Genomic DNA, 288,358 nt, shown 5'->3' with positions numbered 1-288,358 from the left:
CCCAGGCACAGATCCAGCGCGTGTATTCAGCCAGTTTCCTCGCCTTATACCCCTCGCAGCCGCGCCTGAGAATGCTCTACGTCTCGTAAAGTGGGAGGACGGCGCCCCGCCAGATTTCTCTCGAAGTTCCGTATTCCCCCGCACGGTGGCGTGCAAACTTCGCAATTGTCGCGGAAGAAGGAATACAGAACCGACTAACCAACGATCTATAAGCAATGGAATATTTTCAATTCAGACAATGTAAAAGCTAATATATAAATGTTAATGTAATGTTTGTTCACTTGTGGTTACACACGGCAGTGCGGCGTCCGTATCGTCCTTATGAGCGGCCGCCCCTGATGTAATCTATCTGGTATCTTTTACAATCTCTTGGACATATCCAGGTGTACCTCCTTCTCTTATGTTGCTGGAACAGTGTGTTTCCAACAATTAGGGAGTTTCTTTTACAGAAATTTACCAGGCTTTCCCCTCTCTCATTTCTCTCGCCTAATCCATATCTTCCTACTGTACTTCCATCCTGCCTTTCTCCTACTACAGCATTCCAATCACCCATTACGATAATGCACGAACCCTTTCTCTCTTTTTCCATCAATTCCTCTATCTTCTCATAGTTTTCCTCCACTTCTTCTGACAACCCACTATGTGGCATATACACTTGAATTAACACTAAGTCTTTCTTCTTTCCTTGAAGTTTCACCATTATAATCCTGACATCCACATAACGCACTGCTATAACTTTATGTTTCACACGTGGTCCTAGCACTATATAGTCATCATTTTCATGTTAAATGTAATTTAGTCCCATCTTTTCAACACATGGCAATGTATGAAAATGAATAGATGATTATGGGCTGAAACTAACTACCAGGCTGGATTTTTACGCATATATTTGTACAATTATTGTCCCATTAAAAATATATTTGATATTCTATATATTCGAGCGAATTACGCTCGAGCGTGGGAGATTTGATCGAGTATTTTCGAGCAAAAGTGGTCCAATGCAGTACTCTAGTGCACACACACACATACATATGGTATTAACATGAAGGTTTGTTTTAGGTACACAGTAAATTGTACCTCCAGCAGGACACAAACTCAAGTACTCTTTGGTTATAAAGTAACAGCACGAGTAGATTTTTGTTATTTTTATTAACAATAATTACAGAAAGGGATTAGCTTGGGAATTCATTACCTAAAGCGAAAGTGTCACATGGGGAAATATTTGACCTAGAATGCTCTCACTTCGTGTCTATCAGTTAACGTTACTGCCTTGTAACCAACAGACCCCCGATTTGATTTCCGGTGGCTGTGCGCTAATAAATCTATTCACAGTTAACTTTATTTTATTCTTTTTAGTATGGAAAAGGATGACTGAACATTTTTTTTGTCATTTTAATACAATGCTACTAATACTTTTTATAATACTTATTGATCCCTTTTGGGAGGGGGCACATGTCCTTCCTGCCAAATCCGTCAATTTTTTGAATGATCCCCATGGTTACACAGTTCATAGCAAGTGTGTGTGGCACCATGCTGTGAAGACTCGTCCATACCTTTTTGATGTTTCAAGAGTAACAGTGTTATCAGCAGCCTCTCCTCCCCCAGAGTAACCCAATGTATCATCTGATGAGACTGGGGAAGCCAGAGGACCACCTCTGCAGGTAGAGATGGAACATTTCCCACCTGAAATTGCCCAATATCCATCCCATCTCCTGCATGGCAATGAACACTATAACAACTGGGCAACTATGACTCTCTTTTCTGCAATTAATAGTAATCTAATAATTGCTCTAATTTGCTTTGTATACTTTGCCCTACTTTGATCCGATAAATAAGGAGACACTGGCAAAATTCTTAGGCATATTATTTACTTAAAATTCCCTTGCGTGAGGGTTTTTCTGTTACCTTATGTCAGCTTGGGGCCTTCTGCTGAATCCGTACTTGTATGGGGGATACATTCATACTTCTTCTAGTAGGATAATACATGCATACTGTTAAATTCTGTGAAGCCAAACTCAATATTTCTGTACTTTTGGTCTAAAAATCACTTTGATAAACTCTCTAACAATATTTTTTAAAGTTCATTTTGGCATTTTTTTCTTCTGATACCAACATTACTAGTACAAGTCTCATTATTGTTCTTTGTGGACCATATAGAGTACTACTGTACGTAAAGTGTGATGTTTTGTTCATTATTAACAATATTTTGTGTGTCAAATAGCAATCTTTAAACAAGCATGCATTATCAAAACTGAATATATAGGTTGTAAAGTACATTTGGTTCATTGTTCACTTTCCTTAACTCTGTTTTTACCTTTCCTTTGTAGTTTATAATGAAAATTTTGCAGTCTTAGACACCAAAATAAATGACAACTTGGGCTTTCAGTAATCAAATTAATATGAAAAAGGAATTAATATATGCTTACTAATTTCAGTGGCCATCAACTTGGAACTTGTTGCTTTATTGTGTGGTGAGCCAGCTCATAATTTTGCTGAGAGCTGCTGGCTACCTTGCCATAGTTCATTATTATTTGGTGCAGACAGAAGATAACTATGTAGAGATTTTGGCAAAAAGTGCAGACTTGACCAGGATTTAACCTGGGTCTGGCATGCAATTGCTATACCAACTAAGCTACAAAGCCAGACTTGGTTTTCCACTTTTGCTGCATGGCATTCCAGAGACTCTGATTCAAGCCCTGATCAAGCATGCAATTTTTGCTTAATTCTACATAGGTAGTTGGTCTGGGGCATCATCTGCAAATGATGGAATTGGGTTTGTTGTAGCTACAGCATCCAAGTGTGGAGCCTTTGTCCAATAATTAATTGATGCAGAAAGTGCATAATGCATGTCTCTTTGATGTACCTGTCTTCAGTTTGTGAGGTATAAGTTTGGCACAGGGAGTTATTTCAAAGGAGTGAAATCCCTCCTCCCAAATAATGTGCAAAGTAGTTTGCTTCATTTTTAAGTTTATCCCCCCCCTACTTGCATTAAGATAAATATTCTGTGGCAGGGGGCAGTTGCCCCACACTATGGCCTCTTATTGCTAAGCCTTGTCTGCCAAGAGAACTTTGCACGTTTCCTACTATTTTGAAAGACCGCTTTTTAGGGATGAATATTATCAGTGAGGGGTTCGGCAATCCATGTGGCCAGTTGCGATTACTTATTCCAGGGAAATCTGGACCTTTTCGTAGATTAAGTTTTGGAAGAATTTGCAGAACATTGTCAGGTTGCGAATTTTAAATTGCATGCATTCTTGGGGTTACTGCATAAAATCTAGATTTGATTGATTTTACTTCTTTTCCGAAACTTTTGGCTAATTGTCGAGATCATCCCCAAGGCCTATGATGCACTCCCCCCACAAAAAGTGAAACATTCTCCCTGCTCCCCCTTTATGCCGAATTATTAACTCAAATTGTTTTGGTCAGACCAAATTTGCGGAACAATATAATAGACATATTTAAGAAATATATGTTTACTTTAGGCATTGTTTACTTTATACACTAATATGTATGTTGTATATTACTTTGACATTGATTGAAATAAAATTTTACACAAATGGTAACTACTGACGTTCCAAAGTAATTGCAGCAAACTTCTTGATGATTTCCTCAGGCTGAAGTCATTGCTAGTGTATTGAACCTTAATATTAACAGTTTGTCTGCTTGACTAACCTTGTATCTATAATGCGAACAGCACTTCAACAGATTCCAAAGGCATAAGATGTGGTGTTTCATTTCAACTCCATTGCCACGATCACCCACAGGTAGGTAGAAAAACTACATAATAATCATAACTTAAAATCAATAACAAGTCAAACTAAATGATCACCCCCCCCATAAAAAAATCCCATGAAGCAGGTGCATCATGAACCCCCCCCCCTGTGAGCACCTCTGGTCGAGATCAGGATGAGTGATGAGATAAAGAAGTTGATAGAGATAAAAAGAACTCGTGCCCATCCTGGCTGGGATTCAAACCTAGCTGTATTAACTAATTTGTTACATAGATTGGGTAAACTAGATATATTCTCCCCCTCCAGTTTTCAGAATATTTTTTCCCCAGAGTACTTTCAGTACATTTGTATTTTTTTGTACAATAGTCATTATTTATTACTACTATGGTTTTGTGTCACCAATACCAAAAGATTCAAGAATATTACAAAGTGACATCTCTTTGCATGTAATTGAGATCAAAGTTACAAGTTTTTTTTAAAAAAAGTAAAACCCCTTTTTAAACACTATTATGGTACAGAAGATAAAATTTCATACACATGATATTCACCAACTTAAATATTTTCACTTTTGAGAAGCAAATGTTTACAAATGAATACATTCTCAATCTGTAATGCAAAATAAACTTATACCTAGGGCCTGTATCTCCAAAATAGAGAAAATGACAAGTTATGAATTAGTACTTAGGAAGAATAGTTCCAACAGTTTTAAAGCTTAAAACCTTATATAGGCAATTTAGTTTCTAAACAATTTTACTTTTCAACTGGGAGATTCAACTTTTTTCAAACAAATTCTGTTCTGTAGCCATTGCTCCTTGCATCTTTTATTGCTTTCTTGTTAAATATGAAGACTCATTTGTTTCATGCTTTCTTTTGTCATCTTCATGATCATTTTTTCCCCTCATCTTTTGCTTGTTTTAACACTTTGGATCATATTTTTGTTTACTTCCATGTTTTATCTATCTCCTACCACCTTTAACAAATAGCCACAATTAACTTTTGTGAATTTCACACAAAACTTGTTTATTTAAAAATACACTTTCTACATTCCCATTGCCATCAGAAAATATAATGTCCTATGACTGAGTAATTAATTGCCCTTGCTCTTATGCCCACTTGTAAAAAAAAAAAAATTGATTTACTGTAACTAAAACCTAGAAGTTACACATGACAGGCTACAGCAGTACATCACTAATGCAGTGGAATCCAAAGGCTTGTCATGGAATAATAAAAAAAATTCAGTGCTGGCAGCTGGCACTGGAAAAATACAATAAATCAAATGTGTGGATAAAGTACACCTTTCTGGTAAAGTATTAATATCTCACCGTGTTTTAAAGTTATATGATGTGACTTATGTTAGAAAAAAATGGTATGGTATTACAAATTATTTTTATAGATATTTTACAAGATCTGTTTTGATAACGCAAAAAGAATTCAGAACTGCATTTAACATTAGTGAATTAATTTCTTTGCCCAAAGTTAGTTTGCAACTGTGAAGGAAACATGTGATGCATTTGTTATATACTATTATACATAAAAAGTCACTTTTACAGTAAATCATACAAGTATATATGAAAGTGTTAAAAGTAATCTTAGGCAGTAGTATGTTATGGCTAAACATTCATCATGTAAAGTAACAGTCTTGCAGATCAAGTTAGTTACTGTAGCTGCACATTGCTATGTCCATATTAAAACAAGTTATGTATAAGGCTGATTTCACTGCCCTGGTTTGTGTCATTGTACAAAACGAGTATTGTATATTACCTTAATGTTTGGCACACAGAAAATGTGTGTGTATAGTTGAGATAATGTGTATAAATTGTAAACAAATACATTTTTATCAGCAGTAAAGTGAGTTTACTTTCATAATGTCACTACTAAAATCAAATTTGTAATATTTCAGTAGTTTTCATATCTCTTGTACTCATAAATATATACAAAATATTTACACACAATAAAGCTAGTGATAACAAATATATAATTAAAAAACATCAATTTATATTCACAATTTCACAAATAAAACAAATATGATGCAATTGAGCAACCATACTTACTCTGTCATATATACAGGGTGTCATTTTAATGGCGCCCATGGACCACGGAAACGTATAGAGGACATCAAAGCAAACAAATTTTCTCAATAACATTTTTCTTGGAGCGTCGTTTCGGCGCTACAGTCGTTCAAAAAAGCCCGTTTTGCCGCCTGAATGCTGGCAACCCAACACAACATTTGATAGCATTTGTGACGTCATATCCCGTCGTGAAGCGATGCGGTACAGGGTTGCCAGGAACACACATATTCTATGAAAAATGACATAGCTAAAATCAGCCACATTATGTACCGTAAAACAAAATGGAAAACGCGTTTTGTAACTTAAATACGAAAAATGGTAGAAAGAAAATATAATTCAAGTGGAAGTGGTCATATCGAATATTGTCTCAGCTTGTATGTCAAATATTTACAAATCTAGTTACCAAATTGGCATCTACAATTTAGTCTATCCACTTTGTCCTTCTGATATTAGTTTTCTGTGACACATTAACAGATGACAAAATAGAAATGAAAGAACTCAGGGCTATAAGTATAGTAATACAAGATCTCCGACGACTGTGTTTATCTATGCACCGGATACATATGTAATAGTTTGCAACTGTTAACAGGACAATATATTCGTTACTGATTCATCATTACGTTGTTACTGTGGTTGTTCATGTTCTAGCCGTAATGTAACAACGTGAACCTCGGATACTTCCGTTATCACCACAAGGAATCTGGACACAAACCTGTAGATATCAACCTTGCAATGGATTTGCAAATATAACTGACATGTAGCTGGGCGTAAACAGCCACATGTAAGCTGTAGGCCCAATAACATTTATTGTTGTTGATATTTGACAAAATCCGATATTGACACTTCATTTTGAATACGTTGTTACCATTTCTCATATCGTTGATTCACTTCCCCCTTCCCCGGAGATGACTGCTGATCTTCTGGTTGGTAGGCTATGATGTTCGGTCTTCTGGACGCGTTTCTCGCTTCGTTGTACAGCTAATAATGTGGTTTGTCATTTTTCATAAAATTTGTGTGTTCCTTGCAATCCTGTCGTGCGCTGTTTCGCCGCAGGAAATGACGTAACAGATACGATCAAATGTTGTGTTGGGTTGCCAGCATCCAGGTGGCAAAACGGTCTTTTTTGAACGGCTGTAGCATCGAATCGACGCACCAACGAGAAAAATGTTACTGAGAAAAGTTGTTTGTTTTGATGTCCTCTATACGAATCTGTGGTCCGTGGGCGCCATTAAAATGACACCCTGTATAATGTACTCTGTACATTTGTTTTATATTTTCATATGCATAAGTAAGGAAAAAATGGGATATGCACCTTAGCGAAAACATGTTTTATAAAAGTGGAATCCTTAAAATTAAATGTCAACACTTTTGTGTCACTTTTATTTCACAGGTATATCTTGGAAAGTTCATTGTTCAGATTCTTCTTCATAAACAAAAAAAAAAGCACACGTCATGATGAGTTAATTACTAGTTTGAACGTCATTCACATCACATACGATGTTGACATAGTTGTGTTCCGGAATTATAACTGTTTTCTCTTCCGAACTGTGACTTTCTTGTATCTCCGTTAAAGAAGTTGTTGGATGGAGTTGAGAAAGCAGTCCTTTGTACAAAACTTGATTCATTAAGTTTTCGGCAAAAATGCGTTGCATCTTATCCATTTCTTTGAGTTTGAAAGCCACTGTTTTAGCATATGCATCACAGGCATCTATGTTAGAATATGCATCCTGCATTGGTGTAGTTTTTCTCTCCAGTGGTGCAGCATGCTGTGACTTATCTACATATCCACGTGTTGGACCATAATTCTAGAACAAAATAAAAAGTCAGAGTTTTTGGTCTACTCTAGAAAAAGAAATCATGGATCATTTACAAAATAAACATGGAAGACTACTTTCACATCCACTGAAAGAAAAACATTGGCAACATTGTCATGTTTGCACACTTGGGATCAGGTTTTGCATGTACAGTGGAACCCCACTTTTACACTTTCCTTCATTGCACATTCAATCTTGATGGTTCCAAGCAAAATGCTGTAAGATCTGATTTTACATTTTAGTTTTTTTTCAGCTTGGTCTCCCTGAAAAACATAAAACCGAGGACCCACTGTAATACTTACTGGGTTGCATTAGTCAGGGTGGCTACTCACTGAATTCCTTGAATTTTGGGAATTATGTGTGAATTATTGGCTCCTGGAATTCTGTGCGAATTTTTCTCCGTAGACGTGAAAAATTGCAACTTTTATTAATCCAAATCTCATTGAATTTATACATATTTATAAATGCCCTGAGGCAAGTTTTCACCAATTTAGGTTTTATTTTTATCGAGGAAGGAAAAGAAAGTTACGTGAAAAAAAAAGGATTATCTCAATCTGTTAACTTTGTTAGTGTGCTTTGCAGAACAATCTATCTGACAGACGGGAGAATATGGCAAGATATCATGAAGATGATTAGGTAAATTTGAGCTTGAAATTCTCATACAATTGACAATTTTTCGTAGACTAGTATATCCCATAAATTGTGACTTGTGTTTGTAGACGTACTATTTCGTGTAAGTATGTGGAATAGCAAATGTAAACCCACACCTTAAATTTAAATATTTTAAATATGTAGCATAACGTTTAATTGAATTGAATTAGATTTTTTGCATACATTGAAATCAACACAGACCCTTTATATTGTTAATATATTTGTGTGTGTATGTGTGTGGGTAGTGAGAGGCGCTAATTCATAAGGTTGAAATAGAGAAAACATCTGCTTGTACCCTTGAATTTTTGGAAAATTCGTCTTGAAAACTGGGAATTATACTTGAATTTTATCATGGTCCTAGAGTGGCCACCCTGATTAATGAAAGTGAGCACTTACTAATTTTTAAATTCTTTGGAGCATATATTCCATTTTTGTATGAATAAACAGGTTCATTGCCTGCTCCCTTAGAGCAGTTTTTAAATGTCCTGCTAATCTTAGTTAACTAACTGCCAGTTGGGAGATAACAGCCAGTCTTAACCAGCACCAGGTTTTTCAATGTGAAAGTTAACTGCCAGTTAACTAATCCATAGTTTGTTCTCCAAAACAGTGTGTTGGCAATTCTGAAGCACTGAAATTACAGGAAATTGATCTGCGTCCCATCTTTTAGTATAGTTTCACAAACTTTTATTATTATTGCTATTATTACTGTTTTTATTTTTTATTGTTGCTCCAAGGGATAGAACAAGTGATAGAACTATGCATTATTTTTTTTAGAAATCATTTGCCGAAAGTATATATGTCAAAAGCAAAGCCACGTCGGAATATCGCTGTACTAAAGTCAATCGCCTGATACAGAAACAAGATTCTCTCCTTAAAATTTTACTGTTAATTTCTAAATTACTGTTAATTTCAGAAATACATGTCTACAAAATATAATAATACTAAACACACACACACACACACACACATATATATACAGTATATACTAGGGCTGAGCCGATACCAGCAGTTTCGGCATCGGTGAGTATCGGTTGATTTTCTTTTACCAATACCAAAGATTTTCAGTGGCTAGAAAAGCAGGCAAAGGCAACAGCGTGTCTCAACATTTGTCCTTTCTAAAAGTTCGTTCACCCTTCCTTGCGACAGATTGAAAGAGCAGGGCAAGAAATTCCATAGATTTTCCTAGAAACACTGGATCATAAACCCCCACCCTCCTGGGAAGCAGATGGCAAGAGCAAAGGCACGGGCAAGTGAAAGCTGAATCCAAAACGTGACCATGAAGGCATCTAACTGCTTTGTTAACGCTGTGGGAAATAAACCATTCATTGCCAATTCTTGCTTGAAGATCGTGGTCCTAAGATAGGTAGATGTTTTTAACCCCCCACCGCACTAATGCCGGGTCAGATAGTTGCGGAGTTCTTGGAAAAGAGGAATGAAGATCACTGTGAAATTAGCTTTGCTTTATCTACGTTCAAGGGGAATCAGCAATTTATACATATCCTCTTCACTTTCGTGTGTCTTTCACTGTCTTTCGTGTGACTGCCGGTATCGGCCAATGAGGCCGAAAGCCAGCCCCTGTGGCGCAGTGGTTAGCACATCGTGCTATGACACCAGGTGTCCCACATTCGAATCCCGGCCTGGGGATGGATGTTTGTGAGTGTCTATTCATCAATTTCATCACATCATAACTCATCCCAATCTTCGCAAATGAGTCAAAAGTGGCACAAAAAGCGAAGTAAAATAAAGCAAATCAATCATTATTTCCACCGAGATTAGATTGGGAACATACGTCTTTCAATGGCAGTACGAAGGAAGATAAGCTAATCGGGACTGGACCTACATTTTAAAGTGGGCCCTGAACCACTATATGCCTCCACTGAGTATCGAACAGGCGACGGCGGTACCACTACACCATCGGGGAGGCCCCTCTAAAATATTTATATACACAACTACTTAGAATAATGTACATAAAATATTCATCAGGAACTTTACTTTTTATCTAATGGACGTACAGTGAGATCCACTAGTATTGCTCAGCAAATTGTCCATGACTATTTTCATTAATTTTTCTTACATCCTATGCATTTTTAAGCGATGGATTTTTATGTATGCTGCTGCAGAAGTTGTCAAGAGGTTGTTTTGAGTTTTCTTTTAATTACTGAAGCTCTTATTGGGTCAAATGAAGTGCAGGAACATGGTAATACTCATGGACCCCACTGTACCATCATTCCTTTTGTTATTCAATAAATATTCAATTTTTTACTTCTTTGGCATTAATTTTCTTGCCAGGACAGTTGTTTTTACACACATTTTAGCAGTCTTAACTACACGTAAGCTAGATGATGAATATTTGCTGTTATATCTCTGATTTTATAGCGTCCTTTTACTATTTATGTAATAATATTTTTTAGTCAAGAAATAAAGAACAAAATAGGTATTAACATTGTCTTTCCTCAGTTTCTTAGTCTGTGGTTCAATACAACAATACTTCATACGCATCGGAGAAATTAAGTACTAATTAATTAATTTACATATTATGATGAATCGACCAATAATTATATTAACGTATTAAATAGACACACTTTTATTATTATATTTCTAAGACACTTGGCTCGGACTGGCTCCCCAAATTATATATTTCTAAATACGTCCCTAGTGATGTGACAAGTTAGTATGACTCGGTAACAGCTTTTTATTTTATACTGGAATTATAAATTATATCGTATCTGTGAGTATCGGTATCTGTATCGGCAAATGGTGGTATTGGCTCAGCTCTAGTATACAGGGTGTTCTGGGAGGAAACTGCAATACTTTGGGAACTGGTAGTATGGGTGATTCTAAGCAAAAAAAGTTCATATGAACATGGGTCCAATTTTGAAGGATAACGGAGATATGAACAGAAATTAAAATGATGTAGGAAAATGTAAACAAAACAGTAACAAGTAAAACATGGCAATGTAATGGTAATTGTGTAAGTAAATACGAGAAGGGACATGCTGATACTAATGTTTATTGCATGAATTTGTGGTGTATCAGTAATTAGTACACGATAATTAAGTAATGAAGCAAGCACATTCCAGTTGGTTGATCATTCAACATCTGAATTCCACCTACCCTAATCGATGGATTGGTCGTTGTCGTGGTCTGGTTCTGTGGTCACCTAGTTCTCTTGACCTAACCCTTCTTGATTTCTGTTTATGGGGGTGGATGAAGCAGGAGGTTTACCGGGAAAGGGTGAATACAAGGGATGAACTGCACATTCACATTATAAATGCTGCTGCATTAATCTGGGAACATCATCGGGAACTTTGTAGTGCAACACAAGATGTCCTCCGACGCTCTCAGAAGTGCATTGATGTTGGTGGTGGTATTTTTGAGAATCTGCTCTGACCTGCTATCATTTCTGTGGCCTTTTCCCTCCTTACATTTGTTCATGTGAGTACTGACCAGCAGGTGTTAACATTTCATTCTTCTACATTTACTGCTTGCTTCATTACTTAATTATAGTGTACTAATTACTGCTACACCACAAATTCATGCAATAAACATTAGTATCAGCATGTCCATTCTTGTATTTACTTACACAATTACCATTACATTGCCAAGTTTTACTTGTTACTGTTTTTGTTTACGTTTTCCTACATAATTTTTATTTCTGTTCATATCTCAGTTATTGTTGAAAATCGGACCCATGTTCATTTGAACTTTTTTGCTTAGAATCACCCATACTACCAGTTCCCAAAGTATTGCCGCTTCCTCCTGGAACACCCTGTATACCTAGGTACATACATATACACATATACAGGGTGTCTCAAAAGTAATAGCGCAAACTGACACAGGTGAAAGTACATGATAATAGAAGCAAAAAAGTCTCGGTAAACATGGGTCTGCAAATGAGCCATTTGAGATAATCGCGAATGTGTGATTACAAGCTGCCACTGACTTCATTGTTTGTAAATGTCGTCCTAGTTGGTAAAATGATTTCGAATACCCGCGGTTCATTTCGGAATTGGTCACAAGCATGTAGAATTATCTGTACTCATTGTATCCATCATGTTTGATTACAATGCCACCTCTCGGAAATGTTCTGTTTTGTAAAGAAAGAACAAACCTCGGAACATGCATGGAGTAAAGCACTGTGTTTACAAAATGCAATCAGTGACGGATTGTAACCACACATTCGCACACATTATTAGCATTTTACGAACTAGGATGACGTTTACAAACAATGAAGTCAGTGGCGGCTTGTAATCACACATTCACGATTATCTCTAAAACGGTTTGTTTGCAGACCCATGTTTAGAGACTTTTTTGCTTCTATTATCGTGTACTTTCACATGTGTCAGTTCACGCTATTACTTATGAGACACCCTGTATAGGGTCATTCCATGTCAAGTAAACCAATGAAAAACACCTGACCATCTCTAATTTTATTCATACTTAATGGTCATGAAGGAAAAACGGGAAAATTTCAGATTTTTATGTTTTCTAGTTAAAGTATGAAAAATAGCACAATTTGCCGCACACATGCAATCACAAAAAAAGTCATAAATCAAGCTAGAATTAACGTAGAAGGTTGGGATAAGAACCAAATTGTTGCTTTTGCTATGAGCTTTAATTAGATATATCACGTGACTACTTTTCAATTTTTTTTTCATTTCAAAGTCATTCAAACTTTTTTTGAAAATCGAATTTTTCAAAAACCTATATTTTGAAAATTTTTAAAAAATGCACATAAAAACACATATTTCAACATCAAGTATTAGAAGTTTTCTTATGGGATCGCAATGAGATCATAGTTTTTGACATATATAAATACTATATATACACTAGGTAAGACCATATAACATGGGAATATTACAGTTAAATTTAAAAGTTCATTACACTCTCCAAGGAAAACATCATGCACGTGCACTCCAGTACAGCAAGGCCAGCAGTGCTGGCCCACAGCTTTACGGTTACAAAATTACTTCTTTAAGTTTTAGTTGTTCATTATTTCTTCCCTGTTACCTCAACAGAACTAACATGCCGTAGGCCTGTAATGTTCGTCCTTTTCCGATATGGGACCATCCACACTCTCTCGTGGCTTGTTGACAAAACATCTGCTCGGCGACGGCGACACATCACCCTGGTCTGCTTTTAAAAGCCAACGCCAGCAGGATTCCCCAAGAGAACCAGGCGACCTTCAATCAGCCAATGGGAGACTTTTTTTGTGGAGGGAAACTTTGTGGAAGCAAGTTGGGGTCACGTTTTTTTCCAAGCGCTTTGCGAGGTTAAAAGTTTCTCGCGCGTGCAAATTTCTATTTGTTTTGTTTGTTTTTGCGGGAAGTTAGAGTGGGTATGTGGAAACAGATAGCTTAAAAAACTTTAGTACTGCCATTGTTTACTATTTTGTACGAAAAGGAATACGTGGTGCCAAAATGGATTTGTGAATATGTGAAAATCGTGAAAACTGATTCAATCATCTGCGTTCGTCTGTTGTATTAAATACATTTGACAACAGGCTAAATGAGGTTCGAATAAATGAACAACTGCACCAGGACATTCACCTTTCCCTTTCAAATACTCGGTGATTGAAGACCATTTTGAAGTACCAGAGACGATAAGGAAACAGAATCAGGTAGAGTGCTCATATTTCAGTATAACGTACCATGTAGAAGCAATGGATTCTTGGTTGTTTTTTTTTTACTTTTCTCCGGCCCTCGTGGTGAAGTGGTTAGCACATCACGCTACGACGCCGGGGTCCCAGGTTCGAATCCCGGCATGGGCATGGATGTTTGTGAGTGTCTATTCATCATATCATCACTCATCCCCATCTTCACAAATTAGCCAAAACCAGCACAAAAGGCAAAGTAAAATAAAGGAAATCAATCAATCTTAACTTTTCGGGATCTGCTTCCCCAACAAAAAATGTCGCCGCACCCCACTGGAAAACATAATTATCGTATCTTCCCTTCTTTCATGGCAACAACTTTAATTTACTGTGCGGTAAAGAGCCATGGTTGCTGCATCCATTTCTTCACTTGAAAGGTAGTAACTACAGCCAGTGGGACATCTGGGTTCCACAAGGGTGAGGATCTGAGAGACAGGCACTTGTAGTTTATATGCTTAGTCTCTTTTAAATGATGGAGAAGAACCAGCAGGGTGCAGAAACTCAACTTCCACCATATTTGCAGAGTCATTCTTGTCCAAGACTACAGCGATCCACCAATTATTGTTGTTCTCACATGTTTCATATCCTTTCACTTCTGCCAGTTGCAGCCTCTGTTTCACACCTGCTCCTAACATATTTAAAGTGCATGACTGTTCACTTGTTGAAAATACCTTTTTCACTAACACTGTATCAGACACTGGGATCAAACTGTAGAATTTATGTCTACCTGGTATCGGTTTTGCAGACAGAAATCTATCTGCAAGTATTGTTTGTTCTTCATTGTGTAGTTTTTCACCACCGAGTCGATATTTTCCTCACACCATGTAAACAGCTGTGATGGTGTAATTATTTGGTCATCATAGGGCTGCTGCAGCCTTGCCCTTCCTGAGAGTCTTTTCACAGTACTGCCCAGACCATCACACACTCCTTTCCCATGAGTTGTAGCATAAAAATGCCACTCCGCTGCTACTCCAAAATCATTAACATGGTGGCAAATGTTTGAGCAGTTTTTCCTGTTTTTGAACTGTGTAGCTGAACCATCTGAGAAGTAGTAAATTTGTTTCAAATCTCCAATCAGTACCAATCTAAGATGAGATATAAGCTTTTTTTTAAATAAATGAATGGCAACAGTGTCATGCTGCAGACATTCAGAGATGCATACAATACTTTGGAATTTTAGATCATTGTGATCGTTGTAGTAGACTACTATTGGAAAAATAGTTGCTTGCTCATTGTTCCAATGAAAAGACTGGGCCTGTACAGCAACATGCTGTACCTGGCGCTAAACACATTATCTGCGCTAAACACAATTTCTAGTCACTTACAGATGTGCCATCATTCAGTGTAATTTTCTTGGATTTCAGCACTTGTATCATTAGTTTTAAATTTTTGATGTGTTGTGCAAACGCAGACTGTGTGGGTACCACTTCCATCTGCCAAGACACAATGTTTAGGTCGTAAATCAGCTAATTTTGTAAACCCTATCTTATCAGTAGGATTTTAGTTTTTGAACAGTTGCCCAACACTAGCCTCTTTCGAGTCATCTGTTTTTATTGAAACAAACTCTCTTTTTCCGGGCATAAGATTGCTGACAGCATCACTGTTGTAAAAACTGATTATCTTTTCAATGACAGCCTCATTTAAAACCTTTCCAGGTTTAGGGTTAGGTGTTGCCAAAATACCTTTTCTTTAACAAATGCTTTCGCTTTTCTTGTCATTCTGTTGCTAAACTGAAATTCTCTTTGTATTTTATTACATGGCCAGCTTTTAGGTAGTACTGTTAAAAATTTGCAATTTTTCACTCGCACTTACATTATCTTCTTGAAACTTTTGTTTTAGCTGACTGATCATTTCACATTCTGCATTTTTTTCCACAGTTTCCTCTCCATCTGTACTTGCTTCTGTTAGTATCTTTTCTCTCAAACATCTTTTTATTTTCCTATATTTTTTATCACACTGTATGATTTCATTTGCAATTTTCTCTTAGCAACAGGTGATTATTCTAGAGAGATTAGAGAGTTATTCAAATACTTTAAACTGACATCTACGGACACAAATGCTTCGTCAACATTACTAGGTCCTGGACTACTGCTACTGGGTACTGGTACTGAACAGTCATCTGCCTCCTGATTTGTAACCTGTTGCAACTTAATTTGTTTCCTACAACTGTCACAAATTTTCATACCTGCCACAATGATGTCTGACATGTCGCACATCCATTCAGTAACAGGCCGGAGACTTCTTTTAACACTCTGGTGTCTGTCTTTCTTAAAAGGGTTGCAGGAGAAAATCTTTGCTGTTTCACTTACTTTTTCAGCCATACTGGAGAATAACAACACACACGCAATGTCTATTATCAGTAATAATAACCCTTTTACTCAACCCACTACTTAACTTGCAGAAATACATATTCTTTATGTAACCTGTGCAAAGAGCAACTTCACTGCAGAAGAGTCAAGGCACAACTGAATGCTGACTGATGGAAACAGCAAGCATATACAGTATGTAACATTGTTATTCGTACACATAGAATTTCTGAGGAAAGAATGTCATATCTACTAGTAAATATAATCATTTTCATATGTGCCTGGAAATTAATGTTAATGACGGTTTCACCAACAAATGTCAATAAAAATATATGTTCAAAGTGTATAACCAGAGCATACAATTTGTGTGAAAAGATAAAAACATGCTGTTTCATGCAACATTGTTATTTGTACAGGCAAGAGCTTCAATCTTCCTCGCATACAGCGCCACTGCTATTCGGGAGATTTTGTGCAGTTTGCAACTTCGTAACAAGTTTGAACATGCAGGCATGCTCCCCGTCAAGCGGAATGCTGGCGTAGGTATTGTTGTAGGCCTATCGTCTATCTATTAGTGTGTTCGAAATGGGGAAGGTGAAGGAACTTAGTTCCGATCTGAAGGATGTTATTTTAAATTTGGCCCTTAGCGGTTATATGTTCAGAAAAATTGGACAAACAGTCAATAAATCACACTCCACAGTTCAATACATAGTAAACAAATTTAGAGAGGAATGTTCAACACAGAGTGTGCCGAGAAAACCAAAAGAGAGATGGTTTAATAAACGTGATGAACGCTTTATTTTAAAAAGAGTGTGAGAAAACCCACGACTAAGTGTTCCTCAGTTACAACCGTTAGTAGAAAATGTTGCTGGCAAGATGATGTCCGATGAAACTGTCCGACGTGCCTTGTGGAAGCATGGATATCATGGCAGAATACCACAAAAGAGGCCATACGTAAATAAGGTGAATCGTAGGAATAGACTTTCAATCACGAAAGAGCACATCCACAAGGACCAGGAATTTTGGGATAGTGTCATATGGTCAGAAGAGTCCAAGATTAATATATACGGGTCAGATGGGATAAATAGGGTCTGGAGAAAATCAAATAAAGACAATGATCACATTAACACAGTTCCAACAGTTAAACAAGGTGGTGGGTCATTAATGATTTGGGGTGTATATCGTCCAAAGGTGTTGGTACCATCCAGTTTATTGACGGTATCATGGATGCATATGTCTATTTGGACATATTGAAGAACAATGTAAAGCAGAGTGCCCAAAAATGGACATGCTGCCTATCTACAGATTCCAACAAGACAATGACAGTAAGAATAAGGTGCGAGTTAACATGAATTGGATAATATGGAATGTGCCCAAACTACTACAAACACCAGCTCAAAAATCCCATTGAGCATTTATGGGCAATTTTGAAGAGGCGAGTCCATAAAGCAAGCGTCAAGTCCAAACAAGAGTTGAAAACTGTTGTGCAAGCCGAGTGGAATAAAATAAGCTCTGAAACATGTCGGAAACTGGTTAATTCTATGAAGAACAGGTGTCAAGCAGTAATTAAAGCCAAAGGATACGTATCAAAATATTAGCACTGTGAGGCAATTTGCTCTGAATATACTATTTTCTTTTATATTATTAAGTGTACGAATAGAAAAGTTGTACAAAAAATGGCATGTTTCTCTTTCAGTTTCATTTAATTTATTATTGTCATTTGTTACACAGAATTTGGGTAAGATTTTATGTTCTTAATGATATTAGTTATTGAATTGTAAAGAAACAATTTCAAAAGTGTGTATTTCCTTTCAGATATTAAAGCATTTTCTTTGAAAATCCATGTGTACGAATAAGAATGTTACATACTGTGCTTGTTTGAACATTTTCAGACTTGCATTCCCTGTAAGGGGACACTTGCCTTCCCCCAATATTTTGAGACCTATAACGTTTTATAAAAACCTGGTAATTATTAAAACTTTTAAATATGTTATACAATAGTAGTTTCAAATGGAATCGTATCCAAATATACAAATTTGTACATTTTTAAGATGGGACAAGATATATACAATATATATATATATTGTAAAGTTTTTCATTTTTTAATTGTTTTAAAATATATATTAAATATTAAATTAATGTTTTACAAATTTTTAAATATTTAATTCTTTTAACAAATATTTGTTAACAACTTGCCCTCCCCCCACAAAAAAGTGAGACCCTTTCCTACATACCCATTATTTCACCATTTGGCCAATTTGGTAAACAACATAGTCCTTTTACAAATGAATGGAATTTACATTGCAATATTCCCGTGTCATATGGTCTTACCTAGTGTATAGTATGTGTTTATACATGTCAAAAACTATGATCCCATTGCACTCCCATAACAAAACTTCTAAGACTTGATATTGAAATATGTATGTTTCTGTGTATTTTTTAAAAATTTCAAAATATAGGTTTTTGAAAAATTCGATTTTCAAAAAAGTTTGAATGACCTTGAAATGAAAAAAAAATTGAAAAGTAGTCATGTGATATATCTAATTAAAGCTCATAGCAAAAGCAACAATTTGGTTCTTATCCCAACCTTCATTAATTCTAGCTTGAATTATGAGTTTTTTATGATTGCATGTGTGCCGAAAATTGTGCTTTTTTCCATATTTCAGAGGATTCTAACTGGAGAACTACAACAGATACAAATCTGCAACTTTTCCTACCTTAGGTGGTACTTCATAACAACTAAGTATGAATAAAATCGGAGATGGTCACGTTCAAAATTGACCAAAATTTGGTTCACTTGACATGGAATGACCCTATACGTATGTAATAACTAGCCTTTGTTATTTTAAATTGGAATTATTCAAGTATCGGCATCGGTGGGTATCGGCTCAACCCTAGTAAAAATAATTGAGATTTTTCTGAGGTGCATCATTCAACAATAAATCCTGAAGTGAACGGAACACACAATAATAATAATAAAAAAAACTGGGACCAGGACTCGAACTTGTATCATAAAATGTGATGAGCTCCCCAAGGTGGTGCCTCTAACCACTGCGCCAAATTGCCGCTTTATGTTACAAAAAGTACTCTTATAATACCATCTCTCCCACCCCCCCTCAGAAAGTTTCCATTTCATGTTCTGAAATGCATTAATTATGGAGCATATGGACTGTGGCGACTGAATATCAGAAAAGGTAAAATTTTGTACCAGCCCATCTCTAATTTCTGTATTAACTTTTGTGAATGAAAGAAAAGAAAATATAAAATCTCACCTTTATTTTCAAGAATTCATTTAATGATACCATCTTCCTTTTCTCCTTTAGTGTGGCTGTCTGCTGTGACTGAGTATCCTCCACTGTTGGAGAGCTCTCGGGAGTCTGCAAGCACAGGATAAATTAAAATAAACATCTAATTACAAATTATCCCCGTCCCACACTCAAACCTATTTTGTACCAATCAGAAACAAGCTAAATCTGGGCCATGTGTAATTTAATTTTTAGCATGTTGCACAGAGAAAAACGAAAGCGTTAGTAAAAATGACAATTTTTCATAAAATACTGTTCTACAAGGCGTTTCAGCTGACTTGCCCTGATTTCAATCTTTATTTACAAAAGTACCACAGCAGATACAAACTTACACAAGGTACAGCTTGAAAGAGGAAGGTTCAAAGTTTATTTTAGTATGTTCTCAATATGGACACCATGCAGTTTGGTGGCATGACAAAGGCGAACACACATGTTGTCGGAAAAGTGTATCAAAGTTTCCTTCAAAATGGTTCTGGTTATCCTCCTGACTTCATCTTGCTGTCAATGGATAGTTCTCGGGCCAGACTTAAAAACTTCTTGTTTCAGGTATCCCTACATGCAAAAATGGCATAGATTAAGTCTGGACTTGTGGGAGGCTTGATTCACAATTGGTTCAGACCAGAGACTGCTTTCAAATTCACATTATGGCTGTCAGAAGCACACAAAACACCATACCATATCCCAACAAATGCCAAGCAATCCAATGTTACAATTTTTTTTCTAAGATACAAAGATATTTATAAGTCCCAAAATATTAATGCTCAATATGAGATGTAAAAAATTTAAGGTGCTGTTCTGGAATGAAACTAATTTACATCAGAAAATCTTACAGAACATAGTAAATTGTTTGCATATGCAGACAAAACAGGAAGAACAAAAATGATGTGCAGTGTACGATGACATAATTTACATTTTGTTTCACGCTGTGAGATCATTGCCACAGAATGAAACCGTGTGACTTCTGGCAAGTACTAGACAGAAGTATACAGAATGGAAAATAGTTCCCCAGAAAACACGCATTAAGTAATCACCAAGCCTCTGATGTATATGTTAACAGACATAAATAGAAATCAAACCATGTGTATCGTGATTAATTCGGAATTAAACGACCTGAACTTAGAACAAACAATCTTTGGATTTTCTTTAATAATCCATTTTACACTTCTTGAATTTCCCGATTTACAACAGTATTTCATGTAAACTATAGCCCATTAGCGGCAACGGTTCTGATTGTTTTATGATTTCTCCTAGCAGGAAGACTAATTATCTTAGAATTTTGGAAATCACTGTCACACAAAATTTGAACCTTCCTTAAAGTAATGAGCACTGTTTGAATTTCAAAAAGAAGTTATTTATGTTGAAAAAGACAACTTCAAAATTACATTACGCAAGCATGTGTTTTTCCCATGGACAAGCGACTGTAAATATTGTAGACTAGTGGCAATTAATGTAGAAGTAAATCGAAACCTTAGTAGAATATATTTAAGAACTTTATTTTAATGCTAAGAGAACCAAAACTGGCCTGCCTAACCCAACTACAAAAGTATATATTGGACAAAATGTTAAGTAATTGCTAAAATTCCGCAGTATGTGTTAACAGAAGTAAATCTAAATCAAACCATGTTAAAATTGCAATAAAACAAAAGGGACTTGGGCCCCATTAGCTCTTAAGTTGTCTTTTTTATTTGGGTTTTCTACATCAATTTTCAACCTCTTGCATTGATCATGACAATGAGGATGAATGCTGAAACCGAAGATGGGGCACAATGCCTTAACCAGGGTTCGAACCTGGGGACTCCATATCCTGTTATACTGACTACCATGGAAGCTGGCAGTGGCGCAGGAATGGGGGGAAGGAGGGGGTATACATTATACTCCCCTAAATCTTTAACTCCAATTGTACCCCCTTAGATAATTTGACAGATGCAAGGTGCTACTGTTAAAAGAACCTATTTTCAATTCGCTCAATAAAAACAGTTTCTATTGTTTAGAATGTATAAGTATTATCTTCCTTACCACAGAAATTCAAACCATTGTAAACTTATTCTTCTACATTGTGCTTGCTACTAGTTAGTTCATTGACCTGTGTTCTTGGAAACCCTTTTAAGATGAAAATTGTTCAAAATGTGTGTGGGACAATGGAATCAGGTACAGTTTACTCTCAGAAAATCATGCTCCAGACGAATGCTATTTTATATAGGGGGGGGAGGGAGTGAACACTTTTCTAAAGACGTGGTCGCATCTACGTATTTGAAGATACTAGATGGGTATATGACTGGACTTCTTTTCTTTTGAATCTTTCAAAAGAAATTATCCTTAACCAAATACTTGCACAAACAAGATGGGGGTACAATGTACTCCTGTACCTCAGCCATAATTTTCATAACTTTGTAAAACAGTGTTCGGAAAACTACACTTAAACCTATGCCTAACAAGATTTTTCGAATCTAGAGATAGTACTGAGAAAAGAAAAGTCTCTTGTTTCCTCTCCAATTCCAAGACGATACTGAATAAATATATGCAAAATCAAAGCTAGACAATCTCCTTCAAAATTCTGGTATCATATTTGAAGAAATTGTTCAAAATAAATGTATATTACTATGTGTCTTAACCAGACATACCAAGCGCATATCTTATTGATTTCTTTCAAATAAATCGTATATTTTGTTTACTGTAATTGGAAAGTTAATCCATTAGTGACAATTGAGAGCTTGTGTGGCCTGGTTTCATCTTATTGATTTTTTTCAAATGAATCATTTATTTTGTTTACTGTAATTGCAAAGTTAATCCATTAGTGACAATTGAGAGCCTGTGCTGCCCGGTTTCAATTCAGGATAAAATTCTGTATTTCAACAGTTCCCAGCATCGAAACAAGATGCGAGAAAAAACGTTAAGAAAAGTTTTTGCTTTTATGAGACAAAAAAAAGGGCAGATATTTTTTAAAAACAAGAAAATGATGGGAGAAGAAATTTATTGTGATTGATAAACAAGTACATACCTTGGCTATTTTTTGACAGTCACCATTAACCTCCAGACATTTCTGATAGTGTGGCACAAGCTTCCGTATACCCTCTGCGTAAAAATCTGCCGCCTAAGAGTGCAGCCAGTCCACAACTGATGTCTTGAGCCTGTCACTGTCATTGAAACACTTCGATGAAAGCCACTTTTTCAGGTGAAGAAAAAGAAAGAAATCGCTGGGGGTAAGGTCGGGGCTGTAAGGGGGATGATTGAATAGTTCCCATCGAAATCTTTCAATTGTCTCAACAGTATGAGCAGCTGTGTGTGGGCGGGCATTGTCATGGATCAGAAAAAATCCAGAGCATAGCATTCCTCTCCGCCGATTTTGGATGGCACGTTGCAAATTATTCAGTGTTTCGCAATACACCTCTGCTGTAATTGTTCGTCCTGGTTCCAAGAATTCCACAAAAATCACACCCTTTTGGTCCCATGATTTTGTGAACTGATGGTGTTTGGTTCTCCTAAAGCGAAGAAATTCAAACAGAGTGCATTGCATTGACTGCTGCTTCGACTCCCGAGTGGCATACGATATCCACATTTCATCCCCCATCACTATGTGCGAAAAGAGGTCATCCCTATCATCCCCCCCCCCCCCCCCAGCTGGCAGCTGTCCTCCTTTGCTCTTTGTGAGCACCTGTCAGCATTTTTGGTACCCACACAGTTTGTGATACCCCAGGTTGTCCATCACAATTCGATGCACTGTTTTCGCAGACACTTCTGGAAACTCTTTGGCGAGTTCAGATATTGTGAACCTGCGATTAGAATGCACTTTCTCATTAACATGTTCCACCAGATCGTAAATCTGAACGCTAGGCCTTCCGCTACGCTCATCGTCATGGACATTTGAACACCCTTCCCGAAATTCTCTGCACCATTGCCTGACCTTCCCTTCACTCATCACTGTCGGTCCATAAATGACACACAATTCCCCATGGATGTCAGCTGCATTCTGTCCTATGGCGTTCAGAAATCGTATGACAGATCTCACTTCACATTTTGCGGGATTTTGTGTTACGGCAGCCATTTCACCTTACTGCTACTCGCACGTACGCAACCCCACTCTGACGATTCCATCTCTGTTGCAAGCACAGAATACTAGGGAATGCTCCTGCGCATGCTCAACTTCATCAGTGTTGCCAACCCCACGTAAAAAATCATCGGCCCTTTTTTTTTACATACAATTTACATGTATTTAGAAAAAAAACACATTCTTTCCGCTTATTTCCCAATTTCAAAATGTGACCCCCACATTTTAACTTCAGATTCGTGATTACGAGGCCTCAATGATTATGCCAAATATGAAAGAAATCTGAGAGGCATCCGGTATTGTAAAATCGCTCCTTTTTTTTTCTTTATTTTTTTTTTTTTAAAAAAAATAAAACACCCTCTAGATGTCTGAGAAAATATTGGCTTCTAAAAGGCATTGGATGTGATGCACATCTGCCATAAATTGTTCAAAAAATTTTTTATATGTAGCTATGAAACTTTACAATTAAAATAAACTGAACTGGACAGGAACTATGATATGAAAGTATGATATGTGCAATATAGTATGGTTTCTATGTTCAGTGGGGAGATGATTAACCCTGGCTGGGATAGCTCAAGATAGAGGAGGGGGAATCGTACTCACCCTTTTTAATCTCACTCTGTATTGAAATGAATAGATGTATCTTTGATAGCAATTTTCATATTTCAAACTCCTGATTTTCCCTTCCGTTAAATTCAAATGAGGCCAGAACAAGATCCAGAGGTTTATATGTTTCAGATTTGTTATCTGGTCTTGAAATCTGTTTTTAAAATAACCATATATTCTAATAAAAACAAAGAAATAAAAATTATTTATCAGCCAATCCATTTGTAATGGAGGTTACAGTTTTACTAAGGCAAAGTGATATATTATTCAAATTAATCTTGTTCTATCCACTTTGTTAGTCTAAGTCAGTAAATACACATGTATACATTTATACTAGAAAGTTTCATGTGGAAATATCAAATCTATTTGAAGAAGAAACAATATTTAATATGTAACACAGGTTACATTTTTTGGGAAGAGGTGTACGACTTCGTACCTTTCCAATCAGAACCCTGGTTCTGTGTAGCAAAAAAAATATTGTTTTTCAATTTTTCTGTTTATTAAAGAATCAAACTGTAAACTGCAACAACTAATTTGTAGGAGAAAAATTAAACTGATTGATTTATGATTTATTTGATAGGTAACGGAGGTTACAAGTAATGTCAGATAGGTAACTGAACTACTCCTGAGGCAGTATATCTTAAAATAAATCATTTTATGTTTATAACAGAATGCGTTACATAATATATAAAACTATAGGCAGTCTGTCAACGTACACATCTTAATGGAAATTAGTTGTATGGTAGTAACAAAACATAATACAAGATTTTGAAGACTACATATCAAATCATCGGTATAAAGAAAATACAACATTATAGCATGCAGTATTTTATAACTGTTACTAAGTTCAGGATGTCAACTTGAGATCAATAGGAAATATCGTGCAGTGGATTTGGAAATTATGAAAAAATGTATAAAATAAGATACAAGTTAATAACTGCACGTTACAGAGAGAAGACAAATGTGCAAAGAAAGTAAAGTTACACTTGCACAAAAAAACTAACATAAATAATGGTAAAGTACATGATTTTTTTAAGTTACTTGCTTCAAGATTGGGATACTCTTTGTTATTGTATCAAAAAGTTACTTTTCATACACACCAACTGGATATGGAAATTCGTACAGAACCCTGTTTCCTATAATCTTCATATTTGCAGGAGGTAGAATTTTGTCTATTTGTTCATTACATACTTTTCATCATGTTCATCAATCTTAAATATTTTACCATCGCTTCCATATAATTTTAGAAATACCACTTCATCATTGTCACAGCCAGTCTGACAGATACCTGCATACTTATATCAAACATGACTTGGTATGATTTGAGATGACCGGACCCGTCTCCGATTTTCTTCATATTTGACATACTCACTAATTGAGGCCTCCTAATCATGAATCTGAAGTTAAAATTTGTCGGTCACGTCTAGAAATTGCGAACCATTGATGCTAGCCTCACGAACCATTGGCGCATGGTTAGGATAGGCAAACATAGTTAAAATTTGGTGTCGTGGTATATGTGGTTGTGAAACAAAAAATTTCTAAAACTAACACCTTATTTTTGCTTATTTTGCAATTTCTAGACGTTTCCGACAAATTTTAACTTCAGATTCGTGATTAGGAGGCCTCAATTAGTAAGTATGCCAAATATGAAGAAAATTGGAGAGGGGTCCGGTCATCTTAAGTCGTTCCCATGACTTTTAGTGCCAACCTTGAAATCAACCAAAACATATCTTCCTGGCTTAATATTTTGTGGTGTGAGATCAAACCGATATAGGTTTTGCAACTGATGGCACAGGAACGTCAGAAGAACACTTATATGGTAGATAATGTACTACTATCATCATCAGTGTAGACATTAATGTATTAATATATTAATATATTCCGACATACTAACTTAGGTTATGTTTAATATAGTGTAACATAGTAGTTTCCATAACCAGATAGCTAAATAGTAATATTACAATTTCAGACAAGTAACCTCCGTTACACTTTTTAAAAGGAATTAATATATTTATAAATCAATTATTTTAGCTAATACATTAGATATGACTCCATTATTACTTTCTGAGGTTTTGGTGTAAATAACAAACCTATGTTCAATTTTACATGAATTAATCACTAATTTTTGTATAAGAGGTTACATCGTGTAGTTACTAATAAAAATCTTAATAAGTTTGAAACAGCACGTGCCTTACAATTAATTATTGCTATGTTGAAAACTACAACAGTGCTTCTTTATTTCCCACCTTAAGTATGTTTCTTCACTTCCTCCATTCGATTGTTACAAGCTATCAAACTTGCACATGTTTGAATGGAAACTTGGACCTAGTGACAACAGTTGCATTTAGTGATGAGAAAATGAAACAAAGAAGTACAATAAATGCAAATGTCAGTTGGTTTCTTAAAATATATGGATTATCAATTCTACTGTAGATATAAATATTCAGTAACAGTATGGTATAGTGAAAACACATTTCACTCGTTCATTTCCTAATTATTTACATTTGTACTTACCTGTATGCATAGCGGAACATTTTTGAACGTGGGATTTTGCTTTTTTCACATTATTCTTCGTTGCTAATTAGCTTACGTTACATACAATATGGCAGGCAAATCTTGACTCACGTTGTCTATATCAGCTGATATGCAGTGTTTCCAATCTTATTAACCGAAAAATGCCGCACAAACTATTCACAGAAGGTTTTTAGGCGAAAATTGATCCACAAACCATTCACGGAAGGTTAGGTAAACAGAAAATTAAATTGAAAAACAAAAAAAAACGCTCACACGTAATCTTGTAAAACTACCGTGTGGTTGCTACACTAACAGCGGGTTACATAATCAGAACATTTGATTCACATAGTCGACGGTAATGGTGGCAAGAGCTATCGTGCATCCGAGATACATTAATGTCGAAAAATACATGATTTACCGGCCGAATAAGTTGAACGAAGGGAGAAAACACTTCCACGAGCTTCCTAAAGTCTACAGAAACTCAGTTCTGTAAGTAGTTTCTCCTGTAAATTTGAAGAAATGTGTTTTCACTATACCATACTGTTACCAAATATTCTTCACATTTCATTTTCCATTTTCTCTTGAAATTCCCACTTTTCATGGATTGGCTGTTATGCAAATTTTGCATTAAAAAAAGTGTGTGCTGTTCTAAAATGGAACATGTCTACCATGTCTTCACATTATACCTAGGTATAATGTGCCAAGGGCGTGTGAATTTTGTACCCCCCCCCCCACCAAATGATTAACGTTCCTGCACCACCAGAATCTGGCATGATTATGTTGTATTAATGCTGGTGGTTTGATATATTCCCAATTCTACATAGAGTGTACATTAATGGTTTGTAATTGGTTTGGTAAATTTCTCGTATCGGACAAACGGATTTCTTCAAATTTACAGAAGAAATTACTTACCGAATGCAGTTTCTTTAGACTTGTGGAAGTTCGGGGAAGTGTTTTCTCGCATCGTTCATTGAATTTTGCCGGTAAATCATCTATTTTTCGATATAAATGTGTGAGCGATGCACGAAAGCTCTTGCATCCATTTACTTCCAGGTGGATGTAGCCTGTGTGTGATGACGTAATCCCGGTCAGTGTTTCCAAACACGTGTTTTTGTAACTGAAGAAGGTACGTTTCCGCAAATGGTTTGTGGGGCTATGTGTCAATGGTTCGTTGGGCTATGCATCAATGGTTCGTGGGGCTATGCGAGAATGGTGTATGGGGCTACGCATATTTTTTCGAAACCATTTTCTCACTATTGTAACCTATAGTGACCCAACCTAACCTTAGCGGAAATGGTTCGTGGTGTATGTATGGATGGTTCGTGGGGCTACGTAGGTATTTTTGGGTGCAGTGGGGTGGAAACACTTCATGCCGAGTACGGTAGTGAAACTGTGACCGCCATTTTGCGTGTTACCGAAGGCAAAAAGATACGAAGAAAACTTACTCGGTATGTCGCAAATAGAGCTTATTTCCGTGAAATAAGCGAAATGCCACCTTCAGCAATGTTTCTCAATGCAGAATACGTAAGTACGAATATTCAAATTAAATGAACTAGCAAATTTCAGCCGTTTGTCCGATACGAGAAATTTACCGAAATAAAATATACATTATTTTCGTTAGATATTAATTATTTCACCTAAAAAAATGTTCCGCAATGCAGAATAGTACGTTAGCAATGTAAAAAATTGCGAAATAAATCATTGATAGGTGTCTCCGGTATAGCAAAGTAGTACCAAATAGTCTTTCTGCAAGGAAATTTGAAAAAATCATAATACAATCGGAACCATTGCCGTTATTTCCAATGGTCTACCATTCACAAAGGGTTACTTACTTCATCGATGGAATTGTCGTCAAATTTCATAGCTGCATCACCAGCTTCGATGATCTCAGTTTCATCTATGTTTAAGTGGTGCGTTCTCGTAACATGTCTCCGCAAATTGGAAATTGAAGATTGGTATGCAAGGGTCTTTTTGCAAATGTTACAAGTTGCTGATTCTCTGCTCGCAGCAGTAAAATAGTGCCAAACGGTACTTCTTTTCTTGGGCATTATAAACTAATGATAGGTTACATTCAATGATATGCTATAAAAGTTTATGAGGAAGATTTACTATTAAACATTTGCAATTCTGTTTGCAGTTCCCGCTGTACTCTTATTTATCACAATTATGAACAGACACAGTACCAACTGAATCAATTTTATACCAAGTCTCAACCAATTATCATATGGTATTTTGGTGACTTTCAGCGGTATAAAAAAAATTTACACAAATCACTAAGAAAATGCTTAGTTCATCTTCATTCCTGCAACCAAGAAAGAGCCTTATCTGTGTAAGAATATGTCGGAACAACACAAATAAGAAGTGAACCGAACCATTCAACTATGGCGACGCGTTACTCGAGCGACCTAAATGACTCTACCGATTCGACTCTCGCAAACAGTTTAGCAAAGTCTCCACCATCAAAGTACAGTACTACGTAAACGGCAAAAGTAATAAGCGAATCGTCCATCAGCATTTTCAATCGGTCTCTTTTGTTTTGCTTCCGCAAAAGCAGGACACCAGCATCTCCTTTGCATCAACAGAATTTCAAAACAATACAACATATGAAGCTAATAACCTAGCACAGTGTTGGCGATTAGAGGGGGCAGTGCCTCTCCCCCGACATTTTTGCCCCTTGCTATAGCCACGAAATTTTATCTACCACGAGAAAGTAAACAGCCCGGAGCATTATTTTTTTGCCGAGTCTGCTGCCACGCACGTGTCAGCAGTATGAATAAGCGTCAAATTTGCTGCTGCTACGTAATTCGTATGCTAAGAGGATGTTACAAATCTTAAGAACAGATTAAGACGAGAGAAATGCAAGCTTATGATTAGTGGGAATGAATGTACAGGTAATTTAGAACCTTTGTCTTTAGAAAGCATTTAGCGATATTATTTTAATGCGAGCAGAACTTAACCTAACTACGAGAGCATTTAGGTTTATTATTAGAAGAATGCTGAGGGACATAATCTTAAAACATTTTTGTGAAAGTAATCGCTACAACTTCACAGTATGTGTTGCAGACGTAATGGACATTTCCACTCAATTTTTTTTACAACAATTTTAAAAACTACACCTTGGAAAAATGACCCTTGCAAGTTCTCGCGTTTCTCTACGTCCAGTTTAAGGCAGAAACGAGACTTCCAAAGTTGCTAGGCTAGCGTTGCGCTGAAAACACGCCGCCGCCATGTTACTACGTCACTCCTTAGGGAGAGCTCGTTTGTCGTCTGCTTCGAGCGTCCAGCCGGATGGGTAGCCCACGGTGAGCGAACACGTGCAGCAGTTTTACAAATTTGTACCGATTTAAATAATAGAAGAAGGAGCGATAGGAGAAAGGAAAGCTATGCTTTGTAATGATCATTCTTCTATGAAATATCCGTGCTGCTCACGTGCAAGATAAATGAAAGGGTTCAGCTGCGTGTGTGTTCTCAGGCCATGCGAAATATATTGCTTATAAAATTGGTTGCTGACCAGACACTCAAAAATATTTTCTAAACTTATATTTATCGATATTTACCGTAACCTATGTAGTGCAAAATAGGAATTTTCACATTCTTCACTTTATTTATAAAGCCTGTTTAACTTTCTTTTCCAAAAAGCAATTTCAGTTTGTGTTCCATTTCTGTTGCGCAAATTATGATCAAATATTTTTGTGCAGATAAGAGAAAATACACTGAGAAGATTACATTAGTTGCACAGTACATATCTATACTTAGTTTATGTATAATCATTACAAGGAAATAATGTGTATAACCATGGGCGTATTTAAGGGGGATTCAACGGGTCCACCCCCCTCTTTTTTTGGTTAACTAAAATTACCAGTTTCCTTGTTCTATCCGCTTGTTCATAAAAAAATCCTTCGGACTTATTTCATTCTCTTAAATTAGAGACGTATAGGATGGGATACGGATGGGAAGGAAATTTCGTAATTCCACACACCAGATGGGACTGCAGACCAATATCTGCAATTTCCTGATAGTTTCGGAATTTCTGCGATAAGAAACTGCATTGAGACTGTCAAATCAGTTATTTTTCCCCCTCGAATCATATTAAAGAAATTTGGTTCTTAAAAACGTAGTGACACAAGATGAACAGAAAAGTATCAATACTAAGTGGCGTGACTTCCTGACTACAAACACACAACATTGTCGGGTCCAACATCCCCTCCCCCCATGCTCCCCAACAAGCTTCCGGCCAGCAGTGTCCTGGATTTTCACTTACGAAATAAAGCAACCCTAATCATACCAAAAGTTGAGCCATCCCTCCCCCCCCCCCCCGTGAACTATATATACGTCCATGTGTATAACAATATCCCATACTGAAATGGTACGATATAATTATTTTGAATTTTGTACTGCGAGAAAAGCCGCCTCATCTCGTTACCCCGAACTCATTAATTGGTTGGTTCACAACTTCACCACTAAGGATCTTATCGAGACGAGACATGGCAGCCTTGGTCTCGTTCTCGTTGAGAGTTGAAAATGTCTGTCTCGTGTTTATTTGTAAATGTCTTATTGACAGTCTCGTCTCGATTTATAAACATCCGTCTCGGTTTGGGAGGGCAATTCTCGTTCTCGTCTCAAGTCTAGAAAAATATAGAATTAACAACGTATACAAAGGCTTATCATTATAAATACAAAAAAAAACTTTCTTAATATTATTTTTATTATTTTTATTTTGACTCCTCGTTTCGACGGAACAGCCCTCGAAAACTATATATTATCCTGCTTATATATGCAAACCAAACTGCAGATTCAGAATTACCAGGAATGAACTGGCGTTGTAATTATTATACACAAAATTCATGATGTATCTGAGGAAGTCGCATGTTCCAGGTTTGACTCTCGACCTGGGCATGACTGTTTCCTTGTGAGTGACATTTCATTGAACTGGAAATTGTTACATGGGAAGATGTTTGCTCGAGACTTTGGGGACAGCTAGGGGGATGCTTCTATTGTTAATGTTAGTGTTGCTTACGAGACGAGGCATGTTCCGTCTCGTCTCATAAAAGGAGATGGGACAAGTGAATGTTTTCGAAATGAGATGGGACAGAAGAAAAAGTTCGTCTCATATCATGGCAGCTTGGGTGATACTTAGATTGTGCAGTTGGTGGTAGTGTGTGTGTGGGCATGGGCGTCCGGAAGGGGGGGCAAGGGGGGCAGTGCCCCCCCCCTGGAAAATGAAAGTCAACCAAAAATGATGTATTTCACACATATAATTTCATTTTAGCCACAATAATTGTGTTAATTATTGCATGAACATCATAAATTCAAATTTAAGCAATGTTTTTTTTAGAGAACAACACTTTTTGGAGAAAATGTGCCTTGTTTGGCCCCCCCTGGAAAAAAATACCTTCCTTGCCCCTCCCTGGAAAAAATCCTGCGGACGTCCATGTGTGTGGGGGGAGTTGTACTCCTGCACCCCGACTTCGAATACTGCTTGTAGTTATTCATCTCCATTGTAGCGATTAGCCAAAAGTGGGAAGAAATGTGATGTTAGAGATGATACATAATAAATTAACCATGCGTTCTCGTCGTTGCGGTTAAACAAAGTGAACGAAAAAGCGACGTAAAAGTAGGCTAAATACAAAAATTTGCAATATATATATATTAACTGAAGAAAACTGTCATTTACTGCAGGGAATTTAAAAACTCACCGTACCTTTTTATACCGTATCACCTCTTATATTGCAGAAATTGGCGTGTAGACCAGTGTGTTCTAAAAGTATTATCTTAAAATTTGTGAAGAAAATATTATGACGAAAATAATTGTAATTCCAGAAAAGGCATTCCTATAACATTAAGTTCTTGCCAGTCAGAACTAACCTATGTATTCGCAATGAACAAGGCTGTTCACGTGTTCAGCCATTGACTGTTACAAGGTTTGCTTTGTCACCCTAATGGGAAAACTCTCTACCGAGTGGCTGAATTATGGTAAATACTACTATATTGCTAGGGCATAATTCATCTCCAAGAAATGGAGCACAGATTTTTGCACTGGAAGTTGTAAGATACTTGTTTTACACAGTAACACGTGCATTTGCTGTCGATTCCGCGACTCATGCTAAGTTGACGGGACGAGCAGAAGCCCCGCCTACACGCATTTCTAAGTGATGACGTCAGAGGACCTCCTGTCTGTGGAGAGGACGTTTTCAAATCCGTGACGTAGTAGGTGAATTTCAGCTGTGTTTGAAGGCGTGTTTCTCGAGAACCGAAACAAATATCGCCGAGAAATTTTGCACGTCTCATGTTTGTGTCATTATCTGTAAAATGAATGGATTTAAAACGTTTTTCATGTCAAAGTGGAAATGTCCATTGCATACATAGCATGATGAAATCACGATAAAACAAAGACCGAGTCTACTGCCACGCGCATCTTTTTTGAGGTCCAAGCAGAAAAAAAAAAACGTGGCAGCAGACACTGCCTCATTTTTACTCTACCACGTTTTTTTCGATTTCGACCTTAGCCAAAGGTAACTGTTCGATCGAAACTATTAAAAACAAGAAAAAATATATATGGGCGCGTGGTATCAGGAGCTCGAAAAGAAAAAAATCCCGTCACTATCCCGACTTCGGGAAATTCCAAATGATAGGCTTAAAAGTAAATTCTCAATATTTTTGTTCCAGAAACGAACAAAATAATAATAATCGCTTGAGGCGGATATGGTGTGGACAATTCGAGATTTTATGGGTGTCACTTCGATCACCACACACTGTAGCATTGTAGCTCTCAATATTGAGGATGAAATCCCCTTATACTAGAATTTTTTTTGCAAAGCATCCCCATATAGTCTTTCTCACCATGTTAAAACATAGAAGTTACCCACCCCCTTCCCAGTTAAACGGAAGGTACGACCAAACATTCTCCCAGCTAACATTTTCCACTTCAGGCACTTACATATGTATCAGTCTCATTTTTCTGTTTCCTACTTTAAAATCTCCCTATGTTAAACTTTTATCTACCCTGAACTTATTTGAAATTTTCCCTGCAAATTATGTGCATTCTGCATAAGTGATAGATATTCTCCTGTTCTTACAATTGCTTCCCATAGTTGTTCTCTTGGTGCTATGTCAAAAGCATTTCATTACTTCCAGCACAAGAATAGTTCCAACAGTTTGCCCATGAATGCACGAGAAGCTTTCTCCAGCTGGTGGAATCTCCTGATAGGTGAGACCATCTTGGCTAGTTTTATTAACATACACAAGAACGTGCTTACGTACCTGTTTATTTAGTTTGATTAATTTTGGTAATCTCCGTCACCTTCCATATCGGATGTGGTTACCGAAATTAATCACATTAAATAAACAGGTATTAGGATACATAAGCACATTTTTTGTGTATATCAATATCTGTCTAAAGTCCAGTAATATGAATTGGCTACACTGTCCGGCAAGAAAAGGAAACACTGTTTCTCAAGCAAACACATTCAGTAGATAGGGTAATCTCTTTCCAGACTAATTCACCTTACTGACACACACTTGACCTCAGGTAATTTGCTAGCCCCTATTTATTTGAAGTTGGTGCTAAGTTGAAGTCTACTTTATGCATAGATATGCTAATTCAGTTGAAGTGGGATGTGAACTACTATGTGCCTCCATTGGGTATTGAATCTGGGAACCTTTGATTACGAAGTGATGATGTCACTTTTATGCCATCAAGAAGGTCCAAAGCTAGTGCTACTGCTTTCGATTATGTATTTTTCACCACATTTATAAATGTTGTTCATTATGTTTGGTGCTTTTGTATTAATGGAACAATCTGTCAAATTTTGCTGTTATTCATACTCCTTGGTTTGTTATATTATATGTCCATAGCACATCAGCCAGCCTCTGTGGCAGAGTGTTGTCAGGGGTCCCTGGTTCGAATCCTGGCCGGTACTTTAGTATTATACAGACTAACTCATTTGTCTACTTGACAAGGAATGCTTACGAGGTTAGGTTCCATTAGCATCGGAGGGGTGGCATGCATGTAACCAGTGTATATGCAGTTGAGTGTATATTGCAGAGGACATTTTTTTTGCAGCCGACAAAAGCGAAGAGACAGACCATTCCACTACCCTCAAGAGGAAAGGGTGCCCACCAGAGGCGAAGATATAGTACAAGCAATGCAAGCACTGCTTGCATAATTCGAATATCATCTAATGTACTTAATGTTCTAACCGTATTTAGTTTCCATCGCACTTGATTTCGCGAAAAAATGCGGCCGCAAACTCCCCCAGCAGCTCTGTAGCAAGCACCAGCCTCAATGCTTGCAGCCGTTCTGCGGGAAAATAAGGCCTCCGAAGGAGTCACATGGCGAAGAGTGAAATTCTGGTGGAACCCGTCCACAAAGCTTCTACAAAAAGCTGTGCTTTCCGAGCTTGCGTGATTCCCGAAAATAGCAGAGTTCAACCGAAAGCAGAAGGAGTCATCTATGGGTACGTTGCCAGCAAAAACTAGTAACGAATATTTGTCTTCATGAACACGTAAACAAGATCGCAAATATAATAATAATTGTTAGTCATAAAATAACTAAAAGAAGTTATTATCACTGTTCTAAATTCCATATATATCATATTATATTACAAATTATTTTAGATTTCGCGAAATGTAAAACGCGTAAAAAAAGTTGACATTGGGAGTTGGGGCAGTGGAATTTCTGCACCCCCGTGAAGAGTTTTCTCAGGGAGGGAGGGAAGATTGGACGGACCTTGGTCCTGCACCCTGCTTCCTGGTCGGTCCAGCTCAAATTACGCCAGAAGTGTTGACCGCTACCAGTGTTTGCAACTGCCAAATTATTTACGCAGTAATTCAAGTGAGCTCTTTCACAAATTTTACAATCAATAAATTGACTGCTTTTGAATAAAACTTGGGGTGAAAATAAAGCTATCTGAGAAAGAACTATCTACTGATATTTGTACATGGCATAGAAGTAAATCGTATACATTCTGCATATTATGAGCACAAGAATATGTTTTAATGATTGATTGATTGATTTGTTGTTTTAAGTCCACTTTATGCACAGTAAGGCTAATCGGGACTGGGCCTACAGTTTAAAATGGGATCTGAAACACTTGTGCCTCCACCGGGTATCAAACCCGGAACACCTTGATTACAAGGCAACGACACTACCACTGCGCCATTGGGGAGGCCCAAATATGTTTTAAGTTCTATTATTATGACGCAAGTGGTGTTCCCAGGGTCTTTATACGGTCCCCATTTTGTCATCTTTTTCTTCCTTTGACGTTTTTTCTTAGATATACTGGGCCAAAAGGGGGTTATGTCTACCATCCACCCCCCCCCCCCTTCGCCCCGGGCACGCCATTGAATGACACTTTATTACTTAAATATTAATGTACATACTCGTTCTGCTGAAATGATTCTGATTCCTCCGCGTAATTTTTATCTCCAAACTGATATATCTTTCCTTTGTGACTGATAAAATTAAGGAAATAGGTTGGTATCACTTTGTTGTTTCAGAGATTTTCAAAGTGATCTTGTGTGGATGCTTGCATTTGCAGTTGTGGAAAGCGCGTGGGATAGTGTGAGTGTTTGTTGCTTCGTGTTTTGTGCTGTGAATTTATCGGAATGAACGCGTATTTAGGAACGGTTGATGTGAAGTGCGGGTGTATTATTGAGCAATTGAAAATTGCTTCGTTTAGCTCGAGAGAGATAAGTGTTAAAATGAAAATCGTGGAAGGGGGTCGACCAACACCAAGAGTTTGAAATTTATTGTGGTGAGTACATCGTCTATGCATGTGTTTCTTTACTTTGAAATGATTTTTTTATTGTTTGTGTTTAACTTTTTATTTAGTATTTAAGTTACTCCAATGCGGTTTTTAGGGTGCCCAAAAATACTAAATTACATCATGCAGCGTAAAATAAACAAATGATTCCCATTTTTTTTTAATCTAAATCGGTTTTGGTCACCGTTTGACCATATTAAATAATAATGAACAAATAAAGGTACTAATAAGTAAGTAAGAAATTCCGTCTCCCTTTAGTCGTATGCGGAAAGTTCGCATATGCAAAACGTTTAATATCATATGAATAACGTTACCTGGATTTTTTTTAAAAAGTAAATGTGACGTTTGCGGATCATATGGTTTATTTTTAGTACAGTCACTTTATTACGATATTCTGACAAATCCAGCGACTGGGTAAATGAGGCTATAAACCTTGAATCTTTCCCCTCCGCATGTCGTTGTACTACATGTTTTGTTGTACTGAAACATTGCTTGCCTCCTTCGTAAGACTACGCTTCGCTACTGGTGCCCGCCAATGCAAGGGAACAGCAGGGAAAGACTTGGAGGCAAGTGTGCTAGCGGGTTATTCATATGCCTGTTTAGGGGCCCTGTTGCCGTTGCGGCATATCTGATCAGCAAGTGTTGTCACATTGGATTTCCAGAAAAGAGCTAAATCCTGCCTAAAATGGGGATACTATTTCTCTGAAGCAACAAGAGCTAGACTGCAAAGCCAAAGTTGGATTTAACTACAACTGAGACCGTTTACGTAATAGACAAAAATATAAGTGCTTGGTGCGATTCGTGATTTGGACAAACCTTGCTCCAAAAAACTAAGTTGGCAACAGTAGTACGTACATCTGGACTTCCTCCCATCACTGCAGGAGGGGAATTCTGTCGTCTGCTCAACGCAGAAAAGTCAAACTGACCCAAATGTGTGGTTATTCTTCCCCTTTCCACCTCTTTGCAAAGAAACAGAGATGGTTGACAAGGCTCGACTACTATTCACTGAATTTTCATGGTAACTCTCTCATGAGTGATAGTTCTTTCTAGGAGTGATTGTGGCTAAATAAATCATTGAGCGGATTGGGGGGAAAAAAATCCTGATCAAAGGCATGTTTTTTTTTTGGGGGGGGGTAGGGTGGAGATGATAACGTCTGATGGCAGGTAACACTTTCGAAAAAGTCACGCCATGCCACTGATTAGCATAAATATAGCCTAAATAATAATTTTTCATTGTATTTATGCTAATGGAACCTAACCTAACCTCGTAAGCATTCCTTGCCACGTAGACAAATGACATAGTCTGTATAATAATAAAGTACCTCCTGGCCTTGCCATGTGTGATCTTTGTGAGTGTTCCTTCATCAATTTCATCATAGCGTCACTCAGTGGCGTCGCTAGGCCCTTTTAGGGGGGGCTTCAGCCCCCAATCCCTCTATAAGCCCCCCCCCCCAATTTTTAGCTATTATTACATACAGTATTTTGAGAAAACATATTTGAACAATTGTTAATGCAGGAACATACCTCTAGATACATATTCTGGGAAAGAATCGTTTCGTTGTGACATAGTTTTTTTTAAACCACGATCTTACATCTGACACATCATGTCTTTAGCTGGTAACAGTGCAAACGATCGCCGTTATTTGTTCTATATTCACAACGGTTGCTACGCGAGGAAACGGTAGTGGTGCATTTTGTGTTACGGAGTTTGTGATATTGTGTGTTTGTTATCAAAGTTTTTTGTGACATTTACTGTTGTTCGTACAACAATGGACAAATTTATTATTCGAAGTAAATGTTCGTGCAGAACTAAAAAATCTAAGTAGCACTAGATGGGCTTGCCAAATAAGGTGAGAAAAACTTATGATGCTCTTTTGAAATATCTAAGGAAACCATCAGATTCAGCAGATAAATGTACAGCCCTAGGCCTTTATGATTTTTTGAGAAAATTCTCAATCATGACGTGTCTGTTTATTTTCATTGAGCTTCTGTCCTTAACAGAAATTCTCAATAACAAGTTGCAGTCACCAAGCCTTGATATTGCGGAGGCAATTGCAGGTGTTAATGCAGTGCTTGACACTTTACGAGTTATGCGAAATGAAGAATATTTTAACTCTGTATACAAAGAGGCAGAGTCATTTGCGAAACAGAAGGTAACTCTCAATGAAACAAGTGTTGAATATTATTCAAAAGTTCACAAACATGTTCACACATTACCATCATCACTGAAAGACCACGTTGTAAATGAAACCCTGGGGCACAAAACTGATACCGATAAACCTGCATTCTGCGGACTTTTTTACACTATCGTTGATCGAATGATAAATGAGCTGGAAACTCGTTTCAAAGATAAAGCAACTTCCAGTGTTCTGGTTAGAATTCAGCATATGTCACCTTCTTTACTTACAACAAATTTTGACTTGTTTTTGAACCCTCAATTCTTGAGTGGTTTTTGTGACTATTTTCAATTACAAGTGCGGATCGCTGAAATCATGGTTGCAAAAAATTACCTAAAGAACTTGACGTACACCATCACATCCATAGTACATTTAATGCATGCCATTCCAAAAGACATGTTTCCGAACTTATGCAGAATGTTGCAAATTGCTGTGACATATCCTGTGACATCAGCATCGTGTGAGAGGAGTTTTAGCTGTTTGAAGAGAATCAAGACATTTTTGCGTAATAGTATGGGCCAAGACAGACTTTCCTCACTTGACATACTGGCCATAGAAAAGGAAGAGTGTCATGAATTGTGTGTGGATTGTGTTATTGATAATTATGCAAGAAATTCGAACCGCAGAATACAGCTGATACATAAAGACATAGTTCACCAGCATTAGAAAAACAGGATAAGAATATCCTTCTGTTTTCATAAACATTGATTGATTGATTTGATGTTTTAAGTCCACTTTATGCACAGTAAGGCTAATCGGGACTGGACCTACAGTTTAAAGTGGGATCCGAACCACTTGTGCCTCCACCGGGTATCGAACCCGGGACCCCTTGATTACAAGGCGACGACGCTACCACTGCGCCATCGGGGAGGCCTTTTCATAAACATTAATGCAGTAAGTCTATGTTAGTTTTAATTCCTTATGATTGTTATATATTATTGTTTTATTAATCACTTTGCTATTTTCAAACATTAAAAATATTTACAATAGTAGTAAGTCATGTATCTGGTTGCAGCCCCCCCAAAGCAGATGACCTAGCGACGCCACTGGCGTCACTTATCCTCATCTTCAGGATTAGCCAGAAAGTGGCACAAATGTGAAGTCAAATAAACCAACTAACCATAGCACACATTTTGTAATTTTCCAACGAAAAAAGTCTCATTGGCAAATATAAATCATGCACATTGTACAAGATATTATTTTTTTAATAGTTTGTAGCTTCAAAACAAGAAAAAAAACAATTGCTTTACAATTACACCATACATGTGTAATTTTTGTCACTCACTTTTCCACATATATACATCAACCTAGAAAAGATAAATCCATGAAACTGTACATAAACGATCCTTGTATTTATTGTACAACAAAAACTTTCAATCCAATAATTTTTATGGGAGAAGTATTGCATGTCCATAATTCAATGGTTAGCGAGTGAAATCTGTTTGAGCACCCTTGCCTGGTGAAAAGACCGCTGAATGATCATTAAATGTTATGTAAAAAAATGATCAATGTTAATTATTACAAATTAGTACTGCATTATGATAGGATTTAATATAAACATACATACAAAATAGAGGCAATATAGTTCTAAAATTTACTGAACATTTACATAAATGATAAATGATATTTGCACTTATAATATCAACAAAAAATGTAGTGTAAAAAGGTTGACACACAGATTAACTTTTTGAAAAGTTGTGGAAACTGTGAACCAGCTAGATGGCAAGCTTGAGCAACACTGTCACTAATGCCAAACACCCAGTTTGTTTTCCTGGTTGACCCACAAAACTTTTCAATATGGAATAAAGAAACTCGTAAGTAGATCAGGGGTGTCATGTATGTAGGGTCAGTTACTACTTGAGCAATTGGTCGGAGACTATATTACAAACACTACAGATAATGTCACAAAATAAAGTTACAAGTTTTATGCATACCAAGGCAGGCACCAAGAAAAAATTATGGAAGGCCAGATGTGGCCCATGAACCATAGTTTGGATAGTCCTCATCCAATATATATAAAGCCCCAATCCCACCACTCACTCACTCACTCACTGACATAAATGTTCTCCATGAAGGAAGCCCCGGAGGCGAAAAACGCCCGATTACGACCCCCCATGAAATCGTCCCAAAAGGCCGAGAAAATTCAAAAATCCCTCAATCGGCCCTTCCTTAAGGGTGAAAATGCCCTTTTCTCACGTCCTTAGCAACCGTTGCCACGGGCATTTCTTTTGCACACATTGTTTCCTTCAATTCTTAATTGTCCAGCTACATTATATTTCTCACAGATAAGTAACACACAGATGAATCAACTCCTGGCTTTGAAAAGGTGCCTGAAACAAGGGTGACATCTACATAATAAGGAGTTTCAGCCCAGATACAATTACGTTATACTCAATGCGTAAATATCTACATCGTGCTTGTTTTAATTAAATGTTTAGGGGGTATAATGACATGCAATTCCTTAGAGCTTGCCGTGCCTGTTGTTGTCCATGGAAACGGACGTTGCTAGGGAACTTAAAGAAAGTTTATTTTCACCCCGGAAGCTACTGTAAGGGAATTATGCTAGACTTTCCGATTTTCAAAATACGAGCATCAGCATTTATTACAGAGGCAAGGTAGGGATTTGAGGGGAATGACGGAAAACAGTTATTATCCAATTACGTTCAAAAATGTGAAAATAACAAAATATGTAAATATTGAATTTTCAATTTAGTCGCTATTCAATTCGTTTATGCAAAATATCCAACTACTTATCTTGAAACGGTTATTACTTACTCAGTTCATTATTAAGAAAATATACAATAATATTTTGAATATTTGTACTTTATTAGAGCCCATACACACATAACGTTACTTTCTAAACTTTACAAATTAGTGAACTTGTACACATGTTCCCCATCATCCAATACAACATGCAGACATTTTCAAAGTCATTAAGGTCATTGAGGAACCCCATCTATAACGTGATTGCGCCCACAACGTGGCCGAAGGTCACGCATGCGAGCGTACAAGACGTGGCCAAAGGCCACGTCGAAAGTACTCGTGGTTTTGAAAAGGTGCCTGAAACAAGGGTGACATCTACATAATAAGGAGTTTCAGCCCAGATACAATTACGTATATATTGTTATACTCAATGCGTAAATATCTGCATCGTGGTTGTTTCAACTAAATGTTGAGGGGGTATAATGACATGCAATTCCTTAGAGCTTGCCGTGCCTGTTGTTGTCCATGGAAACGGACGTTGCTAGGGAACTTAAAGAAAGTTTATTTTCACCCCGAACTACTGTAAGTGAATTATGCTAGACCTTTCGAATTTCAAAATACGAGCGTCAGAATAATTTATTACAGAGGCAAGGTAGGAATTTGAGGGGATTGACTGAAAACAATTATTTTCCAATTACGTTTAAAAATGTGAAAATGACAAAAGACGTAAATATTACATTTCCAACTTAGTGTCGCTATTGAATTCGTTTATTCGTTTATGCAAAACATCCGACTAATTATCTTGAAACGTTTATTACTTACTCAGTTTATTATTAAGAAATTAGACAATACTATTTTGAATATTTGTACGTTAGTGCCCATACACACATAAAGCTACTTTCTAACTTTCCAAATGAGCGAACTTATGCACTTGTTCCCCTTCATCCAATACAACATGCAGCCATTTTATCCCATCTATAATATGATTTTGACCACAACATGGCCGAAGGTCACGCATGCGAGCGTACAAGACGTGGCCAAGGGCCACGTCGAAAGTACGCGAGTTTAGATTATAAAATACACCATGTATATGAATTATTTTGCCAGAATACATTGCCTGACTTCTCCAGGTATTTTCAAATAAATTTCCATATTATCTGGTACAGTTTAAACTGTTTACAGCAGCACAGTTTTTTGGTACAATACAAAACTAGCAGCTAAAATGACAAGAAACCATTTTATAGAAGTACTGATTTCTAATTAAAACATTTGTTTGTTTGAGTTACTGTGTTAAGATCACTTTATACACAGAAAGGCTAATTGGAACTGGAACTACACTTTAAAGAGGGATCTGAACCACTATGTGCCTCAACCTGGTATCTAACCCGGGCTTCCCTGATGGTGCAGTGGTAGTGTTGTTGCCTTGTAATCAAGGGCTCCGGGTTCAATACCCGGTGGAGGCACATAGTGGTTCGGATCCCACTTTAAACTGTAGGTCCACTACCGATTAGCCTTACTGTGCATAAAGTAGACTTAAAACACCAAATCAATTAATTAAAGTGTCACACAGGTAACACATTTTGTTAATGCTTTTCATGCATTCAGGCTATGTTATCATACTCAAGTTTTTTCATTTGTTAGCAGACACCACAGAAAACTTTGCAATTCTATGAAATCTGTTCATTATGGATATTTTAATCCAATATCCTGTCTAGAACCCTACATTTGATGTGTAGAATGTCACACATGTAACGCTGGAATGCCCCACTAGGGCTGATCTGATACCCTTTGAACAAATACCCATATTGATGTCAAAACTCTTATAGATTCCCACTGATAACAATATTTGAAAATTGTAATAATTAAAATCTGTTCAAAATACTGATCATTATTAGTGTGTTAAGTATTCTACTCGAGTTATATGCACCAAAAGAATTTTGATTTAAAATATTCAAGAATTACATCATAATATTAAAATACATGTAATCACAGAATTCAGTTTTTCACAAAAACTGGTGCAAAATACTAATTTTGTATAATTTCCAGGACATCTAGACTCTGTGAAAGTGTTGAGAGACATTTTTGTAGATCCCATGAGAGACAAAAATGCCAGTACTGGCTGACATTATATGTAGTGATGCATTGGCCCCAGTATTGGTTTGGCCCTAGATTGAACTAATAAACCCCATGCTCTGGCATTCAAACCCAGGACATTAGGTGACAAGATCAAAGTCGACCACTTATGTGCTCTGACACCTATTTAACCTCTGCCTTGATTGTGAAATAGTCCTGTACCATATACTACAAAAATGTATCCCCCTCTATAACAGCCCTATCAAAGGATTATAATGATCTTTAAGCAAGAAGGGATGCATTAGAATTATTAACAAAACCTGCATTTTCAATGACTAATCTCTCTATACATTATTAGGTTTAGAATGAATGATTTGTTTTGCTTGACATCTCTGCCAGTTTTAGCTAATTGCGAAGATGAGGAGGAATGATGATAAAATGAAATAAACAAGAGGACAATCACAAACACATATGGACAGGACATACACAAGTCCCATAGAGTATTATACTGGTCACAGGTCCAGATGCCAGAGCCTCGCCAGTCTGCAAAATGCAGTCCAGGGTGGGTGTCTATGGTGACAATATGCAAAACCTCAAGTGTGCATTATTTGCACAAATGAAATGGTCACAGAGTGGCTTCTAAACTTCCCTTACAAGCCAGGCAACTAATGTAATTGAAAGGACACTTTCTTAACTTTACAGTGAGCACTCTTGTAGTACATTACTATGATGAAGGAAGTAACATAGTCTCACAATATATGTCTTCACACAAATTACACTTTACCGGAATTCTTCACAAGTTACCACTTTGATATAGTTGCACGTGGGATGATCTTGGCACTCAATGATATTAGCATCATGATTTGTTACAGTTGCCTCATTTGATTCCTCAGCATTTGTTATTATCGTAGATTGCGAAAGCTGATTAAGTACCCCTTTGAAAAGCACTTGGTGGATCAAGTTTTCAGCTAACAAACGTTGCATTTTTTCCATTTCTCTCAGTTTAAAAGACACTGTTTTTCCAAACGTATCACATGCATCTTCTCTCGTGAGTGGCATTCCACCTCTCAAAGGCTGTGAAGGAACTGATGTAATCTTTCTTCTCTGTATGACTGGTGGTTCCATGGGTACTATTTTGATATCAGGCGGAGTTAAACGTTCTGATGGAGTTAGACATTCTGTTGGAGTTATAGTTTCTACTTCAGTTTCTGTTTCAGTTGGGGGATCTGGAGTCACACACTGGAAGGAGAAAAATGTAGTCACTAACTACAATAAATAGGTCTGAGCTGGCAGGTATCAGTTGAATTTTATTTACCGATAACACCCAATACTTTTCTGGCACTTTGATTGTTTGCGGAGTCTACATATCCTGGAAGTTATGCAAAAATTCAAAGTTTCCAATGATTTCGTACCAATATTATACGGAAAACTCTCATTTGCGATTGTTTTACAGGTATTTTTATATTCTGATGTAATTTTTGAATATTTCAAAGCAAAACTCTAGTAAATTTATGCTTATAATTGCAGTGGAATACTCACCCACTAATCAATATTTTGAACAACTTTTAATTGTTACAATTTTTGAGCATCGGTATCTGTGGGATCGTTAAGAGTACTACAGCCCCTGGCCATATTATTAGACGCACCACAATTTTTTTTTGAAAATAATAGTTTTGAAAGGGGAAAATTATACAAAATTCACCAATAGTTATCTGAAAAATTTCCTGTACATTATTTGAACCCTGGCAAATACGAGGAATACGTACAAATGCACTTTCTTGCATAACATTGATAACAATAATTGTAATAGTAAAAATAATACATAGTAATGTAATTCGACACAGTGGACAATTTTAACAGTTCACTTACTTTTCACATTTAAAATGTTGCAATAGGATTTCTTTGTGGCTGAACCTTGATTATTGTAATGAACAATATGAAACGAGGAGGTACTGTTGTTACAAACAATACAAATGTCTTTGTTGTTGAATGAACATGCCGCAGTTCAATTAAAGCTGAGTTGAGAGGAGGACGTCTTGCGAATAGTGAATCGTATTTGTGCTAAATTTTGCAGTGATATTGTTTTTGTACACTGTCAGTATATATTTTTAATTTAATTATTAACATTAGGGAGTCGTGGGTAAAAAAAAGTGGCTTGACACCGAGAAAGATGGCTGAAATTAAGACACTAATAAAGACAAAAGTCTTCTCTAATCGTAAGATTTCTCGACGATCTGATGTGTCTGAAGCATCGGTGAGGCGAATAAAGAAGAAAATTGAATATGGTGGACAGCGTGAGTCAAAAAAGAAGTACAGATGTGGACGTAAAACAATTTTTACTCCAAGATCCTTACAATGTTTGAAGAATATTTGCCTCACGAATAGATTTGCAAGTACAAAGGAACTTAAAGGTAAACTTGAAAAGAGTGGTGTTCGTGCATCTGAAAGAACAGTAAGGCGTAGGCTCTCTGATATGAACCTGAAGGCACTCAGACCTGCTAAGAAGCCAAAATTAACCCCTGCTATGATTTGTAAACGTTTTCGTTGGGTAAAAGCTCACAAAGAAAAAGATTTGAACTTTTGGAGATCTGTTTGCTTAAGTGACGAGTGCAAGTTTGAAATCTTGGGGAATAAATCTCAGTTTGTGAAGAGACGTCCAGGTGAAAAATACAATCCCGATTGTGTTGTGCAGACTGTCAAACATCCGATAAAAGTTATGATTTGGTCAGTCATTAGTGGCAACGGTACAGGATGTCTGTATTTGGTTCAAGGAAGAATGAGGCAAGAACAGTATAGGGAAGTGCTTAGAAGAAAGTTGCTACCTCAAGTAAGAGAATGGTTCCCAAATGGAGAACTGTTTGTATTCATGCAGGATGGAGCCTCATGCCATACCGCAAAATCAATAAAACAGTTTCTACAGAATGAAAATGTCCCTCTCTTGCCCTGGCCGGGAAACTCTCCAGATATGAACCCAATTGAAAATATTTGGTACCTATTGAAAAAAGAAGTGGCAAAGGAAACAATTACGACGAGAATTGGCCTAATTGAAAAAAAATAATTCAAGTGTGGAATCACCATCCTCATATGAAAGAGACAGTACAAGCATGCATTGATAGTATGCCAAGACGAATCCAAGCACTGATAAAGACCAAAAGCGGCTCAACCAAATATTAAAATTGATTCCAGTTCTATGTACATATTATATAGCTAATATTCAAGAAACACAGTAAGAAATTATATTTGTAACTATTAATGTATCAAGTAATTGTTGTTTTTTGTTAAGGTTGACATGTAATCAATGTAATATTTCATGTAATAAAATATAAATAAAAGAAATAGAGAATAACAAAAAAATTAGACGAGATAATAACATCCTTAAGATTTTGCATAAAATTTGGAGGTGCGTCGAATAATTTGGCCAGGGACTGTAGTATCGGTACAGGTGTTGGTTTGGTCTAACAAATAATTCATGAACCTTTCTTTATTTCATTTTTATGGATAACACCAAAATAAGCCTTGGTCTCAACTGAACATTTGAGACGGATATCATGACCATCATTAACCCGTCGCCGGTGAGCGCTGCGCTTAATTTAAAATTTTAATGAAGTGCCATTTTAACAGTATTTAAAATATTGGCCTGTTCTAACCTAACCTAAGGTGCTCTCTAGCTGACTTTTAGTTTTCCACAAGCGACCTTATCACATTTTTATGAGACGTTAACGGCATTATTAGAGACACCATTGTTGTGAAAATAGTGTTGTCAGTGTGAGCGCAGAGCTCACATGCAACCGATTATGTTATATACTGCTGGACAATGAAAACCGGACACTTTAATATTTGACATCTGAATTGCAATAACAGCTCGCAGGTATATTACAGAATGTTCGGCAGATCATGTAGTACCATATGCACCATTCATAGGCTCGGACTTTGTTTATGCATTCGTACTTAATTCAGTTTCTGCAACATTTAGTTAGCCCTTGTACCAGAGCTTTTATCGACCCATTGCGTTATCACAAAAAATGCAAGTGTCCGTTTTTTTTTGTCCAGCAGTATATATTTTTTTATTTACATCTGTGCATTATTTAGTCAATAGGTCTATCTTGTTTCTAGTGAGTTTTTGTATCTATATGTTCTTGTCGTGTTAATAGAAAATTCAAAAACTGTCGCAGTGACTTTATATCATATCAGATGGAACTACCTCAGAGGAACATGCACTTTTTGTTAACGCTGAGACTTTTTGGCTTCGATGATGTATACTACGCTGTTTGAAAACAAATAAACATTTTGAAACAAAAATGTAATGAATAAGAAGGATTATAATAAACAGATCATTACAAGTACAAAAAAATTAAAATATGGTGAAACATGCCTGAAAAGCAAGGGTGAGCGCGATGACTACAGCGAGCTAGACCAATCCCGGGTTAAAAAAATATCCTTTGAAACTTGATGAGATGAGACCAAGGGCACAGTAATTGAAGAAATAAGTAATAAGTAGAAAATGTGTTCCTTTGGCGACATAAAACACTTTCCAGCTGATAGTTTCAAGTCAGGCACTGTAGATCATATTCAAGGTGATGACAGAAGTATCAGCTTCAATGAGCTAAAGAAACCATTCATTTCTTTTGCATTTTGATTGTTTTCAAAGCCCTATGGGAGTGAGGAAAGTATGCTGAATAATAATAATAATAACACTTCCCATGCCACATATACGTCCATCCAATACATGAATGTTTACACAAGAACTGAAATAGTGTGTAGTATGGAAAAATGATGCATTGGTGGGAATTATTACTGAAATGAAGCAATGGCACTTTGTTCAAAGAAGTAAAATCATTCTCACATCAACTCTGCATACTGAGTGAGTAGGGTAGGGTGGATTCATTTGTATTTTGTATAAAGTCATTTTAGAGGGATCCTGTATCAATATCAATAAAATATGTCACAGTAATACAATCATTTGATTAAAAACTATGTATGTAGCAAAGAAAGTAAATGGAATCAAACACGGGATGGATCCCTGTTCTAAGTTTGAGAAGCATTGAACTATATCCCTCTAAACTTGGGAGGCGGTTGAGCTTTCTGCCTGACATGTCCTTCCCGGATGTATGAACACTGTTGAAGTACACCATCCCGCCTGATAGATATGAATCTTGGAGGGAAGTTACGAGATTAATGGAAGTGCATGAGAGAGAGATTGTGTGGTTACTGTTGAAGTACACCATCCCGCCTGATAGATATGAATCTTGGAGGGAAGTTACGAGATTAATGGAAGTGCATGAGAGAGAGATTGTGCGGTTACTGTGATTTCTTTTTGTGAATTCGTTATGATGTACAGCTTTGGTTCTTTTTAAATTGCATAATCAAGATAAATAGATTCTGAATTCATGTTAAAACGTAAGTTCTGTGTTTTTCTGTCTATTTACTGCAAATCTTAATGTTTTCCCGTACCCTGGGAGGTATCACGCGTATACCAAAATATAGTCTCATGTTGCTCATTCTCAATTTGTATTGAGAAAAATATATTCTTATGACTATTAATAATATCATATGGTTCGCTCTGGCACGACCGTGTCAATAATTTGGCGCACAGAAAGTGGGGCCACGAACACATTGTGCTTTAGCTACGTTAATCTTTGGTAACGTGTTTTAGATTTGCAGTTGACTCAGAACTTTTGATGCGCAACAATGGAAAAGAAAATATTAAGAAGTGGAAGCAAAGCTTCAATTGTTGATGAAAGCACAGTTCATGTGTTTTGCTGTGAGACTACATCAAGGCTTGATGATACGTTTGTTTGCACTGAGTGTCACAATACTTTTCATTTGAATTGTGCAAAGCTAAAGTCACCAAAGGAAAGTAATTCTCCTGGTGAATTAACATGTCTCGCATGCAAAGAAAAACTTTCAGTTCCTGTTGTTCCTGTTACTGCTGATTTGCTCCCGTCATTGCAGCGAATGCTGGAGGCAAATTCCAGCAACCTGGAAACTAGAATCCAGAAAAAAATGACAGAAAATGCTAGCAGTCTGGAAGCAAAAATCCAGGAAAGGATTACTGAAAATTCTAGTAATTTAGAACTTAAAATCCAGGAAAATTCTAGTAATCTAGAACTTAGAATCCAAGAAAAGATTACTGAAAATGCTAATAACCTAGAACTTAGAATCCAGGAAAGGATTACGGAAAATGCTAATAACCTAGAATCTAGAATGCGGGAACATTCTGATAGCTTGGAGGCTAAGTTACATGAGAACTCTAGGAGGTTAGAGGATAAACTCCAGGAAAATATGAATATCTTGGAGCACAGTTTACAACTAAAATTGGAAGAAAGTAGTAGAACTCTTGAGTGCCGGCTAGAAGCAAGGATAGAGGAGAAACTGTTGTTGTTCACAACTTGCTGCGTCCAATTCAGAGATGGGACGGAGGATCGAACAACTGACTCTGCAAATGTCTGAGGGACAGCAGAAATTGAACGAAAGCCTTGAAATTGAGATTATGAGCTTACGTCAAGCATGCCAGTCAAATTCTCAGCAGCTGGAATCTAAACTCCATGAAACAGTTGTTCTGTTGAGGGAAGAAGCTGAGCAGACCAAGGACTTCCGAAAGGAAATTACTGAAACGCAGAGCGGTTTCAGGGAAGAAATGTCCAGAGAGTTGGACAAACAGGTGACCAGTATGGCATATCAGCTGAGAGAAAACCTGAATTTGCAAGTTGTAGAGACGGTGGCGGAAAACCTTAAAAGCAGCACGGAGGGTCCTAGAGAGAATGCTGAAGAGTGGAAAAATGATATGGAATCCAAACAAGGGAAGCTTTCTTCAGACATGCGTAATCTTTGTGATGAAGTGGCCCAAATTTCAACCACTTTAAGCAAGTTGCTACTCTCCGGTGAATCAGACTTACCGCGAGTGGACCAGCTGGGCGTGCCTTTTCGAGTTATCTGTTCATACGTCCGGGAAGGACATGTCAATTGAGTAACAAAATCGACGACGACTCATGGAAGCACTCACAGTCTAGGAGATTTTGGATTCAACCTTCTAAAAGTATTTTTCTCATGTCTGGAGAACAATTAAAAATCTTCAGATTGTCGAAATTCACCTTGCGCACTTCCTTGCGAGTTTTTGTGTCCAATAACACTGCCGTGTTGAATTTCACTTGGGTAGCTATGAACGGTCCTGTCCACAAATAAAACAACTTGGAAATGGTTCGGTTAACAGCTGAACTTGGACGATGACTTCTTAGCAGCACCAGGTCATCCTCCTTCAACTGCAAAGCATGGCACTTCTGCTTCAGTTTCCGCCTCTGCACAGCATATCGTTCCCTTAACTGCACTTGAACAACCTTACTCTGCCAGTCTTTCTCACCGTCTTCTGACACAGGCCATGAAAAATCTCTTAGCACTTGTGGTGGAACTGAATGGCGGAAAACAATTCAATGGGTGAATATCCTGTAACTTCAGAAAGAGAATTGTTAATTAACCAGGCAACTTCATAAAGATGCTTGGACCAATTCTGGTGATCGTGCTGGCAATAAACCCTAAGTAAACGAGTTATCTCTTGGTTTGCTCTCTCTACTAAGTTTCCTTGAGAATAGTAGGGCGTCATACACACACGTTTCATTCCCATGGATTCGATGAAACTCTGCCATGACCGGGAAGTGAACTGGGATCCTCTATCCGACAAAATTAGTTTAACAGCTGGATAATGGGCGAAATATCTCTCCTTCATTAAGCGAATTATCTCAGCGGTACTGGCCTTCTGCACAGGATAAACTGTGACGAACCTGGAGAAAACATCTATAAGGCTGAGAATATAATAGTACCCTGAAGAAGGCGGTAACTTTCCAATAAGGTCAATGGAAAGCATCTCATGATGTTCCTTTCCACTAATGTGCAGCTTTTCCTTCATGATACCTAACTTGTCAGGCTTCACTTTTGCACAAATCAGACAATCACGGATATAGTTAGAAATATCAGGTTTCATTTTTTTCCAATAATATCGGGATTGCAATTGCCTATAACACTTTCCCACACCAAAATGACTGCCGTCATCATGAATTTTTTTCAGCAGCTCGGGACGTCTGGAATTCGGAACACACAACTTGTACTGTGGAGCCTCCCCACTGTAACTTCTAAACAGCAATCCATGATGAAGTTTAAAGGACTTCCGTAACCTGGTCATGCCTGCATCTTCGTTTTCAGTAGGCTGCTGAAGTTTAGCAATCATTTCACTGCAAAAATAATCTTTAGCCTGGGCTTCCAATCACTCACTTCTTCATCTTCATCTTCTTCCCAGAGAAAATTTATGTGGTAATGCAGACAATCAGACTCAGGCTTGCTCTCAGTATCTGCTTTCACAGGATATCTAGATAACGTATCAGGAATAATGTTTTCCTTTCCACTAACATACACTATTTCGAACTGATATGATTGGATTTTCAAAGACCAACGGGTCAATCGACTATTCCAATTTTTACTATTTTGCAGCCACTGTAGTCCTTTATGATCAGTATAAATTTAAAATTTTCGCCCCTTAAGATAGACCGCACAGCATTCTATTCCGAATAATATAGCAAGGCACTCAAGTTCATGAACAGAAAAATGAAGTTCATTGTTACGTAACTTTCGGCTAGCATATTGGATAACGAAAATATCATGTTCATCTGTCTGGAACAAAACGCAACCAAGCCCTTTTCCACATGCATCTGACTGTAGACAAAATTCTTTAGTAAAATCTGGTTGCGATAGCGCAGGAGCACTAACCAAATCAAGTTTCGTCAATTCGAAAGCTTCATTTTCTACTTCTGTCCATTCAAACTTCACATTTTTGGACAAAAGGTAAGTAAGTGGTTGCACTTTCACTGCAAAATTTTCAATGTACTTTCTCCTCCAACCGGCAAGTCCCAAAAATTTCCTGACGTCTCTTCTATTTCTAGGTCTAGGAAAATTTAAAATGGCGTCGTTCTTCTTAGGATCAGTTCGGATGGAATCCCCAGAAACAATATGGCCTAAATATAATATTTCCGACTTAACTAAGTCACATTTCTTCAACTTCACCGTCATTCCAACTTCTTCTAGTCTGGTCAAAACATAATTAATGTGCCGGAAATGTTTCTGCAAATCACAATCGAACAGTAATAAATCGTCGATATACTGGATCAGAAATGAATCAGTTTCGGGCCCAAATATAGAATGCATAGCCGAAACAAAAACTGAAACTGCGTTAGCTATTCCGAAAGGCATTTTTGTAAACATCCACTGTCTTCCTTTATAAGAAAATGCAGTGTATGACTGGCATTCTTGCTTTACAGGAATCTGCAGATACCCGGATACCAAATCAAAACTAGTGAAGTACTTGGCACCTTTAAATTTCTGGAGTGCTTCGTCTATTGGTTCAACAGAACTTCTAGGAACAATAACAAACTTGTTCAACAACCGAAAATCTACACACGGACGTACAGACGCATCCGGTTTGTCCACAACAATGAGCAGGTTCAAGTACGGAGAGTTACAAGGCACAATTATTTCCCAATCTTTCCATTTTTGCAGCTCAGCCTCTAGTTTTGCCCTTTTTGCCACTGGAATCGGGTACGGTTTTTTACTCACTGGAACGATACTGGACAAATGAATATCACAGACTAAGTTCTTGGCAGTGCCAGGCCTCTCTGAAAACACCTTACTATGTGCAATAAATATCTCGAACAATTTGGCTCTTTGTTCCTTATCCAATAATTCACTGGAGTCAATCTTCTCCCTTATATCCTCTAGCGGTGTAGCCCATTTATCGTAGCTAGCTTCAATCCTCCGGACGCTCATTTGCTTATCAACGGAATCATCATCATCTAGCTTTAGCTCAATTGGCTCTCCATCCACCATTAGATACAACTTTTTATGCTTGAGATTGATCTCTGCTTCATATTTCTGCAGGAACGAATAACCCAATAATAAGTATGAAGGCAAATCCTTCACAACAAAAATTTCTAAAGGTATGGTGCTCTCAGCAATTTCCAGCACGATTCCGCACTTTCCCACAACTCGAGTTCGACTTTTTCCAGCGAAATGAATAAGTCGCACTTCTGGAGTAGCTTGTAACATGGCCCCTGGCAAATTTTTCTTTATTTTCTTCCAAATCTCTAGACTCAGAACAGATATTTCAGCTGCAGTGTCCACTATACAAGTTATATCAACATTTGCTACACGTGCCTTGAACTCAGGCGCTCTTCCAAAGTTTTTAGACTGACTAGCCTGACACAATTTGTAAAGAAACTCACTCTCTTCATGATTGATAACAAACACCAGCTTCAGATCATTATTTACAGACTGGGAAATATTTTCTGCAGGCCCCAGTTCTATCCGAGACCGCCCGACATCAGAAAGGGACGTTTGTATGCCAGGCGTGGGGTAAAATCCTGCACCTGGTCGAGATTTGCTCCATTCTCCCAGCAAAAATTTCTGGTCAGCTCGACGCTCTGTTGCTGCTCGTTACTAGGGTACGACACTGCAGCATCTGTTTGTAAGCCACTGCTGGCCGCTTGCAATCGTGGAGAGCTACGACCTTCCCTCAAAGGTTCACTGTGCTCCGGTGAAGATAAACAGTTCTCAGTTCGTGGTCTCTCACAAGGTTCGTATCTGGCAGTAGCATATTCACGTCTCTGCCTATTTTGACTTTGTTGACGATAACGATTGCCGTTTCTATATGGACCTGCAGAGCGATTTTCATGGTAATTATTCTGCCTCTGGACCATACGAACCCTCGGGTTTCTGTTTGCCGAGTTGCCTGGAATATCTTGGTTGTTCTGTTGAATAGGATTCTCCTTCCTCCATGCAGTTTGCCAAGCATCCTGCTCTTCCGCTTGCTCGTATCTCTTAACAAAATCTGCAAGCAAATCAACAGTTACCGGAGCGTGGGCCATGCACAATTGCTTCACTCTATAAGGCAATTGGCCGATTATGAGGTTTACCACCTCCTGCTCTGTGTAGTGGCTACTCAGGTTTCTGTAAGCAGAGTATACAGACCAAACATATTCTTCCAAACTATTGTCATTGTTTTTGTTGTACCGTTTGGCCCTAACAGATGCCAACTCCCTTTCTTTTGCCTCTGAAGATGCAAAACGCCTCTTAAATGCCCTACGGAAATCTGAATATGTGTGGAAATCATTCTTATGAGAGTAGAACCAATGATAAGCCATGCCCGTTAGCAAACGAGGAATAATCTCCAGTCTGTATCTATGCGGGATCTGAAGGATCTCAAGGTTGGTATCTAATTCTTTGAGATAAATCTCAGCCGAAGTGGCTATAATATTTCCGTCGAATTTCCGCATGGAATTCAGGTCAGCCATCCGGGGAGTCATCCCACCACGCGTAGCATTGGTTCGAGATTTTCTTTCTTTTCCATTTTCCGAGAAAGTCGACTCGCTGCCTGAAGAACTGGAAACGATCTCTCTGTGGCATCTTTTCTTTACATGTGTACGGTTTAGTTGCCCCAAAGAGACCTCAGAACGACTCGATAATAATAACACTTCCCATGCCACATATACGTCCATCCAATACATGAATGTTTACACAAGAACTGAAATAGTGTGTAGTATGGAAAAATGATGCATTGGTGGGAATTATTACTGAAATGAAGCAATGGCACTTTGTTCAAAGAAGTAAAATCATTCTCACATCAACTCTGCATACTGAGTGAGTAGGGTAGGGTGGATTCATTTGTATTTTGTATAAAGTCATTTTAGAGGGATCCTGTATCAATATCAATAAAATATGTCACAGTAATACAATCATTTGATTAAAAACTATGTATGTAGCAAAGAAAGTAAATGGAATCAAACACGGGATGGATCCCTGTTCTAAGTTTGAGAAGCATTGAACTATATCCCTCTAAACTTGGGAGGCGGTTGAGCTTTCTGCCTGACATGTCCTTCCCGGATGTATGAACACTGTTGAAGTACACCATCCCGCCTGATAGATATGAATCTTGGAGGGAAGTTACGAGATTAATGGAAGTGCATGAGAGAGAGATTGTGCGGTTACTGTGATTTCTTTTTGTGAATTCGTTATGATGTACAGCTTTGGTTCTTTTTAAATTGCATAATCAAGATAAATAGATTCTGAATTCATATGTTAAAACGTAAGTCCTGTGTTTTCCTGTCTATTTACTGCAAATCTTAATGTTTTCCCGTACCCTGGGAGGTATCACGCGTATACCAAAATATAGTCTCATGTTGCTCATTCTCAATTTGTATTGAGATAAATATATTCTTATGACTATTAATAATATCATATGGTTCGCTCTGGCACGACCGTGTCATGCCCTATAATCAGATAACAAGCAAGTCACATCAAGTGTAGGTTCTTGAGCACAGAAACAAATGAAATAAAAGAATGTGACTATATCTCTATTCCATCATCAGAACATTATTACTAGTTCAAAATAAAGTAGGGACACGAGATAATGCAATGTTATCCATAATAAGGATCTACAATTGAAAATCTTGTACCATATCCTGGCAACATAATTTTGATCACACACAATGCGAAAGAAGCACTGTGGGAAAAGTCTGTGGTGAAAATATTAAACAGTTGTCTAATATATATTGCAGTCAAGTTTTAATTTCGGAACTGAGTATTTCGTTCAATACATAAAGTGTTTATGTTAGATATAAGAGAGTGAATTGATTAAAACATAAGTAAATATTAATTAAACTTGTGCTTCAAGAATATAAAACTGTATTCAAGTGATGGCTCAGAGCTCTGCGGACAGATAAAGTTTTCTGTAGGTAAAAATTTCGGTAAACTTTGTAAAAGTGTCGGAAATATGTCTACCAAGAGAGATATTCATCAAAATAGAGAATTACAAGAAGATATGAACAAAATGGTGGAAAGAAAAGAGGATATGTCTACAAATAAGGACTGAAAATATAGATGTTCAATCGGTTGCTAAGCAACCAAAAAGCCATAATAGGAAACGAAGTTGAGCAACAATTAATGAAAGGGAAGAAGCCATAAATGCACCAAAATATTTAAAGCAAATGGCTTAGAGCAGTGGTTCTTGAACTTTCCTACACCGTGGCACCTTCAGATATCACTCACCCTCGCGGACCCCCAAGAATTAACTCAAAGTTTAAAGCCCGGAATTTGCATCATACATATTTATGTCTAGTGTTTCATCACTGATTTTCACCATTTAAGGAAGGGAAAATTAAATGAACGCACACATTTTATTTTTATGTGCATTTTATTGTAGCAATTACTTTCAATTAATTAAAAGTATATAAAATACAATTTTTGTATTAATAATGAATACTAACAAGAGATGACACAACACTACCAGTTAATCTTATTTCCTGTGAAAGGAATGATGCTGCATTTCACTGACAAGTCGTGATATATCGGACTTAATGGTAGAAACCTGAATCCTAAGTTCTGATTCTACATTTTCCAAACTGTTTCTGTACATGTTTTAAGATAAATGAGAGCAGAGAATGTATGAGGGCAGATCTGAAAGTAACGCATATTTTTTTTCTCCCCAGGTATTGCAGCTGGAATGCTGAAATTGCACGATGAGAGAGTTTGAAGTTTGCACCACAGAGGGTATTTTTTTTTTCCTGTGCAGCTCTAGCGGCAGAAGCCTGAACTACGAAACAAAAATGGCGCTCATGTTACTGTCGTCCACGTGTGAAGAGCAGTGAAGTGTGGTTCGATTTTTGTGGGCCAAAGGGCATACACCGAGTGAAATTCACAGGGACATGCGTGGCATGTATGGGGACGACTGTCTGGACCGTAGCAATGTCTCCAGGTGGTGTGCATTCTTTCAAGAGGGCCGTGTGAACCTTAGTGATTCGCCACGCTCCGGGCAGCCGGTAACAGCTTCAACTCCGCAGAATATCCGCGCCATTGAGGCAGCAATTGTGAACGACCGGCATGTGCACCTGCGAACCTTATCGCATTTCCTATGGTGTGGTGTACGACATTGTTCATGACACGTTGAAATTCCGTAAAGTTAGTGCTCGCTGGTTGCCTAAGAACCTGTCAAACCACCACAAGGGCCAGCGAATGATAACAAGCATGGATCACTTAATGCGTTACGCCGCAGAAGGGCATGACTTTCTGAAAGGAATCGTCACTGGTGATGAGTCGTGGGCGTACCACTACATGCCCAAAACCAAGCAGGCCTCTATGGAGTGGAAACATGCTGGTTCCCCAGTACGAAAAAAATTCAAAGTGACTCAATCTGCTAGGAAAGTACTTGTGACAGTGTTCTGGAACATGTTTGGTGTGTTATTGGTGGACTTTACTGAACACAGGACCACTGTGAATGCTGCAGCCTACATTAAAACTTTGGTTAAGTTGCGTCGTGCCCTTCGTGACAAACGCCGCAACATTCATGCTTATGGTGTCAAACTTCTTCATGACAATGCCCGTCCCCATGTTGCTGCTGCTGTTCGTGAGAAACTCACCAAATTTGGGTGGGAGGTGCTCTAGCATCCACCATACAGTCCAGACTTGGCACCGGTGGACTTCATCTGTTTGGTCCCATGAAGAAATTCCTGGCCGGCCAACACTTTGCGACAGATGCGGAAGTGAAATCAGCAGTCCGCAGATGGCTATACTCCAACCAAACGGACTTCTACGAACAGGGCATATTGAAACTGGTACCACGATGGGAGAAATGTGTTGAGAAACTTGGTGACTATGTAGAAAAGTAGGTCAAAGATGTCAGTTCATTTGTGATTTGTTTGGTTTTTGTTACATATTAAACTTTTTGCGCAAAAAATTATTGTGCGTTCCTTTCCGATCTGCCCTTGTATTTTCACATAAGTAGGTTGTTACAATAGGCATTAATACTTTCATGGCCATCTTTGATAGTCCAGGAAAATCATCCTGTAAGTAAGCCCAAAAGTGTAGTTTCTTTGAACTGATTTTCAGAGCACCGTCCGTTGTTACTCCATGAGTTATTCTTCTTCTGCTTCTGTAAGCCATTCTACTTCATGCATGCTAACTGAAAATGGATCCCTGATCCAATTTTTGCTTGTGTCAGGCACAGGAAACAATTCTATGAAGAACGACTGCTGCAAGTGTTTCAAATGTTGTGCGGAAAGTGACTTGTCGTTCTCTTGACAACTCTTCTTCCATGAAATGAAGGAAATTTGAGAAGTTTGCAAAGGTCTCCTCAAATTTTCCATTCAGTATATGCTGACGCCACAACTCCAACTTTTTGATCATTGCTTCGATCTTGTCTTCAACTAAAAAGACTGTTACTTTTTGTCCTTGAAGGCCTAAGTTCAGATTATTTAAATGGATGAAGATATCTGATAAGTATGCGAACTTGACTAAGCAGGAAAAATCATTCAAACTATTGCTGAGATGAAATTGCTTATCCAAGAGAAACATTCTTATTTCGTCTCTCAAAACTTACAAAACTTTACCTCGTGACAGCCAGCGAACTTCACAGTGAAGCAAAAGTTGATGATATTCACTGTCCATTTCTTTGCAGAACTGCTCAAAAAGTCTTGAATACAGTGACTTGCCTTTTTTGAAACTGACAATTTTCACTGATTCATTTAAGGTCTGTTGAAGCTATTCTGGTATCTTCTTGGCCACTAGTGCATCCCTGTGAAAGCAGAAATGGAACCATGTTGCCGATGGGGCAATTTCTTTTATTCATGCTGCAAGTGCAGTAAGCCTTCCCGACATTGCTTGTGCTCCATCTGTGCTAACGCCAACGCATTTCAACCAGTCCATATTATGAGATATTATAAACACGTTTAAGCTGGCAAATACTTCTTCAGCTGTAGTGTGCGTCAAATAGGAGATGAAGAGTAAGTCCTCGTAAACACCTTTGAGATGTTCATATCTAACGTAGCACAACCTTTGAGATGTTCATATCTAACGTAGCACATCAGTGTTGCTTTGTAATGTCATCCAGTTGCAAAGCAAAATAGGGGGACATGCGAACTCTTTCTATTAACAACCTGTAGGAACTGGCGATGCTTAGTCATGTCTACGTTTTCGGCTTATCTACTTCAATTTCTTTTACCTCGGCAAATAAACACCGTAAATTTGTATAATTTTCGTTCTGTCATAATTCATTGTTAGCATTAAAGAGTAGATGCTCTTGTCTTAGTATTTTTCCGAACCTTTGTGAAACACTGGGAGGGTTTTGCGGGTCCGCGGACCACAGTTGAAGAACCACTGCCTTAGAGCAAACAATGCAATCAAAAGACAATAAGAATAAAAATGACTTGGACTATCCTGGGCAAGAAGGTCCATATATTGTAGTAGTGGAAGGTGTAGAACACAATGTTGGTAGATTCAGTGCCATTATGTTAGGTAGTAATTTAAGGGATGCAAAAATTAAAGTTAATTGTGTAAAAGCATCAGGTCCCAATCGTGCAGACATATTTTTTAACATACAAAGAAGCAAATATTTTTTATCTCAACAAGGAATTTCAGATGAAATAAAAGGTCTGTCTAAAAAGTAGTGGCAATGACTCTATGGCGCAAATTAGAAAGAGTTTATTGAAAAAAATATTATTGTCATCATATTTATTAGATATTAACCTTTAACACTAGAAGCGCCAAGCCGGTCATTTTGACCATTTTTCAAATTTCATTTTCTGCTTTGTACAGAAAAAAATTTCTTCGTGCGTTGAAATTTTGTGACTTTTCCTAAAATTTGCAGTACATTATTACTGCTATGCGTTATTTACAAAATAAATAATACTAATGGAAATATTTGCGTTTCTACCTAGAAGCGCCGTTGCCGGTCATTTTGACCGCTAATGTATTTCAATGGAAAACCACTTCTCGGTTGCAACGTTGCACTTACAGTTTCCACCCCTAATCTTTCTTCCTCTTTTAGACTCTCCCATATATGTTGGCGTATTGTCGAAGCTGATAAGAAGAAGAAAGTGAAGACTCAGTTTCGTTTGAACACTGCGGTTTGTAAGCATGTTTTCTAGACAATGTGTACTCAGTCCAGAGGAATATTTGAAAGTATTACAGGAGATTAGTGAAAATGAATCCGATGTCGAGGACCCAGATCTTACTGTAGACGATTCCATGCTTCGACACATACAGAAGTGTACGGAAGAAGAAGCAGCTCGAAACCTGCAACCCAACTGGCGTTTGTCATTACAAGAACTTGATGCTTTCCTGGCTATTTATATGCTAGAGGAGTGTATGGGTGGAGTTCTATAGACTACGATTTTTTGGGGACCACCTTTCTTTCAACAAACAATGTCAAGAAACAGATTCAGGGAAATAATGAAATATCTTAGATTCGATTCAAAATCATCCAGATCTGAACGATTATAAACTGATAAATTTGCACTGTGCTCTGAAATTTGGGACAAATTTATAGCTAATTGTAGGAGTTGCTACACTCCAGGGGTAAATCTGACAGTTGACGAACAATTGTTTCCTTCGAAAGTGAGGTGTAGATTTACACAGTACATGCCAAACAAACCAGACAAATTTGGTATAAAATTTTGGATGCTAGTGGACGTACATTCCAAATACATGTGCAATGCCTTTCCATACCTTGGGAAAAATGAATCAAGGAATGATAATGTTACTGTACCTGAAAATGTTGTATTGAGAATTACTTCACCTTATCTAAATGTGGGTAGAAATGTAACTTCTGACAATTATTTCACATTGCTAAAACTCACTGAGAAGCTAAAGGAGAAGAAGACAAGCCTAATTGGCAGTATGAAGAAAAATAGAAAGGAGATTCCTAATGAAATTGTGAACATTAGAACACAAGTGTATGAAACATGTTTGCTAAAAAAAGGGGACATTACATTGTGTGCATACCAAGCTAAACCAAACAAAAACTCCCAGAAACAATCAAGTATTACAACAAAACTAAATGTGGTGTTGATGTTGTTGATCAAATGGCATGCAAATATTCAGTCCGTGCTTCATCACGTAGATGGCCGGTACATATGTTTTACAATATTTTAGGTCTGGCAGCAATAAATGCATGGGTAGTTTACAAGGCAGTCACGGGGAGGAACGTTACGAGACATAACTTTTTGATAGAATTAGCTGAGGAACTGAGAGAAGGACATTTGGATGCAAAGACCAATAAAATATTGTCAAAATCAATATTACATGCACAGAATGTAAGTGGCTCTGTTTCCAGAAAGAGGCGCCAATGCCAGGTGGCATTGTGCAATGAAAACAAAACAAGTGACATTTGTTCAATGTACAACAAATATGTTTGTGGAAAATGTGTTTCTGGTGTAGAAAAGGTACTGAAATGCAAAAAATGTAATATGTGAAATTTCATGACGGAAACTTATTTCCTTGAAGAAAATGAATATTTATTGTTGTAATTAGTGCATGGAAAATAAAAATCACTGGGTTTCATGATATTTTTGTATTTTTTTTACAAAATATTTTGTTTTATTACTAATAAGATGATTATTGGCAATGTCCATTTTGAGAAATGGTCAAATTTTAAATACCGGTCATTTTGACCGGAGGTGGCGCTTCTAGGTAGTAAAAAATCCTGGTGCTTATAGTGTTAAAATGATACCAAATTTGTATGTATTTGTTTAAATTTTGATTGTTTTTTTCGTTTTTTTTTTCCCAGATTGACAAATAGCAGTATGGCTGAAATTACTCGAGAAAATCGTGAAGAACAAAGAGCCAATATTCGGTTTGTTTTTTTATTGGGTAAAACATCAACTGAAGCATATGAAATGTTGCAACAGGTTTACCAACAAGCTTGCCTACCCTCAAGAACAGTTTACCAGTGGTTTTCTGCTTTTAAGAGTGGCAGAACTGAAACAAATGACATGCCAAGATCAGGTTGCCCAAAAACTGTTCATACAGATGAAATAGTGCAAAAGGTGAAAGAAATGGTGCAAAATGGCAGGAGAATTAGTGTAAGGATGATTGCACAAGCTTTGGCAGTAAATAAAGACACAGTTCATCAGATTCTAACAGCGGACCTTAACAAAAGAAAGAAGTGTTCTCGCATTGTGCCCAAGGCGTTGAGTGAAGATGAAAAGCTGAATCGAAAAATGTGTTGTGACAGGAGATGAAACCTGGGCCTATGCTTATGACCCAGAAACAAAAAGGCAGAGTATGGAATGGCGAGGTCCTACCTCTCCTGCCAAGAAAATTGCCAAGCTGAGCAAATCCAAATTCAAGTGCATGTTGATCACATTCTTTGATTCCAAAGGGATAATTCATTATGAATTTGTGCCAGAGGGTCATACTGTTAACCAGTATTACTACATATATGTCCTTAATCGGTTATTTGAAAAAATGCGTAAGAAACGATCCAATGTTTGGTCCTCAAGAGAATTTCTTTTGCTCCACGACAATGCCAGGCCTCACACTGCAATATCCGTCAACCAATTCTTGGGACAAAAAAGGGTAACAATCATGCCACACCCTCCATATTCACCTGATTTATCCCGCTGTGATTTTTCTTGTTTGGCAAGATAAAAAGGGAGTTGAAAGGCAAGAGATTTGAAAATTTGGAAGAAATTAAGGCAGCTACTACTGCCAAGTCTTCCGTCAACAGCGAAGAATTCAGTTCTTGTTTTTCTGATATAGGGAGAAGATGGGAAGACTATAAAAGCTGATGGTGATTATTTTGAAGGGGACTCTTAGGGCTTTAAGATAATTGTAAATATGTTCATAAATATATTTTATTTTTTGAGTTATTGATCCATTGCCACTACTTTTTAGACAGACCTTGTATAAAGTAAGTGTAAAAATTCTGAAAAGTCTATTGCAAAGATGACACGTCCTTTCCCATTGCACTAATATTTATTGTTATTAATTATCTTTTCTCTTGTACAAATGTTTATTGTTCTTTAATCTTAATTTCTGTAATTTACCTATCACTGATAATGTACTTATCTTGTTAAGAGCTGTTGCCATGGCAATTACGATTGTGTTTTGTCTTGATTTGGAAGTTCGGGCTCGGTTTTTTTGGAATAGAGTGATCAAGTTGAAATATAAGAAGTTTAATTTCTTTGAGTGACATGGATTATATGTTAGGCATATAAGTATTTAGTTTGCAAAGAAGTAAAATAGATTTCCTTTTTCTTAGTGCAAACTTAACTTTGATTTTTATTGGGTTTGAACAACGAAGAGAGATATTACCCCATACCCTGAGAGGCATCACATGTATGCTTTCGAGTCTTTCATGTGAATTTATTATTTGCTCTGGTAGTTAAATCATGTTCTTTTGACCAAAGAAAGTGTCAAGATTTTGGCACAACAACGCGGGGCCAGTAATATGTTGTTTTGTTAGTGTTTATTTTTTGTGTGTTCGTGAAGTGTAATTGATTTGTGATTGTGATGGAAATTCTGTACTACAAGAATATGGATAAGAAGATGTTGAGAACTGCAAGTAAATCGTCGGCTGAGGAAAATGAATCTCCAGTGCAGTCAGTTCCAGTTACAGCAGACCTGCGTTCTTCAATACGGATTATGTTGGAGGAAAGTACAAGGGCTATGGAAACAAAGATGCAAGAAAACTCCAGTGCTCTGGAATCTAAAATTCAGGAAAACATTAGAGAAAGTTCTAGCAATCTGGAAGCAAAGATCCAAGAAAACTCCAGTGCACTGGAACCAAAGATGCAAGAAAATTCTAGAAGTCTGGAAGCTAAGTTTCAGGGGAATGTAGCCATGTTCGAACACAGTCTGAACTTAAAGTTAGAGGAAAGTGGTAGAAATCTGGTGGAATCAGAACAGCGCTTAGAAGAAACGTTTTCACAGGGTTATTCGAAACTCACAGAATCTGCTTTGGAGATGGGACAGAGGCTGGACAATTTGACTGTAAAAATGGAAGAAAGTCAACAGAAGATAAAAGATAGCATTCAAACAGAGATTGTTAACTTACGTCAGATATGTGAAACAAACTCTCAACAAGTGGAATCAAATGTGCAAAAAGAAATTGCCCTGTTGAAAGAAGAGGTTGAACAATCTCAGGGTAACTTCCGTAAGGAAATTACTGAAGAACAGAGCAGTTTCAGGAATGAAGTATTTGAAAAGGTGAATCATCAGGTAACTGTTACTACAGATAACTTAGAAGATACCATTAACCAGAAACTTGCAGAGAAACTTGCTGATAATATAAATGAAACCAAGGGATACAGAAAAGCTGACGAAGAATGGAAGAAAACAGTTGAAACTAAACAAGACAAATTTTCCTCAGATGTTGGTCATATCTGTAGTGAAATTGTTCATATTTCTGATCAGCTGAATAGGTTACAGATCCAGGCGAACTCTGATCATCCTAAAATCCACCATGTTGATGAAGGTTCTGGAAGATCGACATTTTATCCCATCTGTTCCGATGAAGCTTAAAAACCTGCAAAGAAAAACCCAATGGAAAAAGAGGTACAAGAAGATGAACGAATCCAGCTCTTCAGACAGTGAAACAACTTCTCGCAGCAGAAGAAACAGAAGAGAGCCTTCTTCACGCATTGTACACACTGGTGTAACTCCTAGGATGGCAGACATCAATTCTATGAGAAAGTTCGATGGCAATATTATCGCTAATTCAGCTGAAATATATTTAAAGGAATTGAATACAAACCTTGAAATTCAACAAATTCCTCAACATTATAGGCTTGAAATCATTCCACGTTTGTTAACTGGAAAGGCCTATCACTGGTTTTATTCGCATAAGAACGATTTCCGCACTTACTCTGATTTTTGCAGATAATTCAAGAAGCGGTTGGCTTCAACAGAAGCGAAAGAGAGAGAATTGGCATCTGTGAGGACTAAGCGGTACAGTAAGCGGAATGATAACAATGTGGAGGAATATGTTTGGTCCGTGTACTCTGTCTATAGGAATCTGAGTAATCATTACACTGAGCAGGAAGTAGTTATCTAATCATTAGACAGTTGCCTTGGAAAGTAAAGCAATTGTGCTTGGCTCATGCTCCAAACACCGTGGATCTCTTAGCGGATTTTGTTAAGAGATATGAGCAAGCAGAGGAACAAGATGCTTGGTGGTCTACGTTGAGACAAGAAACTGACTCTCAAGAAAACAGCAGAGATGTTCAAAGAACGTCTAGAGTTCGCCTAGTTCAGCAGCAGCCAAATTGGCAGTTCAGACTCAAGAAATGGATATCGACACCATCAGCAGCTTCGGTTTAGGTCACGACGAGAATATCCAGCATCCAGAGATAATCCTTACGAGAGACCATATCCTAACACCAGTTTTTCCTCGCCAAGCCAACGCTTATCTCCATCGAGAGATAGCAATAATTCTCCAAGGACTCAAATGACGAACAGTGGCGTGCAGACAGACATTGTTGAACCATATCCCAGTGCTGAGCAACAGCGTAGTGTGGCAGTAACGAGGAACTTCTGTTGGGACACCGGATCTAATCTGGACCAGGTGCAGGATTTCAGCCCTCGCCTGACATAGAAACGTTCCTTATGTTAGGCAGTCTCGGATGGAATTGGTGGCAAGAAGAGAAATTTTACAGTCTGGGGACAAAGATATTATGCTGATATTCGTAACAACTCAGAATTTATGGGTAAATTAAGGCAGGCCATTCAGTTTAAAATTCAGTGAGCTAGAACTAGAATTCAGACCTAGAGTGTTGTAAGTGTAACTCAGTGCTGGAAATTATTGAAAGCACCAATCCAGTGGATGTTTTTATTGTTATAGATTAACCATAAAATCTACTGTTAGGTTATTTGTTTCTACGAAAGTATAAAACTGAGATCAGTCTTATACATAGAATATTATATTTAATGGTGGATGGAGTATACATAGAATATTATATTTAATGGTGGATGGAGTGTAGATTGAAAAGGAGCTAGATGAGGATAATTCCGTAGGCAAGCAGTTAAGCATCCGGAAATTTAAAGCTACCCATTAGAAATGGATTCCTTCACCAGAAGATATGAAAAGAAGATTGATTCTAGTAAATTACTGAAAATGGAATGAAGAACCGATTTAAATTGAAATCTTCACGATTCATAGAAAGGTGTCTTTGGAAAGGCCTGGCACTGGAAACGTTTTCTATGAGTTTGTGGTTATGACATGTTGTAGAACGAGAGCATTTTTGAATAGGCTGCTGAATGTTTATTTGATCTGGTTTTCTTATTTGTATTAAGTGTCATCGTTTATTTATGAGGTATCAGAAGTCCCATGCTGTACAAAAAGTTTAATATTTCTTCAAGCGTCCAGTTTTATCTCGGAACTTGTGAACTAAAGACATGAAGAATTGTAAACTGTTTTCCAGAGATTGAAACCAAAAACCTCCTAGACTGTTGAAAGTTTTCCAGTTCGTTGTCGATTTAGAGTTTTCTTCAGAGGGGGCAATTGTCACATCCTATACCACTGTACTATTACTTATTGTCATTAATTATCTTTTCTCTTGTACAAAAGTTTATTGTTCTTTAATCTTAATTTCTGTAATTTACCTATCACTGATAATGTCAGGATAGTGACTAACCTGTATGTACTTATCTTGTTAAAAGCTGTTGCCATGGGAATTATGATTGTGTTTTGTCTTGATTTGGAAGTTCGGGCTCGGTTTTTTGGAATAGTGATCAAGTTGAATTATAAGTAGTTTAATTTTTTTGAGTGACATGGATTATATGTTAGGCATATAAGTATTTAGTTTGCAAAGAAGTAAAATAGTGCAAACTTAACTTTGATTTTTATTTGGTTTGAACAACGAACAGAGATATTACCCCATACCCTGAGAGGCATGACATGTATGCTTTTGAGTCTTTTATGTGAATTTATTATTTCCTCTGGTAGCTAAATCATGTTCTTTTGACCAAAGAACGTGTCAAAGAATGGGATTGATATATGGGCTAACATTAGATATCAGTTTAGAAGAAATACAAGATGAAGCAGAAGCTGAAAGAAACATTCCAATAATCAAAATGGAAAGAATGAGAAAAAAGTTTTATCAAGACAATGGGGAATTTACATATAAACCGACCAAATTGATCAGTGTTACATTTCAATCAGAAAGATTACCCTCACATGTTAAATTACTTAGTAATATATTTCATGTTCAACTTAAAATAAAAGCAGTAATGCAATGTAGGAATTGTTACAGATTTACTTATACAAAAGATGCAGGCCCCTAGCTAGAGGGAGGGCAGGTGGGGAAGATGCCCCCCCCTCCCCTGTGAAAAATATAGAACACATTCCTACCTGGAATTCTCACTAATCTTTACAATTATATCCTGTATTGCTCTAGGAACATAACAAAGACATTTATTGAATTGGTGATTTATTAAGGTGTGTTGGATTCTGTATAATGTCATACCTGGATTGGTGGGAAAAATCCCTTTGAGATTCAGACTTCGGGAAATGATTTTGCAATTTTCAATATCTAGAACAGTTGTGACATTTTGAGTAGTCTTGCGTTAAAGTTGCCTAATGTGTTTGGATTTTTTTCTTGGATGCGTTGCTATGAACTTTGAATTGCTCAAATTTTTGTTTCCCAAGTGTCTACCTTTTGGTAGGCTAATAGTGTTTCATGTGGTAGAGAGAGGGAGTGGATATTTGATTTTTGTTACTTAGCGTTGCTTTTCTGCCACTTCTAGCTAATTGCAACAATGAGTGATGACGTGAATTTGATGAAGAGACACTCACATACAGTGCTGCAACCATGGGGGGGGGGGGGGAGGGAGCATTGTCCCCGCCGACCTTGGGTGGAAGTCCATTCTAGGGGAAATAAACATTGAAGTAAAATAACAAGACTAGCAGAATCTAAGAATAGCATGACAAATGGATACTCAAGATGGAATTAGTTTTCATGTGTTCCTTGCATTTTTCTTCCAGACGACCAAAGGCACAGAGGGGCAATTGCTCCCCTTGATTTCAAATTTTATACAAATTAAAATACATTTCGTAAAATTTGCTTGTTCGCTTCGCTCGCAATCTCATCTGTTCTTATAGTCTAACGCGGCGCGAGTCGGCCCTGGGAGCCAAACGATCTATATGAAAAAAAAAAAAAAATGGTGAAGAGAATGCTGCCATGATGCCCCGTAATGAAATATTAATGATGGCACTGTAATCCAAGAAGTCATTGGTCAATCAAGGGATTCCTATTTGTTTGTCAGGTGTCAAACACATGTATTTCACCTATAATATAATATAATTCACACAATATTTTGCAAAATGTTTAACGTAACCAGTAGGCAAACATTGCAGTGTAGTGATTCAAGAGTCTCCCCTTTGAAGTAAATAGAATCCGTGGTGGACTGAGACCCATGTTTTAGCAAGTACAAAAAAAATGTATTACAAATTTTTACACAATTCATTAAAGTGTAGATAATATATAACTATTATTATTTAATTAATTCGATTTTTCTTGCATAACACAACACAATGGTGTTGTTGGATTCACGTTAGATTCCTTTGTGCGTAAAAATCTTGCATACTGGAAACTAGAGGGAAATATTATGCAGCACTATTTATGAAGGGCTCTTCCTTAATCAGTTCTGCAGAGAGGCCCAAAGGTTGGTACATATTAATTGTCTATTAATACTATCAACCTGTAAATATCAAGTAGATACAGTCGCGATTAGCCTATTTATGATAAACTTTATCTTTATATTCTTTGACAATCCAAAAGGTCATTATCGAAATATTGTTATTTGCTCGTTTTTTTTCTTTTTGTTCCTTGGAGTTTCAAGATATCCCTTTTTTGTTACTTATTTCTTTTGGGGGATGAGGCAGTGGCATGCCCAAGGGGGTTGGTGGAGGTCATAACCTCCCCCTTTTGGTCCAGTATTTCTAAAAAAGAACGTTAAAGGCAGGAAAATATGGCAAAATGAGGGCTGATTACTTAAAAAAGTACATATAACCCCTCCCTTTCCAGAATTCTGGGCTCGCCACTAGGAGGGGGGCAAGTGCTTCTGTGTACCTTGCTATACCTGCCAATGCGACACAATATAGCCTATTAAAAATTTGACCCCCCCCCCCCTGTGGGCTCCCCTGGTCCCGCCACTGGAAATTATGTAAACTAGAAATATTGTTTCATGTTCATTTACCTCTCTTTTCGCAGGGTTTTTGTAAGTGATGTTTGCATTCCTAATTTCACGTTCATTCACAATTGTGCGATGTTTTCTTGCGAGATGTCTTCGCAAATTTGAAACTGAAGTTTTGAAAGAGAAGCTATCTTTACATGTGTTACAGCTGGCAATACCAATATCAGTTATTGTAAAGTAATTCCACATGGTGCTACTTCTTTTCTTGGACTTTGGAGATTCATCCATTATTTTGAAAACCGCGGACTCCTCGTAGTATTTCAAACACACCTTCCTTCTGTGATACGTAATATATATCACAGTTATTTGGCAATCACTACCGGTGATTCAGATTTCAAAATCCAATGAGAGTAACAGCAGTGATTCACAAGAAAATCGCTAAAAGCAACACTACACCGGAAGTATTGGACTGGAAGTTGTTCACATGTTCTTATGTCAGTGTTTGCAGGTCCCTCAAAATCTTGCCTCTGGATGATGTGTCTGACGTCAGACGAGGTAGGCTGTTAGGTTGGTCTAGGGGTGTTCTTGATTCCGAAAAGTTGGGACCGAGATTGGGGGGGGGGAACTCCCGTCCCCATCCCGACTTTTCGGGAAATACCGAATGGTCATGTTAAAAAGTCGTTAATTCTCGACGTTTTCCGCATTGTAAGTGTCTGGAACTTATCGGAAATTTTTAGTTTTTATTCTAGAGATCCAAAAACAATCACCTAAAGTGAAAATGACGTGTAGAATACGAGATTTCCAGAGCTTCGGGAAATTAAAAAAAATCCCATTCCGACCAACAACATTTTTTCCCGCACACCCCTAGTTAGGTCTGTTAGGTTTGGTTCCTTTAGCATAAATACACACTATTGGAACTATATCTAGCTAGCTTAACCTAACAACGGTACTTGAAGCGAGCATCCTCCGAGCATGGTCTTGCAGTGCGGTCTTGAAGTCGTGGACTGGAAGTGAAAGTTTCGAATTGCACTTCGACTCAGGCCCATAGCCAGATAGGGGTCAGGTGGGACTGAGTCCCCTGGCGTTGCCATCAGCCCCCTTGACATTAGGTAAAACTATTGTGAAAATGTAGACAGCAGATATTATTTTGGTCACAACTTGGTGAAGGATAAATTTACAGAACATGAGCTGCTGCTGCTATTACATTCGCTCATCTTGATTGTGAACAGAAGTGTAAGTAGCGGCAAGTATTTAGAAGATTTCTCTATAAGAGAAGCTTCTCTATCTGTACTTCTTTGCCCCTGTTGCGCCATCCCGTTTAGACAGAAATCTGCAACTTTGACGTCATCATCAATATAATATACCTTCCACATCTGTGTCAATGATCAACAGCTCCCAAGTTTTGGGAACGAAGGGGTGTTTTATTGCTTCGGCCGGGTGTGGAATGTACGGTACGCACTATGATTGAATATTGTGATTTTTTTTTTTGTATGATATAGATATCGCTATCATCAAAAGTAGTATGGAGTGTGATGATGTCAGTAGCAGTCAACACTTCAAGAGATGTTTTAGAAGATACAGAAAAATGTAGTATTTGATTGATATTTCTAAATTCTGTATTTTATATTAACTTAATAACGTTCCCCCCACATAATTTTCCTTCATTTAATAATTTAATAATGCTAAACTTTTGAAAAATGGACTTGGTTTACAAAACCCCTAGTCTAGGGGCTTTGTAAACCATGTCCATTTAGAGATCAATTCTAGCTACGGGCCTGCTTCGACTACAGTGCCAAATACGATCAGGAAATCATGTGACCTAGTCAGCAACTATGTGTGCGGCGAGCGGTGCACTTGTATTCGCGATTAAAATTAACCGATATGCCATCTACTACTCTATGTAGGATACGTTGTTTAAAGCATGGGGAGTAGCGAAAGAGAATAAACATAATTCCCGTGAATCGAAAAAACAGTGTCCATTCTTGTCAAGCCATCAGTCAGAATTCGCCGACAAGGAACAGCGATGTATTTGTGAATCGAACTTTCCTCGATTTCCTGTCATATATTATTGCTCGATAGAGGACAGGCACCATAAAATGGTTATTTGTCTACTCTTCAAGCCGAGGGACAACACATTTGAGTTTAGTTTAAGGGTGTGCCGCCCCGCGTTTGGAATTTACGATCTGGCCAATTTGAGAAAAGATGAAAAGAAGAGGCGGAATCAAAGTCCTGAAGGACCGCTTAGGTTCTTTTCAAGCCACCGTGTTTACAACCGCAGCAAGGTTTCTTTTCTGGTAATATGAAACTGTCTTCGAGTTTTTGGTACTTCAAATAGTGCATAGCACGTAACGCTCTCTTTTTAGAAAATAATGAGTATGGGTGCGGATTTGTAGGCAATAAAAACTCCTAAAACAAGTAGGCAAATGGGCACCATAATGATAAGAAGACGCACTTTCCTGTTCTTTGGGCTGATTATGACGACGATGGTAGGTGAAATTAGAAAAAATGTTACTTTAGATAAAAAGAAAAAATAATTTAATTTAAGCACACCGATTACTGTGAAGATAGCTCCCGCGTAGCAAAGTGCTAAGCGCTCTAGTTTTAGACCGAGCGGTCCCGGTCGGAACCCCCAAAATTTCGGGTTGACACAGCATCGTGAGGACAATTGAGGAGTTACTTGAAAAGATGATGTAGTGGTCTCCGGTCTCCAAAGCCAGAAAACAGCGGCGATGGGACTCGATGCGCAGACCACGGGGCATTCAAAGAAAATCTGTTGGCACGCCCTGACCCTCAGAGGCTGGAGTTGTTTGTAGCAGCATTAATGTGAAGATCTTCGAAATTATGGATACGTTCAGTGCTTTTGCATAATTAATATCATCCCAGTACGATTAAATATAAAAATGCTCTCGCTTTTCTTTTTGAACAATCTGCCATCTTCATAATATTTATTCTTCAGAATCCAAGCAAACCACAAATTACGTTTCCTTTATTACTATTTCCCCGCAAAACTTTGGGAATATAGTTTAACAACTTGTCATAATTTGTAATAGTCGAGTAGAGGAAGAGACAAGGCCATCATCTACCCAATAAATTGGTAAATACATTGGTTGTAAATCATACATGACTTTGTCTACCTGTTTACATTACTTGTGGCGCAAGTTTATTTGTGTGCTTATCATTCAGTTTCCTTTTTTTTTTAATGAAAATTCTCCATCCCATAAAGTTTGCAAAAAAAGTTTATCTAGGGCATTCTTATTGAGTTCTCTGGTAAGAATGTCATGCATTGTGATTTTAAGACATGAGCCCATCTTAGTGGTCAAGATGATTGAGCGGTCAACCCCACCGAAAATTCCGGGTTCAAATCCTGGCCTTGACTTCAGTGTTTAATGTCATTTCATTGTGATTATCCGTAAATTTCATATAGTGGTGGGGAAGGGTGTTTCTCTGTGAATGTTCCTTCTTTAATTTCATCTAACCGTCATTCGTGCTCATCTTTACAATTTGCCTAAAGATGCAGGAAAGTGACGAAAAATAAGAAAAGCTGGAATAACATACGTTTGAGAACAGTCCTATTGCTGGCTCAATCAATCATTTGCCTCTTACTTGTGACTGCACAGCACTCAGTTTGCAAGATTTCCTTTTCATGGTGTTTTCATTTGGGCTCTTCGAGGTGAGCAATTCGCAACACAGGATTGGCGTTTACCTTTATTTAGTCCCTTATAGAATGGTATTCAAAACACTTCAGATTTTAAACAGCGCTCGTAGCACTCTCGTGAAAAAATAAAGGGCAAATTTACAATTTCCTACCTCAAATTTGTCTTTTCAATAAGATTTCGCTACTTCTTGTCGGAAGGAAACATGGAAAATAAATGTCAGGTTTTTTAAATTATATTTTATAGAGCGACCACAAACAAAAGAACCTTCGGCTAAAATCCTTCGCGCACCTTCCCCTCGATTCGTCCAGCTCGGATACAGCTCTGGCCATGAGGAAGCATGGTTCACCCTGCCCCTCCCCTCCTCGCGGGAGTACGGTGCACAGGAGTCGCAGGTCTGCGCAGGTTTTTTTGCTGGTGGTTCCACTATGGTAGTTTCAACATTTACTTGCGGACAGATTTATTTCTCAGAAGAACAAGCAAATATAATATTAAAAAAATACAGACGGGTCACGGTTTATCAGCGGCAGTTTTGTAAAGCAAGTTCACTTTCAAACGTTTAACAGTACTACATATGTGTGTGTGTGTGGGGTGGGGGCGGTTATTAAGTTAATAGAGGCCACAGAAAAGGTAGAAATATCATTCAAATGAATACGTTTTTTTCCCCCCAATATCTTGCACACACCCCTTGTTCCGACTCGTAGCTGAAGCCGAGAGAATATTCTAATTACTTCCCGCTACTTTGCCTTCGGGTCGTAAATCAGATGAAAGAATGTTATATTTGTTCTTTTTATTCTGTGAATTTGATCTTTATCAAGTTCTGAGCAAAATAATATCTGCTGTCTACATTTTCACGGGAAACAAATTTTATAAAGCAGTTTTACAAAATTTCAGAGGGGGGCTGAGCCCCCTGGCCCCTGCCTTGACACGGCCCTGTTTCACTTTATAAGCAACCATGTTCTATGTTTTCTGCGGCGACCTTTCATCCCTCTGACTTCAAACTTTATAGCTGTATCAATTTCCAAAAAGGGGCTTTATAAACAGACCTCTCAAGGCAGGCGGTGAGCAAGTCAAGGGGCCTTGGGCGGCATGTTCTCCCGCAGATGAATAGAAATAAAGACCTGGAGATATTTTATTTTCATTTCCTGACAAACCCACCCAGAGAAGGGGCGTTTGGCAGATTTTGCCAGATTCTACAACTAAGCCTAAGTAAGTCCCAGCAAGTTTCAAGTCAATGAAATCATTCTATACCTTCCTTGTTATGAGGGGCGGCGCCAGAAATTTTCGACCGGGTGCACAGAAGCTGTATATTGATAGATTAGGGTGGGCACTTACAAATGTAAGGGTATATATATATATATATATATATATGTATGTATGTACATGCATGTAAGACACATGTAGGTACGACATACATGCATATGCATCCCCTTCTCTCTTACACTCCTGATTTCCCTTCACATCTTTTCCCGTTCCTTTTCATGTTTTCTGTTTTACTCCCTAATGCCTTCTTATATCTTTCTTTCTCAAATTGTTACATCATTGTCCCTTTCACTTTCTCTCGTTCCATTCTTCAAATGTTTCTCCTAACTGCCATGCACACACACACATCACATGTATGTGTGTGTTTGGTGTCTTTCCTCTTTCTTTTCTAATCTATTCTCGCATCTTGCTCCACTTCTCTGTCTCCGATGGACACAGTTATTTCAAGGAAGTGTTTGTGTGTGCGCAGCCATACATTCTAATCACATTCTTTCCTTCATGTCAATGTAGTGAAATAAATGTGAATTGGTTACATGACATTTTGTCCTTCAAGTGCAAAAATACAAGGCATATACCGACTCCACTTTATATATTAGACGACAGTGATAGAAATTGTGAAGGATTAAATTACGTTTTCGTAAATTAAATGTATGTTCCTGATTATATTATTTTCATCACATGAGTTTTTGACTGAAACCTGGGGGTTAATGATCACTTTTCTTGGCTTACAAGGTTATTATAACTGACAAATGTATCTGAATGTTTGCGGTAACGGCTATCGGGTGCCAAAACTTGGGAGCAAGGACAGTTTACTCTTTTGGTAGAAAAGTCTTAGCATTAAGAGGCCATAGTACGGGTGCAACAAGTGGCAAAATGTGTCGGGGGGTGGGACTCTACCCCTCGCTCCTCCTAATCGCCGCCACTGGATATTTGGATTAAAATTAATGTCTTATTGGGAATGTAAACGCACATACACGCGCGAAAAAAACAATTCTTTGTTCATTCTGCATAAAGTATCCCCAGGCTTATGAAAGACTATTTTGACAAAATATCGCCCAAAAGTAATAATCAAATAACATTGAAAAATATGTTAGCTAAGTTGTTATTCGTTTTCTGAAGAATTCTTCGTTACTCATGCGGGAGAAGTGATACACGTATGGTTAGATGAATACATGCACTGAGGTAACAAATAGTTTACATTTTGTAGAATGTGATTTTGGACACAAGGAATTCATCGAAATTAATCACTATGCCCGATAATTCATCTCTTTTCACAGACGACTTGGATTGTATGGCGTGACTTTTTCGAAAGCGCTCAAATGTCAACCTCTATCCTGCGCAGTATATCCCGGAAACTTTAATCTTGCAGGCGAACGAGACTCTGGCGCCTGGAACCACAGTCAAAATAATAATTTGTGGGGGATTGTATTGTCAGTGTCTGCGTGTATTTCCCCCCCCCCCTTCGTCACTTTCATCTAATCACCATTGAACCTCATTGTCGCCATTTACCAAAATTATCAGAAAAGTGACTTCACATAGAACAAATTAGTCGAATCAGCAACAACTTACTCTTCCAAAAGTGGAGTTTCATTAGTTCATACTACTTCGAAAGTTGAGGTAGTAGTTCCAATTTCACAGTGTATCATTGTTCGATCAAGGCAGCTAACAATAACGTTGTTTTCCGAAAGTCTCAAATATTGGTCTCTGGCAATACAACCTCTTAAATGAACGCATCTTTTATGCTGATAATATAACACGCACGTTCCCTGCGAGTTTTATCTATATATTTTTTCCTCCGATGGCATAACGTTGTCGCCTTATAATGAAGGGGTTCTGGTTCCACTGCCCCCTTACAGATTCTGTTGACCTTTTCGGCTAAACCTCTGATGATTCTAAAGTTTAAACCATTATAATCGTGATTGATTAGTTCTCTGACGCCCTCAAAAGAAAGCTTCCCTTCCAACACCTTCTTCTTTTAATTCTACGAAAGTTAATCGCAAGAAAAATCGCATGATTACGTAACTGATAGGCAACATTTATGTGTGGAACTAGGATTTCTAAATAGAATTAGGCACCCTCAAGCTCATCCTAAATCCTGATCTCATATTGACCATACCCTGCATAATTTTGCGCCTCTTAAGCCCACTAGTTGCTTCTAATCACAGAAGTATTCAATTGGTCACAGTTTTCTTGTTTCAAGATCTCTAGTAATTCCTTTTGCTTTCTAATGACAAAGTTAAATCAGCTTTTATGGGATGATGATATGTGAACATTTCTAGTATAGATAATATTCATTGGTAAAATATACATGAATACACTTATTTATTGCAACATTCATATATATCTAAGTATATGTACTTAGTGAATTTGATTGGGTGTTCAATCGGGTGGCAACAGGAATTTTTGGGTGGGCGCTTGCCCACCCGTGCCCACCCCAGTCGCCGTCCCTGCTTGTTATTCTTGTTTGAGACAGTAGTGCGTGTGGATGTTTAGAATCGCGAATATGGGAAATGAAATGTCTTGGGAACGAGACAAATTTTGTAAATTTTAATCAGGATTCCAAAAGGCTATAAGAAAGGAAAGAAGGGAGGACGCGTTTTTAAAAAGTCAGAAGGGTGACTTCGAAAAAATGTTACCACCTCTAAATACCGTTTGCTTCAAATTCCGCAGCGATGGATAAACGGAAATAATGGCAAAATCCTGGGGTTTAGTGTTATCGGTGTTGTTGTTGGTGATTAGTCGCAGCCGTGAGTGCCAGTGGCAGTGGTGATCTTAAATTTAACTCTTTTGTGAGCCAGGTGGCAACGTATAGGAACAAATTGCGAGGAAGAGTGTATTTCATCTTCTGCACCAGTTCTGCTTCTGCTTCTAGACTCAGGTGAGTGACCGTCGGATTTAAATAATAAATTTGCAGTACATGGCTGCAAACACAAAGAATATTTATTCTAGGGATTTTCTGAATTGTTCAAGTTACGTGTACTGGTTTCAACAATTCCGGTGCCTAGTGCTAGCCCTGAACGTTATTTTTCAGCACTTCGACTAATTCACAGTTACTGCAGAAATACCCAAGGCCAGCAACTGAGAAGAAGCTGCTGAAAATGAAGTTAAAATGAAGATGAATTCTAAAATCTAAAGATAGAAGTATTCATAAAGGAAGAGTTAATAATAATAATAATAATAATAATAATAATAATAATAATACGTATTGTAATTTCTTACGGCATGTGCTGTAAAAATCACGGATCGCCCCGATTGTAATATAATACCTAATAGTCATTATTATTATATATTTTCGTGAAAAGAGATCATGTTCAATCTCTTGCATAACCCCAAATGAAACCTCAGGCCCCTGCTTTATACCATGCCATGATGGCACAAATAGGGCGATATGGGATAGGATTCCAGACATTCTCGATCTCAGCTATTTTTGGGAGGTGATGCGATCAGCAACACACTCCGGATGCCTTTAAACTCCCCAGAGTTGCCCCCAGGTACGGTCCGTTGGAAGTTATAAAATACTTGTGTTTTACACGATAATTAATTATGTATTTTGCTGACACTTCCATGGCCCACGCTAAGCTCACAGGACGATCAAAAAGAGCTGCACGCCTCCATAACCAGTCAGGCCAATGAGAGGACGTTTCTGTTTCATTGACGTAGAATGAAGATTTCAGCACGTTTCTCAAGAACCACAACAAATATCGCGGAAATATATTGCACATCTCATTTCTATATTTTTATCCGTAAAATGAATGTACGTAAAGCTAATTTCATGTCGTAGTGGAAATATTATCCATTGCATAACATTACACAGCAAGGAATCACGGTATCATTTTATTCAGATTTATGTTTATTCAGTTTTGACTAGTATACAAAAGGTGAATGTGTAATGTCTATTCTTGGTTTGCTTGTGATTTACCAACTAGAGCCACAATTTTAAAATGAAAAAAGAAAATGTATGCTCTTCATTTAAGTTTGTAAGTACAATGTAATTCATACTTAAGAATTATAAGTTGTGAAAAGAAAAGGAATAGGCTATATAACTTTACTCTTTTCTGGGCAACAGTCGACTTTCCTGCAGAAATTCCGCTAAGAATATGTTTGAAAATTTCTATAGTTCAGCCATGTACATTTTGTTCGTAGGTGTTGGGTTCTTGTAGAAGAATGGTTGTGTGTCTGGAGTCCTCTTGGTGTTGAAGAAATTCACAGTCGCCCTCCCAAACTGAGGATTCTTTGGGTGTTTGATTGCCTCAGACACTTGCCAACCATATCGACTATTGGTAGAGGGTGGAAAGTAAAACTTCTCATGAGGTTCCTGCCGCCATCTTGTTTTCATGTATTGTTTCCGACCTTTGTCGTCCTTGCTTATTCCTTCATACAACATCTCTTGGACGTCTGGCAACACTGGTTTCATTACCCCGATGATTTTTCCATCCACTACTAGCTCCGGAATCTTATATTGCTGGATTTTAGAACCGTACTTCAGTCTTTTGATGTACTTTACGTCGTTCACAAAATCACCTTTACGAAACTCTTCTATCCGCTTCTTCAGTTTCTTTGCGTTTTCTGGTATTCTGGATTCGAGTTCTTCTGCGTAAACTCTCTCGTAATTTCGGTCGAACCAAAACAGAGACGCTAACTTTTCTCTAGTCGCAAACATAGAGAAACGCTTCGAGAAGTTGTCGTCAAATATGCATCGACCTTGTAAATTAGCCATGATGAAAGCTTGTCCTACTCACTCAGTATACTACAATATTCACTTTCTTAACTTTTCGTTGTCAATTTCTTTGCGGTAGCTCTGCCGTGTCCATCGATACCTTAGTGCTAATAGTTGCAACAATGTTCTCAGGTTATTCATTGTGGTGATGCCATTCTACATGTTGCAGTCGATAGCGTACTGCGCTAGAAGTCCAAATCCCCGATTCTGAATTTTGAAAAGAGCAATCTGATAACCAGGGACGTCCGAAGAAAATTTTCTGTTGTCAAAATTGAAGCAGAGTCCTGTAAGTTATATAATATCGCGTGACGCCACGTGTACGAAGAATGTGCGATCTTCCTGTTCTGAGTAAATTCGTAACCAACCAGTTTAAATTTATCTCAATGAACAATAAATCATATTACCGAAAACCCACTGTGAATTTATCTTTCAGCAACCAAAATTAAGGTTGAGCGACTTTTGAAAAAATCTGTACTGTGTGAACCTGTGAAAAAGAAAACACCCTTTTCTTCCAAATCATGATTTTGTGGTGAGCTGCCTTCCCATAAAAAAAATTACATTTTCATTGCTTATACCCTATCTGTATCGTGTCAGTGGCAAAGTGGTTAACGTGGCCTTCAAGAAAGGTGTCGTGGGCTCGATTCGAATACAAAGTAAACCATAGATGTTTTATGGTGTTTACTCCTTAATCGAATTCATCATCCATCCTCACCGTCTCCATTGACCTAGAGAGGAAAGTGACGTAAATAACCAGACATAGAGTAGACCTATAATCTTATCTGTAATTTGTTTTGTTATCACACTAACCTTCACACATGTATCATAGTAGATTAGATCTGCTCTTCATATGAAATCTCTCGAACAAGTCCATGTTCATTTTACTTCTTGTTATCTCCAGGCAGCTTTGAAGTGAATGAAATTTCAGGCTTCGTGCTATTTTCTTCTTGAGGTCTTTCGAAAATAACTACGTATTATTGTTACTTCGGTGGTCAAGTGGGTTGAGTGCTGGACTCAATATCTCAAATATCGGATAATCCAATCAACCCAATTCATGTAATTAATATTCATTGTCATCGTCGCGATTATCCTATAGAATTAAGATTGATTAATATTTCCTATTATATCATTCATGTAACCTACCTCCGTGGCGGAGTGGTTAGCACAGAGCGCCACAATGGCAGGGCTAACGGTTTCGAATCCAGGCCTAGACATAAGTGTTCTACATGAGTGTCCGTTCATCAATTTCATCATATCATCACTCATTCTCGTCGTTGCGATTAGCCAAAATTAGAAGAAAAGCGAAGCTAAATAACAAAAATTGAATCAAATATTCATGTACAGTCACAGACACTTCGGTTTGTAACGATTCCATGAACTTACAATGGAATCCTGACAATCCAGAAGTTTACATGACTGTACAAATGCTGGTTGCCACCCATTTTTTGTTTTAATTTTAAATTTTAATTCTTAATTTATCTATATGCTCCATGGGTGGGCAAGTCAAAAGCTGGAATATCTCTTTTCTGAAGAAAAAACTCATAATAAATTAGGCCATTAATATAAGTACAAGAGTATTTTTCTTACTTTGCCAATTAAAACTATTTTTGTATTAGTTTTAGTTCTGTGTTTAGAATGATCTTCTCATATCAGAAGACTTGAAAGTAAAATCGAAAAAATCACATCATGAGAGATTTCCTTCTTCTTTTAAGAAAGAACCAACAGTTCAGTGAGGCAGAACTCATCTCAAGGTACAAATCAGCAAGAGCTGGAAAATACCCTTATGGGGTATCTCGGAAATACTTGTGCAATATATGAACAATTTGGTGACTGATAGACCTACCAAATATTAATCAATCGAACAAGCTGATGTGTCGATATCAAGGAAACTCTGAAATCAAGTGTAAAATTCTGAAGTTTCATTAGGTTGAAAATCTAGTAACACTAGAAATAACATATTCCGAATGGCTTATCCGTTTATCTATGGCTGTAAAATAATCTAACTTCAACAAATGATAAAATGTTAATGTTGCGATAACATCGAAGCTATTCGCGATTAAAATTAACCGATATGCCATCTGGTGGGATTTCAGGAACTACTCTATGTAGGATACGTTGTGTTGAAGTCGTTTAAAGTATGGGGAATATGCGAAAGAGTAAGGTCTACTGTTCAGTTTCTTTTTGCTCTAAATCGTTTTATGGGTCAGAACAAATGATTCCACCCCGTGGAATCAACAAAATGAAATCTGTAAATAAATCAGGGAAAATGTAATTGATTGACAGAACATTGGCATGGGGGGGATAACATTATAATTCGGCAAGGAAATTACGAAGAATGCAAGAGTCTGTTCACTTTATTTTTCGAGAGATAAATATATATTACCATGAAAGTAAAGTTTTAAATTGTACTTTACAAATAAAACTTTTTTTTTCGAAAACTCATGAAGCGTCTTACGCTTACCCAATCTATGTATTATGTTATGTATGTGTAAAAATTTGGAACAGGTGCAAGTCGATTAAGACAGAAGATGAATTTAGTTTGAGAATGAATTGAAGACAATAATTGGTAAACGCTGTAAGTGCCACAATAATTTAAACACCGTTTTCCACGTTAAACTGTGAAATATGCCATGTTTTATAATATGGCAAACGTGAAATGTGGCTGGTAGCCCTCTAATGGCCGCGTGCACCAACGCCGATTATTTCGAATTTCAGATGAACGAGATCAATTTTAATCCACTCTAAATGAACTTGGTTTAAAGATTTGCATTGCACCAACGAAAAACTACGTTCGCGAGATTTCGTTCAACTGATCCGAGATTAATTTGTAAGGCTATATCTCATTGGTTGGTTAAAACAAATGACAATCAAGAACCCCACAGAGTAGTTTGATGTGTTAAAGTATCAACATGTAGGAGAAGAAAATAATTCGGGCTGCAAACTTCTCTGAATTTGAGAGATGTACTAATCAACCTTGTCAACGTGTACAAAGATGTAGTAGAGTGTAATATATATATATATATATATATATATACGTATATTAAAAAAGAACTGACAGCACAACACAAAAGGTGAAGGAGAAGGCATGGAACCTTCTCCTACTGGACTTTAATGCCTTACGAAATGCATTCGATTTTTAGAGAACAGTGTATGTACGCTGAACCTCGCCCGCTCAATAAAGATATATTATTATTATTATTATTTATTACTGTACTGTGGTAAGTATTTGAATTTTTCATTTCTTAATTCTTATATATTTATATTGTTGTGTGTCATACAAATATCCCGTAACATGTATTTTCGTAAATTTATACAATCATATTTCCAACACCATGTAGCAATATCGTAACATTGCTCTGTTCCAATTTACCTTGCATTTGCACGTAATATATGACATTTATATATGTTTTGTGTTCTGGGATAGAAAATAGAGTATTTAGAAACATTACGACTTTGCACCACAGAACTACAAATTATTATTATTTTGGCAGTTTTTAGTTTACTTTACATATTTCTCGAATTATCAGCATTGTACATTCAACAGCTCTAGCGTTTGCACGCCCTCTATATCACTTTCCGCTCTTTTTATATTAAAAAACAACTGCCTGCAGTCGAAGCGTCAGTATCGTGAACCAGGATCAGACACCAAAACGGTGGCGAATGGCAGATCAGAAGATAAACTCGTTTTGATGTTCCTAGATAGCGATCAAGTGTTGAACGATGTCCTTTTTCAGTGAGGATAGCCTGGTCATGAAATCGTGAATATTACGTATTATTAAACCAGCCTTCCTCTTTCGAGAGAGAACTGCAACGATATGTTCGCAATTTTCTCCTGCCCCAGCTTTTCAAGTACAGATGAATTTCAATTGCTTTATTTTCAAATAATTTCCGAGAACCCCCAGTTACAACATGAGGTGCAGATGATACAGCACTGCTTCGAAGAACCAGTGCGTATACATTACTTTCGTCTGCGTTTTCCGTATTATTTTTGCCTATCATAAATAAATTCTTCGTTCTCGGCACAGCTTCACCTTCGTTAGAATTCCTGGAATTCACATCGCATTCGCAATATTTAAAAATATAGCGTAATTTAGACGTTTCTACGATACCAGCCACGACAACACGCAGCTATTTCGTACTACCGCTGAATGTAAACAAAGATTTATCCTACATGGAAGCGACACTAGCGCTCGGGTGGTAATTTTAATCGCGAATAAAGCTACGAATATGAGAAATCGCTAGTTGAAAGAACTGTGAATTAACAACTTGATATTCTCGATCTATTTGTTCGATCTGGTCGATCTGGTCAACAATCGAACCTAATCGATCCTTCTACTCAGAAAATGCTATAGATAAAGGTACCTTAATAGATTCCAAGATATAATTGAGTGGGCTGAAATATAGATAGGTCTTTCAGCTACTATCTTACTGCAATTTATATAATATCGGTTACGGTTAGTATGTCTTGTCTGAGAGTGAAACAAATATCATCTTTTAACCTTCAATAACTCGAGAACTACTAAATCCTATAAGCATGCAATTTGCAGGATATTTCCAAATTCGTGCATCATAAATGTTCATGTTTGGCTAGGGTGACCATAATCTTTTGGCCCAAAAACGGGACATCCCAAGGAGATCAGTTTACCCCCTTCTCTCCTGAAAAATCGGTTTGGCCTAATTATAAAATTATTGTTATAATTAAATTATTATTATTATTCATTATTATTATTATTATTATTTGAAATATGATTTTCCGTTGTCAAAAGGTTAATTGTTATAATCTCGGTGTGACTTACACAGTATTTCTGGTCCCTTCTGATCAACCTTTAATGTTAGTCCAACGTTGAAGGTGAGGAGTGACAGAAGTATTTATCAGAATAAGCAGTGTTCTTGAGAGCAGATTTATTCTTCACCACCGTTTATAAATCTCCCCGAAAACCTTACCCCACACATCTGTCGCAGAACGCGAGATTTGTCATTTGTGTCAAGGCACAGGAACTTTAAATTATTGTTGCAATTCCGTATTGAAACTGTGCTCTTCTTGCCCATGCTTATTCACTGCGCTACAAATAACGGAACACACAAAACAATACAATATATCTTTTTAGTATGAAATGTCTCTCAAATTTAGACTTGGTTTTCAAGATTACTCCAAGACTTTTATAATGCGGGATAAATGGTGGCTTTTTAATAATATCGACGGGACGACCGGGACACGCCTCTGAGACTGTCCCGGTCAAAACGGGACGTATGATCACTATATTTGGCCCGTTTAATTGTCTGTTCGAAATAATAAATTCTCAGTAACTATTGCAGATTCAAATACATTATCTTGAATAGTACAGACCTTTCCTGTCATACAGCGCTTTACATTATACAGTACAGGATGTGTGAGGCAATAAATGATTCATTGTAAAGTTTTGTACAACTTTCATCTACTGATCTACTACTACTACGGCTGGATTATTATTATTATACAATATTTCGGGACAAGAAATTAGCAATTTATGTACCAGAAAGCTACAGAGGCAACTGCTATGACCTTCTCAGAAAAATCTTCGTTTTCAGCGACAAATAAATTTACAACAATAGTTTGTTTATGAAAATTGAATAACTATGGTTAAATTACAGGCGATTTTCTTTAATGTTTTATTTTTATTTCTGATGACGACAAAGTAAGTTACCGTTCCGTTTTCCCCTCAAAATATTGAAGTTTTACAATTTTAATTTCTACCGAATATTCGTATTGGTTAATAAAATAATTTACATTAAATGCATGTATTCCATTCTTCTGGTCTCCTACATACAAAATAAAATATTTCCCTTCCATAAGGAGAGTATAATCGAATTTAAGTGTACATTAAGTCTGATTGCTTCTAGACAGGCACGTAGACAGGGGGAGCTCGGGGGCCGAAGCCCCCCGAAATCATACAAATATCTAATGTAAATAGTGTATAGTGGTAATTAATTTTACTAGGATTAAATATCTTGTATAATATGTTGTAATATACTAAGAAATTCATCTTCAGATCTACTAGCCCCCTATACACACATTTTTTCGCCTTTACATGGAGGCTGCTGATAACGGATGAGCCCCTCCCCTAATATAATTCTGGCTACGAGTCTGCTTCCAGAAAATATTCCCGTTCTCCTTCCTGCCTCTCATTTTTTTCTTGTATTGTCACTGTTCTGATTCGATTTGCCCCCTCCTCTTTCTCTCTTTTATTTCTGTCTCCCTCTTTCTTAGTCTCTCTATCTTATTCTCTCTTTTGTCCTTGCTTTGTTTCTCTGTCCCATTTTCTTCCTTGCAACTTCTTTCACCTCTCTTTCTTGTTTCCTCTCCTCCGTTTCCCTGTCTCTTTTTATCTCCATTTCTTTCTATATCTTCATCTTGCTCTACTATATTTTTTCTTATAAGTTCTCGTATACTCATCTATTATGGTGAGCTAATACCCACCTGCTGATCTGAGATTATTTTTGGCAGGTCATTATTCTTAAAAATCCTTTTTTGTATTTAAAATACCATGCCCAGTCCTAAGGATCAAGTACACCATTCTTTATTTTACAGTGTAGCACTGTACATAACACAATTATCTGTAGCAAAGATATTTCCAGGCAATACGAACCTGTAACCGTGTGAGATAAATTGACTAAGTGATAATGTATAAATACGTTTATCCTGTTCAGAATTGCACCAATCCATATAAATTATCGAATAATTTATTTTTGGTGTTCACTAATGATTAAAAGCTTCTTTTTTTTGTAATTCTAGAAATAATGAGTCGAAGAAAACACGTAAGCTTAAACTTCACTGCCTTAAGGGAGACAATAACAAAAGTGATGATTCAACTTCCTGTGCACAGCCAGAAAATCATCAGGATGCAAAGATATACTGGAGAGGAAGGTTCCGTTTGCGCAAACAAAAGAAAAATCGACATGGAGAAGATGATGAACGTTTAGAACTGGACTATAGAAAGTCTTTAACTTCTCTATTCTCGACTTCTAGCCCCATTTCGCCTTTTCAGAAGACCATGCTAAAGAACATTGACTCGGCGAAGTACGTGCATCCTGCAAGTCCAGATGTGACATCTTTGAAGGGAACAATGTTCCTGATGGACGATGTCGAAGGCTTCGATGCAACGAGTCTAGCTGCACTAAGCCAGGCTGCTGAAGAGATTGAAGCCTACAGCGAGTCTCAAGAAAACGTGGTAGATGTTGAATCTCGGGCAAAAGAGAGCAAACAGCATATCGTGGAAAAGCTTCCCTCGAGTGAGCAACCACAGAGTTCAAAATATGCGCCCAGAACATTCCTTTCAAGAAAGAGCTCTAAGGTTCACATTTTGCAGGTTGATCCTAATCCTGATGACACCAAGTCGCTATCCTTGTTCTTGAGTGAGTACTCATTTTATTTTAACTCTTCTTTGCAAAACGCCAAGTATGTACTTCAAGATCCATTCGTATTTTGTTACTTACTCTCATGGGCAGATAAAGGAGGATAGAAGAAGGGACGATCGCTCCTCCTTGGTATCAAAATTAAGCAGTCAACCCTAGTTGCCTATAATGGATAATATTCAGCGAACATATTTCCCACAATTCATTCCTCGAAATCACTCTCACCGCCATATTCCCGGCAAACAGATCAGATCCTGCGTTGAAAACCTGCCGGGTAAGCATTGTGCGTATGGTCTTTGCCGAAGAGATTCAATGTATGATTATAATGGTCGTACGTATAATATATCCCAGATTTTTCTCGATGCAAGAATGCTTCTCATCCGCTTTACTTAACACCCGCGAATATGCCGGGCAAAATGCGTATTCAACTGTTTATTCCCAAAGTGCACTGCGTGATGACGTCAAGTTGAATATCATCCATTAATAATAAACAATGCCGTAACTAAAACGTTGGTGGTGCATGCGTGTCATCATGAGCTCCTCATTCCATTACTCCAGCCATAGTATTGTTTTCGCTATGAGGGCGGTATTATAATTATGTTTTAAATACAAAACAGTGCTTCTAATGTTCTTTTTTTCTATTCCCTGTTGTAACGGACAAGTTTTGCATGTTTCTGTCTTTATTTCAACATTGGCTTTTGAGTGCGATTTTCTACGGAGAGCACTCGATGAAATGTCTTCACTGTCTTCGTGTCCTCTGAATCCCTTATTTGGAGTAATGACAAAACTATTAGGAAGTGTGGATTGTTTACTTCTTAGCCATGACCATAAGAAATATCTCCATATATGGGACTTCCTGCGTTTGACACGATCCAACAATAATAGCCCTGTCGAAGGTCAACCCTCTAAGTATAAAAAATTAAAAAAACAAACAGAAAATGGGTAAAAAGTGTGGCAGTTCTGAGGTGCGCTGTGCAGCCTCCGATCCAAGATGACCATCCACCCAGCCGAGTCTAGGCTGTCTTCAGGAACCTAGATTGTTAATAATAATTATGTCTACGCCCTACAGGTTCTCAGTAGTATGATTGGTGATACTTTTGGGACCACTTATAAGTGTAGAAAAGAAGAGGTCATTTGATTAAACAGCCCGATTTTCCTACACTTAAAATTATGACAAGATGCTCTTATTCCCCAATTCTTCAAGTGTGATATGCTCTTAATCCCCAAGAATTTTGAATCCTAGTGTAGAAAAGAAGAACCCTCAATATACAGATTTGCCTACACTTAAAACAATGTCAAGGGGGGGCCTATGCCCCAATCGGCCATGTGTGTTCATATTTAAATCTAAAGAATTTTGAGCCCTAGTGTACAAATGAAGAAGCCTCAACAGACAGATTTGGCCAAGTGTGTAAAAGCTACATCTCTCAGTTTGTTGTCCATAAGCATGTCAAAAATATGCCCCTCTTGTTATTGTTTTGGCTACACTTAAAACTAGGTCAAAAATGTTTATAAGAGCTTTTGCTTACACAATAATATAATGTAATATATGCTTAAATACTTGTTACCTGGAATATGCTCAATATTTTAATTGGACACCAGCCTCAACTCATATATCTAGTACTAAGACAATGTAATATGCAGAGACCCTCTAGAATTGCTCTGTGACTCTCTCATTTCTTACATCATAAATATATGATTTTTCACCTATAAGAATAACACTACATATGGTGTCATCAGGAAGTGTATCATGGAATTCACAGATAATTTTAATGTTTGTCCTGTCATTAACCACAACTTGTTTCATTTTTGAAGTGTTGATGACAAACATGGGTCTCTGTGCTTTGAATTCATCTGGTGTGTAATACATGTCAGTATTGCCAGTAGTGACCCTTTTGTATGCTGTAAATGCTTCATATAATTTAAGGAAATCATCCTTGGACATGTCTAAATTATAATTTTCTCTGGGGAACACCTCATTTCTGCCATTTTTAAGATATATGTTCTTGATGTTGCAGTTATCAAATCTACTTGAATTTTTTTCCTGATTATTGTGTCTTCCAGTCTGAAACAGTACCACCACAAAATCCGGCATGTCATATTGTATACTGGAGAATGAATTTGTAGCATCAAACTCATAATAAGTACCAGTGGCAGGCTTCTGTACACATTGATATGTATAAAATTGTAAAGGAACCTGTGGATTTTTTATTATATCTGCTTTGTATTTAAGAGCATAACTGGCTTCATATTCAACAACTGGGATTCTTAGCTCCATAGTCTGAATAATGCACTTGCCCTCATCAGGTAGGGTATTGGGCAGAGCTTCCCCTGTAGAGTTTAATGTACTGTACCTCATCAAAGCATTATTATCATTGGCAGCTCTTCTAAATGTGATTCTTAAACCACCTTTCCACATAATATCTTTGTAATCTGAGAAGAATCCTGGCAACAGGCGCATGGGGAACAGCACTGTGTGGCTTTTAGATATAATTTTATCACCAGCCTCAAATCCACCTATTTTGTAGTAAGAAGCCTCGGTTTTGGATAATTTTAGTGTGGCCAAAGCTGTGGAGGTAATGCCGGGATAATCTACTCTGTTTATAACAACACCATGTTTTCTGATCTCAATTTCAGAGAACAGATGTGGCACAAAATTATCCACCAATCTTATGTTTGAATTTGCCGGATAATCTGTACCATCGAGCTTTACAACATCAAATTTGATGTATAGATCTGCTCTGTGTGGGTGTATAAAGCCATCCCCTACATCAAGATCAACCTCAATCTCTGTGTTGGGTTGATTTAAATTTGCAAAGGTCCTCCTGTTTGGGGGGAATGATTGTAGCTCATAACTCTCAATATTTTCCATTTTTTTTGTATGTATTTTTATTTAAATATTAATCTCTATGATTGCAGTTGTTGTGGCTCCAGCAAAATCAACTAATTCTTCTTTTTCATTAGTGACCATCAATTCAATGTTATCTATTCTATTATGGCACACAGGAAAATATAATGTTGGGGATGGAGTGTAGATGATGGGCTCCATAAATTCAGAATTAGGTTTAAATGTTGCAATGATGCCAGTTTGTTTGTGAGTGCCTATGCCATTTGATTTGGTGATCATACCCTCAGCCACATTACAGTGAATATTCAGAGTCTCTATGGCTAAGAATTTAGGTATATTAATAGCAGTGTGTTTGATGGCTGGTTCAAGTTTTGTGTTGTTCTCAAAGCCTAACAGCTCTCCTATAGTACCCAGATCCACTGTTTCTGTAGCAGATACAATCTCTACTCTGTGAGTGACAGAATTTTGAGTTAAAACTATACCTCTGGGTAATTGAGCATTTAGAGTGGACAGATTATACTGCCCTGGAGTGATGACAATATTTTGATCACCAACTGCAATTTTGTTGTTGTGGTGTGTAATATTAGGGATCAAGTACATGCCATAAAATGCTCTGAGAGCTATTGTTTTGGGATATACTATATCATCATGTACTTTGAGTTTCAATATTGAATTTTGGCTGGTGAGATGGAATACCCCCATGATGTTTTAAATACCACAAGGCTTTTTGAAAATCTTCAATTGATGGTTTATTTATTTGAGACAGATATCTAAGAACAGATAAACACAAATGTCCACAATTAACATCTTTGAAATTTTGAACACGGGCATTATTGTAATAAAGATTAGCTGATTTTAGATATTTTATTAAATTTTCAGGTGGAACACCTCCAAATGAATCAAACACAAATGCCTCATTGTTTAAATATTTAAGATAACAAATCCAGTGAGTGCCCTGATTTTTGTACTTATCCAAATTAACAATGCCACACTCTTTGTTGAGTGGTTGTTCTGGTAAAGAATCAGACATGTACACACCTCTAAAATTTTTGATGCCCAGTGGCTTGATTAAAGCTTCAATATCTTGGTTTGTAAGCGGCTCTTGTTTTTTTTAAACTTATTCATGGCTCTCTTAACACCTTTGCCTTGTTTCTCCATGGCCAGGTTATGGCGCTTTATTTCATCTAATTCTGCCCTATTCTTCTTGGCATCTATTACTGTTTTTGCTATGGCAGCTGATCCCCCAGCCAAGCTCCCAACAGCCCCAAGTGCTGCTAAGATGGCCGGGATAGTAAATATGAAACCCCCCACATGTGATTTTTTTCTGGATTGTTGTAATTTTTTTAATTGGGGGGTACTAAGCAACAATTTCATACCATGGCCCTTTGCAAGACAAGAGCTTTTTTTCTTGCGCTGCTTTTTGGTTAAAAGACTATCAATAGTTTTAAGAGATTTAAGACCTGCATAAGGTATTTGATACATAACACCCTTGGCCTTCATTCTAGGTTTATTATATATATATATATATATTCACAGCCCCCACCCCAGTTTTTGTTTGGTGTTCATAGCTATGGTGGTCCCCAATGCTGCTATTCTCTCACTTAAAGAAGCATCTTTGCTTACAAATCTACCAAATGCAGCCTCTTCTAATTTTTTGTCTGCAACATGTCTCTTGTCAAGATCAGAATGTGTGTTGTATGCTATGTCATGGTCTCTACAAGCAGCATCTAGGGGATTAACACCAGGATCACCTCTGTTTAATCTATGCTCCAATTTTGTGCCTGGACCACAATACTGATAGCCTGGAATGTGTAGTTCAAATGGCAGCTTGTTTATAATGTCATTAACCAACCCCCGACCCTCAGAAATATTCCAAAATTTAGGTGGTAGAGTATTAATAATTTTTATAAGATATCCAATGCCCTTAGTGTCATTCACTATAAAATTAGACAATTTTGTGCTTATCATGTCCATAATTCCAACTTTTTCATTGTAAAAATTGTGGTTGCCAGCATTTTCCTCCCCAGCTATCACCAATAACCTATCTACAAGTTTCCTGACATCATCAACCCAGACAAATTCTTTAGGCAGGGTGTTGTATTGTTTGATTCCATTGCCAGTCTTGATCTGTGACCATATGGGCTTGATTAAGTTGTTGTATTTTGCTCCACTGCTAGACTTGACTCTTTTTTGTGTGGGATCATTGTTCTGGTATAGAGCATCTGATTTTATTAATATTTCTTTGTAGTGCTCATAATCTTGATCTGTATAGTTGCCAGGCCTTTTCCTAGTCATCAGTTCCCACAATCCAGGTGTGCCGGGATATTTAACAAAACCACTTCTTTCTCCAAGATGAGATTCTGAATATACAATTATATCATCTCCCATAAATGTTACTCTGAAATTGCCAATTCTATGTATGATGTTACCATCACGCTCTGTGTCAGCATATAAGCCAAAGACCTCATCTTTGTTGTCTTTAGGTGTGCTTAAATATTTTTGAGCAAGAAGACCCAATTCAATAGGATCCTGAGTAGCTTCAATTCTTCGAGGAGCAACAGGACTAGGTGTATGAATACTGGAAAGTGGGGTGATTGGATAATCTAATATGTTCCTAGCAGCTACAGGTACAAGCTCTGTGATCAAATTTTGATTTTGCTCTGTAACAGTTTTGATATTTTTACCTAATTCACTAATAGCATCAATAATAGGCTGTTCTGTTTGTTTGTGTTGTTCATAAATTCCTCGGTTCTGTGATTTCCATCCCTTAAATCTTTTTACAAGATAATCTCTTAATTTAAGATCATCAATGATTGGCCTTGTCATGGTTATTTATATATGTTTCAATGTCTAGAAAATTGTTGATTTTATTTCTGTATTTGCCACTATTGGGTTTTCTTGTCATATCAATTGTGACAAACCCATAACTGTCCTGGTTCCAGCACCTACTGCAAAACTTGGAAAAATCATTGTAGCTCAAGTTCCCCACCTACATATTCATCATGTATGTGTTTGAGGTTGGTATGATCTTGATGAAACACACATATAAAATTGCTGTTGTCTCGGATCAGCTGCTTCGGAATTTTAGAAAAAGTCTGTGCCAGGTAGAAGCAATCAATGTTTTTGTGTCGGCCCTGTGTAAAGAAATGTCTAACCTTGTTTTGATTATCCAGTATAATGTCATCAAACACAACAACAGAATTATCGAGACATTCATGAAGTGGCTTAACATCTGATTCAAAAGTGGCAATATCCAGTCCTTCATATAGCTTCATCAGCTGCTGATATTTTAATTGTTCCAAGCTCTTAGAGAAGACATACAAGTGCCTATTTTTCCAGTCTAACCAGTTGGGTGCCAATAAAAATTATCAATCATTAGTGTAGTTTTACCACAAGCCGATGGCCCAACAATAAGACATCTAATATTTTCAGGCAGCAACTTGCCATTTCTCTTAATCTGCTGTTCAGGTTCTGGCAGCATTTTTATAACATCCCAGGTGCTCATATTATCACTTTGTCTGCATCGATCCAGCTGTGTTCTGGAAGTCCTAGCCATTTGACAACTTGTTGCCTTTTCTGCGGATGATTTTTTCTATGAGATATGTGTCAGGCTGTTTAGTTTTGTTGAGTTCTTCTTCATAGAACCGGCCTTTGAGAATTTCTCCTCGGTGGTCTTTTATTATACATGTGTTAAGGGTCCCAGGTTTAATTTGAACCACTGTAAATAATTCAGTGCTCCAGTTTCTTGTAAAGCCTCTTTTGAATAAGTGCTTATATTTGCTGATTCTTACTTGATCACCCACCTTCTATTTGGCTTTTCTTGTTGTTGGCTGGTATCTAGGATAATAAACAGTCCTGATCAATTTTTGCTCATCAGATGAAGTTACTTCAGAGGGTTTCATGTTGATTGTGGAATGGACCGAGTTGTTATATTTATGTAGAAGTTCTGGAAGAATATTAATCCATTTATAATTACCTTGAAGTGTAAATTGTTTATACATAAGATTTTTTAGGGTTTTGTTGAATCTCTCTACAATTGAGGCTTTGAGATCACTGTAACTCGAATAATGTTGTATTGACTGGCTTTTAATAAATTGTTGGAACACAGAATTATAAAATTCTTTGCCATTATCTGTTTGCAAATAGCGCGGTGATCTTCCACTCTGATTGATGATTGTCCTGAAGGCTTCTGTAACACATTTTCCAGTCTTGGATTTGAGTGGCACAGCCCAGGCAAATTTTGAAAATGTGTCTATTACAGTGAGTAGATACTTGTAGCCCTTGTTGATTTTGTCTAAGTTTTTCAGCTGTCCACTTGCCATCTCAATCAAGTCGCTCTGCCATAAATCATCTATGCCTTTTGTAACTACTGGCAGTCTCTTATAATTATGTCTGGCTTGTCTGTGTAATTCATCAACAATAATTTGTCTAGACATAATATGTAAACAAGAATATTGCAACTATGGGGTGTTCAGCAGCTGATACTACAGGATTTTCTAAATATAATTTGTCTCCTATTTGTATCTGAAATTCCAGAGAGCCTTCATCTTCAGCATAAGATGTTTCTAATGTATTGGGATCTGTAAAATCCTCTAACTCTACACTGGTGATTTTTGGTTTGTTGTCAGCATTTGTTATTGATAAGGTGGGGTAGTGATGTGCCTGTGGTTGTAGCCAATATTTGATCTTGATTGGTCTCAGTGTGCCCCCAACAAAAAACTGGTAATAAAATTGTGCAGGGGACAGCATATATATTTTGCCACCTGGTGTAAATGGTGAATCATATTCTTTGTTGGGGATGCTGTACAATTCAAGAATTACTGTATGTTTTGGATTCTCGATTATGCCTGTTATTTCTTTTTCTGCTGTAAGCAATCTGCTTGTTACAGATTCAAGGTGCTCATTGATGGTCCTAACAACATCATCATGGCCTGGCTTGATTTTTATGTCCACAACAAGTTTCTTGTATTGTTGCACAATTTCTTGTAGCTAGGTGGCAAAAACAGACAAAGCATTTGCTTGATTGGATTCCATGGTCCCTAGCTGTTGCTTGATATTAGCTACAATTTGTTGCAAATTTTCAATAACTGCCAATTTTGAATTTTGAGCAGTAAGATCATGGACCTGTCTTCTGATATCCTCAAACAGGGCATGCAGTTCATTAATATGTTGATTAGTTGGTAGAGTGGCCACTGTCTGAGTAAGTTGTTTGATCTCTGTCTGGATATTCTTGATATCTTCTGATTTCAATATGCGATTCACAGCTCTCTTAATATTTTTAAGTTCCTGTGATGTAGGCAGATTTGATACAGTATTTTGCAAGGATTCAAGTGCCAATTTCACATTATTTAATTCAGAAGCATCAGCCACACTTTGCATAGCATCTTGGAGCAGGGCTATATCTGCCTGAGTGGGTGTTGATTGTTGTAAAATTTCAAGTTTTGTTTGGATATCATCGATCAAGTGATGAAAATGTGATAGCTCAGATTCAGTGTTGAGGTTTTCAAGCTTTGTGATCTGTTCCTGGACACTGAGAAGTGTGTCTACAATACCAGGCAGGCGGGATTCTAGAGATTCTTGTACATTTGTCAAATCACTTTGCACTGCTGCTATTGTACCCTCAAGATGGGTTATGGTACTTTGAATTTTTCCAAAATCTTCATATGTTTCAAGTTGCAGCTTAATGTTGGCAACACTCCGAGTTATTGCACTCAAAGCATCAGAAGATGGCAAGTTGTTCATAAAATTTTCAAGTGTCTCAATTTTTTCTTTAACCTCGGCTATGGCATTGTTTAGAGGGTCCAGATTAGGTATCTGGAGTGTTTGAATCTGTTCCTTTAGAGTGGAAATCACTAGATCAAAATCTTCTTGTGATTTTATGCTTTTGACAATTGTTTGGAGCTGTGTCTGGACATTATTTATCTGCTCTTCCAATTGCTGTTTCAATTGCTCAGAGTTGGTGGCCTGGGTCTTAAATTTGGCTTGAAGAGCTGCTACAGCTTCTTCTAAACTTTGAAAATTATCCAATGTGGCCAAGTCAGTATATTTTTGAAGCAGCAATTTGAGTTCTGAGTCAATTTTAAGAAGAGGGTCCATGCATTGTGATTGTAAATTTGTAATTTCTAGTTGAAGACTGGCATTGAGTGTGGTTTGTAAAGCTTGTAAATCACTTCTTAATTTCTTGACTCTGACATCAAGCATAAGAATCTCATCACTGTGATCTTCATGCCTTGTATGGCCAAATATATCATTAGGCATTTTTGTTTTAGTGGTTATTTATTATTGAATATCTGATTCTTAATTCTATAAAAAAAGGTATAAGCTTGTCATATGATCCCGGGACCTCAATATATAAGCAGTCACCAGCAGAAACAGTATAAACAGTGCCAGAAACCATGTTTGAGTGCTTAATTCTATAAATATTTCTCCCTACTGAAATCTTGACATCACCCTTGGGGGTTGTAATAAATTGTAATTGCCCACCTACAGGTAATTGGTAATGATTTAAATTATTGTTAAATATGTACAATGTTTTACCTGTTTCATCATCAACATCTGTAAGTATGCTGTTCAGATGAATAATTAACAAAGCACTTAGTTTAGATATCATAAGAAGAGGGTTGTGGTGTTGGCAGGTCCATAATAGCCTGTTTTTTGAACCCAAATAAGTTCATAGGCATGTTTATTTATTTCAAATCATGCTCTGTAATTGGGCATTGATTACCACTTTTCAAATCACAATGACCCCATGGTAGAGTATGTATGCCACATGATAAAATGCATCTCTTATCATCATGTGGGTCCAGAGCCACTTTTCTTACAATATTTGTAGTCAACAAGTGATCCACACTCTGAATTCTGAATTCTGATGTTCTGATTGTGCTACATGATTTGAGGCAATTTTTGTAATCTTCAAATTCAAGCTCTTTGTCTACAGTCACTGTGCCAATGCCCTTGGCTTTTTTTGCAACAGTGCCACTACATGTTTCAAAACTGTACATCTTGGCCCTTAACCCAGCAAATGCCACAATAACATCACCAAGTGTCTCATCTTTTAACTTGCCAGGCACTTTATTGTTGTGGTGTTTAATTTTTGAATGTTCAGTGGTATCAAAATATTTAAACAATTCAGGCTGTGCCATATCTTGATAAACATCTTCTGTTTGAATATCAAGAACAAAACTATCTGTGTCCATGTACATCAGTTTTACACGATCCTTATAAAAAGGCTTCAACACATTATAAAACAATTTTAACATGTGTAATTTGGCCAATTCCAATATCACAGCCCCTACATAAATAGGCTTATCAAACTTAATCTTTGTTTTTTTCATGTTGAAAAGTGCCATATTCTCATCATAAATTCTTCTGTAATTGAAGTTGGGCTTTGCAATCAATTTTTTGCTCCGGCTGGGGTCAGTAATTATTTTAACATCAATATGTTTTCTGACATTTTCGATTGTTTTGCCATACACTGAATTGACTATCAATTTAAACAAGGTCTTTTCAAATTGGCTCATTGCAGATGTTCGAAGCTCTGTGTTTGTATCAATATATGGTTTCAACCATCTTGAGTGCCTGAACCTTAAGACTTTTCCAACTTTGGTCACTTGAACACCATGATTCATCAGGAACTGGAGGTTTTTGTAATATAAGACATAACCCTGTTTTGGCTCTAGAGTCATCATCAATTTCTTCTGTTTAGAGCCAGGTGAACACTTAACCTCAGGAATTGGGGGCAGATCAGAAAATGTGTTGTGTAAATCATCAGGAATTGTCAGATCAACCTCTAAGAACAGGCCATAGTTACTGTCATCAAAATCCTGAAGTTCTTCAATATTGAAATCTTCAACCCACTCAAGCCCTGCATATGGCAGTTTTTTCATCATAGCATAACCATACAGGCTGTTTGCATCCACATAAAGTATATAATTTGATGGCCGTGCTGGATTATAATCGGGAATATACTTGTTATTTGCTCTGGCATATCTCTGAGAACATTGCACCATGCCTCCTCTTATACATTGTTCCATAAACAGATACATATCTTGATCCTGGATCAGATCCAATTGCATTTTAGTGTTTAAAAACATTGCAGACCATGCTAGGCCCGGAGGACTGTAAAAATACATTGGATCCAGCTTATAATTTTCCATGGAAGATTTTCTAAATGCCTGAAGTATATCAGCTAAGAGAGTGACATCAAGTTTTAAATATGCCTTGTGATAATCACCAAATGTCTGGCATTTTAAATTGTTCCACATCAACTGGGCATGGTGATAATCATCATCAGTGATTCCAGATCCTCTGATTTTGCTGTAAAACTCTTGTTGTGGTGGCAGAGAACACTCATCAAATTTAGAAAAATCTGTAACATAATCATATGGATATACACCCTTCCGCCTAATTAATTTCAGCTCCTGATTTGGAAACAAAGCACATGTGATTTTGAATTGATCATCAGATAATTGAGTGGCCAGTGTAGCCAGGCTAGCAGACAGAATTCTGTATGAATCAAGAAATCTTAAGTGAATAGGAACACCATTAACTTTAATTATTTTGCTAATGGCAATATATTTTTCATTATTTTCAGCTAAAATATTTAAATTCTGCTTGTCAAACCCCTCGTACCTGATCAAATGATGGAAATCATAATTGGATGCTCCATGGCAAAATATAGGGACAAATTTTGGTCTCTGGATCTTAATATTACAGCTATTACACAGGGCCATTAAGAATTTACCATCTGTATGAGAATGGTGTTTCACCTTGATATTTGTATCTGAAAATTCAGAATCACATACCGGGCATTTTTCTGCATTGTTGAAATCTTCAATCTGTTTCTCTGTTAAAGGCAACATAGGTTTTGATTTTAATAAGACATTAGATGCTATGTCATGGCACTCATTTTCTATTCTATCTGCAAATTTTTTGATGGCATCTGCTCCCATGTATAAATCTTCTTTATTAACCACACCATCCTGTACAACAACATAATAAAAAGTAGAAGGTTCATGTACCTGGTATGATGTACTTGAAGATTCATCAGGATCTGGGCTGCAGAATGCAAGGGGTTTGAGATTTGATTCAAAATCACACACTATATATGCTGGGTGTTCCAACAAGGCTTCAAATTTTTTGAATTTGGCATTTTCACTTGGATTAGGCATAAGCATATGAACAGGTTTATGGTTGCCACAGTATTTCAGATGCTCAATTAACTTGTTTTTAGCAATTTCTGCATTATCTTCCCGAACCCCATTCACCATTTTTCTACCATCAAATACAGTCAAACATCTTCTGCACAACTTGAATATTCTATGAGTTTTGTCTAGTTGTGTTCTGACTAAAGCTTCAAGATTTTGTATCAGAGTATAATGGTGTGTATCATCCCCTTCAATTAAGAGCAGATCAATCGGAACAGCAGAATCATCATCAAATGTACTGATTCTGAGAGGTGCTATCAAGCAATTGGCACGGCCAGTAGAACAAATAAATACATTAATAGATAATTGTTTACCATTCATATCCCTGGCCTTTTTTTCAAATTTATCAATATTCTGAACAGACATTGGATATTCTAAACCCTCCATTGCTTCATCAAAATTGTGTTCATATTGTTTATAATAAGTTATTCTCTCAGGATGATCTAAAACTGGATACAAAGCAGCTAAAATACACCACAAAAAGCATTTCTCATCATTATTTTTTATGTTAACCACGGCTCTTTTCTTTTTAATATTGGCAGGTAATGGCAGATATGTAGAACCTTGTAATGGGCTGAATTCAGAAATATTAATATAAAGCTTGTGTGGAGATCCGCATAGGCTCCATCCAGACTCTTTTGCTGCAAATTCAGAGTGTTTAATATTCAATTGATCTATCAAACTGCTTATTATTTTGTCTGAATTTGCATTTGAATATATAGGTACAGTTTCTCTTATGTGGGGCTGTGTAAATTTTGTGCCATTTGGCTTCTTATATTGTGTAAACAATTTGAGGGACAGCTTATAAGAGCCATTTTGTGCATTTAGAATTGCCTGCACATCTGGATTTATACTGTTCAAAAAATTCTTAATATCACATTTTGGCTCTGATACAAAACGGTGATCCCTTAATTGGCCGTTAAAACTGCTATGGATGGGTTCATAGCGTGGCTGCTTTGCTGCTCTAGCATTAACAGGTGCTTCATGCTTCCTTTTCAGACCAGATGTAGATGGTTGAGGGGGCAATGTTGATGACTGTTCATAACAAATACACTTATGCCATTTGTAATAAGCCTTGCTTAATATTTTATGGCATCTTGGACACATTTTTGTAGCCTTTCTGCATTTCTTAGGGTCACAAATATGGCGATGCCTAGACCAATTAGAACTAGATATATTTTTATTACACTGATTGCAATATTTTTGATTTGGCATTTTTGTTGTTTGTTTATATAAAATTTATTGGTCCAAAAAAACAGAACTATGGACAATATGCCAAAACAATTATAACAGCAATTAGTGGCTGAGCTGATGCTTTTATACCCAAACAACAGCAATAACTAGGCTCTGGTGATCCCCAATATAAAATAGTTTTGCTCTTTTATGCTGTTGTACAACACACTTTACCAGGTTTCAAACCTCAGCTGTATATCAGCTAGCAGTAAATATTCTCAAAATATCACATGTGGGGATATTATTCTGCCACATGTATTTCAATCTTACACATTTTACCAGGGTTCAGACCTGGGGGCCTCTTGATTACAAGGCAACAAGACTAGCACTTCTCCATAGAGAGGTCTTAAACCCAGAAGCCTTTGATTATAAAGCATATAAGCCATGGGACTATGTCCACATGCAATACATATTGAATATCAGAACCCAGGAGTTATGAGCTGTATATCAGCTAAATACAATTCAAAGTTGGACTTTGAACTGTGCAATGAATATTCTGTAAGTCCCACTCGTGTATATATTATCAGAACAGGGCAAAACCTGAATCCAATTCAGGCATATATGACAACATGCAAGAGGCCAATGTTCTTTTTACTAAGAATTTCCCTTGGAGTCAATAACATGATGGCATGTATGGGGAATTTTCCCTGAAAGGGCACAGTGTAGATTTTATCTCATGCATGCAAGCATATTAAATCTCCCAGGCGTGCATAATTTATTGCTGGCCGGGACATGAAACTGATCAAAGATTAGAAAGAACATGAAACAATTTGCAGCCTGACCTTGTCCTATTGTATTGATCTGTAAGTTGAAGAGCATGAGAATATAAGCATTTTTGGCTTAGTTTTAAGTGTAGCCAAAACAATAACAAGAGGGGCATATTTTTGACAAGCTTATGGACAACAAACTGAGAGATGTAGCTTTTACACACTTGGGCAAATCTGTCTGAGGGGAGTTCTTCATTTCTACACTAGGGCCTCAAAATTCTTTAGATTTAAATATGAACACACATGGCCGATTGGGGCATATGCCCCCCTTGACATTGTTTTAAGTGTAGGCAAATCTGTATATTGAGGGTTCTTCTTTTCTACACTAGGATTCAAAATTCTTGGGGATTAAGAGCATATCACACTTGAAGAATTGGGGAATAAGAGCATCTTGCCATAATTTTAAGTGTAGGTAAATCGGGCTGTTTAATCAAATAACCTCTTCTTTTCTACACCTATAAGTGGTCCCAAAAGTATCACCAATCACACTACTGTTCTCCCACTGAGGATTAAGACTCTACCAAGGTATTATAAAATTCATTCTCTTTCAGCTATAAGCCCAGCCATCCGAGTTACATGCCCCTAGCGGTGGACCCCGTCTTTTCCGAAATGTACCGTTACACTGTTTAAGTTAAGAAAGCAGACTAAAACTCGGAAAATCCACACGGCGTAGCTGAAATTTATTGTAAAAACTACATTTTACATCTAAACAACTAATGAATGTACATTTAACACAATTGTAAATTTGGCACAACATAATTATTTGCTAAAATCAAAACTTTCGCTTGCGTGCTTTGGCATCAACAAACTGCTTCACAATGAGTTCAAGATTTAGCCGTTCCTAGGGCCTCCCGATGGCACAGTTGTAAAGTCATCACCTTGTAGTGAAGAGGTCCAGGGTTCGATACCCGGTGGAGGCACATTGCACAGTGGTTCGGATCTTATTTAAACTGTAGGTCATAGGCGTGCGCACGGGGGGCAAGGGTGGGGGCAGTTGCCCCCTAATCGTGGACATCCTCAGATTTTTTCAACGGAGGGATAAGCAAGGTATTTTTCCATGGGGATATTACCCCGTTAATAGTGTTGCCCCCTCAAAAAACACCACTTGAATTTGAAATTATCGCATTAATGTAAATTACTATGACTGAAATCAAATTATACGTATGAAATATATACTTTTAGCTTGACATTCGATTTCTAAGGGGGAGGCGTGGCCATCCTTACTCCCTTCCAGACGTTCATACACCTACATTATTACACTTTAACCTAGAAATTTAGTGTAGAGGAATCTTATTGCTGTTATCAGGGACGTAGCTAGGTTGATCAGTTCGGGGGGGGGGGGCAAAACTTAAGATTTTTTTCTATCAAACCATTAAAAACTAACAAACTATTAATATACCATATAGGCCTACATAAGTATATGTACAGTATATACATATAAAAATAAATAAATATATATAAAATCTTATTGGAAGAGAAAATTATTTTCTCCTGTAGCCCCCAAACATTTACGGATATAGACTCGCGAAATCCACTGCCATTATTCGGGAACCTAAATGCAGAATGAACTTATTAACTTAATGGCATCTAGACAGTCTTTAAAAATCCATGTATTTTCTCTTATGTCAGATTTTTGAGACACCAAGAACAATGTCATTAGTCCTTACTCCTTAGATGTGTAAATTTGCTCGAAGAAAATTGAGAAGTAGAGAAAACCCTCTTCCGTCAGTTTAGACATAAAAAGGTGCTGGAATCAGGTGCACAAGTATGATAACGGTGCGAAAATGAAATGTTTGTGTAATGAGTTCAAGATAGGCATCCCATATATATTGTTTATACCAGAATCGAATCCGGCGGCCTTTAGTGCAAGGCGACACCCTTTACCACTATTCTATGGGGCATGCACGAGTCTTTTGTGGCATCGTACTGTACACATTGGAGAATGATGACTATATATATGAAATTTTATGCACACATCTAATGTCTTAAAAGTAATCTTTGCGCGTGCAAAACTGAAAGCGCTCAAATTATTGCGCTCTGGTCTTTCAAGGTTCGATCCCTGGTAGAAACTCCAAAATTTCTGTGATGGCCTAACATCGTGAGGACAATTGGGAAGAGGAGAGCTGTAAATAAAATGTTAGATCAGCGGTATATACCAGCGGTGGAAAAAAAAAATTGCACACACTTTTTCATCATGAGAGGAAACAACATACAAAAGAGCTATGTATAAATTGATAAACTTCTTCATTTTTATATACTGTACACATACACAAGTACTTAGCTGTCCAACCAAAAAGAAAACATCAACACAAAATCACTTCATTTCTAAATTGCATATTCGGGTGAAGAAAGGAATGCAGCTTGTTAGAGAGCGAAGTTTTCGAACTGAGATTATGTGCATGGGAAATCCCAATTTGCAGCGTCTTCCTGATGTGACCGAAGGTAAAACGTTCTTCAGCTGCAAGTGGTAGGAAACTTTAGGCAAACGTTTCGTTACAAATCGACAGTTTGCGACCACAACCTCGATTGCCGGTTTTTGCGTGTTTTTTACTTAATTTGATGATATTTCACGGTTATTTCGCGAAAAAGCGTTCATTTCGTGGAAAAGCACACATTTCGCATTACTTCGCGAATAAAACTCATCCATATTTCATCATTGGGGGTGTAGTTACGTGCAGAATGTTCAAAATTGCATCTTTTTTTTCACATTTCGCGATTTCGCGCATCGCGAAAATTCAATGTCCCTATCAATATGTAAGCGAGTTCCACTCTCAAAACTAGATGGGACTCGATGTGATGACCACGTGTCACCGAATGGAAAAACACTTCGGAGGCTTTGTCCTTCAAAATGAATTTTACTGAATAACTGTAGTTTTCTTTAGAGGACCTAAACATGGCTTTTTTGCACAGTTCAATGCTGTTTTCTTTCACCCTACTTTTATAGTTTTTCATTCAAAGGATTCCACTCCCGAAGCATGAGCATGACGCACTACGAAACCAGAGGTCCAAGGTTCGGACGTTGGACAGGTGTGGTTGTATCATGTCTCGCATCGCTATTCCTTCGTATCATCATTCAATCTCATCGTCGCATTTAACCCAAGAGTTAGAAAAGCGGCGAAAAATAACGAAATGGAAATGGCTGATTGACTTGGTTCATTTTACTTCACCTTTCTGACACTTTTTGGCTAATCGTGAAGATAAGAATGAGTGAAGATTAACTTGATGAAAGGACCATCACAAAGAAGACACATTCTCAGCCGGAATTCGAACACGGGACATTCTGCTTCGTAGCGTAGCCTGCTAATCACTCCACCACGGAGTTGTCGGCCCAAATAGAAATGAAAATTAGAAAATGCCGTCTTGAATTTGCAGGAACCGATTTCACCAGCAAGGGCCAAAAATTTTCGCTCTCACTAGGATAGACAAATAACAGGAAATGCTTGATAAGGAATTTGGCTCTCCATATTTCATGATATTATTATGGAAGTAACTATTATTCGCTATATAACTTTGGATTAATTTTATTTGCACGTGTAGTCAACTTTCCCGCTTAAGCAGCAGCCACAGCGTCTGCATTTGCGGGTGGAGGCCAGGGTTGTTAAAGGTCCAGGAATTATAAACAAATTCAATTCCCATCCAGGAGAGAAAATTAGCAAGCGTAAATGGGTTCTGGACCGTTAGGAACCTCTTCATCTGTAACGTTTTCAATTCGGTCCATGAATTTTTTTCCAGATGAATTTAATTTCGGTCCAGGAACCTTATTTCCTGAAAAATTTAAATACGGTCAACGAACATTTTTTTCCTCATCAGTTTAAATAGGGTCAAAGTTCCATATTGAAATGAAACAATTCGCAACTTGGTACGAATTTATATTGTGCGAGAGAAAAGGTTCCGGTCCTATAACGGAATCCTATAGACCAAATTAGAATGTCTGCGTTCCCTAATCTTTAACAATCCCAGGGTTGTTAATGGTCCAGGTATTGTAAATAAATTCATTTCACATCCGGGAGAGAAAATCAGCAAGTGTAAATGGGTTCTAGGCCTCAATTCGGTCCAGGAACCATTTTTCCGTATGCATTTAAATACGGTGCAGGAACTATTTTTTCGGTAAAATTTAAATACGCTCCAGGAACCTTGTTTTGCGGCTGAATTTAAACACTGTCCAACAACCTTTTTTTCCAGGATCAATTAAAATTCGGTGCAGGAATATTTTCAGGATCAATTTAAATACGATCCAGTAACCTTTTTTTAATGGAACAATACACTACTAGGATCGAATTTAAATTGTGCGAGAAGAAAGGTTCCGGTCCTGCAACGGAACCCAATAAAACCCATAGAAATTGTGGGTAGATGGACCTTTGACAACCCAGGTGAAGGCTAAATGAAGAAAAATCACAAAATATGCAAAATTTTGAAACATATTATTTCTAGAGCATGCACACTACTACAGGGTGGCTCAATAAGTCACTTAACACCCTCAGTACAAGGCCACTGCGGAATGGAATTTGAAATTGGCGATGACCAATCGTTATTTGGCCAAGGGGGAACCACATTGACGCCACCCACACGGTCGGCGGCCATCTTGATGTCCGCCATCTTGAATTCAAATTCAGAATTGTAAATGGGAAGGGGGTCGTGCGACATTTCAAAATGGGCTAGAATTTCACGAGAAATGCAATGGTGAAGGTTTTTTCGACGTATCTTTAACCAGTAAAAAGTTATGATTGAATTCTTGTACCAATTTGCTCCTTTTCGAGGTGTTAGAAAAATGCCTTAAAATTTGTTTAGCGCTTCGGTAATGCATCGAGATCAAAGTGACGTCTATGGAGAGACGTTCGCATGCCATTGCACATTATTTTAATCGGATACATCCACGAAGAGCTGTGCATTATGAATGGTTGTCGCGAACAATTAACAGTGTGACGCTTCCATTGAATTAAAAGTCCTTCACAGTGACAAGGCTAATGTTTATGTTCATAAGGAAGTTTATAAACAGAATATGTGACCCTTGTCATCTGATAACTAACTTTGGACAAAAACTGGTTCATAACGTTCCCATAAGTGTTTTGGTGTTCTTCCCTATTGAAAAAACTCTGTAAAAAGTACCTTCTTCCATAAGCAAGGATGAAAAAAACTGTTTATTTAACAAATCCAAGTAGCCCTAAGCATTTAAGGTTCCGTTGATGGAAAATTGACTAACCAATCGTGTTTCACACAGCACGCCACACCACTAACTTACCAACACTAACCATTCAGCTTTGATCTGTCGAAAATGGGTTATCAGATAAAAAGAATTGAATATTCTGTTTATGAACTTCCTTATGAACATAAACATTAGCCTTGTCACTGTGAAGGACTTTTTATTCAATGGAAGCGTCACACTGTAAATTGTTCGCGACAACCATTCATAATGCACAGCTCTTCGTGGATGTATCCGATTAAAATAATGTGCAATGGCATGCGAACGTCTCTCCATAGACGTCACTTTGATCTCGATGCATTACCGAAGCGCTAAACAAATTTTAAGGCATTTTTCTAACACCTCGAAAAGGAGCAAATTGGTACAAGAATTCAGTCATAACTTTTTACTGGTTAAAGATACGTCGAAAAAACCTTCACCATTGCATTTCTCGTGAAATTCTAGCCCATTTTGATATGTCGCACGACCCCCTTCCCATTTAAAATTCTGAATTTGAATTCAAGATGGCGGGCATCAAGATGGCCGCCGACCGTGTGGATGGCGTCAATGTGGTTCCCCCTTGGCCTGATAACGATTGGTCATCACCATTTCCATTTTGCGCGCTGCAGTGGCCTTGTACTGGGGGTGTTAAGTGACTTATTGAGCCACCCTGTATATAAAGTTGACTACATACCTCGTTTCCTTCCTTAATTGAAATGTGACTTATTCTTCATCACATGTGAGATCAACCGTCCTGGGAGTCAAACCCGGTCTCCTGTATGGTAGTCGGACACCAATTTAGAAAGTCAATGTGTTGGAAATTTGGTCGATCAGTCGATCCTACTTCAATTTTTTCGAGAGGAAAACGAGTTGCAGCTTCACACTCGAAATTTCACTTCGCCTACCCCCGTGGCGGAGTGGTTAGCACATCGTGCTACGATGCCAGGTGTGCCAGGTTCGAATTCCAGACTGAGCATGAGTGTTTGTGAGTGTCCATTGATCAATTTAATCATATCATCACTCATCCCCATCTTCGCAATTAGCCAAATGTGGCAGATGAGCAAAGTAAAATGAACCAAATCAATCTAAATTTCATTCGCAATGCATGAAAATGAGATCTCAAGCACTCCGTGATCCTGCCGGAATCTCACGTTTACAGAAGCTAACTATGAACCACTTCTTGGATCAAACTGTTCTTCGAACTAGCTGAGAGTCATAAATTGTCAACCAATCAACACAGTAGGGCAAAAAGAAGCAGAAGGATATAAAGTCGGTACATTACAAAGGCTTATTATGGCCTTTCCCTTCATTACAGGTTATGAGCACAAGGGTTGAGTGTGGGAACCTGAAGGAACCGCGACATCTTTGTCATTCATCTCCCGCCAGAAAAGGGACAAACAGTAGAATTTTGTCTCTTGCAATTTGAAAAGCCTATGTCCAACTAAACCATAAAGTAATTTACCCAGAAAGCCCTAGCTACCTGAAGTGCGTTTCGGCGCGGCCGATAAACAGAGCCAGATGAAGAGAAGATTTTGTGGGAAGGGGTGATCTGGCTTAGGACCCCTGATGATATTATATACTTACTTTGCCCTGGTGTGCATGAAGGGAAAGTGTGTTTTCAAAAGGTCCCCGACTTCCCAGAAAGGGACGACCCATAAAATCACTGCATTTCCTACCAATGCATCCGTTTGTGTTCAACCAAAGTGTATGTCACCGTAGGATCCGAGCGCTTCGAGTTCTGTCGGTTGCGGGACTTCTTGAGTCTTTTGTCAACATGGTGCCAATCAGAGTTTCTTTCTGCCAAGGTCGTTGCACCTATGAATTGGCTCTTCAGCTTCAGTGGCAAAAGACATGTTGTACGGAGGAAAGTTGCACCGGAAAAATTACCTTCTTAAATACGATGAAACCTGTAAAACATCCACAAATATTTATTCGGGGGTGATCCCTTTGACAAAACATCAATATTCTAAAAATTCTTCGAACGGACTGTGTAAAACATTGCAATACTCCAAAAACTGAACCTGCTTCGCAACACAAAGAAAATGCCTCATTTAGCAATCAATGTACCTTTGTTAAGTTGGTAAGTTCAGTATGGCACTACATTTTAAATAATGCCGATGGAATAAATCAATAAAGTTTGTTAAATGACAACGACTCCTTACCACAAGAATATAATTATCCCCTATAACGGTTGGGGGTTCGAAGTGCTGACCCCACGTCACCCCATTACTGGTTGAAGAACTCCACACCTCTAAAATTTTAGGTAGGATTGTGGGAGGGGCTGGCAGTCGGGAGATAGACCAAGGCCCTTCCAGGGCTGTCCAACCACGGGTTATTATTTATTTATAGATGCTTAAATATATGTGCAACCTCACATGTCTTTCCAGTGACTTATTGCAAGAGTTTGTTATTGTACTTGACGCAACAAAATAAGCTTACTGTGTGAGGCAGATTCATACGAACAAAAAATACCCAAAATAATAACAATAATAATAATAATTTACTTCAAAATTACAAGAATGTATTTACTTGTTCTTGTTTTAATTTTCGATTCTTCGAAAAGTTTGTTAAGGAGTTGAGTTGAGTTTGTGTTTTTAAGTCCACTTTATGCACAGTAAGGCAAATCCGGACTGGACCTACAGTTTGAAGTAAGATCCGGACCACTGTGTACCTCCACCCATGTATCGAACCCGGGACCCCTCGATTACAAGGCAACAGCGCTATCACTGCGCAATCGGGGAGGCATCGTTTGTTAAGGAGGATTCTCAAAATCGGTCTTCACGATATCGAGAAAAATATGCGACTCGAGAAATCGTACAGTTTGTGCAGATAATTACTTTTAACAGGTTGCGTGTTTTAGACTGTTTCTATAGTAGAATAGATATTTGGTGCGAATAATACTACTTACCTGGAGATATGAGGCATCCTGCCATTATACTTATTTAGCGTGTATTGCGCTCTGATTCAGGACCCGTTGTAACTGTTTGCATATATGTGGTTTACTGCTGCACAAGCGGTCGTTCTTCAATGTACTCAAGCTCAAAACATTGTTTGGACGCAACGCCCAACCCTGCCTGTTGTTGACCTGCGACTGCTAGGGGTGGAAAGACAGCTCCCTCAAAATTCCGAGAATCAACGAAGTTCTAGGTTCCTACACTGAGATCCACTATAGCTAGAACCAGGAAAACGAGAAAGAAATGTGGTTTTGGGTTCGCGCCACTCAAGAACAGTGTTTCTAACTGAAAGAAAAAAATTACTGAAAAACTATTTTGCAATATTTGTCACGAATGTAAAATTTTCAGCAAATGTAGAACAGTTTGCCGGGGCCACGTGAACGTTTCAGGGGGCCAGTGCCTCCCGGGCCCCCCTAACGACGTCCCTGGCTGTTATTAAACGATATTATACTCTTAAAGAAAATGAATTATTTTCAAACCGATTAAAGTTTAAAACAACTACGGGGAAAGGAGGTACAGTGGCGCAACCCCAAGGGGAGCAATGAGCACTACCCTTTCCCAAACTTTGGGTTGAAATCAATTCTAGGGGGGGGGGGCAATCATTGAGGTAACAGAAAGCAAGACTAGTAGAATCTAAGAGTAGCAGGACAAAATGATACTCAAGATGAAATTAGTTTTCACGTCATTCTTGCATTATTTCTTTCAGACGGCCAAGAGCACTTGCAGGATGGCACAATTGAAAATTGCTCGCAGTTTCTGCCTTTCACAAAGTGTTGTCAAGTTCAGAGCTGTAGCTAGGGGGCGGCGGGATTTGGCGATCTGAATGAAGAAAATTGTAAAAGAGAATGCCATGGCACCCCATGAATTTTTTGTGCCATATTAAATCAATGCTGTTTTCAGTTTGCAAAAATTTGGATCTAAAAATTTTGTCTTAAATGCATGAACACAATTATTTGGAGGAAAGAAGCACTGCACGTTTCGGATACAATTTATTTATTCGTTATGGTGCCTCTATCAATGCAATGAAACTAAAACAATGACCGACTGAACTTTCATCAAGGCTTTTGCCTCCCCTAATCAGAAGGTCTGCACACGCCTATGCTGTAGGTCTAGTCCCTATTAGGGTATCTCTGCATAACAGGGTGTGAAATCATTGAAGACTGGGGGTGGGGAGAAGATCTTAATCTACACCCCCCACCAGTCTTCAATGATTTCACACCCTGTACACACACACACACATACATACATACAAAAATTATTATGATATGAATATTCATAATATTATTAAATATAAAAGTCAATTTATAACTAAATATTTTTAAAAAACATTGTTATTAAATACACATAAAGTAATTAATTAGTTACTTTTATATACAGGGTGGGCACAAAGTCGCTTTCCCCAAAACAAGTATTTCTTCATTTATTGGGAAAAGCTACTTTGTGCCCACCCAGTATATCAGATATGAGTACAGTAGCAAATTATTTCCTTTACTAACTGGTTAAAGATGTCACTAAATTACGAAATAGTTTTGTTATGTACAAGTTTTTGTTTAGTTTTTGTATTAATATAAAACTATTATAATTTATAATTATGTTTGACTTCCATTCTTCTTTTATTGCACGCATATTGTTATTGGTGTAGACAGAGTAATAATCTCTTGAAAAAGAGAGAAAGCATTCTGCACTCACTATTTTGTGCGTTTTCGATATAACCCTTAGTAAAGTGCATAAGAAGTAAATACTAATTGCATATATTTTGTTGTTACAAAAAGAACTATCTCCCCGGGAAATTTTTGGTGGGGGGAATTTTTGAGGTCAAAATTGTTGGTGGGGGAAATCCCCCTGTCCCTCCCTCCAGGATTTCGCACCCTGGAAGTGTACTTAAAACTCAAACTCAAACAAGTTTAAACGTTCCTTAGTTTTACCTGGGCTCAGTGTTCAAAAATGATTTGTTTGTCTTCGTTGAGAATTATTTCGCAGATATTTTCTCTATTAACTGACCGATTATGATTCTTAATTAACTGATTATGTATGACACTGACGATGAATCATCAATCCACATTTGTACTTGCAAATAATTTAAAAATATCATTTGCGTATATTTTTAGATACAGGTAGTAGCTCGCGCCAGGGAGTTGATGGTACGACTACTGAAAGTAGCTCACTCCACTCGTATGACATCTGCGTAAATCCTTCTTCTTTTGGAAATGAATTCACGTGGACAGGGTCCAGTTTGAGGCCGAGCATGGAAGTAATTAAAGATAGAACGACAGGAAAAGAATTCTCCGTGAAGATAAGGCCTATTATACCCACTTACTATCATAGCCTGGCCCACAACGAGGTTAGAATACGTACAGAGTTGATAGGTTGCCGAAACGTGTTGCAGATGATCCAACACACCGAGGACGATTCCGCCATGTACATCATGTCGGAGTCGATGAACGGAATGACTCTCTGGGAAAGGTGCAAAGCCAAAGGAATGCACATAGAGGAGTCGGAAGCCAGGTTCATCATCAGGGAGATCAGCAAATCCCTCGCAGATATGCACCAACGAGGAATCGTTCATGGTGATGTGAAGCCGCAGAGCATATTCTGTGTGGGAGGGAACTTGCTGACGCGTGCTATCTTGTTCGATTTTAGTGCATCCTTTTTCATATCGGATAGCGTTAAACTCAAGACTGGAGCTCCCGCTTACCAAGCTCCGGAACTTGTCAGGGATGGAATGAAAGAATTCAGAGTGTGTCTTGACGTTTGGGCGTTGGGAGTCACCCTTTTTTGCGTTCTTTCCGGATCGCTTCCATTTCGAGGCGACTGCGGCATTGCTGATTGCATAAGGAAACAATTTGGCAAGAGATGTGCTCACTGTTTAGATAATCTCTATCTGAACATAGAGCGACATGAGCTGCACTTCACTGGAGAACACTGGGAGTCCATTTCTCATGAAGCGAAAGGTCTTATTTCTCAGATGCTTGATGGAAATCCTGAACGACGAGTCACCGCTGAACAGATTTTACTACATTCGTGGATTGTACAAATGGTTGAACAGAAACCCAAGCAAACCAACATTGCAGAGTTGCTGAGCAAGGACCCTTTTGGGAAGAAATTCGTGTGGAAAGGTAAAGTGATCGAAGACGAAGATTCAACTTTCTCCAGAGTCATGATAAATATTGAGAAGAACAAAGGATATATTGTCAAGATAATGCGTATGACATCGCTTCCTGAGAGGAAGTTGGTTCACTATGAGATAAGGATCCTAAAAAAGCTTCTCGGATGCCGCAACGTCATACAACTAGTCCGACACACCGAAGACGAGAATTTCATGTACATGATGTTTGATTTTCCCAATTGGTACTCACTCTGGGCAAGGTTCCTGGAGAAAGGAAAAAGAATAAAGGAAACAGAAGCCAGAATAATTGTTAGGGACATCTGCAGAGCTCTCGTAGATATCCACGAGAGAGGGATCATCCATAGGGACCTGCAACCAAAGAATATTCTGTGCGATGTCTCACCTCAGTTGAAAAGTGCTTACTTATCCAACTTCATCAATTCTACGTTCAAGAACAGGCAGTCGGGTGTCATGCTTAGCTTGTCTTCGTTTGTGCCCCCAGAAGCCATTACACAGAGACGTGGGAGGATTTACTACGAGGATGTGGCCGATGTATGGTCTCTGGGGATCACTCTCTTCTGCATCCTCTCTGGATCTCTTCCATTCCATGGTAACTGTAAGCAAAAGAACTGTCCCCAGATAGCGGGGAAAATATGTAACCCATGCTTGGAAGATCTCTACAGGAACATAGAAAGAGGAGAGTTGGTATTCAGCAAGAGCAAGTGGAAGAAAATATCTCGGAATGCAAAGCAGCTCATTGGTCACATGTTGCAAAAAGATCCCAAACAGAGGTACACACCGGAGCAAATTTTGAATCACCCTTGGATAGAATAAAGTTTCAGATAAAGAAATGCATTCTTATACATTCTCTTCCTAGCATATACCGTTATGGAATATGAAGAAACGTTGTCTGTAAATTAACAATATAAAATGAACCAGTTCATGGCAGTTGGGTTCCGTTGATAGTATTTTACAGAAATTAAACGTACAGATTACTTTCATTTTTTTCGTGCACTTAGATAATTATGGGCAGATACATTTTAATAATCCTACTAATATAGGCAAGTTTCATTCTCCCTGTGACATGCTTTCACAACGAATCTCATTCTCGGACGCACAAGCGCACACCGCCAATTTTCAACTCAAGAATCTAAGTCATTCAATAGCTGAAGAATATACCCATACCCCTGCACCGCAAGTATACGCGAGAATGTGTGGAGAATGTGGTATAGGGCCTCACAAATTCACATTCTCCTTCATATGTGGAGGCACAGAGGTGGAGGTGATGAGATCAGCAGCACGCTCCTGTCGCTTAACAAAACCCCAGGTAGGCTGGGTGAGCCCGGGACCTCCGAGATACTTACATACGGGCCTCACACCAGCTTCCGTGACGTTATAGGATTAGTCAAGTATAGTCCATTTACAATATTTAACAAAGTGCATTATAAGAGAATAATATTTATTTTTCTGACTGAATCGTCCTTTCTTATTCGTTCAGAAAGTTGCTTTCACCTCAAGAACATTTCAAATATTATACGGCATTAGAAAATACGTAAATAATATTAATAAATACAAAGTCCAATCTTTACCGTTCTGCATAATGTACCTTTATTTTTCATATATCAAGGGAAAAAAGGCGGTAGAGATAAAATGTTATCCTACATTTGAAACTTACTCTAAATTCGTAAAGAGTTGTCATCGTTAGTATATAATTGCTATTGAATTGCTGTGGAATAAAAACTTACGATTCAAGTTATCCATGCAAGATAATTTTGTAAACGTTTACGTACAGAAGGTTGAGGAAGGAGCTTGTAAGATTGGAATTTCGTATTAAATAAACTTTCCAACTTTGGAAACTCAATTCCCGTGTGTAATTTGAAAAAAATGTTTAATTTTCTAGAAATCCGGTAAATATTTGGCTGTACAAATTTGACTGGTTTGGTTGTAGGTTACAATTTTCTAAAATCATTTTTCGTATTAAAATTTTTAAATCAAGCAAAGAGAGAAAGTATATAAACATTAATGCAACAAACGTACTAGCCTAACCTATTCGAAAAACCTGGATGCTAAGAATACTAACCTTAAATGATCTAATAGTAGGCCTAATTCAAGCCTATGAAAAGGGATTTACGATCACACAGAAAATAAAGATATTAATGCAAGCAACTTACTTTAATTAAGAAGTCCAAAGCAAAAAGCAAGAGAACACAATAAACCTCATATTCTATCAGGAGAATATTGTTAGAAGAATTTCGAATTCTAAAATCCATATAATTATATCCCTTTTCGGTAGACAAGCTAGATATGGTAAAAATCAAGAGACAAGTTGTTTTTCAGAATACGGCGTAAGTTTGAGGAATATCAGCATGTGTTTCATTCATCCCTAACAACGACAATTTGCTTGTACTGTACCTGGACATGTTATGTATTGAAATCGTACCATGCAAAATTCGCTGACATATAACTTGATAATTATATTTTCCCTTTGAACTTATGATATTTAGAAAAGGTTAAGATACAATCTCGCTCTCCTACTTTTACACAGAACATAAATTTAAATAAAGAAAATAGGTGATATGAAATCACAATGACTGACTGTGCAAGTGTACGAAACGAATCGTTATTCTTTATATTCTAGTTAATTTTCACTTTAAAAACTTGTCTACAGATTTTCGTTCTACATTTCCAATTACCTTAAATGCTGGTGATGCAAGTACACATATTTTTATAGTTCACTAACTACATCGCAAAAATAATAAATAGTGCGGTTGGAATGCAAGAGAAAATGGCAGAATATTTCACTTCCGGTGGAGAACGTGCCCTTTGGGGGCGGATACTACATTAGTTCTCGAACCTAATACACCCTAGACCCCAAGTTTTTAAGCCATCGTTTGTCTGTAATGGCGTCTTCAAAATGGAGGTTATGACCAAGATTCTATTCCTGTTCATTGCAGTTATTTATCATTCATGACATCTTATTTCCACCTAATTTGCAGTTTATAACTGTATTATGATAATAAGAAATTAAAAAGACCCACTTTATCAAATATTATTAGATATGGCGGCCAATATAACCCTTTCAGCTATGTGATCATGTTTGAGATGAAACCTTGTGTTTCGGAGGTTCCAGAACTCAACGGTGGCATCAAAAATAGTGTCAGACTAAGCCCACGAAATAATATTGGTTCAATTTTTTTATAATCTGTATATATACAGGGTGTTTCAAAAGTCTGACACCAAAGGACAAACTGCGTTATTAGTGCAGATGGCGAAAAATGGAAAGAGGGGAAAGTAGTTGGAAATATATGAGGTTTCAAATATAATGTGCTTGAATTTTCAACGTAGCTTGCACCGTTGAGTCTGTACTCTGGTACGAGCCTCAATGAGAACTGACATTGTCTTGTTGCCACATGCTTCGTCCTTAAAGGGAGCATTTACGTTATCGCAACACCGTAATGTACTCGGTAAATTGAGAATGATGGCGCAAAATTAAAGGCAAAGTATGAAGTGCGTGTGTGTGTGTGTGCAGAAACACAGACACACACGCACACATACGCACAAGCACACAACTACCAAACTTGTAATTGTGGCTAACGTTTTCTGAAATAGAGGTTGTTCATTAGGGTATAGTGATATGAACAAAGGATACAATTTCGAAACGAAAAGAGTCTTAATTTTTTCCCTTCTAATCAGGGTAGATCACCACTAAAATATATTTGCGCTCAGACATCTTCAGTTGGCACATACCGGAAATGCCAACAATAAAATGACGATTACGAGGGTAAGGGTTCACGCAGACATCGTCTTCGGTGCCCTAGGTTCGCCGTATCGAGTAAGATGTATGTCTTAATGAATAAGGAAAGACATCTGGCACTGTTCATCGAAGGGAAGGAAGCAGTGGACCAAAACCAGCAGAAGAAAAATATTAAAAGATGTAATGATTCGTGTGTTACGGGTTGCAATCTTTCGTCATCACGCTGCTTCTCCTCCAGACGACTCTGGCACACAGCCAAAGAGCACGCATGGACGGCGTCGATATCCATATCCAATCTTTAGTCCCATTTTGGCGTAAACAAGTGCTCTGCAAATTTTAAGGCTTCTTTGAGTTCGATATATTTTATGGTTTGAGTTGCTGTTTTAAGTCCACTTTATGCACAGTAAGGCTAATCGGGACTGGACCTACAGTTTAAAGTGGGATCCAAACCACTTGTGCCTCCACCGGGTATCGAACCCAGGACCCCTCGATTACAAGGCAATGACGCTACCACTGCGCCATGGGGGAGGCCCATTTTATGTTGTTAACGATCGTCTTATTAAAATTCTTAGTTTCACAGCACTGATTATTTATCTAGCATGTTCCGACAATTTCTGAGGTTAAGATGAAATTAAACTTGCAATTTAATGTACTAGCAGCACGTTCAGCATCAAATTCACCATGTATTTAAATGAGAGCCCATTAAAAGCGTGGGGACACAACAGGGATGCTGCCACCCATAATAGTTTGCTTTGACCAGGCCCATTAGCATGGACGTCCGCAGGATTTTTTTCAGGTAGGGGCAAGGAATGTATTTTTTTTCAGGGCATCAAAACAAACAAGTCACATATTCCCCCCAAAAGATGTTGTTCTCTAAAAAAGCATTACTTAAATTTGAATTTATGGTGTTATGGTAACACACATTATTGTGGCTAAAATGAAATTATATGTGTGAAATACATAATTTTTGGTTGACTTTCATTTTTCAGAGGGGGCACGGCCTCCCTTGCCCCACTTCCGGCGCCCATGCACACTTCCAGCTGAAAAATCAAGGTCACTCATTTCTCGTTGCCTTTTCTTATCTTCGCCTATCCATTACATTCGGTCAATTTCTCGCGGCAAGACCTGGCTCCTATCATTTCAAAACACAGTGTTGCTTGTTTCAATGTTATTTTAGATAGCGTCCTTTTAAAAAAGAAAATACAGTATAGATTCTGGTATTTTGCAATGAGAATTATAAATTCAGCCATACGAATTTGCTGAATGACTTTAAAACTGAACAACAGAGAAAATTACAGGAACTTCACACAAGGGACGAAGCTTGCAATCACGTATTTAGATATATATTTCTAGGGGAGGGGTTCGAACCAAGTGTCGCAGAATAGTAATAATAATATAATATATGGTAATAATACAATATGATAGTAATATATTAATAATCATTTAATTAATCGTGCGCCTTTGCACCACAAACAATTGGACTAATAATCTCGGGGAAAATACCATGCAATTTATTGTTGTTATGAGAACAGAGTATTTGAAAGTGTGTTCATTATTTTTGCATTCACGTATTTTTCTAGACCTGTTATAGTCATATTACAAATGGGCCATTTTCACGAGCAAACTAGTGTCTTGCGATATTACTAGTTCGACTCCCATGTGAGGTATGGTATTTGCGTGCTGTAGCAAAGTATGACGAGCTTTATGACACCATACATCAATTTTTGCAATCTGAAATTCTGGGTTCAAATATAGAATGAAGTGCATGCTGCGCTCATCCAGGAATTACAGTTGGGAGGGACGATTTTCCCGCAGAAGTTCATTCTAACCAATATCTACATAGCTTTTACATAAACAGTATCTAAGAACTACCCCGTGGTCTACAGGGATTAACGCACACAGCTGAAAACAAGGGTACTGGGTCCGAATCTGGGATAAGTAAAGGATCCTAATTAATTTTCTCAATCATTATTATATATTTCAATTGCCGTGATCTACCTAATTAGTAATTACATAAAGATGTGAATAGAAATGGGAAAATGAAGAAACAAGGACCTCTCCTATAGAAACATGTCGCCCCTGTTAATGTAAAAATGTATAAATATACATAAAGCATTAGGGTCTTTATTTACTTATTTTTATAATTTTGATTTAGAATGTATATTCTTAGCACCCATCCTCAATACAAGCTTGGGACCAAATAATTAATAATAATACCTGAAAATCGGTATTTCAATATTTATAAAATATTCATAATAACCATCTACAGAGGTTGTTCACTTTATATCTGACCATTTTCGATTCGGTGCTGCCACCTGGGGTATCATGCTGGAACTATGGGTCTGCTGGTGGGAGCAGTGTTGTGTCTGACCTTCTAGGTGCGTGAGTGTTGGTAGTGAATGTTATCAAATGGCGCCGAAAATCAACCGGTATTGGGAGGGTTACGTAATGGCCCTTTTCCATGCTAAGTTTTCATACGTACGCATTGTGAAACAGTGTCGGGATAATGGGTTAACACTCGGGGTGACTACTGCGAAAGCTTTTGTGGCCCGTTACACACAACAGGCTCTCCTTGCGAAACATTCACCCACGAAAACCACCAGGAGAAGGGCTGCAAGCAAAGTGTCACCCGTAGTGCGAAGGGGGATCCGTCGATTGGCGTGCCAAGAAAATCCCCCGACTAAACGTGATATGGCCCACAGATTTCACCTCGCACTGTCAACTGTAAAGGTAAAGTGCTCCCCTGTGCATAGCACCACGCCATGAAGGCGTATAGGGGGTGTGGGGGTAACGCCCCACACTTTCTTGATCCGGTCGTGAGTGGGGGTGATGTGATCAGCATAACGCCCCTGACCGCCTTTACACCCCAGGATTTCCCCCAGGTACCCATGTTATTCGACGCTGGGTGGGCGTCGGGGCCGCTTCCATCGTTAGAAAAGTTCCCGGATTTGAACCGGCCGGGGATCGAACCCGGGACCTTTAGCATGGTAGTCAGACGCGTTACCGACTGAGCCAGAACAAAACAATTCGCAAGCGCCTCAGGTTGAAGTGTGTGCGGAAGGCCCGTGTACACCACTTTCTACCGCGTCACATTGCCGAACGTAAGACAAACTGCAGGAAACTATGAAAAGTACCTGGCGGGTTCCAAATGGAAGAAAGTTGTCACAGGGGATGAATCATATGTCCATCTCACTGCTGGTGGTCACATTCGGGCGATCACATACCGTGACATTGACGGCAGCAGCAACTTTGTTTGTCAGTGCAGGGAAAGTTTCCCTCGTGGCTTTATGGTTGTGACGGGATTTGGATATGAGGGTAAGTTGATGATACGCAAGGTGGACAAAAACGTGAAGGTGAATGTCAGATACTTCCAAGACTCCATTCTGACACCTATCTATCGGAGAGACATCCCACAATTGTATGGAATGGACGCGAACCAGGTGATGATCCATATGGACAAGGCTTCGAGTCATACCGCCAGAACATCACTACGTTTTTAGCAGGAAATGGCAGAGGAATTAGGAATTCGTATCATTCCGTTTGAAGACATTCCTGTGAAAAGCTCAGATGCCAGTCCAATGGAATTTTTCGCATTTGAACTGTTGAAACGACGTCTTCAACATCGCCGCCCGCGCACGTTTGGATGGTCCATGGAAAGCTTGCAGGGAGGAGTGGGACAGAATTCCCATGCCTGTCCTGCGCTGGAGCTTGCTGCAATGGAAACTGTGATGCCGGGCGATAGTCCACAATGCTGGGGGTCCAATAGAACATGATCGGTTGTGGCGGCACCGTGTCTCTTAAGGTGTGAGTACCCGTCAAAAATGGTCGGATATAAAGCGAACAACCTTCTGTATAATGATTACACCAATTAAATAAAGGGGAGCTTACTGTATAATACTGATATACAAATGAAATATAAATTAAATATAATGTATGGAAAAACCCAGTCTAAGCTCTTGATTTGGGAAGGGGGATCGCTCCCATCGCCCGCCCTCCCCGTGGATCCGCGCCTGATTTAACAGTTTGCATAAATACCAGACCAATACAGAAAATCCTCCCCAAACCCGCCAACCACCTCCATCAAACACCAGAACAACGGCGAAGCAAGTTTTGCGCACTCGCTGAACACTTTTTTTTTACTAACATGTTAGTTATTAAATATTGTATAATTACATAGAAAGGCATAAATTTACTTGTAACTGATCAGGACATAACTATGCATAATTTCCGATAATAATTATTATTCTTACTCTGAAATAAATACATTTACAGGAACTTTTTTCGAACAACTCGCTCAAATGCATGTATGTATTTCCCCAAGACACGCGACTAATCTTTTGACGTCATCAGTCCTTTTAACATCACAGGTTGCGGCCCGTAGTATACGGAGTATACACGAAGTATACGTATCTCGGAGGCCTCATCCAGATCCGCTCCATTCAGGGACATTGCTGGAAAAATTCGCACTTGAAATCACCTACCTGTATCTACCGCGTCTAAAATAAACGATATTCTTGCCAAAATGTGCAATTTCTTATGATTATGCCACGGCAGGGACGTAGCTAGGTTGATCAGTTTGGGGGTCCCAAAACTTAAGATTTTTTTCTATCAAACCATTAAAAACTAACAAACTATTAATATACCATATAGGCCTACATATATGTACAGTATGTGTGTGTGTGCTTTATATATATATATATATATATATATATATATATATATATATATATATATATCAGTGGTGTATGCTGGGTTTAAAACCTGGGCTATCTCTTTTTATCATAATGTTCAAATGGCGGGCTCTTTTTCGATCAATTTCTTGGATTTTAAGGTGGTGATATTGCGATTAAAATACATACATTACAATTTATTAATAACTATAAAAATATCACTGTTTCATTAATATAAAAACCATAAGGAAAACATTTAAAATATTCATGGTTATTTATAAAATATAGAGGCCCATATTGTGAAATATTTATGTAGGCCTACGTGCGAGAATAAAATATACGCGTATAAAAAAAAATTTACATTGAATATTTTATTTGGAAAGGAACTCGAGTCTTCTCTTGACAACCTCTGTGGTAAAATTGTTATCAGCACAGCGCACTATGACGCTAGGGGTCCCGGGCTCAAATCCAGGCATGTGCATGGGTATTCTTTGCCCTTCATGAATTTCATCGTATCGTCACTCATCCTCATCGTCGCGATTAGCTAAAGTGGCAGAAGAGCAACGTAAAATAACAAATCAAATCCATTCTTCTCTTCTTTGCAATGCCAGAGGCCTGCACATCTTTACGATTTGAAGTTTATTCCTCATGCAAAAGCAGAGTAAATTGTTTCGGCAATAGTTCGTTAATTATATCATTCATTTTCGTTCACTACACGACGCAGCACAGATCATTCAAAACATATATATGTACGTAATTCACTCACTCAATACTAACTAACTAACTCTCTAGCCTTCTTAAACCCGAAGGTTCATGGCTGCAGCAACACAGGCCTTCCATGTTTCCCTATCTTGAGCAAGATCTATATACTCTTTTCCATCCCTACCGATTTCCTTTAGGTCCATCTCAACGTTGTCCCTCCATCTTCGTCTTGGCCTTCCTACAGGTCTCTTACCATCAGGTTTCCCAACAAGAATCCTGTAAACTCCTCTTTCCTCTCCCATTCGTGCCACATGGCCTGCCCACCTAAGTCTTCTTCATTTAATTATTCTAATAATATCTGGACATGAATACAAATTATGTAGTTCTAAATTATGTAACCTTCTCCACTCACCTGTCTCCTCATCCCTTTTAGGTCCAAAGATTTTCCTAAGGATCTTATTTTCAAATACTCTCAATTTATGTTCCTCTTTCAATGTAAGGGACCAAGTTTCACATCCATATAATACTACAGGCAAAATTACTGTTTTGTATATTTTAACTTTTAGTTTCTTAGATATTAAACGAGAAGATAAAAGTTTATGAAGAGAGAAGTAACATGCATTTCCTGAATTAAGCCTACTTTTATTTCCTCTTTAATATAATTTTTATTTGTTAATATTACTCCTAAGTAATGGGTTGGTGCGAATGAAATGCCCCCTTTGACATCTGGTGGGAAACTCACCTCAACAACACAACACAGGGATTGACTGAGGTCACAGGTCTAACGTCATAAACTTTCTATACGTCCAGCAAACACGCTGGAGCACCCAGACAGTCAGGAGGCAGTGTGTTGCTGAACAGGGTAATTTGAAAGTGCACCATGGAGAACACGCAATTGCGAGTGTTTTGTCTTTATGAATTCAAACTGGGACATTCTGCTCAGCAAGCCGCCAAAAACGCTAACAGTGAATTTGGCCAGGAATGGTAAATGAATGCACCATTCGCCGCTGGTTTGTCAAATTTCGTTCCGGTGACACAGCATTGCAAAATGAACCCAGTGGCCATCGACCAACATCATGTTCAGATGAGCTCCTCAGGAACCACGTGGAAGCGGACCCTCGGAAAAATGTTCGTGCTATTGCAGACGAGTTAGGCATACACCATACTACTGTCGTTTGGCGGCTCCATGCGATCAGTAAAGTGAAAAAGTTGGACTCATGGGTACCACATGATTTGACACCGGTCAACAAGACTCGCCGTCTGGAGGTGTGCAGTTCTCTGAGTCTAAGGAATAACTGGGATGGTTTCCTGCATCGGATTGTCACTTCAGATGAAAAATGGATCTGCTATGACAATCATAAACGATCAGGACAATGGTTGGATCGTGATCAACGTCCAGGGCGGTTTCCAAAACCACCTCTCCACCCACGGAAGGTGTTGTTGCTGGTATGGTGGGTGTGATCCATCATGTCTTTCTCAGGCGAGGTGAAACCATCAATGCAAATTGTTACAGTGCTGAACTCCATGAAATGCACCACAAACTTCTCCACAAGCATCCAGCAATGGTCCACAGACATGGTGTCCTCGTGTTGCATGACAATGCTCGCCCACATGTCGCATAAAGGACGGTGCAGGCTCTCCATGAGTTGCAATATGAAACCCTTTCTCATCCAGCATATTCTCCAGACCTCTCTTCCATTGACTACCATCACTTCCGGCATCTCGATCACTCCCTGACAGGGAAGACCTTCGCTGATGATCGGGCGGTGAAACATGCCGTTGAGGACATCTTTGCATCGCAGACTCCAGACTTCTTTCGCCATGGAATCCAATTGTTGGCTGAGCGATGACAAAAGTGTGTGGCTGCAGACGGCGACTATTTTGATTAACCAGGTATTGTAGTTTTGATTTTTTTGGCCTTCGGCAATGACGCACCTGGGCCGGACATTTCATTCGCACCAACCCAATATTTGAATTTGGAAACTGGTTCAAACGAGTTGTTATCAATAATTAGATTTTGATTATTACCTAACACTTGGTTTCGGCCTGTAAGCATATATTTAGTTTTCTCTTTGTTAACTTCCAAACCTATCTCTTTAGCAGTTTGGAAAAATATTTTAGCATTATTCTTAATTGTATTCACATCATCCCCCAGTAAGTCTACATCATCTGCATATGCTAACAACTGAGTCACACCATTTAATTTTAGTCCCTCTTTAGTTTCTTTTACCTTCCTAACAGCATATTCTAAGGCAAAATTAAAGAGCAATGGAGATAATGCATCTCCTTGTTTTAGCCCATCATGAATTGTAAATTTGTCAGACATATTAATACCCACACGAATTTTACTTTCTGTTTCACTGGTGCATACTTTTATCATACTAACAAGCTTCTTAGGTATTCCAAACTCTACTAATATATTATATAGTTTATCTCTTTGGACCGAATCATATGCTTTTTTGAAATCAATGAATAGCTGATGGACATTTTGATTATATTCCCACTTTTTTTCAAGTGTCTGTCTGATGTGAAAAATTTGATCTGTAGTTGATCTGTTACGTTTAAATCCACATTGATAATCACCTATAATTTCATTAGCATATGGGGTTAGTCTTGTTAAAAGAATGTTAGATAATATTTTATATGTTGTTGAGAGTAGAGAAATTCCACGGTAATTATTGCAGTTCATTTTATCACCTTTTTTAAACACAGGAACAATTATGGATTCTTTCCACTGTTGAGGGATTTCTTCTTCATTCCATATTAAACAAATTAATTTATGAATTTGACATATTAATGAATTTCCACCATATTTAATTAACTCAGCTGGTATTAAATCAATGCCAGGTGCTTTGTTATTCTTTAGCCTTTTAATAGCATCTTTAACTTCAGTCAAGTCAGGTTCTGGAACTAAAGGTTCTGCTGTGTGTACTTCATTCACTTCTGATTTATCTCCTACATGGACATTTAAAAGGTCATTAAAGTAGTTCTTCCATCTATTTAGAATATCACTTGGGTAAGCTAGAAAATCACCGTCTTTATCTTTTATCAAGTTTACTTTAGGTTGCCACCCCTTTCTAAACTCATTTACACCTTTATATAAATCTCTGATATTTTTATTTTTGCTGTTTGTTTCAATTTCGTTAATTTTGCTTTTCAAGTAATCTCTTTTTTTACTTCTAAATGTGCGGTTAACTTCTCGCTTTATTATATTATAATTGTTTAGATTTGTATCATCAGAGTTATTTAACCACCTAAGTCTAGCCTGATTTCTTATTTCTATTAGATTATGACATTCATTATCAAACCATGGCTTACTTTTTCTCGGTTTATGGTATCCTATACTTTCTTTAGCTGCTGATTCTATTGCATTACGTATATGCTACCAATTCTTATTTACGTCTGTTTCATTTATATTTTCATCATCACTTAAATCCTGCAAAACATCAAATCTATTTGACAGTTTAATTTGGTAATCTTTCTTAATTCTTTCATCAGTAAACTTTCCTGTATCAAATTTTAGAACTTTTAAATTTTGTTGCTTATGATTTATCCCTGAGAGTCTTTCTCTTAATTTAGCAATTACTAAATAATGGTCACTGGCACAGTCAGCACCTCTATGTGTACGAACGTCAATTATACTAGTATGCCTTCTCTTATCAATGAGAATATGATCTATCTGATTATGAGTTTTACCATCTGGAGAAGACCAGGTATATTTATGGATATCTTTGTGTTTAAAAGTGGTACTTTTCACAATTAAATTCTTTGAGGTTGGAAAACTATTCAATCTTATACCATTATCATTACTTAATTCATGAAGACTTTCTTTACCAATCGTGGGTTTAAATGTCTCTTCTTTGCCAATCTGTGCATTACAGTCACCTAACAGAATTTTCATATCATACTGAGAAAATTTATCAAAGACCTGTTCTAACTCTGTATAAAAATCATCTTTAGTATTATCATCTTTATCTTCCGTTGGTGCATGTATGTTTATTAAAATAATTTTACACCACCTACCCTGTAAAACTGCATATGATATCCTATCATTAATAAATTCTACTGTTTTAAGAGCCGAGATAATTCTATTATTTATAAAAAAGCCTGTTCCAAAATTATGATTTTCAGTACCACCATAGAAAAAAGTATAATTTTTAGTTTTACAATTCCCTTCTCCTGGCCACCTAACTTCCTGGACAGCTACTACATCTAATTTATACTTAACTATTTCATTAACTGTACACTGAAATGCCCCAGGCCGGTAAAGGCTCAGAACATTCCAGGTGCCTAATTTAATATCCTTATTCCTAATGTAGATCTTATCCTTAGTCCAGTGACCTCCCAAAGTAGTCCCCACCCGGAGATCCGAACGGGGGACTATTTTACCTCCGGAATATTTTACCTTGGGAACATCCATGGCCTTATATTGTTGTTTCTTGACATATCTTTTTACAGTGCAGAGTTGTCAGCTCTATGCCTAACCCCCAATATGAATGGAGGAACTACTACACAAGACAAACACAAACACATTAGACAACACAATTACTACACAAGACGAACACAAACACATTAGACAGCACAACTACTACACAAGACACACACAAACACATCACAACTATAACAAAATATAAACACAAACACACCACAACTACTTCACAAGACAAGCACAAACAAATTAGACAGCACAACTACTACGCAAGACAAAACCAACATACTAGACAGCACAACTACTACACAAACATACTAGACAGCACAACTACAACACAAGACACATACATACACCCCACCAATACTACACAAGTCAAACAGAAACACATTAGACAGCATAACTACTACACAAAATAAACACAAACACACTAGGCACCACAACTACTACACAAGACAAACCTAAACACTCTACACAGTACAACTACTGCACAAGACACAAAAACACATAACAACCACCACACAAGAAAAAACACAAACGCACAACTACTACTACACAAGATTATATATATATATATATATATATATATATATATATATATATATATATATATATATTAAAAAAAGGTTGTAACGTGAAGGGTAGTTCACATTTTACCGTACGGATTTTCTACGAATCCTTAATCAAATCTATCTATTATACAAAAGAATAACAACTGAAATCAACTAAGCCATGCTTAACTACGTTCAAAGTGATTGTGAATACTTGGCTTTAATAATTCTCATATTTATGTAAGAAAACAAACTATAAAATTGTAATAAAAATATAATTAAACTTTAGAGAAGACAACTCACACAGAAGCATCAAGCTAGTGCAATGACGACTAACAAAAGCAAGCTGCAAAATGTTCTCAAAAAGACAAAGCCAAAGGAAAAAAATAAAGAATTGATAAAAGAAGAGCTAGCCACGGCATTAGTTACAAAATCCAAATGTTAATTTGTTATCATTGTGATGGTAAAGAGCTGTAAAATCATATTTGAAATTCGTGAATAAGGTCTCCAAATAAAAGTAGTTTTAGTACAAAACCCCCTACACACACATTGTGTATTAGAAAAAATGCATGCAATAAGTGCAAGATTGTCTTTTGTCTGTGCATGTATCATTATAAAAGTGCATTATAACAATATTACAGATAATATTAACAACGGAAGTAACAAAAATGCGAAATCATGTTGAAATGAAATACTGACATGTGGCTGTCCCTGAACTGGGAACATCCTGCAGGATATTGCTGTTAAAATATTCAACATGGCAAAAACGTATACTGTTGTTGCACATGTAATAATTATAAAGCAAAAATCACACTACTTAACTTCTACGACTGATTCAGAAAAGAATCTCCGACAATACATGGCTCAATACACTTAAGAAAATCCACACAGTAAGAAACCTAATTTTCTTAAACTTCCTTCAACGCGATTTCCACTCGCAAAATGCCCTTTGTCATCTCCGGCCAGTCATTCTACCCCAGCCAGTCATAAACAAAGCAGCAGAGGGGTTGAAAACATCGTAAAGCGTGCTTGGTTGAAGGTTAGCGGCCTGTGAGTTCTCCATGTGTTCGATGGGACAGTGTTGTTTTGGCCTAGAATCAAAATTTCCCTTACCTGGGAAAAATCCCATGCTGGTTAGCGCATTGGCATCGCTGAAAGGTTTTACCGCCGTTGTAAAACGAAGAGTTCCCTGTCACTACAAATATGTCACCGACCGCCCCAAGGCGCTGGTCGGGGAAGAATTTAACCGCTGATGTCTGGTGGTAGTTTTAAAGGAAAGGAGTCCATCCCCATGTATAGAGGGAGCACAAGGAAAACAAAACCTTGGACGAAAAATCCCCGGGCAACCTTTTATTCCGTTCATTTTTTCCCGCGGTCGTTGTTTGAGAGTCACATTTGATGGTCGAATATTTTCTGTATTTAATCTGGGCTTCGGCGATAGCCTAGAATATACGCGCCTGATATATATATATATATATATATATATATATATATATATATATATATAATATATATATATATATATTAATCTATTTGGAAGAGAACATTATTTTCTCCTGTAGCCTCCAAAAATTTACGAATGTAGACTTGCGAAATCCACGGCCATTATTCGGAAATCTAAATGCAGAATGATCTCATTAACTTAACGGCATCTAGACAGTCTTAAAAATCTATGTATTTTCTCTTATGTCAGATTTGAAACACCAAGAACAATATCATTGGTCCGTACTCCTTAGATTTGTAAATTTGCTCGAAGACAATTGCGAAACAGAGAAACAGTTATAAAAGGGAGCTGGAATCAGGTATACAAGTATGACAACGGTGCGACAATGAAATGTTTGTGTAATGAGTTCATGATAGGCGTCCCATGTATATTGTTTATACCAGAATTGAATCCGGCGCCCTTTAGTGCAAGGCGACATCGATGACCACTATTCTATGGGACATGCCCGAGTCTCTTGTGGCGTCGTACTGTACACATTGGATAATGATGACGATTTATAAGAAATTTTATGCACACAACTAATTTCTTAAAAGTAATCTTCTTTGTGCGTGCAAAACTGAATATATGATGGCAATAGAAATAAAATTCCCGCACGCTAAAATTATTGCGCTCTCGTCCTTGGTACGACAGATTCAAGGTTCGATCCCTGGTAAGAAATCCAAAATTTCTGTGATGGCCCACCATCGTGAGGACAATTGGGAAGCTACTTGAAATCAATATGTAAGCGAATTCCACTGTCAAAACTAGATGGGACCCAATGTGATGACCACGCGTCACCGAATGGAAAAATACTTCGCACGCTTTGTCCTTCAAAATTAATTTTACTGAATAATTGTAGTTTTCTTTAGAGGACCTAAACATGGATTTTTTGCACAGTAGCGTAACCTACTAACCACTCCACCACGGAGTTGTCAGTCCAAATAGAAATGGAAATTAGAAAATGCCGTCTTGAATTTGTAGGATCCGAGTTCACCACCAAGGGCAAAAGATTTTCGCTCCAACTAGGATAGGCAAATAACAGAAAATGCTTGATAACTAATTTGGCTCTCCATATTTCATGATATTATTATGTAAGTAACTATTATTCGTTATATAACTTCGGATTAATTCTATTTGTATGTGTAGCCAACTTTCCCGCCTAAGCAGCAGCCACAGTGGGTGGAGGCCAAATTTGTCCAGGAATTTAAAAAAAATTCAATTAGAGAAAAATCAGCAAGCGTAAGTGGGTTCTGGACTGTAAGGAACCTCTTCACCTGTAAAGTTTTCAATTCGGTCGAGAAATATTTTTCCAGATGAATTTAAATTAGGTCCAGGAACCTTATTTCCTGATGAATTTAAATACGGTCATCAAACTTTTTTCCGGATCAGTTTAAATAGGGTCCAAGTTCCGTATTGGAATGAAACACTTCGCAATTTGGTACGAATTTCAATTGTGCGAGAAAAAAGATTCCGGTCCTGTTACGGAACCTTATAGAACAAATTAGAATATATGCGTTCCTTCATCTATAACAATCCCAGGGTTGTGAATGGTCCAGGAATTGTAAATAAATTCATTTCCCATCCGGGAGAGAAAATCAGCAAGTGTTCTAGGCCTCAATTCGGTCCAGGGACATTTTTCCCGTATGAATTTAAATACGGCGCAGGAACTCTTTTTCCGGTTGAATTTTAATACGGTTCAGGAACCTTGCTTGCGGCTGAATTTTAACACTGTCCAGGAACCTTCAACACCCCCCCCCCCCCCGGATCAATTACAACTCGGTACAGGAATCTTTTTCCGGATCAATTTAAATACGTTCCAGTAACCTTTTTTTAATGGAACAATACACTACTAGGACCGAATTTAAATTGTGCGAGAAGAAAGGTTCCGGTCCTGCAACGGAACCCAATAAAACCCATAGAAATTGTGGGTAGATGGACCTTTGACAACCCTGGTGGAGGCTAAATGAAGAAAAATCACAAAATATGCAGAATTTTGAAACATATTATTTCTAGAGCATGCACACTACTATAAAAATGTTGACTACATACCTCGTTTCCTTCCATAAATGAAACTTGACTTATTCTTCATCACATGTGAGATCAACCGCCCTGGGAGTCAAACCCGGGCTCCTGTGTGGTAGTCGGACACCAATTTAGAAAATCAATGTGTCGGGCATTTGCTCGATCAGTCGATCCTACTTCAATTTCTTCGAGAGGAAGACAAGCTGTCAGCTTCACACTCGAAATTTCACTTCACCGGCCACCGTGGCGGAGTGGTTAGCACATCGTGCTAAGATCAGGTGTCCCAGGTTCGAATCCTGGACTGGGCATGGATGTTTGTGAGTGTCCATTGATCAATTTCATCACATCATCACTAATCTCCATCTTCGCAATTAGCCAAATGTGGCAGAAAAGCGAAGTGAAATGAACCAAATCAATCGAAATTTCACTCGCAATACATGAAAACTAGATCACAAGCACTCCGTGATCCTACCGGAATCTCGCGTTTTCAGAAGTTAACTATGAAACTACTTCTCGGATCAAACTGTACTTCGAAGCATCAATTGTCCATCAATCAACACAGTAGGGCAAAAAGAAGCAGATGTTTCTTAAAGATGATTGGAAAGTTACAAAGGAAGGATATAAATGATTTGATTGATTGATTTGTTGTATAAGTCCACTTTATGCACAGTAAGGCTAATCGGGACTGGACCTACAGTTTAAAGTGGAATACGAACCACTTGAGCCTCCACCGGGTATCGAACCCGAGACCCTTTGATTACAAGGCAACAACGCTACCACTGCACCATCGGGGAGGCTCCGGAAGGATATAAAGTCGGTACATACAAAGGCTTATTATGGTCTTTCCCTTCATTTCAGGTTATGAGCACAAGAGTTGAGTGTGGGAATCTGATGGAACCGCGACATCTTTGTCAATCATCTCAGAAAAGGCACAAACAGTAGAATTTTGTCTTTTTGAAAAGCATATGTCCATCCTGGACCATAAAGTAATTAACCCTGAAAGTCCTAGCTACCTGCCGCTAAATCATTTTGTTTCTGCATTTCGGCGCGGCCGATAACCAGAGTCAGATGAAGAGAAGATTTTGTGAGAGGGGGTGACCTGGCTTAAACCCCTGGCGTGCATGAAGGGAAAGTATGTTTTCAAAATGTTCCTGACTTTCCAGAAAGGGACGGCCCATAAAATCACTGCATTTCCTACCAATACATCTGTTTGTGTTCAACCAAAGTGTATGTCACCATAGGATCCGAACGCTTCGAGTTCTGTAGGTTGCGGGACTTCTTGAGTCTCTGTTGTCAACATGGTGCCAATCGCCAAGGTCGTTCCACCTATGAATCGGCTCTTCAGCCTGAGTGGCAAAAGACCTGTTGTACGGAGAAAAGTTGCACCGGAAAATTACCTTCTTAAATACGATGAAACCTGTAAAACATCCACAGATATTTATTCGGGGGTGGTCCCTCTGACAAAACATCAATATTGTCAAAATTCTTCGAACGGACTGTGTAAAACATTGCAATACTCCAAAAATATGAATACAGATGGAAAGCTTGATTACACTAAAGAGAAATAAAAATTCACATTACCTACAATTACGAATATTCTCATTTCAGTAATATTAGTCATAGGATGATATAAATGTGAAAGAACAAGAAAATATTTTTAAAAATACAAATGTGAAAAGAAAAAAATATAAATGTAAATGTTAACATAAGGCTGCATTTAAGCAAATAATAATAATAATAATAATAATAATAATAATAATTTGAAGATATTAATAAAATTTCAATAGTTACATTTATAGAATGGTTAATGAGTGGTTTGTCGTTTGTTGAGTGCCAGTTCACTTGTAGTATGTGCTACTGTTCTGCTGCTGCTCCTGTAGAAGCATTTCTTTCAATTTAATTTTGAAACTCTTATTGAGTTTTATGAATATAACATTTGTTGGCAGTGCATTTCATGCTTTCGGGGCAGATATAGAAAAGGATGATGTATATAGCGTAGTCGAATGGTAAGGAATATCAAGTTCGTTATGACGACGTGTCCCGTGTCTGTGAATTGTGTTGCGATTACATAGCTTTTCAAATAAGTACGCGGGTTTACATTCGGTTTGCAGATCATGAATGAAATATAGATAGTGCAGTAGCCTCCTGTTGGCCATTGTTAAAATATTATACCTGTTTAAGATGGGAAGGATGTGATCGCGTTTATCCAGGTCAAAAGTATATCTGATGCATGCATTTTGCATTTTATGCGATTTGAATTTTTCTGCTGAGTTTTTTCGCAAGTTTGGGCCCATACACAGTGTCACAATAATCAAATAGTGTAAAAATTAAAGATTGAGCTAGTCTAAGTTTACATTCTGCAGGTACTTGATCTTGGAAACGGTAGAGGTTTCTCAGAATAAAATCTGAATGTTTACATGGAATGGTTTCATTATTAATTTTAAGTTCAATTGGCTCAACAATAGATTTTTTTTGCGATTGTTTCGTTTCAATTAGCATATAAAGTGATTTTTCAGGGTTTATCTTAGGTCCATTTGATGTACACCATGTGTAAATATTATTTAAATCGGTGTTGAGTGAGGAAATACTACTTTCTAGCGCTGTACGTCTAGTCGAAAAATACAGTTGTGTATCATCTGCATAGAAATGTGGTGTGAAAAATTTTATAACTATATTTAAGTCTCCGGTGTAGAGGGTGAAAAGGAAAGGCCCTAAAATTGATCCCTGAGGAACCCCTGCTTTTAAAACTACAGCTTCGGAGATCTGCGAGGGCGAATTTTGAAGGAATGTTCTCTGTTTTCTATTAAGTAAATAGGATTAAAACCACCTTACGGCTACAGAGTCAAATTTATAGTACTTGAGTTTAGATATTAACAAATCGTGTTGGACTGTGTTGAAAGCTTTACTAAAATCCAGTAATAGGAGAAGTGTAGAACAACGGTTGTCAATTTCGCAAAGAATATCATCTGTAACTTTTGTTAAAGCTGTTGCTGTGCTATGCCGTGCGCGGAACCCAGACTGAACTGTAGGTAACAAGTTGTTCGCGTCTACATAACACATTAGTTGTGAAAATACAATTTTTTCTAGTACATTAGAGAGTACTGGCAATAGGCTTATGGGCAGTAGCGAAGCGTGGTCTTAAGAGGAAGGAAAGCAATGCAGTACTCCGAAAAATGGGGGGGTATATAAATTATACAGTCCATTGCCCCAGTTTTTCTAGGAAAGAAAGGACATTTTAAATAATAATAATATATCCATGAACTCCTCTCTCAACGGCCATACTGCTAAGTTCAAAATTCTTTTCACGTTATTGATAATAAAATACTTGCTATTACTTACAGCTTCCCGTACGAAATTTGAAATATTCATGTTTGTTTCACAAAAGAGAACACTCACTTCAACCACTCGTTCTTCCCACATAAATGGAAAATATTCCGAAAAGCTCAGAAGCTAACAGAAAAGCGATGTCAACCTCGTTGTAAAAATTAATGTTCACGGGGGAGTAATAGAACTGACTTGAAGCTTAAAATTAATTAAGCTTTCGAATAATAGGCCATTACAATAGGAAGAACATGCGCTGTTTCTTCTTTTTAATAATGTATTATATTAATAAAAATAATATTTCGAGTTGGATAGCTTTTATGACTTAACGTTTTTGCTATTTGCAGGTCTCAGAAGAGAGTTTCATTGCTTTTTTTTTTTTTTTTTTTACATACGTTTTATCGAAAAACAACATCAGTTCATTGTTTGTATGAAAACTTACGATACATATAGTGTAAATTATTTGGTAGTTGTCAACACTGGCGTGCGTTGTAATTTGAGACAAGAGAAGTGTGAAGCGGACAACAGCCAGCTGTTCTGCAGATTCCAGCGCTCCCCAGTGCCGGAACACCATGTTTGTCTTACCCCTGAACGTCGACATTATTGACACGTTTTACAAATCTTGAAACTCAAAGTAATGCTTTAAAGTTTATCTACATAGAATTTGGAACAGTTATAATAATTTATTTCAATAATTCTGTGTTTATAATAAAGCAAATATAAATCTTCGAGATCATGTTAACACTTATATGTTTTCTGATAGTAGTGTCTGTTTTCTGCTTGGCTCGGGTGTTTTCGAGAAGCCGAAAAGCTCCGAAAAGCAGAGCTTTTATTAGTGGTTTGGGGACCGTACCTTCACCAGCATCTACCCTTCGCCATATGATACTTGAGAAGCGTTGGTTTCCCGCACAGTGGCTGCAAGCAGAGATGTTGCTGCTTGCCAACGGGCTGCGGAGAGAATTTGCTGCCGTAAAATTTCGCGAAATCGAGTGCGATAGAAAATAAATAATGCACTCAACGTTAAGTACATTAAATAATATTTTAATTGTGCAAGCAGTGCTTGCATTGCTTGTACTATATCTTCGACACTGCTTATGGGCCTTTAGTCATCGAAAGAACTGATCTCTTTTTCTTTTGAAGAGGCAAGACTCGCGCTTCTTTCCATGTTTCTGGAAACACGCCTTTAGACAAAGAATAATTGATTATATGAGTTAATGGAGTCAGTACATATGGTAGTGCAATCTTTAACATCTTAGTGTTTATGCCGTCTGCTCCAACACTGTTTGATTTAATTTTATGCACTGCTTTGTGCACATCAATTTCGGTTACTGTGTTAAAACAAAATAATTTATTTTCATCGGTAAAGCTACGGCTTTCAAAGTACTCAATTTGTTGGGTTTTTAGTTGAGTACTAGCTGCGACTGCGAGGGGTGGAAAGACCACTCCCTCAAAATTCCGAGAAACATCGAAGTGCTAGGAAGAAATGTATTGTTTTGGGTTCGTGGCACTCAAATTCAAGAACCGTGTTTCAAACTGAAAGCAAAATTTATTGAAACGCTATTTTGCAATATTTGTCATGAAAGTAAAAATTTTCAGCAAATGTAGAACAGTTTGCCAGGGCTACGTGAACGTTTCAGGGAGCCAGTGCACCCCCTAACGACGTCCCTGTGCAACGGTGACTGTCACTCTTTTTATTTTCTTTCTTTCTTTCTGGCACCGTGCTCTACGACGTTCTGATACCCCTTGTACAGAGTATTTAAAGGCATAAACATTTGTTTGCCTAAAATTGAGTGAAAACTAAGAATGTTGCATTTGTTTTCTACTCAATCCTTTCTAGTTTCTACAAGCGGAAGAAACTTTTTAAAGAATTACTTTCAGAGCAAATGGCAACACTGGAGTGATCAGAAGTGATCTGTGGGAGAACGAGCGAGCACTATGGGAGTGATGGTGATGGTTGTGTGTCTGTGTGATTGAATAAGGAATAACAATATAATTATGTATGCGTTTTTAAGTGTACGCAAGTCTATCATTATCAGATCGAGAAGTATTATTAAAAGTAAGACTTCTTTGATTTCCTGTGTGTAGTTAATATGGTAGTTAATACATCGAAGACTAAATCAAAGGGAAATAATGTTCATCGGCTGTTTAATATTTGCATGGGGACTCCTCATTCTGACACACTATGAACACGCCGAAAACACTATTATTCTGCAGTTGTGTTATATACCTAGTACAAAAAAATCAACATTTGTTAATACGCTTACTACTAAATGCAGGATTTGTCTTATATTCATACATCTCATGTAATTTTGTGAATAATTTTCATACACAATGGAGGAATTTTACGATTATTTTATTTTGAATCAAGTCATGTTTCAAATTTACTTGTAAACATTCCAATCGACAAAAAAGAAAAGGAAATTCACAGTTTTCTAATATACTTCTCTGCTTTTCGTTGACATCGTGAATATTTCAGATGGGTATTGTAATGCGCAGGTTATGTAATTGATAATGGAATTGTAACGATAGTATAAGCCGGAGACGCATTTCTTAAAATTTACAGGAGAAAAGACAAGAAAGTACTTACGGAATTGCGTTCTTGAGGACTTTCTGAAGCCGGGGAAATTGTTTTTTCGAATCGTGCAACTTATTTGGCCTGTAAGTAAGGTATTTTTCGTCATTCATGCATCTCCTGTTGTACGATAGCTCGTGCCGCCATTACCGTCGACTACGTGAATCAAATGTTCCATGCGTTCGATCATGTAACCCCCTGTCAGTGTAGCAAAAACGCGCTAGTTTTAAAAGATGACGTGTGAGCGTTTTTTTTTTTTCCAATTTAAGGTAAGAGACTAGTTTACGTCCTTTTCCTAAGGAATACGTGGCATATATCGTTGGAAAGCTTATTTTATAAGGAATTCAACAACGTAAATCCCAAAGCTAGGAAAAATTTCCTGAAGGAGTGAATCGAGAAAAACCGATGTTGTCCGGATATGCATAATTGAACGTACTGAGGAATTTTTTAGATGTAGCACATATTTAGTGGTGAAATGAGTGCTAATGGAACCTAACCTAACCTCGTAGGCATACCTCGACCCCCTGAATGGATAGTGGGGCTATCGTGAACAGAAAGTGTAAAAAGAAAAAGGTACTTACCTGAAGAGATGCCGGGTGCCGCACCGCGAACGCAAAGAAGCAATCACCATGCAGATAAGGACGTAAAGTAGAGTCTAGCCTCAATTTTCACTTAAAAACCTTTTGTGGATAGTTTGTGCGGCATTTATCGGTTCATAAGTTTGGATACACTGCACATCAGCTGACGGCAGACAACGTGAGTCAAGATTTGCCCGCCGAATTAGCAACGACCAATAAATGATTATAATGTTAAAAATAACGCTTTTTTCATGGGAAAAAAAGTGATCCCCAGCTTGAAAAATGTTCCGGTATGCATATGAGGTAAGTAGCAATGATTTTTATTTGAAAATAAACGAGTTGAATGTGTATCCGGCTTATACTACTGTTACCATTATTATTATTTGATTGATCATTATATAATTTCGTATCCAAGCAGTAATAAATATCATTACCATAATCATATATTTGATAGAAATTGTGTAATGAGTAGGCTACAATGGCATGAAGCATAAAATTCATTTCTCCCATTCGGCAATCCTTTTAATTTCCTTACCACTTGCTAGTGTACTCCATGACAAGAAATGCGAAGTTATTACCAAATGTTGCCTGCCCCTCATTGGCCGATTCATGATTTATCCACAGCAAATTCCGAGTTCAGGCTCCAACTTGGGTATGAGTTTATCTTCAGTTTTAACTTCAGTTGTTGCCTTGTAATCAAGGGGTCCTGGGTTTGATATGCCATGGAAGTACGTGGTTCGGATTCCACTTTAAAGTATAGCCTTACTGTGCATAAAGTGGGCTTAAACCAAATGCTCAAACTCATACTCCTTCAGTGTGATCTTCTCACTTAGCTACAGAGCCACAAAAGCAATGTAAACCAGAAAATTGCAAATATTTGATGACAGCTGTTTCCTATATTTAGCAAAATACAATGAATATGTGCATAGTTAATAAATGACAATATAGATAAGAATCAACATTTTTTTTTACAGAATTCACATATTCTCTCCATTAAGAGATTTTGGTAACAGTATGGTATAGGGAAAACACATTTTGACTCATTTATTTAGTAATTTTTTACATTTGTACTCGCCTATTATGCATTGCGAAACATTGTTTAAGGTGGGATTTCATTTCTTTCACGAAAATAGCTTCAATTTTACACATATCGAGTAATTATTGTTCGTTCCTCTCACACACGATATGGTGGAGAAATCTTGACTAGCGCTGTCGATGATCAGTGGGTTTGCAGTGTTGCAACATTCTGCACCGAAAAATACCTACTTTCGTGTTACTTATTTTGTATTTTTTTCCGGGTTCGAAAACCCCACGAACCATGCACGTGTAGCCCCACACACCATTGACGGATAGCCCCACAAACCATTCATAAATAGCCCCACGAACCATGCACGCAAGATTAGGTTAGGTTAGGCAAACACAGTTAAAAGTGTCATGTTCTGGCAAAACAATGGCGAGTTTGGAAACACTGACCGGGTGTTACATCATAGAATGCACGGAACATTTGGTTCATATAGTCGAACGTAATGCAGGCAAGAGTGTTTTTGCATCGGAGGGACATTAATGTCAATGCATGATTTACCGGCCAAATAAGTTGAACGAAGGGAGAAAACACTTCCACGAGCTTTCAAAAGTCTACAGAAACTCAGTTTGGTAAGTTGTAAATTTGAAGAAATGTGTTTTCCCTATACCATACTGTTACCGAGATTTTGAGTGTGTTCTCTAATATATGTTAGTAATGTAAATATAAAAGTTGTTTATATGAGATTGGAATTTTTCTGATTCACCATGCTTATACATACCTCAGAAGGCACTGGGTGCTCTGTTGTTTGCTGGAATACCGTGCTAGCTATTACATGCCAGCTTCCACCCACTGATAGGAGTGTTGGAGACAGCATGTCCTTTCCTTTCTGTGCCAGCAAGAGCTCGCTGTTTCCTTTATGAAAAGAATAGGAGCACCTTGTATAGTCAGTCACCTACATGTTGGAAAGGATCAGGAGACAATTGACAGATGAAGAGCAGGTATTTCAGATGGCAAGAGGAAGAGAACAACGCCAAGTTTACCATGGAAGCCTGCAGGAAACAGACCAGTTCCAGGGCTCACGGAGCCTTAATGAATGGGTGCTCAGGGCATAAAGGCAACTGGGTCATGCTGCTGATCACATTAACTTCTCTGTGGCGAATATCGAGAATGTGTGGAGCTCTATCTCCACTCTGTGTCTGCCTTCATGACATGGGGTAATTAATTGGGATGTATAATGTTGCTACTTTTTCTTTTATCCTCTAAAGATTGTTCTGGCATTCATTTTCCTTTTGGTAATAAAAATGGACAGAAGTGGTGGAATTGATTACTTTCAAAATCAACTCTTTAGATGAATGCCTTGAAGATAGATGTGTGTAACAATACGTAATGTTACATGAGAATGGGAAGTATAGAGAAAGGTAAGCTAAAGTTCCCTGAACACATTGCACTCTGCCATGAATGCACATAAGGCCCCTCACATTCTTGGGATCAGCCATTTTTGGAGGTGATGTGATCAGCACCATCAGGTCCGTAGCTAGAATTGATCTCCAGGGGGCACTCATGGCTTATCAGGGGTGGAGGCTTTGTAAACCAAGTCAATTTTTCAAAAGTTTAACAATATTAAATGAAGGTAAATTTTTCTATATCTTCTAAAACATCTCTTGAAATGTTGATTGACTGCTACTGATGTCATCCCTTACTATGCACTCCATACTACTTTTGATGATACAGACATTTTATATCACACAAGAAAAAATGCACAATATTCAATCATAGTGCTTGCCATACATTCCACCCCTAGCCGAAGCAATAAAATTCACCTTAGTTTCCAAAACTTGGAAGCTGTTGACCTTTGACGCAGATGTGGATGATGATGATGATGTGAAAGTCGCAGATTTCTGTCTAAATGCAAGGCTGCAACAGGGACAGCGAACGTACAGATAAAGAAGCTGCCCTATGGAATAATTTTCTAAACCATAGATAAACTTCTAAATTCCTCCCTCTACTTAGACTTCTACTCATAAACAAGATGAACAAATGTAATAGCTGCTTTTCATGTTCTGTGAATTATTATCTTTCAAGTTGTTAGCTAAATAATATCTGCTGTCTACATTTACATTCTTCACTGTAAACAAATTATGTAAAATAGTTGTACCTAATATCAAGGGGCTGATGGCAGTAGCCCCCTTTCCCCTGGCTACAGGCCTGAGCACCATGCTTCAGCTGTATTAACCCCCAGCCCCCGTCTGAGGTACTTGTTTATTTGTTTATTTTAGGCTTGGTGAACCCCAGAGCTGCTTTTATGCAAGAACAAGGGGAAACAAAGTTCTGACCTTAGATCATCAAATCTGGTTTATCCTGTTGCCCTAGCGACTAGACCACCCTGACTCCAATATAAAGAAAATATGTATATTAAGATATATATGTGTGTGTGTATTGCATTAACCCTAGAACATTATACCGTACTTAAAATTTATGTATGCTTTGCGCTCAAATCCCTCCCCTACCTTGCACCCACTCACCCCTCTGCCTAGCAGTGCCTCGGCCATTCTGTCAGACACTGTGGTAAGGAGGGTGCAAGCATTGAACGTCTTTAGTTTGTTCGTTATGTTGGACTCTGTACATCAATAATACGTAGTAATAGAAGGAAAATCGTGCACGTAATTTTGACAGTTGTAGATTACGACTTGCATAGCTATATTTTGAAAACGAAAGTGTAAACCCATGCACTATTTTCCTGTAAGACTTTAAAATTACATTTGTTCCTTATGTACAGCGTTAGGAATATTAATAATGTTTGCTTTTCATTGTTTGAACTTTTCGCCTTCATTCTTAATGTACAAATGGGCTTGTCAATCAAGATCTTCTCTTAAAATATTCTATGTTTAATAAAACCATGTTTATACATTTTAAATTGAAGAATAAAACTCCAATATAAGGAAAATAATAAAATAATGTTCACAAAGAATCGTCATTTTGTTTTCATGATGTAGAGGTTGTTTTAAAAATTGATTCCTTTATGTATGTAAAATTTACGTAGCGCTACTTACACTGTAATATTGGAACACAGTAGTGTTCTAGGGTTAATCCCATGGAGGTGATGTTACAGAGTAACATTTTTTTTTTTTTTTTTTTTTTTTTGGATATAGATGCACACTTAAAGGTATGAGTTTACAGTACCGGACAATTCCCCAATTTCTTTCATATTTCGCATACTCAATAATTTAGGCCTCGTAATCACGAATCTGCAGTTAAAATTTGGCGCTCACGTGTAGAACTTGCAAAATAAGCAGGTCCGTGATCGTAACAAACACCCTCGATTCCTCAAGAAAAGCAAAGTTTGTCACTCAAGTGCTACGAAACTGACAGTTTTTGATGGTCCATTAGCCTTGCACCCCTCAAACGATGCACGGGTAGCCCCACAAACCATGCATGATTAGGTTATGTTAATCTAACATAGTTAAAATTTCGGGTTCGTAGTAATGTCAGGAATATATATTTCGTTCTTTAAGTATTCGAAAGACAAAATCTTGCGATAAACATGGGTTTTCTTGAGAAATCGAGGGTGTCGGTTGCGATCACGAACCTGCTTATTTTGCAAGTTCTCCATGTGAGCGCCAAATTTTAACTGCAGATTCGTAATTATGAGGCCTAAATTATTGAGTATGCGAAATATGAAAGAAATTGGGGAATTGTACGGTATTGTAAAATCGCTTCCCCTTAAATATGTATCCTGCTATGTAAGTGCATTGTATTAAAACAGTGCATTGTATTAAAATGTGTTTTTCTTCCCCCAGATGGCTGTTTTTGCCAGAAACAAAGTTACTACTGTGTTCCTAAATACACTAGCAGCAGTTTGAGTGTATATCTTCAAAACCCTTGCCTCCATGTATCATATGTAAGGGTTCAGGACCATGTAAAAAATAGCAAAGTGCATAATATTCGCTTCAGTCATTCTCTATTGCGGGTGAGTAGTGTGTGTGTGGATGGAACATCCCTACTGAGAACTAGAAGTGAAGATCAAGTGCTTTATGACAGTTGGCTTGCAAGAAGACATTTGTATTTAAGTCGAGTGAAATTTGAAAAGGAACCATCGAAACCCTCTTCGAAAGTGGAAGAAACGGTAAATGCATTGGTAGAAGACTTGGAAAGTCAAAAAAAGGATGGTGTACCAGTACCAAAGGGGCCACCACCGGAAAAGAAGTCGCTGTGGATAAAAATAGTAGATGAACTGAAGCACTACTACCATGGGTTTCGGCTACTGATAATTGATATTAGAGTATCAATTAAATTAGTATGGAGAATTTTAAGGGGCAAGACTCTTTCAAGGCGAGAACACAGGCAGGTGAGCAACAAAATTGTTTTCTTTTTTGTTTACATGTTATTTTACAAAAACATTTTATTGATTGATAGTATTTTGTTTGATTCTGTCAAAATGAAACTTTTTGCGACAAACCTCTAAGTGCCATTCCCATTTTTTTGGTGGGGGATTTTATTTGTTGAATTTAAATCCTACGATGCACATTGCAGAAAGAAATGTAAAAATTGTATCATGTTATGAAATGAAAGTGACTGAAATTTTCTAAAATCAACAAAAAGATCTCTATTCTGGTGCCTACACCCCTGTGCCAAGTAAATGATTTTATTATTTTATTTTTTTGTTATTGCATCACATTTGGTTAATTGCAATGAATGAGGATGATGGAACACTCATGACACTGGTGGGATTTGAACCTGGGACCTCTGGTGTTACAGCATGCTGTGATGTGCGTAACCACTCCTTCACTGAGGGTGGTAGGCAAAGGGTGATTTGTGCAGGTTATTGAGAGACTAATCAGTTTCAAAATACTAAACAAACAATAGTGAAATTTTCTGCCATTTTAAACTCACAGTTCCATTTTTTTCAGATGACTGGTACAAAAGAACTAGAGGAAATGTCTATGATACAAACAAGTTTGCATTGTAAAGGAACCAGACTTCTTCACATTGAAAAATTAGAAAACAAATTTTATTTACTTTTGATTGATTGATTTACTTTATTTTACTTGGCTTTTTGTGCCACTTTTGGCAAATTTGCGAAGATAGGGATGAGTGATGATATGATGAAATTGATGAGTGGGACACTCACAAACATCTATGCCCAGACCAGGATTTGAACCCGGAACCCCTGGCATCGTAGCATGATGTGCTAACCACTCTGCCACGGGAGCTGGCTTTATTTATTTTTGATTAATGACATGTACAATGTCACATTTAAAAGTAATATTGCAGCAATGTACTCAAAATTTCATCATTTTTACTTTGACTTGTAATTGCAATAAGCCAGTGTCTTCTTCCATTATTTTTATTGCAGTTGGTGAGGACTGTGACAGATCTATTTCGTCTCCTCCCCTTTTCTATATTTATTATTGTTCCCTTTATGGAGGTGCTGCTACCTGTTGCATTGAAATTATTTCCTGGAATGCTTCCTTCAACATTTCAATCAGCAAATACAAAGGTAAGAAATAGTATATTTGGTAAATGATAATTTTACATTGTGAATGTGGTGATACTTTGTTATTTACTATTTAGTTAGCATAACTGTTTCAAAATACATTTCATGCATAAATAACGAGAATGGTAAAGTTTTCACTTGTGTATTGTTTTGTTTAATTTAGATCATTAATTTTTCTCGTTTTCAAAGTAAATATAATAAAAAATATTTACTAGGGCTGAGCCGATACCGATACTGTTGGTATCGGTTGAACTTTTTTCACTGATATTAGCCGATACCATTGTTTTTGAGTCGCTAGAAGCATGGCCAAAACCAACATTGGTTTCTTTTCGAAGGTTCGTTCACCTTTTCCAGCTTACATTTTACTTTGAAGAAAAATGAAAAATACGTATTTGTGCATTTGTTAATTGAACATAGACTCAAGTTCGGTGAACAGCAAGTATGTGACAAAGATCCATACACACATAAGACTCGTGTCCGCAGTGGTAGCGTGGTCGCCTTGTAATCAAGGGGTCCCAGGTTCGATACCCGGTGGAGGCATATAGTGGTTCGGATCCCACTTTGAACTGTAGGTCCATTCCCAATTAGCCTTTTCTGTGCACAAAGTGGACTTAAAACACCAAATCAATCAATCGAGCACATAAGACTCGCAGTCAAATATCTTTCAAATCAAGGGTAATGAGAAATTATCCCCATAGGAGTTCCTTCGAAGTCTATCAGGCTGCAGTGTGGTGTCACAATAATCCCAATGAGGTCCCGGTAGTCACGAGCCACCTGGTGTATTGTGGACATTTCTCTGTTTAGAGACATCCCACAGTCAAAACAGTGATCGCCCATGTGAGTGGTGCACATGTCTCAGACATAGTAGGGCCTCCCAGATGGCACAGTGGTAGCGTCGTCACCTTGTAATCAAGTGGTCCCGGGTTTGATACCCAGTGGTTCGGATCCCACTTTAAACTGTAGATCCAGTCCCAACTAGCCTTACTGTGCATACAGTGGACTTAAAACTCCAAATCAATCATTCAATCAATCAGACATAGTACATAGCATATTCCTGGAAATTCAAATACCTGGGCTAATCTCCCTTTTCCATTCCAACTTTTTTTTTTGTTGTCCCTACCTACATAACTGGGTTTCAACAGGCATGTTTCGGCACAGGAAACTCGGCAAGGGAATAATTTTATTTGAACAACAGTTGATGGCACTTACTTTCTGGAAAGTCCAGTGGTAGGTTTGGATTTCCTTCCATGCCAAGGGATAGTACTAAGCATTTAATACTTTTTTAGAAATAATTTGTCGAAAGTATATATGTCGAAAGCAAAGTCGAGTCTGAATATCACTGTACTGAAATCAATCACCTGATATATATGCAAGAGACTGGCAAGTTATCATTATCTCCTTACATTTCGTTTATTATTTATTATTTTCTTTGCTAAAAGACAGAAAAGAGACGAGGTAGGGTTTACGTTACAGTTTTACTGTTAGTTTTTTAGACGTTGAGTCTGGGGCTGGTAAATCGCCAATTATTCTTGCATGATCCTTTGGTTTAAAGGAGGTTGAAGAGACATGATCTCATTTTTCAACATGGGGGGGGGGGGGGGGACGATCGCCTTGCTCTTAGCTTCTCATAATATTTTTCTCATATTTGAAATATCTGATCGATTGTCACTGATCTATAAAAAAACTATGTAAAGTTGTGATGAATTGTTGCAAGAGAGCATCGTTTGGTGAGTTAATTTATTCATCACCCCTTGTCAGAAATACATAGCTACAAAATGTAACAATACTAAACACACACACATATGTAATAACTAGCCTTTGTTATTTTAAATTGGAATTATAGAAGTATCGGCATCGGTTCAAAGTAGTATTGTCTCAGCCCTAATATTTACGCATGCAATAACTTTATTTTGTCTAATAAGTGACACAGTGTAGATATTATTTCCCATGTTACAAGCATATAAACACACTTTTGATGTTTCCTTTCGGGAGAAAACACACTCCCTTCATGAGACATTTATTTTTAGTTTGAATAATGTTTAATGAAGGGAGCGTATGTTCTCATAAAATGTAACATTATTATATGCTTCTAACTAAACTACAAGAGAGAAAATTCTACAATGAACACAATACTTGAGTTTAATGACTTTGCACTTCTTCCGTATTTTTCTCCGTATAAATCTCTCGGAAATTGTAACATGTATTATTTACATATAAAGCTAGGAAATTATTTTGATGTGTTATAAATTATAGGCAAAGGTAAATATGATTATATGTCAGTGGTTCCCAAAGTGTGCATCACGCTGCCCTGGAGTGCCGTAGGCAGCTTACAGGGGCACCACAAAATGTTCCAATATTTTCACTGAAATGACACTTACTTGTTAAGCTATGGTTTCCTTGGGAAGCGGTGCCGTAATCCAGCAGCCTTAGAAAAGCTGTGAATGACGTCACAAAAATGTTGCAGTAGAAACAAAGGCACATGGTTTCCTAGAAAGCGTTGCCTGAAATTGTTACGGAAAACAGTGGTGGTGCCATTTGGAAGACTGTCATCAGTGTGGTGGCAAACAGTTCAGCAAGGTTTTTCTGCGGAACGGTGCCAGATAAGGTGCATTTTTGAAGCACAATCGCTCAAAATACCTTGTGCTGGATTAGCGAGAATGGTGAAATATTAATAGATTTTGTAAAGAATCATGATATGGTGTATAATGTGAAGTGCAAAGACTACTTACAAGAGCAGCTGAAGCAAAAATTGTGGTGTGAAATCGGAGCTACACTAGAAAAGGAGGTAAGATTAAAATATTGTTTGTTAAAACATTATATAATTCTACACATGTAAGTAATCGACAAATTATTTGCAATGAGGAATCACTGAAGTTAGGAGAACGTACATAATTCCTCTGTGTACAGGAACAGATATTTAAATGTTAATATTGCTGTACAAAATCGTTTTGCCACTGAACAGCACCTATGCCAGTGAAATAGGATTTGAAGATATCCCTTATCTGCGAGGGTGAATTTCTTGCACAAATATTATTTTCTGCAAGAGGGATTAAATTTTCCTGGGGTAATGGAAGTGCATCATCAAAATGAACTTGACTTGGAGCGAGTACCTTTGCTTCCCATAATATGTTATGTAAAATACAGCCACAGGTAATCAACCTGTCGGTTGTTTCTGGAGCTGTAGCAATTTGTTTGAAAAATCTAAAATAAGCACATAAAATTCCAAAACCGTTTTGAGTTGTTCGTCTAGCACGAGAAAGTCTATAGTTATATATTGCTTTTGATAATAATAATCCGTGGCACGACAGCCCTTGAAGGGCCTTGGCCTATCTCCCTACTGCCAGTCTCCCTCAACAATCCTACCTAGAGGTGTGGAGTTCTCAGGCTCGTAGCCAGGCATTCTTCGTAGGGGGGCGAAGTCAATCCGAAAGGGGGCAAATGTTTAATATATTGTATCGGATTGGCAGATATAGCAGGATACACAGATGCAATTGTCCCTTCCCCAAAATAGATAAGTAACAGAAAAGGGATGATATCTTGAAAATAATAATAATTGCAAAATATTGTGTGAATTGTATTATAATATACATGTTTTGACACCTGACAAACAGGAATCCCTTGATTGATCAATGACTTCTTGGATTGCAGTGTCATCATTAATATTTCATATTAAGTTTCATAGAGATAAATTGATTTACTTGGGTGCAAATAATTTTATGGGATACCATGGCATTATCTGTAACATTTTTTTCCATATAGATTGTTTGGCTCCCAAGGCAAACTCCCGCCGCCCCATAGCTATGAACTTGGGACCATAAGAACAGTAGGCCTTGCGAGCGAAGCAAGCAAGAAAATTTTACGAAATGTATTTTTATTTGTATAAAATTTGAAATCGAGGGGGGTGCATTGCCCCTCTGTGCTCCTTGCAAGTGCAATTGTCCGTCTGGAATAAAAATGCAAGGAACACGTAAAAAGTATCCAATTGTCCTCCTATTCTTAGATTCTCCTAGTCTTGTTTTTTACTTCAATGTTTGCTTCCCCTACACGGTAAAAAATATTGGTGTTAAAACGACACAGAGTGTGGTCCCTGGAGGTCTACACCACATTTTGGTCAACGTTTAACCTCACTGGTGTTGAAATAACACAGACAAATGGTTGCAATCAACACCTTTTTGTTTTAACACAAACCTTTTTTACAGTGTAGAATGGACTTCCGTCTAAGGTCAGGGGGAAAAATGCCCCTCCCCCCAGTGATTGTGGCACTGTTTATGAGTGTGTCTTCATCAATTTCACATCATCATTCATTGTTGAGATTAACTAAAGTCGTTTTCACGTTCAGAAGACACAACGGCGCTTATGGAGATACCACACAGTGTTGCCAATACAGCGCTAGCTCATGTCGCCGGAAAATGATGAGCTTCCTTCACAATGAAGGTGTTACATATTTCGTATATATAATGATAATTATATGTAATTATTAATATTAATATTATACTGTGAACATTACAGTTCATTAGCATGTAATTTTCCCATTAGATTTAATTTAATACACAGGCGCATTTAATATTCATTCGCCTTTCTCTGTAATTATTTCATAGAATAACATTGAGATATGGTAATGTGTTACATATACGTATATATAAATTCATTATTGTCTATGAATTTATGTGTACGTTGGAAACTGAAAGGTGATCTTCATTTTAGTATTAATGTCGACAGTAATGTAAACAAAAACAACATGTATTTGTGACAGCACTAATGTTGCTCACAACAGCAACATTGGAAATAATTGTCCATTATTAAATTTAAGTAATTGCAATTCTATTATAACAAACTGCATGAAGTTAATATTTTTACTGAATGGAAATAAAATAACAACTCGAAAACTTGGTGGTGATTAGCCGGAATGCTGCGGTGAGCCAGCTCAAGATGGCCAGACAACTTCTCCTTACTTCCCGCGCGGTTCGGGTTAAAAAGAAACTCCAAATGCATGGAAGTAATATTTCTGGGAATCTTTGAGTGGTTATAAAAAAATAATTTAATTATTTTCTCCACAACTTTGTCGCTGGAAGTTTTTACTTGGAATTACAGAACAAAAAATTTCCAGCGACGACATTTTCTACTGCACGAATATAAAAAATCTCCACAGACTTTATTTGAATATTTTTTAATGCGAATTTGCTTTAAAGTATTGATAAATTCTGAGCACCACCATCATCTATGACAATTAAAAAACAGTGTCAATTTTTTCATAATGAATACTTAAATTTTATGGCATTTTTCAACGTTAGGAATGAAAACAATGTAAAAATTTTCTTTTCACAGAAAATTTGCGTTTTTAATTTATCTAAAAATATGTAAGCAAGTTACCAGTTTTTTGTGTTCACCATTGTATTCTCTACAAAATTTCCTGCAAAACTGCAGGTACCGATTTTACGTAAGCTAAATTTGTAAATCGATAAATTTCACAACAGCGCTCTCGTATTTTCCCATAAGAAAAGCATTGTCCATAAGAGCCCATTGTGTCTTCTGAACGTGAAAACGACTTTAGAAGTGACAGAAAAGCAATGCTAATGAACAAAAATAAAATATCCACTCCCTCTCTCTACCACATGAATCACTATTACCAAAAGGTAAACTTGGGAAACAATAATTTAAGCAGTTCCAAGTTCATAGCAACACATCCAAGAAAAACATCCGTATAGTTTCTTGCAGATGTTCAGTGTAGCAAGAGGTGGGCATACATAAGGGATTATTATGTGAGAAAGAAAGTGAAGCCTGGCTCTGGTTCTTGTGGTGAGGCTGCAAAGAAGAGGTCTGAACTCCTATCATTCGTAGATGGTTTCACCTCATCGAAAAGGAGCACTAGTACTAACATTGCTGGAGAGGATCATTGTGAAACCAAAACAGTGGCTACGGAGAAGGATACAGAAGCTGACAATCGGTCACGATCAGGAAATCTTGGATGAAGATGAAAGGGAGAACTTTCAGAATACAAATGTACTAACTTTGGGCAAGGCGCAGCCACAAAAGAGAAAAAGAGCATCACATTCTGAAGAACAATTACAGTTGCTTAAGCAGATAGTTGACCGAAACATCACTTCTTCTGAAAATCAATTTGATGAAACAGATAATTTTTTCATGTCTATGGCAAAAATTGTGAAACAACTTCCTAGATATCAACAAGCACAGTTGCGGGTGGAAATTTCCACCTTGTTTGGTAACGCTGAATTTAAATATTTGTCAACCGAAAGCGACTACAGTCACCCAACTTCAAGAGCAAGTAGCAGCTGTCATAGTGACATGTTAACAACTTTAGTGTGTCCATCATCAAATGAAAGTCATACACTTATGTCACCAGAACAAGGATAAGTAGAACATACCGTATTTTTACTCAACTGAACTCACAATTTGTTTTATATTGCCAAATGTTTCCATATAATCCATATAATCATTATCATATCATTGCAAAATGTGTTCAGTTTATCATTCCAGAGTTCATACAATTATTGTCACCAGTATTTATAAAACATTCGAACGTAAGCTAATCTTGTAATTCAGGCTGTAATTTTGTTTTATAGGCTATATGATTATTTCTTGCTTGTATCATAGTGTTATTTTATATGTATATTTATCTTATATTAATTTCCATTTTCAATATCGTCCTTTCCTACTTTCCTAGGACACGTGATGTTTTGAGTTAACAAATATAGATCAAATAAACACATTTATGAAGAACATTCAAATAAATAACTAACAACAAATGTTTACTTGCCTTAAAAATTAACATAGTTTGTGCTCAGTTGATATTGAAACTTTATTTCTGTTATATGGCTTTGAAGTTAGGTCATCCTTTATATAACTTAGTACATAATCAAATAACACTGAGTGTTAAACGAAAATATTCTCTGAATTTTTCTTTATTGCAGTGAACATGACGACACACTAAGATTTCATATGCACCTTCTGTTGCACAGCTTTTAAAAATTTCACTTGCCTCCGAACGTTCCGTGTCAATCTTCTGATGACTGTTCATCTTCCAATAAAATTAACAACGTCACGTCGAGGTCATCCATTTTCTAATCACACTGTCTCCTAACTTTACAACATTGTCCACCGTCAAGATGGTCGTCTTTTGCTTTCCGCTTTCTGACATCATTCACCGCTTTTTTTATGGCTACTGGATTATGGCACTGCTTTCAGAGGAAACCATAGCTTTAGTCTACACATGGTTTTAGTACTTTTTACACATAAAATGGTTCTGAATTTGAAATATGTCTTTATATGTTTAACGTAAGGCAAGCAACCTAACCACACTAACTGAGCGTTGCAAATGTTACATAGGCCTACATTATGACTTGGGCACCATGAAAAAATCTGGAAACAGTAAGGGTGCCTTGAAACGAAAAAGTTTGGGAACCACTTGTATATGTTATAGTTGAGACAAAACTAAAGTGTCTAAGGTGTCACATAATATAGAATCAGAAGCCTGTCCAAGATAGTGATGTGTTATTGCTATGCAGTGGTATATTAATAATACAATTTTCAAAGTACTGTGGCTCAAGAGCTTATTTTATACTGTGGATTTTTATGTACAAAAAATGAAAAGTATCAGTGAAAAGAATCCAACCTATACTTTCCAATACTGATACCACTGGTATTGTCACAGCCTTATTTTTAATGATACATGATAATTATTTCTTGTATTTTAGCACGACAAAATAAAGAAGGAGCTAAAAGTAAAACTTGAAATGGCAAAATTTCTTCAGAAGACTTTGGATGACATGGCAGTACAAGCTTCAGATGAACACAACACAGAATCTGCCCAAGAATTTGCGTCTTTCCTTAATAAGGTATTTGCAAATATGTATAAAGTTATTAGCAGTTTAGAAAGAGTCATATAGTTTGAAGTGAAATCATGAATTAAATCAAAACATACTCTTCTTCTAAATATTGGGTGTATTTTAACGCTTGCTCAATTTCTTATATTTCTGGCATACATTTAATTTTTTGCACAATATTCCTACACAAATTCCCTACAGCTGATGGCTTTTCGCTAACATTTTGTTAGATTGGAAACTTTACCATACATTATCAACGAGATTTATGAGATTCTCATGTGAATGTGGCTAAACCAATTTCCAATGTAGAAATATTGATCAAAATTGGAACCTTAATCAGGGTGGCCACATACCTGGAAAAGTCAGGGAATTGGAGAGGTCAAAAAAGTCAGGGAATTTGGTCTTGATTGACAAATGTTTCTTTGTTGAACTGTAGATGTGATGTGATGCAATGAACCTGCCAGACATTTGATTTTGAAGAAGTCGTAATAAGCGTTGCACTTAAACGGGAAATCAATTGGCATAAACTTTTAGGTCTCTATTATGCATTGGACACAACCACAGTGATGGAAGGTGAGAAGGTGGACGAGGAGAAATTTCCAGTGAGGCACGACACATTTGATGAACCTCTAAATATCACATTTAAAATGTATTGACATATTTATTTTCTTGTCTATGGGAGCTGTAAGGCGTCGGATCTGTCGACCAGAAGGTTACACCCACTCTGATACCGTCCGACAGATGTCCAACACTGTAGTATGGCATTGTGTGGATATTCTGAAGGAACATTGAAACAAATGAGGGCTTTTATCCAACCTGAATTTTTTGTCGTATGCTGTGGAACGACATTTGATCTGCTGAATACTTAGGCTCCATAGATGCATGTGATTTTTGTCAGATAAATCTGACTAATGAAAAGATTCTCTCGGGTTATTGACCAGGTGAGTTGTGGATAAGATTCCAACCTTTGGAAACTAACGTCTCTCTCACTACGGCACAAGAAAGCATGCATGGCCTTCTTTATGCATTCGATTTTTTTGTCCGATGTAATACGACATTTCGTCGGACAAACTTTTAGGCTCTCAATCCTAAAAACATATCATTTTCGTCAGTAATCAATGTTCCTCTGCGAGCTCTACCGAATTTTCACTTTTCGTCTACTGTTATTGAATTTAACAGACTGAAGTTTTATCCGAGGACGGTCCAGAATGTACATTCCAATTAGCCACAATTAAAACACAAACTTTGGTAATTAATTGAAATTTTATTGTCTTAATTACAGTGACCCATAACTTTTCTTTTTGACATATTCACCACCGTTCTTCAGGTATTTGTTGTAGTGTGGCACTAAATTTTGTATGCATATGTCATGTGTCTGCCTCCAAGAAGCAGAACCGTCTGCACAGCAGCAATACTGGCAAAATGTATGTCTTGCCAGAAACTGCTTCATTTGAAGGAAGAGATGAATGCCGTAGTGCGTAAGTTTGGGGCTCCCACCGAAAGTGATGCAAAAGAGCCCACTTGCGTTCAGGTCGTGCATGACGGATCCACCTTCCATGAAGTGTCTGCACCGTTGTCTGACCATACTGTCACTTATGGCATCCAGTCCTTACACCTCTCAAAATTTCCGGTGGATCTCTGCTGACATCCGCTTCTGAGTGTTCAAAAATCTGATTACGGCACGCAGTCGATATATGAGAACTGCCAGTTTTCTCATAGAGTTGAGCCAAGCTAACTCCTGCCAGCCCCCGTGGCAGAGTGGTGAACACATGGTGCTACAACACCAGGGGTCCCAGGTTTGAATCCCAGCCTGGGCATGGATGTTTGTGAATCATCAATTTGAAATTGACATCAATTTCATCATGTCATCGGTCATCCCCAGCTTCGCAAATTAGCCAAAAGTGGCACAAAAAGTAAGTAAAATCAATAAATCAACCAATCTAACTCCTGGCACGGGACCTGTCTTAACCTTTTGAGTCCCAAGGCCATTTTCACATGTAAGTCTCTCGGTCCCGAGCCGATTTTGAGCAAAATGCAGAGTTTCAATTAAATGAGTGTAGATCGGAGACTAATTGCCCTAGAGAGATGAGTGATATACCGTTGTATGCAGAATGAACCAGAGATTCAGACTATATGAAATTTATGCAAATTCGGCGTATATGGGGTGGGGGGAGGGAGCTAACTCTCAAAATTCCAAAATTTCGGAAAAAAAAATTTGGTTCCCCCACCCCCTCCTCAAGAAAAAAGTACATGACAGTGTCGACATGCACATGGAAATGATCGCTGACATGTAAGGAACACAAAAATATTTGCATTATTGTCATATGACCAATGTAACTTGAGTTGTACCCCCAAAAGGAATGGTCGGCACGCCACTGATTCAAGCTTCAAAATGCAGCGGTACCTTGAAATGACTTTAGCTCAGAGACTATTTGCCCTGGAGATATGAACAATATACCGTTGTACGCAGAATGAATCACAGATTCAGACGATATATAATTTATGCACATTTGGCGTACATATGGAGGTGGAAAGGGGGGAAATCCCCTGAATATCCTTTTTTTTTAAAAAAAAATGGGGTTTCTCCCCCCCCCCCCCCCGAAAAAAGGATATGAAAAGTTCAAAATGCACATAGAAATTATTGCTGGCATGTAAGAAGCAGAAAAATATTTGCATCATTGTTGTATGACCAATGTAACTTGAGTTGTACCCCCAAAAGGAATGGTCGGCATGCCACTGATTGAAGCTTCAAAATGCAGGGGTACCTTGAAATGAATACAGCTCAGAAACTAACTGCCCTAGAGATATGAAAGATATACCTTTGTACGCAGAATGAATCACAGATTCAGACGATATATAATTTATGCACATTCGGCGTACATATGGAGGGGGAAAGGGGGAAATCCCCTCAAAAATACTTTTCTTAAAAAAAAATGGTGTTCACCCCCCCCCCCCGCCCCTCACGAAAAAATGTCAAAATGCAAAATTTATGCAAATTTGGCATATATATATGGAGGGTGAAGGGAGAAAACCCCCAAAAATTATTTTAAAAAATTGTCCTCGCACTTGGGCACAAAACGACATCTACACACAACATTCTACACACAACAAGCTAGAAACGCAGTGAAAAATGAACGCTGATTCTTGCAGCTGCTTGAAATTCTATTTTTAGACAATGCAGGGTAACCTATGTTCAACCTTGTGGAACACTTGTGCTCACAAACAAAGTTTTCCTTTAGCGCGCTTCGAAATTCCATTCTCACAACGCAGATTCAACAACCAGTCTTCCCCCTCGCCCCACCCCCTCCTTGCGCCCTCACGGAAAACATTTTGACATCGGATACTGATAAACAAGCTTCCTTCAAAATGCAGTTATAGATCGACCACAAGGAAAAAAACCTTGGGACGAACAGTCCCCGAGCAGCTTTCCCTTCTTCCCTCCACCTCGGGCCATAAGGAAGCATGGTCCACTCTCCCACTCCCCTACTCGCGGGGTACGGTGCACAGGAGTCGCGGGTCTGCGCAGGTTGTTTTGCTCGTGGTTCCACTATAACAGGAGGGAGTGAAAAAAAAAAAGCATTGCTTTAGAACAACAAAGCCGGTCTTCCTTTGCCGGCAAAAATTTGACCTTGAAAAGAGACGCAAAAGAGAAGTCCCTTTTCCTGCCTTTTCCCCTCCATTTTCATGAAGACAAAAAAAATGAAAAAAAAAAAAACATTTCTGTTAAATACATGTGTTAGGAACAATATAAAAAAAATCGAAATTCTAGCCAAAAACAGAAAAGTTATAACGTAAAAACTACGACCTTGACACAGCGTCTCGATCGAGATACTTGGGACCGTGAGGCTTATTTTTGGGTATCTAGATCGAGATACTTGGGACACAAAAGGTTAATGGCAGTGACCTGCTATTGCCACTTTTACCTACGAAGAAACTTGTGGTCAGACAAGAATCCTACCGCTGCCCCCTCCCCTTTTTGAGCAGCAATCTGCAACCTTAGATTCCCTCCTCCCTGGAGAGGCCAGTAGAGAAACAGGATTTTGCCAAAATAACCATTCTGTGCTGTGAATACAGCCAGGAGATAGCTTGGCCCTGGTTTTTAAATCTACTTCCTTCACAACAATGTGACTGCACCACATTACAGACACATACCACCTCTTCCTATCTGTATGTGTGCCTCATGCTTCAACCACTAGCACCGCGTGCCAACAATATCGGAACTTACTTTCTGGACATGCCTCGTATATAAACTTACGGACGATGTTATTAACAGCATGTTCCTATCTTATCCTGTCTGATGAGCAAAATCAGATGCCTGTGCAGTGCAGTCGATTCCCCTACTATAAATTCCTTGCATTAAGTTTTTAATATTATATATACTGGGTGAGCATAAAGTCTTTCCCTGATTACAAACTTCTATTGCTAAAGAACTATGCTAGATACAGATATGCTGTTTGTTGGAAATGGTAGCTTAACACATAATGTTTTGTTATCAGTACACTTCGACATGTGCTCCCTTTGTTTCCCTTAGAACGTCTAGGCGATACTCAATTTCTCTCCATGTCTTTGCCAACATCTCTTCCGTCGCCGTCTCTGTAGCATCCCGTATTTGTGTCTGAAGAGTTTGCATATCAGGAACTGGTGAACTAAACTGTGTCCTTAACGTAACTCCATAAAAAAAAGTCAATAGGGGTTATGTCCGGCAAATGCAGTGGCCATGATATGGGACTGACCATCTCTACCGATCCATCTGTCTGGAAAGGTGTCATGCAAGAACTGGTGAACAGTTAACTCCCAGTGTGGCAGTGTACCATCTTGTTGAAACACTACCCATGGTTGAAATTTCTGTAACTGAGGTGCAACGTAAAAGAATCATAATCAGGGAAAGATTTTATGCTGACCCTGTATATATACACACACACACACACACACACTCACTTTTTGCCGACGATATAGGTAACAGTGTGTTGTCAGTTTCACGGTACTTGGATATACTGTGAATGTTTGTACTGAAAGAGAAGTCGCATTGATAATGTAAGGTAATATGACATTTTGTTTTGTACAATTTCATTGCTCCACTTTCAGAAACGTTTAGTCCCGAGAAGCAGGTTTAAGATATGTTAAGGTTTTGGGTGCCAAGCAGACGCCATGTGTTGCCATGTTCACATCAAACAAGGAGCAAATTCATGATATGAATATCTCAAATCATGGGTGCATGGATGAAGTAGTTGTTTGCTTTATATAGAAAAGAGATGTGGGATACAAGTGTTAATGATTTGACAATAAGTTTCCAGTCATGGTTCTTGCAAGCAGCAGGCGAATTATCAACATTTAATAAATAGAAAAGCTTAGAAGAATGAGAAATTACAAACTTCCTTATTAAAACCAATTAATTTACTCTAATCTCATTTAGTCATAACTTTAGAAATAAGCAAATATTTTATTGAAGCCTGCGTGCAAATGAGAGAAGAAGCCCTGTAAGAGTCCTTCCCTAACTTGTGAATTGTAATAATTTTTCAAATTCACTATTTTTGAGAACTAATATGAATCATAGAGAAATTAAGTCAATATCTTGTAAGGTAATATAGGTACTTAATACAGTCCATACTTGAAAGCTGTATGACTTTATTTTCCATGTACAAATACGTGGATTTAGTTCAAAATTGTCAGGGAAAAATGCAAAATTTCTCCTGGAAAAGTCAGGAAATTTCAATTATGCTTGTCTGTAGCCACCCTGTTAATAGAATCTCTAAGTATTCTACGTGGGTTGTATATTTATAAGTGGCAACGCTGTCAGGAAGAAGTGATAACACCGTGCATGTGCTATCAGATGGTGAGCATTGCCAGGTGTGTCCCATGTCTATGTGTGGAGTACCAAAAGTGTTCGGTGCAGCGAGTGCTGTTGTGTATGTACGAGGTTGAAATGAACCCCATTTTGTTCACTACCCTAAAACATGTTTGACAAGTAAGGCAGCAATTTTGGATGAAAATCCAGGTGGCCCGTGGCAAAAACGCACGAGAATGTCATCAATACTTGCATGATGCCTGTAGCAACAATACCTAGCCGTATCTGATAGTTGCATTAATTTTAATTCATTTGCAGTATTAAACATCTTGTATAATAAGTTGTAATATACTGAGAAATTCATCTTCAGGCCTTCTACCGCCCACTTTTTCGCCGTTTCTGATTGGGGACAAGCCCCCCCCCCCCTCTCGAAATAAAATTCTGGCCTGCACATGAACGATATCATCACCTCAACTTGACAGTGTTGCCACTTTTAAATTTACAACCCACGTATATGTAAGCCTATTTCTTCCCTCAATTTCTTACAATCAAAATTTGGTAACAGAGTGCACATCATTCATATTTAAACAAAGTGCAAGGTTATATTGTCCTCCTGAAATGCAATGTCATATTTCACACTTTATTCTGTTCTCATACATATACACATGTAATTAACTGCTTCTATGCAAGTAAAGTCTCTGAGATTATTTACATTATACCAGCAGAAATTTTTATATAATACTTAATTTGGCATACTGGAAATGGCATTGTTTCAATTATATAAGCAACATATCAAAATCACTCTAGGCACTGTAGATATTAACATTGAAATGTGATCACTGATCATTATATTATTGGAGAGTACACTGAAATCATTAAATTTCTGGTTTTATCACATCGTCATTAGATAGAGGTGTATTTTGGGGGGGAATCACTTGTAGTAATTGATTCTCATATTTTACTTATAATATTTGTCAATGTATTATTAAATGCACACCTCAAACTTTGTATTCCAGATTCGCACAACAGGACAGAGGGCAACAAATGAAGAAATTTTGAAGTTTTCTAAGCTGTTTGAAGATGAGATCACTCTAGATTCTTTATCTCGTCAGCAGCTTACAGCGTTATGCCGAGTATTAGAGATACAGCCATTAGGCACAAATAACTTCCTCCGTTTTCAGCTCAAAATGAAGCTTAGATCTCTAGCAACTGACGACAAGGTAATTGTTGCAGTACAGTTTTCATATGCATCACTGCATCAGTAAAATTCATCTACTCAGTTGATAGATTGATTTGTTTTACTTCGTTTTTCTGCCACTTTTGGCTACTCACGAAGATGAGGATGAATGGTGATACGATGAGATGGATGAAAGGACAGTCACAGACACATAAGGACAATACACAACTGAGTCCAATAGAGGATTATACTGGCCGTGAGTCCAGACTGACGCCAGATCCTCGCTAATCTGTAAAATGCAGTCCAGTGTATACTGTGTGGAAGGAAGGTTGACATTTGGGTGTCTTTGGAAAGAGTCACCCCTTATACCCCCAGAAGCTCTCAGGGAGAGCTGTGTAAAAACATTGTAAGATTTTTTTAAAAGTATTTTTTTTTAATTATTCAAAATGTTGTTGTTTAAAACAGGTAAAGAGAAAGAAGGTGTAGCGTCAAATCATCGCCGACAAAACATCGCCAACAAAACATCGACTGTACAAAACATCGACGGTACAAAACATCGACAGCACAAAACATCGACAGTACAAAACATCGACAATACAAAACATCGACAGTACAAAACATCGACAGTACAAAACATCGACGGCAAAAACATCGACGGCCAAATCATCGACGGCAAAAACATCGACGGCAAAAACATCGACGGCAAAAACATCGACGGCAAAAACATCGACGGCAAAAACATCGACACCAAAAACATCGACGGCAAAAACATCGACGGCAAAAACATCGACGCCAAAAACATCGACACCAAAAACATCGACGGCAAAAACATCGACACCAAAAACATCGACGGCAAAAACATCGACATCAAAAACATCGACGGCAAAAACATCGACGGCAAAAACATCGACACCAAAAACATCGACGGCAAAAACATCGACGCCAAAAACATCGACACCAAAAACATCGACACCAAAAACATCGACAGCAAAAACATCGACGGCAAAAACATCGACGGCAAAAACATCGACGGCAAAAACATCGACGGCAAAAACATCGACATCAAAAACATCGACGGCAAAAACATCGACACCAAAAACATCGACGGCAAAAACATCGACACCAAAAACATCGACGGCAAAAACATCGACATCAAAAACATCGACGGCAAAATCATCGACGGCAAAAACATCGACGCCAAAAACATCGACGGCAAAAACATCGACACCAAAAACATCGACGGCAAAAACATCGACACCAAAAACATCGACACCAAAAACATCGACGGCAAAAACATCGACGGGAAAATCATTTTTTGACAAAGTTTTCCACACTAAGGAATTCAAATCTAATCCCGAATATTTTGAGATGGCTGCCCTAAAATATAAAGTGAAACGAACAATGCGTAATGAGCGAACTCAAGTTGCCAACTTACAGTGCTACCAATGTACAATGGTCATTGTTGTAAGAACGGCCCGCGAGGTCGAAACACGCCCTCTCAATAAAGACGTTATTATTAGAGCCCGGAAGTTCAAGCATTTATTTTCGTTAAAATAGGCAGGCAAAAAGGCATTTATAATGTGGAAAATAGGCACTAAAAATGAAAAAAGGCAAAATAAACCGAAAAAATGGCACATTTGGAAGTCGCTTACTTTTATATATAATTTCTGGCAACATGTTAAAATCTACATTGGGAAGAGCATTTCAATTTTCTCCGTCTTGATTGCACAAAACTACAAGGTGTTTTTTTAAGTTCTCAACATTCATTGATAGTCGTCTGTCAGAGAGAATGTTTTTCGTAATAGAAAATGATCTTTCTACTTCGACAGAAGTTATTGGAGCATACATAGAACAAGCTAATGTAGCTGGACTCATTTTGGTAACAGCATTTTCATCTTTTAGAATATCACAAATTGTTTTCAATTGTTTCAAGTCCTTATTTGCACTCACTACCCGTTTGCACTTTTCCGCAACAGCTGACCCCTTTTCTCCTGGCACTTCCATCATCTGCTGCATAGATTCGTCGAAGATTTTCATGGATGCTACAAGAGTCTCACCTTTTTTTTCTAGCTTTGTAATTGTCTCTGGCAATGCACCATAATGTGCAAAAATAAACGACAGTTCATTCTTCAGTTCTGAATAGCATAGAAGATTTTCACTTCACGAATTGAAGCCGCTTCATTTTCTGGATGAGCATCGATCACCTCACTGATTTTTTCAAGTTTGTTAGCATAATATATAGCTGCTGATATCCAGGTTCCCCATCTTGTCAAGACTGGTTGCGGAGGAAAACTAAGCTCAGGCGTAACTTCCTGAAATTTTCGGGTTCGAGAGGGAGATTTCAGAAATATCTTTTTTGTGTTCGAAATCAACCTCTCCACTTCAGCAGTCAATCATGCACAAGGAAATGTTAACCGAAAGGCAATACCCTAACTCAGCATGAAATACTTTATTCTCACACTTTTCTCCTTCAGCAATGTTTAAACATGCGTGAGTTCAATATTACTTAAATAAGGCGAAAATTATTCACGTAATAAACGGAAGAAAAATAAATGCCAACATTTTTTTAAAAAAAATGGTCAAATTTCATTGAAAAAGGCAGAAAAAGGCATTATAATTAAAAATAGACAGTGGGGTCCCAAATGGTGTCGGGAAAAATGCGCCCGGGAAAATTGCGCTCTCGCAATAAAAGTGGGAAAAATGCGCCCTCCCAAGAGTAACCACAATGAAAAGTGGGAAAAATGCGCCCAGCACACACAACCTTCACCAACATTATAATAAAACAACCTTTACGCAGCTTCCCCTCACACTTAACACAGGCTTGGGACTGTCAGGAAAGATAATTTTGTTTTTAAAGTACAGTAAAAATATTCATTTTTCTGGCGTGGTTAGAAGCTGGAGATGATGTCCGTTGTCATAATTTTTTTTAAAATTTTACTTTTGTAATTTTTATTTACTATGTTATAATTTTTATTTTATTTCATTAAAGTTTTTATTTACATTTGTATTTCCATTTCTTGTGACCTCCGTTGACGATCTTTTACTCCATTTTTTGGGTGTACGCCAGACTTCTCAGGCACTTGGTAAGGTCCTTGGGTGTTGATTGATTGAATTAAAATTTGTGGGTGCGTCGGCACTTAAGGCCATTTCGCACCCTTCTATGTATACGGGGAAATGTCACCTTATCTAAAATTCTGACTGAAAATTTAAAAAAGGGGTGTAGATAGCCCCTTGGGAAAAACTAAAAGTGCAAGGTTGTAAAGAGACCTGCACGAGACAAACACGACACATTAGAAAGTCAGAACAAACAAACTAAAAACCTTCTTACAGACGGTGGAAGAGTCCAGCTCTTCGCAAAAAACTAAAAACACTTGTTAAAATACTGCTGTCATCACCCAAGAAGGATGACAAACAGCCAGAAAGGTTAAAAGTCTGCCGGAGGTAAGCAAGATCGACACATCCAACGAGAATGTGTCGAATGCGGAAAAAAACATTGCAAACACGACACAACGGAGGGTCCAGCCCTTGGAGCAGGTGACCGTGCGTTAGACGGCTGTGTCCTAGACGCATGCGGGTAAGAATAATTTCGGGGTGTGCTTGTTTTGTACGTACAGTATGTAAAATTTTGCTAATCTGTTCATCCAGTTTTATGTACGTTCGTTTCCTCTTCGTTCCTTCCAAACCGATGCTAGCCCTGTCATATTTGTATCCGCTGTTCCGCTTCCTGCTTCAGCGTCTTCAGAAGGGTGTAGAAGTTGGGATGAAGTCGAACTTTCTCTTGCAGCTTATTGTTCCACCCTTCGACAGCATTGTTCGTGCGGTGCATTGCATCTCCACAGTGCCACACATCAACTGGTAGATTTGGATTTTGCAGCCATTGTTGCACAAAGTAGTCAAGAAACGCTGTCAGTTTCTCCTGCTGACTGGTCATATGTGGTGGGCGCATTTTTCCCACTTTCTAATGTGGTTACTCTTGGGAGGGCGCATTTTTCCCACTTTTATTGCGAGAGCGCATTTTTCCCGGGCGCATTTTTCCCTGATTCGTCCCAAATAGGCAAAATAGGCAAAATGAAAAGGCTTCTAAAACATTCGAAACAACATAAAAAACGTATATCCGGAAAATTTTTATCAATATATGCAGTAAATAAAAAGAGGCATTTTGCCAAACTTCCGGGCTCTAGTTATTATTATTATTATTATTATTATTATTATTATTATTGATAAAATTACAAACAATGAGATTGCGCAGTGAACGTGATTGTTTAGTTTCTGGTAACCATTTATCACTTCTCGCCGGCAGCGTTTGTGGTCGGGCGAAAGGGGAAGGAAGGCTCCTCCGTGTGAAAGATGAAAAGACCACCGACTATTGTTATTTCTTGTTTATTAGACGCAGGAGACCGAAAGGACCAAATACAACTTGACTTTTCCGTAGTGACTTTCTTTCGGTTCATGCACTGGTATACAACGTGTGCAAGTAATATAACTGCCCCCTTGCAATATTGTCTTGCCCCCTTCCCCTCCAGACATTTTCCCTGGGTGACACACCACGAAACGCCGTCACTGTGTATCGGTACCGCTGTTGTATTTGAATCAAGGGGTCCGAAGTTCGTTCCCCGGTTGAGGATAGTTGCACAGTGGTATGGATTCTTTAAACTATAGGTTCAGTTCCGATTAACCCTTCGTGGGTCACACGAGAAAAAATTACCTTGTTGATCGCTCACGGTGCCAGAGACCGGGCTCTTAATATATGTTAAATTAAAGGTCTAAAACGCCGAATCCTCAATTAATACGATTAAATATAATTTGTTTTTTTGTTATAAATATATTTGCAAACAATTGAGATTGTATAAAACTACAAATTGCATGTTTCAGTTTTAAAAAATAAATATACAGCACAAAATAAATAATAGGCTATTCCAAATACCGAAAATTTCAATGTTACATGTGCACCCATAAAATAATAATAATAATAATCGTTTAAGTCCTCTTTATGCAAAGAGAAGTTAATCGGGACTGGACCCACAGTTTAAAATAGGATCTGAACCACCATGTGCTTTCACTGTGTATCGAACCCGGGACCCATTGATTACAAGGTAACACTGTGTTTATTGCAGAGACAATTGGAAAAATTAGTTTCTTTTGCAAATAAAGTAACTGGTGATTGAAAGTATTTTTAAATTTTTCACTGCACTCTTACAAATGTTACAGTGATGGGTATCAATGACCATCTGAATCAAACTGTCCATCTAGTGAGTCACTTTCCCTCAGAATATTCGCTCTTATTCCCTTATGTCCACCTTATCAGGAACGGCGTTCCAGGCGGGCTACGGGACTGAAGCCCCACAAAACATCTCTGGCTCCCTTCTCCCCAAGATTATTATTAGGGTGACCAGATATTTGTTGACCAAAAAGAGTATAGTCTATAGCTTGTAGGTGCGCATGCACAAAACATAAAAAGAAAACGAAAATAAGGGTGGCTATTTGTTATTGCTTCTATTATAGCCCCTATAAAATAGGCCTACACTCTACAGATTCAAATTACTTATTGGTGTAATGTAATTAGCTACTTACAAATACTTTCTCACCAATGGGCACCGTCATTCATACTTCTGGGATGATTTTGCTTTCTTGAGTATGTATAAATCGTCCTCAATTGTGGTCATGTCCACATTAAATTTCAGTTTCATTACTTGTTTGAGTGTTGACACCAGGAGTGTACGTTTTTCCTCTCGCCAATAAGTTTTAATAACACTGAAGAGTTTTCACAATCAACATTCGTACCAGGCAGAGTAGAGTAAACAAGAATTTTATGAGGCACAATCACTTTTAAATTTGACCCAGCCTGTACTAAATCTTTGTACAGTGACCTCCACTTACCCATCATTGCTTCTTTTCTCCCCCCAATATCTTCAAGATGTTTTTCAACGGCTTTTGAAACTGCACAGTAAGTGTCAAAAATATCATTCTCATTAAATTCCAATGAATTTGAAATATGTTTTGCTTGTTGATGGATATATGAAAATTACTCTTGAAATTGTTCATAGGAAATTCTTGAGTCAAGGAGTAAATACCTCAGTTTCTTGACATTTTGAAAAAAACCAAGTGACCATGTTTGTAAGTATTTTACCACTTCACAATACGATACGGTAAAACCTATTTGAAACAGAGTATGCATATTCCTCCTTCATACTCCCTTCTTTTACAAGTTTCATTAGTAAATTTTTTGCTGAGAATGGGGAAAAGTTCTGTTCTATTCTGTAGGAGTTGAAATATTGAACAGAAACTTCAATTACTGTTATATCACACCTTTCAAATTTTAAAATAGTATCATTAAACAGGAGTAGCTGTGCATGCAGAAAATATAGCCATAGTTCATTTGTATCATCTTGAAAAAAAATGACTATAGCAATTGGGGTATTTTCCTCACTCAAAAAATAGGCCTTTATCGCTTCATACTGACGTATAATTAAAGTAAATAGAGGAATCTTATCTTTGAGTGGTATAAAAGACCCTCATAATGGCACCCAATAAATTCACAGAATCTTTTCAAATTTTCTGTTCTCACAGTAAAAATACTAAAATGATTGTATATTTTGAAAACCAAGTTCTCAACATCTATGGGTATTATTTTCGCACATGGTACAGAAATTGCATTATGTAGAATATGAGCTCCACAACCAATAGGCAAAATATTTTTTTTCTAATCTGCACTCTAACTGTGCACATTTTTATTTCCTGATGTTGTCTTGTTTATGCTACCAAAATTTAATTGTGCATTATGTGCTACAAATCCAACAACCTTAGTTGCCAAACCATATTGACTTACTGTATCCATCAATACACTTGAAGAAACTATCCAACTTACGTGTCTCAGAAACCGATGAACATTCTGTGTGTGACTTCGATTTTATATGTTGTTCAATATCATATTTACCTTTGTTTTTATGGAAAAGAGTATATTTGGGGATTTTTGCAAATTGAAAAGAGTATAGAGTATATGAACCTCTAAAAGAGTATAATACTCTTAAAAAGAGTATGTCTGGTCACCCTATTATTATAGTAGGTTAGATGCATTTCGACCAAAAATTGGAAAAACTAGAAAATTTCTCACTCAATATTTTCCATTAAAAATCTTCCATTTGGCCAATCATAATTCACCAAACTTGCTACAAAAATTGAATCACTATTTTTAGGAATAGGTCTATAAGGTGTGAAAATATTTTTTTTATAAGTAGGAGGACGTTCAACACCTAACGCACCTTTAAGCTTCATTTTCATAGACGTGCGCACAGGGAGGCAAGGGTGGCCGACTGTCCCACACTAATCCTTTACTTAGAAATGCAATATAATCTTCTTGCAGTTATAATATTATACTCTAAAAGAATGTTACCTATTTTTAAGCCGATACATGTCCAAGCAACTACGGGAGAGGGAGTTGCTTGTATTACTTTGTATATAATTGAACTATTCCACTCCTTTTTGTAGGAAATTTCTTGTTATTAACACTCACTCATACTTTATTCGTTAGCTGTGAGTTGTGATCTGTGTTGCTTAATGTGGCTGGCGAATAAATGGCTCATACTTGGAAATTAATAAATTATGTGTAGTTGTTTTGAATCTGAACCTGAGAGATTAATTTAAAGTCACATATAATTTAAACAGTGTGATCTTTTTTTAAATAATGCAATACATATATAGCTTAATTCCAAGTAGTCCAACAAGGCATGGTATCTTCGAAAGCATCTTAAGAGATGCAGGATAGAAACTAATTCCTTTAAAGATCCTATCTGTAACAAGATGGGCTTGCTGTGCGAATGCTATGACAGTCATAAATTCTTTCCGTAAATATTTGACATAGGAAATAGTCTCAAATACAAAAGTAACTGAAGTGAAGGCAATAGAAGAGGACTGTTTTCGCAAATGAGAATGGCGGAAGCAAGGGTAGCATTGACCGTCTAAAAGTTTCCGGTTTATTAAAATTTACAAGTCAATGGTACTTTTATTGACCTCTTCGGACCAGAGGAGCAATTTTTATGATTTCACAAATGTGACAGTTGTTTCACAAAAAAAAATAATCTTGGACGCTATTTTTATGGCCTAGAAAACTTTTTAATCCTCCCCAAAAAAGTTAAGCGGCAAGTTCGATTGTGACCCCCTACAGTTAGATTGCAAGTTACGCCCATGAACTTGGATAGAGAAATTCCTCGTGAAACAAAAAAAAAAAAAAAAAAAAAAGATAATACGTGGCAAAATGATGTCTAAAAGTGGAGGCGATTGGTTTCCAAAACTGTGGGGGGGGGGGGGACAAGGACAGTTTACTTTCCCTTGGTACATAAGGTTTAGCATAGTGCGAAAGATAATGTGGCAAAATGTATGGGGGGTGGAACTGGCCCCCACCACGCCCCCATAATCTCCGCCACTAGTTAAATGTGAAAGAACATTTTTCTACTTTGCAGCAAATCATGGGTTACCTTCGTAATGGGATTGATAACTGGAGGTGGAGTGCTGTATTTATCCACTCAAATGTAACAGTTATTTAACAAAATAGTCCTGGATATTATTTTTATGGGATGGAAAAACTTTTTGATTATCGATTAGTGCAGTGGCGGCTATTATGTTGGCATGGAGTGCAGATGCCCCCCACACTTTTTGCCGCTTTTGCCCCCGCATTATGCTAAACTGTATGTGCGAGTAGAAAGTAAATTGTTCTTGCCCCCCCCCCCCCCCCCCCAAGTTTTGGAACCCAATCGCCTCCACTGCATTTAACTGTTGATGAATAACACAAAGCTTATAAAGTTCGTTAAAGGCAATTTCGAACGTTTCAACCATTGCAGGCAGTTGCTGAAGGGTTCTTATTTCTAATTCCCTTCCATATCACAACAGTAGTGAGCGGCGGAAGATTGTAGCTTTCCATAGTTCATAAATTCGGAACTTTCTGAATTGAAACGGCCAAATCCAATTAACACATCACTTACTGTCCTTAGTAAAGCTTTCCTTTAATTTAGAAATTAATAAATCATAATTTTAATATTCTCTTCACATGTAGCTCTTCTGCTTTCACATGCTGGAATCGAAATGGGCTACCATGACAGTGCACAAATTATTTTCTAACCTCAGAAATGAGGTTAATATACATCCAACCAACTAAATACTGCAATACGGTGCAAAAATCAGCACGCTTGGGGAATGTAGGCATACTCCTAAGACTCCGAAGAGCATTAACTTGCCCAAGCGTGCTGACTTTTGCACAAATTGCAGTATTTTATAGTGGAATTCGAGTCACTTAATGAAATGTACCCCCACCAGGGATCGAACTCGGGATCACTTGGTTACAAGGCAGCAGCTTATTGCCAGACTACCTGGGTCTGGAACTCAATTTTAATATTTCTAATTCATAGTTTGTTAACTTCATGCACAATCTACATTTGGGACAAAAAATTCTAGCAACCCTTCTGGTGTGACTGGCAGAATTGATATCAGTTGCAGATTAACAAACCCTGATGTTTGTGAGAGACGATGTTTTGAAGGCTTCTGTCCAGTGGCTGTCACAAGGTGTCTGCTGCGTGAAGGTGGGCGGGGGAGGTAAAGCAAAGGGGCCCTCAGTCGGTTCGTACCATAGTCATAAAGGAACATTTCTTCCACATCCACAATATAACGAGCATACAACGATCCCGTCTATGAAGTTAAAAGCAGCTTGCTAGAAAGCAGAAGGAAACATGACACTTCGCATTGTTTATGATTCCATTGTTTGAGCTTTGGGGCAAGAATCAGGTGCTAATAATAATATTGTTTTGATGTCAGAAAGTGCGCGTGCAGCGCGAAATTATCGAATCAATGAAAATACCGCTCTTGCACAACAACCGTGGCTGATAAGAAATCTAAAAACAAATCGACCAATGTAGGTAAGTTTGGTCGAAAGAAAGAAGAGCTGTAGCTTCATGATGCTATTATCACAACACTAAATTCAATTCATGGAACGAATCAAGATATAAATTTCATCTGGGCGAGTTGGAGTTCTAGCGCCCCTCTACTTTCCACTCTGTTACTCACCCCAGTCTTTCTACCCTGCTCCTCCTACTTTCCGCCATCCTTCAATAATAATAAAACATGACTGCATTATAAATTAACGGTTTTAATGACAAAAAAATAGCGATGTTTTTGGTGTCGATGTTTTTGTCGTCGATGTTTTTGCTGTCGATGTTTTTGCCGTCGATGTTTTTGGCGTCGATGTTTTTGCCGTCGATGTTTTTGCCGTCGATGTTTTTGGCGTCGATGTTTTTGCCGTCGATGTTTTTGCCGTCGATGTTTTTGCCGTCGATGTTTTTGCCGTCGATGTTTTTGGCGTCGATGTTTTTGCCGTCGATGTTTTTGGTGTCGATGTTTTTGGTGTCGATGTTTTTGCTGTCGATGTTTTTGCTGTCGATGTTTTTGCCGTCGATGTTTTTGCCGTCGATGTTTTTGCCGTCGATGTTTTTGCCGTCGATGTTTTTGCCGTCGATGTTTTTGGTGTCGATGTTTTTGGTGTCGATGTTTTTGGTGTCGATGTTTTTGCCGTCGATGTTTTTACCGTCGATGTTTTTGTTGTCGATGTTTTTGGTGTCGATGATTTTGTCGTCGATGTTTTGTACTGTCGATGTTTTGCACTGTCGATGTTTTGTGCTGTCGATGTTTTGCACTGTCGATGTTTTGTGCTGTCGATGTTTTGTACTGTCGATGAAATGTAGGCGATGTTTTTGTTGTCGATGTTTTTGCGTCGATGTTTTGACGTATAACCGAGAAAGAAGGACCAAGCAGAAGGCTCATCTAAAATTACTGGAAAAAATGGTTGTTTGATTTGTCAAAAATATAAAGTTGAAAATGTGTGTTGTTTTCTATTCTGCCATAATAAGTATGAAAGTTTCTGAAAATGGTATGTTGATTATGTATGAAGGCTGTTCAATAAGTAAGGTAACAGGAACTCTCATTTACATTGGTATTCCAAACTCCATTCCTAACAACATATTACCAGGCTAAATGTTGTTTGAGTTTTTGTTTTAAGTTCACTTTATGCACAGAAAGGCTAATTGGGACGATCTATATTTTAAAGGAGCATCCAAAGCACTAAGTGCCTCCACCCGTTATCAAACCCAGGACTCCTTGATTACTATCGGGGAGGCCCTACTAAATGTTTTTCTTGCATTTGCATGAGAAGAGTACATCTTCTAGAAATGCTTTGCATGCATGTTGTTAGTATTGAATCAAATGTGCACATTATGTGAAATTGTACTTCCTTTTCTTAACCCCTACAATTAATGATTGTCACATTTCTAACAGGGTCTCTGAAGCATAGTAGCTAATGCTGTTACCTTGTAATAAGAGATCCTAGTTTCGATTCTCAGGGGATGTAAATTCAGTTCTTTAGATTCCACTTTACATTATCTCGATTATCCTATCTGAGCTATTAGTTTACTAACATTGCTTCCAGTTTTTTTTTATGCGTGTGTATTGGGAGGTGGGTTTTTTTAGGGTAAGAATGGATAAGTGGTAAGTGTACACTATGTCAACCTTCGAACATGGTCTTGTGACCTTATGATTGTGTGACATAAAATCACCAGTCAAATGATAAAACCATTCTGTACCAAAAACTTAAGTCGACTATATTTTGGCTCATTTTAGAATGACAGCAAAGAGAATGTACTTAATGCAATCTAGATGTATTAAGAACAATTCTCCGTTTGCACATTGAAAAATGAAACATTCTGGTCAACATAACTTTTCAAAGACTTACTGAATGTTTTTTACATTGTTAATATTGATTGTTGTTGTGAAGCTAGTTCCAGGTTTAAATCCAGAAGAAAGCAGTCCTAATTTCACCTACTTCTCAGCCATTAAGTGTAATATCAATTGCTTGGTCAAAGAAATGTAAATGAAATTGCTATTTATGCAATTAAATTAGTAATAAATACTCCATATTCGTGCATAAAAGTAGATCCAAGAAAACAAGCAGATTTTTCATCATTTGTAAACATAAGCACTTTATTGTATTTTGTGTGTAAAATTTCAATATTTATCTTCTTCCTTTAATTTTTATTATTGAGAAGCACAATACATAAATTTCACCTCCGGTAAAAGTCGCCCCCCCCACTTCCCCTAAAATGAAAGAAAAAATATCTCTGGCAGTTAGTTCTTGATCTTTTTTCCTGGAAAGTGCTTGTTTTTAGAGGTAATATATGTGAAGAGCCTTCCGTCTGCTGAAGGTTAAGCTTCCCAGAATACATGGGAGAAGACAGTCAGAGATCAGTTGGACTGTTTTATTTGTTGATTTTTGTTGATGTGTTTTTTTTACTTCACTTTTGTTCCACTTTTTGGCTAATTGTGAAGATGAGGATGAGTATGATATGATGAAATAGATGAATGGACACTCCCAAACACCCATGCCCAGACCGGGATTCCAACCCAGGACCCCTGGCTCTGTAGTGCGATGTGCTAACCACTCTGCCACGGAGGCCGGCTGGAATGTTTGAGTAGGAAACTACTGCCAGCAAGGTTTTCAAACAACTGTTGTCTGTTTTAGGTCATACTATAATTATGTCATCAGTAGTGAAGAGCATTAAAATGCAGTAATTTTTTATTTACAGGTTATTCAGAGGGAAGGTGTTGATTCTCTGTCATTGTCTGAACTGCAGCAGGCCTGCAGATCCAGAGGCATGAGGTCACTTGGAATGCCTGAAGCAAGACTCCGCCTCCAACTTCAGCAGTGGCTGGATCTTCATCTGAACGAGCGAGTACCAACGTCTCTCTTGCTGCTGTCACGTGCCCTTTACTTGCCAGACAACATTCCAGCAAGTGACCAACTGCAAGCCACTATCTCTATATTGCCTGATACTTTGGTGAATATTAACTTACGCTTTTAACAATGTTCAAATTTTGATATATTATTTTTTATCGTAAATTTACACATATTAATAATGATTATGCTTCTCAGATAATAGCGAAGGAAGAGTGTGAATTTTGCTTTTCTTAAATGTAAGAAGGCAAAAGCAAAAGAGATGTAATATAAATGTACTGCACACAGATGACCAGCCATTCTGACTGAGATTTTTCTGTCTTTTATTATTAATTTTTGAATATTCATTTATAATTTATAATTTTGTTCTACAGATATTTTTGATAGTATTTTTATTAGGGTTGGACTGATATGAATTTTTTGCCACTATCAATAATATGCCGATATAAAATTTACCAACACTGATAACTGATATTCTACTGACCCAGTACAAAGTTGCAAGTGTTCCTTGAATGACTTATTAACCTCTTTAATGAAGTGTTTTTAACTTTGAAAAAGCAACTACATATTTAGATGTTTACTTTACAAAACCATAATATGACTTACATGTTATGTTAATAAAAACAGCAACAAAATGGCAGAATTTTTGCAATAAATTACAGATTAGTTAGAGATATATCAAATCAAAATTATTGACACACTGATATGTGTATATTGGCTGCTAGTGGTGTAGTACCAGTTAATATGTTCCATTCCTAATTGATATATTTTCATGATATATAATAATTATCAGTGATGAACCATTATAAAATTTTTGATGATACTGATGAAGTTCTGATTTGGTGCTGGTATCGATAACTGATATTCTACTGATCTTACATAACATTGGAAAGGACATGAGTGTTTCTTAATTTACGTAAACCAGTGACAACAGATGTTTTCTTTGCAAAACAGGGCATATTAACGTACCTTCGCATTTATAAAACAGCAACTAAATGGTACTAAAATTGTACAAGTTGCATGCTGTTTAAAGAAATATTGGATCTACGAAATAGTTGCCAATTTATCAATATTTCTATATCAACATGGTACCAATTAAACTACATCAATATTGTATTTGTGATGTCAGTACCATTTTGCGAATTATTGACTTTAACCGCAACAATGTGTATGTGTCAGGTGTAATTGAATGCAGGTGTTAACGTTTCATTCTGATTTAATTTTTCCAGGCAACTCAAGCACAAGCGATTATTGATGAGAGAGAAGGAAGAATTGACAACAAACTTAAACTACAAATCATAAAGGAGGAAGAAAGGAAGATCAAAGAAGAGCAGCGGGAGATGAGACGTGAAGAATTAGAGAAGAAAGAGAAGGAGAAAGTAAGTTCAATATTACGACATTCATGTCAATTGGCAGCTTTCAAAAATGCTTGTGAACAACATTTTTGGGTAATGTGATGTACCCAAGATGTCCATGTTATTCTGTGAATGAGCACGCCATGGAGTAGTTGGTTAGAGCACTGGATTTGTAGTAAAGTTACATCTCTGTCTTAGGTTTGATTCCCAGCATAGGAAAATACATTTGTTCACCTGAAGACGAGAACAGGGTGGATAAAAATCATGATTTTTATGATTTTAGTAAATGGCCCGGTAAAATATTTGAACAGTTTGATTAAACCAAATAAAAAATGTACGTAAATATACATTTTTCTGTTTCTGATACTGTCCCTACTATGGAAATGTTTGTTGAGTGTCTGAATGAAATTATAATAATTTCAGTAAATTTTCTTCCAATGAAAATAAAACATTCTGGATGTACTCTACAGTTGTAACTTAAAATATTTACTTAAATAATTTTATAGTCTTTGTAGCTGAAATTTTGAGATTTTTTAATGATAGTTTTAAAAGTATCAGCTGCCAGGTTTATTTAGTTTCATGATAATATTTAAGGTTTTATGATTAGTATTTTGTATATTTTTCTACATAAAATGTTTGCTATTTTTGCCTATGAAAATTACTGAATTTTAAATCAAGAGAAATGTGTGTTTACATTTCCTTTCATATCAGCTTTACACCATCAGTACATATAATTTATTTCCTTTATTTTCCTATCTTAGAGCTTAATAAACACCCATTAAATGATTACGAGATTAATGTACTTTCACTAACAGTGATTCTGATATCTACAAAATCCGTATGTACATTATTCTATAAATTATTTATTTAAAGTGATTTAAATCAGTGATTTAAAAAAGAAATCACCTGATTTAAATCAATCCACCTTGCAAGAGAAGAGGTGCTGTGTCAAAACCTTGAGATGTGGCATTGGCAATTATACACACATGTTATTGTGCAGCAGTAAGTGGTACTCTTCATTACAAGCACTTCATTGAAAATATGAATGAGATGTTTGTTTTTGTTTAACCACTTTTTGTGGATGAATAATAATTAGGCTCGGAAGTTGATGACCTGAAGAATGTCAAAAAATGACCTATACGAGGGTTAAGTAATAGTCTTGGCAACTATTTTTTTTTTCTCGCGAACAGGGGACAACACGAAAAATCTAAGATATACGTTTGAGAGTGTATGGAATGTACCTTCAAGTGAAGCCACCAGATGAAATCTGGATGCAGGAGACTCTCGTAGGGAAGAAGCAGAACACAGGACATTGGACAACAGTGTTTTATTATGGCATGAACAACAAGTACACAAGACTACACTGTTTAACAACCTTCAGAGTATTCACCAGGTTATCCACTGTTCGATAGGACATGGCATGCACACCCAGTGCTTCCTGTAGCTCTGTATGGCATTCCCGCGCATTTCTGCCACGGAGAACTGCTGTTTTAACATTCGAACGTTGCTCCTGCTTCATGACCTCCATTTTCGAACGCTGTCAATTACCGACTGAACTTGGGTGCATGCTTATTACCCCACCTTTGTTCACCTACAACATCTGGTGGCTTCTTTCGAAAGTACGTTCCATACACTTTCAAATGTAGATCTTAGATTTTTAGATCTGTTCGCGAGGAAAACATAGTTGCCTTGACTTATGACTTAACCCATGTATATTGACCTTAAAATTCTTAAAAAGTGACCTAAAATTTATTTTCGCTCTGAAAATGAAAGCTTGATTTTTCAAAAATTACAAGAGAGTAGTTGATTAATTCGATAAAACCCGTTGTTTGATGTTTAAAGAACTGAAGCAAAGGGATAAAATCATTTACCTAAGTGCTGAGGTAGTTTTCTTCATTTTTACTTCAAGGTTACATAAAATACACTGCAAGGTTTTTCTGTATAAGTTATTCATCATCTTTCAGAGTGGACCTCCCACTATACAATAGTTCGCCTGCATTTGAAAATAAGGTTGTGTTTCGCGTACATCAAATTATATTTATATTTTAAATATTGACTACTTTTACTTTAAAACCACAGATTAAGCAAAAATAGAGGCCACCAAAGGAACCTCAAAGTAGGCTTCACACATAGTATTTTAAGTTTACTGGAGATAATGTAAATTTACCACAATAAATTACCATATTTTCGATTAATGGCAAACTTGCTAAAATGATCATGTCAGGAAATTTGAATATGCAAGTTATGCTAGCAAATGCATTTAAAATTCATGAGACAACAAGAGAGGAGAAGAATACTGAAAGCAAAAGAGGCCAAAAAAATGCAAAATAAAAATAAAGTTTTCTGGTTCTAACCGAAGGGAAATGGATTGATATCAGTGATATCAGGTTTAGCATTGTTTTCAAGGCTCAGAAAAAAATTGATCTTTCATCAACTTCCAAGCCCTAATAATAATATAATGTGGTAATCTTAAATGGTTTTAAATTTTTCTGTGATGTTTCGTCCTGGTTTCCCAGAACTTTCTCAAGCTTACAGGAAGATATACACACAACCTCAACTGGCTAGTCACTCTACACTTCTAAGGATTGTATAGTTTGTGTTTTTTCTAACTTGCTGTACCTCCCCATGTGTCATAACTGGTTGTTTCTTCCCCTCCTCTCTATAGGGTATTCTAATCTTGTCTTCCCTCCCCTTTCTCCTTCAACTGTTCTGGCAAGTTAAAATCTTCCACTTTTGTGCTGAAAATTGGAAGGTGGCCATGGAAACTCAACCAATTTACTTTCCACAAAAAACAAGGATCAAACTATACATTCCTTAGAAGTGCAGAGTGACTAACCATGTAAGGTTGTGTGTTATGTGTTTATCATGTAATGTTGAGAAAGTTCTGTGAAACCAGGGCAAAACATTGCAGGAAAAATAACAACCAAATAACTGCATTATATTATTTTGCATCTAATGCAAACTTGTTAACTACTACTTTCTGTGCATCTATATGCATGATATTTATCATGTCTTCAGCACATTAATGTCTCATTCATATTATATCTCTTTGAAAGTTTGTACTGTCATCTTTCTCCATATTTCAATTATGACTGTGATAAACAAAATTAGGGCAAGCATATCTCCTTCATAATATTAGGAAATATTTTATATGTTATACTTTTACTGCTCCATTCATGTCGTATGCTTCATTATTGCAGGCCAAAGAGCTGCTGGAGGATAAGGCACCTGTGATACAGGACACAACGGGTATTGCACCAGAGATTGTTACTGTGTCTGCAGAGAAACCTGCGCCACCAGAGAAGAAGGATGAGGTTAGTGTTTTGGAACTGGCAATTATTTTTATTAACCAATTACAGCAGAGTGAACATCATTCAATTAGGCATTTAGGTATCATACATTAATCAATTCTTAGTATAGAATGCAAATTTTCCAGGAACATATACAGTGCTTTTCATGGTCAAGTTTCCTGCGGAGCAGCGGCTACCATGTCGGGCAGTGAGAGCATGTCTGCATGCAAACTGGATGGAACATCCACGTAACTGGAACTGCTAGCTATGTAATAAAATAAGCTCATACAATTACATTGACAGTTACACTTAAAAAAATGAGCATGTACCTTGTTCGTTTTTTAACGCCATCTCTGTGTGGAACAGGAACATCTGAGAATTCTGCTGCAAAACTCCTAACTTCCCTACAAGAGGTGTTGGAAATGTCCTCCTCCATCCACAGATGTATGGCATCTTTTTAGGAAATTTTCACAAACACGTATCAGTTCCTCTTCCGAAATTACTTCAGTTTCTCTCCTGATGTTTTCTTTCAATTCTTCTAATGTTCGGCTTAGACTGCAGTAATATGAAAACTAAAACAGTTGTTGACACCTTGACAGTTCACAAACACGTGCAAACTGGACACCAGCTATCTGGATACTGAAGCACTACCACATCCAGTGCCAAGGTCAGAGTAAAGCTGAGTCTAAATGCTGTCAGATGCACTCTCACTGGCTGGCATGTTAGCAGCTACTGCATGGGCGACTTTGCCGTGAAAGACACTGTATGTAGATATATTGACAGTCTCAGATTTAAGATCATTATAGGTCTTACACATTTGATAGCATAGTTAAAATAAACACAAATTCACATGTTAGGAATAAGGCCAATTAATTGTTGAGTTCAAAAGATCTATGTTTAATAAAATAGGCAGGTGGAAATGCACTTAAAAGAAGAAAACATACGCAAAATATATAAATTATTTTGTACATTTACATCTTATTCACATTGATTTAAATTTAACCTCCAGAGGTCTAAATTGATTGCTGGTAATCTCTCTTTTTTAGAGTATTCTGTTTGCATGACTGTATGAAGTTTCCTATTCTTGTTTCAGGAATTGAGTTCAAGAGATATTCAAGTGATAGAAGAAGCTTTAAGTAACATATCCAAGGAGAAAAGGAAATTGTTCCTTGAGACGGAAGCACTTGATGATCTTAAGGAAGAAATGGCTGATTACAAGGAGGTATGTGATTTACAGAAGAGTTTGTTTTTCCATCAGTTACATAAGTAAAATAATGAAAAATTTATTAGAAATCCAGTTTGCTTTTGGGAAACAATTACCGTATTTACTCACGTATAATGTGCACTTTTTTCCAAATTTTTTGCCCCCAAAAACTGTGGTGCGTAATATGCATTGAATAATTCAGACAGCCAACATGAAACCGTACAGGATGATTCCATTATTTTGTGACACTTGCATTGATTTTTCATGTTTACGGAACCCTATCATGTTATATATCATTGTAAAGCTTAAATCCTGCAGTTTCTGAATATGGCAACAGTATTCCATTCAAGATAACAGCACTACTGCGAAATGTGGTTGAAATAAGTTCATCACAAAATGAAGGAACGTTCTGATTTCTATGGTGTTTTGGATTAAAGAAATCAATAATTAAAATGTGTTACTGGCTAAATAATAATATATATATATGGAGTGTGTAAATTCCTTAATGGAAGAAATCTTGTGCTGCTAGCTTCTAGTTTGAAGCTCCGGAATGTCTCTCGTATAAATGTTATATTAGTCACGGAAAGAAAAAGTACATATTTTGAAGTTCTTTTAGAAAAAGTAAAGAAGGAATGAGCAAAACCATGTATAAAAGTTTGAAGGCCATTTCACACGATTTTTCACTTTGTAATGTAATGCAGTGCAATTCAAGCATGCACCTTCCGTAACATGGGTTGCATATCAGCAGCATTTGTTGGGCGAGAATAATAGAAAATAACTTCCTGAACACTGCAAATCCATAACGTAATTTTGATCTTCCTTTCTACTACAACCTTAGTGACAATGAAGTTCGACCAGTCACAAATATAGGAGTGCGTTGTGAAAGAAGGAGAACACATTCATATGCTGAACATATTTTATTCAGCAGGCTACATGGAACAAAAGGAAAAGATAAATTTCCGCTGCAACGCAGCAATGTATGGTGTCCACACAAAATAAAACATTTTCGTCCATCTACACGTGACATTGAAGTTAGACCACTGTTAGAGGGGATCCTGTTTACCATGGTATGACGCCGCCCCGTCGGTGAATAACTGTGGCAATGCTGCGGACTAGTCGTTCAAGGTATTCCACATCGATGCGGTGCCATTCCTCCTGCAGGCAGGCGATAAGAGCAGCCACTGTCGTGGGTCCCCTCTGTTGCACACGTCGCTTAAGAACACGCCACACATTCTCAATGGGCGAGAGGTCGGGACTCGATGGTGGCCATGGCAGAGTTCGCACGTGATGGCAGAGTTCGCACGTGATGGCGAGTCAACCATTCTCTTGTCAGCCGCACTGTATGAGGCCTGGCATTGTCGTGTTGAAAGATGAGACGCCGCCTGTGGAACAGGTGCCTTCGCACTGTGGGAAGATGCTGCTCCAGTATGCGTGTATAGGCGTGTGCATTCACAATGCCCTCACAGACGTGTAGTGGGCCAACCCCAGATGCCGTCATGCATCCCCATACCATCACTGACGCAGGTTTCTGTACCCGACGTGCATAAAATTTTGCTTCATTCTGTTCCTCCTTCCGACAAATTACTGTTTTCTGTATTTTCCTGTACACAACATTGAAAATGGATTCGTCCGTCCACAAAACCCTGTTCCACTGCCGAAATGTCCATCCCCGGTACATTCGTGCCCACCGTAGTCGATTGCCTTTGTTCAACATGGAAAGGAAGGGTTTACGTTTCACCTTGTACACTCGGTAACCGCATCGCTGTAGGTAATGGCGAATGGTTCTGGTTGACACTTCAATGTGAGAGCGTTCTCGAGTCCACAGTCGTAATTCGGCCACAGAAACATGTTGGTCTGGATATAGCGCCTAAATATCTGTAGGTCACGCACGCTCAGCAGGCATTTTCGACCCGGGGCCTTACCTAGCTCTGTAGTACCCATATTTTGGTGGTGTTTGATGATGCAGTGGACGGTTGACTTGGGTAAGTTCAGTTGGCGCCCTATTTCCCGTTCACTGAGTCCATCCCGTTGCAACTCCACCACTCTTCTCCTCACGGTGTTGTCAATAGGTTTGCCCCTGGCCGTGGTGATGATGCACTGCGGTTCCTCGGTGCACAGCACGCCCTTATATACGGCGGACTCCCTTATCGTGTCCGTGACGTCATGCTTCCGTCGAATGCGCCACTACCTGGAATTTTCCGTATGGGTCTGGTGCCTGGTCGAAGTTCAATGTCACACGTATATTTCCCCGTTTTCGTTCTTTACGTGACCTTGGGTGCAACATACTGGGATCACGATTCTTGCCTGCTCACACATGCGTCACTTCTGCGGGTCACCCATTCCACCGCCTATGCCTCTGTGCATTTAATCACATATTCCTTTCTGGTCGAACTTCATTGTCACCAAGGTTGTATTACAGAATAAATAAGGTGGTTAAAGAGTGAAAGCTTTGGGATACTAAACACAATGGAGGGAGAGGTGGCATGGTTTGGAGACTTATTGTTTACACAAGAGGATATTTTCCTCTTGGTCCACATAGCAACAGGTGACTCATTGAATAGATACGAAGTCATTCACTCTTGAGCAGCATGGCAATAGCTTTACAACCTACTACTAAGAAAGCCATTTCTTGAAACTGGATTTTACTGCGCATCCCACTTTAAACTGTAGGTCCAGTCCTGATTAGCCTTAGTGTGCATAAAGTGGGCTTAAAACATGAAATCAATCAATTACCCATCAAAAACCAGGGTGCGCATTATACACGCATGTGCACTATACACGCGTAAATGCGGTAATATATTTTAAGTGTGTTCCACTCTTGTGTACTGCATTCCTTACCTTGTAGTTGTATCTCTCAATCAGAAATGCAACTATTCTAAGTTTGATGTATATTGTTTCTCAATATGTCCATCTTTGCTCACTAGGCACAACCAAAAGTGGTGATCTTAACCTCTGCCAGGTTGGATTGAGCAAATCTGGTGTGATGGTCCCCACAGCATGGTAGTCAATTCCTGGAGAGCCCCCCTGAGGGCATTGGGGTCACATAATGTTTTACAAGTAACTCCACAGGATGTTACCCATAGCATTACTTGCATGGACCAGGATAGTTACTGTACCTGCAGTACATCCAATCCAGTGCAGTGGAAGAGTACAGTAGGGGAAATGTTGGGGGGAGGATTTTCGGAATCCTCACTGGGAATTCTTACTGACCTGGAAATCATGGAAAACCTGAAAAAGAAAATGGGGAAAATCAAGTGGTTTCGTACGTGGCAGTATTTGGAAATGAAAGAAATTTTACTTGATCTTTAACCAGCTTCTGTGTATACAGTAAAACCTCGATTTTATGTTTTTCAGGGGACCAAGCTGAAAAAAACAAAATGCTGGAAAATGTAAAATCGAGGAAAGATTATAACATTTTCCTGTGTTTAAATGATCAAGATGAAATGTATAATGTGGAAAAACCAGAGAACATAAAATCAGGGTTTCACTGTATTTTTCAGCTGGACCCTGTGGCCGAGTGGTTAGCACATTGCGCTGCGACACCAAGGGTCCCAGGTTCGAACCCCGCTCGGGCTTGGTTGTTTGTGAATGTCCATTCATCAATTTCATCACTCATCCCCATCTTCACAAATTAGCCAAGATGCACAAAATGCGAAGTAAAATAAACTAAATCAAATCAAATCACTGTATTTTTTATAGTTTATTTTTCTTAATTTATTTTGAACAGTGTTGATAAACTTGATTCTCTTGAATTACAAGTGCAGTTTAATTGCTTAAAACTTGGCTATTAGCAGAGAACAAATTTATATGTACCAAGAAGTGTTAGATATGTAAATACATATTTAGTTATTTTAATCAAGATATTGACTTACAGTTGTAAAAAATATCAGTTTTCATTAAGTAGCAACTCACCTAGCTCAATTCATTGTATTAGGCTTACATGACATTAATTTTAATGCAATATTGTAATACATTTTTTTTTACCACAACAATGGATTACCAGACTTTCTTTTAATTGCTGAAACATGCTGTATTGTATTGACTGAAACCATGTTCAATACTGCATGAAGTAATGGGAGTATATTTAAAATAACGTGGATTTCACCACAAAAGTGTAAGATTGTATTCTCTATTGTTGTCAAGAATATTAGGACAGCATACATTGTCTACTGTAAAGGTTTAAAGTAAATGAGAATAGAAAACCAACAGGATACATAACTGAAAACATGGAAATTATATGTAAAAATAACTAAAATATATGCTGAAAGCTAATGTATGTAAAAATATGGAAAATAAATTTATATTTTTTCCATGCATATAGTTTTACAAATAACAGTAATAATAATTATGTATCTCTGTGTTAAGGACCTTGAAGACCTGCATCAAGTACTGAAAATTTCCGGAAAACCTCGAACAGAAGTGAAAGAAACGAAGGCAGCAAAACGACTCTTCAAGAAAGTTAATCGCATGATAGGAAATATGGAGACAGTGGTATCACAACTTCATAAGCAGGAAGAACGCTTGAAGAAAGATTTGGCAGTAGAAGGTTCTGACAAGAAGCCGTAAGTTTAAATTTCATAGATTACAAAAATTTCTCTAATACTTGTATGCAATGGGATCTCGTATATGTGTATTCAGAGGCCTATATTAAAATGTAAAGTACAGGAAAAAATTATACATGTTTGTATTGGGGGCAGAAAGTAGAGTAGTATATAATGAATGAAAATGTAAAAATCTGGTGTTCAGGTTGCATGACATACACAAAGTAAGGAATATATGCCCATTGGTTTCATGTTTCGATTACTTCCTTCGAATGGAATTACCATAATACTTTAAAGCACACAGAAAACATTGAAAAATAATTTCAGTTTTGAATCATTGCATATTTGACATTTTCAGAGGAGAGAGTGTAAGATCGAGTACAAATATGGTTAAAATATGCTATTTCACACACACTGAAAGAGTTCCATGAAAAGAAAAAGTCCCAAGATGTGGTTCTTCTTAATGGTGTGCGTTGCTCGGGAGCAGTGGTATCGCCAGAAATTTTTCATAGGGTGGGCTCAAGGGTGGATATAATATTTTTAGGTGGGCTCTGGTTCAGTGGTCATGTCCATGGCCCTATAAATTGTTCAAGGTGGAGCGACGTTTGATGATGTACCCCACCCCCCATCAGTGCGTTATGCTGTATTGGAGCATTCTTGTTCATGCTTAATACCTATAATACAATTATTACAAATATTTTGAATGCAATTTTGGTTAGTGTTAAAAATTCAACAAACAAATTCCCTGTATTTTGAAAGAAAGAAAAGGAATATTATAAAAATTAAAGTGACATACGCTAAAGAAAGGCTTCTCTATGCTTTTACAAGGCAAACGAAGCTTGTAAACGATCAACGCAATGATGAGATAAATCATTTTCAACTGATAACATTAAAAAAATGATTTAATGTATGTTAAAAGTTTAATTTGATCATTTTGACGCCCCCAGAAGATGCTTCCCAGCGCGGTTCAAGTTCTTCACTAAATTTAGTTATGATTAATTTTGCAATGATTTTTAACAATTCGTTTTGAATAGATGGGAGTAAATATTTTGCATTTTGTCTACTTTCGTCATAAAGTCTTCTTCTCAAGGAATGGTTGATTTTTGAGTGAGAAGAGGTCAAGCAATTCAAGGAAATTTCCTTTATTAGAACTTGTGTCAACCATTTAAAAGACATGCCAATCAACCTGGAAACTTGTCTTTACATTGCTAAATGTTTTCTGAGGAAAATGTGTTAATACAGGCTGTTGTGGAACTTCATTTGGAGTTTCTGCAATATCACTGGGAAGAGTTTGAAACAGGAGAATCACTTACCGATCAGTTCCCCTTCGATTGTGACTTCTGATTGAATCACTTTGAACTTCAACTTCAACTGGTGAAATAACTTCAAATTCCTCTACACTGCCATCAGAATGACTTCTATGGATGGCATTTAAAGTTTAAACTTTTTAGTATCTTGTCTAAAATAATCGGATATATTAATGTTTACCTGATATGTTAAGTCTTCTTGATCTGCTTGCACTATCCCAGACTAATTAAAATTTCATCTTCACACAGATGCAATCAAAAAAGTGTGTTGATTTACACTCAAATTTTCTCCAAATAAAAGCAAAAAAATGTATATGGGTATAATATGTAAACGCACACCACCAAGCCACGAACTCCACCAACTGCTCGTGCACACTAAGATGGAAATGTTGTGTATATACACTTTCTGAAAGGTTAGGACTTCTACTTTAAGATAGCGAAAACCAGAACATTTTATCTTTAATAGAACTCACGCAATAGCCTTTTTTCTAATGCCTTGCAAACGCTCATTTTTGCGTGCTGCGGCGAAGAAAAGCAAGCGTGAATCTAAGATGGCAGGAGATAAGAAAATAATAAAAACATTTTTGAGTAAGTTATAATATAGTGAAAATATGAAAAATTAACAAAATAGTCGAGCAACCAGTTCCCATAAAATTTGGTGATTTTGCACGGAATGATTAGTAACAGAACAAAACAACAATTGTCAAGAATGGAAACCGATTGACGAAAAGCACTGCGGCATCTCCTAACCGAGAAAGAAGGATGTTTTGTTTACATGTTTATATTTCACAGGTTAATGAAAGGAAACCAACTAATATGGAGAATATTTCTAAAAACATTCTTCATTTTTTAAATGAAACTGGGTTATGTTAGTCGATAATATAATTAATACCTCATACCAGCTTGTTACTTTCCATTATCAAAATAATATATATCATGTATTTTTTGAATTTGGGTGGGCAGATGGGTGAGCTGACTGAGCGCACCCACTGGCAACGCTTCTACTGGGGACGAATTTTTGTGCAGAATACAAATCATGATCATCATCTTCTAACTGTGCATGATGAAAAATGTGATTTCAAAAATTTCACTTCAATTAAGAGTTTGATTCTTTGCTGAAGAAATAAAACCAAATTCAACACTGTGTGGACAATAGTTGTACATCACTGCACAGCTCCCAGCATAAAAAAGGTCCCATCTGCTAAAAATTAACAAAGGGTTCACCTTAAATCTTGTATTGCAGCTGAACTATCATTCAAATATGTGATTTAACACATTAATATTATCAATATCATTGTATGGAGGTTGATATTTTTATGGTATCAGTGCTGATATTTTTAAAAATATCAAATCAATATCGATTTATTAAAATACCAGTGGATTTATATTGGCTATTATGTAGAATGTTGCAAAATTGTATAATTTGGTGGTTTTCTTTTTCCTAGTGAGGAATTAGTGTCTATTGAGGAATTGATTCGAGGTATCCAGAAGATTCAAGAAACCCCAGATGAATCTCGACTTGAGAGAATTGCAGACGTTCTGATGAAAATTGACAGCGATCGTGATGGTGCTCTTCGTGTTGAGGATGTTCTGAAGGTGAGTTTTGTTGTAGAAATGTAGTCTTCTGAGCTCCTACTAGCAAATGAAATGTGGTTATTAACAGGGGTGTTTCATCAGCTGTTAACTTGGTAATCAAGAATATTAAATTATATGCCAGTGGATGAGGCATCATAATGCAGAAATCGAAGAATCTCTCTTAAAATTTTGCTATAAGTGGTCAAAGTTAGGTGTCGTGCATCAGGTTTCTCAGCAAGATGAATTTCCCTTGCGAGTGTTGAATGGAATCATTACTCTTTAAACAGGATCAGTCGATTAAGGGATGGATAGGTTAAAATATAAAAGTAAATTTTCTAATTTCCACAATCTGATATATTTCTATAAATGCAGAGTGAACTGTGTAAAATCCCCCCCCCCCTTTTCATGATGTTTAAGGTATCTCAAAGTACAAAATGAGAAATTTGACACCACAGCATCTCGTTCTCTTTCATAGGTAATCGAACTTATTGGAAAAGAAAATGTGAAATTGTCACCTACACAAATAGATGAAATTGTTCAAATGATGGAGAAAGAAGAAATCCTGGAATTGGAAGAGCAGATTGGAAGAGTTCTTGAGAAGGAGAGAAGACGACATGTGGAAAACGAGAAGTCATCCAAAGAAGAAGAAGTTGACGTTGGAAGCGTAATAGAGAAGAAGGCTCCTAACAAAGCTAATAGCATGATGCTTAAATCTTCAGAAGATGAGGAAAAAAAGCTTTAATTTGTACTGTGAATGACAAATAATCTACTTTTTTGTATAGCAAGAGCTAATATTTGTATATTGTGAATTTATGCAGTGCAATCATGAATCATACAGTGTGTTGTATTCTATTAACTGCAGAGAGTGTGATAAAATAGTATTTATGATGTAAAGGGCAGGTTTCACATGAAAGATTGAATTATTAACAGTAAATATGTGATTTTTTTTGTATATAACATGTACAAATGATTCCAATATGTAATACAAGAAATTTTTATTTCATATAGTCCATAATTGTACTTTGATTCGTTAAAACTTTGGAAACTTGGTGAAAGATAACTGGAATGTAAATATTAGCAGATTTTGACTGTATTCTCTCTAACAATGTAAGGTGCCTAATTATAGATAATAGAATACATCATATGTAAGTTACAATTAGATAAACAAAAAAAAAGTCTTGTTTATTGAATTAAAAACAAAACATGCTACGATTGTCATATTTGACATACCTTGCAACAGAAACCACAAACCAGCCTGAACACAATAAAAAGTGGTAGGGTGTCTACCAGTCTGGAAATCTTGAAAAAGTCGGGGAATTTACCTTTTCTTGAAAAGTCATGGAAATGTCAGAGAAATTTACTTAGTCGGTTCAAATCCGGGAACTTTTCTAACATTGGAAGCAGCCCCGGCGTCCAGCCAGCATCGAATAACATGGGTACCTGGGGTAAACCCTGGGGGGTAAAGGCAGTCAGGGGCGTGAAGCTGATCACATCACCCCCCCCCCACGACCGGATCAAGAACGTGTGGGGCGTTACCCCCACACCCCTTATACGCCTTCATGGCGTGGTGGGTGCTAAGCACAGGGGAGCACTTTTTTCTGGAAAAAATAATTTGTGGTAGTGCACTAAAGTAGATTTTTGAACATTAAAAAAAGAAAAGCAATAAATTTTAAATTTATTGTGAACAAGCTATACTTCAGTTTGATGTACTGAGTATTGTATTATCATTAGTGACTGTAAAAGTTGTACATTATATATTCTACGAAAAGGAGCCATGCTTTGAACTATTTTCATATACAATTCTACTAAGTGCCTATTGGCATTTACCACTTTTTCTTTGCATTTTTTTTTGGATTGTGTTTGATAGTTATTGGGATTAATATATATATTTTTATGACAGTAGATAACTTCTTGCGTCACATGCCGGCAACATATTTGTTAAAAACACTAAAAAGTGTTTTTTAACTACAATTCTGTATTATTTATGCTAGAAAAAATAATTCTTTATTAATCAATAGTCAATATGTGGCATGTATTATGTAAAAGCTAACCTTTGATAGCCCTATCAAATAGTCAACTATGTTCACTTTGCCTTCTCATTATTTTTACATGTGGAGCGATTATTCTAAAAACACACGTTAAAAATATGTGATTTGCCGTACATAATAGCTTTGTCTGGAAAACCTGGAAGTCTGTGAATTTTATTTTGAGAAAATTGTACACACTCTTGAGTGAACACCCAGCTTTGGCATGATCACAACTATCACTATTGAGTTGAGGGAGGAAGAGATTTCTCTCAACTGGTGGTCACAGAATGTTGGAAGCTATTGTGGGGTCTCCTGCATTCATTCAGTGTGTGTACATCGCAATCAGATTGTATATCTTATTGTAGCATTCCATGTTAAATAGAGATTGACACAAATATTGTAATTTAAATTATCATTGCAAGAAAAATCATTACCACTCTTTACCATTTTGTTTATACACACACTCCCTCACTGAGAAAAAATGAGAAAAGGATGAACAAATAGAACTGGAAAGAAATGAAACACCACATAAAATAAAAAATGTCTACATTTTGCTTACATGTTCACTCGCCATATCGATAGAGGCATGTATATATTATTTATGACGGAAACATGAAATAATATACCGCATGCTATTTTCATGTTTTTGAAAGGTGCGAGGTAAATTTTCCTACGATATTTTGTCACAAAATTATGCAAAATAAACTCAAACACGAAATTTAAGAGTTTATTTACCCTCGTGGCACTTTCTAAAGTCCGAACTATTCTGCGAGTTATGCAAGTCACGTAAAACTGATTAATTCTGCGGTAAATATTTGAGAAGCAAAAATGGATTCCTGTACAAAGGAAAAAACTTAATACTCTGACAACTACATGAATGTGCTCGTAGAAGGTAAAAGTTTATTTTGTGTAATGTGTTTTTAACACCGAAATGTCATTTTTGTACCAAAATCTTATTTTCATAAAATACGTAGCTCTACATATCGATTTGTCCAGTAATATGTTGCCAGGATGCAAACTATAGAAATTTTTACAATTTTCTTCCATTTATCTGTGTGTGCATGCATTTCTTTTTTTCCTGATTTTTTTTTAAATACGAATACTACTGGTATCAATACAGTGTTATAGTTTTACTCTAAATTTTATTATCATTAACATTCTTGTTTTCTAACAATGGGCTAAATGAATATATGGAAGTCCGAGATGTACCAAATTTTCAATGGCAACCAATAACATTACACAGCAGGCTAAGTTATCACAATGTTGGTTTGTACTGCATGTACCCTTAATTGTCAACAATAAAAGGTACAAGCTACATTTACACTTTAAATGTGACGAAATGAATGAATTTCCCATGCATGACGAATTATTATTTTTTATGTAAAAAAAAAGTTTTTATTACAATTGTAGGCTTTAATGTTATTCTATTAATGATTATCACATGAATTGAGATGTGTTGCTCCTGTGGCAGAGTTGTGCTGGACTCTCAATCTTGTTATTGACAGTCTCTGATTCTATTCGTTGTATGGGCGTTCTTTTTACAGTGTTCTTTCATCAGTTTCATCCAATAACCATTCATCTTCATCACTGTGATTAGCCAAATGACAGAAAAGGACACTAAATAAAAAAAATTAACAATCTGAAAACCATATTTCTATTGGTATATCTTATTTCATCTGTAGTTTTATTTAGTATTACCTTCCTGCCACCTTTTGCCAATCCTGACGATGAAGATGCATGATGATTACATGAAACTGATGGACATACACAAACACCCAGTGGGAACTTTGGTGGTGAATGCCTTATTTTAAAGATTAACCCTGCCTTTATCAAGCACGGTTTCTAGTTCAGGGTCTGTGGTTTTAACGTTGCCATTTATCAATGATTGTTTTGTCAACACCGTGCCTCTGTCTAGCTGAGTTTCCAACCTTCCTCTTTTACACCACGATTTTGTTTTCAGTGTTGGCCAGATCTTCGAGCCGTTAGAGGGGGTTCATTAATCTCCTTGCTGTTAAGAGTCCATATGCAACTGAAAATCTGGTCCTCCATTCCATACCCAACTAACAAAGATTGCTTTTTTGTAGTTTTATATAATTTCAATTTTTATAGTTTTATAAAATCTCAATTGCTGCAAGAAAAGATCTAATCATAATAATTGAAGGTTTGGAATTTTAAAAATGTGGTCTGGCACCGTGTGCAACCACGAACATATTTTTTTTCTCACGTGACCAACAAAGTGTTAATAACAGTACAAACATTATAAATTTGTATTGTAAACTTAACCAATACAACTATCACTATCACAAAAAAAAGCCCCCCCCCCCCCCCCCTGTGCTGTGATATGCCTTAACCCCCTGGGTACCCACTTTATAGGATGCTGGGTGGGCACCGGAGCCACTTGAACAGGTTGAAAAAGTCCCAGTTCTCCACTGCCGGTGATCGAATCCAGGTCTCTAGCATGGTAGTCAGATGCCCTACTGACTAAGCTACTGCGGCTATGGTATATATTGTGCTTTCATTTAAAATAATATTTTTAGTGGAGTGTAAAAGTAATCTATAGTCCTTTTTCATTTCGTTTGAAGGTAAAGTACAGCAATAATCTTACCATTTTCGATGAAATCTTCCTTGCAACAGCTTACCGCATTCCATAGCTTGCTGCCACTTGTACACTTCTGTTCACAAAAAGTGGCACACTCGTTTGAGTTGTCCAGCTTCGTGGCTGGAAGTACAGCCAAAGTAAGTGTTCGGAAAGCAGCAGTGTTGCTTACTATCAATCAATTTAACTATAAGCAAAATTTTGTCTCTCTCAGACTCAAAGAAAAGGGGTAACGGAAAGATTGCAGCGTAAATATTAATTAACTGGAATTTCCACGTCTACAATCAAAGTAATGTAAATGTGAAATATTCCTGAAATTTATTTCCCCATACACTTTGGCGAACAGAATCGTAAAGTTGGCACTGAATATGTGATGGGAAAAATAATAGAAATCCTAAAGGAAGAAGAGTTTATGTCACAGCTATATAAAACGAGGAGAGTGGCACGTGAATGACGGAACATCTTAAAATACATCTGCTGATGTTCCTCACAACTTACTTGTTTAATTTCAGTGGTTTTCTTCTTGAGAATATTAATGGTGTGTTTTATCACACAATTTTCAATTTTAGCACTTGTAAATATCGCGGCTTAGCAGCAACTAAAAAATCTCAATTTCAAGTAGTCTCGAGTAACAGTCAACTTCTCTGAACGAGTAATAGCTTCAATACATATTTTCTTATTGGCACGCAAACAATAACAAAGTTTCAGGATGCAATTGGTGTGACGAGAATAAAATACATTATGTAGCACCCATTTGGTAAGAAAAAATATTTTGGAGACACTGGGATTTCAGATTACAGAGCTGGCCTTTAAACGACATGGCCACAAGCCACGGTGAAGAAACCAAGCTATTCGAGTAATTTATCCATAAGATTGCATCTTTTCCTGTCCAGCTCGAAACTTTTGATGTCGCTTCTCGCTAATTACATTAATTTGAAAGCAATACGCTTCATCGGATAGGTTCATATGTTGTACACATTGCTGACAAAAAACAAGTGAAGCTTGTGCATGAAAATTAAGGGAGACGTTGTGCTTTTGTGGAAGGTAAGTTTTCACAACTCTAAATGACTACCGTTCTCTAGTTAACTTCAATATAGCGGATTCTGCTATGTGACGACGAATCTCATTAACCAACGGCACATAAATTATATTATTGTAAACTATTTTGTTCAAAATGAAGAGTCATTATTCTGGGAGCTACGAATGTATTCATTCATTCGGTAAGAATTTTACGAGTCACAATTCTATTTTTGTGCTCCATTACGAAACCAACGTGCACGTGTAAAAAAGTAAAACCCGACAATTTTCATTTTACAAAAATTCCATTTACTGTTAAAGTTAAATGAGAGGACAACCATTGACTTATTTTTAATAGCCTGGATGGCTGATGTGGGGGGGTGCCTCCTCTCATGTGCCCCCCTGGCTGTGACATAAACTCTTCTTCCTTTAGGATTTCTATTATTTTTCCCATCGCATATTCAGTGCCAACTTTGCGATTCTGTTCGCCAAAGTGTATGGGGAAGGAGTTTATTTATTCCTCGAGCCTTCACCTGAACTAGGATAACACTATTTCCGTAAGATTTTTCTTGAATCATTTTCAGGAATTGCAACAGCACTATTTCTGTCTCCCTTATTCTTATTGCACTCTTTCCTTTTCATTTAGTGTTGCTTTTCTTCCATTTCGACTATGATGAAGAGAGACTGAAAAAGAACACACACCCATGCTCAGGACAAATTCGAACCCGGGGCCCTCTCTTTCTAATGAATTGTGATAACTATTTCGTCACAAAGGAGTTTCTTTTAAAAATAAATTTCAGGAATATTTCACTTTTACATTACTTTGATTGTAGACGTGGAAATTCCAGTTAATATTTACGCGGCAATCTTTCCGTTAGCTCTTTTCTTTGAGTCGGACACACACAAAATTTCCTACATATGGTTAAAATGATTGATAGTAAGCAACACTGTTGCTTTCCGAATACTTCGGCTGTACTTCCGGCCACGAAGCTGGACTTAAAATCAAACGAGTGTGCCACTTTTTGTGAACAGAAGTGTACCTAGCTTCACCATTTCACTGACACTCAATACTGTCATCACTCGCACAGTTAGGTTAAAACTATTCTAACAAACTTCTCCATAAAAGTCTAAATCCAGCAGATAAGTACACTTTCAACCCAACAGGCCAGATTGCATTGTTTCAATAATCACTGCAACTTACTCACAACACTCGTGGAGGAAAGGTAAATGGCACTTGTTCTTTCTTTTCTCTAAACTGCACCAAGTAGACAATTGTTGAATGTTTTGTTCAGGGGATAAAACAGTCCTACAAAATATTTGATGTCTTGTCAATAAAGGAACCAAGGACGATGTTTTTTTAGAAAGGGGGGAAAAAAAAAAGAAATGTAGGCTGAAAAACTAGTCAATAAAGGGACCAGAAAGTAAAATGTTTTAAAAAAGTGAATGTGGGCTAAAAAAGGGAAGTCAAGACCATGTAATCTTGAAGAGGTTTTCTCGGGCAATCAGCCACGTGATTTCCGGATAGGCTTTCGAGAGCTGTCACACTCATCTTTAGGGTAATCTTGTTGGTGGAAGATTATCATCAACACTACAGTTATTTATTCCATGACCTGGGTTGAAAAATAAAGGACTTCCTTTAAAATCTGGTCTCTAGTGATGATAAAAATTATAAAATGTTTATGGAAACATTGTAGTGTATTCAAAATCCACACAAATCAAATTTTAATCAGCTCTCCTGCGAAGTTAGTGCAGATGGACAAACGACAAAATAGTATTCAACCAGCGATATGCTGTTAGGGTAGGTGGTTATCCTGGTCATTCATGCCCAAAAATATGACCAGTCTCCTAGTTAATTTAGCAATAATGTCACCATGCATGATTACTTCAAAGCAGTGTTGATTAGTATCCTCATACATTTTTTTTACTTACCTATTATTTTCGTGTGTGTGTTTGAGCACATCCAAAATGCTGTATGATTTCCTTCCAATACTGTTTTACTCCCTTATTACTGTATTTTCACTGATTATGGTTCCAAATGCCAATTAAAAAAATTCCTGGTAAAGTTCTCAATTTTCAACAAAAAACAGAGGTATGTACCAGAACACATATTCCAAATTGGCTACTATTTTTGACCTGGTACCCGTCACTTAAACCTGGGAATTTACAGTTTGTCAAAAAATTATGATTTTTTTTTTTTCTGATTGAGCATTCCAGCATTATGTTTACACATAAAATGTAAGGGTTTGGACATGAAATTGGTTCAAAATATACATAATGAACTGATTTCATAGAATTATTAACTACTTTGTGGTGTCCGCTAATAAGAAAAGACTTTAGTGTAATGACAGCCCTAATGTATGAAAAGCATTAACAAAAATTTGTGACATGTGCGACACTTTAAAAATGTAGCAAAGTTTGACTTTTCATTTGCCTGTGAAGCATATAGAATACAGTGCTAATAATTTAAATATGCAAATTATATGCATTCACAAACATTTAAACCTTAATGTAATTAAAAATAATAAATTTTCAGATTGATTTTGTAATTTAGGTGGAGTAGGAGCACTTTTCATGGAATGGCTTAATGCAGATTATGTACAGATATAAAATTTACCGTAACTGATCTGATATGAAATTGTAAATGCTCCATGACAACCCTCTTAATTAACATATGTAACCAGGTGAGTGTAATGGATTTTGCCGTAGAAAAAAATAATGCCTATTTTGTCAGTAAGCTAAATGATGCATACAACTGAAAATGGGAAAATATTAAGATCAAGTTGTAGAGTACTTACAGAAATACCTGAGCTGTAAAAGTATTGGCAATTTTACAAATAAACAGATATACCAATATTGGACAATCAATCTGTGGTGAAAGAGTAAATGTATTTTCCAGCTAAAGGCATACATCTTATTTTGAAATATACTTCAATGTAAAAATGGGTTCACTCTTGCACTTGTAACTAGTAACAGCAACTTCATTACCTTAAAAAGTAACAACAAACCTGACCTGTCCTACCTAGTCATGATAGCATTACCGTTGCCATCAGTATTACAACCAAGAGAGATTTTTTCATTCGAAATATGCATTAGTAATATCAGATTTTGTGTTCTTACCACCTTTACGACATACTGATCAGCTTCTCTCAGCTGTTACTGGTTAGACATGCAAGCAGCAAAACATTTGTAGGCATCAAATCTATTTTTGAACAAAAAAAAAAAACTTTTCAATTCAGAAACCCCAACTTACATTCAAAATTAGTCTTGAACATCTAAAAATCAATCTACAAATTCCCAGAAATTAATAGAATCATATTTATTTACTAATAACAACTTGCACTACATACATGAATGCTGGTACATACTTGTTCAGATGAACTAATTAAGGTGTTCATATGGCCATGAGTTTCAGATTCTTCTGCTTGAGAAAAAATACACATTACATTTGAAGACATGTTTAGAACAATATTAAATACAAAATGAGAATGATATTTTAATGATTATGATTCCAAATCTTGTATTATGTACACGCCCAATGACATTTCATCATGCACAACACAAAACTATACATATTTTTACAATATACATTGACTTCTGACTAGTATATAAATGAAAATACTGATCTCACAAAAAATATATATATATATCTCATAACAATTCTGAGATTCTTTTTATTTCTGAGATTAACAATCCTAACCGCAATACATAGCATGGAATGTTACACAAAGCTATACCTAAAAAATCAAGAATGTAGCTTACTATGAAACATTTGTTACAATTCATTAAAATATCCGTTGTTTCAAATAATTTTTCACACATGCTGAGAATGTGATACTTGGATCTGCATATCAACATAAATCTGAGTTTTACTTTGATTTACCTGACAGGGATAGCACATCCTACATCATCCATTATTATTTAATTTCTGGAATGAATCATAAAATTTCACTTGTACCAATTCATGAAATTTACACTGTTCACACTGCGAGATCACCACACACTTAACAAGAAATAATATACAATTCTTAAGGCAAGTAGCTATTCCGATTGAAATATATTAACAAGTTACTGCTTGCCTCCTGCAATAAACACATTACAATGTCTAAGTTACTAAATCCAGTTACAAAACTGAACTTGTCTCCTTATAGGGAATATAAGAGTGAAATCCATACTTTCTATAACTTATAACACCATTAAGCCTTGCTTCCATGATATAAACATTCATATGCTGACCAAGGCAGTAATTTAACTTTATAATAAAACAAACTAAAAGTAACGTTTCAACCTTATAGCAAGGTGTTCTTCAGACTCTGCACCAAGTACAGAGTCTGAAGAAGACCTTGCTATAAGGTTGAAACGTTACTTTTAGTTTATGTTTTATTACAAAATTAAATTACTGCCTTGGTCAGCATATTTAATTTTTTTCTATAACTTGTGCATTTGAATTTTTATGTACCAGAAAAAAAAGGAAGGGGGAGTAACATGGTCAGACTGAATGATTGTTACTATAACAGATTCTGGAATAGGCTATATTCACGGCAAACATTTTTTTTTATCACAATTCAATCTGAAGTCTCATACTCAGACCAAGAGAAATTGCACCCACAAACAAATAAAAATATGCTTCAAAAATGCATGCCACACCACAGATGAGAATCTAGTCTAAATTGTTCTATTACAGATAATGACTAAGAAATTTCACTTGAATTTACTAACTTCAGATTTAATCTGTTGCTGATATTGTAATGGTTTTTCCTTTTGGGTCATCAAACCTATCCATTGTCCTAATATCCATTATCATGACCACACCCCAAGCAAGAATAAGAGCCAGTATTGCTGTAATAAACAAACCTGACCAAATGGCAGCTGTGAAGAAATACACACAGTCATATCCATCATCAAATACTGACCTTGGACCTAAGAACGGTTGAACTTGAATGCCATGAAAAATTAATTTCATGGAGAGATAAGATGCCTGGAAAACTACTTTCTGGCCACAATGGTATGAGAAATTTAATGGAGCCTCTATGAGAAATGAATCTACAACTGTTAAATTTGCCGATTCATTTTCATCCATGAGATACACACTTACATGATCTAAATTCCAGTAACCATACACAGACAACAAAAACGTAAATTTCATCTGGAAAATTTTATCACCAGCAGCATCCTTTAGTTTGATTGTCAGGGACTCTGTTCCCTTCCCTTCATCACTTGAAATAAGCACGGCATCCTTTTCGAATGTTACCAACGTGCTGTTTGGCTCCTTGGGCATTTTGTACTGAAGTTGGAGTGCTGAATTAGAGTACAACATAATCCTACCGTGACTATACAACGGGCCGTATCCAGTATTATCGCCGGCTGCAGAACGACGGACCCTAACAACTGATTCTGTCTCACTTGGTTCCCAGGATGAATGCGATGCAGTGTACACAGCAAAAACATTACCATACTTATTCACCAACTTGTTGAAGTACATTCCAACTTTTTCGTCATGTCTCTGTAACAAATCCGGTCTGTCTTCTGTTCCCAGTGCATCATCCATGTTGATAACGACTACAGATTTCTCGTCCTGTGGAATAGAATCCAACCATTTTTCATTCAGACCTGGAGATAAGCTATGCCACTTGTATCCCAGCTTACCTAAATTTCGGAATGCAAATAACGGATCCTGAACTGAAGCAAAGAATTCCCTGGATGCAGCATTGCTGCTTACATTTTGTAAATTTGGAAATGATCCATGTCCTTCGTTATCCATCCAACTGAAGTCTTCCAAACTTAAACTTTGTTCCACAAATAGGGCAATAAATGGTTTCTGCTGTACCTTTTTCGTAACATACAAACTGAATTCATCGGGGCTCCACTTTCTTAACGCGGGAACATTTTCTGCGATATCGTTATCATTGTAGGATTGCCACATAACAACAGGAACATAATCTTCCGCAAATATACAATATGCAGAAGCAAAAATGAAGAGAATCAATACATACGATCTCACTTCAATTGTAGCCATTTTGCAGACAACTCATGTGACAAACTTCGCACTGTTACCAAGCATGCATAGACAAATAACCATGGGCAAGCATGTTAATCAATGGTCACAACTCATTGTACGATCACGCCAGCTGTATCGAAGTATTTGCATATCGCATCAGGGGGAGAAGGCAAAGCACTTGTCCCTTCACTTATTGAAAGAGAACAATAGATAAGTTTATTACTGTGTGCCGATCATAAACACCCAAAGGTAAACAAAGGCGCCCGCATAAGGAGAGCACTTGCCCCTCCCCCATGAGATATCTGGGAACTACAGTTAGCGATATGGGAGTGTAAAATGGATCAACATGGAGAAAATGCAGTGAGTGGGTGGAATAACTATGCAAATTATCCAAATGGGGATGTTTTATAAACATTGTGTTAACCGGGGGGGTTGGAGGGCGTCACCCCACATTCCTCACACTAACCGCTTCTGCCCCCTATGAAAAATCCTACGGCCGGCCTTGATGCCCTGAATGTAAAGCTGTAAGTCCAATATAGTTGTTGTTGATAATGTAATGATGATGATGATGTTCATTGTGCTGTTTTATTGGGGATATTGATTTTCTCCTTTAGTTATTAATATAATTTAATTTGGAAAACTTCAAACGCAATACCTTAACTAGATCCGTCGTTTTTACTTATTTATATAACTGCATGCTACTTACAAAATTACTATTGCTAATACATAATATTTTCAGTATACGCACGTAAATGCCCACCTAATATTAATTTCTTAGACATATATATTTATGGACGTTGATTTATTGCCGTTCCTGGAATATATTCCCTCCACCTTTTTGCTATTTTTAACACATTCACATTTCATGCTATATTGCATAAATGTAAGGGATCCCGATTTCCAAAAATTATTTCTGCAGTAAAAACAGTTATTTCAGTATATATATATATATATATATATATATATATATATATATATATATATATATATATATATATATATATATATATATATATATATCAGACGGTTAGATAAACGTCAAGGAGTAAACATTTTCAAGACACGATCATTCCGAATTCAGAAAGTCGGGGATTTTTATCCCTGTCTCGGAAAAAACATTTCGAAATCCCCCACGCCCCAAGTATTCTGCGCAGTCTTCGATTGCGATGCAACAGATTTATCACATTACTGAACATCAAAATAACTAAGAAAAATGTATAACTACTAAAAAAAATATTTGGAAATATCTGGTTGCTCTGTAACATTGCAACAATATCAGCCGCCACTGATAGAGGCATACAGTGGTTCGGATCCTACTTTAAACTTTACGTCCAGTCCCGACTAGCCTATCTGTGCATAAAGTGGACTTTAAGCAAAAATTCAAACTTTAGGTTTACAAATTTGCATGTTCTATCGCAAAGAAGTTAAATTTCTGGTTGAGCGGCATAAATACACATCTTGTGTATTATATAGAATATAATAGAATGGTCTTTATTTAAGCAGGCGTGTTTCGGCCTCGTGGGCCGTTCTTACAACCTGAACCAATTCTTGTCAAAGATACAATAAATGAATAAAAACAAAGAAAGAATAAAACACATTGATCATGATAATACAATAAAGATAATATAAGGATTTTTTTTTTTTTTTTTTTTGATTTTTGATTTAGTTTATTTTACTTCGCGTTTTGTGCCTCTTGGCTAATTTGCGAAGATGGGGATGAGTGATGAAATGATGAAATTGATGAATGGACATTCACAAACAACCAAGCCCGACCGGGATTCGAACCCGGGACCCTTGGCGTCGCAGCGCGATGTGCTAACCACTCGGCCACAGGGTCGGGCCAATATAAGGATTATACAATAATAAAATGATACATGGAATTGATTAGTATATATATATACACTGTGGATTAAAGATAAGTAATAAGTCTTCAGTAGTTCATTGTGTGTGCGGGGGGAGTAGGTATGCATTGTATGCAGTGGCGGCGATTGGGTTCAAAACCGGGGTCAAGGTGCCAAAACTGGGTGGGCAAAGACAGTATATTTCACTTTATAGATAAGGTTTAGCACAGTGCGGGGGCAAAGGTAGCTAAAAGTGGGAGGCAACTGCCCCCCTAATCGCCGTCACTGATTATATGATGTGTAAGTGCAGGTGCAATTGTTAACATATGAAGGTTAATGTAGTTATTGGGACAATAGTAAGTTCTATAGTTTTTCTTAAAACTTTGATGTCAAAATGTTAGTCAATGGCGCAGGCAGTTTGTTCTATTCCCTGATCCCTGTAACAATGAAGGACTTGTTATAGATGGCGGTTTTATGTTTAGGGATTTTTAGATTGTGTTCCTTGCGGATATTATGTTCGACCGATGTTCTACGAGAACAGATTTTATCGATAGGGTTCCATCATCAATCATCGTCGTCGAGATTAGAAAGGGGGAAAGGAAAGTGACGCTAAATAACAAAAATAAAATCTTAATGTTTCTTTAAAAAAAAAAATTTACGTGTGAGAAAAGAAAGAGAGATACAGATTCGGTAGACGAATATGTGCGTGTTTCAAAACATTTTCCTAAAATATAAGGAGGAGCGGGGATGGTGCAGCTCATGGAGGTTCAGGTCACCCTGGCCTCATTTGACGTCACCACTTCACGAAAGGAACAAATTAGAAAAATATCACCAAATTGAGTAAACCGTAATTAGCGCGAAAGTTTTATTTGACGTCGCTTTCCTCTTTAGGTTAGGCTAATATCCGCGACATGAGGATGAATGGTGAATTGATAATGTAGTGAAATATCCATGCTTTAACCAGAATTGAACCAAGGAGCCCTGGCTTAATATCGCGATACTAACTACTCTCCTAGGAGGATAGCAAAACACTATTGGAATAACCGTGAAAAAAGAAATGAGAAAGTGAAGAATAATATCGAATAAACTCAAAATCAAAATGAAATAACTACTAAAAAGAAATTAGTTTAAATGGTAGAATTCTGATATTATATGTGCGAAAAATTATGACCGAGACAAGACATAAGTGAAGCAGAATGTCACGCACACAGAGAGAGGATGTGGTTGCACTAGTTTATGCAGGGGGGAGGGAACTGCCGACCTCCGTGCCAGAGTGGTTATCACAGCGCGCTACGACGCCAGGGATTCGGGGATTTTAATCCCGGCCTGGGCATGGGTGCTCCTTGTGAGTGTCCCTACATCATATCATTACTCATAGTTGCGATTAGCCAATAGTAGCAGAAAAGCGAAGTAAAATGACATACTTCAATCAATAATTCAAAGCAGGGGGAAAATAATGCAGCTACAGCTTCTGAAATTTTGAGAAAATCAAAATTTTTCAAATGATAGTAGTAAAGAACTTGTAAAACACCATAGGGGTTAGTGAAAACTCCCCTTAAAATGACCATCGATACCATTTTTTCCTTTTAACAACTTTTAAAACGAAGGTAAAAATTTCTAATTACAAAATATGTTATAATAATACGTATATCCCGCTCCTACCCAGAACACAGCTGATATCAACTCTTACAATTCCAGCCCCTTCGAAAGGAAAAGAGAATCCTGCGTACGCTAGTGGTTGGTAGGGATAAAAAACCCATTAGGTCTCGTATTCAGTGGCGTAGCATGAGCATTTCGGATGGGAACGCCAAGTTAGAAGGAAGGGCAGGACTTTTTTTTTTTTTGCTTAAGAGTTTACTTATGGAATTAGCCGACATATGTATTGTCTATTTAAAATCACAATCTCATTGTGTTTATTACATTAAGTCAGCCGGGTTCCGATAAAACATGATCCATGCTCGTTTTATCTAGAAAATAAGATGCCTCAGTGTGCAATAAATGCTTGAAGCACTGGTGTTTTATACCATTTTTAATTAGATTGCTCAAATCAGAAACACCGTACACCATGCGGAGTATTTTTCTCCACACGTAACACATGTGTAGCAAAACAGTATTTTATAATCAAGGAAACCTTTCAGCATGACGCAAGTAATTAAAAAAACCTACCTGACTCACAAGCGCCTCTAGAACAACAGTCGACTTCATTCTTGTGGATGATACAACTATTGATTGAATTGGTTTATTTTACTTCGCTTTCTACCACTAATCGCAAATATGAATATGAGTGATGATATTGATGAAGTTGATGAAGAGACACTCACAAAGAACAAACATGCATAGGCCGGGATTCGAACCGGAAACCTCTGGCGTCTTAGCTCACTGTGCAAAACACTCTGACACGAAGGTGGGTGGATGATCCAACAATCGTACACTCTACTGACGTAACAGTGCCTATTAGTAATTCAGAGCTTCAGACCACTGTTTATTGCATCTTGAGAATGCTGATAAACATTTTAAAATAATTTTGTCAAGAGATCATACGATGTTAAGAGTTTTGAAACGAATGCTAAACATTTCCACTGGCACAATATTAGGCAGTTAGATACTAACGAAAAAATATTTTTCTAAATAAATAGTTTTGTGGGTTAGGTGGTAGAGCAGCCACAGGCTGAACTTCTACCACGAGGACTTTATCAACTTGTTTGACAAAAACTTTTTGTTCTTTTAGTTTTTAATGCACTTCACTGTTCTTGCGATAATACAGTGGTCATTAAAGATACGTCAGTCAATATTGCGTATTGTAGCATCACACAGCACGAGCGCGAAAAACCGGGTAGGAATTCTACTTCTGTCGTCTGCATCGGAAGTACAGCGCCTTGAATCGGAAGGCAGGAAAGGTCACATGGCCCCTAGAACCAATCACGTGCTCCGTACGCCCGCGTATGGCGAGAGCATTTCGCCCGAGCTGTAGAGATCCAAGCCACAAGCTTTCCCTCCTTCTCTCTGCCGGCGTTCGGCAAGCAAAGACGTTAGAGAAATGCTGCAAGGAGAGCTGTTAGTGGAGCGTTGTAGACGGATCGCGAAAAATAGCCTTTATAATGCCATTATGCTCAAACATGTATATAATTAGTCACGTTTTACTTTATATTTACGCATTTTTAAAATGTTAAATCAGGGAACGCCGGGCGTATGGGCGTATTAGGACGCTACGCTACTGCTCGTATTTCTAAAAATAAAATAGCCGGCCCCCGTGGCGGTGTGGTTAGAACATCGCGCTACGACGCTGGGGGTCCCGGGTTAGAATCCCGGTCTGGGCATGGATGTTTGTGAGTGTCCATTCATCAATTTCATCATATCATCACTCATCCCCATCTTCGCATCAATTAAAAAGAAGATAACGCGTGTGCGCATGTGTGTGTGAGCGAGAAAGAGAGAGAGAGAGAGAGAGAGAATATGGGTGTTAGAAAAGAGATGGAAATGTCACGGGATCGATTAATCTACTGAAATAAAATAGATCTTTGAGAAAAGAACTGTGTGCACACTGTACATGTATTCAAATGTACGGTATGCGCCAAAATATACAGTACTGAAACTCGCGCACCTCGATCGCGCATGTACGTTTGTCGATGGGGCATAGCTCCAGCCGCTCGTGTTCTCAGTAGTGAAAAGGAAGTTATAACTCGCTAATAGTGTGTATGTTAGTGTTTCTTTCAGGATAAATAAACTCACAGATGACAGCAATGTAATGTTCGTCTTTTAATTTCAGTACTGTATATTTTGACGCATACTGTATACCTGTATCCTGTATATTTGGAACCTGTTGCAGATATAATGTGGCTAGCCACGAAACGTACGGTGTCTCTGTTCTCAGTGCATCATGACCGTATTTAGAGGGGTGTTAGGGTTCAACCCCCCCAGAAACGTCTGTCATGTTGGATTAATGGAAGTTCAGAAACCAAAATTTGTAACACATTTTTAAAAATTTATTCTCAGTTTTACAAAAATACAACAGGGAGACAATGCTGAAATGATCGAGCTAGAATTTTTTAACATATTGAATTCTGAAATTTGAAGGAAACGGGTTTAATTCTTGCAGCTCACCTGCAACACTTTAATTTTCACTTCTGCTGTCCTCTTTCCAGTGCTGTTCCTGGATCAGACTGAAAATTCCCTTGTGATTATTCCAAAATTCCCAATGGTAACATTGTTAAGCCTTGTTTCCATGTTAATAAAACATTTAAATGCTGACCAAGGCAAATTTATTGTATAAAAAAATATAAACTAAAAACGTAACGTTTCCACCCTCTTACTGTGCATAAAGCGGACTTTAAACACCAAATCAATCAATCAATCAATCAATCAATCAACTATCCTTCACTCAGCGCTCGATATAGTACATACATTTAACTATATGCGGTCCTATAAAACACATACTTGTATAGTGCATAGTGGTTTTATATAATGCTGTTTGGTAAGCATATGGACAATTGCCTTCTTGGGTGGGGGGAATGGGAGTGATTCCAATCCTTGCTCATCAGTGGCGTCTCGTGGCCTCAAATTTGGCCGGGGATTATTTTTTAAAGAATTTAAAATATAATGACAATTCACATGAATTACAAAAAATAGGTATTTTTTCTTCTAGACTACAAAACTGGGCTTACTTTTTTGAAAGAATTTAAAATGTAATGACAAATTACATGAATTACAAAAAAACGGGTATTTATCTTCTTCTAAACTACAAAACTGGACTTATTTTTTTAAAGAATTTAAAATATAATGACAATTCACATGATTACAAAAGAAACAGGTATTGTTGTGAAACATACCTTTCTACGAACGTTGACTCCTGTTCTTCTGCTCAGCAAATTTTGTTATTACTTTTTCGTTGAAGCTCTCTATGTTTGAAATGTATTCTTTCTCTATTATAAGGAAGTGCCAAGGCATTTGGTCTGTCTTGTCCCATTGCATTTCTTAAGCAGGTTTTAATACGCTTCAATGTGCTGAAACATCGTTCAGATTCAGCTGTTGCCACTGGAGTTATTAAAACTATGTTTGTCATTTTTACTGTTTCTGAAAAGGTACCCTTTAGTATTAGAACTAAATAATTTTAAATAAAAAATGAATGCAATCTACTGATAGAGTTTATGTGTTTCAACTCTTCAACACAATAAAGAACACGAAGTTCCCTCTTTAGTTTTCCCTCTTCTATGAAGGGATAATAAATCTGGGAAGATGCCTCTGTTTAAAGATTGTTCTCTTTCATTATGTCCTCGTAGAGCAAGTTCATGTCAACCACAGAATTTTAAGCAATCGATAATTCTATTTAATATATGTCTATTTTTCCGGACAAATTCATTGTGTCTTGTAATTGACAGCCTATGTCCTTCATCAATTTGTGTTCGAACATCAACCCTGCCCAACTCACTCAAACATAGCGAATGAAAGCCACCAAAACACTACAGAACAACACGCGAGATCGAACGCGACGCAACGGAGCTAGCCCCGAATCAGCACTCAAATCCATTGCACTCTTCCCTCCTCTCTCTGCTAGCATGTGACCTTCACTGCAGCGTAGGTGGGTGTAGGCCACGCCTTCCTTTGCGACGTGCCTCGGAAAACGATAATTGACATCAATGCCGCTAGGAGCGCTGTCGTATCCATTGAAACAGACGACGAATTTAGGTGGGTAAAAATCGCCTTTTAAAAGACTGTGTGATAGTTATGCGTTATGGTGATTGATAATTACGTGAATACGTCCGTTTTTCTTTAGGGGCTAAGCCCCGGAAGTCCCAAGGGACGAGACGCCACTGATCGAACTGGTCCATAGAACTCAATCCCCTCTCCCCGAATTGACATAGTTTCTTGCAAGTTACAAAACAGCAGAACATTTGTTAATTTTATTGTTATTAACAGAAATAAAGTCCAGTTAGTTAGTATTCGAAACGAATAACCAAAGAAAAACAGCGTTAGATCGAAAAATTGAAGTTACAATACAGGTTATGTTTTACCATCTAATCCAAAGAACAACTGGTTCCACAGTTTTCAAAATTTCAAAAAATAAGTTTTATGAATGGTCAAACAACATAAACTTTATCACTAAAGTTTCTGTCACTTTTAAAGCTTTTTCCTGAAGGTATCTAAAATTTAGAGGATCTAATGTATTATTTTGCTTCTCTCGTAAAGTTTACTCAGAATTGTGCCACATGAACTTAACTTTAAATACACATTTGAAATGTTCTAGACCATCAATTTGGGTACTGATACCGCTAAACCATCAACTTTGGGGGGGCTATGACCAGAGACAGCAAAACACATGACTTATTACTATATATTAAGTATGTATCTAATTATGAGTATTGTTAAATTTTTTACTAAAAAGAGTTTCAAGAGACGATGTGCATGAACTAAGGTAGTGGATGGGACGTTCGGGCTACAAATGGCTCTAACATGACATTCAGAACGAGATAATTGATATATTAGGGAGATCTGTTTTGCGCTCCGTGGTAGCAGATATTGAAAGTCGGGAATATTTTGCTATTATGGTTGACGAAACTTGTGAATTATCCATTCGTGGACAATATTAATATTCTGCATTAGAACCGTGAATAAAAATTTTGATATTTTTGAGGAATTCATGGGCTTTTACAGGGACGTAGCTAGGTTGATCAGTTCGGGGGGGCCCAAAACTTAAGATTTTTTTTCTATCAAACCATTAAAAACTAACGAACTATTAATATACCATATAGGCCTACATAAGTATATGTACAGTATGTGTGGATATAAATATATATAAAATCTTGTTGGAAGAGAACATTCTTTTCTCCTGTAGCCCCCCAAAATTTGCGGATATAGACTCGCGAAATTCAAGGCCATTATTCGGGAATCTAAATGCAGAATGAACTTATTAACATAATGGCATCTAGACAGTCTTTAAAAATCCATGTATTTTCTCTTATGTCAGATTTTTGAGACACCAAGAACAATGTCATTAGTCCTTACTCCTTAGATTTGAAAATTTGCTCGAAGAAAATTGAGAAGTAGAGAAAACCCTCTTCCGTGGGTTTAGATATAAAAGGATGCTGGTATCAGGTGTACGTACAAGTATGACAACGGTGCGAAAATGAAATGTTTGTGTAATGAGTTCAAGATCGGCATCCCATGTATATTGTTTATACCAGAATCGAATGCGGCGGCCTTTAGTGCAAGGCGACACCCTTAACCACTATTCTATGGGACATGCACGAGTCTTTTGTGGCATCGTACTGTACACTTTGGAGAATGATGACGATATATATATGAAATTTTATGCACACATCTAGTTTCTTAAAAGTAATCTTCTTTGCGCGTGCAAAACTGAATATACGATGGCAATAGAAACAACAAAATTCCCGCGCACTCAAATTATTGCGCTCTAGTCTTTCAAGGTTCGATCCCTGGTAGAAACTCCAAAATTTCTGTGATGGCATAACATCGTGAGGGCAATTAGGAAGCTACTTCAAATCAATATGTAAGCGAATTCCACTCTCGAAACTAGATGAAACTCGAGGTGATGATGATGACCACGCGTCACCGAATGGAAAAACACTTCGGAGACTTTGTCCTTCAAAATTAATTTTACTGAATAACTGTAGTTTTCTTTAGAGGACCTAAACATGTCTTTTTTGCACAGTACAATGTTGTTTTCTTTCACCCTACTTTTATAGTTTTTCATTTAAAATGATTCCACTCCCGAAGCATGGGCATGACGCACTACGAAACCAGAGGTCCAAGGTTCGGACCTTGGACAGGTGTGGTTGCATCAGGTCTCGCATCGCTATTCCTTCGGATCATCATTCAATCTCATCGACGCATTTAACCCAAGAGGTAGAAAAGCGGCGTAAAATAACGAAATGGAAATGGCTGATTGACTTGGTTCATTTTACTTCACTTTTCTGACACTTTTTTGACTAATCGTGAAGATGAGAATGAGTTAAGATTAAATTGAAGAAAGGACCATCACGAAGAAGACACATTCTCAGGCCGGGATTCGAACACGGGAGATTCTGCTTCGTAGCGTAACCTGCTAACCACTTCACCACGGAGTTATCGGCCCAAATAGAAATGAAAATTAGAAAATGCCGTCTTGAATTTGCAGGAACAGAATTCACCAGCAAGGGCAAAAGATTTTCGCTCCCACTAGGATAGACAAATAACAGAAAATGCTTGATAAGTAATTTGGCTCTCCGTATTTCATGATATTATTATGGAAGTAACTATTATTCGCTATATAACTTTGGATTAATTTTATTTGTATGTGTAGTTAACTTTCCCGCCTAAGCAGCAGCCACAACGTCTGCATTTGCGGGTGGAGGCCAAGGTTGTTAAAGGTTCAGGAATATTAAATAAATTCAATTCCCATCCAGGAGAGAAAATTAGCAAGCGTAAATGGGCTCTGGACCGTAAGGAACCTCTTCATCTCTAAAGGTAAAGTAAAGGTAAAGTGTTCCCCTGTGCATAGCACCACGCCATCTAACGTTTTCAATTCGGTCCATGAATTTTTTTCCAGATGAATTTAATTTCGGTCCAGGAACCTTATTTCCTGAAGAATTTAAATACGGTCAACGAACATTTTTTTCCGGATCAGTTTAAATAGGGTCAAAGTTCCGCATTGAAATGAAACAATTCGCAACTTGGTACGAACTTAGATTGTGCGAGAGAAAAGGTTCTGGTCCTATAACGGAATCCTATAGAACAAATAAGAATGTATGCGTTTCCTAATCTTTAACAATCCCAGGGTTGTTAATGGTCCAGGTATTGTAAATAAATTCATTTCACATCCGGGAGAGAAAATCAGCAAGTGTAAATGGGTTCTAGGCCTCAATTCGGTCCAGGAACTTGTTTTCCGTATGAATTTAAATACGGTCCAGGAACCTTTTTTTCTAATGGAACAATACACTACTAGGACCGAATTTAAATTGTGCGAGAAGAAAGTTTCCGGTCCTGCAACGGAACCCAATAAAACCCATAGAAGTTATGGGTAGATGGACCTTTGACAACCCTGGTGGAGGCTAAATGAAGAGAAATCACAAAATATGCAGAATTTTGAAACGTATTATTTCTAAAGCATGCACACTACTATATAAAGTTGACTACGTACCTCGTTTCCTTCTTTAATTGAAATGTGACTTATTCTTCATCACATGTGAGATCCACCGCCCTGGGAGTCAAATCCGGTCTCCTGTGTGGTAGTCGGACACCACTTTAGAAAGTCAATGTGTTGGACATTTGGTCGATCGGTCGATCCTACTTCAATTTTTCGAGAGGAAAATGAGCTGGCAGCTTCACACTCGAAATTTCACTTCGCCTACTCCCGTGACGGAGTGGTTAGCACATCGTGCTACGATGCCAGGTGTGCCGGGTTCGAATTCCGGACTGAGCATGGGTGTTTGTTGTGTATATTGATCAATTTAATCATATCATCACTCATCCCCATCTTCGCAATTAGCCAAATGTGGCAGAAGAGCAAAGCAAAATGAACCAAATCAATCAAAATTTCACTCGCAATGCATGAAAATGAGATCTCAAGCACTCCGTGATCCTACCGGAATCTCACGTTTACAGAAGCTAACTATGAAACCACTTCTTGGATCAAACTGTTCTTCGAACTAGCTGACAGTCATCAATTGTCGACCAATCAACACAATAGGGCAAAAAGAAGCAGATGTATTTTGAAAATGAGTGGTACATTACAAAGGCTTATTATGGCCTTTCCCTTCATTGCAGGTTATGAGCACAAGGGTTGAGTGTGGGAACCTGAAGGAACCGCGACATCTTTGTCATTCATCTCCCGCCAGAAAAGGGACAAACAGTAGAATTTTGTCTCTTGCAATTTGAAAAGCCTATGTCCATGCTGAACCATAAAGTAATTAACCCAGAAAGTCCTAGCTACCTGCAGTGCGTTTCGGCGCGACCGATAACCAGAGCCAGATGAAGAGAAGATTTTGTGGGAGGGGGTGACCTGCTTTAGGCCCCCTGGTGTGCATGAAGGGAAAGTGTGTTTTCAAAAGGTCCCCGACTTCCCAGAAACGGAGGGCCCATAAAATCACTGCATTTCGTACCAACGCATCCGTTTGTGTTCAACCAAAGTGTATGTCACCGTAGGATCCGATTCGAGTTCTGTCGGTTGCGGGACTTCTTGAGTCTTTTGTCAACATGGTGCCAATCAGAGTTTCTTTCTGCCAAGGTCGTTGCACCTATGAATCGGCTCTTCAGCTTCAGTGGCAAAAGACATGTTGTACGGAGGAAAGTTGCAGCAGAAAAATTACCTTCTTAAATACAATGGAACCTGTAAAACATCCACAGATATTTATTCGGGGGTGGTCCCTTTGACAAAACATCAATATTCTCAAAATTCTTCGAACGGACTGTGTAAAACATTGCAATACTCCAAAAACTGAACCTGCTCTGCAACACAAGGAAAATGCCTCATTTAGCAATCAATGTGCCTTTGTTAAGTTAGTAAGTTCAGTATGGCACTACATTTTAAATAATGCTGATGGAATAAATCAATAAACTTTGTTAAATGACAACGACTCCTTACCACAAGAATATAATTATTCTTTACGGATATCCCCTATAATGGTTGGGGGTTCGACGTGCTGACCCCACGTCACCCCATTACTGGTTAAAGATCTCCACACCTCTAGGTAGGATTGTGGGAGAGAGACTGGCAGTCGGGAGATCAGGCTAGGCCCTTCCAGGGCTGTCGAACCACGGCTTATTATTTCTTTATAGGTGCTTAAATATATGTGCATCCTCACATGTCTTTCCAGTGACTTATTGCAAGGGTTTGTTATTGCACTTGACTCAACAAAATAAGCTTACTGTGTGAGGCAGATTCATACGAACCAAAAATACCCAAGGTAATAACAATAATAATAATAATTTACTTCAAAATTACAAAAATGTATTTACTTGTTCTTATTTAATTTTTCGATTCTTCGAAAAGTTTGTTAAGGAGTTGAGTTGGTGTTTTTAAGTCCACTTTAAGCACAGTAAGGCTAATCGGGACTGGAACTACAGTTTAAAGTAAGATCCGGACCACTGTGTACCTCCACCCATGTATCGAACCCGGGACCCCTCGATTACAAGGCAACAATGCAATCACTGCGCAATCGGGGAGTCATCGTTTGTTAAGGAGGATTCTCAAAATCTGTCTTCACGATATCGAGAAAACTATGCGACTCGAGAAATCGTACAGTTTGTGAAGATAATTACTTTTAACACGTTGCGTGTTTTAGACTGTTTCAATAGTAGAATAGATATTTGGTGCGAATGATACTACTTACCCTTAGATATGAGGCATACTGCCACCATTATACTTATTTAGCGTGTATTGCGCTCTGTTTCGGGACCAGTTGTAACTGTTTGCATATATGTAGTTTACCGCTGCACAAGCGGTCGTTCTTCAATCTACTGAAGCTCAAAACATTGTTTGGACGCAACGGCAACACTCAACGCCAAACCATGCCTGTTGTTGACCTGCGACTGCTAGGGGTGGAAAGACCGCTCCCTCAAAATTCCGAGAAACAACGAAGTTCTAGGTTCCTACACTGACATCCACTATAGCTAGAACCAGGAAAACGAGAAAGAAATGTGGTTTTGGGTTCGTGCCACTCAAATTAAGAACAGTGTTTCTAACTGAAAGAAAGAATTATTGAAACTATTTTGCAATATTTGCCATGAAAGTAAAATTTTCAGCAAATGTAGAACAGTTTGCAGGGGCCACGTGAACGTTTCGGGGGGCCAGTGCCCCCCTGGCCCTCCCCTTACGACGTCCCTGGGCTTTTACGTGATTCCGAACAAAACTTAAAAAAGGGAGAGAGTGAGTCATTCAGTAATTTATTTCAGTGATCAGAGCCCCCCCAATAATTTTGACAAGTCGGCGCCCCTGAATGTGCCCAAACTACTACAAACACCAGCTCAAAGTCCATGGGCAATTTTGAAGAGGCGAGTCCATAAAGCAGGCGTTAAGTCCAAACAAGAGTTGAAAACTGTTGTGCAAGCCGAGTGGAATAGAATAAGATCTGAAACATGTCGGAAACTGATTAATTCTATGAAGAACAGGTGTCAAGCAGTAATTAAATCCAAAGGATACGCATCAAAGTATTAGAACTGTCAGTTAATTTGCTCTGAATATACTTTTTCTTTTATATTATTAAGTGTACGAATATAAAAGTTGTACAAAAAATGGCATGTTCCTCTTTCAGTTTAATTTAATTTATTATTGTCATTGGTTATACAGAATTTGGGTAAGATTTTATGTTCCTAATGATATTAGTTATTGAATTGTAATGAAACAATTTCAAAAGAGTGTATTTCCTTTCAGATATTAAAGCATTTTCTTTGAAAATCCGTGTGTACGAATAAGAATGTTACATACTGTATGTGTAATGGTGTAATCTGTTTCCTGGCAGGGGTTAAGTGATTTGCGTTTGTTTCAAATGTGGTGTTTCCGCAAGATTCTTATCTGTCATTAGGACAATTAAACGATTAGTCATTCGTTCAGTGCAAATAAAAAATTAGAAATATTCAAGAAAAGCGTTTTATTTACACAGTAAGAAGTTCACCGTTGCATTGGAGAAAAAGTTTGTATATTTTTCAGATTAATGCGTCCTTCGGAACTCTCTCGCGAAAATCCTAACAAATACGTCCTTCGCACTGCTCATCGGAATCTTGAGCAATTGCGCTTCTGTACTACGTACGTCGTGAACCAACTATTTTATTTTTATTGTCAATACTTTCCTTCGAACAAAAACAACCATTTTAAAAATTAAATTAGGGCACGTTATTTCATGTTCAAGAACACTCTTACTAATTTTAGCTTTGTTCTTTGTAATATAATACAACAATTTTCTACAGTCAATTCGTTCACCCCTCGAAAATGATCGTTAGCGTGACTACACATTGCCGAATACTACAAATCAAGGTTGCATCTTCCTCTTTTCCTTCCCCCTTTTCTTCCTTCCCCTGCTAACAGACGAGGCGATTGTGGCGCCTTCTTTTGGTGGCAGCCATGTTTATAATGGGTTGGGGTGTGTAGGGTAGAGACGGGGTGGAAAAATCATCCCTACATAACCAACAGGTAAGTTAACAGCTGAAGATTTTATTTCTATCATAATTTTTGTGTGTCTGCGATAAATGGCATGTTGAATTTAGGAATTTACAGAAAGTAGTTTACAACAGTAATGCTAATGGAATTTACGAGCGAATAGGCACTTGTCTTCCATTTTCATCAAGCGTAAAAGAGCATCCCATTATAATCATGCGATGAATACGTTAGTTACAATGTTTTAATGTTAAATATCTGTATGTAGGTACTATCGATGGGACATAAACCGTCTTCGAAATACTGTCTTAATACGGATGACATTGTTGTTTATAAGGCTACGTAATGCAAAACTGCAAGTTATACACTTTCTCTTAATTGATAGATGTGTGTCTTATTAGACATATGTGTTGATTTTCGAATCACTTAAAACTAGGTGCAATTATTTGTGCTTAAATACCCTGGGAAATTTCACGTAAGTACGCTATTGAAAGCTTACAAATTTGAACGCACAAGTGGCGTTTCAATACAAGGCACTAGTACAACTGTAAATACATGCAAACGTTATTATAAGCATTGGTGTTAAAGCTTAATTATTGTAATCGGCATATACATTTTATACTGTAATATACTGTAATCTTCGACCAAGACTTGTTTGTTAAAAAAGCAGCTGCAGCACATTATGATACCTGATTTATTATGTCGCATCATTATACACACATTTTTCTAGAAGCACACGTACTGAAGAGAAGTACTGAGTACTTGCTGCATCTTTTGTGTAAAAATATTTCCATCCCATATATTGGTTTCCCAGTGAGTGGCCATTCGTTGACTTTTCTCTGAGATGCATCCACCATCTAACCAAATATAAGCATTTACTCCATGATTATTTACATTGGCTCCGTGGTCTCATTCTACACCCTCAATTTCCCACACATTTCACATATTTTCGTCACAAGAAAAGCGTTTTTATAACAAAGGGTGTTTCAAAATAGCGTGGAAGGTAATTTTTTAATATTAAAATTCCTTACGTATGTAACGTCAATACGGTTTTTTAGGTCTATCATGGATTCATGTCACAGGTGCACGTCTGTACTTATTCTGCATTGCGAAAGATTGTTTAACCAGGGATTTTGCTTTTTTTTTTTTAACGAAATTAGTATCTATTGTCGACATATCGAGTAATTATTGTTTGTTCTTTTCTCGCTTTCTGAACACACAAAATTGCGGGCAAATCTTAACTAGCATTGTGTTTCAAACGGCAAAGCAGTGTTTCAACCTTCTTAACAGAAAAATTCCCGCATAGCCCTGAAAACCATTCATGGATAGCCCCAAAAACCATTCGGGATAGTATGACCATCCACGAATAGCCCCATGCACCATCACAGTAAGGTTAGGTTAGGTTGGGCAATATTGTGAAAAAACTGTGTGTTTGGAAACACTTACCGGGGATTACATCATCAGATGCTTGCAACATCCGGTTCAAGTACATGGATGGAAATGCAAGCAACAGCTTTCGTACATCGGACGGACATTATTATAGAAAAATACATGAAAAATGGGAGAAAACCGACCTTCCGAAATTACACAGAAACTCAATTCCATAAGTACTTTCTCCTGTAAATTTGAAGAAATCCGATTCCCGGCTTCGACAGTTTTACCGTGTGATGTATTGGCGGGGTGTGTAAATACGTTATCTTGTGGTACATCATGCGCATTTCTTTTTGGCAACTGAAGTCCGTAAAGGGGAGGGTTGTATTTTCTGAATGACTTGTGGGATGGGATAATTTGCGAATTCTTATTTTTATGATGGAACTGAAGGAGAGGGTAGTATTCTGTGGAAAAGAACAAAAGACTTTTGACATACGACTTACTTCTCTTTTGGACTTCCAAATTCAACTTCGATCTGCAATTCAGTGCCTGGCCTTGGAAAATAGAGGTAAGTTACCTTCTGAGGTTAATTTTTAGCCTTCAGTTTTTGGAACCTTCATGTGTCAGTGCGGAAAATAGTGTAGGGGCAGGTGGCTTGGCCAGTTTCTAACGTGCCTGCCACAGGGACTCTATAGAGAAAGGCGGGCCCGCGATAGCAATAGCAGGTGGTAAGTTAATTACCCTAGGAGTGGAGCCCGGAATCTGCGGGAAATTTAGACAGCAATTTTCATGACATTTCTTGGAGTATAGCCCTGAAAAACTGACATTTACATACATCCATCAGTACGTGTGCAACAAAATTAACATGGCTGCAAGTAGAGAACGGGTGCTACAAAACTAACATGGCTGCAAGTAGACTTCCACCTCACAACTTCAAACTGCTACATCTCAACTTTAAACGGCTGTACAGTCGTAAATACTTGTTTCCGCGCTCCAGAATTTTGTTCTTCACAAGTGTAAATACACAATCTTCATAAAAAGAAAAAAAATCCTTTCGAAATCGAGGGTGTAGAATGCGACCATGGACCCTTTACATTCACTATAATAATAATAATATAGGTAACCTTGCATTTGTAGTTCTGTCCAATTTTTATTTTCCATGTGGATATTTACTTTCAATTGTAATCATGCTTCTGTAAGTAGCTTAGGATTGTTAGGTTTGATTTATTTAGTATTTTCACACTTCCTGTGTATATCCATATATAAAAAATACCCTTCAGTCAGTGCCAATTTCTGATGTCGCTTGTTCATAATACTTTTCATGAGCTATGTTTTCTCACAACTTAATACTTTCTGTGACTTCACACTATTCTGCTTCATATTTCTTATCCTCCTGTACAACCTGTAAAGATCAATAAACTATCTTTCATGACAATTAAGACTGGAATTTTTCCAAATTTCTAGTATATCCATTTAACATGTCAACAGTAGCTGAAGCCTACTAGGATTTTCATATAGGAACAACCAGCTTTCAATGCGCACATGTTTTATGTAGTGGGTCGTTAGATAATTGGCAAATAGAGGTTATTAAGAGGCAGACCATTTTATTGGAATTTTACTAATAAGAGTGTCCTTATCACAAACTTGTGTTTGATTATGCACAGTATGCATCGTGCTTGTTATGTACCATCTGTGTTGTGCTTTTTCCAGTAGAATCTACGGAAAAAGTTGACAATGAATGAGTGTTACCATTATTCAAACATGCCTCTTTCTCTGATACTCACTCCCTATTTAGTCGAATGTTAGTTTTAGTAAAAATGATGCTACAGAGGTTCATTTTCTTTTGTATAGGGAATGGGTTGGGTATAGTGTATGCAAGGGTACAGCCTTACTACATATTTGTACTTCGTTGGGAACAGTAGTGATGTTTTGTGATGTAGTTTGGTTCTTAGGCTGGCCAAAGTTAACATTAGTGTATTTGCTAAAAGCTTGTCAGTGGCTGCTACGTTAATTTATACCTGTTCCATGTTGAACATTTTCACATTAAATGACATCATAAAATGTAATGTATAGCATTTGTGAAATATTGATTGTGAAATTTTTCGGCTTGGTTTTAATTCTTTTCTCTATAAACTTCACCTACTTATGGTGATTGCAAGTTCTGACAATTAAAAAAATGGCATTGAGAACATATACTATTTCTATTTTCAATGTTAATTCCGCAAATATTATGTGTGTTGATATTTTGTCCCAAGAAAGATAATTTCATCATATGAATGCATTCTTTATTGCAATAAGTTGTTCCCATGTGAATCACATGGTAGTATGTTTTATCTTTAGTGCATCATACTTACCCTTAAGAAAGTAAGTAATTTATTAAAATATTTTGTGTTACATGATACATATGTAACTTACGTGATTCATTTTTGAATGGATTTACTGCATAGGAATACATTATACAAATATAGGCTAATATACAAGTGTCGCACACTTATTTTGCTTAATTGGTATTTCTGGGATGTGTTTGGTTTTTAAAGAATATGCATTTTTTTAAACAATATTTCACCTATTTCAGTCTTCATCAAGTGAGTACAAACAATGATGTCATGTCTGATGTTAAGGTGGTCACATATTATGTGTTTGTGATTGTCCTTTCATCAATTTCATGTTATCGCCATTTATCATCATCAATGCAGTTAGCCAAAAGTTGTAGAACGTGAAGTAAAATAAATCAACTTTGAAAAAGGTTAGGTTTGACCTTAGATTTAACACACACAAGTTACTTTGTCTGAACCTCTACAGATTGTAAAAAACCCATTACATTTTAGGAACTGTAATCTTTGAGAATGAATGTGAAGAGTGAAAATATGAAGTTATGTCCTAGATCATTAATAGGGTATACTTATAATAAAATGACTTTCTTGTAAAATTCTGTTTTTGTAATACATTCCTTGTTTCCAGTTACAGCATGGGTGGAGACAACATATCTAATGCAGAAACAGTGAACAAATAAAGAATAAACTATGACCCAAGAACTTTCATGCAACATAGTGTACGTTGAACTGCAAACAATGTGTAAACTTCAATAAAATATTAAATACTCATTAGAAGTTTACCTAAAATACACAGCTAGAATTTAGTTTAAATAAGAAACACTACCACAAGCAAATAAAAACTTAAATGGCAGCACTTTTCTATATATTAGTTGGTTGTTCTACCTACACTACATGGAGACAAATTTGGGCAATACACATTACCTGCGAGACTAAACTGGACCAAGGTCATGAGGAATAAACATAGGAAGAAAATTGTACTGTGGTTGGATTCATTAGCAATTTACAGGACAGCTGAATTCCCTGGAGGAAGTCACCGTAAGCAACAATGTCTCTCCAAGTCAAGCTTCTATGCTGAGGTAAGCTACATGTTGTTGTTTTTTTATCATAAGTTGATGTGCAGTTTTTTTTTGTGAATTTAGTGGGATCTGATGTATTGATGAAGCATCACATTGATTAATATAAAAAAGGAAAGTTAAAAATTTTTACTTACGTATGTGAGTATAGTGCTCTTATTGTAGAACGACGTTTCAGAGATTGACTATCTCTTTCCTCAGGTTCGTATAAAAACTAAGTACTTGGCATAGGGAGGAAATTGATGAAATTAAAATTGAATAGGAAGGATAATCTAGAGAATAAGAAACAAAAAACAGAGGAGTGGGGAAATAATGAGAACATTTTAAATTTAACCACCCACGAACCACCTAAAGAGTTGATTAGGATTATGAACAAGGGGCAGAAATTTGCAATAGGGGTAGAGAAACTTGAAAAAGAGGAATTCATAATTGCAGCAGAAACGATCGTAACAACTATTGACGAAAGGGAGGATAAAACTGAGGTTAGACAAAGGATACGTAATATTGTAGAACAACACTTGCAAAAGGAAATTAAAAAGGAAACGAATATGAAAGGGGGAGATAGAACACGGAAAGAGAAAGTAAACGAAAACCTAAGACGCGATTTAAAAAATGTAAGAAAATGGGTGAAGGCGAATAACGTATTTCTAATTAGGTCTGATAAAGAAAACAAGATGGTTATCATGGACAGAGAGGAATATCACCAAAAATTAGAAGATAGCTTTAAAGGTAACGATTTTGAGAAAATAGAGAAAGACCCTATTAATAAGATTAGGAGAGAGATCAAAAAAGGGGTAGAGACAAGCATTACATTGGGCACAAGCGAAAAGAAAATCCTTATTAAGGAAATTAAAGTTGGCAACATACCAATTGCTTTTGGAATACCTAAGACACACAAACAAGGCATACCACTTAGGCCTATTATACCAACATACGAACATCCGGGATATGGGCTAGCAAAAATGCTGGTAGAAAGAATAAGGAAGGTAAATGAGAACACCCAATATAGCGTTAGGAATGCCGTAGAAGTTAAAGAATGTATAGAAAATCTGGAAATTGATGACGAGGATACAATAAGTAGTTTTGATGTTGTTAACTTATACCCAAGTGTACCGAGGGGGCGGGCGGGAGATTGTTTACTAAGGTGGCTGTTAGAAAAAGGAATAGACATCCTAACTGCTTGGGAATATGTACGATGGTATAACCTTGTAACGGAATATAATTTTTTCTATGTCAATGACAGTATTTATAGACAAAAAGAAGGCTTGGCGATGGGAAACCTCATTTCGGGTATAGTAGCGAGCATTTTTATGCACTTCATTGAGAAGGCAGCTTTGGAAAAAACAGGAATGGGTATTAAATATTATGGGAGATACGTTGATGATATCTTGATTATAGGAAAGGGGGTAGCACTGAACAAGGTTTTTGAAGAATTAGAAAAACAAGATGAAAGAATAAACTTCACTAGGGAAAACTTAAGCGATGGAAAAATCAATTTCCTGGATCTTAGTATCTTGAAAGAAGGGAATAGGATTAGAACAGGAGTACATCATAAACCCCTATCGGGGAACTTATATATTAACAAGGAATCGGCGCACCCCGAAATAACAAAGAAAAACGTATTCCTTAACTTTTTTATTAGGGCTGGTAGACTATGCAATAATGAAAAAGAAAAAGACAACGAAATTCGGTGGATAAGAAAAACAGGATTAAAAAACGGATACACAAATAGAGAAATGGATAAGATAGCGGAGAGAGAGCACGGAAAATTATTAGGAAAGAAGGGGATCAAAAAGAAGGGGAAAAAATCGAAAATAGGAGGGTAAAGTACGTTGGCATCCCTTACCATCAATCCGTATCGGAAAAATAACGAGAGATTTTGGAATCGTTTGCGGGATGAAAGCACCAAAGAATGTAGAAAAATACTTCACCGATTATAAGAAAGGAAAGACAACTAGGGAAATACCGGAAAAACAGAAGGGGTTTTATCGAATAGAATGCCAATGCGGGAAGGAGTACATAGGACAGACGGGCCGAAATATGGGTAAAAGATGGAGCGAGCATGAAAAGGACATAAGGGAAAAAGTTCCCAAAACGGGTCTCTCAGAACACATTTTGGAAAGTGGGCATAGAATCGCAAAAAAAGAGATAATCAGAAAAGAGGGGAGGAAATTAGGAAGAAACGTGTATGAAACAGCGAGTATTTGTAGGGGGGGGGAAGAATAATCTTAATAGGGACGAAGGAAATTTGGAAGAAGGGTGGATCAATTTCCTCAAAAAATGGGATAAAGCCTGGAAGATTGAACCCAATATCGGTTTCCACGTCACTCCGGAAGTTATGCAAGCTGCAAGAGAGGAACGTGAATTCACGTTGGATTTGTGATGTAATAAGGGGAAACGAGAAAATTAAGGGGAGGGGAAATATTCGTTGTGAATTGACCTTCATGTGGATGGATAAGCACAGTTGGGTAGGAAAGGCCAAACCTGCAGGTTGCATTGTGATTTATGCAGGTTTTTTAGATTTTTAACTTTTTTACCTGTGAATAGGTCTAGTGTACAAGTTTTATTAGGGAACGGCTTGGTTTTTACGTACTTCTAATAGCAAAAACTTAATATTTTAAATGTACCCTAACCAACCCTTAACCACAATCCTCATTTTACATTTTTGACGCAGTACTATGCCAAGTACTTAGTTTTTATACGAACCTGAGGAAAGAGATAGTCAATCTCTGAAACGTCGTTCTACAATAAGAGCACTATACTCACATACGTAAGTACAAATTTTTAACTTTCCTTTTTTATATTCTGGATTTGTGAGTAACACGCAACAAACCTATAAAATGCTATCACATTGATTAGTGAAAAAAATGTACACACATTTTTTTTGGCCATTGCTTGCCATATGTGAGAAGCACAAACTACATTTTTGACGTTAAAGTAACTCTTCTACTAGGAGTTAGACAACGTTTTTCTTAGTTTCTGTGCAATTAATTATAATATATTTTTTTATAGCTATAGGTGAACTATTTTTTGTCATGTGTGGCACAGATAGAACATTTCTTTACTTAATAAGAACTATATTTTTTTTCTGTAAAGTTTCAGATGTTGGAAAATAAATTAAGACAAAGAGAGGAAGTAATTTGACGTTTGAATATTCTAGTGGAGTTGATTGGGAAATGTAACAGTTAAAGTAGAAATTCTAGGGTGGTTGGTAAAAGACACACAAGTCACTAGCTGCCATTTTCGGTTGCTTTCATCAAAGTCTTGCTGAATCAATTAAAGAACATACTGTGCATATAATTAAAATATATAATATAAAATGTAATGTTTGCTATTGAAAGAAAGAACTGAATCAACTGTCTGTTGTAAAATTACATTTTTTGACTTAAAGTGATTTTTCCTGAACAGCCTAGAATTTTTTTTTTATAGAATTCTTTATTGAGATAACTTGTGTCTGTGTGCATTGTACGGTAGTATATTTAGGGTAAGCAAGGGATTTATTACAATATTTTATGATACATAGTTACATGATATAGTTGTAACTTTGGTGTACAGTCTGAGAAAAAAATACCTGGGCCACGGGACGTAGAATTTCGTAACGTCTTAAAGCCTGTTGTTTATGCAACCCAAATAACAAAATATTCGCTTAAGTTTGCCTGGTGATTCTGACTTCTCGGGAAGGATTGAGCTTTGATAGCATGAGTCACATGACTCGTGCCCCAGCCACAACAAACAGCTGGGTGCTACGATGCCTCCAGAAGAAAATTTCAGGAACTGGTTTCTTGACAAGAGCTACTCGTAAGGAAATACTATTCTATCAAGTGATATTAGAGTCATTGTCAAGAAGGTTCGCTGAAATGATGGTTCTCATCACAGACCACATGCCACACGTTAATTGTTTAAGTCTAGTTCATGCACTGGACCTACAGATTAAAATGGGATTCGAACCAAAGCCTCTCTACTTGGTATTGAATTCGGAAGCCTTTCATTACATGGCGAAGACGTTACTACTACGACATCAGAGAGGCAATGGAACCCCTTGAGAAAGAGATAAGCGAAAATTGCTACCTGACAAACCATATTTGCCCGTAAATTTTAAATATAAGACAATATTTTGTACTGACAGTTTCGAACCGTGGGAGAGGCATATATTTTTTTGTACCATCGTCCATTTCACGAGTTTATAATTCTTCCTCACCGACACGAGTAACGCGAGTGGTAGAAGAAAAGCGAAGTAAAATAACTGAAACAGAAATAAAAGGAAAAAGCGAAATAAATTTTATTCATAATATTCTGCAGTCACTTGAGTTGTATTCACGGGATGCTATCTTTAAAGAAAGCCGTGGTCTCTTCCTTGTCTTTTTCGCTTTCTTTGTGCTCTTGCTTCCCCCGTCACGATTGGTCTAAAACTAATTAATGCGACGTTAATTAAACAATCCAAACAACGAAACAATGCACAATCAACTGCACAAGACAACATTCCAAATGTTTTCGAATCGGAAAACAATTGAGATGCTGTAAAATGACTTAAGATGCAGTAATAAAGTGGGAATTCGGTACCGTATAGAATTAAATCGGTAGAGATGTTCGATTTGATTGGATGTTTGTTATTTAGATTTGCTATTCTTTCACTTTTGGCAAATAGCGACGATGAAGATGAGTGATGCTATGATGAAATTGATGAAGGGACACTTACCAAGGACACCCACGCCCAAGTCGAGATTCTAACCAGGGACCCATGGCATCGTAGGGCGCTGTGCTAACCACTCCTCCATGGAGTGGACATTATAGCATATTTTGTGTGCTCAATTGGGATCAATCAATGTAATGAATAGGCATATTATATGATTAATACATTCATATCATAATACCACGTCATATTATTCGGCACGAAGTAACATCAGAGACATTCAATCTTGCATTTTTGCCTTTCAACTAATTCTTTGAATTCAGGTTAATCACAACAATAAGATAAATTATGAAGAAAATGATAGTGAATGTGGGATATTGACAGTTATTACGAATTTCCTGAGAGAAACAACATTAAGCAGGCTCGGTGGTCAAGCTCATTAAGTGATTGACATTCGATATCGTCGCCAAAGTTCCCGGTTTTGAGTACCGTCCTTGTCGGGGGTGTTTGACTATTTCGTCATCAATTTCGTGTAATGGTCACTCGTCCTTATCGTCGCGATCATCGAACAGGGAATAAAAATTATAAAAATAAATACGATGGAAGAGTACTTATTTCATCTCTCACGAAATCTCCTACAAAACCGGAATATATAAAATACATGTATATTCATTCACATACATTTTCGATTTCTATATTTAACTAGTCGAGACCGAGAACGGGAGAGCAATTTTCAATTCGACAAACCGAGAGGCGGAGAAACTGTCAAGTCTCGTTTCTTCTTGGCACCTCCGTAATCGAGTTGTTCTGTTTGTCATTAGCTTTGTATTGGCAATTATTGTCATTATTCTTCCCCTGCAGGTAAACCATAACGATGAATTATGATGAAATGAAGCAGATAAAAGGGCAAGAACAAGAAAGTCATGCCTGTTCGGGACTCCAACCCAGAACCTTATGTAACGAGATTTGAAATTCTGGAGAAGGCGTCCGTGTTTCGCTTGGTTTTCTCTTTCCTCTACTTCTCTTATATTATCATACATGTATAATAAAAATGGATCTCATACGATATGTTGCGATTCATAATTGTGCTGGTTAGATGCTACAGATGTGAACTCCAACCTGCAATATATTATTCCCTTTTGTTTCGTATCTGGTTGAACATGAAATTTTCTTACACTGTGACAATTTCTTTCTTAGTTTTGGTTTGGTGCACAGATATGCTAATCTGGACTCGACCTTCAGTTTAAAGTGGGATACTAACCACTATGTGCATCCATCGTGTATCAAACCCGGGATCCACTGATTACAAGGCGACGACGTTATCACTACTCCATCGAGGAGGCCCCATGACAAAATGTTATTCACTCGATCTCTACCATAATTTATTTCAGCATTTACATTTTCGTTTTCTTCTTCTTTTTTCCTTTTGTTAACTACTCTTATACAACTCTTTTTGCGTCTTCGAATTTCTTCTTGTTTCAGGAAAAAAATAATACATGCAGGCTCTATAAAAATCCCCCGTTCAAATAGATAAAACGTTCACTCTCGAGAACTAATTTACATGTTTATCACTAACGTAACCATTAGGAAACTATTGAAATGTTAACTGATATAACTGCAGATGAAACAATACTTACAGCCACTAACGAAATATCTATTCTTGTGTAGCCTCACAGACAACAAGTATCTGGTGAGTCATTCACTCTTGCTGACTACGGGCGAAGGTCACTGAACTAAAGGGTGGTGGCAAGCAAGCAGGCTTTTGCTCTACCAAAGACGAGGTCACGTGTTCCAGTTATCAATGGCGTACGAAATAAGGAGGAACACAGCTATCTGACGTATGTTTTGGTCCCGTCATTGCACGTAGACAGTGGCGTATGCTGGTTCTAACGAGTGGGTAATCTCCGACCTTTTGATCCTCAAACTCAAAAAGTTTCCGTGCAATTTATGTCACGCTCCATATTGGATTTAGGAATATTGTGTCGGAATGTTTGTCTTATTGCTACGATCACAATCAATTAATTCTCGTTATTGCAGTTTACTATACGCGTAGAATTTCAAATAATAAAACAAGACAGTATTATAAAGCTATAAAAAAACAGCCTGTGAAATATAAAAATGAAAGACGTGCACTAGTGAAATAAAAACCCGCAATATTAATTTAAGTGCAAAATTCAACTTACTCCAGGACCCGATTACTTGTGCTGTACTACATCCAAAGCACGCTGTTTGTCCAGTTGCACGTCAATACGTGTCTGGGCGAAAGATTGCAGCTTAACAAAGGAAGTTATGTGACTTTTGGATTTTTCATGTTTGGCACAAGTGTTGCAAAGATTACAGTCACGCGTCCATACATTCTTTTCAGCCCCGAAAAGTAAGCACGGCGAACAAAAATGCAAAGCTTATTAACAATTATACTTCCTGTCAACCATGGTGTTTTGTCATAATTTGCTTGCGAAAATGCCTCACATATTCCCGATTTTGTCTTTGTGTGTAGAAATAAGTTCAAGCGATGACACTGGCCTACCTGTATTAACAATTTGCAACTTCTCCTGAAAAGATCTTGTTCCAAACGGTTTCACCAGCAAATCTTGTATCACATCCATTACCCTTTAACACAGCACTATCACGACAAACACTAACACCTAAATAAATAATAAACACGAAGCACAGCACGAAGCCAACGACTACACGCATTCAGTTTCACGCGCCAAACTTCTGTTGTTGTGTTCCTGGCTCAGAATGAAATTCCCTATGAATAATAAAAAAAATCCCTTTCCGAGCTCGAAATGACAGGTTTTTAAAAGTTCGAATCACTGCAGGTCAGAGTCAGAATTTTATTTCGGGATGGGGATCATCCCTTATTATCAGCCGCCACATAAATTTGAAACAGTGGGGTTAGAAGTCCTGAAGATGAATCTCAGATTATTACAACGTATTAAGCAAAGTGTTTAATCCTGCTAATGAAGTAAAATGAATTACCACTATACACTTTTTAAATTAGATATTTGTAGGATTTCGGGGAGGGGGGTTTCCCTTTAAAAAAATATTCAGTTCCGTGAGATAAGTATTCTCGCTGCTTTTGAAGATTAGAGAGGAGAAACAATCACTATTTTTGTAAATACAAGGATGGGGGGAGTCAGCAAATAGGTGCTTTAATTGCTTAAGCCTTGAATTTTAATTCAGTTTGCTTCATCTTCAATATTTAAGCTTTTCCCTTTTGATAAATTTATGTTCAAGTAACAGAAATCAGCAAGACAGAAGCAAATGTAAAGTGAAAATTAGCGTAGAATTGGTTTGCCCATGTTATTCAGTTTTCCTGTTCTTCGCACTCTACCGGGTATGTTTTCCCTAGTTGAGCGGAGGGACCGGTAAGGCTCTCAGGGTTGAGAGTGCGACCGGTGGACTCTCACAAGAAGGAGCTTACCCTGGGCACGGAATCACCGTGCCTGAAAAGCAGTGTTTCCTTCCCCTCTTTCCTTTCTCCTCCCTCCTCGCCAAGGGTTGTAAGGAAAGCGGGTGGAATGACGTCAGGGTGAGATTCCCTGAAGTCATTCCACCGGCTGGAGAAAGGTTCCCGGACATTCGGCGGCAAACGATTGGAAGTATTCGCGCGCTGGAAGCAAGGAAATGTATGCATCGAAATTGGTTTGGAAGAATATTGCGAGGAAATGTATATATATATATATATATATATATATATATATATATATATATATACATATATTAAAAAAAAAGAAATACAGCCGGGTCATCTGCGATTACCTAGATGACCCAGAGTTTACGCCGCTGCACGTAGAACACTTTATCGTCGTGGCCTTGAAGTTCCCTCAGGGCACTCCTACGTATAGAGGTCCCTCAACTTTCGTATTCTGTTTCATTTCAGAACCCGTGCTGTATCGTCGACTTAATCCAATCTATCCGATGTAGGTTTTAGGTTCTGTTTCTGTTCGGTTATTTCATGTTGTCTTCCTGCTTATGTTATTCGCGACGAAGGCTCTGGATTCGATAATCTGGACAATAACGGGATTGTGTTGGTTGCTTGATTTGGTGTCTTAAGTTCACTTTATGTCCTGTTAGGCTAATCGTGAATGGACCTACAGTTTAAAGGGGGATCCGAACCACTATGTTCCTCCACCGAGTATCGAACCCGGGATCCCTTAATTACAAGGCGCCCACGATCCCACTCCGCCATCGGGGATTGTGTTCGCAACGAATGAATCAAATTTGAGTGATATGATATGCAACCATTGGAAGACTATTGAAAGAAAAGCTACGGGAACCTGCCAGTTTTTCTACTGCAGACAGGAAACCATAAACATGCAAGAGAAGCTTATATTCTATAAAACCTGACGCTATGTGCTCGAATACTGGCTATATATAATCCATAGAGGCATAGCAACGTTAAACAACCTCTTATATGATACATATAGGTTTAAAAAGGTCGAAATACAAAGATTGTGTGCGCCTCACTGATCGCGTAGTGGTAAGGCCTTGTAATCAAGGGGTCTCGGGTACGATACCAGGTGATCGCACATAGTGGTTCGGATCCCACTTTAAACTGTATGCAGTTCAGATTAGTCTATCTGTGCCGGTGACTCAGTCAGTAACGCGTCTGACTACCATGCTATAGGCCCCGGGTTCGATCCCCGGCCGGTTCAAGCCCGGGAACTTTTCTAACGTTGGAAGCGGCCCCGGCGCCCACCCAGCGTCGAATGACGTGGATACCTGGGGGAAACCCTGGGGGTAAAGGCGGTCAGGGGCGTGATGCTGATCACATCACCCCCCACTCACGAACGAATCAAGAAAGTATGGGGCGGCGTGATGCTGATCACATCACCCCCACTCACGAACGAATCAAGAAAGTGTGGGGCGTTACCCCCACACCCCCTATACGCCTTCATGGCGTAGCGCTAAGCACAGGTGAGAACTTTACCTTTTTTTTGCATAAAGTGGACTTACAACAAAATTTAAAATTGCGATAAAGATTATGATAAGGTATTAAAGAATTGGGTCTAACACATTTTTTTATTGTTTACCAATGACCTTGTTAACGGTGGAAGCGGTCCCGGCGTCTACCCAGCGTCGAATAACATGGGTACCTGGGGGAAACCCTGGGGGGTAAAGGCGGTCAGGGGCGTGATGCTGATCACATCACCCCCACTCACGACCGGATCAAGAAAGTGTGGGGCGTTACCCCCACACCCCCTATACGCCTTCATGGCGTGGTGCTATGCACAGGGGAACACTTTACCTTTTTACCTTGTTAACTAATATTCTTAATTTCAGTTTCAAGATGAAATCGGCTACGAAATAAAAGGAGTGGGTTCATATTTCTGTTACGAAATTCCACTTTTGTAGTAGACCTGTGCCACACTAAGATGTGACATAATAAACAAATCTGAGACACTTTCAAAGTATTAAATTGCTATCTACGTATTTGGGAAAAATCTTTCAATATAATACTTTTTTTGGACGCGTCAAATCATAGTATTTAATTCCTGTTTTAGCAGCTTTAAGAAACCTGATTTTTGGGGGGGGGTTACAAATGCCCTTTCTGCTCCCGTCAAGTTACGCCTATGAAAAAACAGGAATTCAAAGTAAAAGACTGTCCCGACTAAATCGGGAGACACGTCTGATAGAATTACAATTGGGAAAATCATAATTAAGCGTGTAGTTGAAAACAACCTATTTTCATATATTGCATGCAGCTCTATTTTTTCTGCAATGTGGATCAAGAACTGGGGACGTGGAGGAGCACAACACTCCACGTAACCAATAGTCACGTGACCCTCTTTGCTTTCCTGTCATGTTGACCTTCGCGTGGAACACATTTCTCGGTGTTAAGACAGGCAAAATCACCCGATCATCGAAGGGTGCAATATGTGTTGCCTACCCTCCTGCATTACTTGCTCCTATTAAAGCCTTATGGGGAAGAACTTTTTTCCATGACTGTACATTGTCAAATGTACATAAATGGTTTTCTTGATGCATCGGTTACATATTACGCTAACAATATACACTGCTCAAATAATTAGGGGATCAGGCAGAAATAAGTAGGGGATCAGACCAGATATCAAAACTCATGTAGGCATACTAATACCAGAGCCTTTATTTCATTCTGAGATTAGTTACAGCAAGATATGCTGCCATCATACCTGATGTTAATGACATGTGACTTGATATGACAATTAGAGCATCAGTAGGACAGCACACAAAAAAGCACAAAAACAGACACAAACACTACAGCAACTCTCCTCTAGTACGGTGTATGGTCTCCCCTAACGGCCAATATTGCTGCACACCTGCGTGGCATGGAATCAATAAGCTGTTGGGGGATACGTCGCCACTCTGCCAGAAGGGCAATTTCCAGCTCTGCCCAAGTTGTGGGAGGTGTTGATCATGCTGCAACTTGTCGGCCTAGTGCATCCCAGATGTGCTCGACTGGATTTAAGTCTGGAGAGCAAGCTGGCCAGGACAGATGCTCGATACCCTCCTGGTCCAGCATGTCGTCCACAAACCCAGATCGGTGTGGACGAGCATTATCATCCATGAAACGGAAAGGATCACCAATGGCACCATCATAAGGCACGACATAAGGTCGGAGGATCTCGTCTCTATACCTTCGAGTTGTCAAGGTGCCATTGCGGATGATGTGCAGGTACGAATGTCCACCAATACTGATTCCTGCCCACACCATCAGTACACTGCCACCATATCGGGAGCGTTCATGCACAAAAGCTGGGTTGTTTCGTGTTCCGCGTTCCCTCCAGATGAGAGCACGTCGATTGTCAGGTTCCACACTGAATCGCGACTCATCAGAGAACAGAATGGACCTCCATTCGGCATGTCCCCAACCACGATGTTTCTCCGCCTAGTTTCTACGAGCTCTACGGTGTTGTAACGTTAATGGAACATACTCCATGGGCCTACGTGCATAGAGGCCACCCTCATGACAGTTTGCGATGACACACTGCATCCCGTTGCTGTTTGCCAGGCACATTGCAGTAGTGTTGCATTCTGCCCCCTGTTCCGACGGGCTGTGATTAAGAGATAACGGTCCTCCCTCGATATTGTTGCTCGTGGACGGCCGTGGCCTTGTCTTCTGCGAACACTTCCTGCTGTTTCAAAACGATTCCATAGTCTGGAAATTACACTTTGCGACACTCCAATGGCGTGTGCTACCTGGGATTCTGACTGCCAAGCTTCAATCCTTCCTATGGCTCTCCAAGCCATAGCTTCCGGTAAATGATGTTGGTGTGGCATTGCCTTTCTCACCTGAACCTTTGCCTTCTCCAACTGAACGGTATCGCTAACCAGAGATGACTAGCATACAACACCAGCACGCACACACTCCTCCCGTCTACCCTTTGATATCACCATTGCAAAGGTTACATCATATTTAAGGCACTGGAACCTTTGTTTATGGGGCTTTAGCAGCTGATCGTAGCTCATACAGGCGCTGACAACATATCTGGTCTGATCCATTACTTATTTTTGCCTGATCCCCTAATTATTTTGAGCAGTGTATAAGCTTTGTCACTCACCACCCTCAATATTATCACATATAATTTAGATTTGGTCTACTAAAAAGTGTCCTCCAAAATTATATTTATATATGCTACGGGTTGGGTTGACAATTTAACTACCTTAATATTTTCTCAGAGATAGGGAGATCTTTTGTGGGACGCATGAAAAATAAATGTTACTTTCAATAGTTTATTTTAACTTTTTAGCAACAGGAAATTTCCAAACAGTTCAATTCATCAATTGTATGACATATAATTCTAATTATAAATACAACCATACTTTATACAGGCCAAAGATTGTGGTTCTTTTCGTGACGTTGGTTCAGTGCGTTAAGTCTTATTTTTAATGTTGAAATTATCTGCAATTTTCAAAGGGGAAATTCTTAATCTATATGAAAGCAAAGGGACATGATTAGTAGATTGGTTAAATCAGATATAACCATCTGAGTAATGATAGTATTAAACACAAAATACAAATGGTGCTAAATAAACTAATTAAATAATGCATGTAATATGAATAGTTGAGTTTTTAAATTAAACTTAATTATATTATGAATACTACCAGAACACAGACGATCACTTCAGAAAACACTAATTCCACCAATCCAAGGTAGAATAGCACGAGGTGAACCCAAGGGTTGCCCGAGTAAGATAAAGAGCCCTGCACACAATGTGAGAGGCTTCCCATCCCTAGGTCACATGACGTGTGATGTAATACTTCCCAAAAGAGAAATAGATGACTAACTACTAGCACACAATCTGATTCAGATTTTTGCAAGCAAGGAATAGAGTTAAAGTATCACACTTAATTTTCTCTTATAAGTGTGTCTTAGATGTGTTTGGTTTTCAAAGAATATTTCACTTGCAAAGAGCCTTCATCAGGTGAGTAATAACAATGATGTTCTACAGCAGGCTACGTCATCAGATGACATAAATGAACGTCCGTACTGCTCAATGGGTTAAAAAATAAGTACATTTATTATGCGAAGTTGGGTGTAATTGCATATTTTGAATTGCAGCCAGCATAGAGCATGAAGTACCCACAGCTGGTGTTCATGCCAGCAGCCCTGCAGGACTGGCTAGATGCTGAGTTGGAGTCACGAGGCATTGATGCAGTCGTGTATACTCGCTACATCCTTAGTTTGCTTCAGAAGGATACATTGGACCCACATGAAGATAGCTTTGCAGTAACAGGCAATAAAGGCCAGGCAAGTGTTTTTTTTATTATTTGAATTGATAAGAAGTCATCCCTACATACATTTAATTACATTACCTCAGGCAGGGAACATCACTGAATTTTATGCTTCCAGTTAGTGTTGGAATTTGAAATTCTTAGTTACATGTATGATTTGGGATGGGTTTTCATGATTGAAGGGGAAAAGAGCGATGTTATGGATCAGGGGTATTATGTGAAAAATAAACACACATCTGCATGTACTTGTTTGTGCTGTAAAGTTAAAGTATTATCTGAATAATATCACCCTATTCTTTGAACAGTTTTGACTTTGACAGAATAAAATTGTAATTTTTGTAATTCAATTGCTACTTGTTCAGTGACAAGGTTGATGGTTTTTTACATATTTATATGTTTTTGTGTAAATATTTGGTGCTATTCAGACAAAACAGCTGCCGACATCCATTGTGGGGTGGTTACCACAGCACACTATGATGCCAGGGGTCCCTGTTTTGAATCCCGGCAGGGAATGGGTGCTATTTGTTAATGTCCCTTCATCAGTTTCATCATATCATCATCACTATTAGCCTAAGTGGCAGGAGAAAATTGATGCTAACAAATGTCAAACTTGAACAAAACAGCCGAAATTGCATATTTTGACACTGTTTGCTTTCCACAACTTTTTGATGTTGACATTAAATTGAAAATTGTACATGCCTACATTGGCATTAAATAAGAAAAAAGAATAGGGTATTAGACAACAACTGACACTTCTTGCCGGTTTTTGATATAATTTTCGTTCCCTGTGTAGATGCAATTTGATGTGACAGAATTTAATTAATTTAAATTTGTAATGGGAGTTTTTGAGAAGAGACATGGTTAATACTTTGAAACATTACTGTTGCATACTCTTATTGGTAATAGGATGTAACCCAAGAGTTTTAGACAAGAAAAATAATGAAAATTTTCAAAACTTGTTAACTGTAAGCTAAATAGCATGTAAACATTCTCAAAAATCCAAAATCTCTGAAGATTTTCCTTTTGTTTGTTGTTGATTCTATGTTTGAACAAATGCGGTTGATGTAGACATGACATTTTTGGGACTTTTAGTGCGTTATTCATTGGGATCTGAAGTAACTGACCACCAATTTACAGTTTTCTTGAATTTTTTTTGTAAGGTATAAGAATCTAAAATTCCTGGTTTAATATATCAGGTGGCATGATGCTTGACTTGTCTTGCAGTAAGTATAATAGCAGAAACAAAACTTAACCTGAACTTTCGATCCTGGTCATTGTCAGGGAAATGTACAGATAATGGATGAAAGCTAGAATGCAGTGTATTTACTTGCACATTTCCCTGATGATGGCCTTGAAGTCAAAAGCTCAGTTTTCAAGTTTTAATCTTGTTTGTGCTTATATTTTACCTACTGAAACTAAATGGCATGTGGAATGTTTTAAAATTCAATTTCAATGTATTAATAATCTCAGTGTGTGTGTTTCCTTTGTGTATTAGTTGTGGACTTCCATTTTTTGATACCAATAACATGTTGTAAACAACTTAAGTTGAGGATAAAATTTTTAATCTTCCCGTGTGTAACCATTGTACTTTTAAGAGAATACTTTTAGGAAGAGGATAAACACTTGAAAAATATTAACAATAAGTTTAATTCACTTGCAGTTAAAACATTAGGAAAAATGTAAGACTGGTTGGATATTTTCTTCGAAACTTATTAATTATTAACTTTTTTAAAAAATTTCAATTTGCAGGAAAATAATAGAAGAACTCGAAAAAGGAGTCGAAGAGAGGAATATTGGAATGTTTGGGACTGTGAGCAGTTGAAGAGGTCTGCAGCTGTGGAATGCCTCATGTCTGCTTCTGATCAGGTAGGTGTTTACTTAAATATTTTCAATATGATATTGTGTATAAGACGTAAACGAGTTACTAAAAATATATCTGCGAAACACTTGTAAATGTTCTATTAATTTTGATGGCCTCTGCTACCATCCACTTGGGAACTTGATGCTTAACTGTTAGGTTGACTTCCGGTTCCTGTTGTTGTTTCCTCGACTACCGCTAGGGGCGCTGGTGATTCTAGCCATTTGTAATAGCGGGAGCCAAACATGATGACCCTGACCGCTGTCGATATTCAGCTCATGCGGAAAGTGCATAATTGCATGCGTCTCTTTGATTTTGGTGTCGATTAGGGTGTGAGATGTGTGCCTAACTGAAACTTTTTGGATCCTGTGTTTATTGAACTTGAGGTGCCTTGCTAGTAGTGGGTTGGGATTTTCATTTTGCATCTGCTAAGTGCTGTTGTATATGCTCGTTGACAGATCTGATGGATCTGCCAATGTAGTGTGAGTTGCACTCACACTGGGCGTCATATACACCTGGGTTGTCTAGTGGGGAAAGGAATGATCTCTTGTGCTTGCTTAGGGCACTGGCTATTTTGTTCATTGGTTTGTGTGCGAGTTTTATGTCATATTGTTTCAAGGTCTTGGCTAGGCGATTGGATGTAGTCTGGTGGTAAGGGAAGGCAATCCATTTAGCTTTATCACTGCTGGCTGGGTGGAGTAGGTTAGGTTGTTGTACTTGCATTTTTGCTTTGCTGCACCATGTAGAGAGTTGATGTACTGTGTATCCATTTTGAAGTCCTATGTCCGTCACTATGGTAACTTCTTCCTTCAAATCTTCTTCACTTGAATAGTACGAGAAAGCTCTTCTGTAGAAGTTTGATATCGTTTCAAAGTGGTATCGGCTCAGCCTATATAGATGTATATATATCCTGGTTTTCATATGTATTGTGTATAGTTTGACTTAATGGCTGCTAAAACTAGTTACAAAGCAAGTCACAGTGTATTTTGACCACGTGGCCTGGCTACCTAGTGCATGGTAGCCTTAAAACTGAGGAAGAAACTGAAATAGAATGACCACAAATGGTAAGACAAGCAAGTTTTAAAATATCTGGCTTTTCATGCGAAAAAGTTTCTTTTGAATTCAATTGATGCTCAGATATTGTAAATGGGTTTCAAACCACTTTGCCTCCACCAGGATTGAACTGGGATCCCTTTATTATAAGTCAACAGCATTAACAATATACCAATGGTAAGACCCCTAGCGGTAGTCGAGGAAACAACAACAGGAATCGGAAGTCAACCTGACAGTGAAACCAATAAGTTGCTGACCAAGGCAGTTTATTAAGATAAAAACACTTAACACGTAACGTTTCGACCCTGTATCAGGGTCTTCCTCAGACAAAGAACTAAAAGATTTTAGTTTAGTTCTTCGTCTGAGAACTAAAAGAGAACTAAAAGATTTTAGTTTAGTTCTTCGTCTGAGGAAGACCCTGATACAGGGTCGAAACGTTACGTGTTAAGTGTTTTTATCTTAATAAACTGCCTTGGTCAGCAACTTATGGGTTTTAATATGGAAACAAGGCTTAATTATATTACAACTGACAGTGAAGCATCGAGTTCCCAAGTGGATGGTGGCAGAGGCCACCGAAATTAATAGAACATTTACAAGTAAGTTTTGTGGATATATTTTTAGTAACTCGTTTACGTTTTATATTATCAACCGCGTTGTTTATTCCCCTCAACATGAAATGATATTGTGCTTGGGGAAAGATGAAGGTACCAAACGTCTGTCTTACCATGGAATTGTAATAGGACAGTATTCACTATTTAATTTATTAAGCAAAGCACTGAATGTTTTTATAGCAGGTAAAGTTTCCCAAACTTCTCATTTACATAATTTGAAACTGATTCCACAAACTATGTAGTCCACTGTACAGATCTCTTCTATCAACTCCATTGGATCTTATGAAAGTGAGAAGTGTATAAAATGTTCTGTCATAAAAGCAATCAGTGCTATGTAGCCTATTTTCCTGTAGTTTACGGTTATTACAAGCTTAAGAAAACAGTTTTTCTTTGTGACATTTCAGGAGAACACACGCTCCTTTCATCAGACATTTATTTTCATTTTGACTAATATAATATATAATATAAGTTGTTCATGTTCAAAGGATTATGTGGGACAAACAGCAAGGAACATGGCAATGAGATGGCACGAACACAATTTAGACATTATAAATCTGAACCCAAGAATGGGTTTGTCAACTCATATCAACGAAGAGAAGCATTTGATTAAAAAGAGAAAGGGTTTTAAAAAGATTAACTGGAGAGTTGAATGTCTGGCTTCGTTCATTGCAGAAGAACACTGGAATAAATTAAATAATGAAAATGGTAACATAGATCCAGTATGGAGTTTTCCTTTTCACAAATGGAGTAAGCCACCATCTTTAAAATTTAATGTAACAGAAAACATCAAGAGACTTTGTGAAAACAATGATGAATTTGAATTACCTGATGATATTTGGGATTCATAATTTTAAAAAATCTGAAATAAATAAAACAGACTGCTTCTTTTCACAGTTAAGTTGGTATATTACAACAATGTAACATTGACAACATCCATTATATAACGGATTCTTTTTGTTTAAAAAATTACTAACCATTGTTATAACTGTATCTTTAGTCAACATGAAAATAAATGTCTGATGAAAGGAGCGTGTGTTCTCCTGAAACGTCACAAAGAAAAACTGTTTTCTTATGCTTGTAATAACCGTAAACTACAGGAAAATAATTCTACAATGCAAGCAATGCGTACATACAAGAAAAACTATAGCTATGTAGCCTATCTGTGCATAATAGTGGGCTTAAAACAAAACCTCAAACACACTGGGATATTCATGAAAGCAGTTTAACTGGAAGCAAGTATTGTCGCAAGACACACAACTACAATATTAGTTTATTTTGTAAGCAAAATTGAGAATAGCTCTCATTAATATCTTGTATGTATTTTTTAAATACCGTATTTACTGATGTATAATGCACACTTTTTCCAAATTTTTGTTCCCAAAAACAGTGGTGCGTATTTTGCATGGAATAATTCGGATAGTCAATATGAAACTGTACAGGGTCATTCCATGTTTTTGTGACACCTGCATTGATTTTTCTGAAATGCTGTTGAAATAAACTCATCACGAAATGAAAGAACGTTCTGATGTTTATGGTACTTAGGATGAAAGAAAAGATAAGGAAAAATAAAATAATAGTTAAAATATATTACTGGCCAAATAATATTATGTATATGCAGTGTATAAATGCCTTCATAGAAGAAATCTTGTGCTGCTAACTAGGGATGGCCAGATCCGGATCCTGGCGGATCCGAAATCCGGATCCGGTTGGTTCCGTATCCTAAGGATCCGGATCCTAAATTTTTTCGGATCCGGATCCAGAATTTTCGGTTCCGGATCCGTTTTGCCATCCCACATGCGCTTCTTTGGAAAGTAGGAATGTGCTTATAACAAACATATTGTTACCTGCTAATATATATATATATATATATATATATATATATACATACATACACATATATATATATAGTGTGTGTGCGCGCGTTGGCGATTTGTAATTAATTAATACACTTACAAGGGAGGTCTAAGTCTCCCCCTCCGATTTCCATGAAACTTGGCATAAGTATAGAGCCCCCCCCCCCCCCTGAAATGTCAAGATGAGGAGAAATTGCAGTGGGGATCTGACCCCGAAACCACGTAAATATGGCATAGGAAGAAACAGGGGGCATAGGGCCTCTCTATACACCTGTCAAATTTCATGTAAATCGGAGGGGGACACAGGGGTCAGATGATCCCCTCGTCAATTTGTCCTCATCTTGACATTTGAGGCGGGTTTTGCCCCCTAAAACAGTTTTTTAGCCGAAACAAAAAAACACGTATTTCTTCCTTTGGGCCCCTCTATACAGCTACCACGTTTCATGGAAATCGGAGGGTGACACGGGGGTCAGATCCTTACTTCAATTTGTCCTCATCTTGACATTTGAGGGGATTTTGCCCCCTAAAACAGTTTTTAGCTGAAACAAATAAAACACTTATTTCTTCCATTGGGCCCCACTATACACCTGCCAAGTTTCATGAAATCGGAGGGACACAGGGGTCAGATCCTCACTTAAATTTGTCCTCATATTGACATTTGATTGGGGGGGGGGGGGCTGCCCACTAAAACATTTTTTTAGCCGAAACAAAAAAAACACGTATTTCTTCATTTAGGCCCGTTTATACACACACCTGCCAAGTATCATGGAAATAGGAGGGGGATACAGGGGTCAGATCCTCACTTCAATTTGTCCTAATCTTGACATTTGAGGGGTTTTTGCCCCCTAAAACCATTTTTTAGCTGAAACAAAAAACACGTATTTCTTCCTTTGGGCCCCACTATACACCTGCCAAGTTTCATGGAAATCGGAGGGACACAGGGGTCAGATCCTCACTTCAATTTGTCCTCATCTTGACATTTGAGGGGGTTTTGCCCCCTAAAACCGCTTTTTAGCTGAAACAAAAAAACACGTATTTCTTCCATTGGGCCCCACTATACACCTGCCAAGTTTCATGAAATCGGAGGGACACAGGGGTTAGATCCTCACTTCAATTTGTCCTCATCTTGACATTTGAGGGGGTTTTGCCCCCTAAAACCGTTTTTTAGCTGAAACAAAAAACACGTATTTCTTCCTTTGGGCCCCACTATACACCTGCCAAGTTTCATGAAATCGGAGGCACACAGGGGTCAGATCCTCACTTCAATTTGTCCTCATCCTGACATTTGAGGGGGTTTTGCCCCCTAAAACCATTTTTTAGCTGAAACAAAGAAACACGTATTTCTTCCATTGGGCCCCACTATACACCTGCCAAGTTTCATGAAATCGGAGGGACACAGGGGTCAGATCCTCACTTCAATTTGTCCTCATCTTGACATTTGAGGGGTTTTGCCCCCTAAAACCGTTTTTTAGCTGAAACAAAAAACACGTATTTCTTCCTTTGGGCCCCACTATACACCTGCCAAGTTTCATGGAAATCGGAGGGGGACATTTAGATAACCTCCCTTATTAGTCTTACACTTTGTAATTATATAACTGCATATATTATAATGTTTTATTTTAATTTGTAAAACTGTAACTATAGAACAATTCTATAATTTTTGTATAACATTTCTATCTTGTTATATGTGTTAAAGGTTTCATCCTGGAATGGAATGTCTCACATTTATGTGTGTTTTCATTTCCAATACATTCGAACGAATACATATTCATTTCAATGGCATTTACAAAATCACCTCTGACATTTTATGTTAAACAAGTAAGATTATTTTTGTGCACGAGTGTGTTAGCCGATGCGTAGCAAAGTATTTTAGGAACAACACTTGAAAAAAATTCTTGTAGGACTAACTAATGAAAAATTTCTTTGTAATTTAAGATCGTAATACCTTTTAAGATGTGGTAATATTATAATGGGATTGACATACCAAACTCTCTGATCCGGATTCGGATCCGGATCCAGATTCGAAACTTTCGGACCCGGATCCGGAATTTTCGGACCCGGATCCGGAATTTTCGGACCCGGATCCGGATCCAGATCCGAAACTTTCAGACCCGGATCCAGATCTGAATGGATCCGGATTTTTCGGATGCGGATCCGTTTGGCCATCCCTACTGCTAACTGCTATTTTGAGGGTCCTGAATATGCCTCGTATAATTGTTACATTAGTCACAGAAAAAAAGTATATATTTTGAAGTTTCTTTTAGAAAAGAAGGAATGAGCAAGAACTATGTGTAGAAGTTTGAAGGCTATTTCCCACGATTTTTCTCTTTCCAATGTAATGTTCTGTGACACCAACAAAAGCAGTGTCATTCTGGTGGAATTCAAGCATGCACCTCCCGTCAGTTGGGATGTGTATCAGCGGAATTTGTTGGGTGAGAAATAATAGAAAATAAGTTTGAGCACTGCAAATCCATAATGTAATTTTGATCTTTCTACTATTACAGAATAAATAAGGTGGTTAAAGAGTGAAAGCTTTGGGATGCTAAACACAATGGAGGTAGAGTGGGGGAGGTGGCATGGGTTGGTGACTTATTGTTTACACAAGAGAATATTCTCCTCATGGTCCACATAGCAAGAGGTGACTCGTTGAATAAGTATGAAGTGATTCACTCTTGATTGACATAGTAACAGCTTTATGACCTACAACTAAGAAAGCCATTTCTTAAACCTGAATTGTACTGTGCATTATATACGAGATATAATTGTTCATCACTTTTCCCCATCGAAAACCAGGGTGTGCATTATACACGCACATGCATTATACATGCATATATATGGTACTTTAATTATATATAAAAGTGATCCCGTTTAATGTTTAAAAGAAATATGACACTTCATGTCGCATGTTATCGTCATAAATGGCAAAATACTTGTATAGACACAGTTTGTTCCACAGGTTCTTCATCAGGGTGAGGGAAGGAATGAAGAGTTAAACGTAGGTTAAAAGTTGAGACAAGGATTTAAAACATTTAACGAACCCTTGACAGCAGAAACTTGTGATCAGAATGTTCTTTTCTATTTCTAGCTTGTTAATTAATGTTAATAAACTAACATTGCATTGTATATCAACAGTATTATTTTTCTTCTGTCTTTTCAGAAGTGTGGCATTGAAAAGCTGGTGGACGAGTTGTGTGCTAAACTAAATCACATACAAAGTGAGGGTAAGTATTAGTTGCCATGCTACAAGTAAAATATTTTCCAGACATTTGAATTTAATTTATGCTCTCCTGACTATAAGGAATAAATAAGAAGTTCCAAATTATTTGGAGGATATTATGTAATATTTTTGACTATTTTTAACCAGCAGTTGTCTAGGAACAGCCTTAAAAATGTGAGGACTATTTTTTCCAAAATGTGACCGCACAAATTTCATCCTATTTGCATCCACAGGGCTGATGGTACTCACCTCACTCAGTACTCAGGCAGTTTTTCTTTATACAGCATATTTGCAAGAGATACAATTTACGTATTAAATTTGTTGCTCCCCCATGCAACCAAATTTTTGGAGCAGTGTTTATCATTCTGAGATGTGCCACGTCCTCTCACGTGAGCATCTGCCAGCTTAGCACAGGGTAGAAACAATGAGATACCTCTGGGCACAGATCAGGGTGACTAACGCTACGAATATATGGAAAGAAACAATAGATTTAACCCATTACGTAGGGTACAATTCGTAATATATTCTTGAATAATTATATACAAATATTAGATAACTTTGGCAATCTTTTCATACAATATTTTTCTTCTATTTTTATTTCTTATTAATTGTAGTTAATCTTCTTCTTCTTGTATTGGCTAAGGCTTCTTCTTATTATTGCTAAGGCTTCTTCTTGTAATTAATAAGGCATCTTCTTCTTATTACTACTACGGCTTCTTCTTGTAATTACTAAGGCTTCTTCTTCTTGTAATTACTAAGGCTTCTCCTTCTTGTAATTACTAAGGTAAGGCTTCTTATTACTACTACGGCTTCTTCTTCTTGTAATTACTAAGGCTTCTTCTTCTTGTAATTACTAATGCTGCTGCTTCTTGTAATTACTAGGTCATCTTCTTCTTGTAATTACTAAAGCTTCTTCTTCTTGTAATTATTACATATTGTGTATTTTTTCTTCTCTGGGCTTCTTTGTTGATCTTATCCAAATTGACGTAAATATTAAGAAAGTCGATCTCCCAGACAAACAAAGAGAAAGGGGTTAGTTAAAGATCGCCGCCTGGCCGGCGCTAACCTTAACTTGGATCTGCAATAGATGCGCCTACCAAAAGTGCTTGGGTGCCTGCCGTGAAATGGCGCTACACCTGGGACAAAACAACCCAAAAGCTGCACGAAACTCTCAGTTCGTGGGAACCGAAAAAGACACAGAATCGTAATTACAATTCGACTTCTTTACTTTTATATCATGATCACTTATGCTATTACTGAATATTAATCACCCTTTCCACCTTATTTATATCCTGTTATTGTATTAAGTTCATTTATTTCTTTCATTATAATTAGTATTAATATCTACAATCATTATTTCACCACATCAGCACTTTCCTTTTTCTCTATTTACAATTGTATAAGTTTTCTTGGGTGCTGCCATCTCTGGCCAACTTTCTAAACTGCTTTATGCACAATCAAACATAAGTGTCGTTCTTTTTGCATGCTGCCATCTATGATCCTATACCTCAAAGAACAACAATGCAGTTTGTGTACGTGACACAAAATTCCCCTCCTTTGGGTAAAATTTTTCCTTCGTAGAAATTTCGTATTCAAGGAAAAATTTTCTGCAACATCCATTCTTACTATTCACTTCTCATGTGTTCCTTTCAACATTTGTTTAACGTCTTCCGTACAATTATATATTTTTACATTATCTAGATTTTCTCTTCTTACTTCCTTTGTCACCATGTCTTGTATAACTATAGTGTTCCTAAACGTACAATACAATATACAGACCTTCATACTTGAAAAACAGTTTTTTAATTGTGCGGTCAATGGCCTTACTGATTGGATGCGTTTTACAATAAACTATATCACCCTTTTTTACTTCTATCTTCTTTCCTTTCACTTCCTCCTTTGACGTCCTCTTCTTTCTTTTGTTATACAAATCATTGAAAAATTATTTCCTCGTTTCCCTCTCCATAACCTTCTTTGGCCATTCTAAATCATCGAAAATCATTGGCTCTGCTTCATATCCCAAGAAAATCTCTATCGGGCTCATATTTGCCTCAGCTGATATAGAGTTATTTAATAATCAAACTATCCTGTTAATTACTGCACACCACTTTGTATGATGATCATGACAGTACATTCTAAGTAATCTCACAATCTCCATTGTAACGCTCAATTGGATTGGAACTTGGATGATATCTTGTAACATTAATCAACCTTATCCCTTTGAAATATAGATACTCCTTGAAATATTCTGAAGTAAATTGAGTCCCGTTGTCTGTCAGCATTTTCTTTGGGCTACCATAATGTTTGATGAATCCTTCATCCAACTTCTTGACTATTTCTTTGGCTGTAGCTTTCTTTAAAGGATAGTACATGATAAACTTGCTACATACGTCCACACACGTCAATATATACATAAATCCTTTAGACCTAGGTAATGGTCCTATTAGATCTATAGAAACCATGTCTAATGGCCATTTAGCGATAATATGTAATTCTTCTTTCCTGTATTTTTTTTGATGGTTTAGTTTGTACGCAAACTGTACAATTTCTTACATGGTTAACAACGTCCCTCTTCATAGTCTTCCATACGTAAAATCTCCTAGCTAATCTCAACATTTTATCAACTCCGAAGTGGCCAGATCCTTAATGCACGACCTCAAGTACTCTTCTTATCAAGGTTCGTGGTACACTTATCCTTACTTGGTTCGGATTCTCATAGCTAACTTGGAAAACGATGCCATTTATAACTTTATATCTGCTCTTTATCTTAGACATCCTTGTTTTCTTGTTTCCTTCCTCTCCTTCCAACACCTTGATAATATCCCTTAATTCCTCATCTTCCTCTGTTCCAACTCGCCATTCCTCTTCTTTAATACCATTTACTTCTTCCTCAGCGATATCGTTGATTTCTAGCCTAATCACTTCCTCTGGTTCCTGATTTCTCTTCAGAGGTGCTCTACTTAGAGTATCTGCAACATGGTTTTCTTTTCCTTTTATATCCGTAACATCAAAACTGTACTGTTGCAGTAAGATCGCCCATCTCGTCAGCCTTGCATTCCACTGTCTTGCAGAATTTAACCAAACTAGACTTGTGATCACATACCACCTTGAATCTCCTGCCTTTCAGATATGCAGAGAACTTTTCTATTCCAAATATTATCGCCAGACACTCTTGCTCACTTATCGTATACGCTCTTTCGAAGTTCTTCAAGCTTCTGCTAGCATATTGTATCACATTATCTTCGTTGGAGTCGTTTCTCTGAAATAGGTATGCTCCCAATCCAATGTTCGATGCATCTGTGCCTAAAAAGAACATTTTTCCAAAATCAGGTTGGCTTATGGCTGGCGCTTGTTATGGTCTTGCTTAAGTCTTTGGAAAGCCTCCTCTTCGTCTTCTTCCCATTTCCATTTTATATGTTTTCTGAGAAGTTCATATAATGGCTTGGCTTTGCTTGCAAAATTGTGTATAAATTTCGATCGCCAATTACATACTCCCAGGAATCTTTGAAGTTGTTTCCTTGTGTTTGGCCTTGGGAACTTGCTTATCGCGTCATTTTTGTCTGGGCACATCTTTATTTCACCTCCAGATACTACATGACCTAGGAAACGTATTTCCTTCCTTGTAAAAGAGCATTTTACCAATTTGACAGTTAATCCTGCTTCTGCCAATTTACTTAATACCCAATCTATTTTTTTCTGTGTGTCTCTCCCAATCTTTCGTATGTATACACATATGATCCACATATATAGCAAGCCATTCTCTTGTCTCTATACTAAATATTCTATTTAGAGCCGTGATAAAAGCTGATACTGATGAATTTAGACCGTATGGGAGCCTTCTAAATTGAAATAACCTTGATCCATATCGAAACGCTGTATATTTTCTAGACTCTTCTTCTATTTCTACCTGAAAGTATCCCTAAGCCATATCAAATGAAGTGAAGTATATGCTGCCTGAAAAAGTGTGTAGTAATTCATTTATTCTTTCTACTTGATTTCTGGGAAGTAGCACGTGTTTATTTAGCTCTCTTAAATCCAGTATGGGCCTCACACCTCCGTCCGGTTTGTCTACCACGTGCATTGGGCTTACAGGTACGCTATTGGAGTTCTCTATTATCCCCCAACTTAACCATTTCTTCAATTCCTTTTCTACAGCTTCTCTCTTTGCAAAGGGTATAGGATATTGCTTTGACACTATTGGACTCGCTGTGTCTACCTGAATCCTATAGGTGTATACATCCGTCATTTCTGGGCGTTGGCTAAATATTCCCCTATGTCTCAACAAAATATATCTTAAATCTTCTTTTTCATTTTCTGAGATCCAATGACACTCATCCACTTTGGCTTGTATTTCTTCTTTCGATGCGTTGTATTTATGGTCCTCTTTTTCATATTCATCTTTTACATTTTCATTTTCAATTATATCATCGTAGTCTTTCTTCTTATACACTGCATCATGTTTCTGATATACAAGACTTTGCTTCCTAATGCCTATTTCGCTCTCGGAACCTTTTATTTCATCCTCCATAGGGATATCTACTTTCTATGTTCTCCATTGATTCTAGATTTAGCCGTTTTTCTTTTATGTGTATGTGCCCATTGTAATTTTCTAAGAAAGGTACTCCTAGGATTATATCACACCTCAAACCCTTTAACACCAGAAATTTTACTTCGAAATTAACTCCTCTAATGCTCATCATGATGCGTACCTTGCTCTGAATTTTGTATTCTTCATTTCCTGCAGCCATAACTAATCTGACTTTGTCCTTTTCAAAAGCATCTAATTTTGCTTGTGGGTATTTCTCTTTAATTCTTTGCCAACATTTATAGCTCATTACTTCGACAACGCTCCCACAATCGATCAAGCATTTAACCTTAATTTTATTATTTCTGCTTCCACATACAAAGATCTTCCAGGTTTTAAGTTTTCAAAACTCGGCTCGCCAATTAAAAATAACTTCAGAATTCCTTCTTCATTTATCTTATGTTCTCCCTTCATATATTCATCATTTTCCTTTGTTCTCACACATGGGAGTTGCTGCGAGAGCTCTACAAGTTTAGCCTCTCGACCGATTCCACATTCCTCGAATCCTCATTTATCTGCTGCCACCCAGCATTTCCTACTTCGTTCTGCACCTGGCTTCTGACTAATTCCACTGCTTCTCTTCGCTCTTCATTTATCTCATTATTTCCCCTCTCGTTGTAATTATTTCCTCTAGGTTGCCTTTCATCTATCTCCATCCTTCTTTCTGAGTTTCTTCGATTCGCATTTTGCCAATAATCATTTCTTCCTCTATATCCGCGGTTTCCTCTCCACGGTCCTGTATTCCTTCTATCATAATTTCTTTGCTCTTCCTGAACATTATTTCGCCTTCTGCCGTTTCCGTTATCTTCTAAGAATCCTTTTCCTCTGCCTCTATATGCATTTCTGACTTCTATGTTCCTAATCCCGAATTCTTGTTTTCGAAATTTCTGCTCTGGACGTTGTTCCTCTTCAGGATGATGCCTCTTAGGATAATATCTACCTCCCTTTTCTTTATCCCATGACCTTTGAGTCTTTTTCAGCATGTCATCTGTTCTGAGGTAGTCTATCAAGTCTTCCACCTTCCTTATCTTTACTACAGCCACCGCTCTTTGCGTCCATATTGGTAGTGTTTGTATCACTTGTCTAACCAATTCTTCCTCATTCCATTTTTCATTCAAATTTCTGAAGCTCCTTAACGTTTCCCATGTGTGTGCTTCCAAACTCTCAACCTTGGACCAATCTATATATTTTCTTTTCAATGTCTCCAATTGCCTTTCCTTAATTTCCTCACTACAATAATATTCCAAAAATCTTTTACTAAACTCTTCGAATGTTCCAAACTTGTGCTGATTTAACTGATACCAGCCTGCCGCAGATTTTTCAAAACATCCTTCGATTAGGTCCAGTATCATATTTCCTGGTATCCTCATTAGCTTCACGTTAGTTGTTAGTTCCTTCAGGAATTTTCGTGGACACTTCTCAGATATATTTCCATTAAACTTGGGCAAGTGTTGTAATTCATTAGGCTTAGGGATTCTTGTCTTATATCTTCCCTCTTCCAAATTACTTCCGTTTACTTTGTCCAACCATCTTCCATTGTCGCTCCCTTCTTCACTACTTTTCCATTTCCTTTTCTTCCTCTGATGATTCCTTTTATGTTTTATTTCCTCCTCTGTAGTCGATTCGTCGCTACTACTTTCTTTTTTATTCTCCTCTTTTCATACTCTTCTTTTCCATCATTTCCGTCTCGATTGAAACCTATTGGCTTATCTTGTATTCTCATATCCTCTATTTTAGGGATTATTCCTCTCCATTGTACTTTATTCTGTTTCTTTCCTTTGTCGATCTTACTTTCGAGGGTTTGTATTTTCTTATTACTCTCCTCTAATTCTTCCCTAACTTCTTGTCGTTCTCTAATTATCATTTCTCTGAATTTCAAAGTTTCTTTTACTATTGTTTCTTCTGTCACAATTTTCATTTCTTGTACTCTGTTTTCTACTTCATCTATTTTGGAGATGCTAATATCTATCTGCTTCTTATTTGCCAAAATTTTGTTTTCTAAACCTGTACTCCTCTGCTGGCATTCTTCATTCACTCTTGAAGCTTCCTTTTCGATCTTTCTATTAGTTTCTTCATGTCTTTCATCTGCCATCCTTATCATTTCTTCTATCTTTCTCTCAAATGCTTTCCTGTTTTCTTCACATACTTCTGCCATCTCTTCTATTTTTCGATTATTTTCTTCCAACCTTTCTTTAACTTCTTTCCTGTTTTCTTCCATTTTCTCTTCCAACCTTCTGCTGTTGTGATCTTGACTTTCTTTTATTTCCATCATCATTTTCATCAACATCTCCATCGTATTTTGTTCTTTCTTTCCTTCCTTTTCCTTTAACTTTACTTTCCTGCATTCCTTGCATTTGTATCCTTCTCCCCTTTCACATATCTTCTCATATTTTTCTTTCCGGATTCCTTCACATAACCAGTGTTTCATTTCTTCACATATCTTACACTGTATTATTTCTTCCTTATTTCCTTCTTCGCCACAACATATATATTTTCCTTCTTCCATTTTTGCTTTACTTATCTTTCCAAATTCTTATCTTCGTGTTATTTCAACCTCTGGTCTGTATCGAGCCCCACACGTTGGTCGCCATTAAACAATGCCACGTCCTCTCACGTGAGCATCTGCCAGCTTAGCACAGGGTAGAAACAATGAGATACCTCTGGGCACAGATCAGGGTGACTAACGCTACGAATATATGGAAAGAAACAATAGATTTAACCCACTACGTAGGGTACAATTTGTAATATATTCTTGAATAATTATATACAAATATTAGATAACTTTGGCAATCTTTTCATACAATATTTTTCTTCTATTTTTATTTCTTATTAATTGTAGTTAATCTTCTTCTTCTTGTATTGGCTAAGGCTTCTTCTTATTATTGCTAAGGCTTCTTCTTGTAATTAATAAGGCATCTTCTTCTTATTACTACTACGGCTTCTTCTTGTAATTACTAAGGCTTCTTCTTCTTGTAATTACTAAGGCTTCTCCTTCTTGTAATTACTAAGGTAAGGCTTCTTCTTATTACTACTACGGCTTCTTCTTCTTGTAATTACTAAGGCTTCTCCTTCTTGTAATTACTAAGGTAAGGCTTCTTCTTCTTGTAATTACTAAGGCTTCTTCTTCTTGTAATTACTAATGCTGCTTCTTCTTGTAATTACTAGGTCATCTTCTTCTTGTAATTACTAAGGCTTCTTCTTCTTGTAATTATTACATATTGTGTATTTTTTTCTTCTCTGGGCTTCTTTGTTGATCTTATCCAAATTGACGTAAATATTAAGAAAATCGATCTCCCAGACAAACAAAGAGAAAGGGGTTAGTTAAAGATCGCCGCCTGGCCGGCGCTAACCTTAACTTGGATCTGCAATAGATGCGCCTACCAAAAGTGCTTGGGTGCCTGCCGTGAGATGGCGCTACACCTGGGACAAAACAACCCAAAAGCCGCACGAAACTCTCAGTTCGTGGGAACCGAAAAAGACACAGAATCGTAATTACAATTCGACTTCTTTACTTTTATATCATGATCACTTATGCTATTACTGAATATTAATCACCCTTTCCACCTTATTTATATCCTGTTATTGTATTAAGTTCATTTATTTCTTTCATTATAATTAGTATTAATATCTACAATCATTATTTCACCACATCAGCACTTTCCTTTTTCTCTATTTACAATTGTATAAGTTTTCTTGGGTGCTGCCATCTCTGGCCAACTTTCTAAACTGCTTTATGCACAATCAAACATAAGTGTTGTTCTTTTTGCATGCTGCCATCTATGATCCTGTACCTCAAAGAACAACAATGCAGTTTGTGTACGTGACAGATGGCTAATTTATTCTAATTGTAGTTATTTCTTATTTTTTTAAAAATGTGGTCTCTTTAATATTGGAGGGGGTCTCTTTAATATTGGAGGGAGGTGGGTGAAACTTTCTAACAGGTTGTTGTTACAATTTTGTACTATGAGACAGGACCATCATTCTTGATTAGTGGCAGTTTGTGCGCCTGGTGGTATATTCCAAGATTACCAAAAATTACATGAAATGTACAATTTTTTCCCAATAAATTTTTATCAGGATTTTTTGAAGATGTGAGGCGGCAGTGTCTTGTTATCGAAGAGTGGTCTTTTGTTGTGATTATGTGCAAGTTTCAAATGATTGCATGCATCCATTCGTACGATGTAACAGTCAGTTTTCAATAACATTGCAGATCTTAAAAATAAATACGGAGAAACTAGTACTCACTTTATCCGCGAAACTTTTTTCTCTTTCTTTGTTCTATTAATTTCAGTGGCCACTGCCACCAACCTCATTGGAACTGGTTGTACTTGTGTAAAGTAAGTACTAGTTTCTTCATATTTATCTACTACCGCTTCTCTCTTCTCCTAATTATGAATTGCAGATCTTTTCGTGAAAGAAAATACAAAAATATATAGTTTGCTTATTTGAGTGTCATAAAATCAAATTTATAATAATGAACAAACAAAAAATTTTGAAAAAGGACTAAAAGATATTGTAATTTGCTTTTGAGATGCTTACGTGGTGCTGGTTCAAATCATGCACCTGAAAGGAGTATTTACACTCTGTTCAATGTTATAGACCTGAGGCATCAAGAGGTTAAATGTGGAATCAAATTAATTAAGATATATGGAAAAAATTTAAAGATGTTCACGGTAGAGGTGCCTACTTACAATCTCAACGGCGAAGTTCTGTGTTCCATTAAAGAAAATCTTTTTACACAGGTGTGAAAACTTGTTTTCTATTCCAAATAATTTACTGGTAAATTATGCCAAATATGTTAAAATACATATTGAATACGTACCTAACCTGCCTTTATTCCCATCTTTGTCATTAATTATAAGTGGCAGAAAAGTGATGCAAAATGAAATTATCCCTCACTTCAAAAGTTGTTCACAACAGTCACAGTTCTAAATGTTAAAATATAAGAGTTTATTACAACTATGCAAAATCAATCTACAAAACATTGTTTAAAATATCCAGAGATACTCATCTGAAATAATCAAATATTAAAATGCAATTTAATCACAAAATCCACCATTGTCACATATATTATTATAGTAATATTGCAGAATTAATGGTAGTCATTTGAAAAAGATTGGAAATATCAGGAGAGAAGTTGTAGAGTTAACCACATATCCTTATTATATATTATTTGATTATTTGCATGTGTGTATCATTATGTAATGTCTTGTTTCTTTTCTCTGAAGGAGAAAGTACTTTCCAAATTGAGTTTACCGACGCTTCTGATCCAACAGAAACTGTCTTTGATACACAACAAACCATCTGCTCATCGCCTCGTATTCAGGCTGAAAAGTAAGTAAAGTCAATATTCAACTGTGTTGTAAATTAATTACATATGTGACAAAATTTTGCATCACAATAAGCATCATGTACATTGAGAATTTTGTTCTGGAGACACATGGTCTGAGTGGCAGTAGTTGAAACAATTGTTTTGCTAAATAATGTAGAACAGCATTGTCAAAGTATGTTATATGATCTCATGTTCTTTGTGGAGAGATTTATAGTTTTGTAGGTTTCTCTTAATTTTTTTTTTTTGGGGTGGAGGTGGCAGGATGTTAAAATACTGTTTTGCGGTAAGGTTTCTGATATTAAAAAAAGTACACCACAGAAGTATATTTCATGTTATAATGAGAATGGTCAGTGATTAAATTCATCATACTTCATTACCATTTTGTTCTTTCAAGTGAACGAGTCTATTTTCGAGATTGACTATTTGTGCAAAAATAAGCTTTGGTAACTTCTACCCACAAGTAGATTTTCCTTATCATGTAGCTGGCCTATGGGACAGAGTGGTTAGCACAGCATGTTATGATGCCAAAGGTCCTGGACTCAAATTCCAGCCTGGGCATGGATGTATTTTGTGAGTGTCCCTTCATCAATTTCATCATGTCATTCATCCTCATTAGCCAAAAGTGGCAGAAAAGTGAAGGAACTGGAATGAAACTATGGGTTCTGCTAAATTGTAGTGTAAAAAGGTAAAACAAAAAAGGTAAAGTGCTCCCCTGTGCTTAGCACCATGCCATGAAGGCATATAGGGGGTGTGGGGGTAATGCCCCACACTTTCTTGATCTGGTCATGAGTGGGGGTGATGTGATCAGCATCACACCCCTGACCGCCTTTAACCCCCCAGGGTTTCCCCCAGGTACCCATGTTGTTAGATGCTGGGTGGGTGCCGGGGCCGCTTCCAAGTTGAACCGGCCAAGGATCGAACCCGGGACCTTTAGCATTGTAGCCTGAACCACCGCGGCCACACCTAATTGTAGGGTATTTAGCATTTTGTGTATAATTTATAAATAGCATGGTTAAGCAGTTTTACTTTGATCTTTTTACTTTTTTACTTTATTTTGATTGAAATGACCAGTTGGCATATTTATTTTTGGCCATATGCTTTTCAAGATCATTATTGAGGAAATTTTTCAATGTAGGTTTTTAAACTGCCTTCATAACTTCATAAACATTGTTTTTTTTTGTTTTTTTTTCAGGTATTATGCAGCCTTTCCACCATTAGACAGCTCATCAGAAAACAGCGAAGGTATTACTCTCTTCCCAGAGACAAGCTCTGTGTGGCACAGCAAAAGGGTCTTGGTAACTTCATGTGGGACAAACAAGAATTGCATAGGAATTAACAGTCCAGGAAATACATTGGAAAATGAAAGCAGTTGGGAAGAAGAGAACAAGGAAAATCAAAGTTTAGAAAATGAAATCAAATGCAAAGAATTTAGTAAAGATTATGCAAAATCAAAGTGTCTTCTGAAGCAACAAGTTCCGTATTCTATAGGTAGAAGGGAGATAGTTTTTAATCAGTTGGAATCAGATATCTTGTATGAAGTAATGGAGTATCCACAGTACAGTATAACCACAGATGAAGATTACGATACAGAAAGCTTGTTGAGAGTTATAATGTACAACAAGCAAAATAGCGAGTTTTGCGGTGAATCCCTTGGTTTGGCAGGTAGTAGTGTTTGCAGCAATGAAAGCCCAAGTAACATGGAACAAGTTACAGGTGGGAACGAAGCAGCTGAAACAGATAAAGCAGAAGAGAATGAACAGTTGACTCACTTGAGGTTGTACGAACGAGGGGCGAATGCAGAAAGTGGAGAGGCAGATGAAGGGTATTGGTTGGACAATTCGCTGGATGAAAGTAGCCCAACAGCAAACTTCCAGCAAATTGATGAGTCGTCGCTGAAACAGCTGGTAGCGAAATTTGATCACAATGTTGCAGCCTTGTGGGATCAGACGCCGTTAACTTCCATCTCCTGTGATCAGTCTGAGTACATTGTAGTTTGCGGCAAGCAGCTTTCGGTTGAGATTGCAACGTCTCCAGGGATGGATGATTTCCTTCAGTTCATTTCACCGTCCGGTGAGGAGTACCGCACTGTCGAAGTGTATAACGTGAGCAAGAGAGGTCCGATCCTTAGCCATTCATTCATTGAACGTGGGACCAACATTACCAGTTCAATTTGGATGCAGCAACCCCAGGATTCTTCTGATTGGATGCACCAGTCTCAGGAGTCGTTGAATAGCTGTAACACTGAAAGCATTAAAGATTCAGCAGAAAATTTAGAAGAAGCACTTGTAAATGTCAATGGTAGTCAGGTCATAGGATACACCTCAAATAATAAAGAAGCAAGTTCAAGTAGGAATTCTATTGGTGATGAAAGTGAGGAAAGCAAAGAGGAGCAAAATGTCAAAATTATAGCTAGAAACGTATGGAATAAAATAGGCAACCAACATTCACCACATTTTACAAGCATAGAGAGACCATGGGATTTAGGTTACGAGTTATCAAATTCTGTTAATAAAAGTTTAAGTAGTGAGAAATTAGAAGTTAAAATTTCATCATCTATGCCTGAGGATATTAGTATTCAACGTGACATCATATGCAATCAGCCTTTACTTTCAACCAATTCCGTTCAAGCAACCAGCAAGTATAGCTTCTCAACCCTAAACCACAACAAGGAAGACAGCAGCTTCACGGAAGTCATACCGAAGCAAACATGGTCCTCTTCAGCAGCTGACGATGATGACGAACTGTGCGCTATGCAAGAGTATAAAGGAATGGAGGAAAAAGAAAGCTTTCAAGGAAACCAGCACTACACTTCACCCAGCAAAAGATCCACTTGTTCTGGGGCTGAAGATGAGGAGAAGGAAGAAGATTTGCTTACATCTGCTCGAACCCATTTTCGCCCAATTAGACATGAGAGCCTTGAAGCTAGCGGCAGCATGGATCGGTATGAGGACGGCACAACCTTCGCAATTCCTAACAGTCTGGAAAAAGTTGCATTTCATAGGAGTGACAGCGGCACATTGTATTTGGAAAGCGACATACTTGGTTTGGATACACCGAAAAAATATATGTTTTTTAAAGAGAGAACATGGTTGGGAAGCAGAGGGACAGCAAACAGTTTTTCGGAAGACAAGCAATTTATTCCAAAGTTCCAAGTTCGGCAAATTGAGAAATGTTGTCAGACAGATGACCAAGTGTGGAATCCTCCACCTGGTAACATTGGTCAGCTGTTGAAGGAAAATAGGGTTGAGAATAAAAATATTATAAAGAAGCCCGATCGTGGGTTGGAAACCTCTTTCTTCCAACGTAACGAAAAGTTTGCAAACAGCATAAAATCTGTAGAGGAATCAGCAAAAGTGGGAGTCTGTACAACAGCTACTTCTTTACCATGTTTCACTGTTCACACCTTGGAAAGCACTTTGGAGCAGGATGCAGATGAGTACTTAAAATCAAGATCATTCTACTGTTCGAGATGTATGAAGGGCAACCATCAGGATTTTTTGCTAGAGTCCTTGCCGAATTACAAAGAGAATTATCTTGCTAGTAAATGGAGTGAGCCGATGTACTGTAGGAGGTGCGACAATAACAATCTGCCGCTGTGGAAAGCTGAATGGTTTCAACACCCATCCAATACAGATGCTGTGGAAGGTCTCTACAAGTGGGGAGACGAAATCAAAAACACATCCGAGGAACATCAGTCTTGGTAAGTTATGTTCTTTTAAAAAATCTTTTCATTTTATGCCTGTTGGCATCTATCTCTCAGAATTTTTCTTTCGAATATCTATGTAGTAAGAATGCTAATATAGCAGTCACTTTTATCAGGAAGCTTCCCAAACAATATTGGGGCATAATTAATAAAAATTGCACATTTTTCAATTTTTCATAAAGTCTTGGATATTTATGTTGAATTGTTTGGACTGTTTCTTACCTTCTGTTCGTACCTATACTAGCAACAGAAAGTTTAGACTCTCCTGTAAAAATTTGTAATTCACTGAAAGTAAAGTTGAAAATGTGACAACAGGTGACACTACTGTGCTGGAATTTCACTATTGATATTTATAGAATGTTTTTAAAGCTGTTTTGATGTGTCTTGGAAATTTTAATCTATTTATCGAATGATGTTCATATAATATCAGTGTGCAGTCCTCTTCTATAAACTTTTTCCTCTGTTATTGGTATGCTCAACAAGTTCTCACTGTATTTTAATACATTCTCGCTATGTTAATCTTCAACATTGCAATGATATTACTGATTGTGAGTGGTTGCATCAGCCTACTGACGAGTTATTGTGGGGTCAGTGGTACTTATACCAGAAGTGACTGTGTAATTTTAACCTACAGTACCTGCTATTGTCGTGCTATTTGTATTTGAACCTTGTGAAGTATTAGTGCCAAATTGGACGTACAGGCGGGAACAAGTTCTCATTTACCAGCAACTATGGGGAAAAAGGCTTATATAAGCCAAGAAATTAGGGCCAAGGCATGTGCATGTAAGGAAATTGGATGGTCAAACCGACAAATAGCAAAACAATTAAACATTTCCGAATGCAGTGTCTATAGAGCAGTTATACGATGAGAGGAAACTGGCAGTCATGAGGTTCGGCCATGCTGTGGGCGTCGAAGGAAGACTTCTATCGTCGAGGACAACCACATTGTCATCCTCAGTAAGCGTGACAGAAGGCGTTCGTCAGTGGACATATGCTCAGAAATAAATAATACAAGAGAGCAACCAGTGTCTGTTACAACAGTGAAAAGTCATCTGTGTGCAGCTGGATTATTTGGTCAAGTAGCAGTTCGTAAACCATTGTTGAAAGCCGTACACAAGCATAAAAGGCTGGAGTGGGCCAAAGATCATGCTAACTGGACCATCGAACAATGGAAACAAGTACTTTGGACGGATGAATCAAAATATGAAAAATTTGGTTCTAACCACCGCCGAAACAATACATTTGTCGCCACCCTGGAGAAAGAGTTTTGGAAGCTTGTATTATTCCAACAGTGAAGCATGGAGGAGGAAGTGTCATGGTATGGGGATGTTTTGGTAACAATATGGTTGGTGATTTAGTGAGAGTGCAAGGAACACTGGAACAGAAACAGTATCATCGTATTCTTTCACGCAATGCTGTACCATCCGGGACAAGATTAATTGGTCGAGGATTTTTTTCTACAACAGGATAATGATCCTAAACACATCAAAATTGTGTAAGAAATATGTCGCAGGAAAGGAAGCCGAAGGAGCATTGCAGTCAATGATTTGGCCTTCCCAATCACCTGATTTGTCACCAATTGAGCTATTGTGGGAAGAACTTGACAGGAAGACAAAAGCAAGTACCCCAAGCTTTGTGGAGGAGCTGTGGCAGTGTCTACCGGAAGCCTGGGAAGGTATGAAAACAGAGACATTAGGAAAACTCACAGCAAGAATGCCATGCATATGTAAAGCTGTCATCAAATCAAGAGGAGGACACATTGACGAACAGGTAGTGTGATGAAAATGCACTTATGCCTTTTTTTAACATTTTTAACTTTTTCTGAAAAATTAGTGTCTTTTATACAGTGTTATATGTAGGTTGGTGTGTAACATACCCATACAAGTTCAAATATATGCATTGTGATGGTTGGTTTCAATTTTTATTTTCATTTAAACAATAAATTTCATAGGCGAGTCTAAACTTTCTGCCGCTAGTGCATGTTTTAGAGACTGATTCTCTCTCTCTTTTTTCTCAGGGTTGCGTATTTGTATGTAACTTTGTCCATAGTCCCCAAATACTGTGTGTGTTTCAATCACCAATATTTGCAAAACGAAAATTTGTTGGAATTTTCTCCTGTTACTTCTCTGAAAATATACAATTACAAAGTCCATTAAGTCTATTTCTTGCACAGGTAGAGTAATTGTTACCCTGCATCTCTAGTGGAATATGACAATATTCATGCATATTGTAGGCAAATAAACATGAATATTGTCATATTCCAGCAAGGGATGCAGGGTTCAGATAGTTTTCGTAAATAATATCCTCCCAGCTAACCTTTCAGTATTAAGTCTCTAAATATAAACTTGTAATTGCAAGCAGATTTCCAACATACACCTGATAATAAATCAATATAATCCCTTCCTTGAATTTTTCTAATGGGCACCTGGTTCTTTTAATCAGGTACCATATTTGGGAAGTGAATCCCACTGATTGCTGCCAGCATTGCTTCAGCCCCAAGAATCAGGCAGCCACTCCGGACAGCTGTAGCCATGAAGACGGGATGAAGGAAGATTGTAGTTTGCAATGTAGGCTGCGTGAAGAGTTGACGGCCGAAGGAGAGCAGCTGTTTGCTGATATTCATTACTTGCAGCAGCTGTACCTCGGAGCTGAGTGGGTGGAAGAAGGAGACCAGAATGCCTTGGATTGGGCAACAGCTGAAGAGGATGGCAAATTACAAGAGGTTCGTTTCTTTTTGGATGAAGTATAACTCTCCCCACATATCAGCGTTCGCTGTTTTGGCATGTTGTATCTTCACTTCCTCAGTCTTTAACGCCATCATTTGGCTTCTTCATTAAGATTACGGTGAAAACATGATAAAACTGTTAAAGTCTGTTAAAACGTTAAGTCAGATGTCAAAATTAGGGTAACAGTTGCTTTGTCACAATGTGCATCTTTTCATGCATGATTGGGCCACTCCATCTGTAACTATAACTTTGGTTGACAACCAAACATGGAAGGATGTATTGTATTTTTTCTGCATATTGGTGAGAGGGATTCTTTTATTTTTAGCAGGGACAGTCCAGCATGAAATTTGAGCCGACACATAAAGTATGCTGATAAAATTTACTGATACTTAAAACAGATACACTATCAATCCAATATAAAATTGTAAGTGTCCCTTGAAAAATATGGTACATGACCAAGTGACTAATAAGTTTTTCTTTAATATGAATTATTCTGTATGTTTTTTTTAAAGAAAGCGCAGAGTTTTGCACCAAGTGATAACCTATTTATAGGAATATTGGCAATAATACTAACTAATATGCCTATAACAGTAATAACAATACAGTACCAATTAACCTTTAGCTGCTGGATGGTCGAAATTGAAATTTCGACCGCCACCTGTATAAATTGAAGATAAAAGGCTGTTACTTCTCAACCACTGCATCTTTTTGAACAATTGTTCAAATTGTAAGAATGAGAGAAAAGCAACATTTTTAATAACATCTGACAATTAAGAGTTCAGGGAGAAAGCAGGGGCAAAGGCCCAAAGACAGAAATTTTCTGTAATTATGCAAGATATCCGAACCCTGTAATTTCTATTCCCCCTCCCCTCCCCCTCCAAAGTTACGGCATGTGCATTACATATCCTCATAGAGTGCGTGCTTCCCTCCAAATTTGGTCCTCTATACGAATCTGTGGTCCGTGGGCGCCATTAAAATAACACCCTGTATAACATTATTATTTTGTACTCAACAAGCATCGGTTTGATTTCAACAAAATTTTGCATGGTTGTAGGAATTTACCACCGCTACATACTACGTTTATTTCGTTCACTTCGGTCTATTGAGAGGAGGTGGACACATTTTATTTATTTTTTAATTCAACCTTCTTCCTTTGACACTTGTTATTGCAAGGCACAATGTATAAATGTTACCTCTGCTAAAAACCTGCTTTAAGAAAGAAAACAACCAATTTCATCTGTCTGTGACAATTAATTCTCGAGTTACGATTTTTTTGACTTCATGGCAAGGTTGAAAAGCACGCTCTTTAAAAGATAGTGGCTTCAATGAGAATACAGGTGCACGAGAGGTCCAACATCTAATGGTTAATGTCCCATTCATACTTTATAAAAAGAGCATGAAATTTTGTGGAAGTTGAGGGTGAAAGGATGTATCATAAGAAAATATTCTTTTTGCAGGCAGCTCGGCAACGTTGTTGTAGCGAGAGCTCCTGTGATGCTGAGGAAAAGAATCAGGTGGTGATCATTTCACAAGAGAGTGCTAAAACACAATCTGTCCCTGTAGAATATTTGGATGATGATATGTTTGAGGAGATATTTTGCCCTGTTGAATTGAAGGTATGTTTCTTCTTTTTAATTGTAATTGTATGTTGAACTGAGGTTGATTGATTTTACTTTGCTGTTCTTCCACTTTTGACTAGTCGTGAAGATGAGGCTGAATGGTGATAAGATAAAATGGATGAAAGGACAAGCTCCAACACACAAAGACAGCATGCAACACTAGCCCTATGGAGGAGTAAACTGGCCATGAATACAGATGTCAGAGCCTTGCTAGTCTACAAAATGCAGTCTAGGGTGTACGACATGGAAAAGAGATCATCCTTAGAAAGTCCATCCATTGCTGGTTATTGGAAGATGTTCTCTGTAAGATGTCACCTTATAACACTGTCAAACTGTCAGAGCATGTAGAAAATATCAAGCCAAACAAATACATGAAGACTATGCTGGGGCTCATGGCATCGGAATGCCTCTGAACAAAACAGGATAACCTCCTGTGAAAATTTTGTCAGAATTGTATGAAAACACTTTGTATATATCTGTAAGTCGTCATAATAAAATGTACGGTTTAAACTAAAATAAGAGCCCTGAGAATTCTGTGAAATCAGTTATTTTATGACACGGGAATGGATTTTAAGGTGCAACACCTTTCCATAAATATAGCTGTTTTCATAACGATCGTTTCAGATATGTATTTTAGCACATGAAATCGAGTAAAATGAAAACACTTTGTTGCACCTTTTTGTGAGATTGGCACATTTATCCCCGTTTTACCTTTGATGCTTCAGCACATTTTTCCCAATTACTTCCATGTTTTGTTAAAAAGAAAAGAATTGGACAAGAAAAGAAATAATTTTCACTCTCCTGGAGCAGCTACATAAAACCCTATAGTCTCATTTTGTAGAGCAGAACAAGAGCTATAAAATGGTATAATATAATCATTGCAGCCCCAATAGTTCCCAAGGTAATGTAGGAAAATCACAAGAGAAAACAAACTTCTACAAAACCTATTCCGCAGAAACCCATTTCTCTATGCAATCTGCACGCATTACATACAGAAGGTGCACAAAAAGAGAGCATTGAATAAATACATTTTATCAGCACCTTTTTAAAAACATTTTCAGAACCTTTTTTCCCCCCTTTCCCAACCATAAATTTGCACCTTAAAATCGTTTCCCTATTTATAACTTCAAGGACAGGTGAAAGCACAGAGTTCAATAGTTTTTACATAGTATCTAGCATAGACCTGTTCTTACAGGAATATACACTATTGCAGATGGTATTTCTCATCTTGGACATGTTGCTATATATTGGTTTCGGTTCAAATTATATTGTACATTCCAAAGTAGTCCACTTTGAAGCAACCTTGCACATGCATTGTCTGCAACTAGCAGATATTTTTTTTCTTTTTAGTAAAGTTTTATGGAAGGTGCATTGATGATATGTCTTTTTCTCTCTCTGCAGTCAAAGGAAGACTTTGTTTCAGCAGGTGCACCTGGTTTGCCACAAAATAAATTTCTATTCTCCTCTGAACTTGAGGCAGAATGGAAGAAAAACGAACGACCCTTTAAAGCACAGTCTTCCCAAAAGGATCGCAAGAGGTATGTTACATATTGACATATTGACTATATATTTTATCTAGATCAAATGAAGTTCAAATTTAGTTAGTTACTGTACATCGCCTTGAATAACGTAGTGTGGAACACAGCACTGTTCTGCCATCTCTGGCTGGTTCCACTTGAATATGATACCGCTAGAGGCGCTGGTGTTGGTACACCTGTATGGCATTTGTCTGCTTATAATGGAAGTAAATGGAGTTTTCGCTGCAACGTCTGATTCTTTTACATGAAGCATTTCTATGAATGTGATAATTGCTATGATATTTGGTAGAGTGGTCGCAAAGATATTAACGAACATTCTAGACAGTTGACCACGTCCTGTTATCGTCATACTTTTGTTAATAATACGGGAGAAAAAATATGCGTGGAATGCTCTTGGCAACTAAATTTTTGTGAATGAATTAAGTTCATTATTATTATCATCATCATCATCATCATCATTTTTTTTAAAGATATACACACTGAAGCATTTGTATTTTTGATATTTACTGTCTCTCTTCTTCCGCTTTGAATGAATCGCAGTGATGATGATAATGATGATTGCATGAAACGGCAAGGGGAATCCCACAAAACTTTCTTAGTGCCATCGACATGAGTGTAAGGAAACTTTCAGACCAATGGGACAAGTGACACGGGATGTTCACACTGTCACACTAGTGAAACACACTTCCAGACTGTAAAATAACATTCATTGCACATGAGGGCCCAAACAGCAAACGACACATTCATATGGCATATTTGCGTGCTACTTGTTACTTCGGTCGGAAAGCTCCTTAAAGGAAGGGTGCTCAGACTGAAGGGACACCCTACAGGGGGGAGTTCCCAGCTAAGTGACAAGCGACATGGTGCCTTCAGTCTATTAGCAAGTGTTTGCTGCTAATTGTGAGAACAGCAGATAGGTGACGCGATAAACCGCACGAGACATTCCATGCGAAATCAACACAGAACCCAACCTGACCATCTCCGATTTTCATGAAATTTGGGGAGTTGAAACTATGCATGGAACTTAGTAACAATGAAAATTTTTAGTCTCGTGCATCTTGTAATTGTTAAATTATTCAAGGTCAAAGTTCGCATAAATTGCCCTTTTTGAGCCTTTTTAGCTATACTAAATCTGCTGTAATTTCGCCTAGGAAACTCAAATAAAGCTTATTGTACAGGGAATTGAACAAGCTTTCCAGTGATATATAACAAGCTTACCTTTGGATAAAAATATATAATTTTGTCACGTTACCTTGACCTTGAATATCTCAAAACATGTCATCACCGAAAATCGTGAAAAAAATATATTTGGTCCCTCATGCCATACTATAAAACATATCAAGCCATACTATAAAACATCAAAAAATCATTCTGGGACTGCAATGGGATCAGAAGATACAAAATAATATGTGTAACTATGTGACTGATAAAAGCCTCATTACATGAACTATGACGAGTTGTTGTTGTTGATTTGTGTTTTAAGTCCACTTTATGCACAGTAAGGCTAATCGAGACTGGACCTACAGTTTAAAGTGGGATCCGAACCATTTGTGCCTCCACCGGGTATCGAACCCGGGACCCCTTGATTACAAGGCGATGACGCAACCACTGCGCCATCGAGGAGGCTAACTATGACGAGTCAGAAGTCCTTTAACACCACCTACAAAATGTAAAGAAGTTATCCTGGTCATGAAAGAAATAGGTTAGGCACAGGGATATCCCTAGCTGTGTGTGTGAAGCACAGGTCCGGCATATTGTTGACTGCCATATTGAATTCAACGCAAAAATTTCAAAGGAAAAGGGGTGATGTGATATATCAAATCAGGCTAGAATTTCATGAGAAATAAAACACTGAAGGTTTTTCCAACTTATTTTTAGGCAGCAAAACGTTATACGCATATCTTTCACTTACGATATATGCACATTATAGTGTGAGCACACTCGTTGACGTCTCTCACACTCACATAGAACATTGGCCATGGCCTCCTAAGGTGTTAGATCTTGAGAATGTGCAGGCCTTTCAATGGATCCCCGTCTGCCCATCAATCTACCTAGAAATTTACCATGAAGAAATTTCCAAAATGTTCACATAGTGTGGTCACACACACTGTCCTGTTTCAAAATTCTGGAAAAGTGCCATATCCCGCAAGCAAGGATGAAAAACCTGTTCACTTAACACATCCAAGAAGCCCTCACCATTTAAGGTTCCATTGTTGAATATGGACCAATCATTCCCGTTCTCCATACACTATACCACATCATTAGCTTACCAGCAACAACCATTCGGCTGGGATCTCTCTACTGTAGATTATCAAATCACAGGTATTGCACATAATTTTTATTAACTTTACCATGAAAATAAAAATTAGCCTCGTCACTGAAGAATTTTTCATTCCAAAGGAAGTGTCACGTAATTGTTTGAGATACTTTTCCCAATATTCTTCACTATTCAAGTATTTGGTGAATGTTGCTGATAATCATATGCAGTGGTGCGTATACTTCTTTCTCTCCCAAGATGTCAGCGTAACCTCGACGAGTTCCTAATACGTTAGGAGCATTTCAATGCTTTGTTTTTAACACCTCGAAAAGGAGAAAATGGTTACAAGCATGCAGTAATAACTTTTTGCTGGTTAAAAATACTTTGGAGAAATCTTCGCCGTTTCATTTCTCGCGAAGTTCTAGCCTGATTTGTATATCACTTCACCTCCTTTCCCTTGAAACTTTTGGGTTGAATTCAATATGGCGGTCAACAATATGCCGGACCTGCGCTTGACACACACAGCTAGAGATCTCCCTGTGCCTAACCTATTTCTTTCATGACCAGGATAACTCCTTTACATTTTGTAGGGGTTTTTAAAGGACTTTTGACTCGTCATAGTTCATGTAATGAGGCTTTTATCAGTCACATAGTTACACATACTATTTTGTATCTTCTGATCCCATTGCAGTCCCAGAATGATTTTTTGATATGTTTTATAGTATGGCATGAGGGACCAAATATATTTTTTTCACGATTTTTGGTGATGACATGTTTTGAGATATTCAAGGTCAAAGGTCAAGGTCACGTGACAAAATTATATTTTTATCCAAAGGTAGGCTTGTTATATATCACTGGAAAGTTTGTTCAATTCCCTGTACAATAAGCTTTACTTGAGCTTTCTAGGCGAAATACTGGCGGAGTTACAGCACATTTAGTATAGCTAAGCGGGCTCAAAAAGGACAATTGATGCAAACTTTGACCTTGAATAATTTAACAATTACAAGATGCACGAGACTCAAAATTTTCATAGTTACTAAGTTCCATGCATAGTTTCAACTCCCCAAATTTCATGAAAATCGGAGATGGTCAGGTTGGAAATTGCACATATCTGTGTTGATTTGACATGGAATAACTCGCACGTTACAACAGATCTAGGTGACACGATAAGCCACACATGTTGCTTTGTCGCTTGTGCGTCGCTCAAACTTGTCGCTTGCAACATGTTGCCGTGGTTTGTTGTTCACGCATGCGCGATGCAATGAGTGTCTTGATTTAGGGAGATTGCGCACCAAACCGACAAGTGCCACGTGACACTTATCGCTTGAGGATTTCACCAACCGAACGCTGGCCTGTGCTTCCCGTCATGCTGCTACGATGTGAAATGTTGCTCTTGATTGGCTCGTTTCCAAGCAAAATGTGTCACTTTGGTATGAAAGTTGCCTTGGACCGAAGGACCCGGATCGTAGCGATCGTAGTGATCGACCACTCCTTGCCCCAATCCACCAACACCTCAATACGTAGAAGATGGGAGAGGGCCTACATATCGACCATGAATGCAACCACACCTCCAGGCCTGAACAAGGCCACCCAGTAATGCCCCTCATCCCCTATCCTCACCCTCACCACCACCTTTCCCCCCCACCACTACTCACAGTTTTCGACAAGCCAGGCGAAAGAACCAATTTTTTTTGTGGTACTGTCAACCTTTTTTTTTTTCCTTCAGGACCTGGCAACACTGCAGGTCATGCTTACTCTTCCCTCTAGTCACTTAATTATACAACGTCTCTCTACTCCTGAAGATGTGATATACCATCACGAAAATTTGAATTTTTTCTTTGTCCGGTGAGTGTTTCCTTATCTTTCACTTTATATATATATATATATTCATTCATTCATTCATTCATTGTTTTCTGCCTAATTGGCAGGTTTTTCACTGCAATCTCCAGCTTTCCCTGTTCTCTGCCTTACGCTTCGTAATAGCATACGACCCAGTTAATTTAATATCATCCATAAGCTGATATCTCTTTCTTCCACGGACTTTTCTTCCTTCAACCATTCCCTCCAAGGCATCTCTTAGCAGGCAGTTTCTTCTTAGACAGTGTCCTAACCAGTTTCTTTTCCTCTTCTTGATGGTCTCCAGTATAGATCTTTTTTCACCAACTCTTTTCAGTACGGCTTCGTTTCTTACCTTGTCCGTCCATTTTACACGCTCCATTTTTCGCCATGTCCACATTTCAAAAGCTTCGAGTCGTTTCTCTTCATTTCTTCTCAATGTCCAGGTTTCTGCACCATATAGTGCTACACTCCACACAAAACATTTCACTAATCTCTTCCTTAGACCTATGTCCATGGGTCCACAAAAAACATTTTTTCTTCTATTGAAAGCTTCTTTTGCTATTGCGATTCTAATTTTCACTTCTTGGTTGCAGCTCATGTCACTGCTTATAGTGCATCCGAGGTACTTGAAGCTATCCACTTGCTGGATTCTTTCACTGTTTGCTCTTATATATATATATATATATATATATATATATATATATATATATATATATAAAAATCAAATAAGGTAAAAGGAAACACTCACCGGTTCCGTCTTCTGTTTCTTCTCACACCGATGATGCTATAAATTAGCAAAAATTTTGAATTTTCCTACTGTCCGGTGAGTGTTTCCTTTTACCTTATTTGATTTTTACTTAGCCCTTTTGGCCCTCCTTGCTTTTATCCATTATATATATATATATATATATATAATATGAGAGGGAGAGGTAGGTAGGAAGGAGGGGTGTAATGAATGTTGGGCCCAAATGAATTATAATTTTTTTTTGTAATTTATATTTGCTCAGCCCTCCCATAAACCTTTGTTTTGATTTTGCTGAAGCTTTTACTGCAATTGTTCCCAAGGTGTGCACCGCGACACCCTGGGGTGTCATGGCTGACTTACAGGGGCACCGCGAAATGTTCCAATATTTTTACTGAAATGATATAATTGTTCTAAATACAAAGTGTTTATTTAGTACCTTTTACACAAAATGTTTCAGAATTTAAAGTATGTGTTTATTTTTTAACTTAAAGGGAAGAGTGACAATTTCCCTCAGGTAATTGTCTCTGAGGCAGCTGGGGAACACTGTTACCAACTTAGCTCTTTTGGAGCCAGATCTGGCTCTTTCGTGCACTCGTTTGGCTGTTAACTGTGGCACCCGCCCCCTGCCCCACTATGATGCCATCACTAACCCCAGCCCACATAGACCAACTTTTGCCATGCGTATACATTTCGCACATGACGTGATATTATTATATTGGCTACATCATCCCACCCCCTCTTACCTCCCCAGCTACTTTTACCTAGGTATATAGCACCTTGCCTGAGGTGAAGATGACAATATTGTTTACGGTAATCCCTTATTTTCGATTTCATATAGCCATCGGTGGATTATTGAGATGGGTGATGCCGTCAGATCTAGATGGTGAAAACTAAGAATAGATTGTCATCACATTAAAGTTATTGGCAATAGCAGCAACCCCGAACCCCTTGACAACTAAAATTACCACGGGAGGCACTTTATCCAGCCTTCATAAATCTAGCTCCTTTAAAGTCAACTTTAGCTCAATTTATGGTGAAATTTAGCTCTTTTTATGCGCAACAAGCTTGGCAACACTGCTAGAATGGCCGTAGGAGGCAAGGATAAATGCATTACGCTTACGGGAGAATTATTTTATTAGTTTTCTTGGGGATTTCAAACTTCCGATGGCAGAAAAAACATATGATCGGGTAGAGGATCCATGAAGATGATATTTGTGCTAGAAAGAGTTGAAACTCCCATATGTTTAGCCGTAACTTGAATTTTTTTGTTGACTCTCCATAAGGAATATATGAGATTCTGTAAATACTTATCATATTTTTCAAACATGGTATGTAGCTTAATAATCAACTTTAAAAGCAGTTTCCACTTGTAACATGGGGAGAAATTCATACCCTCAAATTATGCGTGGATTTTGTTTTAGTAGCAGTGCCCATTCCGACGATATTCAAATAAATGCATGCCTGGTTCGAAATTTTCACACCTCACCTTAAGGTGAGCAACCTAACCACACTAACACAGCGCTGCAAGTGTTAGATAGGCCTACATTCAGACTTGTGCGCTGCGGAAAAAAACTAAGGGTGCCGCAAAACAAAAAAATTTGGGAACCTCTGTTTTACTGTATTTCACTGCAGATTTTATGCCAATTTTTTTTGCCAAAATGTGTGCCAGTATTATTGGTAATTATAAATCAAAATTTATTACTAAACTGTGGTGCAAGATGAAGATGCATTGAATACTCATGAATATAGTAACATGATTAAGCCTTGTTTCCATGACAGACAGAGACTTGAAACCGAACTAAAAAAGAAAAGTACCTCAAGTCTGATGAGGACCCTCATTCATGTTGTTCAGTGGTTTTTTGTTTTTTTTTAATACTGAAATAAGGACTAAGGACTGTCTTGGTCAGCATATAATGAATATACGTGTACTACATGAAAATTAATATAGTCCAAATCGCCAGACATCATCTTTTCGTGACAGTTTATCAAACATTTTTCAGGTCTGAAAAAAGACTTATCACATTAGTTGTTATTGAGTTGTGCATTATGTATAGTTAAAATATTTCACTTGAAAAATAAAAACTACAGTGTTGCAAAATAAAACAATCTTCTGTTTCCGAAGATTCTGCACTGCTGTTGTTAAGTTTTGTTATCTGAAGTGCGGATGTGACAATTACAATGAAAGGTCATAAACCAAATTTTTAGCTGACAAAATGGGGGGGGGGGGGGTGAGCAACGATTATGTGGTATGTACAGTATGTAAAATGTCGACATTTCTTGCCTGATACACACACACACCATTCTCTTCCTTCAGGCATCATTCATTCAGTCAGCGCCCATGCAGTTTCTATTTAGAGGGCAACTGCAGACGCATACACTGCCGTTTTTCGCATGATCTTGCTTCAGTTCCATGCAGATTCTGGGAAGAAGGCTCGTGCTTAAAGGGAATAGCATGCCCGTTTCTTCATGGCCAACCCAGGCCAGTGACATTGTAAGGTTTACAGATGCTAGGCACCTTAATTCTTCTGTTTTCCTAGTGACTGCTATGTTGTGCACCTGATGAAGAGCCTTCTTCGTAAACTGCAGCTGGTATGATTGTAAGCTTCAAGATGGCAGATTAAGAAGAAAAAGATTGAGCAAAATTCATGTTTCTTGGTATTTTTGTCACGTATGAAAGGCATGAGCTGGGAGCAGCACATCAAAGTTCTTTTTTATTTTGTGCTGTTTTGCATATGTGTGTGTGTTTAAGAGTTGTGAATTTCGTCAATCTTTTTTTTTCTTGTTTCTCTATGTTTTTGCTTGTGATGACATTTTTATGCTGAAAAATGTGTTCTGTGCTAATAGCAATATCCAGTTGTAAATCATTTATGTTGAATGGTTGATTGAGCCCTGTTCTCCCAGGTCATGTTTATAAAATGTTAACGAACGAAAGAAAAGCATATATGTTTTTCCTGAGCTCCTGCGATGAATGTTATTTAGTGTAGTGGTACAAGTTGTGTTTAAATGTAACAAAAACCTCATTCCGTATTCGTTAATCCTACTTTCCTGCATTTCCATGCCTCCTTTTCAAAGTAATTTGAGTTGTGATTTTGAAACAAACAATCAAAGCAAACCGTTACGAACGACAAAACAACTAGCAGATTTGATGGAGAGATTCTCTTGTTGGAATTCCTCAGTGTAAGAGTTTGCATTTGAATTTGCACACCATCCCTTCTGAAGTTTTCGCCAGCTTCCATGATGGGTTTCAAAGTTCTTGCTTTATTACTTAGAGAGTTAACTGGCAGCCGAGGGACAGGCCCATAGCTACAATTGATCCCCAATTGGTTGGAATAGGGAATTGTTTCAAATATGTCACTTCCTAGGATGCCTTACAGTATAAATTGAAAGTAATTATGTGCGTACGTATGCATATGCAACCAAGCACCCTCAATAAAAAAGCATTTACATGTGTTGTATAAATGATAATTTTTAATCTACTTAACACTTTTGGTTTCCAGCATACCCAGATATTCATAAATTACATCAAGTAAGTACCATATTATATGTACATGGGTGCATGCCCATGTGTGTGTGTGTGTGTGTAGAGGGGTGAGGCAGGCTAAAACACTTATGTGAATTTTAAACTGGAATTTTTTTATTTGAAAGAAGAAAAAAATTTTAGAGGGGTGAATATTTGCCACTACCCCCATTATCATCCTTGTATCAGTTTAAAGAGAATCTTGCATGTTGTTGCATCTTATGGAATAAAATGAAAGAAAATACTATACTATGGAAGGTGATTTGAAAAATATAAACAAATGATGCAAAAGGAGCATGGGCCTGCCAGGGAAGGTACCATATACAGTGAAGGATAAAAACAACACTTCATTTGAGATGGTATGCAAATCTCAGTCTTAAAATTACCACCTCTGAAATGGGGAATACATTTTCTGGGTGAAAACAAAAGCAATAAGTGTATAATATGCAAATTAGAAGAAGGAGACTTTTTCTACAATGCAGATTCTGTTACCGATCACCTTACGAATATATGCACAACAGAAACTGAATTACTTACGTGAAAACACATTGCAGGTGTGAGTGAACAAGACCCTTAAAGCATGAGTCAAGAGTCACATTTTTATACCTAGGTGATTGATTTAAATAAATAAAGTACTTGATGCAGGTAATAGAAAAATTGTAGTGAAGTTCGTAGGCAACGTGAAAGGTTGGCAAATGATTGTTGTCAAAAGGGAGGGCTCTGCATCGGCTGATTTGCTACGTGTGCCCCCGAGAAGGGCTGGAGCAAGTTTCAAGAAACACATGTTCCTAAAAAAAAGTTACGTGGTGATGAAAGAAATATAGAGATCGTTGTATCTCGCCACCACTTGGCCCTGGATTATTGTAATTTTTTGACAAAAAAATAATTCATGGGCAAAAGTATTTCCCTGCACAGCAGAGGATACTGTACCCTTATCTCATTTTGAGGTGCATGATTCAGGCTAGTATCCTTTGAGCGTGCAAGGATTAAATGTAGATAACATTGTTTAAGATCATGTAGTATTTTTACTCCCTATTTTCTTTCACAGTTTTTTCCCCACTTTTTTTTAGCCTCTACCCTTTGAAACTATATTAAGAAACATTTCCATTGTTGTTCGTTAAAAAAAAAAAATCCTTTCAAATTTTTGACGATCCAATAAACTTTATTACAGAGGCTAAGTTTTAAATATCAATAGCTTTCTGTACAACTTACTATCGAGTGCTATTTTAACATATTTATTACACTGATTTTTTTTTATACTGTCTGTGCTGTAAGCTTTTATGTTTATTTGCAGAAGAGTTATAGAAGTCATTGTATAGTCACTGCTTTGCAGCAAGAATGTTCAAATTAGAAAAAATGTTTGTTAATATTGTTGGAATATTATCTAGTCTAGCAATCACTTTGAATTTCAGTTGAAACCTATTCTTCTAAGAACTCCCAGCTACTTATGAACATACATATATTTACTTTACCTGGAATGAAAGCAACCTTTTGAGAATATTAATTAACTTTTTTAAATAGGAAACTTGTTTTTGTGGGAGCCGTATAATTGTTCTCGGCTTCATAGTGAGGTATATTAAACTGCAACCCCCCCCCCCCCTTTTAAACAAATGCCTTTGCAGGTATATTGGAAGTAGCAACCCCACTCGGGGATCTGTAAGTATACCTTCAATAGTGTGGATGTTATGGCATTGTTGGTAGAGTTATTTTTCTGCTTAGCAATAGTACCCCTGCCTTTCAATGCCATAGAATTGTTTCCGATATATATATATGTGTGTGTGTATGTGCATATACATACATATGTATACATATTTTTATAGTTTGGAAGTTCACGTTATATGTAATTTTTTTTGTTAACTTGTATGAGAGGTAGCAATGTTGTGAAATGAGGGTTATGCATTTTTTTTTTATTTTTTATTTTGTTGGAATTGACATTGTTACGTAATGGGAGTTGAAAACTGAAGAAATCAGTTTAGCCTTCCACTGTGATGTTAACGTGTGTTGTACGAGTGGTTTTGTAGTGTCTTAACTTTAATAATTAACACTTGGGCATTGTTGCGTTCACTATAGAGATAAATCAATCAGATTGTGTAAATTAAATTCTTCCTTAAGGTTTAAATTGTTTCTGTCCCCTGCCCAAGCAGATGTAGGCACATAATAGTGTATTATGTATTCTTTCTACAGTGTCAAGAGTGTTTTTTTTAATGAAGCTAATGATATAAAAGTTATGAAATTTACAGAGAAAAGTTTTAACTCTTTTCTAATAGATCAATGATTTTCTTATAAGTAGATTTTTGTTTTGAAGATGTTCTGCTGAAAAAAGAAAATAATGTGTCAATATAAGAACTACGTGCTTCTCTTGCACGTTGAATCTTACCCGTGTCTACAGTTTGTAAACAGCATTGATCGTGTAAATCATAGTCCATTCCCCTTTCTTGGAGGGGTTTTAATGCACAGGTAGGTAATTTCAATTCATTGTATGCCCAAAAAAAAAAAAGTTTAAAACATTAAAAGAAATAAAAATGAAGTGTAGCAATTCAGCCAAGATTTTGTTTTAAACTTTCTTCATAGTTTTTTGTCAAATAACATGTTTCTTATTTGAATGATGTTGAGCGTAACTGTCACAAGTATTTGGCTCAAGTTATTAATTAAGGTGATGTTTGTGTATCGTGCTGTCACCATCCGAAAGAATTCAAGGGTGTTGTAGTTTTGTAAAGGATGTAATATTTGTGAAGGTGGTGAAGTGCATTGTATGAAATAGTTTATTTAAAATTGTGATAAATTGTGTGTGCTCTTTGTATTGCCAAATATTAACAAATGACATCTAATTTAACACCTTTTTATATTGCAACAATGGTTTTAGTGGTTGCATCTGTTGAATTCGAAGTAATTAGCAACCAATATGAAATTATTAAAATAAAACACTGGAAGTACAAATTGATAATGATTTTTGTATAGAAAATTTTATAATTGTTTAATCAAACTTGATCTTAAAGAGTATGAATTGTAACTTGACACACGCTACACAGGATTCAAAAGATAAGGTTTAAGGGAAGTTTTGTGCAAAAGCAATTTGAATAGTTACTTTTATTATGTTTAGTACTGCCACTAACAGGTAAACTTTATGTAAAGAAAGTTGGAATTTGTACAGCATACTTAAACATGTGTTGCCATTACTCTCTATCTTTCATACTTGTACTTGTGTTATACAAATGTTATTGCTGCTTTTTCAATTTTCCACGTTAGAGTGCGTTACATGTTGTTGATAATTGAAGTGGTATTTTCTACTTTCATGGTATATGAATTGCAAGAGGGAGAGGATTTTGTACATTTGTCAAGATGTTATGTGACTTAATTAAATATTGAATGTATGGTGGTGACAGTTGTGTTTCCTCAGGGAGTACTTATATCTTTCTGTTTGGACAGGAATTAAGTTGAAGTGGAAGAAACGTACTTTGTGCAGCAAAAAAAAAAAAAAAAAAAAGTAATATATAACAACACTTAATATTCAACCCCTCAGTTTAAATTATCAATACTGTATGTAATTGAACAAGTGTAGACATTTCTGAAACAGAAAGAGTTTGTAGGTGAAATCAGACATATGGCATCACAGCATCTCAATTCTATATTTATTCTTAATCATATTAATGCCATATGAGTAGACTGTACTATGTGGATAGTCTTTTGAGAATTAAAAGATATGTGCACAGCATGATCATGTCGGTAGAGAATGTTACTGCACACTTTAATAAGGTTCGTTCCTAGACCCAAATGAAATATCTTTTGCAACTAATTTTTATGCTGCCTAAACCGACGCTTTGGATTGTTTTCAGATGGCTTATGCTAATTTTGCGTAAAAGTTATTGTCTGCGAAATTTCTCCTTGAAGAAAGCAAAGGGTGTTTTGATACAAAGTAAGTTAAGTGTTCAGATGGATCCGGAAACATGTTGTTTGCATGTTTGTAGTTTCAATGTATATTCTTCCTCTTCACTTATATATTATATACATATACATATATAAAGTAATTTTTGTAAAATCTTGGCTGAATTCTCCACATATGGGAGGCATTACAGTAGATTGACTATGCTTCTTGTTGCGAAGCTACGTCAAGTGGGTTTGTGTTTTTCCCTGATGGTATGCCTTAGAATTGTACATCATGTTAATCCTGTCTAGGAACAAATTAAAAACACAACTTTCTTCTTTCTCCTTCGCAAAGTTTCAAACTTGAGAGGGATTAAGCAATCTCGTCTTTAAGACAAGTAGATTATAATGGGATGCTTGACTTTTTTTTAATATAATTATTATTGTAATTCATCATCATCATTTGTACAGCTGATGCACTGAAAAAAGCTGCAAAATGAGCTTTCATTATCACTCTCACCATTGATATTTGAAAAATAACGTAAATATTTGGGTGGATAAATAAATGTGAAGAAGAATGATTTGAAAATCGAAAACATTTTTTTAAGATGAAACAAAATTGTAATACTTTGCAGTTTCTAACTTGAGCAAAGTGTATAGAGAGCAAAGAAAAAAATCAATTGTCCTCTCCCCATAAAAATTGTATTTGTAGCCAGCATGGGAGAGGCTAATGTATTTAATGTTATGTTCTTATTTTTTTTAAATATGTAAGCTGTCAGCTTCTGCTGCATTCTGCAAAATCTCAACTTTCAAGCATCCCTTATTTTTTTTTAATGAATGTGTTGAAAGCTGACAGGTTTACATTACGTTCAGTCAGGAATGTGATTATATTTGAGAAAAAAAAAGAAGAGTAATATATATTTTCTTTCTTTAAAAAAAAAAGGATTAAAAATACTGAAAGAGAATGTTGTTATGGTCAGTATGAACAAACATTAAGTGCTGGCAAAATTTAATAAAACACTATAAGGAATAACTGTGTATTATTATATTAGACCTTACCTAACTACTAAATGCACTTTGTTTCATTTCAAGAATTTGAGAACATGAAGGAAAGTTGTATTTGAGATAAACGGCAAATAAGAGTGATTGAAGTAAGAATATGTATGTGTGTCAGGGAGGTTACACAAATTTATTAGCAGAAATGAATATTTTATTTCCAAAATATGCTTCTGGTAAACAATTGGAGAAAATATTCTTATTTATTCTGTAATTTAATGTAAAACTATGAAAAGGGATATACCCCTCTTGTTAACGGGTACCAAAGCTTCAGTTTCTGGGCCCTAAAAACAGGCGCGTCACGTGATAATGTTCGCATGAGCACGTGAACACTCATGTATATGTTTTAAATTACGTACATATTAAATGCACACACACACACACACACACACACATACATTTAATTGAAAAGAAAACTTTTTTGATGTTCGAATATATACACACAATTTACTCGGAGTTGAAGTCTTTCACGTCTGATAACTTTTTTAGATAGTTGGTAACACTGACTCCTGTGTTGCACGGTTGCGATGAACACAATTGCTGTGTTGTGTTTTGTGTGTTGTGAACTGGCAGCTAACTGGCTGTTGGCCACTATACCGCGAAAATGTTCACTGGGCTCTGCGAACATATGGTGCTGGGAGCCCTGATTCAAGCGGCAATACTTCTTGCATTCGGCATCAGAGTGCAGCATATACAAGGCATGCCTAGGGGGACTCGAGATGGTCTGCACTACATAGTTGCAAACTTTAGTGAGAAGTCGCTAAACCTGGCGGATTTTAAATTCCAGTGGGCGCTAAAGTTCACGGAATAGTGACGAGCGACTTTTCTTTAGAAACTAGTCTGTAGGAGTTATATATCTTTCAAGGTTTATATGATTTGCGCATGTGCGGCTAAGGGCCATTCAGACTGTGAAATTTTTTTAGTAATCAACGTTATTAATGCAAAAAAGAAAAGAACTCTCACTGAATTAAATTACAAAGAAAAGTGCCGACTACATTTACATCAATTGAACGTGCATTTTTCTGGTAACTATACTCAGAATAGTATGGAGTCCTAGGCCTAAATAGCTGTTACTGTAAAAAAAAAATTAATTGATGTTAGTAAATTATTTTTACTATTCTCTACATTATTGGAATATGCTTATTGTGAAGAACAAAATATAACTTTCAGAATACTAGATGCATTTTTGCTACACATAATATTTTCTTCTTTGAAGTTAGAAAGTTAAAATGAAATATGCATAAAATTCTCATTTGAAATTAAGTATTTTTTTAATGTACATATAAACACACAAACATTGAAATTTAATTTATTGGTTGGAATAAACCTGATGTAAGTTGTTCTTTACAGCACTTTTTAAAATATATTTTGCATTTTTCACCAGTAAATTTGATTCAGTAACTTTTAGCGCATGTTGAAGATTTAGCAACTTCTGCATTTCAGTTGTTGGCAACACTGTTGCTGTGGGAGACCTGCAAGGAACACGTTATTTTTGGAAAGGTCAAGTCAAGGGACAATAAAAAAGCTTATGCTCTTCGGTGGCAACCGGCAAAACGCGGTTAGAGTGGTGTCGACTGTTGGAGAGTGCGATATCTATTGGTAAGCGGTTGGGTGACCTTATGTGCATTGGCTTTCAGACGTGCGTGCGCGTGTGTGTAGTGTAGTGTTTAGTTTTGTACACTATGAATACTGTTAGGAGTTTGAAAGAAACTCCATTTTCGTGAATGAGCGAAGCAGAACGAACTGAAGTAAAAAGGATGGGCCCTCACCAGCCGGACCTCTACATTGTACAAGAGGTAAGTACTCCCAAACGCGTGTTTAAAAGAACATTCGAAAATGACTGGTACACGAAGTACAATTGGTTGTGTGGATGTAACGTTATGAACGTGCTCTTTTGTTTTCCTTGTTTATTGTTTGGAGGCGACAATTTATGGACAAAAACAGGGATGAAAGACCTTAGTCACTTAAGCCAGTACGTTACAAAACATGAATTGTCAAAAAAAACATTTAAGCAACGTTCTGAATTTATCGATGGTAGGGAAAGACAACATTATGAGACAACTTGACAGAAGTTATACTTTAGGAATTCTCCGTCACACCGAAAAAGTCGACAAAAATCGACACATACTTTCTCGCCTGATTGATTGCATAAAAATTTTGTGGTGCTTTCGAACTCGCTTTGCGTGGTCACGACGAGTCAGAAGCTTTGGATAATCCAGGAGTGTTCCGTGGATTAGTGGACTTTGTGAAGAGCCTTGACAGTGCAATGCAAGAGCATCTGGAAACAGCAACCACATTCAAAGGAACATCTGCAACGATTCAAAATGAGCTGTTGGGATTGCATGCTAGAAGTGTGCAGGGACCAGATTTCCAAAGAAATTAAAGACTCTGAATTTGTAGCAATCCAGGCAGATGAAACAACTGATGTAACAACTCACACCCAGCTTGTGTTAATTTACCGTTATGAAATGGAAGGAAATCCCATTGAAAGATTTTGGGTTTTTTTAAACCCTCGGAGCAATGATGCAACATCCATTTCGTCTACACTCCTATCTGAGCTAAAGAAACACCTGGAAAATTCACCACAAAAGTTGATTGGTACGAGTTTCGATGGGGGGTCGGTCATGAGCGGACGTGTGAATGGTGTTCAAGCCAAGATCAGAGCACAATATCCAACAGCTTGCTTTGTTCATTGCTATGCTCACCAACTAAATTTACTGATGGAGCGTGCTGTGACCGTTATTACACAAGCCAAGTTGTTTTTTGCAAATTTGTCTGCTTTCCCTGGGTTTTTTTTTCTCGGTCAGCAAAGAACAAAGGTACTTGAAGCAGAAGTACAGAAGCGTCTGCCTAGAGGAGTTCCAACGCGGTGGACATACAATAGCAGAACCATTTCTGTTATTTACGAACATAAAAACGAGTTAATCGATTGCTTGGAGACAATAAGTAACTTGTCATCTGTCGATGGAGTTACACTTCGGGAGTGTGATGGTTTGTTGCACATACTGCACGATCCAATCTTTGTGTTTTGGCTGACTGCATTCCATTACATAATGCCGCATGTGGAAATTCTGTTCCGTCAACTTCAGAAAACAAATACGGATCCAATTCAGGTTGAAAATCGGGTGAAAAATTTTAAGCTGGAAATACAAAAAGTAAGGGAGCAGATTGATTCTTTTCAGTGTAGTATCGGGCCTACAAATTCTGAACATCTGGTTAAGAGAAAGAAGCCTGACACACATAACGCTACGAAAGAAGTATGTGATGTCATTATTGTACAGACTGAAGAAAGACTTTCTTTCAAAAATCACCTTGTTGCAGCCCAACTTCTCAATCCGGAAATGTTTCCTACATACCAGAGAACATTCCCTGCTGATCTCCTGAACGCTGCAGTTAAAACGTACCCAACACTTGAAGAGAAACGTTTATCAACCGAGTTGTCTGTTCTGTACACTAGGGAAGAATTCAGATGTGCTCAAGGTGCAGTACCTCCTCTTCTTCATCTATTCATAAAAAATGGATTGAAAGAATCGTTTCCTGAAGTTGTGAAGCTTCTGAGAATAGTCGTAGTGACTCTGATGACAACTGCAGAGGCAGAGAGATGCTTCTCAACTTTGAAACAGGTTAAAACGTTTCTACGAAACACCATGTCTCAGGATAGGCTGTCGGCTTTAGCTATGTTTTCCATCGAGAAAAGGCTGGTGAGGGGCATTAAAGACTTGAACCACCAAGTAATTGAGAAGTTTTCCAGAAGAAAAGAAAGACGGATGGACTTCCTTTAAAAGTAAAATTCACCACAGTGGTTGCAACAGAAATTACTAAAGGAACTGTATCCTCTATAAAGGTAAGTGCCAGCATAATGTAGAATTTAGTTTCTCTTGATATCATTATTAAGTGCATTGTGCGTCGGTGTGTGGCGTTCAATTACTCGACCCACAGCGAGAATTTTATTTTTTTCTGTGTAATATCTAGAGCTCAATTATAGGCTTCCGCCGGTTATCCTTCAGGAGGGAGTTCATGTGCAAATGTATAATTGAAAGTGGATATTTAGAGTGTGTTCTTTAGCCACTTATTCGGACAAATCAGTAAGTAGTCTTGTTTGTAATAGATACATTTAAAAAATATTTTAATATATCTAAAAGAGAATTGTTATTCGTTTTTCATCAGACAGTTCTTGTAACTGAACAATTCACTCGAAGCATGGATGGGCAAGGGACACATTCTGGACGTTTGTTACCATTTGCACATAGCTATACAAAAAGACTGCCTCCGGAACGATTAGTTCGTGCAATGCATAAGATCAAGGATGGTAAATATGTTTGATTGATTTTTTTGGTGTTTGAGTCCAATTTATGCACAGTAAGGCTAATCGGGACTGGACCTACAGTTTTAAGTGAGATTCGAATAACTAAGTTCCTCCACGGGTATCGAACCGAGGACCCCTCGATTAGAAGGCAACGACGGGTAAATATGTTAATAATAAGTGTGGGCCGCAGGGGCGCTGCGAAATGTTCCAATATTTTCACTGAATTGTTAGTCAATGCTATGGATGTTTCAAATATGTGCTTATTTAGTACATTTTTACATATGAAATGTTTCTGAATTTGAAATACGTGTTTAATTTTAACTTAAGGCATGCAATCTTACAAGTAACTGACTGATGCAAGTGTTAGAGAGGGCTACATTCTGGGCGCCGCGTAAAAATCTTGAAACGCTAAGGGCGCCGTGAAGCAAAGAAATTTGAGAACCCTTGCATTAAATGGTCAAAAATCAATCTGTCTGAACCATGGCAAAATGATGCTAGGAGGAAAAATACGAAACACGAGGGAAGAAGGAACATATGGAATGTCACATTGACTGATACGTCAATCATAAGCATCCCAACCGAGTTATTGTGAGCGGGACGAGGTCATTCAGTATAATTCCCAAATATCTTACAAAATATTTTTTCTGGACTGGACGCGTCCTCCCCTCTGTCCCGCTAACGATGCACGTGCTTTCAATGCTGAATGAATGTGGTTGGTTAACATATGGTCGGTGTAATAGAAAGTAGATTGCGAAGTATGGTAGTCTTGCATTGTACATACCTGAGATTGCATGTTATACTAATTAGTTTGCACTAACCATTACTAATTGTAATTTGCGTAATTAAAAGGGTGTTAATTGAATAAAAAAAATGTATTACTTCAAATATAGCGTGATTTTTGTGGGAAATAGTTGAAAATAAGTTGAACTGTTATTCTTACTTTTTCAATTGAAGATGAAGTTACAAGGGAGAGGAGTAAATCTCCATTCAGTATAAAAAAAATTACTGTGAACACCCGTATGTGAACCTAACGCGACGCCACTGCCTAAAAACCATGGGGGGAGTTTGAGCTTTTGCTTGGGGGTGGGGGCAGACTGGGAGAAGCATATGATGTACCTGAGGGTTATTGAATATCCCCTAGTTTATAAGGGGTCCGGAGCCCTTAAAGAAAACAACTTAAAAACAATGAGTTTTAGGCCTTGTAGATTTGAAAATGTTTAATTTCCTCCCTTAAGGGGGTTCTAAAGCCATGCTAAAGCATAGACCCAAATTTCTAAGGGTAACCGTACAACTAATATAGATTCGGCAAGGAAGAAATTTTCCGATATAAAAGATTGTTTTATTCACTAGAACATGTGAACCTTATATTTCTGTTACGATTGAAGGGATTTAAGTAAATAACAGAAAATATAAGGTCTCCGTCATGTTCAAACTGCTGCGTACAGATGGCGCTGAAGTGGTAGTTTTGTTAATACCGGTGCATTTTCTTCCTTTTATGACTAGTGTGGAAGATTTCGTGGTGAAACAAAGATCATGTTCTTCCCGCAACCATCTGAAATACGGGTGATTTTTTTAAAACTCATGGTTTTCTTTGTTGTGTAAAATTTGAAAATGAAGTATTATTTCCATGCGGTTTGTGGCAAATGAATAAGGAAGGATGGGAGATTTATTGGAGTATGTTTACCGGTTTATATGCATCTCGAAAATATTTCCCACGCCTCAACAAAAACAGCAAATATTCATCAGTGTACCTTTCGCGTCTATATGGTCTGGGGGTTTGGATGCAGTGCGGAGGTGTAAGTTTCCTCCTGTAGATAGCACCGTTGTCATTGTCAACAATAACCAGGAAACTGAGCTGTTATATTGTTGTGCTGGAAAGTTGTGTGCTTTTGCGTAATTGTTGTGCTGTAAAGTTACGTTATTGTGATCAGGACACACAGTAAGAATGGTGTACTCCTTGCAGGAACGTGTGTTTATCGTGAAAAGTTTTTGGAAAACTGATTCTGTTGTTGCTACGCAAAGGGCATTTAGAAACAAATTTGCCTCACGTTCTGCCCCAGACAGGAACACAATATTGTCGCTAGTGAAGAAATAGGAAGAAACAGGATCGCTTCTGAGTGAGACAGGGAAGCATCGGACCCCGCGGGCAGGTGTTGTGGAAGATGTCAGTGCTCGACTCTTGAGGTCGCCCAAGAAATCTCTGTCGTTTGTCACAAGAAACCGGCTATAGCTATTCAACATGTCAAAAGGCAGCGAAAACTGCGAAACTAAGGGCGTACAAAATTACAGTTGTTTAAGAATTGAAGGATCCATATAAAGTTAAACGTGTAGATTACTGTAATTGGTTTTTAATGTTTATTGTGCGTTCCTGATATTCTGAAAATAACGCGGTTTACTGATGAAGCCTGGCTTCATCTCTCTGGGTATGTTAATTCTCAGAATACACGGATATGGGCAGCTGAAAATCCACATAGTGTAATCGAAATTCCGTTGCACTCACAGAAAGTTGGGGTATGGTGCGCTGTCTCAGCATCACGTATAGTGGGTCCAATCTTCTTCAATGAGACAGTGAACACAGAGCGGTACAGGGCAATGTTCATGGAATTTGTTGAAAATTTGGACGACATTGAACTCACACAGGGTTATTTTCAACAGGATGGTGCTACATGCCATACATCGCGATTCTTTGCGAATAGGGTTATTTCAAAGGGATTGTGGCCTCCGAGGTCTCCAGACTTAACTTCTTTCTGTGGGGCTTCCTAAAGGGACGTGTGTACACAAACAACCCTACATCCCTGGAAATGTTGAAGCAGAACATTATCACTGAAATTGCGAACATTAGCGCAGAAACACTATGTCAGACAGCCCTTAACATGGAACGGCGTGTTCAACTTTGTTGACACGAAGGAGGTCGACACTTTCAGCACCTTCTTTAAAGGTGAGATGTTATGTCATATGTCTGTGCAATAATTCTTACGTTTTATTTATGTTTGAGTGAATACAAAAAAAAAAAAACAACAACTCATTTTCATTTTCATTAATTCAGTTCAGCAAAAATCCAATACTTCAATGTTATTGTAGGGTACACTGGTGCATATTTGCTGTTTTTGTTGAGGCGTGGGCGATATTACCCGGGATGCATATAAATCTGTAAACATACTCCAATAAATCTCCCATCCTTTTTTATTCATTTGCCACAAACCGCATGGAAATAATACTTCATTTACAAATCTTACACAACAAAGAAAACCATGAGTTTTAAAAAAATCACCCGTACTATGTGAAAAAATGCAAACATTTCGTACCTTCAGAGAGTAGTGCCTATCATTAAAACTTTTGAAGTGGCGTTTCGTCGCAATATACTCCGTGGTGCAGATTTTAGCCAACACTGTTGCCGATATTTCACGCCGTGTTTTCTAACGATATGATCAATACAAGTGCGTCGAAATCGTGAAAGTTAAACCAAGTTACCAGAGAATAACGAATCCAGTACATGTTGGAAGAAGGAAACATCGGAAAAAAACTGAAAGGTAAGTCTTATATTTAAATGCTTGTTGCTTAATCCATCAAAAGTAAAACGTTTGCAATATGCAAGAGTGATGCAGAATGTATGATTTATTTATATGTTGAGGAAATACCTTCCGATATAATTTCTGTGAGAATATCGCTTCAACGTCTCAACCTTTACAACGCAGCACGCATTTTTCCTTACAGACGAAGTTCATAATTCTTTGCAGTTGTAAAATCAGAAGAGAATGTTATATTAAATTAGGCATAATGCAGATATTACAGTTTTGTGATTATTACTAGAGCATGAAATACCTTGATATAGATTATATTCTGGCGTTAAATCGATATTGCACAAAATGCTCTACTATCGTTCTTGGGAGATTATTTTCGTATTTCACTGGTGCTATTCAAATGTACGTACATCGGAATTTGTATTACAAATCAGTCGTTCATTATGGTTTCACTTTGCTCTTGTACAAGGTTGGAACGAGTTGTTTCTGACCTGTTTTCAACAAGATTTTTCTCTTTTATGTTTTTGAAACTTGAACACAGTTCATAAAGCTCGCAAATGTTAAATGCAATAAGTAGGTTAAGCTGTTAGGTTGGATTGGAATAGATTTATTGTGAGATCCCCGAATTTTGTGCAAGTTCTGGACAACGTTCTGTTATCTTCTTTCACAGAATCAGGTCAGAAAACCGGTTTTGTAAGCTGTATGAAACATTTGGTTTTCTCGTTCTTTCATAATTTTGAACGCCTTGTAATGGTAGCGCAACATTTCCATATAAGTTCAAGCTTTATGTATTTAAAGTGTAAAAGTACACCCTAACAGCTAAAAGAGTAAAGTCCTAACAGTCTACCAAACAATAGTTTTCGTGTTTACTGAGTATAGATTAGTAAATATTAGAAGTTCACATATTTTACAAGTGCAAGGCCAATTATTTATTTGTGGGTAAGATTGAGTGATTTTCAAAGAAATTATAATTTGTCCAGATTATGTTACGAATATTTGATTCAATAACCTACTGAAGTCAAAGTCCTATTCATAGGCGTGCGCACGGGGGGGGGGGGGGGCAGGGAGAGCCTCATGGACGTTCGCAGATTTTTTCCACATAGGGACAAGCAAGATATTTTTCCGTGGGCCATATTACCCCGATAATAGTGCTGCCCCCTCAAAAACACCACTTGAATTTGAAATTATCGCATACTTGCGTGCCTCCATTACATACGTAATAATTAATGTAAATTACTATGACTGAAATCAAATTATACGTGTGAAATATATACTTTTAGGTAGATATTCGTTTTCGAAGAGGGAGGTGTGGTAATCCTGCCCCCCTTCTAGACGTTCCATGCCCCTACATTATTATACTTTCAACTAGAAATTTAGTGTAGAGGAATCTTATGACTTATTAAACGATATTGGTTGCAGTGGCGCAACCACAAGGGGGCAGAGGGGCATTTCCCTATCACAACCTTGGACGGAAATCAATTCTAGGAGGGCAAACATTGAATTAAGAGAAAGTAAAACTAGCAGAAATTAAGAGTAGCAGGACAATAGGATACTCAAAATGGAATTAGTGTTCACGTCTTTCTATCATCATTTTTTCCAGACGGCCAGGAGCACTTGTAGGGTGGCACAGAGGGGCAATTGCCCTCTCGACTTCAAATTTTATATACAAACAAAAATACATTTCGTAAAATTTTCTTGCTCGGTTCGCTCGCAATATCTGCTTTTCTTACAGTCCTGTCAAGTTCATAGTCATAGCTAGGGGACGGCCGGAGTTGTCCCTGGACGCTGAACAATCTGAATGAGAAAAATTGTAAAAGAGAACGCCATTGCGTCCCTTGATTTTTTTTGCGCAATATTAAATCAATACAGTTTTCACTTTGCAAAAATTTCGATCGTGAAGTCTTCTTGCTCGCTTCGCTCGAAATTTATTTTCTGTAGTGCATTGTAAATTACCAGAGACAGAGTAAGAACAATTAAGTACTTCAGACAGTAGCTCCTGTAACAGCTTGGTTTGGAGGAAAAGGAGCGCGCATATTTCAGAGACAATTTATAACATTTTTGCTATTGGTTTGTTATGGGGCGGATGAATTGATTATGTAATGTATATAAATAATATGTCATATACACACACACACACACACATATACCCATCAATGCAATAGAACTAAAACAGTGAGATAAAGTGAATTTTTTCTTTCCCGACTAAACTTTCAAGGCTTTTGCCCCCCCCCCCTAATCAGAGGGTCTGCGCACGCCTATGGTCATATTTAACATGCACTGTAAAGATAGATCTGAGTCACTGAAGTGAGCTGATACCGTGAATCAAACCTTTTATAATTCTGTTATAAAAGGACCAATTCGTTAACCATTATGGTGCAGTTTAGATCAATTATATTCACATCCACTTACACAACATCTCTAAGTTGTTTTCATTTTATTATTAACTCAACTTGTCTGTGGTTGTAACAATGTAATGAAAATTATTTTTTTCATCTTTGTTAAGTTCATAGTCTCATACACCATATTAACAATATTTTTATTTGCTCCTTTTGCAGATGAACATTTGAGAATCTATTTGATGTGTCTTCTAAGAATACCTTGAAATTTGTAAAAAGGTCAACAGATTTGACTAACAATGGCAACCCAACACCATGGAAGTTTGTGGATATGCTTCTATGGAATCAAAATCGTCTGTGTGGATTGTTTGAACTGTACACAATTTGAACATACATGGTTGGATGGTGATGGTTTACAAGATATCAAGAGTCCAAAATATACTCAAGAAATGATGTTGCAAGACTTCTTAATATCTGGTTGCAAGTAGTCAGCAATTGGGAACGGTATAATTGAGAAACTGAAAATAATGGGTATAACTTGTTTGTCTTGTCTGTCAAGTTATAGCACACATTCCTTGAAATTTTTGCTAGTTCCAATTTTGAAGGGTATTTGCCCACAATCTTAGGATATTCATTGCTTTCTGAATTGAATGATGATTTCAAGACAGCAAGAAGCATACGCATGTATGAGAGAACCACATAATGTTGCAGGATGGGCAAGAAGGAGAATGAAGTTACATTGAAAGAAAAATGTTAATGTGAATTTATACGTATATCCCGAATATATAGTTTTAGTAATCCCTTCATGCAATGATTTCTGAATGATTTGAATTTTATTCTAATGGTAATTATTACCATATTGTATCTTAGAAAACTTCTCTCACAATTCTTATCTGAGTATCTTATCTAAGATATCGACAGTGTGTGGAAAGTTACTTTTCAAAAGTAATTCAAAGTTAATCACTTGAGAAATTAATTCAGTTATAATTACTGTAGCTTTAAAACGTATCTAATTTAGTTACTATTACAATTACTTTATTCTAGATTAGTTATATCTTGTAAGACATGGTTCAGAACATGAAATGCAAGTGCACTATTCATTTCATCACAGATGACCACCAACAACTTAGCATTAAGTTCATATATAATTGAGGACTAAAAGTGGTAAACGTTGTAAGTGCCAAAAGCGAAAGTGTTGGGAAATCGCATCGTTCCGCACATCAGCCCGTAAGAACGTGCACACTAGTGACCTCTTTACACGCCCTTTGAACTACTTAGAGGGCTACCAGCCACATTTTACATTTGCCACATTATAAAGCATGGCACATTTCACAGTTTAACGTGGAAAACGGTGTTTGAATTATTGTGGCACTTACAGCGTTTACCAATTTTAGTCTTCAATTATAACTGCTGGTGTCCGTGTTGGAGTGGTTAGAACAGCGCGTTACGACGCTAGGAGTCTCTGGTTCGAATCCCGGCATGGGTATGCTTTGTATGTGATCCTTCATAAGTTTCATCATTTATCACTCGTTCTCATCTTTGCGATTAGACAAAAATGGCAGAAAAGCGTAGTAAAATAAACTAAATCAATCAACCATATAATTATAACTAAGTTAATATATTTTATATGTAAATACAGAGGTAATAAAATACACATCTTTTACTTAAAGATGAAAAAATAATATTTTATTGTATTTTTGTTGAGCAAACAATATATTATTCAGAATTACTGTTGAACTGTGGTATACCAATGAGGATTGTTGGAGATTATATAGCCTTATGTCGAAATTATTCTAATTAAAATACACTTGGAATAGATACATTCTGGTTATTGGCAATAAATAAGATTGTTCTCATGGTCTCACGATTTCAATAATCACTATTTCGTCCATTCTTTCAGGCGAGGATATGATTCAACAAATTGTAAAAATGGAACAGAAGAAAATTCCTTTCTATGCAAAAAAAGTAGTAATTGTACACTTCTGTTCACATCAATTGGTACCTACTTCAACTGTTCGACCCTATAAAGAGTGACACTTTATGTGAACAGGAGTGTACAACTAACTTCGAAGTTAGTTACTAGTTAGGTGGAAAAATAACTGAATTTCAGGTACTAATTTCATAAAGTAAGTAGTTTACAGTTAATGTTACTCGAAAATGTTACTGTTACTTCCAAAGACAGCTGCAGAACAAACCAGTATAATTCGTGAAGAACTGTGAAACAGGACTTTGGACATTGTGCGGAGGCAACTTGTGTAAAATTGTACTTAAGTATTTTGAAACGAACGAACACTTGCTGCTCGTTTACCTTTATTCCCGGTTTTCAAATAAAGGCCTTCCCGATGGCATGGTGGTAAAGTCGTCGCCTTGTAGCTACTCAAGAGGTTCGATACATGGTGGAGGCGCATTGCACAGTGGTTCGGATCCCACTTTAAACGGTAGGTCCAGTCCTGATTAGCCTTTCTGTGCATAAACATGACTTAAAACATCAATTTAAGTGTTTCAAATAAATAATTTTCTTAAAGTATAGTAATTTGAGTTTTAATTTCCATTGTAACACTGTTAAGTCTTGTTTTCATGTCATTAAAATGTTGACGAAGAAAAGCTTTTATAGTATAAAAATAATATACATAAAAACGTAACGTTTCCACCCTCTAACAGGATCTTCTTCAGACGAATATTCACAATTGACAATAAGCAAAGATTATTTGGTCTTATCGTCATCCTGAGAAAATGGAACACTTTTTTTGTATCAATTGTAATTCTGCAAGAAAAATACATTAGGAAACTGAAATTTACGGCCTTGTGGAAAAATTAACATTAATACTTTTAAGCATTTTTCAACAATGTTTATAATTGAAAAAATTGAAAATGTGTTTTATCTTTAATTTCATTTTACTAATACAGGGTGCAGAAAATAATATCTTGCGAATGGTATTTCAACAATGAAAGCACGGTGCGTTGAATACGTTCTACCAAAGAATATTTTGAACAGTCGCTCCATACACAAGAAAAGAACTTCGCTGGAGCAAGCGAACGAAAGCAAGTCTCTGCGCAAGTAGTGACGCGAGACGGCTCTACCAATGAACACGTGAGAGGGAACGGGATTGCGCGCAACGGCGGAAAGCTGCTGTAGTTACCAGCTTTCGCAGCATCGTGTGCTGCTTCGCTCTGCCCACTCGATCCCCTTCTCTACCGCTATGTGCAGCCTTGCTGCAGCAGAGTTAGTTGGGACAGAGTATAAAGTCCCCAATCAAAAGTAGAAAGTACTGTCATACAAAATGAAGTGTATAGTCAACGCAGGCACGTATCCAGAAATTCCTTTCGGGGCGAGGGGGACAATATATTTTTAAGTGGTATAGATAGAACCTCACAGGTGCATATTTAAGGCCAGTGGTGCCCTTTTGGTGGCAAAGCGGGGAGGGGGCAAGGAAAGTTTACTTTCTCTTGGTAGACAAGGCCTAGCATTAAGAGGCCATAGTGCGGAGGCAAAAAAATGGGGAGCAACTGTCCCCTAAATAGTAGCCACCGTTTAAGGCTGCCATTTTTATCACGTGTTAGTCCGTTTCTTCTCATCAGGCATCAAAACATCTTTGGTGTCTTTGAGTGTCTTCACGAAGCTGTTACACAATGGATGGACAATCCACTCGACGATGCGAGATTCAAACTGTGGGCTGTGAACTGGATGCACACAGTTCTCGAAAATTTCTCCCTGATTCGAGCCTGAACACCGCTAATGTGTCTTGTCTTTCCATGTATGCAGCTCTTATAAAAGCTGAAACCCACCAAATTGTTCATATTCAGGCCTAAGCACTCGCAAGTGTTCAAAATTGTCCGTCACAGCTTCCGCAGTCTTGTCATATATCGGCACGAAACAAAGGAAGTATTCTCGAACACAGCTGGATCGAGAAACAATTAATGCACAGTGAAAACCCTTCCGTTCCCAACACATCTAATGTTTCGACTTCCAATATGATAAAATGCTCACTTATTTATCTTCAGTGGCGTGATGGGGGTCATAACCCTCCATTGGCCCAGTATTTCTAAAAAAAAAAAAAAAAAAAAAAAAAAATGAACGTCAAAGGCAGAGAAATATGGCAAAATGAAGACTGACTACCGAGAAAAAGTATACGTAACACTCCCCCCCCCATTCCTTCGAAAATCCTGGGTATGCCAGTAGAGCAACCGCACGACATGCCAGAGACCCTGGTTCGGGTCCTGGCAGAGCCTGAAAATTCCGCTAAAATATCTACATATCCAACATCTTCCTGCTTTCTCTTCTCGACATTCATATAATTTTCGGCTGTCCCATTGTAGTGGTTACGTTTTTGAGTGTGGGTCGAACCCAGTTGGCTTAAATAAAAGTCATTTTTATCCCATGAAAGTCTCGGACTGCAAACACGAAATTTGGCCCGGGCCCAAATAAAATTACAGTTGATCTGTGCAACTTATTTATGTCTTAATAAACCGCCCCAATATCCGGTACTCCTGAAATATTCACTTTAGACCTTCGATCTCTTCGGCTCATGCCCCGAACTAGCACTACACTGAGGCTCCTAGAGTTCCACAGACGTCAATATTTTCAACTTGGACACGAACTAGAAGTAGACTTCGGTAGTTTACGGGAAATTGTCTCACTAGTCCTCTTTATTTTCGAATTACTAACAGATTCTGTTGTACTGATCAACCGGGAAATTGAAGCCGGGTATTTACGTCTTCATTATATTCTAGAATGTTCCGCAGGTAAAACGTTTCATTAATATTACCAGTGGTTCGACTCCACCTCTTATTTAAGAACGTTTCCTTTCCCGTTTTCCAAAGAATAAATAATACAAAGAATCGTCCTACTCGTGGCACGCTTTGTTGTGCAGCTTCCAAATGATGACAAATCTTTACACAATGATCGCGCTCGCTGCGACAACAACAATGAAAACGCAAGAAAAGTTTACGTGCAATGTTGTCAATAAAAGGGTTATAGAACATTCTCCGTCTTGCCTCGATAATTACTCTCCTTAAATTATCGTCACATTATTCAAGAAGCCAAAAAACTAATTTATCCAGTGTAAACTGATAAGATTTCCTGCGGGGGCTCGGCCCCCTGATCTCCAACTTCGATACGTGCTATGGTCAATAATATGGTTATGGAACATTCTCTACCTTGCCCCGATAATTATTTCTCTCCTTAAATTATCATCGTATCTTTCAAGAAACCAAAAACCTAATTTTATGTAGTGTAAACTGAAAGATTTCCCTTGGAAGGGGCTCGACCCCCCCCCTGATCCCCATCTTGGATACATGCTATTATAAATAACAGGGTTATAGAACATTTTCTGCCTTGCCTAGATAATTATTACTCTCCTTAAATTATCGTCACATTATTCAAGAAGCCAAAAACCTACTTTATCTAGTGTAAATCGAAAACTTTCGGTGGGGTTCTAGCCCCCTGAGCCCCCCTTGGATACGTGCCTGAGTCAACGCAGCATTTGCTTCAAACTTATTCACAAAATTTTTCAATTATTTCAATTACTGTCCTCACTTGGTCAGTTTCGTGTTTGAATTAACTACACTTATTATTGTATTTTCTTCTCTGCGTTCTGAATATTAAAATAAATACTGAACATAAAACAACGAGTTTTATATTAATATTTAACTACACTCAATATTGCATTTTCTTCTCTGCGTTCTAAATATTAAAACAAATACTAATATAAAACAACGGATTTTATATTAATATTTCGACTATTACTACCCTCCACTGATGATATATTGCTTATTTCTGTAAGAAGAACATATAACTAAAATCTCATGATTATCAATTTCCCTGATTTACTACTTTTTTTAATTCACTAACTCACCTTTAACCAATATGGCGTCATCTCACATCGAGTACCCTAATCGACCTACCTGTATGTATGTACCTTGGTTATATTTACGCGGAGATCTGCCAACATGGCCCTCGGTTGCCATGGCAAACGGTGCTGCCATCTGTTATCGAAAAATTACCACAAAATTGCCTTTAGTACGGCCTTAAGTAAACAAATATTAATTAGTACATTGGTTGTCAGTTTTAAAAGAAGCAAAACAGTACCATTATTGCATTTTGCATTTCATTAACTTTTTATTGGTACAATACTCGTATTACTTTAAAAAAGTTACAGTACAATAGTAAGCTTCAGAAATTTTTTAAAAAATTAATTGAAAATTTATTTTGATGCCTCAACAATAACTGTTGACTCAACACAAACTCCTTCTACGTTTTTCTTTCTTCAAACTGTACACATCAATCAAATCGTCTAAGTTAATTGGTTTAAGAACATCTGATTCAGAGTATAAGATCATTAAATTGTTCAATCTCTCTTGACCCATTGTGCAACGCAACCACTTGTGGATTCGCCTCATAGCAGAAAATGTCCTCTCACAAGAGGCACTATTTGATGGCAGGGTAAGAGCAATTTTCAGAAGAATGCTAAAATTTGTGTGTGTTTCTGTTTGTTTGCTCAAAACTGTGTCCACTATCCTTAGAACACCATTCTTCAAAGGCGCACTTATCAAACTCAAACCTGAACTTTCCATTACATTTTATAAAATGGTCATTTCTGCCATCAACATTGTTGTGTCAATACCAGGAATGGAGTAAATTTCAATGAAACTTGCAACTCCTTCATCCAGACGAATAAATCTTTCACTGGCTTCAGCAACTTCCAAAGTTTCACCACTAAATCTTCTTTTAAGTTCGCCAATCAAAATATCCAGCAATGGATAAAAAAAAAATCACACTTGTATTTTTTTCTTCCAGTTTTCTTCATTTTGAAATGTAGAAAGTGTTTTAGTAGATGTCTCTTCTCTGGTTCTCTGGCCAACTGAAGAACAAACCAGATAAACATCTAATTTGTTTGATATCAGTCTAGGCCATTCTGGATTCGTGCCTTCTTTCATCTCACCACCACCTTGAAAAATGTTTAGACCTAATTCTTTGTCAACACCCTTTATTCCATTCCATTTTCTGTCCCAAGTGTTTTCGTTTCGCTGGGACTCGAGCTCCTTAATCACTCCATTGGCTACACTGGAACTTTGAGCTATTGAGGTATCAGTTTTCTGAAGGGACTGGGATAAAACATTTATGAGGGGGAGATATTCAGAAAATACTGATAAACATACAATGAAATCCAACGATTTTATAGCTGAAAGCAGGCCTTTGACTTCAAGGTTTTTAGAACGTCAAGATTTGCGGTATGGCTTCATAACAAAAATGTAGTAACTGAACTTAATCATGTTATCTTTTTAGTTTTTTTTTAATTTGGGGGGGAAGGCCCCTCCAGAACTCCGCCTATGCTAAAAACTACACAAATATTATTCTAGGTCTTCACTTTCAGTTGATACTAACAGAACTTTACATAATAAGAAAATAAAAGGTTATGATTTTTAACAAAAAAGAAAGTAATGGGTTGTGACGAAAAAAATAAAATCAAGCTTGCTTGTTTTAGAAATTTCGAGGTCAATTGCTCAAGGCTCAGATGGATCTTTTGACAAAGCCAGAGAAGCAATTTTGGATATTTCCTCTCCTTTTGAAAAACTATGAGATTTCAAAATCTGAAGAATTACATCTGCTTAGAATTCTTTCTAGAGCATTCACATGGTTTGCTTTTGCTGTCTACATATTTGCAGTAGTTTCATCTCAAGAAAAATCTAAGCAGATATAACTTAAAAATTTAGAATATCATAGCAGTTTTTGTCCAGCTGGGTCTTAAGTTTGATTTGACAGGGATTGTTCACTTTTAGACACCCTTGGGCATTATTAACAATTTATTGTTTTATGTATCACAGGGAAATGGGGGTGCAGTTCTGTTAGGTTACCTTGGTATTTCAGCTGTTTTCCAGTTTGTTTTTGTGATCATACATTCAAGGGTGGGGATTCTGCTTCACATTGTAATGACCCTGAGTTGGCCATTACTTCCTTGTTTTATATTATTATTATTATTTAACGAATATTAGTATATAATGGCTAGTATATTATCTCATGTTTATTGTAGTTTTGCTTTTTTTACAGTTAACAATTCATATATAAGTTTATAAATATTATATTAATATCTTCAACAAAATTTTCCAACATGGCCGCCTTTACAATTGTTAACTTTATACACCGATATATCTAGAAGTATAAATAGCGGCAAGTTTTATATGCACAACAGCAATAGTTTGATTCACTTTTAAACTTTCTAAAGATTGTTGTAAGTTTCATTTCAATCAGTTTAGTGAAACCTAAGTTATTAATTTTTAAGTTAAATTTCTTATATTTATTCGTAGTTCCATATTTTTGGAAGACGCCATTCTTTCCTCTCATTATGTCGAAAGCCATTGTTGATTTTGTTTAAATTTTTGTGGAGTAGAAGATCACTCATTGCCGTATGCATTGTTGCCACCAATTATCAAAATTCACTGTGCCAGATGAATGTACCTTTCATTATGTTACTGTTGAAACATATACATTATTTTATCCACTTTCTGGTATGGAAAATGTTTAGTAGCTGTTACCACTGAATCAGTGGAGAGGAGTAACCGGTTTCCTGAGCCGTTAGCAGTGTTTCGATAAGATTTTTGGGAGCAAGATGTGCTTGGCGTAGCAGGAAATTAGGCTTGCGCCTCTTGATGTAACTGGTAAAAAGGTAAAGTGCTCCCCTGTGCATAGCACCACGCCATGAAGGCGTATAGGGGGTGTGGGGGTAACGCCCCACACTTTCTTGATCCCGGTCGTGGGTGGGGGTGATGTGATCAGCATCACGCCCCTGACCGCCTTTACCCCCCAGGGTTTCCCCCAGGTACCCATGTAATTCGACGCTGGGTGGGCGCCGGGGCCGCTTCCATCGTTAGAAAAGTTCCCGGATTTGAACCGGCCGGGGATCGAACCCGGGACCTTGAGCATGGTAGTCAGACGCGTTACCGACTGACGGTCGAAACTGTTTTATTTTTATTTTGTATTACGCGATATACGTGCGTGAGTAATTCTAATAAATTCTAATTAGAATATA

The 288,358-nt window shown here is 37.4% G+C and overlaps 6 protein-coding genes across 8 annotated transcripts; 3 read left to right on the top strand and 3 right to left on the bottom strand.

Moving 5' to 3' along the window:
- Window positions 1–7,107: 7,107 nt before the first annotated feature.
- On the bottom strand, window positions 7,108–69,814 carry LOC145998591 (uncharacterized). Of its 3 annotated transcripts, none has more exons than XM_083135044.1 (3): window positions 69,416–69,814; window positions 19,494–19,598; window positions 7,108–7,605 (listed from the first exon to the last, which is right to left on the bottom strand). In XM_083135044.1, the coding sequence occupies exons 1-3, from the start codon at window positions 69,638–69,640 to the stop codon at window positions 7,261–7,263; spliced, it is 675 nt and encodes a 224-aa protein (XP_082991170.1). In that variant the 5' UTR covers window positions 69,641–69,814; the 3' UTR covers window positions 7,108–7,260. The 3 variants fall into 3 exon arrangements, with proteins under 3 accessions (XP_082991170.1, XP_082991178.1, XP_082991162.1); XM_083135052.1 differs by lacking the exon at window positions 69,416–69,814 and adding an exon at window positions 28,524–29,111; XM_083135036.1 differs by lacking the exons at window positions 7,108–7,605; window positions 19,494–19,598 and adding an exon at window positions 41,469–44,647.
- An 8,292-nt stretch (window positions 69,815–78,106) lies between these two features.
- Window positions 78,107–79,072, bottom strand: LOC145985298 (uncharacterized). Its single transcript, XM_083119147.1, has one exon. It carries the CDS (start codon window positions 78,983–78,985, stop codon window positions 78,380–78,382), a length of 606 nt encoding a protein of 201 aa, XP_082975273.1. The 5' UTR covers window positions 78,986–79,072; the 3' UTR covers window positions 78,107–78,379.
- A 5,548-nt stretch (window positions 79,073–84,620) lies between these two features.
- Window positions 84,621–112,612, top strand: LOC145985291 (ribosomal protein S6 kinase alpha-6-like). Its single transcript, XM_083119133.1, has 3 exons — window positions 84,621–84,657; window positions 85,755–86,374; window positions 110,667–112,612. The coding sequence occupies exons 1-3, from the start codon at window positions 84,647–84,649 to the stop codon at window positions 112,496–112,498; spliced, it is 2,463 nt and encodes an 820-aa protein (XP_082975259.1). The 5' UTR covers window positions 84,621–84,646; the 3' UTR covers window positions 112,499–112,612.
- Window positions 112,613–134,514: 21,902 nt separating this feature from the next.
- LOC145998583 (mitochondrial proton/calcium exchanger protein-like) lies at window positions 134,515–184,108 on the top strand. Its single transcript, XM_083135025.1, has 12 exons — window positions 134,515–134,652; window positions 140,568–141,115; window positions 142,124–142,267; window positions 149,977–150,117; window positions 156,907–157,110; window positions 169,685–169,936; window positions 171,063–171,212; window positions 174,389–174,502; window positions 175,572–175,700; window positions 180,048–180,244; window positions 182,976–183,126; window positions 183,581–184,108. Exons 1-12 carry the CDS (start codon window positions 134,592–134,594, stop codon window positions 183,845–183,847), a joined length of 2,358 nt encoding a protein of 785 aa, XP_082991151.1. The 5' UTR covers window positions 134,515–134,591; the 3' UTR covers window positions 183,848–184,108.
- Window positions 184,109–192,036: 7,928 nt separating this feature from the next.
- Window positions 192,037–194,794, bottom strand: LOC145998576 (V-type proton ATPase subunit S1-like). Its single transcript, XM_083135012.1, has one exon. The coding sequence runs from the start codon at window positions 194,756–194,758 to the stop codon at window positions 193,469–193,471; it is 1,290 nt and encodes a 429-aa protein (XP_082991138.1). The 5' UTR covers window positions 194,759–194,794; the 3' UTR covers window positions 192,037–193,468.
- Window positions 194,795–209,584: 14,790 nt separating this feature from the next.
- LOC145998568 (uncharacterized) lies at window positions 209,585–269,139 on the top strand. The gene is made up of 11 exons (XM_083134998.1): window positions 209,585–209,704; window positions 214,001–214,451; window positions 227,627–227,815; window positions 229,549–229,665; window positions 236,332–236,395; window positions 246,205–246,310; window positions 247,501–250,008; window positions 252,454–252,733; window positions 254,195–254,353; window positions 255,758–255,894; window positions 263,050–269,139. Exons 3-11 carry the CDS (start codon window positions 227,639–227,641, stop codon window positions 263,228–263,230), a joined length of 3,729 nt encoding a protein of 1,242 aa, XP_082991124.1. The 5' UTR covers window positions 209,585–209,704; window positions 214,001–214,451; window positions 227,627–227,638; the 3' UTR covers window positions 263,231–269,139.
- Window positions 269,140–288,358: the final 19,219 nt, after the last annotated feature.

This window comes from Lepisma saccharinum, chromosome 1, assembly GCF_977018435.1.
Source record: "Lepisma saccharinum chromosome 1, izLepSacc3.1, whole genome shotgun sequence".
Lineage (NCBI taxonomy): Eukaryota > Metazoa > Arthropoda > Insecta > Zygentoma > Lepismatidae > Lepisma > Lepisma saccharinum.
The sequence above is the reverse complement of the archived record's forward strand: the minus strand, read 5'-3'. Positions and strand labels throughout refer to the sequence as shown.

Excerpts from the sequence above, each read along its gene's own strand:
- LOC145998568 (XM_083134998.1), top strand. The coding sequence starts at position 227,639 with ATGAAGTACCCACAGCTGGTGTTCATGCCAGCAGCCCTGCAGGACTGG. Across the intron at positions 250,009-252,453 it reads TCCGAGGAACATCAGTCTTG|GTACCATATTTGGGAAGTGA; the intron begins GTAAGTTATGTT and ends TCTTTTAATCAG. Across the intron at positions 254,354-255,757 it reads TTTGCCCTGTTGAATTGAAG|TCAAAGGAAGACTTTGTTTC; the intron begins GTATGTTTCTTC and ends CTCTCTCTGCAG.
- LOC145998591 (XM_083135036.1), bottom strand. The coding sequence starts at position 69,640 with ATGGATGAATCTCCAAAGTCCAAGAAAAGAAGTAGCACCATGTGGAAT. Across the intron at positions 44,648-69,415 it reads AAAACCCTGCGAAAAGAGAG|TGTGTGACTCCAGATCCCCC; the intron begins GTAAATGAACAT and ends TTCTCCTTCCAG.
- LOC145985298 (XM_083119147.1), bottom strand. The coding sequence starts at position 78,985 with ATGGCTAATTTACAAGGTCGATGCATATTTGACGACAACTTCTCGAAG.
- LOC145998583 (XM_083135025.1), top strand. The coding sequence starts at position 134,592 with ATGTATGCGTTTTTAAGTGTACGCAAGTCTATCATTATCAGATCGAGA. Across the intron at positions 134,653-140,567 it reads ATCGAGAAGTATTATTAAAA|ATGGCTGTTTTTGCCAGAAA; the intron begins GTAAGACTTCTT and ends TTCTTCCCCCAG. Across the intron at positions 174,503-175,571 it reads CACCAGAGAAGAAGGATGAG|GAATTGAGTTCAAGAGATAT; the intron begins GTTAGTGTTTTG and ends TTCTTGTTTCAG.
- LOC145998576 (XM_083135012.1), bottom strand. The coding sequence starts at position 194,758 with ATGGCTACAATTGAAGTGAGATCGTATGTATTGATTCTCTTCATTTTT.
- LOC145985291 (XM_083119133.1), top strand. Across the intron at positions 86,375-110,666 it reads GTCGCTATCCTTGTTCTTGA|ATACAGGTAGTAGCTCGCGC; the intron begins GTGAGTACTCAT and ends GTATATTTTTAG.